The sequence below is a fragment of the Perissodus microlepis genome, chromosome 12 (genome assembly GCF_051167445.1).
Source record: "Perissodus microlepis isolate ML-2025 ecotype Zambia chromosome 12, ASM5116744v1, whole genome shotgun sequence".
NCBI lineage: Eukaryota > Metazoa > Chordata > Actinopteri > Cichliformes > Cichlidae > Perissodus > Perissodus microlepis.
The window spans coordinates 31,505,668-31,749,394 of record NC_140472.1 but is presented as its reverse complement, the minus strand read 5'-3'; the positions used below and the strand labels follow the sequence as shown (position 1 = coordinate 31,749,394).

Below are 243,727 nucleotides of genomic sequence, written 5' to 3'. Positions count from 1 at the left end.
GGTTTAAAAGTCCGATTCAGTCACTCACTTAGCAAACACGAAGCGCTAGCAGCTGCAGCTACATGTCTCAGCATCCACCTGCCTGTCAAAGAGGACACGACCCTAAACTTAAAACTGGATATTTATGACAGGAGTCTGTGGAGATGGACTCGCTTTGGGAGTCTAAGCCCCCGTTAGAGCACCTTTGGTTTTCCAGCCCTGAAGGCTGTGATGCCTAAACCTGCAATGCTTAGATCCCGTTTTGTAGTTTAGTGTTTTTATTTTCTTCAGTGTTGTTTTTTGGTAGTTTTCTCTTTGTTTGTTACATGTTTTGTTTATTATCATTTTATAATAAAAAAAAGTTTAATATTATTACCTCCTTTGATCTTAAGCAAAGCTTGTAATAGTAAAGTTTCATTATTGCTCATTAAGTTGTTCTTGGGTCACAGTAACCTGATTTCTATTACAAGTACTCTGTTTATGGTCTAATTTACATCCTGTTGTACATTAACAACTTTTTTCCCTTCATTTCAACTCATTTCCAAATGAGCGATTGCTATAATTATTGTGCAATTTTCCTTTTTTCTGATTTTCCTCATTGCATAATCTGGATTCTCTTTCAGCTGGGGATGTTTTAAATTATTTAGGTTGAGGTCATAAATCAGGCATTCTTGTCTTTTTTTCCTCTTCCTGGGAATTTAATGTCTTTGTTCATGTTTCACTTGTTCAAACAAATGAAACTGAACAGTTTTCCTTCTCTCTCTCATCTCTCAGTCAGCAGCTTCTATACGTTTGTTTTTCTTCCTTCACACTAACTGCTTCTAATTAAAACTATCGCTGCCATAATCTCATTACGTGTAATGTAATCTTGACTCACTCATGTGTCTGTCAGACATTTAGAAAGTGGGGGGGAAAAAAAACTCCTCAAACTTCTCGTTGTGGGATCATTTGTTTGGCTTCGGAGTTTGGATCAGTTTCCCACGGTGAAAAAAAAATCCCTGTGAGTGATGTCTGAAGGCTCGCCTTGCGTTTGTTTTGGTAAAATTTTGTTGAATCCTCACAGGAATAATTTCAGAAATCAGACTGGAAAGTTTGAAAATGCAGCTTGCAGACTGACAGAAAGGAGGTCAAGGCAGGGCTGTGTGTGTTACACATTATTAGCAGTAAGTAGAGGCAGCTGGTGATTGAGGGATGGACCATCCTGTGTGACAAGAAGATAAAATATTTAAGCCGTGTGAAGGTGAAAAACTTCAGAAATTATTTAAAAATGGAATTTGGGAACAAGGATCATTTTAATCTGATTAATATCCAATTCTCGTCTGATCAGCACCTCTGTGACCACTTAAAGGTTTGACAGTGACAACTGACAGCACCAATACATGTAGGGTAAACACCAAAGACTGTATATAAAAGATGGCTGGGGTCTTCGTGATGTAACCCTTTTCTTTCTAGATACATTTTGAAGGCTCAATGTTACCATCATGACCACTGATCATGCTGTTTTTGGGAGCCGTAAGTGATCATATTTGTTAGATACAGTAAAAAACTTTTCAGCTAATGATAGCAAGCTAATAACACCTTCAGTCATTTTTTTTTTTACATTGCTAAAGCTACTTTCATAAATATAATTTAAATTCAATTAATGGAAAAGAGAATTTTCCCCATCAAGGACAAACTTTTTGGACTCCTTCACAAGTAAATCATCTGTAAATATAATGTAGCAGCAATAAATCCAGATGGATGAGTTATAAAAAAGACAACAAAGAAATTCTATAATGATGATGTTACAAGAGGCTAAAATCATTTTTGTATCAGACCAGTTATTTCTGCTCTATAACAGGACATTTGGAGTGACTCACTTCTGGAAAGAGCCTTTAAGCCAAGTCGGCTCACAGTAGTAATATTTTCTGTGCAGAGATGAAAGCGGTGTCAATTTTTGGTGTAAACAAGACAAATTTCAAGTTCAACAAATTGCCGTGGACATAAAAGTGGTTACATCACCAGAAAGTTAATGTAGTGCAGGTGATTTCAGCAAACAATGTAAGACAATAAGATCACAAAGAGCATCATGGGTAAGAATCAAAAGTGGATGTCAGCTTTATTTTCCTCTGGAACATCGTCTTTTTGCTATTTGATCTCATTTTGTCAATCTTTTAAAAAATGGGAATGGGAAGAGGGAGGGGAGCTGAGGGAATCATGCAAACAAGATTGAGCTGAAATTGGAGACTTTCTGTTTGACATTACAGAGCAAATGATTATCATCATCATCATCAGAGGCCCCAAGTAAGTTTCACTTTCTGTTCAGGTCATCATCAGAGTTTAACCCTGAAAATGTCAGAAGTAGGACTTAGAACACAGTAACTAAATCTTTATATTGCCTAAATTATTATTAGAATACTTACCCATTTAATTAGAAACATCTGTTGGAATTACATTTTTCTCAGGTTATAGTGTTAAAGTCCGGCTTCTGGATTCTGAACAAGAAGTGAGTTTGGTCAAAGTTTCACTTTAGTCCCAACTGATCCATAGTTTGCATCTTTCTATATACATCGTTGGATCAAGCTGCATTCTGAGTAAAGAGATATTTCTCTCAGGTGCAAAACTGTTTTACTTTTAAGAACACAAACTAGTCTGTAAGAGTTTGAGGAGCACCTCTGTCCAGATGCTCGACTGCCCAAACATCTGGATTTATTATCTTTATTGCAGAGGCTGGAGGCTGCCAGTTGCTAGGTGAAGTTGGATGCTAACAGGGTGCTGCACCAAATCCTCCTCATTGCTTTTGTCACTAGCAGGTTGCTTCTGTTGCCTGCAGTTTGCACTGAAGATGTGTCTCTAAACACAGTTGCCAATCGGTAGTGAACGAAATAGAGCCATTCACCTGCAAAAATAACAGTTTTCACCTTTGGAAATATGCCGTGTCAGCACTAATTTCATGTTTTTTTTTTCTAGTTTCTGGTTTGCATCACACCTTTTGGTTTTCTGCACAATTTACAGCTGAGAGCAGTAACCTGATAGAGGTCAGAGGAATCCCAAAGACGTGTTTGTTGTAGCAATGTCCACCAACCAGTGTGGGGTTTTTCTCTGGTAACCTGTGGTTTCCAGGTGGATTCTCACTGGTTTCTAGGCCTGTGTGACTTTAGCAATGATTCTGTCGTCAGCCTTCACCAACTGGTTGGGGAATAAACATTTTTTCCAATTTCTCCAGGCCTGTGTGAGGTCTAAAGGTGCTCCTGACCTCTCTGAGACACGCATGTGATAAAAAATAAAATAGTTTCCCTGCAGTGAAATATCTGTTTGAGTTTTGGTTTGGACAGCAGAGTTACATCCACTCGGCCGGTCTTTGGAAAGAGAAGCTACAGTTTTCAGATTATTATCATTATTAAAGCTTTTTTAACGCTCAGGCACAAAAACCTATTTGGTGTTCATCTGGTATTAAATGTGCTTTTTACCCTCAGTCGTTTTAATAGAAAGTGAATCGTTATGACACAGGACTATTTACACATCTGAGATCTGAGTGGATTCAAACTTGCATTGCGTAGCAAATATACTCTACCAGACAACATGATAAACTATTCTTCAAAACCCAAAATTTGTTAACATGTTTCTGCCTCATCTGAGATTAAAAAAAACCCCATGAACTTAAGAAATGTTTAGCATACGAAAAAGAAATTAAACACATGCTGTCAACTTCATATTGAAACTTTTTAAAAAATGATTATTTCATCAAGAAAAAAGAAATTTCAAGAAATCACATCCATCATCTCTGCACTATTTCCCTCTTTTCTTCATCATCTCTAATATTAAATTATAAACATTTTAAAACAAAAGTGCCTGAAGCATGATATGAGGAAAAAGATAAATATAATTTGTTTCCTTTGTCCTTTCTTTTTTTTGTCTGTTTTTTGTTTTGTTTTTGTTTTTTTACAGTACATACTCTTTGTATTGTGTTCATTTTGTGATGTAAAACTCGAGCGTCATCCTCAGACGTTCGAGTCGTTGCTCACTGTTTGCTTTGGTCGCGACCTCCTTTGGCATCACTGTTGCAAAAAGAAAAAAAGAAGTAAAGCTACAGACAGACCATTAGTCTTAATATTTTTGGTATTTCATTGTTATTGTCCCGGTTTCAGGAAAGAGTTTTCTTTGGAGGGAACCCTGTTGTGGATTCCAAAACGTCCCCAATAAATATTCAAAAGTTTGTTAGTCCGACTCCTCCGTCTGAATCTCTGCTGAGAAAAAAAGAAGGAAAGAAAAGAGATCTTTGGTTTGGTTGAATCAGGAGTTTCTCCAGCAGGATGAATGTGGCTTGAATGCTGCTCCTCTCCAGAATTCTCAGTCAGTCAAGTCAAAAGTGTAAACAGTCAGACAAACGTTCACACCAAGACAGATAAATCTGAAAAAAGTCTTAAGTAAAGACCCCCATCCACACAGAAACATTGGGAAAGCATGAAATCTGCTCCCTCTCTTCCTGTGTGCTTTAATAAAGAGCATTCAGTTTGTTTGCAGAGACATGTGACCTCTACTGTGTGTTTTCAGAAACACTGGACATATCCTGATATAAATCTGGTAACAGTTAAAATAACTGGTTTTTAATGGTCACCTGACACTGCATCACTCAGGAGAGAGAGAGAGGCCCAAAAATGAGCCCAAGTAAAAAGCAATAGTTGGTATTTATTAGGGGATCAACACATTTAACTCCCTCTGCTGGCATCAGCTAAGACCTCCAGGTAAAAACCATCCTGATCCAGAAACAGCTACAAAGTGAGGATCTGATATTAGGAGCTGGTTATTTATCATATACTGACTCTTCTTCCCATCATCAAAAAAAGTCTGCAATGGTCACGGCAGACAGCGCCTGCTCCCTGAGCCTGCTTCTGCCAGAGGTGTTTTTCCTGTTTAAAGGGAGTTTTTCCTTCCCACTGTTGCCTTTCTCATAGGGATCATCTGATTGTTGGGGTGTTCTCTGTATTATTTTAGGATCTGTACCTTACAATATGAAGCGCTTTGATGTAACTTTTGTTATGATTTGGTGCTAAATAAATAAAACTGAACTGAATTAAAAAGCCGTATCGTGTCCGTTAAAATGGGCCGATCTATTCAGCTAATAGATGAAGGAAGCTAACAATGACTGGTGGGGAGTTTGGACATAAATGCCACAACCAGCAGCTTTTCTCTGTGTGTTTGCAAGTTTTTTACTTCAACCGCAGTGAGGTGGGTCAACACGACTGAAAAGTTACAACAACCATGACACTTCCTCTCATGTTGTTTGGTTTAAAGCTTATTGGAAAGCTGTTATTGCATTACTGTGGTAACTTAAGGTGTTGTCATCAACTTAAAAGCAAGGAAAGGTGAAACAAATGTGATTGTAAATAACACCAAAGTGACTCTCACACTACACTGAAATGATACTTGCCCAAAATAATTAACCATACATTCCTATTTTGTTGTTTATCCCTGGAAACTCCTGGAATTTGCAAACTTTATTTTTAATCCACACGTTTAATTTAGTGCAGGTTGGACCCAATTAACACAGTGATGCTCCTCAGGAGCTTTATTTCTGGAAAACTAAATTAGGATTAATATGAAGTGAGCGTCTTTTTTGTGGCACAAAGCACCAATGATATAAAAAAAATAAGTCTTGGTGTGGATGGAGGTCCAAAACTGAAGAAAGAGTCACATTTTCATATTGAACTGTCTTAATGTGGACGTGGTCTCAGTCGGGAAACAGTCGGGGGTTAATCCACCTCGATGGACTCGCTGGTCTCGTTCACGGGTTTGCACTCGTTGGGAAGTCGCTGATGGCGGCTGAGCTGAGTGGCCTGTGTGAAGCTGCGGTCGCAACGCTCGCACCTGACGCACAAACAGAAAGACGAACAAAAGACGGCGATTAGAGGAGTCTGCACGTAGAGAAGCCTGAACAGAGCTGAGGAGAAATACACTTTAAAAGGCAAAACCTTAACATCTGCTGACGCACATGTACACAATCACGCGCACACACACACCTCCCTGTTAACCCTAATATCCAGTGACAGTATAAAGTGTGTGTGAGGCCCAGCGGAGCAGCAAGCTGTAATTGTTGCCCTGATCCTCACAACCTGACCGACAAATTACACACAGTCCACCTGTCAATAATCTATCAGGCAGGCTGAGGAGGGTATTCCCATCTCACACACTTTAACACACACTCAGATATATCCAGGCCCGATAAGGCAGTGTCACTGTCACTTTCAATAGAAGTAGAGAAGAGAGGGAGCTTTTAGTGTGCGCTGGAGGGGGTTAGGGGGTAATTTAAATGTATATAAATGTGTGTGTGTGGGGGGAGGCTCTTCAAAGAGAAAGCTGTGTGGAGATATTGGACTTAACAGCCCTGAAACAAGACTAACGTGCTCTCGGATAGATAGATAGGTTGAAGGGGAGGGAGGAGGTGTTAGACACAGGAGGAGAAACAGTGTGGACTGGACAGCGGTCGTTAGGAAGCTCTTTAACCAGAGCTTTTCCTCATTAAACCTCATAAACACGACACAGTTTTGTGATACAGCTTCTGCCACTACATTCATCACAGGGCCTGACTTTCTGTCTCGTACATAAGGTGATCACTGCCATAAACCGGCAGCAGGATTATTGGATGCAGGGTTGCTCAACTATAGCAAAAAACACTCATTATTTAGGTCAATATTTATAATAATAAAGTTATTTATTCCTTAAGCTTTGTGCATTTGCTGAACTTTTTAAAAGAGTATTTATCAGAGATTGCATATAAAAGATGGATGTAGCCACAGTGAAGTCAGCCGGTGTGTTTGTGTTGAAGTCAGTTCACATGTGGACAGCTAAGACACTTGTAAGCTGGATGGGTGCAACGCACAAAGCGACAGCATCAGCATTATTCCCTCCGAAATGTTACTAAACCCACAAACTCTGTCATGATGTCTGGTTCAGTGGCTTAAGTTTTTTGAGGGAAGACGGCTTGTTGACTGCTGCCTGTGTCAAGATCCTTTCAATTCAAGTTGCCACAAGCATCAGTGAAATCCAGGTTAAAAAAGAAGAAGAAGAAGAAAAACTAAAGAAAAACCTTATTGAGCCCATACAGTTATTAAAGCTTTCTCCTTCTGTGAAGGTGGACATTTTAAAAAGGAACTCTTTAATGATTATCTCACTTATGGCCTCAGCTTCAAGTGAAGTATTTCTCAATTTCCGAACAGGGAACGCAGGGACGATATGGGTGTTCAACCATCTAGCGTTGACACCATTAATGTGGTGGAAAGTTGCAGAGACAGTCATCAACTGCCAAGAAGAGCAGGACAGGTTAACTGAACTGATGTCTGACGACGGGTCACATTTGTAGCTTTTTGGATTTGGTGGTTTTATGGTTGCTCTAATTAAAATCAAATGTTTTTAAATGTGTTATTTAAACGGTGTAATTTTAGCTAATGTTGCTGATCTGACTGACCACTGTAAACCAAATTTCATCCTAATATTTTGAATAGATTACTGTCAAACATGTTGCTCCTGGGCGAACCTAAACCTTAAGGTCTCAGAGAGAAGCATTTACCATGAAGGATCATGTACTTTGCATTCAGTTTTATTCCAAAACGTCTGCAACAGCTGAGACCTGAACTGGTTCTCCCCATTTTTTTGACACATTTTGTAAAAGCAGCTCTAGATTGAAAGTACATTAAAACAATGAAGCTTATGAAACACGTTTTCAGTGGGTTCCACCTATGTTAATCTGCTTGGGTCCCTGTAATGTAAATTTCAGCATCAGTCAGATCGTGCAGCGGTCTGCACAGACATCCACCCGCTTGCCTGTTTTCATGTGTCCAGCTGTCCGAATCCATGTCCACAACCATTTATAATCCAGGTTCGGGCAGTTTGCGTTAACACACGTGTGCTGTAAGGAGACAACGCTGCAGCGACTTCTGCCTTCTCATTACTTTGTCTGTCACTCTTAAATAACCAGTTTCTTTAAAAAAAATAAACACAAACTTCTGTTTAAGCTTCACCAAAATTAGTTTGACAGAAACTGTTAGTTCTCCCCATCACAGGATATGAATGTTTTTTTTCTGTGATCACATGAATTTAAAGAAGTCCTGTATGTTTATATATATTACATATACGTGTGTGCGTGAGGACCAGACTTTGAGCTGATGGATCTGAAATGATTCTCATTTTCTAAATTTTCTTGCAGCACAAGAAAAAGAAAACAGACCCCTGACTGCTCTGCCATTAAGGTGGATGTTCCTGCTGTCATTCGTCTGTGAATTTACAAAACCACAACAGCTACGGACTTCAAAGCTCCTCTGAAGCTTCTCTGTCACAGCGACTTATCCAGGCACGAAGATGCCTGTCCTGCACAACAAAGAGCAGAGCTGAAACGAGGCAGCTGCAGTCCGCTGGCTATCGACCAGTGGGCATCTGTTAGCGGCCGCCGCCTCCATTTCTCAGCAGGGAAAAATAATGTTGAGCTGTTGTCCTGACAAAATGACAGAGGCCGCTTTAATCACTTTCCCTCAAGGATCAGTGAAGTTTCAGCTCACCTCTTATCTTAATCTCATCTGTACGGATGTGGATCGAGTGCGAGATGAACAAGTACAGACTGTGTTCAGTCACAGACTGATAGAAGCTGAAGGGCTAGAAGAAGTACAGACGAAGTCTTCATTTACAACAACGTTCAGCACCGAGACCGAGCAGTTCAGACAAACTCTGACCACACCTTTACTTCAAAATCAAAGGCTGTGTTTGTGGGAAACGTGCAACTCTGGTTAGCAAGATCTCTTTCCTGAGGGAATATTTTTGAAAATAAATCATGATCTAACCATGCATTCATGTGGTGTTGGATTAACTGGAAAATAGAATTTCCCACTGGGGAAAATCCACATGAACACCACCTTAAAGTTGGAACAATAACTGGGAAAGTCTGAGAAATTGTTGTTGAGCTTTTGCAATCACACATTAAAACATGGTGGATGAAAGACAATATTTTGTAGAGTGCAAGAAACTTTTTCAATTATTGGTGCAAAATGCTCAAAACTTGTTTGGGCAGCACCATCGAAATGAAAGTTCATTATAATGGACACAACTGCAATAATATCTGCATGTGGAGAATTGTGTTTTAAAAATGTGTTGATTTTGTCCCAAAATAAGTTGTATCATCTTCTCTGTTTTGAAGAATTTCTCCAGAGATGGGGATGATTACACTCAAACCTTCGCAACCCACACACAAGGTACCCTTAGGTTTAAATATCTTGACATGTCTGCTGTGGCAATAATACACACGGTTTAAGTAGACTTAAAGTATGCAGAGTTTTTGAGCCAGGAGGTGACGTCCTGCTGTTGCAGCGTCAAATCACTGCCTTCAAAGAAAAAAAAAAAAAAAGCATTAATTGATGCATTGAGAATCAGGAGGGGATAGAAGTACCTTTACATCTTTACATCAATTCAATGTAAATGCTTTGCGGACTTCTGTGAAATTTCAAAGTTCAGTCTCCCTCGAGTTTATCCATCATTTTATGAACGTTCTACTTGGAAAGGTAGCTAAATTTGATCTGAAATGCCCTCTATAGCAGCGCTCCCCAACCCCCGGGCCACGGACCGGTTTAATGTCAGACAATATTTTCACGAACTGGCCTTTAAGGTGTCGTGGATAAATACAACAAAATAAAATGATACGACCAAGACAAAAACTGTGGTATTTTGTAAATATAATAATAAATGCGAATTCACTGTGTAATTGTGTAACTTTATTAGCAGCGTCCTGAGACTAACATCCTCCTCTCTGCCCCTTAATGGTCGCTGTGGTAACGCGTAAATATTTCTTTCAAAATAAGACACACAAAACGCAGGAAAATATATAGGAAAATATAGGAATAACACACGGGAAAAGACCCAGGGAAACTGAGTTAACAATAAAAACCCTGAAAATCATAAATTTCACACCCGAGCCTCAACTCTCGCGGCCCGGAACCAAACAACTCGCCCGTGGCCCGGGGGTTGGGGACCGCTGCTCTGTGTCACGGTCCTGAGTCTGGCGACTCATTGTTTATGTTCTTGTTTATTATTATTCTTTGATTCAGTTAGTTTCTGCTTATACTTTAGTCATTTTTAGATCTCAGGTTTTGTTACTGTCCTTCTCTTGTGTTCCATGTGTCACATCAAGTCTTGTCGAGTGTTATTGTCTGTTTTTTCCCAGTCTCCAGATTCATGCACCTCCCGTGTCTCCCCAGTCAGTCATGTCTCCGTGTCGCAGTTTGTTACTCTTGTCTCTGTGCTCCATGTTCTCTCTGTCTTCCCTGTCAGCCGTGTCTCCTTGTCAAGTCCGCGTTCCCGTGCCTGTGTTCAGTATTTCCTGTTTTACTTTGACAGTCTGGTGTTCGGTGTTTTCAGCTTTGCTTCCGCCCTTTCTCGTTTGGTCAGATTAGCCCCAGCTGTGTCTCACTCCTGTTTCCCATTCCCTCGTTACTCCCTGGTGTATTTAAGCCCTGTGTTTTCCTCTGTTCGTTGTCACGCCATGTTACCCGTTTAAAGTGCTTTATAAATAATATTGAATTGGATTGGATAGCTATCTAGTTTCCAGTTTAGGTTAAGTTTCTGTGAGTTTTGGGTTTTGTTTGATTTCTGCTACAGTGCAATAAAGCTGCTTTTATTTCATCTGCATTTGGGTCCTTCATCCTGCCTGCCACACAGCGCTGCATGACAAATAGATTCAACAAATGGTTAAAGAAACATTGAAAAAATGTTTAGTTTTCTTAATTTATTACAAGAGGTAATGACTCTACCAGCATCCACTACACAAAAGCATAATCTCTGTGTGCTGGCTATAGAAACAGGCATTTGTTAGTCCTAAAAAGCATAGTACATATTAGTGTTTTGGGTTTTTTGTCAGTGTTCGCTCACTCTGAATGCTGTCTCTATGCAGCTTCACAGTAATATAATCATAAATATAATGTACTAAGTCAAACAACTTTCTTTGGTCCCCAGGATGACATTTAAAGCTAAGATGTTGCTTCTCTGAACAAAATACAGAAGAACAAAAAGCGGAGCAGAGAAAACAGCAGCACGCTTTGACAGCCTGCACAGTCCAGTGAGCATCAGCACCGAAAAGCTGCCGACCACACAGAATCGCGGCCTCCGTCTCCTCAGCGGGAAAATAAAGTTGAGCGTTTTCCTCCTGACAAAGTGACAGTGGCAGCTTTAATCTATCCGCTGCACCGTCCGAAAGGAGATAACTCCCCGAGGCCATCGATCCGCTAAAGATTTCTGACGCACGTCCGTGATTGTCTTTGTCCCGCTCTGCCTCCACCGAGACTCTGAAGTGCTGATGAAAAGGTTCGGGGGTTTCCTCTGATTGCTTATTAAGAATGCTGATTTGGTTTAACTGAATTTAATCGCCACTGCTTGTCGTTTCACTTTTTACACCATGATCTCTTGTTCCTCCTTGCTCTCTCTCACTCATCCTTCTCGCCTCTTCGCTCTCCACGTCAATGATGACTTTGGATTTCTCTGATTGCTTATTAAGAAGGTTAATTTGATTCTACCCCCGTGTTCCCCTGATGCCAGTCCTTTAGATTTTGCACAACTCAAACATCTTATTTTGCTTTCTTCACTTTCTTTTATGTCTCTTACTCTTTGGCCCTTCTGGCCTCCACTTGAATGCTGACCTCTTGGTCCACTGGAGGAATCCTTATTGTCCTCTGTTGCTGATTAGATGACAGGATGACAATAACAGCATCCAGAAGCCTCGAATTGCAGCGTGGCATGCCCTCTAATTATATTAGCCTTAACCAGCAGAAGAAAATGGAAATGAGTGTGGGGAGATTCATTACCAGGCTGTTAACAGATCTTGTATTTACACTGGACAATCTGCTGATGCCCTCTGATTTACAATGAGGAACAAACAAGAGAATTTCCTCATAGTTTAACGTTACAGGCAGCCAACAGTAAAGCATCAAAGGTCAGAGGTCACAGCAGACATGATGGAAGTGAATGGAAGCAAATATTATCACGAATCATGAATAATAGAAAAGTGATTGAGAAAGTAGTAAGCGATATAAAAGCAGTTTGCAAATGACTCTTATTATGATTTTGGTTTTTAGGACCAGAGCTAAATTTAGAGCTGAAGACCAAAAAGAAAAATGTAGACAACAAATCAACTGGTTTCTAAACTTCTGAAGCGTTTGGCAGTTTCAGTGAAAATGTGTTAGCCACCATCATGTTTGATTTTTGGAGGCAGAAGTGATGCGTTTGGATGGAGTGCTAACTTATCAGCTAACGCTAACTAGTTTGGTGAGCAAGCTGGATGTAAGTGTGTAATGCACAGACAGATATCGGCGTATTAGTGCTTCTTATTAGTGCATCTTAGATGGTCTTTTCTCATTTTTAAACTCCAGTGTCTCCTTCACATACCTTTAGATCAGGGGAGGGGAACTCAAGCCCTCAAGGGCCGGTGTTCTGCAGGTTTTAGACATGTCCTTGATCCAAATGGCTAAATTAGCTCCTCAACATGTCTTGAAGTTCTCCAGAGGCCTGGTAATGAACTAATCATTTGATTCACGTGTGTTGACCCAGGGTAGAATCTAAAGCCTGCAGGACACCGGCCCTTGAGGCCTGGATTTCCTCACCCCTGCTTTAGTTGGTCAGTCCTGGTATGTTAACAGCTGCCAAAGTAAAACTGCGACTCAGTTGGAATATTTACCTGTAGATAATCTGAATGGCCACTCTAGAACCTGCAGCACCATTGGAGGACGTATTGGTGTGTCTCTCCAATATTCATGAACAAGAACCTGAGTTCCCGCTGCTTTAGTGCATATTATTTATTAATTTATTTACTAAAGCATATCTGTGTACATCTGTTGACAACAATGAAATCCCAACCCATTTGCTACCATTTTATATTTTTTTCTTTTGTGCAAGCTAAAACCTTCAGGACTTCAAGCCCTCGGTGGCTCACTTTAGTTTTCTTATGGTGACGTAATTAGCAATGCTAATGAGAGAAAGCGTTGGTTTCAGGAGTGCTGGGGGAAATTGATTCAGCATCCAGACAAAGCAGATGTGACACTCTTTAAAAACATATTAATCATTTTATGATTCTACAAATTTGATGTCAATGACATGAAATCATTCCATTGATCTGTATCAGACTCATATGGGAATATACACCATAATTGCTTTTATTACTGATTTAAAAACCTGAATAATTTACAAGCTGGTGTAACAAAATATTTAGATTCACAGTTTATTCTAGTACCTGCTATTAGAGAAGTTCGGTCAGAGCTTTATTTGTTCTAAATCGTTCTCTGCTGTACCAACATGGGTAGCTGTTGATAATTACCAGTTTATGGGAACATCTATTGCCCTCCACATTAAAAACAATCCATGGTGCCTTTGACATTTTGAGCGGTTTAGCGGATCCTTATATTGTCCTCTGAACAGTTTATTCAATGACCTCAAAGACATAATTATGAGAGACACAGAAAGACAGAGACAGCGCTCAAAGCTATGGAAGTGAAATTATTGGTGTTAAAAGTATAATTTTCAGGAGAGGAAAAACTTATTTGGGACAAAGTCAACCAATATATCTAAAGGTGAGACTTGCTTCTACAATAATTTTGGTGGTGACAGTTAAGAGCAAGTCGAGTGGTATTAGCTGGGTTGTTTTTCGCAACAGGTGGCAGGTGGGGGCAAGGTGGGTGGATTTTATGGGTGTTTGGGGGTACTCACTGTTACTTACTTGAACGGCTTCTCTCCTGTGTGTGTGCGGATGTGGTTGTTGAGCGTCGTGGCGCCAGCGAAGGCCCGGCCGCAGTATCCACATTTGAAAGGTCGGTCGCTCGAGTGCGTCACTACATGGTTCCTCAACTCCGACGGCTGAGAGAAGGACTGGGAGCAGTGGCCACACTGGTATGGTCTGAGGACAAAGAGAGTCGTATGAAAGAAGAAAACAGAAGGTGTGTGCGTGCGGGAATGGCTTAAATATTCTCCCTGCAGGTGTCTGATTTAATAATGAATAAGTACAATAAAACAAGTGTAAGGAAAACTTTTACATTAAGATAACAGCACGCTATGTATTTTTGTTGTTGTTGTTTTTTTTATGGATGTTGCTGAAATGAAAGGCACTGCCTTAAATTTGCATTCTTTCTAACAGTCAGCAGGGGGCACCATTTGTAGTTGCAAAAAGAGGACTGCTACTCACTTTATCGAAAATGAATTTAGAATATTATTGTAAAAGGCGAGATTTTAAACTAGTGATTGACGCGAGGTCATAGAGGAAGCTTTATTTTCTCATAGACTTCTACACATTCACATCCTCTTCAGTTACCTGAGATGTCTCCCCCTACTGGCCATGATGTTACTTACCCTTAGGTCTATTGGTAAGATCATATTTTATTTTGTTAGCTCTGTTACTTTGTGACTCTTGTGCTCCATGTATTAATTTACCACGACATGAAAATTCATCAAAAAAAGAATTATTTCTTCATCTTCCCCATGAAGATTCTTCATTTTTGTGGGTTTGTTCCACCTTTTCTGTTGTTCTTCTATTATCACAAAGAAACAATGATGCACAAATTAATTTTTCTGGGTGCTTGTAACTGGAGTGGAGCAACATGAATTAACACAAAATGTTTACATACAGAAAAACATGAGCCTACACACATTACAGCTCACTAAAAAGCAATACATATGGTCTATAAACACACGCAAACAGGGGGCGGGGGAAGTCGGACACTGCTCCGGTAACCATGGCAGCCTGACCCTCATCAACAATGCAGGCCTAGATCATGACTGGACCATTTATCATGGTGTGTGTGTGTGTGTGTGTGTGTGTGTGTGAAGAATAGCAGTTACACAGAATGAGATAGAGACAGTAAGAGAACAAGAAAAGAAGAGATATATTAGGTTATTGTGTGTCAGTGTGTGTGTGTGTGCGTGTGTGTGTGCGTGTGTTTGGCCCAAATGGGAGTTAAACAAACAACCAAACAGAAGCTGTGTGTCTGCTAATAGAGTGTCCTGCTTCCATACAGCAGCAGATCTAATCTCACACTCCTTCCATTCGCTGAGCCGAACACGCAGCCAGCTGTGAACACTGTCGAGGTATTTTGTTTTCACTTACAGGACACTTCAGCCTCTGCTCATATCTTGCATCTCCTCTCTTTTTTCCCCATTATCATTTTCAGGCTCTGTGTGCAAACTTCTGTTTCCCACATACAGACTTTACTTAGGCAGCCCGCCCAAGCATATATGTTGATGCTTTTCTTTATTATCTTTTTGAGAGGATAATTTAGTACTGCTCAACCCTCTGCTAAACAAACTCACCCCGGCTCTTTTCTTCACATGTTTTCCTTACAGGCTGTCTTACTGGCCACATTGCTATCTGTGTAGGTTTCTTGATATCATTTAGCTACTTCTTCAGAGAGGATCATCGTCCACCTCCCTGATGGCAGCAGTCCCTTCATCTGATCTGAAAACTTACTGAAGTGGAGAGTCAGTCTAACCAGAACACAGCAGCTGATTATATTGGTCCAATATACATTTATTAGGAAGTATTTTGAAATTTCACTATTTACAGAGCAGAGACTTGTAGCAGTAGTATTTCACATGCCTTTTTTCTTCCACAGTTTGGTTTGCATATTGCATTCCAGTTTTATGAACTGCTTGTTTAAAATCACTAAAATTGCAGAGTGAGACCTGAAACAAAATCAAGCTTCGAGGCACTCCATGGCTTTGACACAGCACCACAGGAGGATGTGGGGTTAAAGTACATAGAAAGTCAGTTAGTGCCGTGTATCAGTCAGTGTGTATTGATGAGCCGGGAGCTCTGAGGTGATTAGCTGCCGTGTGTCTTCTGTCAGTCACATTAACGACCTCGGGAGTACACTGAGGATCCCGTTTTTAAAGCTGCTTTAAAGACAGGGATCAGGGACGCTCTGGTGATTACCATTGGTACTTTATCTGCTACAGTCACACTTTAGCTAAGCATGGATATTATCATTAATTACTTTAATGAGTGTTATGGCTACTTTTACTCATTGTAATTGTAATCAGCATTATTATTGCGTCAAACGCAGGTGGGGCTCCTCTGTGTTTCATTTGCCGGTTCTTCCCATGTGTGGATTTTCTCCAGGAGCCTGGGAGACATTCAGGCCCAGGATATAAAAGAACCAGAGCTGGAGCCTATCCCAGCTGTCATAGCTACCTCTCACCCCACGAGAGCCAGGGTTCACCTTGGACAGGTTGCATGCTCACATTCACACCTATGGCCAGAGATGGGCAGTAACACGTTAAAGGTAATGCGTTACTGTAATCCGATTACTTTTTTCAAGTAACAAGTAAAGTAAGGGATTACTGTTGCAAAAAAAGTAATTAGATTACTGTTACTTTCCCTAATATGGAGTGCGGGAGAGAGTACGACCATGCAGTGTTTAAAGCTTGGAAGCACTTACATCACTTTGAGTTTGATTCCATGAAAAGGTGTCCTTCTTCTGTGGTTTCTTTCTTCCTCTTTTTCTCAAATTTATGGATTAATGTAGTTTATTTTATCCTTTTATGAACCAGGCTTTTAGACCTCTCTGAGACACACTTTGATTTCTTGTCTTTACCATCTTTATCTCTCTGTAGTCCAAAAACACCTCATCAGACTTGTATATCCATCCATCCATCCATCCATCCATCTTCGACCACTTATTCAGGGCAGCAATCTAAGCAGTGAACCCCAGACTGCCCTCGCCCCCTCCACGTCTTCCAGCTCATTCAGGGAGCACACCAACTTTATCCAAGACAGCTCAGAGACATAACCTCTCTGGTGAGTCCTGGGGCTGCCCCCTGGTTCTCCTCCATGCCCAAAACACCTCACCTATGAGGCACTAAAATCGGTTGGCTCAACCACCTTAAGTGGCTCCTTTCAGTGGAGGAGCAGTATCTCTGAAGGAGATCCCCTTCATGATTTCCCCCTGGTAGGATCTCCCAAGGCAAATTGGACCTGGGTGAGGGGCCAGACAAAGAGAAATTCTGACAACCGCTATGATGACTAAAAAAAACCCCCAAAAATCAAGGGTCCAGTTTACACTGTCCACACAAGGTCACCAGAGGTAGAGGCTGAAGGTGTGAGCCTCTGGTGGCCCGGTCCAACTAGGCTTAGCCTGAAAACCTACATGAATATATAGAAGCCGCCAGGGGGGCTTGAAAAGTGTTTAGTCATGAAGGAAATGGAAAAATGATATAGTTTTCTCTGTTTTTCTTTTCATATGGGTCACTTGGTTCTATATTACTGTGTAAGCTGTTAAACTGACAGGATAAACTCCCATGTGCTGCCTGAAAATAAAGCGATTTTCATTCTGAAACTAATAAGACAAAACTCTGACATCAGTTCCTTACAAATGGGTAAATACCCCAGAACTAGAATAAAACAAATAGACCAACATCTTCACCACTCTAATAAATCACAAACACCCACAATACCCTGAGACGATGTAGACACACACACACACACACACACACACACACACACAGGAAAGTAATAAGAGTAAAATAGTGTAATATAAAATCGAAAAATTCTCACTTGCAGTTTTCCACATAAAAGGCGTCTCGCCGTGGGGGTCGGTTCATTTATCAGCCGGCCGGTCTATAAGTTCACGCCTCAGTGGGCCGCACCACTATTTATTAGGTGGGTTTTCTATGAAGAGCTGCATTGATTGTGAATAGTTTAAGTTGATGAATGTGTGGATATTATTTATTAAGGCAGCAGGCCGGGAGATTAATGCCCGGTTATTGTTTATTACAGGGAGGAGTGGAGGAGGAGGAGGAGGTGAAGCATAAACACCTCTATCATGCGCATAAACACACATGGACACACAGGTATGTGCATATGCAACCAAAATATGGGAACAGACAGGCACATGCAAATACGATCATTTATGCATAAATTACCACACATACTGTATGGTCTGGGTTTTATACCAGAAACACTGAACTTCTTTAACATGAAACACAGGGGTGTGCGGATAACACAGAGAGGGGAAAAAAGCTTTAGGAAACTTTAGTTTTTAACAGATTTCACTGGTGAATGTGAAACTGAGCACTGAAATGAAATACAGATAATATTTCAAAATATCAAGGTTTTTCCTGGCTTTTAATGGGTGTGCTGAAAACCAGACTAGGTCTGCCTATAGCTAAAACAAGTAGTCTGTGTTTCCACGTTTAAAAGGACCCTTTTCCTGTCAATTTCATAATGAAATGTAGCTAGCAAGCTTTCTACTCTTGCTGAAGTAATTAAGAAAAGTGATAGATTGACATTTTTTGCATGCGGGATAAATCCTAATTAACTCCCCAAATAAGTTCCCAGAGGACTGTTACTGAAACGTCACAATAAATTTGTTTCGAAGGGGAAACAAATTTCAAACAAATTGTTTTACATCTTAGAATAAACTCATATTTTGATGGAAAAATAGGTTCTAGGCAAAACTGAGAGTCATTCTAAAACCATTTTAAACCCAAAGTCAAAAAGCATGGGGAGAAAATATTCTCACAAAATAGGGTTGAATTCATCTTTATGACTCAGTGACTCAGATCATGTTCATATTATCAAATCAAAGCACTAGATGTCAAACATATGACACATCATCTCCATTTTAGGGATGCTCCTCGTGACTATTTTACTGACAAACAGGATTTTAAAAAAGTCTAAAAGTAAGAAAACACTAATGAGGAGAACAGAGGAGAAGTGGAAAGTGTATCATGGGGTCTACAGCAGCATAACTAAGTGAGGCTCAGGGTCAGCCGATCAAGCTCTAACTATAAGCTTTATGACAAAGGAAATCTTAAACGAAGATAAGGTCTGTCTCTTGAATCAAAACTGGGAGCTGATATCACAGTACAGGAGCCTGATAGCTGAATCCCTGCCTCCCATTCTACTTTAAGAAACTCTAGAAACCACAAGTAAGCCTGCAGTCTGAGACTGATATGTCTACTTGGATATACCATCATAACATCATAGATGGAGCCTAATAATTATGTGACAAGAAGGATTTAAAATTTGGTAACAAAACACATTTTAAATGTTGCAAATGCCTGAGAAGTCCAACCTTTATATACAGTCTATGTACACAGTTGGACATGCTTTTTACAAATATGAGACATTTTGACTGCAATTTTGGCTGGCTGAGTAATATTTTCACAATTTTTATGTTTTCCAAATAGTGTTCATTATAATTTGTCAGAAGCCTAAGCTCATGTGTCAAAAAAATAGACACACTGGAGAGCATTTGACATTTATGATGAAAAATTCCTTATTTTACTGTCAAATTAATGAATTATTTTGGTATTAATTCTTGTAAGAAGTCGTTATTTCAGTCTTTTCTTCATCTTTCTTACAGCAGATCTCATGAATCTCTCCCCGTTTCTCTTTTTATTGCTACAAACGAAGCTGCTCCATTTGGACTGCTGGCTAACTGTATCACGTCTCTCTCGGTGGCCGTTAGCATCAAGTCGTTACTCAGTCCGATTGTGTCGACAGCACAGACAGCCAAATATGTCTAGAATCAACAACGCAACAAGTTAATAAAAACACCAAATGGACAAGTTAATAATGCTTAGTTTGGATACTCGATGAGAGCAAAATCAGCTGCTGTGTTTTTCACACTTAGCTTAGCCTGTGTGTGTATGTGAGATCTGTAAAATTAGCCATTTTCAACACATCCGTGTAATACGGTTCAGGACAATAAACCTCGTGTCAGCTTTCAACACAACATGTGGTAGGAACAACAGAGTCAGAGTCAACATGTCGCTGTGTCCACACCTTTAACACATGAGCTGATGAAAGAGGCAGCGTGTGTGTGAGAGACCCGACTGCATGCTGACCAGACCTCACTACTGAGACTACATGGGAATGAAACGTTCTGGCTCGCATACATGTTTTCATGGCATCAGAGAGAGGTCAGAGGTCAAGAAGGTGGACAGGAGAATGGAAAGTAAGAGCATTGCCGATCAGATCTCTCGTAGACTGGAGAGAAAAACATTTAAACGGTGTGTGGTGAAGTGGGAACTTCACACGATGACAAAAACATGTAAATGACTGCTCTCCTGCAAGACAGCAGGCAGTGAAATTATGGGCTCAAATTGTGGTCATAAATATTGTGAACTGAGTTTTGTAACCTCGTAAACCAAAATATCTGAAAATTTTACGTTAGTGCATCTATTTGTATGTTTGTAAAAAATATTTACACAAGTTGCTTTTTTTTTGTTAAGGTCTAGTTACAGATACAAGCCAAAAAACTACGTGTAAAACTCTGCGCTCACGTTCATGACCAATATTCATGACCACAATTTGAGCCCAGACGAAAAGTCTGTCCATCATATTGCTTGTACAGATTACTATGAAACAAGGGCCTGTGGGTTAGAGTTTTCCCTTGTGACTTCAAAATAAAAGCCTGGGTAAATATAATCACTAAGACTAAGACTAAGACAAGCTGAAGTTTGCAGTAGCGGTGGAAAAAACTTACAAAACCACTATTTGAAAGTCTATTTTCTAATCAGTTTGTAACATTTTCTTTGTCATTTAAAAAAAAAAAAATGTAGTAAACACCACTGTGCTAAAAGTTGCAGTATGATCAGTGGCCATTTAAGGCTCCAAAAGTGAGTTCATCCAAAAAAAACCAAAACCAAACACAATGCATCATTAGCATTACCAGGGGTGCAGCTGGTCTGACTGACAGGTGGATGTTCTGCTCTGACTGTAGGTTTCACCTCCATTAATTGGAGTCACTGAACTGGACCTTTTCACCGTGTCTCTGCTGCTGCTCCTGCTGCTTTTGGACCTTCTTCAGTAGAATTATCTTAGAGTTTGTGCTGTTTTATAGCAGTAGTTTGCAGGTATGCATTTGTGAGTTGCACTCATGCAGTTTCTGGATGCAGTCTAACAAAGTGAGCGTGACAAGTGTTAGCGTGTAAGCTTATTTTTACAGAAGGACAAACATATCTGCTTCTAGATTTAATAAAAACAATATTTAACCACTACATTTCTGACACCATCACATTCATATTTTTATGTGTTTGGGGGTTAAATCGGTTGCTTGCAGATGATGTTTTCATTTTCTGAGCTTTTAATTTGATTTAGGACCTCAGTGAATATGTGTGTGTGTGTTTATTTGCAGCGTGCAGTGATGCAGAGTGAAGTGTGTCGATTGACCCGCATGGACTCAGTCTAATCCATATGGAGTTATATCTGTGCTGTGAGGACGTCTCCTCTGTCTGCCTCATATGAAGACATTATTCCCTTGAGACCACCAGCTATAAATCACTGCTCCCACATCGTCAATACAGAATCAATGGCCCTCTGAACACACATAAAAATATGTATGTATGTGTGTGGAGCACGGACATGCTAGCACAAACAAAATCACCGGAAGACAACCATGAACACACACAACTCCTTTCTCTTTTATGTGCTGTTTTTTATCCTCCAGTGTCCATGTCTTTTTGTTTCTCTCTGTCTTTTCTTTTTCTTTCAAACCTTATTGACTGATCTATTAGAGCAGAAAGCTCACATAATGTCCTCTCATCAGCTAGCTGTACTCATCAAACCAACCTCATAAAGAAAACTAAGCAAACAGCCAATATTGTGTCATTGCAGATAATGCCTTTTGTGTGTTTTGTCTGTTTTTGTGTGTATGTGGTCAGGGGGTACTGAACATACATTATGGGTATTGTAGTTTAAAAGGAAAACATAGTTATTAAGAAGATCTGATGGGTCCCAAACAACACTGGGTGATTTTACCAATTTACCATTTTCTGTTTATACTCAATGATGGATTTCCCGCCATTGTAATATCTGCAGTAAATGTCAGCTTTGAATGTGCATTTTGCAACTTTTTTCACTGATGCATTTATGATCACGCCCTGAATGAACAGACCAATTTTATGTTAAAGACTCAGGATTGACGTGTATGAGTGTTTGTTTTGTCTCAGCGATCTGGTCTTTAAGTCTGACGTCATTAGCCGTGTCTGGGCCCAAACTCCGCTGCAGGTCCATAAGTCAACGATCACTGCGGGATCGCTGAGAGTTGAAAAACGGTCTAAATTCTTTCATCTGTAATAAAATGATCAGTGTGGCTGCTCTACCAGTTGTAACAATTAAGTTTAACATCCAGGCATCCATGGAAATCGAATTTATTATCTCTCTGTAGTTAGAAGTTAGCAGGGAAGCAGCTCGCTAGTTTCCATCTAAATATAATATATCATGTAATATACCAATAGCATGGCAGGATGCTGTAAACAGATCAAACTTCAGTCAGGAGAACAACTGAGATAATCCATCCACAATACGAAGTTAGTCATTCATATACTTCTGCATGGGCTGGGCTGTAGCTACATCGTAAATTTTTAAAAACTGAGCTTTAAGATGAATAGCGGTAATAAAAACCGAAAGAGGCCGACAGTGATCACTGACTGTTTTTAGGGGCTTTTCGAGATTAAATAGAACAAGATACAAAGCATTAAAACATGTTAAAAACACAAAAGCCTTATTAAGCGCAGGGTAGTTTGGGCCCGGAAGCAGGATTCATCACGACATCACTTAAAGACCAGATAGACAATGAAAGCTTAGAAATCCAACACTCCACTAGCATCAACAAACATGGACAAAAAGCAAGCTAGCTCTATGCTGGATATTAAACAAAGATAGTATGAAAGGTGGATGCATCTTTCATGTCTGAAAAGTACCTTAAACCTGCATACTTTTTAATAGCCACCAGGGGGTCCTACAGACAGTTTTACAATGCCCAGATGGCAATATTGAAAATGCTCATCTCTAGGCTTCATAACTGAACATAACTGGGCATTCCAGTTTAAAATTTTGACATGGAAGTCAGGATTTCCAACTTCCGACTAAGTATTTATGCTAATGTTATTAGCCAGAAGAAAGATAGTTTTACCTGTCTTGGTTTATGATGCCTGTCTCGCCAAACACGACTGAGGATATACCTATAGTCAACAACAACAGGGCATTCAGTTCAAGCAGGAACTGCAGTTTCTCTTAGCAAATCTGTCCCTTAACCTAGGTCTTTATAATGGCTAATGTTAGCTAGAGCAGCCTAGGTAGTAAGTTAAGCTAGCTTTCTATCTGGATTTTACTGTCTAAAATCTAGTGAATGTTTGAGTGGATATGCTAATTGATTAGCTTCACTTTGACCAGTTAACATGATACATAAAACTAACCTATGTATATGCCATCATTTGCTTTCTAGTGTTTGCTCTCCAAAGCTAGCTGTAACTTAGCTATACAATATGAAGCTGGCACCAGAAGCTTTGTCACATCCAGTGATGGGAATAACGGCGTTACAAGCAACGGCGTTACTAACGGCGTTACTTTTTTCAGTAACGAGTAATCTAACTAATTACTATTCCCATCGTTACAACGCCGTTACCGTTACTAACAAGAAAATGCGGTGCGGTCGCGTACTATTTTTCAACAAACAGACGGTTGAGGCTGTCTTCTGCTTACTGCATCTTATATCAGTTGCATGGAAGTAGCTGTAAGTAATCTGGGTGCTACAGCTTTAAGCAGCTGCGCGCGCTCCCGCGGACGGCAATCACTTTCTGCCCGTCGATCACTTTTTGGCACAACATCTGGAGTAAGTGCAAAACAAAAATAAATAAACAAATCAAAAAACAGCCCTTTCGTGTTGGTGGAAAAATGCTCCATGTCGACCAATCAAAAATGATATGGCAACATGACATTTGGTTGTTTAGGAAGACGGGGGAGTAACTGTGTGTGTGTGTGTGTGTGTGTGAGAGAGAGAGAGCAGAAAAAGAGAGAGAGCGAGTTTTGAGATGTGAGAGATTTGTGATGTTTGCTGTGTTTGTAGTGTGTAGTTAATGTGTTGTCTTGTGTAGTTAGTGTGTAGTGTTGTGGATAGTTTTGTGTTGTGTGTCAAAACAATGAGGTGACTGCTGTCTTCAGGTAGAGAACAGGAGTAATACACCTGCTGTCAGACCTGCAGGTATGTGATTTTCTCCTTTATAGTGGATAGAAATTATTTTTTTGGAGTGGCACAAATAATTTGTGTGGCATCTTGTTTAATGCAGAACACCTGATTGTTATGTAAATAGCTTGAAATGGTTATAACAAAGGGTAAAAGGTAAATGGCTGCAAATAATAAATAATTTGTTTGCAAAACTTGTGCATAGGATTTTAAAATTGACAATTTATATTTGCATTTAAAGTTATGAAATATGATTCAATAAACATGTTTGTGGTTGTTACAGTAAAAATATTACTTTTTCTACTCTGATTTTATGTTTTTTGTCTGATTTTAGGTCAATTCTGTTAATACAGTATGTCAAAATGAAAACATGACTGTAAATTCAGACACGTGAGGTTGTGCTGAAAAGAATGACATCAATTTTTAACACCAGTTTGTAAAGGTATGTAGAGGAAACATCAAAAATAGTTAAAATGGCCAATTATAACCTGGACCCCAGAAGGTTAAACATTTTTTTTTAAAGTAACGCAATAGTTACTTTTCAAGTAATTAATTACTTTTAGAATCTTGTAACTCAGTTACTAACTCAGTTACTTTTTTGAAGAAGTAACTAGTAACAATAATTAATTACTTTTTCAAAGTAACTTGCCCAACACTGGTCACATCCAAGCTAATGCTTTTGTCATTATTCAGGTAGTATTCAACATAGTGATACATGACAGAGCAACTTAATTGTGCAAGGCAGTCTTGTGCATGTCTCAGCAATGTTTTTGTCAATGCCAGCTGACAAATGTGAGCAGCGGTTTACTGACTGCAGTTCACTTAACAGCTACGGGTTTCGTTTATATGATGGTCTGAGGGTACACTGAGCTTTCTGCTTCGGTTTTCAGAAATGGTGGCTGAAAATGTCCCAGGCCTCTAAGCACTGTAATATGACCAAACTACATTAAACAAATAAAAGCGATTACGGATAAGCACATGGGAACATTGGTGCATTTTAAACTGGAAAAAGTAAAACCACCTGAGACTTGAGAGTCTAAAATTTGCTCCAGTGTGCTCTGCCAGCCCACAGAGCTTTACTTACTGATACTAAACAAAACCCACTCGCATGCAGATGCAAAACAAAGTAGGTGTTTATTATAATGGCAAACATGACAGATAAAAATAGACTTTGAAGAAATTTCTACAAGCCCGTCCATCACAGTGATGAATCATTATCCTGCGGCTACACATTGAAAAGAGAAAAAAGCTATTTTTCAACACATCTGTATGTCCAGCAGGGACAACACACATCTGTGTTAGTGTTAAATGCAAATATGTCTTCACTGCCGGGTGATAAATCTCCTAAATGTCAACTGTTTAGTAACACAAAGAAACAGCCTCGTTATAGCCTGGCATGCAAACATTTTGAGTTAATTGTGTTTTGAGAATTTTCTCAGCTGACAGAGCAGCAAGTGAGACCCAGCTGAACACATGAACAAGTGTGTTGGTTTTAACACTGATAAATCCATTACACTTCTGCAAAACATCTCTGAGCACTGCTACAGCATCAGATTCTTCAAGAGACAACTACGTTTTAAATGTGTAACCAGTTACAGTGCAGTCCAGATGTTTTATATTTATATTTAATTCACAGAGAAACACTTTCAGATGTTAATTACCACCACTGGTCCACTCCCCCCAATGCTCCCAGTGAGCTATGGTTTACTCCGCTAAGATAAAGGAGGACAAGATATAATTAATTAACTCCATCACGTGTCCCTCACCATCTAGCATTTTGACCTGTAGCTGATGACAGTAATACTTGTTTTGCTTACAACAAGCTGGAGAACCAACTGTCAAGTTGATTAGTTCTAACCAGAACCTGACGCAAGCAGAGAACTGGTTTGATGCCGCACAGCAGAGCAAGGACTATTTACACCAAGATAGTGGAGGTGGAGTCTGTCCATAGGATGACGAACTTAGTGGAATGGTAGCTGATTATTGCTCCATTTTGTATTGGGACTAAGTTTATACATGGTATTATTCTATAATAATTATTTATTCAAACTGTGTATTACTCAAACAATGTTAGTGTTGGGAAGAGTTTAATTAGATCATTAGAGAAGGGTGATTGGATAAAACAGCAGAAGCTTAATACAGTGAAAAGTGACAGATGAAGCTCAAAGAATTAAGGCCAAACACAGGCTGATATATTAATGAAGAATAGTCTACCAGAGTGCTAATATAAAGTCAGTGGCAGGTTTCTCAAACTGTGGGGCAGGCCCCACTAATAGGACTTACTAATAGAATTACTGCAAATTGGGTTTGGCTGACCAGGAACAGAGTGAAACTCAGTTGAATAGATTGAATTTGTGGGGGTAAAATTTCAAAAGATTACAAATAGATTGTCAATGCTTTGGTGATCTTTATTTTACTAAAATTTAACATTTTTATTTTTGATTGGCAAAAATTTTAGCTATTGGGTATGCTGGTTGGGTATCCCAGAAAAATGTTATTGTCTGTAAAATCAGCACATTTAGGTCAAAAATATTTGAAACGCTTATGTTTTTACCATTAAATTAAAAAATATAAAATTGTAATCCTAAAAAATGGTAAGACAAAATAACACATTTTAGATTATTTTGGGGTTAAGCTAAATGAAGCCACCAAAAAAGGAGGAGCTGGGGTGGAGTTGGGTTGGTTAAGGCTAAATTTTGTATTTTAAGCAGGCTATATTGGATATGTCGACGATTATCAGATGAGCCATCAGTTGACCTGGACTGACATTTGATCAACATTAACATCAAATATAATACATAAAATACATAAATAAAAATCAAGTGGGAATTAGGGTTTGCCATATATACTTGTACATATGATAAACACGATGATTAAAAATGAAATATTGCTGTCATATTTATATTTTTCTTTTGGGATGCATGTCAGTGTAAAACAGACCTAACAGGTGCTAAAAATTTTTTACTACTTGATTAGCCTGTAACACCCAACCCATCAAAAAATAGCCTGAAAATTCTTATTTTTTTGGAACTGAGATGTTTATTAACCCTTATAACAAAATTCACAAAAGCTTTACTGCTATATCATGTTGTTAATGATATATTTATTATATGTTTTTTGTATCGCATTTGATACATTGGTCGTCTTTGGCAAGTTTTTGTTAACAACAATGTTAATTTTAGACAAAAAAAGAGTTTTGTACATAACATTTTGAAATTATGACAAGCATCGATCATTTTGATGAGCTAGAGGTCTCAGAAACTCATGTATCAAATATGATGCAAAAGCATTATAGGGTTAATAATCAAGTGGAGAATATATAATATCATGATGTCCCTCCCCAGTGGTATTATAATCAAGGAAAAAAAATATTTAACACGATTAATGTCTAGGAAAACTTCTCGCTCTATCAGTTATCTCGGTTCAGGGTTTTTCGGCTTTTCCACTGAGAAACATTAAACCTTAGAACATTTAAATGCCTCAGTGCTCTCATTATTGTAGTGCTTACGTGAGTAATGGAGAATTTTAAATGTTTAACTGGGCTGCTGGAAAGCCAGAGAAATCAGGCCAAACCACCAACAAGGGATTGTTAGATGCCGGAAACAAATGACAGAAATTAAAATTTAATTCCGTCATAAAGTTGGGCTCTGTGATGATACACTTTCAATCGACTGTAAACCTTCTGTCCTCCGATATACAAGCGTGATTGTGTCCATATACAAATACAGGCCTTACTCATAAACAACATCAGCCACCAGAATGAGACCTGAATTGTGAACTGTGGAGATCAAAGTGCTTAGCAAAAATATCCAACTTTCCCTAAAAGCACTAATGACTCTTTTAAACACCAGTGCGGTAAACACATCAATCATAAAAGCAGTGGTTATTAATTTAGTCCATTGCTGTGGTTTACACTGCACTGCTTTTGTAATATGTCAAGGCTATAAGTGGAAACGCAGGCCATTTATGATCTGATTTTTTTCCTGATTCATCACTCATTGCCATCACAAAACTTAAACAGTATCCTGTATCTCGACACCAGTTTAAAGCTGAATCGAAAGCACTTCCAAGGCCTCGCTGACATAAACAAACTGCTCTTCTGATGATGGATTCTGTTGAAATGACACACAGAGGGGAAAAAAATGACAGAGAAGAAGAAAAAGTTCAGAAAAAGAAACAGCAGAAAAAAAACCGGAAAGAGATGGAGCTCAGAGGAGGTGTGGAGTGTTTTTTCTTTCCCTTTTTTTAGGCTGATATAAAGAGCCATCAGTCTTCAGCTCCAAATGTTCCCATCAAGTAAACATCAATAAATATGTATGAAGGGGAAGAGGAAAGGAGTTAGAAATCAAAGTGAGAGATGAGCTTTTATTACTAGTGAAACCATACTGGAAGAAGAAACTAAACCTTACCATACTGGTAGTAGAATCTAAAGACTCAAATCTGCAGAGGAAAAACAGAAATCTGTAACTTACCAATCAAATATGCATCTGTCATTGGTGGCTTTGTCAACATCAAAGTCAACTCTGTTGTCATTACATCGATACTGATAATTTGCTTTTTTTGAGGCAACGAGTTTCCATAATTTTTAAAAGTTAAAACTATCAAATTTAACAGTGTTTGAATGTTGTTAGGGCAGTACAGCTGTTGGACCAGATGGTGGATTTAAAATAGGGACCTTCTTGCTGTGAGGTGCAATTATCAGCACTGTATTGTCTCCCAACAAGAAGGTCCCGGGTTAAATTCCAACATCTGGCCAGAGGTGTTCTGTGTGTTTAGGTTGTTTCTAGGTACTTCGGCTCCTCTCCGTAGACCAAAGATATGCAGTTAGTGGAGTTAAATTATGATTCTAAATTGGCTGTAGGTGTGAATGTCAGTATGAATGGCTGTCTGTTTCTCTGTGTTGGCCCTGTAGGTTGTACCCCAACTCATGGTCTATGATAGCTGGGATAGGCTCCAGTCCCCCTGCAACCCTGAATTGAATAAGTGGACAAAAATGGATGGATGCTGTTAAACTTCATTTCAGAAGCTAACATTTTAATCAAATCGATATTTAATCGAACATTTTACTCTTCCCTACAACTTGCCTTAACCCTACAACACTAACATGAGTTTTGTAACACTATCACTTTCAGCCGTTAGTGTTCTACGTTTAATCTTGGATATTTGATGTCAATGAAAAATTTCACGCATGGGGTATATTGAGTGCTTGTTTACACTTTAAAGACCTTTACAGGATGTAAGAAACTAATACCAGTTTTGCATTATCAGCATGTCATGACTTGTAGGGATAGTGGTAGTTCATAGAGCGCATTTTTGTGAAACACCTGGCCAAACAGAGCCCACAGTGATACACTATGATGACTTATGAGTTTGTGTCCAACAGAAGCTTTTCTGATTTGCTTTACTTTCCATTATCACAACTTCATTCATGTTATGAACTTAAATATAAAAGATAAGAGATGAGATAAGATAAGCTTCACTGTCCTCGTAAGCACAAACATGCAACGGAACTGGAAGCACTGCTGAAATCATTCTACTTGAATGAAAGAGTAATAAAATATAAAAATAAAGTAATAAATACATAGCTAATAATCCTAATGACAGCAGCTTTGACAATGGCACAGGTAGAAAGCAGAATAGATGATATTTAGAGGTATTTAGCTATTGCACTTTGCACTTAAGGGGGATATTGCACAGGGATTGGAAATGTTCAGTGAATTCTTAGAGTTTAATTTGGGTATTGAATGGCCTGATGGCCCAAGAAGCTATTCTTTAGTCTTCTGGTACTGCTTTTAGAAGGTGGCAAACTAAAGAGTTGATGGCCAGGGTGAGAGTGAATTCTGACATATTATCTTAAACATACAGATTGACAACTCTTGTCCTTTGTACAATGAAGAATGGTGCAGCAGAAAAACATAAATGTCATCATTTGACGCATATAATAATCTGGTTAGGTGCAACTTTAAGAAAAAGATTAGTGCTTATGTTGGGGCATGACTTTGCCTCATGGGCATACTGGTATAATGCCAGTTCACCTGAACGGTACAGTATGGCCTTGGAGGTCCAGGACTGTTTCTGTTTGGCTTGTTCAGCTGAATTGTATCTGCTCCTCTGTCCCATAAAACCTTCCTATTGACAGGCAGCTCCCCATCGACTCTCCCTCCCTCCTCCATATCCAGCCCACATTTTTCTTCCCTATGAGTATTAGTTTATTGAATAAGTGGCATCTGTTTTCCTGGCCCCGTCACCGTAAGGCGAGGTATTTCTCAGTGACGCACAGCGCTGATTTATACGCCGCTCTGACTCTCCCCACAAAAATAAAGCTAAGCAAAAAATTTCCAATACATCCTGTGTCCCCCCTATGCACACACATACACACACTCCACGCATGCTGTATATAATTAACTTGGCAGATGTTATACACACTCAAACACTTTTACACACTCTTCACTCTCATCCCCAAACTCCCACTTTCTGTCTCACACAAATAGTGCCATGATGGAACAACAAGAGTCATAAATCACAGCAAACGCATCAGATTTGCTGGCTTCCTCTGGGAAAACAGCAACAACTATCTGACACTTTGTCACTTTGAGGGTCATATTTTTTTCTTTTTATACAAAGTATTCTACACTATAATACAAAAGACATTGATGTGGTGAAGTGTCATCTTTGTGCCAAAAAAGTATTTCCTTTCAAGCTGCCAGTAGGTACAGACCAAAATCCCGAAGCCAAATTCTTGAGTGAAAATGGCGTTTCTGGACATATGAGCACTTGGCACTTGCTACCTATGTTGATTATACACGTTATCTCTAGATCGTGCTTTGTTTACAGTTAAAATCTTCGCCTTTATTCATTTAAAACTCATTTTAAATTATGCCGAAGTCCTTCTACCTTCTTTAAGGGCTTTGGTACAACACAATTGCTTACAATGTTGATTGTAAGCTTTTGATCCCCTGAGGTTTCAGACATAAAGAAAAGTTTTTGGAGTCATTCTCAAACCAACACTGTGTCCCTTTAGTGTCAGTTTATCCTGCATTACAACAGCCTTGAGACAAACTGTCAAGCACCTAAAGCCACTGTGTCTTACCGGTCAGGATTTTGCGGACAGACATGCATCTGGAGCAGGATCCTCTGGGTGAAGGTCTTGAAGCACTGGCCACATTTCCACAGGTGCCAGTCGCTGAACTCACTGCTAAGCTGGCTGGTGGATGTGGGACTTGCCAGGACTCTCTGGTTCTTTGACCCCAACTGGCCAAAACTGGAGTCCGACTGAACCCCAACCTTATCCAACAGGGAGAAACTCCGAGGGCAGGGGGAGTGGGGGAAGACCATGGAGCGCATGAGGGTGGAGGACGGAGTGGAGGACGATGAAGAGGACGAGGAAGAGGGTTTGCCATTTTTGCTGAAGGATTGGAGGGATTCCTGCCTCGTCATGGCCTCCACCACTGTGGCTGGGACATTTACTGGACACAAGAAAGACAGAAATGATTTGGTTTTAAGTAGAAACAAGAGTGTCCAACAACTGCCAACAACTGAGGAAAATGATGTAAGTTAATGATGATGAAGATGTTCTTTAAAATTTTGACTTGGAGGAACAGCTGGAAGGCACTCAGAAGACTAGCAATGCTAACATGGACTGTTAAAGTTTTCAAAACTGCAGCACAGGATCAAACAAGGGTGCAAGACTGGAAAAATATTCTTGGCCTGAACACAAACAAATGGATGAAACCATTTATTCTTTCAGGTGGCCCTTAATGATATTTGTCCCTATAGGTTGGATTGTTGCCAGTGGGCTGGGCTTAATAGATTAAAGTATGGTTTAGCTGTTTTGATGGGAGGAAAGGAAAGGAAAGGAAAGCCAGAACTTTATTGTCCTAACTGAGACCAGAGCTGGCTGACCAGCCCGGGGCAAACTGCAGCTCCTGGTATCAATGAATGGAATTATGGGAATTATGTTAGTACAGCAACTCACTGTTTTCCTCTCAGGGAAGACAGAAAGCTGCAAAAGCTAGGTTTTAGGGTCAAAAAATGGACCTCCATCATGATGCTACTACAGATGAGTTTTAATTTACAGAACTACTAACATTTCTACTTTAAACTTTGCTTTCATTCCAGAGACTCAAACCTTCTAAAATGTTCCCTTCACTAGTTCACTGTTAAATCCAGAATTAAATTTACCAGTCCTTTTCATATAAAAAGTTAGCCCCCATCATATCTGAAAGATCTCATAGTCTTATACTGTCCCAATAAAGCATTTTGTTCTCAGACTGCAGCCTTACTTTTGGTACCTAGAGTTTGTAATAGAAGAATGGGACAACAAGCTTTTAGCTATCATGAAGTTCTCCCACAGAACCATCTCAAAGTTTAAATTTAGGAGACAGACACCCTCTTTACTTTAGAGATTATACTCAAAACTTTCCTTTTTAAGAAGGCTTACTGTTAGTGCTGGTTGAGTTGATATTGAAGCATCCTTTAGTTGTGCTCCTATAGACTCAAACTGCTGTGGGACTTCCCATAATACACTTAGCACTTCTCCCACACCCTTCCCTTTTCACTGTTGCCTATCATTAACTTTGTCTACTCTCTGCCATAATCGCCTTCAGAGCAGAGGTGAGCAACTTATTTATTGTTTTATAGAAACCTACACAGATTTAGATAAAATAAGCAAAGGGCCCTAGAGTCATATTGCTAGCACTAGCATGCTAATAATTGCAACCATGGTTGCAGGTTATAATGAAAATAGTACATGCTATGAAAAAAAGCTACCTCAACATTTGTATCTTGGCATTTTTTGGTTAGACTACATAAGTGTGTCACTTGAATTGAGATTCCTTACTATAACAAGGCCTCTTCTTGATTTTGTGGGGTTTGTTTGGTTTTACCTTTACCTTTTGCTGGTCAGATTGACCAGACTCGTGGGCCAGTTCTGGTCATTGGAGCTTTTTTCTGATGTTGTTGGGCCCTTATGTTACAGTACAAAATGATTGCTTTGACATGACTGCTATATGGTGCTATATAAATAACACTGAATTGAATATAGTAAGTGCTTCAGAGAAAAAAAAATGAACACAGGAGCTGGCATAATAAATCCATTAGACCGTTAGGAAAAACAGATTCTGGATAAAGTGTTGCTGGTGAATACAACAGTCAACTACAATGAGATTAACAGGAAAAAACACATTATATAAAAGTGTGTAAATTAGATTTTGGTTGATGCCAGCTGTCCTCACTTGACCCAGAAGTCAGCTGTGTTCTGTTTTGTGGTCAGACCAACTGACAGACCTGGAGTCCATAACCCTTCATCATGTTTGAAATTGCATTAAGAGGGTTGATTTACTTTAACTCGCTGTGGAGAGTTTTGCTTTTCATTCTGTAAAACTGGTTTGCTTGGGAAAACTTGGCATGCAGACTGGGAGGAAGGAAAACTATTGCACAAGTTATTTTACATCCTTAAACTTAACCAGACAAACCAGTAGATGCTCATAACGTGTTATTTAAGAAGACAAATAGCTTATTTTGTGACTTCTTTAGTTAGACTCATTTGGGTAATTTGTGAGTCCATTTTGTTATTATTATTCTTGGGTACATTTTTCCTTCTCTACCCACGCACTAATGCATAAACAACACTTCTGGCTTTCTTAGTTTTTCTGAATTTCTTCACATCATTTCGATTGCATCATTTTACATGAGTAAACACCCCTCTCTCTGAGATCTGCTGCTTCAGTCGTCATAACCATTTTCCATCCCTCATCAGCTCACCTCTGCCATCAGGCCACCAGGCTCGATTGATCCTCTAATAACCTGATGAGGAGATAATTACACCATTTGTAAGTTGCCCGACGGTGTTATTGACGCCCGTGTTATACGCCGCTCGCCCACACTTAATTCATTTTGCAACCAACATTGCATATACAAAAAATGCAGGTCAATACGGTTTGGATTGCGTATGAAATGCATCATCAAAATGAGAGAATTATGCAGATGCAGCTGGCAACATTGCAGAGTTTGTATTTTCTTTCTTTATGAGGGGTGTGTTCTCTCCTACATGCCCCTCATAAAGATACAAATGGAGGAGATGCTGGTCTTCATCGCACAGAACAGAGTTTTAAAAGCAACTTCTGACACCTAAACTTGGAGTTTCATCCTCCTCTGTATTGTCTGCCTATCCATCAGTTCTGTGTATTCATTCAAACATTTTTCCATGTCATCTTCATTACGAGAATCATCTGAGGCCCTCTCCTCATCCTGTCCTCTTTTCCCTTTTTGTATCTCTCTCTTTGTCATTCAGTTTTACAATATATATGTTACAGCCATCAAAATGTATTATATCTAGAAGTTCCCCAAAAATCAAAACTCCCCCCCTCCCCCCAAAAAAAAAAAAAAATCACGAGACTCATCTGTCAAAGGAGTTGGTGTTATCTGTTTGTAAATGTAAATGCAATCTATTTGTGGAACTATGGTGCTTAACAGTGATATAGTTGCTCTATTAAAGGATGAACTGATGTGTTCATATTTATAAAATAACAAATTAGACCACCTTATTTTGCAAACCTTCACCAGTCTATTTGAGATGGATTGCAGTCACTCCAAGTAAGACCCCAATTGTTTGGAGACAATATCCCTCCCACCAAGGGCCTATCCAATTACCATACGTTAAGGTTGTTCCACGATCAACCTTCGGGTTACCAGAACTACTTGCTCTTGGTAGTTGGCAACAACAACAACAAAAAAAAGTAAAAACACTGAGCAACCATTGTTTATTGTGATCAAACTATGAAAGGACTCTTTATTTTGATCACAAGAGTTTCACTTCCTGCAGACCAATTAGATTGTCCAAGTTGTCCAGCGCCTCCAGGACGGCATAATTACAACCAACGTCATATGTGCCATTGTAAGTAGGTATGCTGTGTCTCTCAGCATAGTGTCAAGACTTAGGAGGATTGCCAACAAATTGCAGTCAATCTGTCTGTATTAATCAGTGGAAGGACAATTATTTGGAAACTTTCACCAATGTATTTGAGTGTAAATACAGTCAAGTCTGAGTCCGACTGTCATTGTTTGGGGACAGGCTGCCTGCTATCTGCGAGGCATCTGAGAAGGATTGCACTCCACGGACCATTGCCCTCTCCTTATCCGTCTCAACTGACTTTTCTCTGGTTTTGTTTTTTAATCAGTGTCCTTCTCATGACTGGTAACATGAGACAGTGACTGGAGGCCATTCAGGACCTCCAATAGTTAAGCTCCTCCAGGGTAACCACACGTGCTGCCACAAGAAGATATGTTATGTCTCCCAGCATAGTCTACAGAATGAGGAGATACCAGGAGATGGACTGTCAACATGTGGATAGTTGGACAGGGCCATAGAATTGAATCATCTCAGCAGAAGGACGGTTATCTGTTCCTTTGTGCAAGGAGGAACAGGCGGAGCACTGTTACAGCCCTACAAAATGACCTCTGGCAGGCTACTTGACTTCATTAGGGTGTCATGAGAGACCAACATCCATGGATTTACATGAAATAAGTTAAAAATAATAAGAATATGCTTCAGTCTTGTACATTTCAATCATACTGAATTAGCAGGAAGTTTGACTCTTGAGAGGCCACCGTTCGTCTCAGAGTGTCTTCCTCTCTTTACAGGAATGAAGTACAGTTCTGATTATGTTGCCAAATCTTTGCTGGGTAATCAATAACCATAACGTTACAGCGATTATAAAGTTTCATAAAATCAATGGAGGCAATTATAAGACTGGTAATAATAATACGTCACATAAAGAAGAGAAGTACGGAGGAGTTTACTGCAGAGGTGGACAAAATCAAAATCATTCTACCCTCTCCTTTCTTTTCTTCAATCTTTTGCCTCTTTGACTCCTCCACTTTCCCTCTAATTTCATCCATTTTCCTGTTTTTTCCCATCATTTCTCACAGTTCTAGAGGATAAAGGGAAGTTGACAAAACTAAATAAAGAGCAGGAGCAAAGAAAAGAAAGATAAAGCAGAGTCTTTCTGAGATGTTTCCTCGTCTGCTGGTGCATATGTTGCTGTGGAGCGTCAAGCCGACAGGCTGTGATTGGATGGAACATGTATGAGTAAACAACCATGGGGTGTGTGTGTTTTCTTTGTTGTGTGGTTTGGATCTTGATTCATCTTTAATGTGACTGTTAATGTTATGTGCGTGTTTCTTGTTGTTTGTTGTTTGCCTTTGTGTATATGACTTTACTTTAAGGGGTCCTATGATGTTTTTATTTATTTTCTGTACTACTGTTACATACTGTGGTGAATGCTCATATTTAACATGGACAGAGTTCCAAATAGTGATCAGTAGCACGTGTAACGCATTGCAACGTAACAAGAATGCACAAAAATGCAGTTAATATACTAAATTCAGAAATTAAAATTATGTTATTACTTGGTTTACAAAGGGTCTTCAGTTATCTGCACTGCAGCTGGAAATAATGAAAGAAAAAAACATCACATGCATTTTCCTTCCTGCACACTTCACCTACAAACAGCTGATTTCAGTTTGTGTGCAGGGAGGAGGAAAACAGTGGATCAGTGTGCCGCTTTTTTGAGGAGAGGGGATATGGACATCATTTTTATTTTTACTACATGAAAGAATAAGTGCGTAATAGTAAAATTAGGACAGAAATAACTACATTATACTGCTAACACAACACTGGCTCTCTGCAAGAATTTGCACAGATAGCATGCTAGCAAAGAGCTAGCCAAGAACCCAGAGTGATGTTATAGCTGAGTGTATGCCGACCAGTCCAGAGCCTGATCTTCAGCAGGTAAATAAGGCAGTGATGAGCAGCCAGGCTTGCAGCGTGTAGCCTCCAATTCTGCCTGTGCATGCTTTGAAAGTAGAGTCACTGTGGAAGATCGGTTTGAAGTCTCTTTGGATTGTTGTCAGCTTTGCATTTTTGTTGGTTTTATGTTCATACGGAAACAGCAACAGAACGACTGTACGTGTGTCCTACTGTAGCCTCAGGTTTATATAACGACCTGATAATTGTGTGGCAGTGCATTTCAGGTCATGTTATGGAATAGCACGAAAGTAACATAATGGGTTCTTTCTCTAACACATAATTAAGTAACATGCTGCACTGGTTTCAGGAAAAGTAACAAGTAGTGTCTAATCCAAGACTTGTTTTGTAGCAATGAGCCCAACACTGATAACGAGGACAGAGTATGTATGAGTCAGTCAACTCAGATTGCTCTAAACCGTTTTAGACAGTTTTTTTTCCTGCTCTTTGATATGTATTACATCAATAAGAGGGGATGTCCTTATATGTCACCACTTTTAAGAGTTTGAACACTATTGTACCCAAACACAGCAGATAGGGCTGCAGGATAATGTGACTACACTGGACATTTCCCAGTCTTATTGTGTTCAGGCAGCCTTTGGAGCACTAATAAAGGTCAAAACTTTAAATGTCTGTTCCACTGAGGACAGCCTACTGTCTCCAGTGCAGTGTTTTGACGTCACAGTCATCCTTTGTGGGTACAATTAACAAGATAACAATGCCACAGAAACTAACTGCTCCAATGCAGTTAGAAGCAAAATGTCTTTAATTTGGAGCAGAACTGCTGCTTTTCATGTTTGTACAAAAGAAGCTTAATCTAATTTCATTTCATTTTCATGTGAACAAACTTTTTTCATTGCAGGGTGGAACAAAAGCAAATCCTCCGGTATTTGTTTGTGCGATGCCAGGGTGTGTATGTGTGTGTATGAATGTGTGTTTGGTACATCTGGACTGTTGAGGACCAGATGCCTTCACATGAATAGAAACCATTCAAAGGTCTCAGTTGTCATCCCGTAAATGCTGACAGTAAATGGTCCATGTCAAACCGTGAACACGGAAGAGGATTTGTTTTAAATATACATATTTCTGTATAACACAATTTAACAACGTTGCTGACTGTGTTTTTCAGACTGTTCATAGAGCTGAATTAACACCTCATCTCTAAATCTGATACTATTTCAATAAAACCTGAACAAATAACACCATGTCTTTTGCAGGGCTTTTGAATTTAACTCATTTCATAAATCTGAGGGCATCATGTGAATAAATTAATGAGAAATATGAGTCTGAAACAACCTTGGAAATAATGTTTTCAGTTCACACTGTTTTTGTTGTCCTAAAACTAATACATGTTTCTCATAAATGAATCCCATTTTCTTTCAGTATTCATATTATTTTTATTTAATATTTAATGAAAATCAGAATTTTTTGGAACAAGACAAATTTTCTTATATGTAAAATCCATACATGCATAATTCTCCTCTGGCTTCCTTCTCCAACTCACTTCGCCCAGTGTTGCCAACTTAGCGACTTTGTCACTATATTTAGCGAGTTTTCAGACCCTCTTAGCGACTTTTTTGTCTAAAAAGCGACTAGCGACAAATCTGGCAACTTTTTCTGGTGTTATTGGAGACTTATGACTTTTGACGTGAAAGCACGTATCGCTCTTACTGTCAACAAGCAGAGGGTGCTACTGTGAGCAGTTTGTTAATAATGTTATAGTTAAAAATATTCTTCTTTTACTGTTACTTTTTGTGGATCACAAGGTTTAAAACTACTTAAACACACACACACACACACACACACACACACACACACACACACACACACACACAAAGAGTGCCTATTTTGGGTCACTTTTGCCAGTACCAAGCCTGGATAAAGGGGGAGGGTTGGAATTGTAACATTAAAAAAATAATTGCTGAAAGAAATTTAATTTTAGTTCTAAATATATTCGAAATACATTTAGGGTGTTCTTTACTGGCTTTATGTCTCTTCCACGATGTTATTTCTCTCTCTCCTAAAGCGTCAGTTACAATTACATAAGCATGACCAATTATGCAAATTAGGTGATGACATCATTTTGTGACTTCTAGTGACTTTTAGGACAGCCAATAGCGATTTTCCTTCCCGAGGAGTTGGCAACACTGCCTTCGCCTACCAATCAGGCTTAAACTTCTCTATGTATTTGTTAAAATGTCTTATATATTATCAGAACTGATTTAAAAGACCAGCCTGAACAGATGGCCAGAACAATAAAAGTCAGGTTGTTTGGCTGAGGCTCCCTAAAGCCTGCGTTACTCGGTTGCAGACACGAAAAGCTGGAGACCTGACGGTGGAGTGGGGTCTGCTTGAAAATTCTCCACGAACTAGTCCACATAGTCATAAAAAGAACAACAGTCAGGCTCGTGGATGTCCATGAGCCTAAAATCCACTTCACATTTTTCACTCAGTTGTTCACAAAGTGGGATGAAACGTTCATATCTTCAGTGCACAATTCCTCCTTCAAACCACGGGGATAATGGTTTTTGTTGTGTCTTTATTTCTCTCTGTCAATCAGTGCTTTGTATTTGTCTCTGTCCCTCCTCTCCCCAGTCTTCTGTCTTTAGTTTCTTTCTTTCTCCCCCCTCTGTCTCTTCTCTATCCATTCTCTCTTTTTCTCTGTCACTAATTTGTTTTTGTTTACATCTCCTCCAGTTTTCTGCTCAGTCAGCCTGTTTATATCTGTTCCATTTAAACATTTTTTTCTCCTGTGGATTTGACAGAGCAAGCCCCTGCAGGGGGATAAAAACAAACTTTGACCAAAAAACCCTCCAAAAAACCAAACATGAAAAAAGATTTTTAATCTGTGGAATCTAAATTGAATTGAATTGAATTAGAGGCTCGTCTTTCACAGAGTCGCAGTGAAATGAGATCGTGCTGTTGATTGCAAATTAGAGACGTTTGGCCACAAACTGGTTTTACAGATGGAACAAGTCTTTTACATGCCATCGTTCATCATGGCGGGACTGTGGCAGCAAACTGCAAACGCAGACAGTTGAATTACTTGTGTTTACAAAGACTTAAGCTGCCTATGCATTATTTTTAATTTCCCCTAATTTAATCAAAACTCAGACATGAAACCTTTTAAGTATTTTAGTAAAATGCATGAAATAACTGGCTAGTATTTGCCCAAAAAAAGCACCTATAAAATGAGGATGGGTGTTGAAGTTTTTCTTGACTTTATTATAATCGTCGATTTTGCTTTTTGATCAATTCTTGTATTGATTCCTGAGCAGTTTTGTGCGTTTGTAGCAAAAGTAGATCTGTAGAAACAGAAACGAGGCTTGAATATGATTCAGCAGGGTTTTTCCTGGCCCACAATGGGCATTTGTGGACTAACTACATACCAGTAAGCATGACTCTTGCATACAGTAAAGGATCTGAGTCACTGTTACCTTCTTGATAAACATCTGTTCCAATGAGTTCAAAAGGATAGACACAAGTGTCTACATAAGAGGCAGGTGTAACAAACAAAACTAATGATCACAGGCCAAAACAAACACTTATGTACTGACGGGAACTAAAGCAAAGAGAGGCAAACAAGAAAAGGCCATTACCAAAATAAAACAGGAAGTGGAAATAAAAGAAGACAAGGAAACTAAGACAAACAAATAGTAAGAAAAAAGGAAAGAGTTATCAAAGACACAAGGTTAAAGCTAAATACTAAAGCGCCTACAGGGGGAATGATCCAAAAGATACTGAAACGATGACAAAAACCCAATACTGTAACAATATTTATGCTTTTTCCTGATAATATGGCGATAATATTAATACATGCACCTGTGCTTTGAGTGAATAAAACCTATAAAAATGGATGGTAAGGATTTCTTCATAACACTGTCAGGGAGAGGGGATTTTTCACAGTTCTAACATAAAAAAAAAAAATCCTGAAAAGGTGTGCAACAGCTCCTTTGGTATGAGTTTAACGTCATTGTTTTTCAATGTTCAGCGTTCAGGGAAACGCCTACACTGATAAAAGACACTGATAAGCTTGGAGACAGACAATTATGAAAGAGTGGACTATGTGGAACAGGTTCTCAACTGGTCCTGGTTCTCATTTTTCATTCATACTAAAGCCTGGTTTCCAGTATAGCAAAAGAATGCAGTTGCTGTTGTTTTTGTGCAAAAAATCCTCACAGTGTTTTCTTATCTCATGGAGGAGAGGTGAACTTTTGATAAAATGGTGTTCTGCTGCTGCTAAAAACACAAGATTTGGACAACAAGGATATTTAAATTACAATATATAACCTTTACTCTGAAGGCAAACACCCTCCATTTTGGGAGACCACTCTTCCACTTTTCTCAGTTTCACTGCTACTCGCCAAGTGGTTTGAAGTAGTTGTTGCGTAGGTGCAGATCAGTCAGAGCCCCTGCCCTGAGCTATCCCTCAGGGCAGGGGCTCTGACTGATCTGCACCCACGGCTCAGTAGGTAGAGTGGTTGCCCCATGATCGGAAGGTCGTGGGTTCGACTCCACTGAACGGCTACCCTGAGGTACCCCTGAGCAAGGTACCGTCCCTACACACTGTTCGTTGAACCTAACCTGCTCTGGAGTAGAGAGAGCTTTAGAAACATGTGGGTTTTCAAAGAAGAAAACAATGAGAAGTCTTGATGGAAAACATCCTTAGTTTCATTTGACTTAAGGACAGGAAAATAGGCAAGTGTGTCAACACTAACCCACAGTGTGGCCACATTTTAGCAAATAAAAGACCTGCCCCAGTCCTGTTTTGGCTGGCTTGGTTTTTCAGACAAATAAATCCCGTTTTTTCTTTCTTTCTTTCTTTCTTTGTTTTAAAGAAAATGCATTTGTATCATTGTTTTTGTGGCAGGCCAAAATATTTCCTCCAGTTTAAATACTGTCAGTAATAAAAGTTGAGGAATGGCCAAAGAAAACAGCTGATTTTAAATGCAGGCAGGCCAGTTTTCAGGGCAGAGATATGGCTTATGTTCGGACGTGTCAGACATTTAGATATCATAGTCAAGTTTACATCTGAGTCCATTTTTAGTGCTTCAGTTTAACATAGGGCAGCTGAAGAAGGTGAACCTATTGCCTCCTAACAGATGACCTTTAAACACATTTTCTTAACTATGTAAATAATGTTGTACTTCAACAAACTTGGAAGGTGTGACCTAACAAAGTTTGGACAGAAAAACACATTCAGTAAATGTCTTTTTGTTTCGTTTGCCTAAATTTAAGGCTTATTTTAAAAAATGTTTATGAATCTCACTATACGTATATGTACATATACATACACTAGACAGGTCAACTTAGATTATTGAGACATTTTCTCACAGTTTTCATCCTGGGCGATGCACTGCAGCGGGATACCGAAGAACGAGGTGTAGGAGTCGTTGTACCAAACCAGCAGCTCTGTTCCTCTGGGGATATCCATACATGCTCTGTAGAAGATGCAGGATCTACAATACAGACACAGGCATTTTTAGTTTGAAAAGTGCATCAAAAGTAAACTTCACCACTCTCTCTGGTCATGTATGGACATTTGATGAGGTCTTGTCCCTTTTAAATTACAATACTGGGTAGACATTTAGTGCAGTTTATTTATTTATTTATCCCAACGTGTAGTGACATTTCATGGGAGTTGCAGGGAGTGGATGGATACGGAATGGTGTTAAAAGGAAGATTTCCCGCTGAAACATAATTCAGGCATTCCTCCTGAAAAAATAAGGTGTTTTACCGGAGAAGAGCTGAAGGAAATCCAAAATATTCTCTAGCTGAATTGAAGTTAAGAAATAAACACTAAATTGATAAATGTAACCATTTTGATATATAAACAGCTTCATTCATTGGCAAACCTGAGAACTGATTTGTGGATAAAGTGTGATGTTTCAAATATATATAATTGAGCTTTGCAAGAAAATTACAATTTAAAAAAATAACTACCTTTGAACAAATAAAACTATAAAAACTTTAAAGTTATGAACACACAAAAAACACACCAAACTATATGCAAATGAACACAGATATCCACATTATGCATTAGAATATAGAGGTCAACAGTGGTTCAGTTAAAAAAAAAAAAAACAAGCACACAAAAAACTGTAATAATGCTGAACAAAAGTGAAAAGCATTAATGTTAATCTATCCCTCTGTGGATCGGCGCCCTACAGGTTACAGATCAGGTCACTGAGGTTGTCCTCCCAGCAGCTCCTCTCTGTCCCAACCTCACATAAAAAACTAAAGGCGTGCAGGCTTTCTGTTATTGCCAAAGCCTCTGGAATAGTCTGCAATTACACAAAGTCCACAAAGACTCACCTATTGCTGTTTACTTCGAGTCAAGTCTGAGGTGTCTCATCATTTTTCTCAAGCTGAGTATTGTTTCTACAGACTTTTTATTCACTGATTTTTTTAAATTAATATAATTTTAACATTGCCAGCAATCAGTGCAAAGATTTTTTTCAATCTATACGTGTTCATCTGCACCATAGAGCGCAGCTTATCTGCAGTGTGTCTCTTTGCAATATGGGACTCAAGCGACCTCCAACGTCCTATAGGTTGCTGAACACAGGTTTCCACAAAGGGTGCAGTTAAATCCATGACTTCTTGCAAAAGCAACATCAGTATATTTATGGCGGAATGTTTAGATTTCTGCCTTAAAACGTGGCTGGAATCCGAATGTGATCATTCAGAGTAAATTTCTGTGTGTGGACAGCAACAGGTTTGTCATTTTTCCTGGTTAATCACAATATCATCACAAACAGATTGGACGTAACTGCCAACTTGACCACATGTAGTCACAACGTGATAGCAGACTGATGCTGTCTTATCACAGTTTATCACCACCTTGACACACCAAAGTATCTTTAAAGATGTGGTCGCAGACCTTTCCATAACTTTGGTTGTGCAGAAGTCTTCAAGCACTGGTGTGACTCTAGCATTAACTGTGTGCTGACTCTGGAGAGTGAAGGCCATTGTATGTACCTGGCTAAGAGGAACCCACCCTGAGGAGAGGTTTATATAGACTGCAGAGGTTTATATATAAAAACATACAGAGACAGCCACAGACCATTAAGTGTAAAGCACATCTTTAACATATATTTTTTTGATAGGTACAGACCGCTGGACTTCTGGAAGGAAATAACTTTTTCCCTGCAAGGAGCCATGTAATTTTACTCTTTACCTAGAAGTGAAGCAGCACCAAAGCTCTCTAAAACAATAAAGAAAAGACGTCGAAGATAAGCGCATGCCTGATTTATACATGTGTGGATAACAACTTTGATGAAAATGTTGAACAAACTGTCCTTAAACCCTACTTCGGATAAAAACAGTCCTGGAAACAAGATGGCGTGAGGTGGTTGGTGACTCTTTCCAGGTCTGATTTTACAAAAGCTTCCCATCTGATAACAGCTTAATTTCACATCGGACCAAATCCAAATGATTTATGGGAAATATCTGGTGTCTCTCACTCTGTTCAGACCAACTAATCACCATTATATTGTTCAAACATGCAGCCGCTGGGCTGTCGGTTCCCGGGTCACACCACCGCTAAAACAAACACCTCATCCACCCAAAAACATCTTTGTAACAACATGAGCGAAATCCACATTCAAAACCACATTTTCATACCCAGACTATTTTAAAACACTTTCCCACATGTTTTTCTCCCACTGGGGCCGTACAGTGTCAGACAGACCAGATTGTAACAGAGGTCACAGGCTCAACTCCCTCACGACTCCCTTGTTTTTTTGGTTTTTTTTTGCCAAAGTGCCTTTGAGCCAGAAAACTTAGTCTGTGCAAACAGCTTGTGACAACCACTTAAAGTGAAATCAAATTACATTTAATACAAACCATAACTCCTTTTTTTTTTTTTTAAATTTCCATTCGAAGTGCACCAAGTTCCTCAGTATAAGAAATGTTCAATTAATAAAATTTGACTTGATGTTTCAAAAACACCTCAACACTGAACCTGCTCATCCAATATACACTCAATACTAATAATGTATTGATTCATTTTAGATTGATTTTGTATCTTCAAGGAGACATCAGTTCTCCTGAAAGTATCTATAGAAAGATACTCACAATCAGAATTTAGACAACTTTATTTTTTCTGGTCAAGTGACTCTCTGGGGAAGAAAGGGTTGAACAAACAATGAGAGTTGGAGAATTTAAGGAGGACAAACATTAAAGCAGAAAAACACACACACAAAAGTTAAAGATGATACAAAGCAAAATCAGACAGGCAGGAGAGGGAGGTGGGAGTCAGCCAGTGACATTATGCTTAATTAATTAAGTTACGACACATAAAACTAACATATTAAAAGGGAGGAAATGGAAGAAAATGTAAAAATCAAACATAGAGACAAACAAATTAAAAGGAGGACTTAGAAATACAGAAACATAAGTTACATTTGCACTTAACATTGGGGGAGACAAAAATAACAGAAAACAGAAGCACCATAAATCTCTTTAAACGGACCGGTTTATGCCCGACAATATTTTCATGGACCGGCCTTTAAGGTGTCGCGGATAAATACAACAAAATAAAACTAGTACCGGTACCGAAAAAAAGAAAATTTATTCATAACACACGTGAAAAGACCAAGGAAAACTGAGTAAACGATAAAAACGATAACAAAATAACGCTGAAAACCGATAAAAACCCTGAAAACCATACATTTCACACCTGAGCCTCAACTCTCGCGGCCCGGTACCAAACGACTCACGGACCGGTACCGGTCCGAGGCCCGGGGGTTGGGGACCACTGGACTACACTAATTAAATTCACTTCGGTTTATTAACAGTGCACACACAGTGCGACTGTTAATCAGATGTCGATCAGCACTCTATTTATATTGCAACACCTTTCCCATTGTCTACAGCAGGGGTGTCGAACTCCAGGCCTCGAGGGCCGGTGTCCTGCAGGTTTTAGATTTCACCCTGGGTCAACACACCTGAATCACGTGATCAGTTCATTACCAGGCCTCTGGAGAACTTCAGGACATGTTGAGGAGGTAATTTAGCCATTTAAATCAGCTGTGTTGGATCAAGGAAACATCTAAAACCTGCAGGACACCGGCCCTCGAGGCCTGGAGTTCGACACCTGTGGTCTGCAGTGAAGTCCTGGCAAACTATTGCAGATAATTGCTATTATCAACTGACACTGAGGGACTGAAATGGACCTTCCAGGTTATGTGAGTACTAAAAGATCTGCTTATGTAAATGTTCATGACTATGATAACAGGAATGAGGCATTTCCCTCTTGTAATGTGTTATAATGTCAGAGAGGAGTTAATGAAGCCAGACAAGTCCTGAAGATCTGCGTTTAAGAATGTGTGTGTTTTATTAATTCTTTCCACACAGTGAGAGGAGTAAGGTGTTTTTGGATCCATGTGAAAACACAGCTAGGAGGGACCGGGTTATAAATCAAACACACCCAATGACCTCCCAGGAAAAAAAGGAGAAAGAGGGGTGCACAAACATGCAGAAGCTTGTATGCATTAAAACAAATGTATGTATTGAAAACATGCGTATTGAACACATGCCACTACTTTCAGGTGGGGCTGTGTTATAAATCAAACACGCCCAACAGGCTGCGGTATGAAAAATAAAAACCCCTGCTGCCTTACAGCAGCCGACAGAGTTCAAAACGATTCGTCTGGCAGATCAGTGGGGCAGCATCGTCAAGCGTCTGATCTTCTTCTGTTGTCTGTTTTCATAGAAAGCAAAGGTAAAAGCTTTATAATCAGGTTTTCAATAATAACACATGTCAGTCCATGTGCGCGGTTCAGGATTATAAATCACACAACTCCAACACCTCACAAGGAGTGCGAATGTGTCTACATTTGCTTGAACGTGTTAAACCATTCGAGCCGACAAAATGTCATAAAGTCATGACTTCAGACTGAGTCTAAAGGGACAAAGACCGACTTGTAACTCGAGAATCTCGAGCACAAACATGAAGGCAGGAATCCTGCTCTGTTGCCTCATCAGTCTTTTCAGATAAAAGCCTGTTTGTCTTAGAAGAGGATAATTTGAAAGCATCTCCAGGAACTCAACAGGGAAGTGAACTCATGTCCTGACACACCTTTTTTTTTAAAATAGATAAAGGTTATTAAATGTGTAGTTTGATAATGTGGATGTGTCTTAGCTTGGATCAGTATTACCAGTTTTTCCAGCCCTGCACCATGCAAGCCCATTAAGGTAATTTTAGACTCTGCTGTGTTTTTAATGGGAGGGCCCTAAAGTTGGAGTTTCACTTCAGTCTAGTTTTTCTGATGGGAATCTAGCTAAACCCAATATATTACCATAAACAGAGACATTTTAAGAGACAGGCATGGTGCTCAATTATACATGACTTTTCTGAAAGAGCAACACTGGTGGTAGAAGAATAATGCCCAGTAGAAATTAGATTTGACTGGTAATTCTGCACACAAAGTGTTTAGATTTTCATGACCAAGATCAAGTTAAAGTTATTTTAGATAATGCTTTAAAACATATGTCCAAATAAGTGTCTATTCAGGATTTCTGCTCAATGGCAAGACTTTCTTATAACATACAGTAGACATGTTAAGTTTACAACTTTCACTACATATTTTTTCAGTTCCCCGTCACAGCTGTTAGCATAATTGCACGTTAGCATTGGACTTTTGAATCTATCAGGAAGATGTTTTAGTCACCTGACCCAAGGCTCTTTATAATACTGTGTCAGTAAAGTATTAGATAATAGAATGTATTGCTGTAAACATAATTGAAACTGAGCGGCTGATGGGAACCCTGGCAGGGTGTCAGGTTTCTGTTGTCAGGCTGAACAATGAAAACATTTCATACTTTTTGGAATTTGGCAGGCGTTTGTCAGTGCATGTATCCTGCCGTTTAGGTCTCACACAAACTCTTCCTTGACATTATTCTATTTTGAAGCAGCTCTCCTATCTGCTATCTGGTAAGTATAAAACAGAACATCTGTGTGTTTAAATGCATATTGTTTGTGTATATCTGCAATCCAAATCTTGTTTAGTCATTTGTAACTTTCAACAACTGGAAAGAAAGTGTGTGGTAAAGTGCTTAAGTGGGGTCAAATAAATACCTGCTGTATATTTAATGACAAAAACAAAACAGAACTTACATAGGTCTATGGTGATGTCTTTGTTAGCATGTTTAGAAGTAATGATTATTTTCCAATAGAAATGTACAAAACTCTGGAAAATACATTTTTAAATCCAGTTTGTATTTCTGTCTATATTCTATTTCTACAGTGGGGTTAGTTCATAGATTAGTAAGACCTTTAAGCACTATTTACAAATGTTACGCATATTTGTAAATTTTTGAATACATTTGCAAATTTAGCATTATCAAACATGAAACTTTAGTAAAATTCTAATCGAAAAAAAGTTTTTTCATTATTTTCAACATATACTATGTTCATCCTGGTTTCCTTAAAAACAGACAAACCGACATGACGGTGACTTCAACCAAAAATATGACAGAATGATGTTCCAGTAAAATATACCACAGCCTCAGGTAAGTGCAGCAGATTTTTACCTTGCAAAGCAAAATCAGTATTCAGCACGAAAGCTGTAATTTGGAATTTTTGTCTGCATTATAAATTAAATATTTGTTTGTTATCACAGTTTCTGTCAAGTTAAAGTTTGCAGAAACTAAAAATGTTGATACTCGTGCACTTATTGAGTGCAATGATTTTGAATTATTTCATGTATGTGTTTAAGTTATATGTTTATTGTATTTTATAGTATGGCTTGGTGCATGGTACTTGATACTTTGGCTACTATTATTCACTATTCCTATACTGGTCAGGTGAATAATGCCATTCTATATTTGGCGACATCTATGTTTAAATTCTATACATTCACCAGCCTCCAACTGTCACACAAAAGAATCTTGAATGGTTAAACACGTGAACATCTTATCCTTAAATACATTTGTTTATGAAATAGTTTATGATTTCTTTGAGAAACAAATTCTTCTCCTTATACTAACATTTACTTCTGAACATTTGTGCTTCTAGTAGATAAATATTTTAGCTATATTGCTTGCATTAAGGAAACAATGAGTTAACTTTGCTTTTAATCTGAACTGAACTCTTCATAATTGTATTAAATTTTTTCAAATTTAACAGACACTGAACTGAACTTCTGTGTGGTGGAGTTTTGTTTGCACAGGATGGCAACTGGTAGGTCCAGATGATGTTTGTGTGCAAGATTAATATAGGTCACATAAAGAAGAATAAAGGCAGCTCACACACACACACACACACACACACACACACACACACACACACCTGTGAGTTGGAGAGAAAATCGAGAAAATGTACACCTCTAACCTTGGCCTGTGTTACCATAAAATACGACAAGAGGTTCATGTCATTCTTGGGCTTTTCTTTACCTAATAATATGAAGTTCCTTGAGGAGACAACTGTTTTGATTTGGCGCCTAATCAATAAAATCAAATTGAATTAAATTGAATAAAGAGCAGACAAATGATCTACAATAGTGTATTCTGCAGCACACAAAGCATTACTCTTTCCTGGGATAATATCAATCCTGTTCTAATCTTGATATTAATAGAGAAGGGCTGATAATTTCCTGTCATGAAATTGCAGCAATATGTAATGCCTTTGTTTTGTTTTTTTTGTCCTCTGTTTTTGTCTTTTACAGTATCTGAACTCAGAATTGTGATTCTTGGAAAAAACAATGACGATAAGACAACGCTGAGCACTTTCATCAGTGAAAAATATGACTGTCCTTATCAAAAGACAAACAAGCAGTTTACTGAAATTAAAGGAGAGTGGAGGAGAACTCCATTCACTTTATTGAAAACATCAAATATCTTCATTGTGCCTGCAGAAAGAGTGCGATATGAGATAAAAATGTGTATCGCACACTGCCAACCTGGACCAAATGTTCTGCTGCTCCTAGTGAATCCTACGGATTTCACTGAGGACGATAGACAAAAAATGAAGTTCATCGTGAGTTTCTTTGGACGAGATGCTTTTAAACACTCATTGGTCATCACAACACATAATGACAGGCGAGGGAATTCCTCAGTGAACCAACTCATCCAAGACTGCAGACAAAGACAGCACAAAATCAGGCTTGATGAAAAATATTTTCTTGAACACGATCTTCAAGAACTGATGAAACAAATGGAGAAAATAGTAAGTGATAACAGGGGATATTTAACTTTTACTGAAGACGCTGATCCCGTTGTGGTGCCTACAACTACAAAATCCCCTCTAAACCTGATTCTGTGTGGGAGAAATGAAAGCTTGAAAACTTCAGCTGTTAATGCCATTCTGGGACAAAGAAAATGTATTCCATCTAAGAGCTCATCAGAGTTGACCAAACACCAGGCAGAGGTTTGTGGCCGTCGTGTTTCTGTGCTGGAGCTGCCTACTTTGCACGGAAAACCTAAAGAGACGGCGATGAATGAATCGTACAAGTGTGTCATCCTCTGTGAACCTGAGGGTGTCCATGCCTTCATGCTGGTCCTTCCACTGGACCATCCTACTGATGAAGACAAGAAAGAACTGGAAGCCATCAAGAATACTTTCAAGAGTGTGATCGATAAGTTCACTGTCTTGCTTTTTATTGTTGAAAATCCAAATCTTGACCAGTCTTCAGCAGTGGAGAAGATTCTAAAGGACAACAAAGACATCCAAGAGCTCTATAGGCGCTGCGGTAAACAACACATCGTTTTTGACATCCAGGATACGCATCAAGTCGCTGATTTGTTGCGTACCGTGGAAACAATGAGAACTGTCGGTTGCAGAAGCTTCACAAAAGATATGTTTCCAAAACCTCCACTGAAACCAGTTTCAAGACATGTATCCTTTTTAAAGCCAGAAAATTATAGACATCACTGGACACCACCTATTAGGATGGTGCAAAGCAGAGAGCCTCTCAGGATGGTGCTGATTGGGAAAACTGGTTCTGGGAAGAGTGCCACTGGAAACACCATGCTGGGCAAACAGTGCTTTAATTCAAAAGTCTGTCTGAAGTCTGTGACAAGTGTTTGTCAGAAAGAAACAGGAGTGATTGATGGGCGCCCTGTCGTTGTGGTTGACACGCCCGGCTTGTTTGACACGATTTTGTCCACTAAAGAAGTTCAACAAGAGCTTGTTAAATGTATCAGCTTACTGGCTCCTGGACCTCATGTGTTCTTACTGGTGGTGCAGATTGGTCGCTTTACAAAGGAAGAAAAAGATACCGTGGAGCTCATCCAAAACTTTTTTGGTGAGAAGACAAAGGATTTCATTATTGTCATATTCACCAGAGGAGATGATCTTCGAGGTCAAACATTTGAGAGTTATATAAAAGAAGACAGCGAAGGATTCCTAAAAAAAATGTCAGCTGATTGTGGAGGGCGATACCATGTCTTCAATAACAATGATCATAACAATCGTTCTCAAGTCAGTCAGCTTCTGACCAAAATTGAATTGATGGTGAGGAAGAATGGTGGTGGCTACTACACCTCAGAAATGTTTCAAAAAGCAGAGGCAGCAATACAGATGGAAATGCAGAAGATCATGAAAGACAAAGCAAGAAAGATAGAGAGTGAAAAGAGGGATCTTAAAAGAAAATATGAGGAGGAAATGCAAGTGAAGAGGAACAAGTTAACACACCTAACAGCCAAATTTGAAGAAAAAATAAAAGCAAACCAAGCCCAGGAAGCCAAAGAAATGGAGGGTCGCATTAAGAAACAGCAGCAAAATATGAATAGAGAAAGAAAAAAGAGAGAAGAAGAAGAGACTGCTATAAAATTGGAGGAGAAGAACCAAATTTATAAGTGGGATAAAGAAGATGAAGCTCTGCAGAAAGAAATACAAAGACGAGTGATTCCTGATGGCATTTTATTACAGAACAGAGAAATAATACAAAAAGAAAGAAAGGCTTGGGAAGAGGAAAGAAGAGCATGGTGGGATAAACAATTTTTTGAGGAGGAAGAGAGATTTTGGGAGGAACAGAGACGACTTAAAAAGCTCAGAGAGGAATCTATGCAGGAACTAGAGAGATATGAAATCGAAAGAAGACAAGAGGAAAGACAACTGGAAGAAAACTATAGGAAGAAAGTCGAAGAAATGATGAGGAAACATGAAGAGGAGGCCAGAAAACAAGCTGAAGAATGCAATGAATTCAGACAGAGATTTAACCAGGATATATCAGCTGAGATGGAAAAACATAGAAATGAAACAGAAGATTTGAGGCAGAGTCAACAAAACCAAAATGACTTCATGATAAGGCAGCTCAGGAGAAAAAAGGCCTATGACAAAGACTTCAACAAGCTGCAGAAAAGACAACAAATTCAAATGACTAACCTAAAATTATTAAGTTTGCACTTTGACAGTAAAGAGCAACTAAACAAGCAAATTGATGAGCTGAAGAAAGCGCATCAAGAGGAGATAAATGAGTGGATTCAGGAACATGTGAAGAAAGCCACACAAAATAGCGCTTGTAGCATTTTATGAGAAGTTTTGTGTTTCAGTGTTGTTCAGTTTTTCAGTGTTAGATGTATTATATGTAAAGTCTGTATAAATAAAGTGATCACCATAGCTAATGAGTTTTTCACATGCAGGTCAGAGTAGCTGTAAAAGAGAGCCAGGATGGCAAGTTTCACTTTGTAGACATTTTTGGATTAATTTCTTTTTTGCCATTCGACACAGGTCAAATGAAGTTTATTTAAAAGCATTTACTCTGTTAATATATATGTATTATTATAAGACAGATTGGAAAAGGAAGATGTAGAATTGCTGACAAAGCACATTTATTTTTATTTCACAGGGAGCCTTTTATTCTTGAAAATTGTGACTCCAGTGATAAATTTATGTACAAAAATAGGCAGAGACTACAACAACAGCTTTGAAAAATATTGTTCTTATTTTCTTATATTTTCTCTTATATTCATGTTATTAATCACCATGGACAATCTGATATCTTTGTGTTGGTGTTGTTCCCACATCATCATAATAAATGTTGTTCCATGTTCAACATTGCAAGTGACCAATCACATTGTTGTGACGTCGCCCTTTTGTGCCTTTGAAAAATACCGCCTTAAGTTTTTACATCCTTGTCGTGGATGACCTCAGGAGAAGGTGATTGGTCACTTGCAATGTTGAACCTGGAACAACATTATTTATGATGACGAGGGAACAACACCAACACGAGGATATCAGATCGTCCAATCACCACACTGGCAGAGAAAGCATGTCTTACACTGCAGTGCCAAATCAGCTGGAGATTGTTACCTGTCACTTTGTTAAATTGGTCATAAAGAGGTGAAAATAAATAAGTAATGGTGCTGCACAGAAAACCACTTTGTGATTATTGATTTTACTTTTTAGCTGGTGTTTCTAGCAGAGCTCTGCACCAAAGGACAGCTAGGGCGAGGACGGAACATGTATGTGTGTCAGCTCTGTTGACTGTAAACATACAAACTTTACTTCAGTGTGTTATTACACTGACCTCTTCTTTTTGGCACACTCCTTATAAATGTTCTGGTTGCTTGTTTTGTTGTCTGTTATTATCAGCTTATTATTCATATGTAAATCTTCACTTTAAATCTCAATAGAATATGCTACACAAATTAAGCTTGACTGATTGAGAAAAAAAAATCTTTACAAAAGTGAACATATTGAAATAAACTAATAAAAGGTGACTGACCTGTAGGACCACCTATTCTTTAGTTTGCATTGACTTGTATTATAAATTATGTGAATGGAATCAAACTAAAGTCTAAATAAACATGAGAGTCCAGTTTGAGACTTTTCTCCGATTGGCTCTTCATTACAGCTCTTCATTACAGTAGGTCAGGTTACTGCGTCCTTGTATATTTTTACTCCACAGTAACTTTATATACTGCCAGGTAGGTTTGTGTATCACAAAGAAAAATTATTTATTAGCAGATTTGACATTAATGGATGAATATGATCTTATACCTAAATAACAACTAACTGTAGGAGACTAAAAGAAGAAAAAAGTACTATGTTACATTCCACCACTTCTTTCCTTTCTGATAACGCAGAACATTGTCAGATTGAAAGGAAAGGGTTGGGCAGGTGCATAGTTTGACAAGGTGTTTCATGTTTCAGGCGTCATTACTGAAGAGAGAGAGAGGGGGGGGGGCAGGTTGGGTGCTGCCAAAGTTTGTTTTTCCTTCAGGGAACCACACCACTTTACTTGTTGAGTCAAAATCGAAACAAAACAAATCATACTACAGATGTCACTAGCAAACAGGAAATGTCACATGAACATGCATATTTGTTAAACTTTTGTTTTGCTTTGTTGCAAAATTTCTGTAAGCCAACAGGAAATGCTGAGAATAAGTCCAACAACTAACGACATGCTGCAGAAACCTACAAATCACTGACAGTGACACCCAGGAAGACGAGTCTGTGTTTCAAATACATTTTGATATATATCTTTAATGGATAATAATAAAATACCTTAGGTCAGTGGTAAGGGTTAAACCTTTAAAACTCTTTTATTTGAACTGAAGTACACTAAAAAAAAACTGGTACAATATGAGTGCATACTTGGGATACATGGGATTATTATTTTGTTCCAGTTACACACAGATAAATGGCCTGCATTTGTATAGCGCTTTACTTAGTCCCCAAGGACCTCAAAGTGCTTTACACTACATTCAGTCATTCACACACACATTCACACACTGGTGATGGCGGCAAGCTACATTGTAGCCACAGCCACCCTGGGGCGCACTGACAGAGGCAAGGCTGCCGGACACTGGCGCCACCGGGCCCTCTGACCCAAAGTATAGTTAATTGTATATGGCAACCTGTTTAGGTTTCTACTAATTAAATATAAATTGGTGTATGAAGTCTCAGCTTCAGTATCAGTAATTTTTTGCCCATTTGAAGCTGTGCTTTTAGAAATAGTTTCACAACAGCAGCATCATAGCTTGACTGTTTGCATGTTTCAGATTTAATCCCAACATTTCATTCTCATTTCACGTGGGCTAAAGTTATGAACATCCTCCTGTGGACAGGTTATACTAGTTTTCACTGCCACACTTTGTTTGTTTAGAGCCCCTAACATTTGCCTTATGGTTGTGGAAGAACTTGAAAAAATAAGTGTAGAGAGAACAAGTAAAGTCACAGTCATAAAAATCCAGTATCTGTTTCCTTGACATACCACACTTGTCAGTCATCGTTATAGGTTAAGTCATCTGTCTGTCATAATAAGCACAGCTCCGCCTTAGTGAAGTACGCGAGCTGCTTTCCTTTTAGGGTGCTACCTTCATTATTAGCTTTGACACCATGAGGAAGGCATCTGGTGAGTACTTACATTAAAGTATATTTAACAAAAATTTAAAATACATGGACGTATGTGGAGTTCAAATTGTTATCCTTAAACTGTAAAGAGACCAAAACAACAACAACAACCTTTTAATTGTATTTTTGCTTAGGTATATCAAAAGTAGTATTACCACATGCTCTGACAAAGGGACAATTTCAGTGCAGCATGTTTAAGTATGTCAATGTAATTCGACTCAAAATGTAATTCAGATATTTAGGTTATTTATGCTGAAGCCATTTAAGTCAGAGATTATTCATTGAACTGTATTCATCATATACATGTACTAATGCTTAATTATTACATTTGCCAAGATACCACAGAAATATAGTTTTATGCCAGAACACTTTATGTATTATCTAAGAATACTTATTACATTATTTAAACACCTGTTAGCTTCTTCTTGTGTGACAAAGTCAGCTGATTTAAACAGAAAGAAAAAAACTGCTCCATCCCACCGAACAAAAGGAGAGATACCTTAGACACACCCTGTTAAATGAGTCTAATAAGTCAGTGAGCAGATACAGAAGGGCCTCTAATTCAAACTCTAATCAAATTAATGTCTTTAGTTCACGGTTCTGAAAAGCTCATTGTAGAAAACACTCCCATAAATACCATAGGTAGACACTCCTGTTTCATAAGATTGTATCTGCTGAGTGTATATACACACACACACACACACACACACACACACACACACACACACACACACACACACACACACACATATACATATATATGAGTGTAAAAAGAATGATTAAAAAATGGATTAGTCTATGATAGTATAGTTCTTTCTTGTGTCACAAGTTCATTGTTAATCCCTTGTTGTTACTTTCATTTAACCCCAACAGATTCCAACATTTTGTCCAGCTGAAGTTTCCAGGTCAAAAAGGCGAAAACATGGCAGCACGTGGTGAGTTCAGCAGATGGCCAAAAATATCCCTGCATTCAGGATGGTTGCTATTTGAGAAATTAAATACAAGCTAGCAACACTTAAAGATGTTTAAGTAACAGATCCATGAGTTTGAATATTTATTAAACACTGAAAGACTTCCCAAAAGAGTTGAAGGACTTTGACATCTTTCATTCCACACATTATCCAAGTAGCAAGTAGTTCACTGTAAAGTCATTCACCAGGAATGTGAGCTTACAGGTATTTTTGGACCACCAAAAGACACTTTACTGTGTGTGTGTGTGCAGTGTGTTTAGCAGCTCTTTTTTCCCCTGATGATCCTTGGTTTTTTTTCACCAGAACCCTCTGAACTTTTCAATTCTGTTTTATTTATATAGCACTAAATTATAAAAACAATGTCCTAATAGCGCCTTATATTGTAAGGTAAAGACAGAGAAACAGAGAAACCAAACAAGCAGATGACCCGCTATGAGCAAACACTTGGGTGTCAGTGGGAAGGAAAAACTCCCTTACAATACAAAGAAACTGCCAAAAGAACCGGCTCAAGGAGGGGCGTTCATCTGCCACGACTGGGTGGGGGTGAGTGGAGGAAGACAGGACAAAGACATGTTGTGAAAGAGAGTCCGAGATCAATAATAACTAATGATTACAATATAGAGTGGTGGCAACCTTACTGTCCCACAGAGCAATAGGTATCTATGGAGTGTTATCCTTAAATCTTTGTAAACCTAGTGACGGTCATTGAAACGAGGGTTGTGTTTACTGTACAGAAAAAAACAATCACGTATTGCTGTTATTTAGACATCTGCAAACACATCTTTTCAACATCTTATCACCGTGCTTTTGCCATGTTGGGATTTTTCATGACTAGCTGCAATTAATTAAAAAAATGAAAACCTTAAAGTGACACCAAATGCAGATACAGACTTAACAAATGCAAGCTTTTGTATGACAGGAAGACCCCTATCATTAAACAGCTTCACTAGATCAATGCAAGACAAAAACACAAAATTAAAAGACAACTATGACACTAAGCAAATTGGAACAATATGGCATTTAATATGTTTTTTGTGTTTTTCTACAGCATCTCAATTCAGGATTGTCATATTTGGGAAGAATGATAATGAAAAGAATGCACTAAGCAACTTCATCACAGGGAAAAAGAATCCTATTCGTCTAACATTACCGAAGAAATCTATAGTCCAAGGAGAATGGAGAAAAATACCTGTAACAGTGGCAAAAACCACAGACCTCTTCAGTCTGCCTGTGGAAAAAGTGAAACTTGAAATGAAGATGTGTGTGGCCCGTTGCCCCCCTGGACCAAATGTTCTCCTGCTCGTACTCAATCCTTCTGATTTCACTGAGGATGACAGACGCACTCTGAAGTCTATCCTGTGCTTGTTTGGTGGTGAAGCCCTTAAATACTCTATGGTCATCACAACACAAAAGGGTGAAGCAAAGAATACAGCAATAGATCAGTTTATCCAGAACTGCAGAAAGATGCATTACACACTTGACTTTGACAAAAAAGACTTTCGTGACTCAGATCGTGAAACACTGATGGGAGAGATGGAAAAAATTGTGGCTTACAACAGAGGAGGACATTTGAACTATACAGAGACTGCTGACTTACTTGAAGAACCACAAGAAGAATCTGGACATGGGACTGAAGAGCCTCAAATTCCCAATCAAAACTCTTCTTTGAATTTGGAACTGTATGACAGATCTCGAGTTGATAAGGAAAACCTACAAAGTCCACGTTTAATTCCTCCTTTAAACCCGGAACTGAATGAAAACCCTCAGGCCAGTATGGAAGTACCTCAAAGCCAAAAACTAAAACCTTTGAATTTGGTGCTGTTTGGGAGATTTGGAGTTGGCAAAACTTCAGCTGCAAATGCCATCCTGGGAGAAAGAAAAGTAGAATCTGAATCATCTCAGTGTATTAAAAATGAGGCTGCGGTGTACGGTCGTCTGGTTTCACTGGTGGAGCTGCCTGCTCTCTGTGGAAAACCTCAGGAGGAAACAAAGAAGGAAGCATTCAAGAGTATTTCCCTCTGTGATCCAGAGGGTGTCCATGCCTTCATCTTGGTTCTACCGCTGGATCCTCCAACCAGTGAAGACAAGAAAGAGGTGAAGACTATCAAAGATACACTGAGATCCCAAATTGACAACTACACCATGATTCTTTTTACTGTGGAGTCAGATCCTACAAACCCAGATGTTGTTAACTATGTAAAAACTAATAGAGAAATCCAAGAACTTGTTCAGAGCTTTTTTGGCCGATACATTGTCTTCAACATCAATGACCAAGAGCAGATCCCTCAGTTATTGGATGCTGTAGAAAAGATGAAAGGTGAGGCATCAACAGGCTTCAAAATAACAATGATTCCAAGACCTCGCCAAAGGTTTCCACTGCCTGGATTGAAACATGAAGTAATGTCTGAACTGAATAAGAAGATACATTTTGAAAAAATTCCGAAAAACAGACAAATTCCAAAAAAAGAACAAATTCCACAAAAAGAAATTCAGAATCATCTCAGAATCGTGTTGATTGGTAAGACTGGAAGTGGAAAAAGTGCCACTGCAAACACTATATTGGGAAGGGACTGCTTCCACTCGAAAGCCAGTATGAAATCAGTAACCAAGCTCTGCCAAAAAGAAACAACAGAGATTAATGGGCACCCTGTTGTTGTGGTGGACACACCTGGTTTATTCGACACAAGTCTGTCCAACGATGATGTTAAACAGGAACTCGTGAAATGCGTCACAATGTTGGCTCCCGGACCTCATGTGTTCTTACTCGTCCTGCAGGTCGGTCGTTTTACAGAGGAGGAAAAAAAAACTGTGGAGCTCATCAAAAACTTTTTTGGCAAGAATTCAAATGACTTCATCATTATCTTATTCACCAGAGGAGATGACCTAAAAAATCAAACAGTTGAGAGTTATATAGAAGAAGACAGCGAAGGATTCCTAAAAAAACTGACAGCTGATTGTGGAGGACGATACCATGTGTTCAATAACAATGATCCAAGTAACCACTCTCAAGTCAGTCAGCTGCTCACCAAGATTGAGTCAATGGTGAAGAAAAATGGTGGCGGCTACTACACCTCAGAGATGTTCAAAGAGGCAGAGGCAGCAATTCAGAAGGAAATGCAGAAGATTATGAAGAAGAAAGAAGAAGAGATAGAAAGACAGAAGAAGGACCTTGAGAAAGAACATGAAAAGAAACTCCAAGAGGCACAGCTAAAAATTCAACAAGAAAGAGCTGCAAGAGAAAAAGCATTGCAAGAGAAGGAAGAACTCATTAAGAAAGAGGAGGAGGAGAAGAAAAGGATGGAGGAAAAGCGAGCAGAAGAGGAAAAACAGAGGAAACGGAGGGAAGAAATTCACCAACAACAGTGGGTACAGAAAGAGAAAGAAATTAGATCCAAACCGGAAGAAGCTACATATGCAAACCAAAGGAACGAAGAAATACGAAAAGAAATAGAGGCTTGGGAGAACGAACAAAAAGAGTGGGGGAAAAAACGACTTCGAGAAGAACAACTGAGACTGAAGGAGCAAGCACGACTGGAAAAACTCAGAGCTGAATATGAGCAAGAAAAAAAAGAACATGAATGCAGAAGAAAAGAAGAGGATCGACTCAGAAAAGAACAGGAGGAAAAAGAATGGAGAGAATTGCAACAAAACTTAGAAAAGCAAGTGGAGGAGATGAGGAGGAAAAATCAAGAGGAAGCCAGAAAACAAGCAGAGGAGTTCAATGAATTCAGACAGAGATACACCACTGACTTTGCAGTTGTGGTAGCAAAGCATGAAAGGGAAGTTGAGAATATGAAACTAAAGCAACAAAAAACCAACGACTTAATGATTCAACAGCTGCGCAGGAACAAGGCATATCAAAAGGACTTTGACCTAATGAAGATGAGACAAGAAGAAGAAATGAGTGAGCTCAAACGGTATATTCCAGAGCCAAAACAAATTGATGAACTACAGAAAGCTCACGACGAAGAAATAAATGAGTGGATCCAGGAACACGTGAGGAAAGCCACAGAAAAAAACTGTTCCATCTTATGACTTTTTATATTGATATGCTGATATGCTGACACTTTAGTGATGATTACTTGGATGTGAGCAACATTTGAAGTTATCACATCAATGAGTGTTTAATGGAGGCCATTTCCTTTGAAAGAAAAGAAAAAGAAAACAAGTTTCCATATGTACGTTTCTACATATAAACATAGTCATTGTCAGTGTCCCACATTAAAACCTCATGATGAATATAGATTTCCTAATTGCCAAGAAATGGTTTGCAGTAGAGATGAAAACGGCCTTTGACATATTTTTTTTCTTGTGTAAGCATATAAAGAAAACCACTCACTATGGAACACACAAGGATGAGCAACATGTAAAAAGATTTAATGTAGGCACTGTGCTTTTAGCTTTGACCAATAATTAAGTCGTTTGGTTTGTTTCTGGTTGGACTAACATTACATCACATATGACTTCATTTCCTTTTTGTGCTTGCGGTAAAGCACTCCTGTGCTGCTAGAAAGTTCTATAGCTATAGAGCTGTAGGCGAACACAGTCACTGTTTCAGTACATTTCAGTCTCCAGGGAAAGGAATAGGCTTAAGTTGGGAACACTTGCGTTAAATGTGACTTACTTAAAAGCCAGATTTTGAACATATCATACTGGTACAATTCTCTTCTCTGATTTTAGGTAAAGTTTGTGGACAGTTTAGGGGTTAGCACTATACTGCATACTCAGTATAACTGAGAAACAACCTAAATGTATAATTAGATTTAGGTTGTTCCTTTTGTTTAGTGACTACTTAATATGTTAGCAATTGAGTTTATATCAAAAACAGACTACTGTCAGGTTCCTGGGTCTCCTGACCCAGCGTGTTTAGTTCTTCATGGTTTTTGTATTATTGTACTTGTGAGTTATTCTATGGTTTCTAGTTTTGATCCCTTGCCCTTCATGTTTCTCTGTGCCCCCTCTGTTCTGTGTAAGTCTGTGTCTTTGCATGTTTGAGTTTCTTGTTTTCTGTCACTCTGTATTGTGCATTATGTTCTCATGGTTGGTCTTTTGTTACTCCCTCAAGTCTACTTTCTTGTGTTCCAAGCTTAGTATTTCCCTCTGTGTATTTTGGTTCTTAGACCTCTGCCTTATGGTTTATGTCTCTGTGTTTCTTAGTTGCTGTCTCCACTGTGCCAAGTTCACGTCTCTGTGTCATACTTCCTGTTTTACTTTGAAGGTCCGTGTCTTATGTGAATGTGTCCTGCTTTGCTTGTCTCGTCAGTCCTGATTTCTCCCAGCTGTGCCCTCCTTCTGTGTCTCATTCCCCTCGTTACTTCCCAGTGTATTTAAACCCTGTGTTTCTCTGAGTCAGTGTTGCGTCGTCCCTCATGCTGTGTGGATCTCCCTGTGTCTCCCTGTGAGTTTAGTTTGTGAGTTTCCAGTTTAGTTTAGTTTAGTTTGCTTTTGTATGACTTTCCCCTGCCAGCAAATAAAGCTGAGTTCTGTGTGTTTAAACCTCGTGCCTCAGTGCCTGCATTTTGGGTCCAACTCCTGCCTGCTACACAGCGATTCATGACAACTATAGGCATTGTTCTTTACATCACTTAAAATAACCAATGGACAAGCAGAGTTATAAAATTAAGCCTCATTTTGAATTTCAGTTTCAATAATAACTGTTTTTAGTGTAATTTTGATATTTATATCAAGAAATGTAACTTATTTACCAAATTAGGTCTGAGGAATACGTGAAAATAAAAATTAAGAAAGCTTAATAAAAATGTTTCTTTTTATAATTTTCATGAACTTTTATTGAAATATCTTGCAAAAAAAAATGTTTGTTTTTCACTTATTAAATTATTCCATTAATGATGGATTAATAGGAATGTCATACAAAGACAAAGCCCAGCCCCCTGAATCATGTGAATTGCTTTTCTTGTGGACGGTGTCATTTACATGCACATCGGACATACTTCTTCTGGTGAGTACTTGCATGAAAGTCAATTTTTAAAAAGTCTACAAGTACATTAATAAAAGTGGATACTAATCAATAGGACTGTTATTGATAGCTATCAGGTGCATTAAACGTGGTATTTTATATATTTATATAGCAATTTTGGTGAGAAATTGCGACATGTTAATATATGTTAGTGTAAAGCAGTTTTGTTCTTTTTGCTTTGACCTTTGATGGTGACTACGACACGTCTGACATTCAAAAGGAAATCCAAAAGATTATGAAGGAGAAGGAAGAAGAGATAGAAAGACAGAAGAATGAACTTATTAAGAAAAAGGATGAGGAAAAGAGAGCACAATAGCAATGGGAACAAAATAAAGAGGAAAATAAATACAAATTGCAAAAAAAAAAAAAAAAAGAGTGGGAGGAAAAAAGCCTTCAAGATGAGCAACTGAGACTGGAGGAGCAAGCACGGCAGAAAAAGCTCAATCAATTTTGAGCAGGAAAAAACAGAGCAGAAGAATATAGACTCTGAAAAGAACAGGGGAATAAAAATGGAAAATATTGCAAGAAAACTAAGAAGAAGAAGTGGAGGAGAAGAGGAGGAAAAATCAAGTGGAAGCCAGAAAACAAGAAGAGGAGCTCAGTGAATTCAGACAGAGATGCATCACTGACTTTGCAGTTTTGGTAGCAAAGCATGAAAGAGAACTTGAGAATATAATTCTGAGGCAACAACAACAAAAAGATAAATAGATAGTTTTTATGTATTTGTACTGACATTTGCTTGCAGTGGAAGTCACTTCACCACATAAAAATAAACATATCAACACAAGCACACAATATGCAGACATTTTCACTGTCTTTGGCCACACCAATTTAGTAACCTCTGTGTTGCTAATGTTTGGAGATGTGAAAACCTTGAGGAATAAAAGATCGATCCTGTTTTTGTCAACAAGGTGGGACAATAGTAATATACATATGAAGGAGACAAATGGATTCTTCACATGACATATTATTTGCTTTACTCCATATACAGGCCCTATAAATGCTTTCCATGCTTGATAATGCAATTCCGAGCAACTTACTAGCTTATTGTTACAATCATTTTAAATGGCCCTTTCCTGTGCCTCAGAGACATCTTCCAACCAACAAATAACACAGAAAGTCAACTACAAGGCTCTCATGAATTGGGCCTTCTAAAGATAAAGCACAACCCTTAATGCCAGACCCAACAGTGGCAGAATCAAAATATTATTTTCTATTTATGTCTTTGGAAAATCAAGATCCACCACACCAGTGCTCTGCACAAAGGACTCACACACACCACTCCAGCCTCAAACGAAGAGACACTAATTAAGGGAAGAAAAACAACTCAAACCTGCCCACAAGGAGTGGAGCTTGGTTTGAGTTGTTTTGTTGGGTGGAGCCTAATTGGAGTTGTTGGGTGGAGCCTAACTGTGAAAGGTTCACCTTTCACAATTAGGAATAAAGTATGGGTTTTTGTGACAGGCTGGTAGTAACAAAGTACCTAAAGATGTACAGGTAAGACACAGCTTACAGGGTAAGTTTGTAGTCAGTTTCAGGTGAACACCCAAACTGTATGTACTCTTAGCTTCTAGTAAAGAAAATTCAGGAATTCTGCTTTTAAGGTTCACCTGCAGCGTGTGCTATGATAAACTGTGGCTTGTACTGCACACTCACTTCTAACCTAACTCCCACCCCACAGCTGCATTTCTGTTTAATCCAGCAGTGATTACAATTACTTTGTTATGTTGGTGCATGCTCAATCATCCAGGTAAGGAAAATCCCAGAAAGTTGATTCTGTTCTTCTGCCCATAGCGTTTTCAGTGGGAGTGTCCCAGTTAAACATCCAGATGAACAGAATCAACTTTCTGGGAATTAGTTTGGTATGTTTTGTTTCTTTTTGTGCAACATTTCTCCAGCATCTGAGTTGATTTGTCTATTGATATTAATCATGGTTAATTAGTTTGCTTAAAACTTAAGCTGGGGGAAAAATGACCAAGTACAGTTATAAAATGAAACCGCACTGAATGTGTACACTACACTATATGGTTCTACTTATTGTAATTTGCCAGTTACAAATATTTATCCAAAATACTGACATGACATAAATTATTAATTTTATCAATTTCAGTAGAATTCTCAGTGCAGAGGCTCTGGCGATAAATTTGGGTTGTTTACGTGGATAATCTGTTTACTCAAAGTTACATCCTATTGTGATCTGTTTTAACAAACATTGCTTGGAAAGCAACAGCTCACCCACACCTAAGCCAGTTCTCAGGGAAAATAACTCAACTCTGCAGATAATGAAGATCTTTAGATTCATGCAAAAAGTGGCAAAAACACAGTTTTTCCTTAGTTGAACAGCTGTACAGACCTGTTGGTACAATATGTCCAGTACTTTACTTTATAGGTGTTCTATCACTTCAAAAAACCATCAACAAAGTTTAGTGCATACTTAGCATCTCCCAATGATTGCTTTTTGGTCAGGGTTGCTCCTGTACAGACATATTTTGGCAATATTTAGCCAGAGTAAAAGGACAGTTAAGAATATTGTAATAAAATATGTTTTATTTGACCTGCTTTATTACCTAGGCTTGATCTGACAACCTAAAGCTAAATAAAAGCTTCATAATAGGTGGTTACACCCATTAAAAAGTCCTTCTACAAGCAAGTGTTGCCACATGGCAGCTATAACAGTAATTTTAATGACCACTGGGACATAGATATACACCACAACGTGAGAATACCAAGAATGCTACATATCTCATTTTTGCTATTAAGGATTCCGATAAAATTATATTCTCAAACCTTTTTGTGTGATGTGTCACTCTTTTTTTTATTAAGTCTATGAGCTTTAATATAATTAGTGTTATATTTGTGTTATAATGGCAAACTGCTTGTAAAGCATCACATGGTTTTGACATCTAAATGGTCATTTTTAAAGTCAAGGCATTCAGTACATATGGTGGACTGTTTGTGGGTGTTGCACTGATGTGCATAAAGGAATGTGATAAGACTGAGTTTCATTTTTACGATTTGTCCGCTGGTCTGACAACTCACAGAGATGAAAGACAAATGTTTAGTGATCTGATAATATTACTTATCTAGTAGCAAAAGAGTAACTTTGTTCAGTGCTGGCATTAAATAAGAGATAGGACGTAGTGACTCACAAGGAAGTAGTCAACACATTCATTATAAATTTTATCTCAAGGCTAATACCTTAAATACTCAGCTGAGATATTCAGGATATTAGTGATAGGATATTAGTCCTGGTTGATTAAAGGAAGAAAAGAGTACTTCACAAGTTTAAAAGTATGAACACTCTAAAAATAAAACCAATGGTAACAACAAATTAATGGACATTCGGGTTACATGGTTATATATTGTCCTAACAAATATCGCAAATAAGTAGTCAAGTGGTTACATGTTTCCAAAAACATCATTTGCAACAAAATGTAAGCTCAAATGAATTCATTTATAATTATTTTTGTTTTCTAAATAACAGACTGCATGATAATATCACAATGTCACTCACAGGACATCAGTAATGAGCAATATGTCAGTAATGTTGTTTCTCAGTCAACCATAGCCATTTCATTGCTGTAATAGCTGAACAGAGCACTCCTTTCAAACTCTCCTGATAAAGGTTTTTTCAGCTGACCTGTTTTCAGTTTGGGTTTTTAGTTCCAGTGTTGAACTTAGACAATAATATTTTCATCTTGTGAACCTTTTAATTACTGTACCAGCTGCAACAAGTCGTAAGTAGGCCTGTAACTTCAAACACTGCTCATTTAATGACTACCACAGATACTGATATACTCAGATGTTCTCCAATCCACGCCCAATAAACAAGAGTGGTATAAAATATCATAAATGAATTCGGGTCAATTCGTATAATCCAAAAGTTTTTGTACACTCTCAACAACATGACAGAAAAGAAAAATGGAACTGAAGAGGAAACACTATTAAGACAAAAGTACTGGGCCACCTAAATATTATACCTACATACCAACTGCTGTTAATTTCACAAGAGGCTACTTTATGTGATCTGCTACTTTGTGGCTGAGTTACTGTAGTTGCTTCCACTTTACCATTTATAATACCACTTATAACTGATTGTGGGATATCTAGGAGGGCATACATTTTACATAAACTAAACTGTTGATGCTCAAATTCAGTGAGGTCTTTAGAACAACCATATTCCTTAACCCTAGACTACTTTTCAACAATGTTTGTGAAGAGTGCTTGATGCTTGAAGTGCTTAATTCCATACACGCATGGCAACATAATGAAAAACACCTAAATTCAAACATAAAACGATATGACACCAATGCTTTTAATATTATAGTGTATATTACACGCATAAATCCAATTAATATAATGTGCATTAACTGTAAATTACTTTTGGCCGTTTATTTATTATTTAATACCAAATAATATTAGCAGAACTTTCTAACTCATATGGGTCAAATTATTTTTAACTAGGAAACAGCTGTGGTAGTAAAAGTATGAACTAAATCAATGATGATACACATAGATTTACAAAGTATCATTTAGTTAAAAGAATGGTTCGCTGAATTAAATGGCAGATCAATTTAGAAACCAAAACCAGTTCAAATTTCTGTAGTATCTTATCACAGTTAAATCATGGCACCCAGATGGGGGTGGCATGTCAGGTTAAGGCATGTTTTTATAATGATAGCTGGTTCTGAGGTCTGGCTCTGTGTGTGTTTGGCTGCAAACTGGATGCACTGGTGGAGAAGAGGTCACTGCAGATTATTTTGTAGACCCTCTGCAGTTCCTGCTGAACGGGGAGTGAAGCCCCTTCTCTCACAGACTGACCGACTGATTCAGCTTTGCTTTACATTCATCAGGTTTTGTATCAATTCAGTTCATCCGACAGTAAAACCATCTATATGAATGTGTTCTATTCTAGTGTTCTGAGGCAAATTTGACCTTCACAAGTATTTGCTCCCTAAAATCCTAAAACTTTATTGATTTTCTGTTAAATATAAACCAAATTAAATGGTTGCTGTTTTGACACACTAGTGTAGATTCAGTTGAAAACACAAAAAATACAGGACATTAACCACATTTGAGATGTTTTAGAACAAGAACATTTTTAGAACACCTTTCTTAGAACTCTTTTGATCTTACAGCGTGCATGGTATTTTACCGATGGACCAAAATCTACAGATTTCAGTTTTCTTCCCTTCAGTTAGACAAGTTAAGCCCCTTTTTTTGGCCCATGGTTTGCTCATTGCCCTGGGTAGCAAGTGAAGCTCTCAATAATATTTTAGTAAACATTTGCTAGCTGTAAGCCAGAATGGCGACGTGACTCGAGCTGACACTCATCAAACAGGAAACAGTCATCAGTGATTGGTGTCTTAGATAAGACCTTTACATGTCCTGTATGTTTTAGTTTATCAAAATAAGACTCATCCAAAAAACTAATTAGTATGCTAAAATGGATTAAGTATAAAATTATGAAACCACGCCTATGACTGATAGCTGACCTGTATCAACTTTTTTTAGGAAGGAAGATGTTTTGAAGACTCACTCGGTGGATGGAGCCTTTATGATAGACTTCAACTGAAAGAAAAATTCTTTATGCTAAGATGCAACAGAGCATAAACAATGCAGAGAATGCTCTAACTCTATCAGATAGAGCCTTTACATTGCTGTCATACTTGTACAGGGCAACACCTCCCAATTCTGTTAATAAAAGGTACTTTCGAGTGACCTGATTCAGTTTGGATCTGCAAAGGAACATTTAAAACCGCTGAGGACGATCAGCAGTTTCACCCGGTAAGTACATTCACAAAGAGTAAAGGCAATAAATATAAAAACCTATAACTACATCTGTTCTCTGTTTTGTAGGTCATGGTAGACTCAAGTCCTTAATAAAATCTGTAATTGTGCTACAAAAAGAGTGTGGTCTTAAATAGATTAGTCACAACTGTGTATATTAATTAAGTGTATGACAGCAATGCAGGTAAGTTAAAGCACCGCATTTTGTATATATTCATATTATACGAATGTTCTACAACATGATACGAGCAATACCAGACATGTCAGTTTTTAAATCTTACGTACAAAGAAGCTGACTTTAATTCTCTGAGCTGAATTTACATATAAAGTTCACCAGTATAAATAAATAATTTAGACTTACTTTATTTATTTTCATAATTCAACTTTAGTTGGAAGCCTTTTGATACCAAACTGTTCTGATGATTGTTTGCATTTTTTAAACATCCATTTTTTTTTTTTATACAGCTGCCAGTTCTGCCTTATAATATTATTGCACTCACTGACAGACCTTTACCACACCACTATACTGCACTATACTACACATACAACACATTCTCAGGTCTTGTCAAAACTTTTTGACTTCTCATAACCATAGGGAAAACAGTGTAGTGACACTATGCAATTATTAAATAAAACATATATTTTGTACTCCAGTACCTGAACCATTATTATCAAATCTGATAAGGAGAATATTTGTACCCATGCTATCCACAGGCTGATCCTATAGTGGCAATGATATTGCACTTATTCTACCTGCTCCAGTGGCATCATATCCACCACACGATAGAGCCCACTGGAGTTTTAAGGTTTCTTCTAAAGGTCCATGTATTCAGATTCTTTTTGTCTGATGGTTTAATATTAGATGGCAACTTTCTCTTCCTTTTTCTTTCATCCAACAGACACCAACCAATTCCTCATATTTCTATCACAGTGGCACTATGGCATCACAACCTCTTTCATCACGCGGTGAGTCTGGCAAGATTTATCAGAACATAACACAGATAGCAAGACAGAAAGAATGCAAGTATCTGAGCATGACGAGGACAGCTAAAATCCAGGTTAAGCCCAGTGCTAGGCAAAAGTCACAAGAAAATAAGGATGCGTTAGGGAGGATAAAGGTGACAAAGAAAATTATTAACAAAACCAGAAACCACGTTTACTCCCGTTAACACACTTAGAATGACAGTTAGATACACTAGTTATGTTGGCAGTAGGGACAGTTATGACTTTACCCAAACCCAGGGCTGGACTGGTAATCTTGCATACGCATAAGTTTCATCAGGAAGAAGTGGTGGAGAGGTGGAGCTGGAAAACAAAATGAAAACAATAAAAAGAAACTAAAAATAGGTGCAGCTAATTGTAGTACTAGCAAGAATTAGTAACAAAGCTTTGTGGAGAAGTGAGAAAGAAATCAAGGAATGTGAAATTCACAGGGTAAGACAACGATGAAGGGACATAATGGGATTAAAAAATGCTAGGACCAATTTTCTGACCCAGTCCAACCCTGACCAAAACACATATGCATTGTATGTATTATGAACATCCAAATCTAGAAACTTTGAAGCTGTTTGACACTTATCCCGAACATGTTACATGTTTCTAATTTACAAACTAAAGGACAATTACTACAGCTATAAAAAGCATCAACTCTCCCCAAATTTCTTAAATGTGCCCCCTTGTGCATTAGTGAGACATACAAGCAGCTTTTGCACATTATCATTTGATGCACCAAAAATTTAAAAAGGCTGGTGTTCACACCTTCACAGTGGTTTTGGGGAGAAGGATAAGAGAGTTTAAAAAGATTATTTGAACACTTCCCCGTAAAGAGTAGATATTTTTTTTTACAAATAATTAAAAAAAATATTAAAGTTAAAAAAAGAATAAAAGATGTATGTGCTGGAAAACATGTAATAATTTTTTTGTTGATTTACAGCATATGAACTTCGGATTCTGGTTTTTGGAAAGACTCAAAGTAAAAAATCAATTCTAACCAACTTCATCACTGGGAAAAAAGATTTGACTGGGGATCTTCTGCAAAAGGTGTCCCCATCCACTACAGTCACTCAAGGACAGTATAGGAAAACACGCCTAATAATAGTGAAAACTTCAGATGTCTTCAGTTTAGCTGGAGAGAAGGTGAAGCATGAAATGAAGAAGTGTGTGGCTCTTTGCCCCCCTGGACCAAATGTTCTGCTCCTGTTGATAAAGCCTTCTGAATTCAGTGAAGAAGACAGACAAAAACTAAAGCTCATCCTAAGATTCTTTGGTCAAGATGCTTTTAAATATGCAATGGTCATTTTGACACATAGTGAGGAGAAAAAAACTTCAGCTGGGGATCAACTCATACAGGACTGTAGACAAAGGCAGCAGAGAATCAACTTTGACAAAAAAGATCTGCCAGAAAAGGATTTTCAAGAACTCATGGAAAAGATGGAGAGCATAGTGAATGAAAACAGAGGAGGCTATCTAAACAGAGGTGAAGAAGCTGACACCACAACAGTCACTTTTAAACCACCTCTTAACCTGGTATTGTGTGGGACATATGAAGTTCTGAAGAGTTCAGCAGCCAATGCCATTGTAGGAAAACACCAGTTTGGTAAACCTGCTGACTCCTCAGAATGTGTTAAGAAGGAGACACAGGTGTGTGGACGTTTAGTGTCCCTGGTAGAGATGCCTGCTTTGTATGGAAAATCTCCTGAGGCAATAAAGAGCTGCAAAAAGCAATGTGTTTCTCTCTGGAATCCCGAAGGTGTCCATGCCTTTATCCTGGTCCTTCCTGTGGGACCCCTCAGTGACGAAAACAAGCGAGAGTTAGAGATCATCCAGAATGAATTTGGATCTCAGGTCATCGACTTCACCATGATTCTTTTTGCAGTGGAATCAGATCCCACAGATCCAGTTGTTGTCAACTTTGTTAGTGAAAACAGAAACATCCAGGAGCTCTGTCAGAGGTGTGGAGGACGAAACATCATCTTCAACATCAAAGATAAGCAGCAGGTCTCTGAGGTGTTGCACACTGTGGAGAAGATGACAGCTATGGGATCTAAGTGCTTCACAAGACAAATGCTTGTTAAGCCTCGTTTGATTAAACTCAAAGGAAACCCTTCACAGAAGACAGAATCCTTTGATAATCCCAACCACAGCCCAGATGCTCTCAGGATAGTGATGATTGGGAAGACTGGCTGTGGGAAGAGTGCAACTGCAAACACCATTTTAGGCCAAAAATGCTTTTATTCTAAAGCCTGCATGAAGTCAGTGACAGAGGTTTGCAAAAAAGCAAAAGGAGTGGTCGACGGCCATCCAGTTGCTGTGGTCGACACACCAGGCTTGTACGACACGACTCTGTCCAACCATGAAGTCAAACAGGAGCTTGTGAAATGCATCAGCTTGTTGTCTCCAGGACCTCACGCGTTCTTACTGGTAGTGCAGATTGGTCGATTTACCAAATATATATATTGAATATATTCACCAGAGGAGATGATCTTCAAGATCAAACAATAGAGAGTTACATGGAAGAAGTCAGCGATGACTTTGTTAAAAAACTGATTGACGACTGTGGAGGAAGATACCATGTTTTCAACAACAGAGATCAAAATAATCATTCACAAGTCGCAGAGCTTTTAGACAAAGTACAAACAATGGTGAAGAAAAATGGTGGCAGCTGCTACACTACAGAGATGTTCCAAGAAGCTGAGGCAGCCATACAAAAGGAAATGAAGAGGATCCTAAAAGAGAAAGAAGCAGATATGGAGAAAGAGATGGAAGAACTTCAAAGGAAACGCGATGAAGAAATTCAGGCGAAAAAGAAACAAATTGATCAAGAAAGAGCAGAAAAAGAAGAAGTACTGAAGGAGAAGGAAGAACTGATTAACCAGGAACAAGAGAAGACAAAGAGAGAGGAGGAAAAGAGAGAACAGGAGACCATAGCATCAATAAGATATGAAGAAAAACTCAGAATGCAGTGGGAAGAAAAACTTGAAGCTCTTGAGCAGAAAATAAAATCAGAATGTGAAAAAAATGTGCATGCTGACAGAAAGCTGATGGAAAACCGAGAAGAGATGAAATTAGAACGCGAAGCTTGGGAAAAAGAGCGTAAAGAATGGTGGGAGAAACTAAATCAAGAAGACAAACAGAGGAAAGAGGAGGAACAAGCGCTGCTTATAAAGCTCAAAGAAGAATATGATAAGGAAAGAAATGAATATGAAAGCAAAATAAAAGAACAAGATAGACTCAGGAGAGAACAAGAGGAGAGAGACTGGAAATTAGCGCAGGATATCTATGAGGCAAAAGTCAAGGAAATGAAGAAGAAAATTGCAGAAGAAGCCAGAAAGCAAGCAGAAGAATTCAATGAGTTCAGACAGAAATATTCAGTAGATTTTGCAGCGTTGAGAGCAAAGCATGACAGTGAGATGGAAGACATGAAGCAAAAACAACAAAAAAGCAACACCATCATACTTAAACATCTGCTCATGAAGAGAGAATACAAGAGAGACTTTGACAGACTGAAGAAAAAACAAGAACAAGAAGTGGATGAGCTGAATTACAATCTTTCTATAGGAAATGAGGGCGAGCCAAATGAAGAAGATATCAACCAACTACAGCTAGAACATGATAAACAAATCAATGACTGGATAGAAGAATATGTACAGAAAGCTGACGGAGATAAGTCTTGCACCATTTTATAAAACGGGCTCTTTTACCTGAATGTCAGTTTGATTTAACTTTGATAGCTTTTGGTTTTAAAGCTTTTAATAAACAAATACTTTTGTTATAGCTGCATGATAGATGACACTTATGTAGTTCCATATAACATAATATACTCAAATTATTACAAATTGATTCATTTGTTCTAAAATCACTGTCAATCTTTTTTTTTTTTTTTTTACTGCAGAAAATGTTGCCTGCTAAGTAAAAACATGAATGAATGTAAACTAATCATATAAATCAGTTAGGTAAAGATCTCATTTAATTTGCATCATGCCATTTTTACTGCAGGAAGTAATGCATATTTTTCCATTTAAAAACAATCACTGGTGTCAATAATCTCACAAAAAGCACAAAATGTCTTTGGCTCAGATGTGTTTGTTATTTACAGAAAACACTTTATTGCACTATATAACCATTTTTTGGCATTGCTTGTCTCTTTTTTCAGAATGATAAAAATGTTTCGGTTCCTGATTGTTTTTTGTTTTTATAAAATACTTATTGCATCTGATAAGTAGTCTGTGTAGAGATATATTAAAATGTAAGCTTCATATTTTGGACAAAAACCAGTTGATGTTCTTATCGTTAATTTTGATGATCACTTTATCACCAAAAATAATTCTTATTCAATACGGGAAAATGAATAAGTACTACTGTTGGGAAATATCACAGTAAACTTTAAATAAAAGCAAACATTAGCTGAAGACTCTTTACGGATATTGATTGATTGGAAAAAAGACCGTAAACTGTTGTAATCTAACTTTAAAGTGAAGGAAATGTAACAAAGTACAGGCAACCTAAGCATGGAATTGCACTTCATAGTGAAATACAAACCATATTTGTTGAAAAGCTTGATTTAATTTGTTTCTTCAATTTTGAATCTTTGAAATAAGGGAATATGTCCTGCCTTTATTCAAAAGGTCCTTTCATATTTAAACCCAGTTTCAGAAAATTTATTTCACAGAGTTTATAGGGTAGACATCATCTTTTAGACCTTAACAAATAATCTACACACCTGACAGTTACGCCACATTCTTTAAACGTACATGTACATAGAAAGATCAGTGACAGTTCTCAATTATAATAATGTGAGTGTTTGAGGTGGAAACACCACTGTTGGAATAACACAGCTTGTACTAATGCTGTGAGCTCTTTAGGACAAGAAATTATTTAAAAACACTTTTAAAGGTAGACTCCATGGTTTGCTGCTTGATTTCATATACCTGTGGCAATCATGCAGAAAAAAATAACCGAATTCAAAAATTAAGAACTGTAGCCCATTGATTTTGTCCCTAAAGCATATACAGGTTTTGAGTCTGTGGTTATGACTCAGCAGTTTTTACTCATTCACTCATTCACACAAACCGCTTTTTCTATGTAAGTCTATTAACCGCATCTTAATTTAAACCCACTGTCAGTTTTTTGATAATGGACCAAAATCCACACATTTCTGTTTTTTCAACTAGTTAAGGCAATGTGCCCTTTGCCACCATTTGCTCCTTGCCCTGCATAGCAAGTGATACCCTTGCCATCACATCTTGTGAACATTTTCTACATGTAGATCAGGATGATTAGCTCAACTTGATATTTATCACTGACAATGATTAGATCTTTGGGTGTCCTGTACGTGCCTGGTTAATCCAAGTGGAAAAACAGCCCAATAATAACAAAACAACTAATGCGGATTCTTGCTTAGATTAGACATAAAACCACCTGAGACTTGTATGACCTTTTTCTGTTGTTGAAGGTTCAGACAATGCATGGAGCTTGCGCAGATGCAACAGAGCATAAAGAATCCAGGGAATGCTCAGTGTTTGGTCATTTATCAGTAACTGTATCAGACATCACCTTTACTCTGTCGTCATACTTGTACAAGGCAACACCTTGATATTCTGATAATGAAAGGTGGTTACAAGTAACCTGATTCAGTTTGGAACTGCCAAAGAGAGTGTCACCTGGTGAGTACAATCACTGAAAATAGTCAAAGGAGCTTGCAAAGAAAAGCGTCTGGACTTCTTTAAGTTGCTTGAAGACGTTTCACCTCTCATCCGAGAAGCTTCTTCAGTTATAAGGTCAAATGGTGGGGAGTCCCAGATTTAAACCTAGTGGGTCAAATAAAGTGTAAAGTAAAGTTATTGGCTCTTTTAAGGGGACTTCAGGGTTCAAATCAACTCGTTGGAAAGGATAATATTTTTGCCGTTTCTGTGCAGTGCACATTGAGGAGAATAGAAACCTTAACATTGAAGTTTACCGGAAGCCCCCACATATAGACCAGTACCTACTCTTTGACTTCCACCCTTTGTAACACAAACTTGGAGTAATCAGGATTAGGGATGGGTATCGAAAACCGGTTCTTGTTGTTGTTCCCACTGTTTCAATTCATTGGAATTGTTTGCCATTTTTGCAAACGATTCCCTTATCGATTCCAGTCGCCCCGAATGACGTCACCACGTTGCGGAGCGTCATTTACCTGGCAGGAAACATGGCGTCTAATGCTCAAAAGTTTGGTCATACTTTACGAGAACGGATGACAACAGAGCAACTTGCAATACTTGCAAAGAAGATATTTCATTTAAGGGAGGAAACACTACGAATATGCAAAAGCATTTGCTCACAAAACACGCGATAACCTTAAATGAATGTCGTGTTTTTAATTCCGCTCCGGACTCGTGAATCTCAACCCAGCAGCAGCAGTAATGTTTGCACGTCCTCTCCCGTTAATGCGGCAGGTAAATAATCAACTAACAGTGCATATTATGTTAGCGCGATCTGCCTTATTACAAAACCTGCCATTACTGTGCATTTAGGTGACCATGATGAGAGAGACAGACAGAGTCTCGCTGGCTCAGATGCTGGCAGTTCTCGCTGCAGTCTACCGTTAGCGTCTCCTTTCAGGCCAGGATAGACGAATGTCACCGAGCAGTGACTAAGTTTGTGGTCAAAGGCTTGCACCCATTTGCCACAGCAGATGCCCCCGATTTTCGGTAAGTGAATGCGTTTAATTGTAGGCAGGGATATTACTGGATATTCTTGTATAATTGCTACAGAATAATTTATGTTATACTTTGTTATTGCTACAGAAGAATATTTATTTTATTATTTTACATTTACAACTTTTTCTTCCTGGGGACCCTGTGACACCCCATTGAAGAGCCATAGGCTGTGGATCTGTTGAGATCTCACTGTTGGGTTTGTAAGGCCATGTTACTCCTAAATTTCTATCTTGTTCAAAGAGAAGATATAAAACAAAGTTCTAAGCTACTTGACCTTATTGTTCTCCTTTTTTAAAAAGAATTGATAAGAGAATCGATAAAGAATCGAATCGTTAAACAGAATCGAAAATGGAATCGGAATCGTGAAAATCTTATCAATACCCATCCCTAATCAGGATCCTGCAACAGCCACCTAAGGGTTAACTGCACTAGATAAAACTTGGGACTTGGATAGGCTCCAGGCCCCTGTAAAGGCTAAACTTCATAAGCAATTAATTAAAATTAAGACTATTTAGAATTAGAAACTAGTTGTGACATTTAGATGCATAATCTGTTCAAAAATAGAAGAGATGGTTTGTTGTTATGAGAAGTTTAAGTGGTTGGGTTAAAGGAAGACTAGGTGTATGGCCCACTTATACCTAATATAGCTCAAAGTTCAATTTTCTGTTCAAAACTCTTGTAGAAAAGTCAAAGATCTACATTGAAATTAGCTCAGACAAACTCTCTGGATAAGATCAGTTTCAACTGTTAATGTATGCAATTTTTAATAATTTTTATTTATATTTTTTTTACCTGCATCTTTTGCTAAAATAATCTTCTCACGATGACTACTAAATATTTATTTTTGTTAAGAGTAAAGAGTGAGGTAAAATGAGAATATGGTCATCTTTTTTAAATCTTGGGTAAGAAAAAGGGTGAGTGGAACAGGGCAGAAGGATAACACTTTTCAGCCACCATCTTTTCATGGAGACTGTTTAAGTTTAAAACCTAAATGTAGTGCTGTACTCTTGTCAATATATTTTTGTTATTTTGTGTTTATGATTTGATATAGATGTTTGATGTATAGTTTAAAATGTCATTATAAAACTGATCAATAAGTTATTACATTAGCCCAAACTATACCCCTATGCCATGATGCTTCACTCCGTGATGTACAGAAGGTAAAATACATCTTATTTTTTTCCCTTTTCCACAAGTGCAAGTGAAACAGAAAATGCCACTGCCACAGTCACATGCTACTCCTTACCACGCACATCTTAACCACCTAGCTTTCATTTCTCTTTTACAAATGAGTTAAAACTTCAAAGACTGTTTAAAAATTAAATATTGCACTGTACTGTTGTCAGTGATATGTCAGTTATTTAATACTTACAATCTGATGTGGCTACAATGTAGCTTGCCATCGCCAGTGTGTGAATGGGTGAATGACTGAATCTAGTGTGAAGCACTTTGGGGTCCTTAGGGACTAGAAAAGCGCTATACAAATGCAGGCCATTTACCATTTGATGTGAATAATGTAATTTATATTTTCAGTTTGTAAAACAAACAAAACTGTCCTGTTGACATAGGTGTGGTCCCAGATTCACCGTGGTTCAACACACAAGATGTTATCATGTGACTGAAAACATAATCTATTCTATTTTTTTAGCAGATGTTTGTATTTCATGAAAAGTTTGAATTGTTTGGTTATTTTATTTCTGTAACTATAAGTAACAAAAAGGTTTTTGACACATATATCTAAATACACTCTAAATCTTTAATATTATATTGAGAACTCATATAAAAAGTCAAAGATTTGCAATGAAATGAGCTCACTTTAGACAAGCTTTTTAAAAGTAACGCCCTGTGCAGGAGGAGCCTCAACCAAGAAATTGCCAATTCAACCAAATTGCTTTCAGATTTGTTTTCTTTTCTGATCTGCATCTTTTTCTTTCTCTTTGACCTTATGCGCTGTAAGGACTACCACAACAATCTTCACCTGGTGAGTTCCTCAAGATGAAAAAACCCAATAAATCTCACCAGGAAATACTATAAATGCATGTATAACTATGTTATAGTAAAATGTTTAACTAGATCAAACGTGCTAACTGGAAAAGGAATATACATATTTCTAATTTGGGGGGATCAGTGTGTTTAGAGAACTCAGTCTTACAAATGATTGCTTTTTTTTGGTCAGTTGGTTATCTAAGAATATCAATTGTGATTGGTCTATTTCATTAAAATGTTTAGTATACGGAACTTGATTTTCTCAGCCAGAAGTTTTCTTATCTACTCCAATAAAAAAAATTATCGTTTCATTCTTGTTTCTGCAAATGAACTTCACTGTTTAACAATGATAAATATGCTATCTAACTGATAATGAGTGAAAACTTTTTTGGTGACAAATCTGAAATTTTAATAGGCATATACAAGCATATGTAAAGGTAATACGCATATAAAAAGCATATATAAAGATAAATTGAAAGTGCAAGTAAATGCAGAAAATGCCACTGCCACAGTCACATGCTACTCCTTACCACGCACATCTTAACCACCTAGCTTTCATTTCTCTTTTACAAATGAGTTAAAACTTCAAAGACTGTTTAAAAATTAAATATTGCACTGTACTGTTGTCTGTGATATGTCAGTTATTTAATACTTACAATTTGATGTGGATAATGTAATTTATATTTTCAGTTTGTAAAACAAACAAAACTGTCCTGTTGACATAGGTGTGGTCCCAGACTCACTGTGGTTCAACACACAAGATGTTATCATGTGACTGAAAACATAATCTATTCTATTTTTTTAGCAGATGTTTATGAGAAGTTCGAATTGTTTGGTTATTTTATTTCTGTAACTATAAGTAACAAAAAGGTTTTTGACACATATATCTAAATACGCTCTAAACCTTTAATATTAAATTGAGAAATCATGTAAAAAGTCAAAGATTTGGGGTGGGGTGCTTTACTGAGCTTCAGGTCCTGGAAGGGTAATACAGTTTGAAGCTGGAGGATCTCTATATGAATATCAAATAGGGCTCATACAAGCTAGGTCCCTTAACTTTCGGTAGCTATTGAAAGGACAGAAATACCAGTACTACTTTACTTTACTTACATTATTACTTCAACACAAAGTCAGGGCTGACCCGGGACCATTGCTGTGAGTCACACTGTGCAGCATAAAGACCCTTTCACAGCAGACGCGGCATGCGCTGCTAACTGCTAAGAGCTAAGGATCCAAAATTTGTTGCGCTGGTCGCTGCACTCTGTCATTTTTTTGCGGCAGCTCTGGGTGTGCTAGATGCGCCTGCTCCTTGTCGTTTCAAAACATGCATTTACCCTTCCAGGACCTGAAGGTCAGTGAAGCACCCCTCCGACAGCCAAAGCCAACTGTTCTCTGATTGGATTGTTAACTTTGTGATTGACATGACATTGACCAATCAGCTGAAAGGAAGAAAAATTGGGTCAAAATTCATACTCGTAAGTTGAATCTCGCACACAGCCAGGGAATTTGAACGCAGAGTTTTACACGTAGTTTTTTGCTTTCTATCTGTAAGCAGACCTTAACAAAAACTTTGTGACTTGTGTAAATATTTTTTACAAACACAAATCTTTTTTACACACACACACACACACACACACACACTCTCATCTATTGATGCACAAACATAAAAATATTCAGATATTTTGGTTTGCAAGGTTACAAAACTCAGTTCACAACTATGCATTTGATTTACAAGTATAAAATATTTATGACCACAATTTGAGCCCATACACTGCCGCACTCACATGCCACTGCTTACCACACACATCTTAACCACTTAGCTTTCATTTCTGTTAGAAATGACAGTTAGGTTAAAACTTCAGAGACTGTTTAAAACTTAAATGTAGCCCTTTCATTGATGTCAGATATTTAATACTTACAATTTCATGTATGAAACATGATTTTCCACAGTCCCAGGCTCACTGTGGATGGACACAGTAGTGTGTGAATGAACAATATTCACTTTGCCTTCAAAGCTTCACTAATTTAACTCATAAGTACATAGACTGATATTTTTTACAGTGGAGACTGTACAAAGTATTAGCTACATAATTAATTAAAATTGTTTATGGTTATTCAGGTCTGGTGACCAGATACACAGGATTCACAGTCTGAAGTTACTGGAATAAATACACCATACTGTTTTTCACAGAATATATATATATATCCAGAATATCGCTTATGGCCGCTGCTGTCTGCTGTAATGGAAGACCAATAATGTCAGGTAAGTATACATGAATTGTATATGCCGAAATCCTGTCTTATGCACTATTTCCATAACTAAAAGGCTTTGCTGGCTCACATCTCACAGTATTTCTAATCACAGCAAGAAGATGAAGAAACTAAGCATTACAGGGAGTGCAGAATTATTAGGCAAGTTGTATTTTTGAGGAATAATGTTATTATTGAACAACAACCATGTTCTCAATGAACCCACAAAACTCATTAATATCAAAGCTGAATGTTTTTGGAAGTAGTTTTTAGTTTGTTTTTAGTTTTAGCTATTTTAGGGGGATATCTGTGTGTGCAGGTGACTATTACTGTGCATAATTATTAGGCAACTTAACAAAAAACAAATATATACCCATTTCAATTATTTATTTTTACCAGTGAAACCAATATAACATCTCCACATTCACAAATATACATTTCTGACATTCAAAAACAAAACAAAAACAAATCAGCGACCAATATAGCCACCTTTCTTTGCAAGGACACTCAAAAGCCTGCCATCCATGGATTCTGTCAGTGTTTTGATCTGTTCACCATCAACATTGCGTGCAGCAGCAACCACAGCCTCCCAGACACTGTTCAGAGAGGTGTACTGTTTTCCCTCCTTGTAAATCTCACATTTGATGATGGACCACAGGTTCTCAATGGGGTTCAGATCAGGTGAACAAGGTGGCCATGTCATTAGTTTTTCTTCTTTTATACCCTTTCTTGCCAGCCACGCTGTGGAGTACTTGGACGCGTGTGATGGAGCATTGTCCTGCATGAAAATCATGTTTTTCTTGAAGGATGCAGACTTCTTCCTGTACCACTGCTTGAAGAAGGTGTCTTCCAGAAACTGGCAGTAGGACTGGGAGTTGAGCTTGACTCCATCCTCAACCCGAAAAGGCCCCACAAGCTCATCTTTGATGATACCAGCCCAAACCAGTACTCCACCTCCACCTTGCTGGCGTCTGAGTCGGACTGGAGCTCTCTGCCCTTTACCAATCCAGCCACTGGCCCATCCATCTGGCCCATCAAGACTCACTCTCATTTCATCAGTCTATAAAACCTTAGAAAAATCAGTCTTGAGATATTTCTTGGCCCAGTCTTGACGTTTCAGCTTGTGTGTCTTGTTCAGTGGTGGTCGTCTTTCAGCCTTTCTTACCTTGGCCATGTCTCTGAGTATTGCACACCTTGTGCTTTTGGGCACTCCAGTGATGTTGCAGCTCTGAAATATGGCCAAACTGGTGGCAAGTGGCATCTTGGCAGCTGCACGCTTGACTTTTCTCAGTTCATGGGCAGTTATTTTGCGCCTTGGTTTTTCCACACGCTTCTTGCGACCCTGTTGACTATTTTGAATGAAACGCTTGATTGTTCGATGATCACGCTTCAGAAGCTTTGCAATTTTGAGACTGCTGCATCCCTCTGCAAGATATCTCACTATTTTTGACTTTTCTGAGCCTGTCAAGTCCTTCTTTTGACCCATTTTGCCAAAGGAAAGGATGTTGCCTAATAATTATGCACACCTGATATAGGGTGTTGATGTCATTAGACCACACCCCTTCTCATTACAGAGATGCACATCACCTAATATGCTTAATTGGTAGTAGGCTTTCGAGCCTATACAGCTTGGAGTAAGACAACATGCATGAAGAGGATGATGTGGACAAAATACTCATTTGCCTAATAATTCTGCACTCCCTGTATAAAGGATGATTGCTTGTATTATTAAAGATGTTATCTTGTTGTAATGGTGATGAACAATAAAATGCACCTATGCATACAGGGATATTTTTGAAAATCGTTACAGGCAAACCAAGAAAATTCAATTAAAAGCTTTAAAATTAAGCCCCGAAACTATTACTGCTAATTTATGAAGTTGATATATGTCAAAAGAATACATTTTAGTTTTAGCCACTTTAAAAAGAGCAGTAAATAACAATATCTTAATTCGAAATGTGCTTTTTAATTAGACTTTTCATTCACTTGTCATTCAAGAACTATGAAAGGCCCTAACCTGCATCCAGAGAGCTAAATGAATAACCTCTGATACAGTAATATTCTTCAGTAATTTTTTGGGGTTGGCTTTTTTTTTGCAGGCTCTGAGCTGAACATCGTGCTACTTGGAGGTACTGACTGGGACGAGACAGTACTAGGCAACTTGATTATATGCAGCAAAGCTTTTCAACATTCATTACTGTTTAAAGACAAGCAGTGTGTGCACGCACATGGAGAATGGAAAGGAACATTATTAACAGTAGTGAAAACCCCAGATATTTTTGATCTTCAATTCCTATCAGTGACAAAAGAAATGGACAGTCTGATGAGTCTTTGCACACCTGGACCAACTGTGATACTACTGATAGTGAAACCTTCGGATTTCACTGAGGAGAAACGGCTGGCACTAAAGGCAATTCTAACCTTGTTTGGTCACGATGGTTTACACAACTCAATGGTCATCATAACACAAAAACAAAATAAGCCAAATTTGAATTCCCCTATGCATAAATTAATTCAAGACTGCAATCAAAGGCAACATGAGATCAAACTTGATAGAAATTATCTATTCAATAATAAAAGACGTCAAAAACTGATGGAAAAGATAGAAACTATGCTCACTGATAACAGGACAACAGCAAGTGATTACTGCCTCCAAACTGTGCTTTCCCAAGAAGAAAGAAACATACAGATGGAAGAAAGCTCTAGAAAAATAACAAACCTGGATGGTGAAACAAAGAAAAACGAAGAATGGCCGGAAAAAGACAAATATATGAAATATGTTGCACTAGAAATAGACAATCAAATTAAAAGAGAACAGGAGGATAAGCAGCAAGCAGAGCTACAGAAAGACTACCTAAAGTATGTCCATCTCTCACTCAAGGATTATGCACTAAAACTGAAAGAATTGGTGAAAACTAAGGAAAAAGATCAAGAAAGCATGAAATCGACAGATGAGTGTGACAAAATAGAAGACCTCAATAAAAAGCATTCAAAGCAGATTGCAGATCTGAAACATGAGCACAGTGAATATATAGAAGATCTCAAAAAGAAACATAAGGAAGAACTAATGTATAATAAAAATGAGCACAGTGAAAAAATAAAGAATCTCACAGAAGACCATAGTAAAGAAATAATGGCATATAAGCACAAAATATTTCATCTGACTGTAAATCACTTAGACGACATAACACAGCTGCTGCAGGAAAACATTGAAACAGAAGCACATCTAAAGCAGGAGCAGGATGAGGAAATAAAGAATCTAAAACAAGATTGTGAATCAACCATTCTAGAGCTGAAGCAAAGGCATGATAAGAGCATTGCAGATATTACACAAGAGAATGACAAGAAAATGGCTAATATAAAGGAAGAACACTTTAAAGAGATCAACAATTTGAAGAAAGAGTGTGAAGTACTAAATCTAAACCAAAAATATAAACATACAGTACAGGACCTGATAAAGCAGTATGAAGACAAAATAAAGCAGCTAAAGCATGATCGTGAAGACAGCCCCGGATTTTTGAGCATAAGTTCAAATATAGCGAGGTTAATTAATAACCTACTTCAAGATCATGGCAACAGAATATCACAAGCTGCCCAAGATTATATTAACAAAATATCGAAGCAACAAAAGGATGATGAAATAACAAACTTAAAAAAGGAATATGATGAAAAGACCCATAAACAGGATATGGAAAATGAAGCCAAAATAAAGGATCTGAAGGAAAACAATGACAAAGAAAAGATGGATATAAAACAGGAGTATGAGAAAAAAATAAGAAATCTGAAAAAGGATCATATCAAAGAAATGAGAGATCTGAAAGAAGAGTATGAAAACAAAATGGCTTCACAAAAACAAGATCTTAAGAAAGAATATGACAACAAGATAATAAATTTAACTAAAGAAAATGATGAGAGGATACAAGACCAGAAGAAAAAATATGTACAGCAAATTAAAGATCAACAGGAGGACTATGAAGGCAAACTGAATACTCAAAAACAAGAATATGATCAGAAACTAAGTGCTCAGCAACAAGAGCACCAAGACAAACTGAATGCTCAAAAACAAGAGCATGAAGACAAATTGAATACTCAAAAACAAGAGCATGAAGACAAATTGAATACTCAAAAACAAGAGCATGAAGACAAATTGAATACTCAAAAACAAGAGCATGAAGACAGACTTTCAACTCTGAAGCAAGAGCACCAAGACAAACTGAATGCTCAAAAACAAGAGCATGAAGACAAATTGAATGCTCAAAAACAAGAGCATGAAGACAAATTGAATACTCAAAAACAAGAGCATGAAGACAGACTTTCAACTCTGAAGCAAGAGCATGAAGACAAATTGAATACTCAAAAACAAGAGCATGAAGACAAATTGAATACTCAAAAACAAGAGCATGATCAGAAACTAAGTGCTCAACAACAAGAGCATGAAGACAAATTGAATACTCAAAAACAAGAATATGATCAGAAACTAAGTGCTCAACAACAAGAGCATGAAGACAGACTTTCAACTCTGAAGCAAGAGCACCAAGACAAACTGACTGCTCAAAAACAAGAGCATGAAGACAAACTGAATACTCAAAAACAAGAATATGATCAGAAACTAAGTGCTCAACAACAAGAGCATGAAGACAAATTGAATACTCAAAAACAAGAGCATGAAGACAAATTGAATACTCAAAAACAAGAGCATGATCAGAAACTAAGTGCTCAACAACAAGAGCATGAAGACAGACTTTCAACTCTGAAGCAAGAGCACCAAGACAAACTGAATGCTCAAAAACAAGAGCATGAAGACAAATTGAATGCTCAAAAACAAGAGCATGAAGACAAATTGAATGCTCAAAAACAAGAGCATGAAGACAAACTGAATGGTCAAAAACAAGAATATGATCAGAAACTAAGTGCTCAACAACAAGAGCATGAAGACAGACTTTCAACTCTGAAGCAAGAACACCAAGACAAACTGAATGCTCAAAAACAAGAGCATGAAGACAAATTGAACGCTCAAAAACAAGAATATGATCAGAAACTAAGTGCCCAACAACAAGAGCACCAAGACAAACTGAATGCTCAAAAACAAGAATATGATCAGAAACTAAGTGCCCAACAACAAGAGCACCAAGACAAACTGACTGCTCAAAAACAAGAGCATGAAGACAAATTGAATACTCAAAAACAAGAATATGATCAGAAAGTAAGTGCCCAACAACAAGAGCATGAAGACAGACTTTCAACTCTGAAGCAAGAGCACCAAGAAAAACTGAATGGTCAAAAACAAGAATATAATCAGAAACTAAGTGCTCAACAACAAGAGCATGAAGACAGACTTTCAACTCTGAAGCAAGAGCACCAAGACAAACTGAATGCTCAAAAACAAGAGCATGAAGACAAATTGAATACTCAAAAACAAGAGCATGAAGACAAACTGAATGGTCAAAAACAAGAATATGATCAGAAACTAAGTGCTCAACAACAAGAGCATGAAGACAGACTTTCAACTCTGAAGCAAGAGCACCAAGACAAACTGAATGCTCAAAAACAAGAGCATGAAGACAAATTGAATGCTCAAAAACAAGAGCATGAAGACAAATTGAATACTCAAAAACAAGAGCATGAAGACAAACTGAATGGTCAAAAACAAGAATATGATCAGAAACTAAGTGCTCAAAAACAAGAGCACCAAGACAAACTGAATGCTCAAAAACAAGAATATGATCAGAAACTAAGTGCCCAACAACAAGAGCACCAAGACAAACTGACTGCTCAAAAACAAGAGCATGAAGACAAATTGAATACTCAAAAACAAGAATATGATCAGAAAGTAAGTGCCCAACAACAAGAGCATGAAGACAGACTTTCAACTCTGAAGCAAGAGCACCAAGACAAACTGAATACTCAAAAACAAGAGCATGAAGACAGACTTTCAACTCTGAAGCAAGAGCACCAAGACAAACTGAATGCTCAAAAACAAGAATATGATCAGAAACTAAGTGCCCAACAACAAGAGCATGAAGACAGACTTTCAACTCTGAAGCAAGAGCACCAAGACAAACTGACTGCTCAAAAACAAGAGCATGAAGACAAATTGAATACTCAAAAACAAGAATATGATCAGAAACTAAGTGCTCAACAACAAGAGCATGAAGACAGACTTTCAACTCTGAAGCAAGAGCACCAAGACAAACTGACTGCTCAAAAACAAGAGCATGAAGACAAATTGAATACTCAAAAACAAGAATATGATCAGAAACTAAGTGCTCAACAACAAGAGCATGAAGACAGACTTTCAACTCTGAAGCAAGAGCACCAAGACAAACTGACTGCTCAAAAACAAGAGCATGAAGACAAACTGAATACTCAAAAACAAGAATATGATCAGAAACTAAGTGCTCAACAACAAGAGCATGAAGACAAATTGAATACTCAAAAACAAGAGCATGAAGACAAATTGAATACTCAAAAACAAGAGCATGATCAGAAACTAAGTGCTCAACAACAAGAGCATGAAGACAGACTTTCAACTCTGAAGCAAGAGCACCAAGACAAACTGAATGCTCAAAAACAAGAGCATGAAGACAAATTGAATGCTCAAAAACAAGAGCATGAAGACAAATTGAATGCTCAAAAACAAGAGCATGAAGACAAACTGAATGGTCAAAAACAAGAATATGATCAGAAACTAAGTGCTCAACAACAAGAGCATGAAGACAGACTTTCAACTCTGAAGCAAGAACACCAAGACAAACTGAATGCTCAAAAACAAGAGCATGAAGACAAATTGAACGCTCAAAAACAAGAATATGATCAGAAACTAAGTGCCCAACAACAAGAGCACCAAGACAAACTGAATGCTCAAAAACAAGAATATGATCAGAAACTAAGTGCCCAACAACAAGAGCACCAAGACAAACTGACTGCTCAAAAACAAGAGCATGAAGACAAATTGAATACTCAAAAACAAGAATATGATCAGAAAGTAAGTGCCCAACAACAAGAGCATGAAGACAGACTTTCAACTCTGAAGCAAGAGCACCAAGAAAAACTGAATGGTCAAAAACAAGAATATAATCAGAAACTAAGTGCTCAACAACAAGAGCATGAAGACAGACTTTCAACTCTGAAGCAAGAGCACCAAGACAAACTGAATGCTCAAAAACAAGAGCATGAAGACAAATTGAATACTCAAAAACAAGAGCATGAAGACAAACTGAATGGTCAAAAACAAGAATATGATCAGAAACTAAGTGCTCAACAACAAGAGCATGAAGACAGACTTTCAACTCTGAAGCAAGAGCACCAAGACAAACTGAATGCTCAAAAACAAGAGCATGAAGACAAATTGAATGCTCAAAAACAAGAGCATGAAGACAAATTGAATACTCAAAAACAAGAGCATGAAGACAAACTGAATGGTCAAAAACAAGAATATGATCAGAAACTAAGTGCTCAAAAACAAGAGCACCAAGACAAACTAAATGCTCAAAAACAAGAATATGATCAGAAACTAAGTGCCCAACAACAAGAGCACCAAGACAAACTGACTGCTCAAAAACAAGAGCATGAAGACAAATTGAATACTCAAAAACAAGAATATGATCAGAAAGTAAGTGCCCAACAACAAGAGCATGAAGACAGACTTTCAACTCTGAAGCAAGAGCACCAAGACAAACTGAATACTCAAAAACAAGAGCATGAAGACAGACTTTCAACTCTGAAGCAAGAGCACCAAGACAAACTGAATGCTCAAAAACAAGAATATGATCAGAAACTAAGTGCCCAACAACAAGAGCATGAAGACAGACTTTCAACTCTGAAGCAAGAGCACCAAGACAAACTGACTGCTCAAAAACAAGAGCATGAAGACAAATTGAATACTCAAAAACAAGAATATGATCAGAAACTAAGTGCTCAACAACAAGAGCATGAAGACAGACTTTCAACTCTGAAGCAAGAGCACCAAGACAAACTGAATGCTCAAAAACAAGAGCATGAAGACAGACTTTCAACTCTGAAGCAAGAGCACCAAGACAAACTGAATGCTCAAAAACAAGAATATGATCAGAAACTAAGTGCCCAACAACAAGAGCATGAAGACAGACTTTAGACTCTGAAACAAGAGCACCAAGACAAACTGACTGCTCAAAAAGAAGACCACAGTGTACATGTAAGAAATTTAAAGTATGTGCATAAGTCCAAACTACAGGATGTGAAACAAGAGTATGATGTGAAAATGAAAAGCCTGTGTCAAGAGCATAATGACAGACTAAAGTATATCAGGCAAATACACAATGAGGAAATCAAAGCTGTGACGAAACACAATGTCTTGCAAGGGGGTATAGTGTTTATAAGTTTCTTATTATTTTTACTTCAATGTTTAACATTAGCTTTTCAGAAATGATGCAGCTTGTGAGGAAGCTATAAATGATTCCAACAGTACACAGTGTGTGAGAAACAGTTTGTATGTACAGGTACTTACATGTTAATTAATTCTGTACCCTTCTCTCACAGTAAGCATTTATTTGACTAAATGTTTTAACTTAAATGTTTAGGATTGAGATATTTAAATGTGCTACATGTACTTTGGTCACTGTTTGGTTTTGTCTTTCCTTACAAGTGCAGACTTTTGCATAATGATTAAATAATATAATATACAGAATATGACGAAAATATTGTTGTGAGCACAGAAGCATTTGTGCATGGAGTCAACTTTTTAAAAGTTGGTTTGCCAACACTGCAAAGATTGCAAAGTTTTATTTCTCACTTTTCTGTTTGACAGTTGATTAAAATGTGCCATTTGTCAATTTGCAAATAAAAGGCTGTAAAATGATTTGATATTATTAAAGCATACTTTTAGTGTAAGTCTCATAACCGTTCTCATATACTGACCAAATGCAATTTTAACCCCAGGGGTCCTAAACAAAACAACTTAAGACAAAAATCTAACAATAAAGCTACCTTCATCCCATTAAATACTCTTTTTACTCTTTTTAAAAAGAGATTTTGCATAATTGCATATTAGGAAGTCCCAATTGCCAGTCTTGGTAGCCGGGGATCAGTCCGCCAGGGTCTCCACTCCTGCCACCGCCCAGCACACAGTGCACCCGACCCCTACGGTGGGCCTGCAGGAGGATGGGCCTGTAGTGGCGAATTTCTGTTCCAAGCTTTGAAAAAATAATTCTTCCACTTCTTAATGTAAGTTGTCCAGATTCATTTCTGACTCGTACATACAAACAAACGATGTCACGGTCAAAAAACTATTTGCTGCTACAGCGCACATTTCCATTGCCGTCCTGGCTCATTCTAACCTGCTACCACACATGCGTTGTAATGTTTTCTTACCTGACACAAATTAAACGCGCAGCATATATTCTCTAACAACATATTATACAAAATCAAACATGTAACATAATAACTGAAACGGTATCAAAAATATTTCTCGATAGATTGGCTCTAACAGGGCCCATGTCCCTTTTTGGGCTGTGCCCGGCCAGGCCCCATGGACTAAGGCCCGGCCACCAGACGCTCGCCCTCGCGCTGCCTCCCAAGGCCTGGCTCCAGGGCGGGGCCCCGGTAACCCTATCAAGGTGAACTGTTCCCTTGGTGTTCTGCTCATAGGGGTCTTCTGAATCGCTCTTTGTCTGGTCCCTCAGACCATGTTTCTTCTCAAATATTTTCAGGGAAATCTCTGATGGTCAGGTTGACATTTGATGAACTGACATGGAATGACTGATTTACACATGACACAAAAAGAGATGTGCTGATATATGTATACACTAAACTAAACCAAAAGCTGATTAGCAGACAGAACAACAACTGAAATAACATTTATGCTTCCTTACTGAATAAATAATAAAAATTGAAAAAAAAATTCCCAAACTTTCATTTCTATTTCGCTTATAAGAAGTTGGAAAAACTGTATGAAATGAAATATAGCACACTAGTTCTCACCAGGTAAGTGTGCCTGACTGAGAAGAAGCGAAAGGGAAAGTTTGTTTTGAATCACCTATCAAATATTGGAGACTTGTTTAGCAAAAAACTTTGAGCTTTGGGGATTTTATGATCAAAAAGCAGGTATAACAGATGAATAAGGTGTAACATTTCTATTTTTATGTATAAATCCCAAGACGTTTCTGGGTTTCAAAATTCTACAACTACAGTGACGTTTAGACTTTCTTGTATTTTTGCCTCTATACACCACCACAATTCATTTTAAGTTAAACAGTCAAAATGAGAAACCTCTATCTATCATTGTCGAGGTAGTTGCATATAAGGCAATGAGTATGCTCTATAAAATTTATAACGTGCCTTTTCTGTGAGGCTGTAGCATTTCATGAGCTAAAAAACTAGCCCTCCAACATAATTAAGAAATCTGTTTTAAAAAAGGAAAGGAAAACTCAAAGTGGTGTGTTTAGCAAAGCTTGTTTACTTCAACACATAAGGTCAACAAAGTGTTTCTTGAAGTGTTAATTTTTTTTTTAAAAAAGGTTGGTGGAGGCTGCATATGTTGAACTTGCTTGTTTTATCAAACCTAGCATGAAATTAGCTTATTGTTCCTTCACCATATGTGAACATTTCCTTGCTAGCATGCTAAAGAAGTTGCTATTTCACATTACTCCACTGCACATGTGAAAGCGTTGCGCAAATTATTTCCAAGAGATTACTTACCTTGTGAGATGATAAATTGGAGTGTAATTTACTTTATGCATTGTTAATGCTACTTCTTACATGTTTAGTTTGCATACACTGCTAGAGCCCACTGCCAGACAATTAAACAATCAGGCTGTTCGTAGCCAAATCAAATTTTACATGGAACCAGTCAGAACAACTTGCCTTTGTTTTAAGTGACCCAATGCAAACAAACCACTGTAGAAGTAACATTGTGAATTGTTTGTGTGCAAGTATACAGCGTGGATAATAAACACATAAAATGTGAGAAAAGAAGACCTTCTCCTACCTGTACTGTACAACCATCATGTTCTGCTCCCCACAGTGTCTCGCACAGCGAATATACCTCATCCAGCTGGATTTACTGGGATCATTACCATCAATAAAGTGCTGTAACGTTCCCTCTGCATCGTAGATCTGGAAAACACAAATGATCAGAGTTGAAAACAGAGGGCTTGTTGTGATTAATTCAGGATAGTATTGATATAGCTGAAAAAGGCAACCTTCAGATTTAGATATCTATTGAATTATTTTACTTTGAGCGACTGACAAGTCAAAGATGTTTGCTCATTTTCTAAACTGACAATGAAACAAACCTCACTTAAGAATGGCAGGAAAATGGCAAAGAAATACAATGTTTGTAACATATTATAATGTCATAGCTCAGTGGTCTGTATCTGTATCTTTACCATTACAATCTATTTGTATCTATTTGAGTTTTACTATGGTGTAGTTGCAAAACTAAAATCAAAAGAATAAAATATAATAAATTATATTAGTTATAGTTTTAGTCAACAGACAACACACTAGTGAAATTGGGATGTTTATATTGACTGAGTGTTGTACCGTTACAAGGTATTGTGGTTATTTGGTAATTTTTTCTGAGGTTCTGTTCAACATTTCCACCAACAAATAACTAGTTCAGTTCATTTAAAACACTATAGTTCAGCTGAGACTATCAATATTTTTAACTAACAACTGAAATTACTGAATTCACTCTGGAAACCATTGCAAACTTAGACTGTACTGGATGTAAACTTAAAGGCAAAAGTTAAAAATTACTTGGAAATTACAAAACTAAAATTCAGACAGGAAGACAATGTTTCTGTTGCTCTGCCAAGCTCCAAAAGAATTGCAAAGTAGCCGATATAAAAGATTGATGATGTAAAACAATCTGCAGCCACAAGGTGAATAAAAAGTCTTGCAAAAAAGACTAAGAAAAGTCAGAATCTACACAAATCTCTGCTCTGATTTGCCATGAAGGCTCAAAGATTTAAAATTGACTTTTTTAGGACATTTCATCCAGTGTTTAGGATTGCATTTGTCATGATGCTGGCAGTTGCAGATTAATTTGTGAAGCTAAAAATATATGACTTTTTGCTAAATAAGATTTGGTTCCACTATAGTTATACCCAGAGTTTAGGTTAAATGAGCACTTGTAAAACTACAAGAGGTATAAGGATATTTATGGTAAATCAAAGCCAAACATTTTAGTTTTTAGAGATTTAAAGTGTGATGATGTACCAGCCTCTTTTCATAAGAATGAACCCTTGCAACTGAAAACGATAACGAGTTGTGCACTTGCAGCTCAGACAAATAACTTAATTTGATTTGAAATATTTTAAACAAGCTTTTGCAACTACTCATTAGGCTCTTATCCACAGTCAGCTGGAGCTGTGATGATTACAGCCTGCTGGGTGTTAAACATTACACAGACCTGATTTACACCTGCTTAAAAGCCTTACAGCTCTGTCTGCCAGCTTTAACATCGAGGCCTAAAAATACTTTTTCACAGCAACAGTGGAAGGCTGCACATCAAATAAGAAAAATGGAGCTGAAACGTAAACCAAACAAGGGTCCATTAAGAGGAAGAAGCAGCTTGCTTTTTTTCCTGTTGCTCCTGGCTCAAAGATGAGGTCTCTCAGTCTGTTCCCCTAAAGAAAACCACAAGTCCTACTTTTAAACGGAAAACGTTAAAATGAAATGTTTGAACTGGTGGGAAATTTGCTGATCACATTCCCCAGAGATTTAATGTTTCCTGTATTTATAATGACCCAGTGACCTCTAGTGCCACCCTCAGGCTCAATGATTTCATTCCCTATTCAAGCTTTCAGTTCCTTCAGCAACAGATCTTTTTGTAGCATGGAGAGTCTGAAGTTATCATTTTACATTGATTTGAGAATGTGTAACTTAAAGGATCACTAGTATTACTGGACCGATGTAAATTGTATATGAGAAGATGACATCTAGATATCTGCTGCAAAGGCAACAGGGATGAGACAATTAAAAATGAGTAAATAAATCAACAGAAATCTGAAGAGTGCACAGCTAATAGTGATCATAAGCACTTAAAAGGAGTCGATCTCCCTTAGCCTCTGTCTGTGTGTGTGTTCATTATTAATCCATCCCTCCGTCCATCCGTGGTAAAGATGCAGTGTGACTGTATTGAGGCGGCGTTGAGTGTGTTTATAAGGTGATGACCTGAGCCAATAGCCTGCCTCTCTGCTGTCCATACAGCCAACAAACAATCAATGCAGTAAATGACTGTGAGAATCAGAGGAAACAGCTTCATTTATTATTCTCTGTATGTAAGCACTTTACTGTCTGTCGCTGTTGGACTGCCTGCACACTCTCCTGCCTTCATCCGAATCTTTGTCCATTTCACATAAACTACTTTATATGATTAAGTGTACATTTTTTTCTAGGTTGTTTATCTTGTGGCCTGAAACTATTTCCATATTTTCTCTGTTTTACATAATTAAGACACAAAAACTTCAAAATTAGCTTTTTTGTGCTATGCACAAAGATGTTGAGTTTGCTATGATAAATACTATTTAATTTACGCAGTAAACCTTCACATGAGAAGCTGGTGAAAAAAAAACAATCTATGATTAACGCAGTTAAGTAAACAGACTGCATATAAAGACTGTGAGAGGCATGATGGCTTTGCCCATTTGTTTGGGGGCATTTTATAGCCTCATTCTCATATTTTGTGGGTGGTAGGGGGTGGGTGGGTTCAAGGGGTGGAGGAGGTTACTATAATTAAACAGAAATGGTTAGTTACCAACTTTGGTGAGCTCGGTTAGCACGCTGCATTCATAAACTATATGAGTGCATATAGACACCTGCTATTTACTGCCAAGTCGCATCCCAAAAAATCATTTTTAGTACATGCACTATAATGTGAAAATGTTTATTTCTGCTGTAAATCTGGATATTTTTAATATGGGAATCTATAAGAATGAACTCCCTTTGGAGTCAGCCTCAAGTGGACATTAGAGGAACTGCAGTTTCTGGCACATTTGTTTTTCTTTTTTTCCCCCTTTTAATTTTTTTTTTTTTTTTTAAATTCCAGGAGGTAGCCACTCAGTAAAGTTTGTTTTGTTTTGTTTTAAATAATTAATTAAATAATTAATTATTGTCTACAGCAACATTTCTCCTGGGGATGACTGATGAGGTGCTTTATTTATAATTGTGCAGCATCATGGAGATTAGAAGCCTTATATATTTCACATTAAACATCAGTCACTTTCAAATATCACTGTTCTTGTCATGGTTCTCAAGATCTGGAGAGGTCGTGGTGTGTGTATTTTTTGTCTTAGCCTCTCCCACCAGGGCGGAACTGGACCTTGATTCCCCGCCTCTGAACCTGTGGCTCATTCACACTGATCCTGGCAGACTACTTAAGATGGCAAGAGAGGCTGCTTCCTCGCTGGATCGTTACACTACCTAGCGTCAGTGTAGCCTAGCCTATGAAAGTGTTCCTTTGATCTCCTAGAGTTTCCTCCTGACATTGTTTTTTTTTCTCTGTGTTCAGGCCTTCTAGACTCCCTGCCCGTCTTCCCTGCCGTCTGGATTTCTGTGGATGTGTGTGAGTGAGCGTGGGCTTTTTGGTGTGGACATTTGGAGTGAGTTACGGATCAAGTGGAAGAAGAGCGTGTGTGTACCCCCGTCTTGGACCTTCCCTTCGGACCCCGCCCTACTCCCTGGAGCCCCGTGTTATCTGTTCCACTGTATATATGTATATATTCTCACTTGGTGTCACATTGCAAATAAACCCTCACCTTCTCTCTAAACTTCAGAGTCCTGCGAGTGAGTCCTCTGCCTACTAATCTGTGACAGTTCTGTTCTATTCAGAAATTTACTTGTTAATTTTTTTAACATTTAGATTTTCCAAAATAGTTTTTAAAAATTTAGCCTGCTGGCTTCACATTCACCGTGTACAGTAGTGAATGAGTGTCATTAAAAAAAGTATTTTTTCATGATATTTTTGTTTTTTGTGGGGTTTTTAATCTTGTTTCAGATAATGACAAACAACAATGATGTATCCAGCACATTTGTTTTTCCTAAAGCTTTAAAAATGCACAAAGCAAAATATACAGGAAAGTACTTCAGAAAATATATTAAAACTTATTTCAGTATTAGCCCTCTGCATGCTATGATCCAATGGTGTCGTGCACTGTAGGATTAACAGCACTCTAGTCTGACTCTTGGTAAAACTGACCGATTAGCTGAATTCTATTTTTTGTTTTCGTAGACTTTTAATTTTTGTTTTCTTTTTGTAATTTGTGTCCTTGCCTCATTGAAGCATTTTGAATTTCCTGAAATGGTTTTAGCATTCAGTCGCGTGCTGTGCTCACTTTTTTTAAATAGTAAAACATATTTAAAAGTTATTTACGTACATTTAAATTTTACCATTTCTTGTCACGAATCTGTGCTGATTTAAAGTTTTACCCTTGGTATTATATTATGTCACTTTCTCACTGGCAGGGCCACCTTTTGCTGAGTTTACATATGACATCTGAAGCTCCAGTGAACTTGGGCCTCTCAGACCAGCAGCTGGTTTCTAGCTCGATGCTGTTCTGTCAAAGACGTTTTGGCCGCCTGTGTTTATCAAATCCATCGCTACAAAATTCCAGCCATAAGATAAACGGCCAAAGAGAAAATGTTGTTTAGCTGAACAGACAGAAAATGTTGCAAACATTGCCAGGCTGCCGGATTGGCTTCACGGCTCCAGCTGTCATTTTTCCATCTGAGCACAACAGTCGTCACAAAACGAGATTTTTTTTTTCTTCGTAGCTTCAGTCTGTTAAAGCTAAATAAATTCTCCTTGTTTGACCCTCAGTTTGTTCGGGACAGATGACCCTTACAGCAGCACACTGGTTTATTTTCTCACACTGAGACCACACATAATACATACTATAAGTGCTGCTTCTGCAGAAAGCGCAGTGTCTTGGGAGCTTTATTCAAAGTAACTGCAATGACTAACACGCCATTTCATCTTTGTTTAATCTATTGAATAATTCTATGTAGTTTATAAAACAGTAGAAAAAATTCACACCACATCATATCCACACTTGTCTTGTTTTTCCCGACACAGCAAAGCTTTCCATTTTACTCCCATGTATAAATCTGCAGACGCCGGAGTTTGACAGCTTTTCATCACAATTATAACATTTTAAGATTTTATCTTTCAATTCTGGTAAAAATCCTGACAATATTGAGAAAGCCATGCACAACACACTTTCATGTGGTAAAGCACTATGCTCTGACAATACACTTAAAGGTACTTATTTAAATTACCCTCTTTCACCACCAAGAAATTACATTTTACATATAGGTATATAGTATGAAGACATTTCCTCCCTTTAAGGTTTTGGATTAATAATGTAACAACATACACCGCAGCTCTAATGCAGCTTCATCTGATATCTCTTCAACACAACACATTTGACATTTATCAGTAGGTGGTTGTTTTGTTAATACCTTTAGTTAATGTTGCACAGAGTGCTGCCGAGGAACACTTTACTAGGACATGTGCAAGCTGTGGCGTAAAATCCACTTTCAGACATTTCTACTACTATTTCACAATATTGTTTAGAGAAGGATCGTTCAGATCTGCTCCTTACTTTGAGTATTGGATGTTTTCTGTCCTTATTATTGTGGAAAGTGTGGCAAGTTACATAAAGTCAAGCAAAACTGATTATTTAGTTTTAACTTTTCAATAGAGCTGAAGTGGAGGGTGAGAGAGCCTAATCTATCTGCATCCGCCTCTTTGGCTTTACAAGAACCAGAAAACTGGAGGTAAGAGGGGAGAATAACACACACACACACACACACACACACACACACAGACACACACGTGCAAACACAGAAACCAGTGACAGCTTGTGTGTCTTTTTAAGAGAGTGGATTACAGCTCCCTCTTTCAGTCATTGATCTCTGCTGTCAGGTCTTCACTTACTGCTCTGTCACTGTCCACACACACACCAGGCTATACTAAATAGACGCTATTATTTGTTACCCTGGAGCATGGATGTATGTAGCTTTCATAGATTAAATATTTAATAATTAATTTTTGCTTTCGAGCTCAGGAATTTGAATTTGGACGTATTTGTGATTGATGGCTGTTAATGAGGGACCTGCACAGCCTCAATCAACACCCTGGAATGCACGCATACACACACACTCTCTCTCTCTCTCACACACACACACACACACACACACACACACACACACAGAAGGAGAGACTACAATTTACCAACAGTGTTTTGACCTTCTGACCTAATTACAGAGAGTAAATCTTCTCCTTGTCTGGGCCAAGAGCAGAGATACTCTGTGATGTGTGTGCGTGTGTGTTTACAGACAGGAATGCATTTCAGCTATCAGTTGAAAACACTTAACTGTCGCTCTGAACCTACACTGGCATGTAAATGGCCACTTCGCCGTCAGACGACGATATGAGTGAGACAAGTGTGTGCGTGCGTTAAATGCATTTATCACTTTGTGTGTGTCAGTAAGTCACTAATGCAGCTGTGAGTTATCATTTCTGAAGGCGTTACGACACTTCCTCTATCACACACACACAAGCATATGGGAGTGCGTTTGAAGCTTTTATTTTAACAGAGAACAGTTTTGTTTGTTATGAAATGAAGCTAATATTAGGTGATATTTGGTGTGACAGTTCAGTTTTTCCATCTTCAGTATATCAAGACACACACACACACACCAAGTGTCAACAGACTTCAGAGTCTGAATTCTCTCTGCAAAACAACAAAAACTATTTTATAACGGACCCTGTATATGTAATAAGTATACGAATCAAAAACATACTTGTAACTAATTAAAACCCCTGGAACTGGATAATTAATACCATAACCTTTGTGTTCTTAAAGGTCTTGGGGAAAAAAGGGTGGAAGACTGACTTCAGGAGTGAGTTATGATTGCTGGGGGGAAGACTTTTGCATCTTAACAATGTTAGATTTCTTTGAAAATGTAAATGTTCTATTTAGGCCCCAAAACACTGCAAAAAAAGGAAAAAAAACAAACAAACCCCAAAACAAACACAAACACACTTGAAACATAAATGTCTTTGTTACTCAAAGCAAGCAACGTGTGGTTACACTCCCCATATGGAAAAGAAATAGTAAAAACTTATATGATTTACTCATATAATGTTCTTCCTCTACCCCCCCCCCCCCCCCCATTTTTGCACATGTCGAGGAGTGTGTGAGGCTACATTTCACTGTGTGTTATACTTGTATAACTATGCATGTGACAAATAAAGAACCTTGAACCTTGAATGAAAGTGGCCACTTTCTCATTACTTTCATATATTGTTTTAGTAAGGATCCAAAACATACAAGTTTCATTATATAATTTTTCAAGGGATCTTATATCTGTTTTCACTCTTGTATGCTTTTCATACAAGTTTCACACAAGACAGATACAAACTTTATAAGATTTATATATATCTTTTCCATATGGGTCAAAATGAACACTACCATTTTATGGTGTTAAATGATGTGTAAAAAAAGTTAGGGTTAAGGTCGGGGTTAGAGTGCTGCTCACAGCATGAAAAGAAATAAAATTTAAAGATGAGGGTCCTAAACAATTCCTTAACACTATCTTACAACATAACAGTTTCCCTCTTTGGGGGCACTTTATCTATATTTAAGATTTAAGATCTTTTAATATATGCCACGTATTTAATCCCATTTGAATAACTGAGTTTGAATCATTTTTAATTGATTTTGTTTTTGTTTTTGTCAAAAGTAAAAAGCAGTGACCAATATTTACTGTATGTCCTGAAAGTAGCATTAAAAATGTAAAAGTTAAAATAAAAAGGTGCAGTTTCTCTACTGTGAGTTGATCTTGTCCTGCACTTGGGGCCAACTCCAAAAGTGAGTTAATCTCCATTGACTTTCATGTTAAAATGTACAAATTTAATACAGAAATAAAAGTGCTTACAGTTATTATTATGGTCTTTACAACTAATTTCCCCCCTTTATAACAACTAAGTCCATCTCACCTATTAAAAGGCATTTTTTTTAATAACCCAACCATTTCAAACTTATGAAGGCTTAAGGTAACAGGTGTGATTCCTGTGATTGACCTATGTGTTGCATCCACAGCTTTTATGACATCCCATTCTAAACAGATCCCTACCTTGGCAGCTCTAACAGCTTCCATTATTCTGAGAAGGCTTTCCACAAGATTTCAAGCAGCGTTTGTGGAAACTTTTGCCCGTTCATCCAGAAGAACATTTTTAGGGTCAGAGTTCAGGGCTCTATATAGGTCAGTCCAGTTTTTCCACACTAAACTTATCCAACATGCCTTTATGGAACTTGTTTTGTGAACTGGGGCACAGTCATCCTGGAAGAGAAAAGGGCCTTTCCCAAACTGTTCCCACAAAAATGGAAGCATAGAATTTTCCAAATTGTTTCTGGTAAGCTGAACCATTAAGAATTCCCTTCACTGGCGCTAAGAACGCCAGGCCAAAACCCAGATCAAGATCAATGATCAGGGTAGCCCAACTTTTGTCTTTATGGTGCATCAGCTAGGCCTCATCTCCACTGTGTGCTGTTGGTTCATTTTAGAACATTTTAAATACAATTATCTGACAAATAATATGGCATAATGTATCATATTGCCCACCCAGGACGTTTGTGGGGGGTTTCTGTGAATAAATTCCTAGTATTTTTGTTAATTAGCATCAGTTAACAGGAAATCATCTGTAAGTAACCAGCCAAGCATGCTAGCAGTAGCTGACTGAACAACTTAATATGCCACCATCTAATCCTTACATGCTATGCTAACTTCTAGCTCCAAAAAAACCCAATATGGTGGTGGTAAAAACAGAGGCTTCAAAAGAAAAAGACCCCCAGACACACAATGGCTGATTCCACTTTTTATTTCATAATATACACACACACAAAACACTATGTAGGTTTTTTTTTTTTTGCAAACCTGCAAAGTTGAAGTAACTGCAAGTCACAAGTCACAAAATGTAATCGTGGTATTTATAGCCGAAAACAATAAATCACAGATTTCCCTCTGAGGGGTTTTCCAGACTGTAAATCACACAACAAATCTGCCCTCAGACCCTTCATGCAGAATTAATGACTGCGCAATAAGTTTTAATACATTTGTTTTGATGCAAGATCTATCACACAGGTAAGGAAATCCCAGAAAGGTGTGTGTGTGTGTGTGTGTGTGTGTGTGTGTGTGTGTGTGTGTGTGTGTGTGTGTGTGTGTGTGATATATTGATATATATATATATATATATATATATATATATATATATATATATATATATATGAGTGACAAGCAGTTCTCCCAGTGAAAATACTACAGCCAGATGAACAGACTTCCTGGGATGTTATATGGATAATGAACCAGCTTAACCTGTAAGTTTCCAAAAGCTTTCAAATCAAAACTACACAGTGTGTAATTTAATGTCATTTGTAATAATTGAACTAAAACATGAGAAAGCTTACATGCTAATAAGTATGTAGTCTTGATATGGTAACATTAAACCACAAACGCTCTTCTTTTATTCAGAACTCAGTCTGACCAACCACATGCTTTTCTCATCAGCTGACCACATCTGTCAGCTGTTATAAAAGACAAACATCAGCCTCAGAAAAAGTCAGCCTCTCCACCTCTTCTTCTTCTTCTTCTTCTTGACGCACCGTTTTCTTCTTCTCGTTCTTCTTTTTCAGTCCAAATCCTGTAAAACTGTTCCTGAGAGCGGATCAATGCTTGCACACTTCACTTTTACAGCTAATCAATGATTATCCGCTAATTCCACTGTTATCTCCTCTCTTCATCTGCCTCCTCCTCCTCCTCCCTATTATCTTACCATGTCTCCTCCTCCTCTGTCCTCGCTCACACTGCTCTCCTCCTTCACCTCTTCCTTCTTTTTCTAATCTTACTATAAAAGATCTCTGCATTCACAACTTGCACAATTGACTCGATTACAGGACTGTGAGGCCACGTCTGCAGTGATTTTGTATCTCTTTTGTCATTTTTGTGTCTGTTTGTGGTCATTTTTGTGTCTTTGTGGTCATTTAACCTCTCTATTTGACTATTTTTCTGTCACTTTGTGGCAATTTTATTCATCTTTGTGTTCACTTATGTTTTTTATGGTGATTTTTTATCTTTATATAGCCATTTTGTGTGTTCGTGGTCATTTTTCTCTTCATGTTCACTTTGTGCCCCTTTGTGGCCATGTCTGTGTCTTAGTAGTCATTTAAAACCTCTGGTAAATTTTTGCTTCTCTTTGCGCTCATTTTGTGTTTCTTTGTGGTCAGCTGTGTTCGTGCAGGCCTTCAGTAGCCCTACATTGTCATTATCTTTGTCTTTGTGGTCATTTTGTCTCTATATATATTCCTTTAGTATCTTTTTTAGTCATTTATTCATTGTTGCTTTGCAATTGTTTTGGATCTCTTTGCCTTGATCTCTTTTTCCTCAACCTTAGACAATACGTCCCATAAGGGTAGTATTCATATCTGTAGACATTTGATTCTCCTCGTTATTGTCACTCTGTTAAATCTTCCATAGCCACATGATTTATTCAGCCTGCCAAAAATAAATGGAAGGTTAAATAAAGCCACAGTCCTGCTTATTCATCCAATCTGACACACTGCTATTCAATCGTTCAGTTTCTTTAAAAACACAACATGTCGCTGAGGGGTCCATTTTTCAGCACTAGGCCTTATAAACTGTGCTGCCATTGCTGCCATCACCACCGCTGCCATCATGCCCAAGAGCAACAGTCTGGGCCTCTGCACACAGCCAGAGCAGCCTCACCATCTGAAACTGTGTTTTCAGCAAGCAGCGAGCAGAGTCATAAATCTGAGGGCTAATAATCGTTCAGAGAAACGGATAATATTTGGATAACCGACCCTGATTCACCTCAACGTCAACAGCAGAAAGTTCTTGTCTGGAAGCAGAGGTGCTGCTTTCTCACACAACAGTAAGAAGCAGAGGGGGGCAGCAGCCCACCACCCAAAAGGACAGAGACCACCACCCATCAGAACACCTTTGTCTGTGCTGCAGTCCATGGCACAACTCAGCTCCTTCCAACAGTCCTGTTGACCCAAATTAGCCAAACCATAGCTCATCTCCAGCAGCTCTTCATCATGCTTAGGTCTGACTTCATTTTACTTTTTCAGCAATTTTTTTTAAATTTGAGTTGACTAATGATTCTTTAAATGTAGTTTTAAAGTCTTATGTGACTCGCAGCCTTAAGTGTCTTGAGTGGTCAGTGAGACTGGAAAAGTGCTCGATAAAAATGCTTAAAGGTTTCTGCAGAAATGTGACAACCAAGAAAACTGCAATAACTTCAATAAGGAATCTGCTTTTGTACTTTTAAACTTTAAAGTTTTGGCTCTAAAAAAAAAAAAGCTCTTGCCTCTTTTACGCCAACTTGTTGCCATTTCTGCCTCTTTGCCTTTTAAGAGCCACCCTCCATATTTGCAGGTTTAAGAGCGAATTATTAATGGGCAAAATATGTGGGCTGCATCTGCCAATCATTGGTAAATTTATTGCAGTAGCCCCTCACTTCGACATGGTTTCAGAGCGTCCAAATTTAGGACCATTTATTTTGTTTGCAATGCGTGAAACAGGGTTTAGATTGAGCATTGTCTGCATCAGTGGAAAAGACGTAAACAAGAGTAGCAGTTCCACATTCCATACTAATGTGGGGCATAATCGCTGCATTCACTGAATCCATTCCTTCAAGGTCAAGAGTTCAGGTTTTTCTTTTAATTTGTCAAAAGTCTGTGTTTGTATGTCTTAGCCTGAAACATTCTAATCAGACAGAAACAATAATTTTAGAATGAGTCAGTTTTTCCATGCACACCATGACACTTTTTTTTTTTTTATTTTTTTTTTTAGCTATTATTATGACAGAACAGGAACGCCGGGAGAGAGCAGGGGAAGACATGCAGTAAATGGCCCAGGGCGGATATGAACCCGGGCCTTATGGCATCTGGGTCACCAGCTCAACTAGGTGGGATAGAACAGCACCCACAACAGACGAGTTCAGGCTTAAAGCCCTATTTATAAAAACTAAAAAAAAGAGACACTATTTATATCATCCACGCCTCATTATTCCAGGCCTTCATTTATATTTAAGTCACCTATCAAATCTCAATGATCAAGCCAAGTTTGAAGCACAGATTTAAATTTGTGAAACCTTTGTATAATCACAATCTTGTCACTGCTTTGTTGGATAAAAGTAATTTATAAAATCAGCTCATAAGTGCTAGCACAAACACACAATTTTGAAAGTTGCCTAATTTCAAACACACCAATGTATTTGGCCAGGCTGACAAGCATGCTAATATTTTGGCCTTGTGACCTTCAGAGCATGAACTTCTTGCTCCTGTCACTGTGCCACTCTGATTTTGTCTCACCCCTGAAAGTCTGATAGCTCAGCGGTCCCCAACCCCCGGGCCTTGGACCAGTACCGGTCCGTGAGTCGTTTGGTACCGGGCCGCGAGAGTTGAGGCTCAGGTGTGAAATGTATGGTTTTCAGGGTTTTTATCGGTTTTCAGCATTATTTTGTTATCGTTTTTATCGTTAACTCGGTTTTCCTGGGTCTTTTCACGTGTGCTATGAATAACTTCTATTTTTCAGTATCGGTACTAGTTTTATTTTGTTGTATTTTTCCGCGACACCTTAAAGGCCGGTCTGTGAAAATATTGTCGGGCATAAACCGGTCCGTGGCGCAAAAAAGGTTGGAGACCGCTGTGATAGCTCGACCACAGGAAAGGCAAAAGTCGGGAAAGCTAAAAATTGTCTTTTTGGATAATAATATTGAGAGATTGGTGGTGATTTCCTTTATCACATTTCTGAGATTTGCATACCATTTTCTTTTCTGTTTTTATAAATGCTTTTTCACACTTTGTGTCATTTCCACTCTGTCTTTTCTATCATTTCTTCTCTCGCCTTCTTCCTATAAAGCCCTACTGTTTTCAAAAGAGCTAGATCAATAGAGTTCAATCCTCCCTTCAGCAGCTGTCTTCAAGACCCAACCCAGAAGACTGCCTATTGCACATTATGAGGCTGCTTCAGCATCCAGCTGACCCATCTGTAGCCATGACCCACACCCTCTGCTCTGATGCTACTTCTTAAAACTGACCACTGACAGAAAATCCCAGCGTAACTGAGCTATTTAGAGGATTTAAAAACTTTCCAGTAAATTAAAACTGTTTTACTTGTTTTTAGTTCCAAACTGAACAACAATCTCTCACTTCCTTCAGGGCATTTCTAAAAAATGTTTTTCCTGGGCTGACAGCTCATTTGACACAAATCATAAAACTGAATATGAACAAAAAATGTTGTGAAAAAACAGGAATGCAGCCAGTTTGATGATTTTGAGCAACCACCAATTACTAATAAAATCATAGGGATAGTTGTGGAGAAGGCAGACATGCGTGCACACACACACACACACACACACACACACACACACACACACACTGGAGAAAAGAATGCAGAATCGTATATCTTGGGATTATTTTCGCTTTAAATCTTTCTGGTGAGATTAGATAAGAACACATGGCTAGCTTACCTAGCATGGACTCCAGGATAACTTGTTAGCTCAAAAATTTATCTGACACAGAGCAGACACATTGCACACTGGTGCTTTGTTCGATGCTTTTTAAACACTGACCAGTGCTTTCTTTGACAGACAGGTGGGTGATAGCAGAGGCAGCTATAGCTGCTAGCTGTCTGCTGGGGTTCCCCTCCACTAATTGGAGTCACTGAACTGGACCTCTTGGTCAGGTTTGTGCTGCTGGTGTCTTTGAGTATTTTTAACACAATTATCTGACAAATAATATGACTTTCTGTGTGTTTAATTATAAGAACAAACCACCGCAGAGTTCACGAACCCATGAATAGAGTCACAGTGGTCTGTTCATTTGTACAGCTGATGTGCACAACACAACAATATAAAATTAGATAACCTATACACATAATAATAATAACAATTTAGAAAAAACCCCACATTATCTCATCAATCAATTCTAACCATTAGGAAGGTGAGAATAAAGAAAGTCAGTGTTTGCAGAGTAATATATAAAAAGGATCTTAAGGATAGCAGGAGTGTTGGTAACACTGAAAAAAGAGAGCGTCTGCATTCAATTTCAGATTTGTTTTCACAAAGTACTAAATTATAGTTATAATTTAAACCATATAATCATACAATACTGCCTGAGGTGAGCTGAAAGAAACGATAAATCACTGTGGGTACTACAATGAACTTCAAACATTGGCTGAAACATGTGGTATGAAGAGAGTGGACATGTTTGTACTATAGCTCAGCACAGCAGGTGAAGCCTCCACAGAAACCAGCACAGGAGAGGAAACAACCAGCGGCTCTGACACTGGAAAAACACTCTGATCAAACATGCTGCTGGATTATGAAGAGACTATATACATGTACACACACACGCGCACACACACAATGTTTTTCTAACATGTAGGTCTGGGTGGAAAACCCCAGTCTTTGTTCTTGAACCCCTGCTGTTACCATGCCTACAGGGTAAAGTCACGCAGAGCAAGAAATGAACTGAGTTAACCCGACTCACCGAGTGGGTTTAACCAAACAGCACCAGGCTGAGTGGTGGTTTATAACAGCCACAGTTTGACCTGTAAGGCAAATGATTCCCCAAGGTTTGAAAGAGTTTTTAACTCAGAAATGACAAAAGAAGAGCATGAAGATGGGCAGGAGAAGAATTCGAGAAAGGTCTCTGGACAAAGTTTGGTTTGGGTTTATATAGCAATGGATGGGAAATGGTATCAGACGATGATGCAAATGCACCTTCCAAATAAATTCATTTGATACATCCAAGAAAAAAGTGATGCAATACCAAATGACATAGAGGCTGTATTGTACAGATGTACAGAAATAAATACAAACATGTCTTAAATTTTCTAGCTTGTCCGTTAGCATGCCTTTGGCACAAAAAAACGGTCTACAGACTCAGACCAATATAAATGGTAAATGGCCTGTATTTGTATAGCGCTTTACCCCAAAGGACCCCAAAGCATTTTACACTACATTCAGTTATTCACCCATTCACACACACTGGTGATGGCAAGCTACATTGTAGCCACAGCTGCCCTGGGGCGCACTGAGAGTGGAGTTAGAGTTTAAACTTAAACCCAGTTGGAAGACTGTGGATTCTGCTGAATTTTGACTGGATCCGGAAGAAGGCAGAAGAAACAAAGCAGGTGTCCTCAGTCATGCTAGCAACTCCAAGAGGTTTCATTGGGAGCATGGATGCATAGATTAGTACTAACATCACATCAAAGTAGTACTATTCTACCACCACGCTTTTATATTCCTGCATATACTGGGGTAGCTTTGCATGATTCACAGCTCAAAATAGTCCCTGTTGATCTTATATGAGCCCTGATGCAGCTTTTCAGTTCAAAATGAGTTGTTTTAGCTCCTCCCACCTCTTCTCCTTTAAGGCTATCTTCCCTTTGACTCAGCTTTCTTATAGCTTTCCTATTGGCTGGTCTTCACAAACAGAAGGTTTGTTCTAGTAGTCTGCTCACAACTTGAGCTCAAGACCAGTTTGGTTCACATTTCACACCCTGTTGGGCATCTTGGGTACCCCCTAGAACTGTGTGCCCAAGATGACTCTATTAGGTATATCCCAGCCATTCATGGGATATAGCTAATACAGCCTTAAGTGTCGTCTCTCTATATGATATCACAGAGAGACAGAAATAGAAAAAAAAAACAACTTGGGAAAACTGGGTAGTAAGAGCAGCAACCTGATCTTTTGGCTCACAGAGATAAGTTGTGCAAGGGACTTTATCCACCAACTCCTACAATTCAAAAAGAAATCAGGACCCTTATAAATATGTGCCTCTTGCTTGCTAAACATCTAATTGCATTGTATTGGAGAAAAATTGATAGAGCAAAACTGGGGCATTGGTTACGGGACATGTCCTCATCTCTGGCTAGGGAAAAGATAACCTATATTTTGAAAGGGAAGAAGGAGCTGTTTGAAATTGTCTGGAAACCTTTTATATTAAACTTGGAAGGAGCGGACCTTTCACAAGTGTTGGTGGAAAAGGGGAATAATTTGGAGAGACATAATGTGATATAACTATGAGGGATATGGTGGAATGATACTTTGTATAGTTCATCTGCTTTTTATGTTTTGTTTTTTGTTTTGTTTTTTTTGGGGGGGGGGGGGGGGGGGGGGGGGGGGGTTGTGTTTTTTTTTACTTTTTTTTTTCCTGATGAATATTCTGTCATATTTCTGTATACGATTTATTTGACCTGTATTTTATGTGTTCTAAAAACTCAATAAACATATTGTTGCAACAGAGATAAGCTGTGCATACACTGGCCTCATTGTTTGAAACTTTGTCCATAGTTATTGTGAGCATCCAACACTGGAGCAGTTTAAGTAACAAAAAATAAGGAAAAGTCTCCAGAAGAAAGTGTATATGGACATGACAGAAGCGCTCATCAATCAGAGAAACACCAGTTTTGTACATTTCCTTTTTAAAGTTTTGTCTATATTTATATAACAATAATTTGTTGTTCATTTATTAAATCTAATTTTTTCACTGAATTCTAAGTTGGAGGAATGCTAGTGTCATTATCAATACACATAACAACTTGCTTTAATCATTGGGTGATTGTTTGAGGAATTAATGTCACATCATGGCTAAAAAAAGAAAAGAAAAAGCTTTTGTAGTCGAGTGCCCAAAAATCCAACGATATTGAGTTTATGGTTTATGTGGAAAATTATTTCAGGGCTTTAAGACTTTGTTCCTGCCATCTATCTGACGTCATATTATCAGTGTGACCGTTTCTGCTTTATTAATAAATTCCAATGATAAAAACGTACTTGCCTCACTGAAATCCAAGCAACACGAAAACCACCATATGGAATTTGCCATAAACCATTTCTGATTATGTAATCAAAGCGATGATGTCAAAGGCGATCAGGCCCTTTAATAAAACCCAGAATATATAAACATGAAATAATGACATCAGTCAAGAAAACATTACAAAGCCTTTACTGGATGCTGTGACCACAAACCACTAAAAACATAAAGTCAATGGGAATTCTGCACTGATGGACGGACAGGAAAACACAAACGGACAGACTGACAGCCAGGAACAGACAAGGAAAACACCCTTATGATGCAAAAAGCCAAGATGCCAACAGGCATTTGTAATTTTCTGAATCCTCATGTGTCCCATCAACATCCCACACTAACAAAATATTTTGCCTCAAACTGAGCAGCTCCAGTTTTTCTTCCTCTGCGGCTCTGAAGTTATGATGTTTGGGCCATATTCACCGACTCGGCGCTGACAGCTCATCTAGTCTCTGATCTGTCCAAAAAGAAAACTCCTGTAAAACCCCAGAGGACGAGGTCAGAGGACGGCGCTCGTGTTTTTACTGCACATTCTTTTCAATCAGAGCGTACTCGAGGTTCAGATAGAGAGGTCGCCGGTTCGAGTCGAGAATGAGAACCTGTCACGTTTTCCCTCAAAAAGAAACTGAAACTCAAATTGGGAATATTTGGATGTGTATGAGATTTTCCACTGCTACATCCAGGATTGTAACAGGATCTTCTTACTAGAACTTCTTACTAAATCATCTGCAAACAATCTAACGCTCTGCTGTAGCCACAAATAGACAAATTTGTAGGACGATTTTACATTTCACTTCATTCATACCTTTTGGCTTTATAGTTTTTCTGTTTAATGTGTTCCAGATATTTGAAAAAACTTTAAAAAAATAAACACTTAAAAAAAAAGGGTGGAGCCAGTTACTGGGTCTCCAATAACTGGGTGGATGTTCAGAAGCCAATAAAGCAATTTAATACCAGTTTCAATAAATAAACACATAAATAAACAATAAAAACAAGCTGGAGTGAACCAAGACTTTCTCCCTGGGTTATGGCATTAGTCATGTCCTTCCTTCCTATCCCTTTTTTCCTTCCTTCCTTCCTTCCTTTCCCTGTCCTTTTCAGTCTGTCCATTGTTCCTTTTCCCATCAGCTTCACACCTTTCATTATCCCTTTCTTTCCTTTTCCATCTTCTTTGTACACTTTATTTATCCTTCCCCCACCTCCTGCCTTCCTTCCTTCTCGCCTTTCTTCATTTCTTTGTGCTTTCCATCAGTTATAGCAGCGGTCCCCAACCCCCAGAGTCATTTGGTACCGGGCCATGTGAGTTGAGGCTTGGGTGTGAAATTTATGGTTTTCAGGGTTCTTATCGGTTTTTATCATTATTTTTTATTGTTTTTATTGTTAACTGGGTTTCCCTGGGTCTTTTCCCGTGTGACTTTTTTTGGTAACGGTACTGGTTTTATTTTGTTCTATTTATCTGCGACACCTTAAAGGCCAGTCCGTGAAAACATTGTTGGACATAAACTGGTCCGTGGCTCAAAAAAGGTTGGGGACCGCTGACTTAGAGCACTTATTCATTGCTTTTTCTGGCCTTTTCCTTCACCTTCCATCTTACCATCTTTTCACCTCCATCTGACTCTTCCTCCCTTTTCACTTTTTCCATCCAACAAGCAGAAAGGACTTTCTGAAGTTTTAATTAACTCTGTGAATATATTTTAAAATCTATTTATCTATAATAGCATAAATCAGTGAATCAGCATTTTCAGAAAGCTCAAGGTAAGAAATTAGAAAAACTGGACTGTGGGAACTGCTTAACCTACTCAGTATTTATTTTACTTAATTGATTAACTCATCAATGTAGCCCTAAATAAAACTTTATTACAAAAATTACATTTACATCAAGATAAAGTTCGGTTTTAGCGCTCTGCTCCTGACTTCTCTGCCACAGCGCTGGAGTAGGGAGTGATGAAGCTGCGGGTCAGATAGTTCAAGAATTATTCCACCATAAAGTTGGACTCCAGCACTGAGCTCTGCCTCGGAGGGGATCGATTTGTCGAGCAGTAAAATACTGCCGCTCCAGAAAACCCTCCGCTGTTCCACTCAGACGTAACGGTAAGTGTCTTAATTAAAACCGGCTCTTCTAGGATGCCATAGACAACATGACACCAGCTCCCTGATTGGCTATAGGACAAGCATCTCTTCCTGTTTTGGGAGGCGTCAATAAGTGAGTTTAACAACCAGTGAGTTTTAATGGAATCTGTGTGTAAAGCTCCTTCATCAATAGGCCTAATGGCCAGTCGTAGCCTGGCAGCCAGTAATCTGCCGGTTAGAGCTGGGTTATCTGACCAGACCAATTTCTTCAGGGTTAGTGAGTTTAAAAAGCTGGTTTCAGACCCCATGGAGGGTCACTGAGAGTTTGTGCCAGGTCCAAATAATGAACTGCAGCAGCAAAACAAAAATTACATCCAGGATTTTCTTACAGCTTAGCGCCAGAATATTCAGTTTCTACACTTTGTGTTGTAGATTTCATTTTAAATAGGCAAATTGTCTCAGATTGTCAGTTTTAATTAGCCTTAATATGCAACTAGAACAGGACCGTTTAAACTAACTATTTAAAATCACCTGTGTTCATTATTCATGCTGCACATCGGGACAAAAACAAACTCTTCAAGTCTCCACAATCTTTACCTGATCACAGAAGTGTATAACTTAGACACCAGACCAGCCCAGGCATCAGGGACAACAGATATAATATTGATATTATGTTCCTGCTTTGGCGTAGATTTACAAAGACATTCAATGGCGCGCTGAGTACAAAGATACACTTGTTTATAGTCTTCCAAAAAGCCAGTGACTACTCAACAGGACGTGATGGCATCCAATTGTTGAAATAGAGTAGTTCACATATTTATGAAACTGCCCCCTGGTGACGATAAACAGCTACAACAAGCAGACAAGGCTTTGCAAAGCTCTACCAAAAGCATAGCATGTAGAAGGGGAGGTGTAGTAGATGGGTTAGAAAATGACCTGCAGACATGGTGGTCATAAATAAGTTTGCTGCTGTCTGTCACTTGGCAGATTAGCTCTTGCAGGTCATACTGTTGGGCACAACAGATTTAACTGCAGCTTCACATTGGGTTCAACAGGAGTTAACATGTGAAAGTAAAATCTGCTCAGTGATTGTCTGCATCAGATAAACTCATAAAAACATGTCGTCAGTTTAATCCTCATCACTTTCATGTTCTTTTTTCCCCCCAAGCAAAGACCTGGTGCTCCTGTCGGACTTGGCTGATCATGTCTTCTGTGCCCCCTAACCTCTGACCTGTGATCCTCTACAGCCTCCCACCACCACAACCAGAAGCCCCTCTCCACCCACGCCCACGTCCTCCTCCTCCACCTCCTGTCCCACTGCAGTCAACAGCAGAGAGACTGATGTCCGGTCAACCGACGTCTGACTGACCTTTACCAGCTCAGCCACACGGGACTCATCTATCTCTGTGTCTCCCTGCATGCCTCAGTCCACCCTCCCTCGCTCTCTCTAATGCTAATGCAGCTGTTTATAACTGCCACATTGACTTTCTCCTGCCACTGTATGTAAATACAATCTGCTCTGATCAATGGACTGAGAAGTGACATGACGCTGACCACAAACACACACGCACAGAAAAAAATCCACACAAACAGGCAGACACACAACTAAGTGCAAAACGCGAGAACAGGATGAAATTTAAAAACCTATTATTTGTTGAATTAGTATCAGTTTCCCCCTGCAGAATACAACAGGAAATCCAAATGATGCAAATAATAAAATTACTGCCGGGGTCTTGAATAAGAAGCCTAACATAAATGAATGGGTCTAACAATTCAAGTTAGTTAATTTAACATTTTAACAAAAGGAAGTCTGGTCCTCATGCCCTCATTTCAAACTATGTGACTGATGTGTATTCGACCACACAGAAACTCTCTTTTAAAAACCAGCTGAGTCTTTCCAGGTATAGAAAGAGAGAGAGAATTCAATTTGTAGACATCGTAAGGTAAAAACGCACATAACATAACCCCCTTCTATATACTTCCATCATGTGATAACGTTGATAATGTGATGGTTGTGATACTAAAACCAGTGTTATAGTCACAGATAAACATGAGGCTCCATGAGGACATCCCTGTACTCTCCAAATGTCCGCAAGAGACTACGCTTTATTCCAAAAATTGCCAATACATCATACAAACAGACTCCAAGTGCACATGAAGAACGTATAACAGGCGCTTGACTATGGTTTCATGGTTTTTTCACATGTATGTCAGGATACAAGTATAACCTAAGAGTACCTCCAGCATCTAGCTAGCTATTTGTTGTTTTCCATTTCCTCACTGCACTGCTAAAACTCGATTTAATGAGCTAACCACCTGTAAAAATGCACCATTAATTCCCGGGTAAATAAGCAAAAAGCAACCCCGGTAATGTTATTGATCTCAATTCAAAGATACATTTCAAAATGTGTCTTTACCAGCCAAAAATAATTAATCTTCCTCGTATGGGTTTTGATTCCTGTGCATCGGAGCAGCCATGAATCTTTTTGGAAGGATTTAATGACACTTATTGCACAAATGCACAAAGCCATGAGGCAATCGTGGGTGCACGCATAGATATAAAGCTCTCCCCTCCTTACCTCCCACAGGTGTCGGGTGTTCCTGACCACTCCAGACTGCAGTTTTTCCAGCATCAGGGGGACTCCTTGAAACGGGCCAATCCAGGTTCCCTGAGGGATCCTCTGAGCTGCACAGATTCCGTAACCCAGACCAGGAACTGTGCTGGTGCACAGACACACCTGCACACAGAGGTCAAAACAACGTGACACCAGCAGCTGCAGTCAGCTAAAGGTGAGACGTGTGTAGTTTGTTCTGTAGAAGAATTTACTTACAAACTGTAGCTGTGATTTATTATATCATGGTCTTACAGCAGCCTACTTATCAGACATGTATCACCCAGTGGAAGTACTAGTTTCACAGTATTTGTATAGTTTTATTTATTTATCTATTGTGTGTTTTTTTTTTTACTAAGCTATACTTTCCACCACTGACACCTCAATTCATCAACCAAAATGACCCACACCTGTTTGAGCCCAGTTACTGTGATTGACATTGTGTGTGGCCAATAAAAAATAAGCATTCCTCGGGCTTGGACCAGTTGGATACCTGGAAGTAGAGATGAATGGACTTCACCCAGATACAAAGCAGAGGTAGTCATGATGAAGGTAGAGGGCAATGGAAAGATAACCAACAGGGGATTGATGGGCTTACTATGTAGATGTTATGATTATTAAGCTTTTTGGTGGTGTCAAATTAGTAGATAAAGATATTAAATGTTGCTACCAAGTGGGTGCACAATGAGGTACATTTATATGATTACTATTAAATATAATTTTGCAGGCACTACATTGAATTTAAGTATTTTTCAATAAATAATGAACCACTCAAATGTCAGAGAAGAAAGGGGGATTTTACTTGCTCTGAACCAAACTGTTTTTAGTTAGAGGCTGTATATAGGAAGTGGGGGTCACCTCTCTGGGCAGGTCTCTCAGCCAATCAGGGATGTCTGGTAGGGTGACAGGTGCTGCCGTGCTGCTGGTGCCGACGAGCCGGCGCAGAGAGTGAAGAGGGCCGTGCATCGGACACTCACCGTTCCTGTTGTCTGCACACATGTCACAACCTGGCAAGGAAAGAGAGACTTTTTAACACCAGCAGATGGAAAACTGAAAACAAAACAACATAACATACCATAACTGAAGACATTTGTTTTAAATATGATGAAACTCATTTTTAAAAGGGCAAAAAGTGTTGTTTGGGTCCTGGCTGCGGGCTTTCAAGTGTTTACACATGTGTACTCTGTCTTCATTTGGAGATCAACACACTTATGAACTGTTGTAACCTTATGACAACTTGTGTTCCCATACTTTTAATTAATACAAGAGCATGAAAAATGTGTTGCTTTTGGCACAAAATGTCAAAATCATTTCTCACTGAAGTTAAACTCACTTGTGCTCACTCACTCCTTTAAATTAATATTTTAATGTTTTGCAGTTTTCTAGTGTTTATTATTTATTGTTGAAAAGAGATAATTTATTTTGAAAATCTAGGAAGTTCCCTGGAATTTCCTTTCAAAATTTATTGGAGTTTTTGTTTTGATAGCATAACAAAATTTCAAAATCCGATTTCTATTTGAACCTTCTGATTTAATAACTGTATGAATGCATTTTATCCGTTTGGATTGTTTATGTAGAATTCCATTAAAAACCTGCAAATTCCATTTTCAAAACGCCAATTAAAAAGTTTTAACTGGAAATGTGACTGAATGCTGGCACAGTTATACAGATTTTGTACTGATATATACTTTTTATTAATTACCAGCTATTTAAAAAATCCCCTTAGCACACACATTAAGTCCCAAACCTCCAAATTGCAGTTCATTATGATGTAAGTGGATGAAAAACTGACATATCTTTTTGTATTTTTACTTGTAACTATACGACTGGAAGAAAATCCACAAAGCAGTCATTGCAAATCTAATCTGGAATCTTTATGTAACAGTAAATAAACAGTTTTAGAGTCAAAATTGAGGTATGAATGATTAAATCTTTCTAAGCAGTGGTTAATCCTTCAGACTGAATGAAAAACTGAAACTGAAGAAAAAGCAAAAGAGGAATAAAAAGCAGGAGCTAATGATGAAGTCCAAATGAGGGAAAAAAGTCCTCTCCTCTGTGTTTTTCCAGGTTAAATGTGGCAAAGAGCGTATTGCTGGGAGTTAGCGAGTGTTAACATTTACTCAGAGATGGAGTCTGACAGTAATGGATGTTAATTGACTGTAGCAACATAATGAGAGATTATTATCTGCACAGAAAACTCCCACAGAACAGAGCGGCTGAGAGGAACAGGATGTTAATGTTGTTTTTCTTCTGTCTTTCCCAAAATTAAATATCCGTCATTTGATCGACTGACGGCTGCTTTTACACCATGATGGATTGAAGTTAATTAAACCATATTATGGTCATTTATAAAGCAAAAAATGTAACTCTGGGTCACGGTCGAGTAAATGGGAAAAATTCTTCAGGATCCTTGACTTATTAAACCAAGATAAAATAAAAACGTCACTTTTATTTCAGCTCAGGGGTAAAAGTAAAGTCTGCAACAACGAGAAACACCACAGAGCAGCCACTTACGCTATTTCCTCTCATGACTGCTTCATTCATGTGGGTAAACAAACAAACCAAAGAAAACAAAAGAAATAACTAAGTAAATACATATGTGTGTGTAGGAGTCCCGACACATGAGCCAACAAAAGCTCAAAGCGGAGCCTTGACAAACAGAATAACTGAAGCAGGGAGAAGAAAGATTAAATCTAGATCGCATGGAAAAATGAGAGGATTTTAATAAGGTGCAGCAGCTAATGTTTGGACATAGAGTATGTCTTCATCAGCATGTGAGGAGGCAGGGGGCATGTGGATGTTTAAACTTTTACCCAAAGAAATACTGAACGCTAAGAAGACATATGGAATAACAGAAGAAAAGAAAAGCATCTTGATTTTTTTTAGGGTACAAAGAGATCCCAGAGGCCCAGGATTGGAGGGCTTTGGTCTTCACCTGGAACAAAAAGAAGAAAAACACAAACACAAACATGATCTTGAAGACCCAAAGACAAAAAAGCACCAAAAGGAAACACAAATGTGAGCACTGTTACTTAATTTAGGAGAATAGAAAATACATACAGAGCTGTGATGTCACTCTCTGGTTTAATTTACTTTAAATTTCAGCTCCCTTCATAGTGTTAATAGAAGACAGGATGGAGAGTTGAGTTAACAGTTGTGCAAGCTGTTGCCTGAGAGTGCATGGGAGACACACAAACCCATCCATCCATCCATCCATTTCATCTTCTACTACTTATCAAGCCACAGGGCAACAGCCTAAGCAGAGACGCCTAGATCCCCACCAACCTCCTTCAGCTCTTCCACGGGGATACAGAAGTGTGTTACCCTTACAAGCAATAGATATAAGGGTCTGCTCCTAAGGTCCTGCTAGGAGATGCCTGAAACACCTCACTTAGGAGATGCCCGGAGGGTAAACTATCTAAACAATAGGCTAATAAAATACTATAAATTTACTCGCTGTACATCAACTATATTATTTTTCGGTCCAAGTGACCAAAATATTTAAATGTAAATATGTTGATTTCTGCTGTAAAACTTAAAAGATTTATTATGTGAGTCTGTGGAGATCAACTTGCTTTTAGAGCGAGCCTCCAGTGGCCAATCTAGGAACTTCAGCTATTGCCACTTCCTCATTGGCTTCATTTTTCAGACCCAGAGTTTGTTCCTTGCTTTAAACACGCAAAAAGTCCCGGAGACAGAAGCAGACATAAATCTACTGGGGTGCACTGGCCCAAACCTGGGTGCTGAAACCGAACCAGGCCTGTAAGTTGCACATCTGGCCACCATTGTCAGTGCTACATCCATCTGACTGCTAGAAACACAAAGAGTTTGAGGCAATCTCCTGATTCAAGCTTGTGATCATATAAATCTGATGATAAATATCACTGGTTCTCAAGTTTGTGGTGTTCCAGTTTAAGCACGTGAGAGGATCCTTTAGAGGTTTGTTGTATTTAAGTTGAAGTTACCCAGGTTTATATTTCATGTGTGTGTGTGTGTGTGTGTGTGTGTGTGTGTGTGTGTGTGTGTGTGTGTGTGTGTGTGTGTGTGTGTGTGTGTGGTTTCTGGAATAAAAACATCATAAGAGAAACCACAACAATAAACAACAATGCTTTGGCTGAATAGGCCTGAATAGGTCATCTTTGCAAGCTGTCAGTCCTGCAGGGCTGTCGATATCTTTAAGAATTAAAAAAAAAAAAAAAAAACTAAACTAAACTAATACATATAATAAAACTACTATAATGCCAAGAAATTAATATGCTTACGCTACATTGGATGTTTCTATCTGAAGCACACAAATGAGCCACATTTTACCAACGAGTCTATCAAAGCACATCAAATCACTGGACCTTCTGCTTCGACACTGAAATAACAAATGTAAACCATATTTACATGTTAACTGAAACATACAATCCCAAACATCTCCATCAAACAGAGATCAAACAAACTATGAGCCAGGTTATCAGTTAACCCCTCAGAGGAGCTGATGGACTCCTGACATGTGTGCACACACGCTGAAAGAGAAGAGACTGTGGTTTATGAATCTATGAACTGCAAACCTTCGTTACAGAAACAATTCAGCTTTATACCGAGATAGCAGGGAAACTAATAACACTACTGGAACTACTTTAATGGGTTATAATTGTGTCTTATGTATACTTTTTTCCTATTACTTATTATTAACACGTACTTTTACGTGTAAGTAACTTTATAATCGATTCATAAACACACAAAAAAAATCCCAATCCTGTTGTAATGTATACTAGTCAAATCTAATTATACATAAAAAGTAATAAAACTAAGATTTTAATTTTTTCATGCTAAATATTACAGGATATGCTGTGCGTCAATACACTAGAACCAGTCCTTTTTGGACAGCCAAGACCATCGTGGAGATGCACAGTTCCACACTTAAAGAAAATTAAAGAAAGCATAACAGCGCTAACACTGAATACAGACTGTCAAGCAAGATGGTGGAGGGGTGAGGATTTTGGATCGTTTGATGCTGCAGTCATTGAGTAATAAAGTACTCCAAAGTCAAATAAGAGGCCATCTGTCTGAAAGCTAAAGAAAGTAGGAAATTAGGATTGCTGTGCTTCATCCTAAGCACAGCAGCAAGTCTACAGCAGACTGGCTGAATGAAAGGATGTGAAGGGACTGTCATAAACAAATGCCCACAATGAATGAAAGCAACACTGTAAAAAGTTGGACCATTGCTCCACAATGATGTGAATACTGATAAAGTCACATGGGAAAATAGTACTACAAGTTATTGCCAGTAAATGTGGTTCTGCAAGCTATGTATGTTTGTTTTCACGACTGCATGTCTTTTTCACATGACTGTATGCAACACACACAAAGACACATGCTCATATTAAATGTGACAAAGATATAATGCGGTCAGAATATGTGTGAATATCCTTGTAAGCCAAAAGCTCAGACTTCAGACTGCTCTAAAGGCTCAATTCTGTATGATGACATGAAGATATCCCCAATATGTCATCTGAGACACTAAAGCTCCTTGACCGTAAGACCTTGTTTTTATGAACGTGACCCAATCAGAAGAAAGTTAGCTGAAAGGGGGAGGAGCTAAAATTGTTTGTCTTGACAGATGATTGGTGATAATATCACCAAATGCGCCAAGGTCCAGAATGAGATAAAGATTGTTTATTTTAAATAGAGTCCAAGAACACAGGTCCCCCTTTAGTTTGACTCTGTTGTTATCACTACTGAGACTACGTCTCATACTGCTGCTAATTCACTGCATACAGGAGCAGACTTAAATCTGTAAAAGTGTCATTGGTGAACATATCTTCTGTTTCTTCTCTATCCTTCACTCCTCTCTTCCTCTCTTCCAGACTGATGAACTGGCTGTGAACTTGTTATGGCATGCTCTCCTTGCTACCCATCATTCAACCTCAGTATTCTGTTGCATCCATCGCCAGTGTTTAGACAGCTCCGCTCTGCCTCTGATCCCCGAGCTCCTTCCAGTGAAAATGGCTACAGGCACTTCTTATTCTGCTGCTTTATGAAGTGTTTTGTTCTCATAAAAAAAAGATTTTTTAATAAGTGTGTTTGACTTTGATATCTCTTTATTATCTCTTTAAACTCCACACCGAGTTATTAATCTGCTCCATTTACATCTTAGTAACAAGTATTTTCATGTTTTGAAACTTTAAGGTGCCTCTTTCAGTCTCCACAGTTTTTCTTATGTCACTCTGATCTTCAGCAATAACTGTAAGAGTAATATACACTTTGTGTTATTTCCTGACTTTCTGCCATTACAAGCATCAAAGAGCAAGAAATCTGAGTTTCGATGACTTCTCTTTGGCAAAATCATCACATTTGATCACAGCTGTGGATGTTAATAGCACAGCTGTGAGTCCAGAGGAGATGGGACCACACAGTGAGGCTTATACTTACTTCTTCTACGACCAGAACTATACTGCTACACTTTTTAGCTCTCAGTTATCCTCTTTAGGTTAGAAGGAAGTGGTTATAGAAGCAGATATTTCTCTCAGGATTTTGCTTTGAGACTATAGATATTAAGTGGACACAAAAAGACATTCTGTAGTTTACTCATGTCTGCTGTTACACGTGTAAAACACTTTTTTTTTAGCTATATCAACTGTCATGTGGAGTTTGTGGTGAGTCTTCTGCCTCCTAGTGGTCATAAATTAGATGGTGCAGCTTTAATCTATTACATCAAAGTGAACTGCACACATATATCCTGCAGCATGTTTAATATAAAGCCAGAAATACCTTCTTAAAACAAAGGCATACATTGCATTGAGTGTCTAGTTTGTCTTAATTGTCTAGATCAGGGGTCAGCAACCTGCGGCTCTTTAGTCCTTATAGTGCGGCTCCGTGTGGTTTGGGAAAATAAATTAGAAGTATTTAGCTGAAGTGTATTTTATTTATGTTAGTTCTTTTTTAACTTGTAGTTCTAAATTGTAAGATTATTGTGATATTGAAATATAAAAATACAATTATATTCTTTTATTTTTTCATCGCTCAAAATAAGTATCACACTCGCGGAAGCCGGTGTACCCGCCGAAACGCCGTGCATTTATTGAGACTTTCAACCCCAGGTAGGCCAATTATGGATCTTCGGATCCACATTATGTCAGCAGCTGTTCTCCACCGTGAACTATGTTAAAAACAAACACCGCTCACGCCTCACAGATGACATCTTACAGTCCTGCGTAAAGATGAAAGTGACTTCGTACAGCCCCGATTTGCAGACGCTGTGCGCAGAGGTTCAGGAGCAGAAGTCCCATTGTAAACATACCACGGCAGACCCGACGATGTTTGCATGAACACGCTTTTCAGCATCTCTTTATTGACCACTTTTCACACACGGTTGCTGTACGCATACAGCCGGCTGTAGCTCTTCAGCTCACACACAGACGTTAAGGCGGCGAGGCGTGATTGCGGGTGCCGCTCAGGTGCGTCCGCCTCCCCTGCAGCAGCGCTGCAGGCCACGCCCCGCCACACACATTAACCAGGTAAAATACATATTTAGGCAGAATTTTGCAAATATCTATTTTTCATTTTTTAGCAGCATAGAGCTTTTTTTCCAATTACTTTTTAAAAGTCAGGTCAAGGCTCCAAAAGCCCAAAGGCGATATAAGGGTGGCGGCTCACAACAGTTTTTGTTTGCCACATGGATCATTTTAGTTCAGCTTTCCTTTTGTTATATTTCTTTAAGAGTTCAAAATGTGTTAATTACATAAATAAAATGTAATTTTCTCTGTAGCACTTCATGGATTTCATAAGCAACACACTTTAGTTGTTCACACAAAGCATAAAGGTAAAAAACAATATATACAGTGTTATCTTCATTTTAGATGTCAAAATGTATTTGCGGCTCCAGTGTTTTCGTTTGCGTGGAAACCGGCTCCAAATGGCTCTTTGGATGTGAAAGGTTGCTGACCCCTGGTCTAGATGGTATATAAGAGGTCGATGCATTCACTGTGACATCACCTATTACTTTCCAAACTCTATATATGAAACCTCTACGCTAACGTTGTCTCCACCACCATCTTGTTTTTTAAGCCGGAAGTGATATTTTGGGTAAACAGGTGTGCTGATTTACGAGCTAATGCTATTTCACTCACCGACCTGTATTGACTGTACAGCCGTCTGTCTTAGCAGATTAAGAAAACAGAGAGTGAGTCAACAGTTCATTTTGTTTTTAATGTGCATTATAACTTTATTAAAGTAAAAGACAAGTCCTTTGGTAGAGGCAGAGTCCACTTAAAAACTAATAGTTGTTGCTGTGTTAGGGACAAATTCAGACTCCAAAGTCAGCATTTGACCAAAGAATGAGGTTTATAAGTGAATAAATATATATTTCTGTAACATATTCAGTATTCTTGAGTTTGTTCTTCCACCTCGTAGTGGTCAGAAATCATTGTGGACATCTTAAAAACACAATTAGGTAGAAAAACCTTTTCCTGTTTTTGGTTCTCCTTTTAAAATAAAAATAGAAATGCTTGTACAATCATAAAATATATACATAAAAACTATTCACACTTCTATTCACATTCTGTGATTCTTTTATTTTTCTTTTCTCAAAACCATTTGAAAGACAGAGGTGTCGTCCTGTGTCCAGTCTGGGAGGTCTACACTTTATGTATATACATGTTAAACATAACAGGCTTGACTGCCGTACTGTAACTATGAATTTCATAAATGCAATTATTTATTTTTCTTCACTTGAATTACATCGATGGCAGAATATCAAGGTCTTTAAATGATTTTCTAAGACAGGTCAGGTTTAAATCTTTCAACCCTCTTTATTTCCACAATTGATCATAATCAGGAAAATCAGCTCTATGAGGTCTTTCTGAGCAACATCAGCTCTTACACAGAGAATAATTGTATCTGGAGCTCTGTAATATGATGGCTTTTTGTTTTTTGTAGGAGAAACACATATCAAACACAGGAAATACTGTCATGGTTTAATATTAAATATGTCAACAAACCATGACATGTTTAGATTTTAAATATTTAATGAAAACCACAATCTTTTACTAACATGCATGATTCTGAATCCTTCTCCCTGCATCAATGTAACCAGATGAGACATAATCCAGGCAGCAGTCACAGCATGCTGCCTTTAAAATGCGATCGCAGCATCAGTCAGAACTCTATGCATGTGATTTTTCAAGAATTGGATTTGCACAGAGCATACGTGACGTACTGCTTGCTCCTCGTCTTTACAGAAGGTTTCAATTTCATTTCAAGCCTCTCATTAGCACTTAAAGACAGTAAACAACAACTTGACCTGCAAGCTTGTCGGTTAGAGAGAGGTTAAAGTGTGATTTGCATTTAATATCTGTCACACAGTATAGTTTGTGTGCTAAAGTTGTTTTGAGTGACTCCACACAAACTGACGGAGGCTGAAAACCAACATACAAGCAGTCAGAGGTCTGTGTGTGTGTTCAGCCGTTATTAAATTACTGTAAAACTGTCAGCTGGTATTAACTCCAGATGTAACTCGGAAGAACTGATCTGTGTTTCCTATCAAAGCAGAATGCATCCCAGCTGGCTGATAACTTCCAGCCATACGTTTTGCTGTTGGGAAATCGACATAAAGCTTTAAAATTTATGTATGTATTTATTGAACATAAAATTCCAGCCTCTTTATGTTTTCTTTCGGTTTGTTTTTCCACTTCTGCTCAGTCACATAAAACTGATGTGAACATAGATGACTTAAACATCTAAAGGACTGGGGGAAATATGGCTGGAATTTAATTTGATTTTCAAATTATTAAATTAATAACTAAAAATGTATATATTTAGGCAATAAACCAAAGGAACTAATTGTATGCTAATCCGCCAGCATGTTAGGTAAGTCTGCTTGATTTATCTGTATTTTTAGCTTGTAATAGCAGTAACAGATGGAAGAATTTGTCATTTATTGATCATTTTTTAATCTAGAAGTAGCCAAGAATCTGTGAATACTAACATTATGATTTTTAAATACAAATGAGTCACAATCCAAATGTTTGAGAACATTTTGACTTGTCATCTAACAAACTCACAAATTTTGGAGCATTTAAAGAACTCGGTTTTCTCACCACGAGTAGTTTTACTCAGTCTGTTGAAAAAAACAAAAACAATCTCTTTGGAAAATATTTTTATAAAGTCTTAAAAACTACCTCGAATGATGTCACAAAGGCATCCTCATGTTTATCCTGCAGCTTCTAACAGAAAGCTCATGTAACAAAAGCAGACTGTGATGGGCTAATGAGAGGTTATTCCATGGCATAATGGCAAATGTGGGATCCAGTGTTGCTGGACTTTGAGTTACACCAAAGATTGATCTGTGAAAGCTTTAAACTGTTTTAATAATTATTTAATTTAATAATCATTCAATGTTTGGAGAAAAAAAAAACATCTTTTGACTAATCAATCAATTAGAAAATAGTGGAAAAAACAACAAAAACAAGTGACCCTTGCAGTTTTCCTCTCTCAAAAAACAAAATAGTGACATAATAATTTATGTCACTCAACAAATCATTGCAGTCAATCATTTTAATAATAACTTAATTTATTTTAAACTGTATCAACATATGGCGAGCTAGACCTTCAGTCAGTCCTGCATTCTGTTGGTGGATGCTTTTTACATTTATTCTTCTATTAGTGCAGAGAGAAAAAAACATTCTACATTTTTGAAAATATTTATCTAAAGACGTAAGAGCCCTAAAATCCAAGCGTGAAAATCAGTGCCATAAATATTCAGACAAAACCTGTTAGCATAGCAAAGAAGGAAAAACGACTTGCAGTTATTGAACTTAAATAAAAATACAAAATAATAAAAAAATACCCCCCCACCCCCACCCCACCCACATTAAATAAGTAAAAACGTAAATGGATAATAATTAACTATCATCATCATTATCATCATCATTATTATTATTATTATTATTATTATTATTATTATTATTACTGTAATTAATAATCGAGCTGTGACAGTGACACATGAAGGAGTGCGTATGTGACTGCTTTATCTACACCCCCACTCCACCCACTAAAGCACACACACGCGCGCGCGCACACACCCAGGAGACCTCAATACGACCGTGTTGGGATGATAAATAGCGGGCCGGTAGGTCGGTGGATCGATCCCCCCTCCTCCTCTCTCACTCTCTCCCTATCTCTCCCCTCCACAAACACAAAACTGTATACGGCAATTAATTCCTGCTTGTCCCTCCATCCCTCATCGGCCCTGCCGGCGCGTATCGACTCAGATTACTGCTGATGGTCCGTTTTATCACCGCGGAATATACGCGCTCACACTCACACACACACACACACACACACAATCTGCGTGCTGTTTAGGATCGCTGCCATAACGCCTGAAAGCAGAAGCGGCGGAGATGAATCCCGAGGTTACGGCACAGACGCCAAAGCGCCAGATTACAGGATTATTACAGCAGAACGAGACAGAGCGGTGAGGCTGCAGCAGCAGAGAGCACGAAGTTTAACGTTTAAAGCAAAACAGAAATAAAACGAAGTCCTCGTTATTTTTCTGCAAATTCTGAACACTTTAAAAAATCCAATGAGATCCGACTGAAATTAAGATGGATCACGGTGCAGCCACTTTAAAATCACCTTTTTTGTGTGGGAATGTTCTGGAAGTCGGAGATTAAAGTAATCAAAAACGGACCTTTTTTAAATCAGTGAGCGAAAAATTCCTCCATAATGTTAGAAATGTTGTGAGGACATTAAAATAAAACTGCGCGATAACAAAATAATAAGAATCGGGCAAATAAATGATTAAATTACAATAATAAATAAATTCTGACTGTAATGTTAAACTAATGGCAAACAATGCGATTTCAAAAACTTAAATTACGCTTGAACAAATCTGTTCAGTTCAGGATTTAACTCACTCGGTGAAAGTTTGATTATATTCAGAGGGTAATGCACATCACAACAGAAAACTGAATCACTGATATATATGAAATTAGAAGCATTTTTCTGGGTATTTAAGTGATTTCCTGGGGTAAATGTCAAACTTTCCGAAACTTTAAATCAATCTCCACGTGCACAGCGGCTGTTTTCAGCGCTGAGCCTCCAACGGGAAGTATGCGTGTGTGTGTTTCTTTTAACGGGACGTCCCGACAGGACTGAAGAAACGCACCTCTAGGCCAGACTGGCGAGATTTTAACCGGCGTGTTCGTGCGTCTTTTACGCATGACAGCGCCTCGTCGATATCTGTGTAAACGTGTGCGAGGATTCACAGCCGATATCGAAGCTGGAGTTTAGTCGGCTTTAGAGTGAAAAATATCCGTTTTTAAGGCGGATGAAGATTGTCTTTTTTTCGAAGAACACAAAAAAGTAAAAGTGAAAAACCATTAAAACAAAATAAAACTAAGAAAAAAAAATCTCTAAATGTTTCTATTTTTTAATATAAAATTTTATTACTTTTCGGGAAATAATCCGCAGCTTTGACCGGAATGAAATGACAGCGCACTCTAATAAACACCCTTAAATGGTGCGTGAAGGCCGACAGGTGCAGAGAAAAGAGGCGTTTGTTTTTTAACATAAGATCCAAATGGACTCTGGTTAATATTAACTGTGAGCTGCAGGACTGCTGCTGTCTGAGAGCGTGATCCCAGGCCAGGCTGCTGACCTTTGACCTCTGACCCTCCACGCCAACCACTATCCTCTCCTTCCAGCTCCTACTGTCCAGCACAGCAGCTGTCAAACCAACTGTAACGTCTCACACAAGTGCTGCATGACACGCTTTAAAACTGCAGTGAATGAAATTAAATCTTACATTAGTTAAATCATGTTAGATTTGCTCGTAAACTTAAGTTACAAGTTTAGTGCACTTTAATGACCAAATAAATCTGAAATTATGTGCAGTTTAAGGAGTGAATCACATGTTGAGTGATGGAGGAGATTTAAATACATCATTTTATTGGGAATCGTCTGTATAAATTATTGTAATTTCAAGAGGTTGTTTAGGTGGAAACCGATGCTGGCAGCATGCCACATATGTGTGTATTTTGAAAGAAACGCAGCAAAACACAAAAGAAAATTATTGTGGTCAAAAAGAGCAGACGTTATGTGTAAATTTATCTTTGAGATTAAATTTTTTTTTTAAAAGATTAGTTATAACTTTTCAAAAACTAGTAAAGAAATTTTTTGCAGTAATAATACATAAATATTCATGGGAAATTATAGAAATAAGCAATTTTTAAAATAAAAAATTATAATTAGCAACACTCAGTGGTTAAACATTTTATTAAAAATATGTTATTTTAGTTGTAATAATAGGATTAAGAAACACCTGAAACGCTGACCATACGATTTTAAGCCCGACAGAAACACTACAGTGTGATTATAAGTACTTGACAGTTAAACACTGAGTACACCACAAGGTCAAAGGTCATGGTCGAGTGCCACAGAAGGATTGTTAGAACTGAAGATTACAGGATTGCTTCTCTAAATAAAGCGTGTGTGTCAGTGTGTGTGTACGTACGGTTGTTGAGCTCTCCCGTGTGGTTGCTCAGCGGGATGATCTCCATCCTCTGCTGTCCGTACAGATAGTAGTCCAGCTCCTCTGCCGTCAGCTTGAACCTCGTCACGGTCCCTTTGCCGCCCTCCTCGCTGCCTCCGCTGCTGCTGCTCTTCACGCTGGACGACACCACTCCAACCCCCACCCCTCCGCAGCTCTGCTCTTTGGCCTGATGGAGGAGCCCAGCTGCTGGGTTGAGCCCCTGCGGGTTCTCTGGAGGGACCACCACCACTAGGTCTCCTCCTCCGCCTCCTCCTGGTCCTCCTCCTCCTCCTCCAGGACCTCCAGGTCCAGCGCACACTGGGGCCAATGCCTGTCCAAAAAGTGCGATCTGCTGGGGCACAGGGAGCTGGGAGAGCCCTGCGTTGGTGGAAATGGAGATGGAGGTGGACGGAGTGAGGGCTGCCGCTGCTGCTGCTGCTGCTGCTGCTGAAGAAGAAGAAGCTGCTGAAGAGGAGGACGTGGAAGAAGAAGAAGTGCAGTGCGTGGAAGCCAGGAGGTGGCTATGCAGGCGGGACGGGCGCATGGTGTCAATAGGGATGGAGAGACGGTCAGGTGGGGGCGGCGGAGGAGCCAGAGGAGCTTTTAGCTGAGCCTGAGGGAACAGCTGCTGCCAGTGCTGCAGGTAGGACGGGTCCACCTTAAGGAAGGCCGAACCGCTCGGGTCGCCCGGCTTCAGCATGGCTGTCCACTGACTGCTGGGAGGAAACATCAGAGAGAGAGCGGCATCAATCATCAGGATCAAAAAACATATAGAAACATTCAAGAGGTCAAAACATGAAGCGCTGAACATGCAGGGGCTCCATTTGTTCACTTCAAACACGAGAAATACAACAAGTGTCAGATTCACTACAGACAATTTTTTTAATTGTGTGTTTAATTAATTTTTAAACATATTTAACAACTTTAGTGAGACATTTATGACTTTTTAAAAGATAGAATCAGTGCCTTAAGTTACTGCGTTTTTACATAAATCCGTTTTCAGGGACTTAAGAGAGAGCTCGACTCCAGAACTCAACTGATGACCGATGTGTTTGCTGGATTTTTTTTTTCTGCAGAATTCAGTCTCATTGCTCATTTCAAAATCTACAACAGATCACACCTGATTCACACTTTTTTTTTTTTTTTTACTAGAAAGCGTTTTGTTTCAAACAATTTCTTTTCTGAGGATTCATCCCAAATTACATTTGTGTTAAATTTGTGAGCACATTAAACATCAGCCTGCTGATCGATAATGTTTTTTTTCTTTACTTTTTTTTCCTTTTTCTTGCGTTTTGTAAAAATTGTAAATGTAAAATGGTGCAAATTGCATTGAAATGTTTTAGGTATTAAGTTTAAAATGACAATTTATCAACATTACATGTAGTCTGAGTTTTTTTATCTATAAATTTACAACTCAGGTGTTTCACTTTTCTACAACTTTGATTGCAAACCAAATCTCAAATAAATATGTTTCACAGTCTGGCTTCTGCTCTCCTTTCAGTCACCCTAATGTGTTTTTAGGCTTCAAACAAGCTAAAAAAGGATAAAATCCGATACAAAATTCCAAATTTAAATTTATATCCGTGTTTATAATTAAAAAAGAGTGAGAGGGTCATGCTTCAGATGTTTTAGGTGATCTTGCTGAGTTTGTTCAGTCTTAAATACTCCACTGGTTCAACCTGAAGCCTTTCGCAGAGGAATTTCAAAGGTGGATGTCCACTCTGGTGTGTTATTTGTTTTTAAAAAAAGAAAAGAAAATCTGCAGATCTAAATTCCAATGGTAAGAATGAAGTACGATTCTACACATCTTAAGTAGACATTATTAAAAAGTAGAAAGAGTTTTTATAGTGGTGAATATGGGCGAATATTAAAAAGAGGAAACAATTACGTCCACTGAAATGAGGAGACGTAAACGATGTACAAATAAAAGAATCTTCTGTATGACTTAAAATAAAATGATCTTATAACTGAATTGTTTGCCTCTATTTGCAGTTTTTTTCTTCTTCTACGTTCTTTTTAAAACTCGTGACGAATTAAGTCTCACCAACCAAATAAAAGCACTCAGTTTGGAACATAAACTTCGAACACCAATAAAACACCAAATATAAACTGACTTCTGCCTCCTTCCTCTGCTCCGCTGTCTCTGTCTCGGATGGTTTGTTTTAGCGCGGATTTTACGCACACCGAGCGCAAAAAAACCGCGTTAGAAAAGCCAACAAAAGCCGTTAAGGCACTCACGTTCACACTTCCGAGTAGTTTACAGTGTAAACCAGTTCGTGATGAATAGTTTCATCTGAATAAGTGAGCAGATGATCCGGATAAGTCCCTGGAAGCTCAGCGATCTCGCGTGCTGATCGAGTCCAAGCAGAGGCAGCGCTCGGCGGGCAGAGACGCGGAGAGGCTCCGATAGGTTTTGCTTGGAGTTCCCTTTGATGTTTTCCCTTTCTTTTTATAACGTGAAAGTTGGCAAAGCAGCAAAGCCTTACAGTTATCAGAGTGTGTGCGGCTCCTGGGCGCCGATTTCCGGGCAGCGGTGGAAGGTTTGTCCCTCCTCCGGGCTGCGGTGAACCATCCAGAGGAGCCGGGACAGTCCGCTGCGTCCAGCGCGTCTCCGGAGCCAGAACTACCAGAGAGTGTTCTACACGAGTCTCTCTCTCCCACCCCCTCTCTCTCCACTTCCATTCACTTATCCTCTCTCCTCCTCTCTCTCCGCTTTTCTCCATAGTCTCTCTCTCTCTTTCTCCCTCAAATTCACACGTATCCTTTCTCTCTCACTTCTCTTTTCTCCATCCTCCTTTTTCTCCAAACACTCAGTTTTTACTATCTCCCTCCTTTCCCCCCTTTTATTCTTTCATGTCTTCTTTACAGCGCTTTGCTTCAGACTGGACTCTTTTTACTTCATTCAAATTATCTTTATTGACACTGTGAACACATGCCAATATGGTGAAAGCAGCACTGGCTACATGCAAACCTCTCTCATGTGTCTATCAAAGGTTGCTGGTGATTTGTAGTAAATCAGTTTAGCACACCTTCAGTGCTAAAGATTTTAGTTTGTACAACTAAGCAGTTTTTCTTTAAATCAGTGCAGTTTGGTTCATCAAACCAGAGGTAACTGAAAGTTTTTCAAATATCAGTTCGGTACATATACTTTGTTACCCCTATAGGTCATAACACCCAGTAACCCTAATAAAGAAATGCTGTTTGTTCACTAATGTCACTCAAAGCTGACAGAGCAGAATCATTCCACTTCCTACTCAGTGCCCAGCAGATTGTTCTTGATGTACAGAATCACAAAAGATTTATAGTTTTTTCCAAAAACAGTACAGATAATGACTAAGTCATGCTAAAGTAAACATCTTTGAGCAACATCTTTGCAAATAGGAAAAAATAACTTTCTGGTGACTGGATTTATTCTTTTTTTGCAAGTAGTGTCGGCGACCAACTAGTACCCCAGAGGTGAAAGGTGCTGCATGCTCAGCCTCTGGGGGACCGCAACATGATTACACAGGTCACCTGGTGGGAGGCAAACTGCCATTCTACAGCAACTACATCACTCTTTGTGGAAGAAGTTCAGAATTTCTGTTTCAACTCTATGGGGTTCTAGCTAGATTATGAACATCAGTAGTGAAAGCGAATTTCTGAATTTTTGTGTATGTAGACATCAGCAGATTTATGCTTTTAACAAATCTGCTACTAATGAGGTTTCACTGCAGCAATGGAGGCTATGTCTACAACCTGGATTCTCTATGTAGACAAGCAATCACATCCATAACCACAAGAGGTCTCTTCTCAGGAAAGATTTTTTTTTTAAAATTCGTATAGTTTTTGAGCTTCTTGTCAGTTATTTTTCATTCTCGTCATTCATCCACCGAAAAACTTTCAACAATCTAAAATCTTGTTTTTCTGATATTTATTTTTATTTCTGATCTTATAGGTGGTCATTCTGCCAGTTCAAATCGCTCAGCTTTCATCCACTGTGTGACTGTGTAATGTATGTATGTGTGTATGTGTATGTATGTGTGTGTGTGTGTGTGTGTGTGCGCGCACGTGTGTACGAGTGAAGATAAGACAGATTACATCCAAGCTCATTGTGTTTTGGGTCTGACTTGTTATCCATGACCCCAAGCTTTCCCACCCGTCTGCTTCACAAACACGCACACGCACGCACACACACACACCTACATCTACACACACGTAAAGCATACAGTATGTGTGTGTACATCAGTCATTGTAAGCTGCTGTGGATAAGAACAGCTAAGAATCAGCTAAATGCCTGAAAATGTAAATGTGTGTGTGTGTGTGTGTGAGTATGAGTGTGTGTTGTTATGACTGGCGTCGCCCTGACAGGACCCATTTGTCATCCTTGAGACCTCTGGTGGATTGATAACGAACAAAAACACAAACATAAGCGTCTGAAAATGAACTCTTGTCGGCTTAAAGCGACTTTTTCAGCATGGAGGAATGTGGAGCGGCAACAGCCCGTCTGATTGGCTGAAGCACAGGTTCAGGGTCGACAGTAGCCAGCAGGAAAGCACAGGGTTGGTAGTTCAAATCTAGGGTCGTCTTACATGTAATTTTTCACCTCCAAGGATGTAGGTTCTTATTGTTAGGAGATTGTTTTTTTTTTAACGTGCACTCAAAAAGGCAATTTTAATCACAACATCAGTAAAAATGTCCTTGTATGGTTGGTTGTTCAATTTGATGAAAAAGGAATATTTTTTTAACAGTGAAGGAAGCCAGCAGCACTGCAGCCCAATCCCACATCTTTACTTCCTTTTTCAGTGATTTGTGTGTCTTGTTCTAAGGAATTAGCTGTTAGTCACTGCTGAAGAGTCAAATCACTGGCATGACACTTCCTTTTAGATCTAAGGCTTTTCTTTTCTTTTTGCATTCATCCACAAATGAAAAATACCGATGAATTATTAGTGCTGAGTTTTAATAAAACGAAGAAATCCATAAAGCTGGGAAAAAACAACCTGAGCATTATTGTTTACATTTCAGTGACTTTTTAGACTTCCTGCTCCTGGCAAAAACTATACAACTATACTAGTGAACAAGAAATATTTGGTGCATTTTACATTTTGAGTTTAACTGCTGGCCAAAAATGTCATGATTGAACTTATAATAGTTAATATTAGTTTTACACTTACAGATTAATTTGTTCAATGTTAATAAACTACATTTTACAATGCTAGCACTTGTCTCAGATTTGTTTTTATTGTATACAACAATAACAATGCACAAATATATAAAATACATACATTCCTATTGGAGAATTACAACACCTCATAGTTGCATAGGTGAGAAATTCTTTTCATTCAGTTTTCATTCTTATCTATATAAAAGTAAATAACTGCAGCCACAAAACAACATCAGCTATGAGCTAAACTTCCTTTGCTACACTGAGCAGGAAATTGCGCCCTCTACCAAATATGTTTATTTTGGTCCTAGCTTACTTTGCCACTAAATAATTGTCTGGGACAAAAAGAGCCCAGTGTGAGGAAAACTAAGCCCCAAATGCACCGTTAAAGACGCCAGAGATGATCTGAAAGTTCACTTTACTATTTTTTTCTCATGTTCCTCATGTTCTGTTATGAATTATTGTAAGAATTTGTAATTTATCATAACACTTTACATTTAAATGCTGGCTTCCTCTTCACTGTGCTCGCTGTGTACAATAGTCAAAGAGCTACACTTTGTGCATTTGTTCATCATAGTTTTTTGCCCTCTTGTGTGTACAGACTGTTGACTGACAATATATTGTTTTAACTTGTTCATAAACATTACTCATGATAAGATAGTGGAGGTATTTCAATGTGAGATCAGAAGATTGCACATAAATAACACACCGCTTCTGTCATGTTTTGGTTGTCATACTGAGGTCGTTTGTGGTGTTAAATGAGAAAAACGTTTAAAAAAACCCACACAAAATAATGGTAAATGTGAATATTATTCCTACTAACACTTGTTATTGTCATTGTCAACTGTTTAATTTCATCTTTGAAAATGAATTTTTAGCATTTATTTTCATCCAGTTATGATATTGTAACACCATTCACTGGAACAAATTCATAATATTTAATATAAAGGTCTTTTTTAACATCAGCATGACTCCCACTTTAAGCTGAACTGAAACTGTGGTGTTTGTTTTTATCATTACTAACCAGCAGATATAAATGATGAATTCATGGTGCTTTTTATTCTAAATGTACATTTCTTATATTTCTTCTCCATCACCATCATTTTTAGTTCATAGTTTTGATTCGTCTCCATAATGCCGCGGGGGATTTTCCATTCCAGACAGAATGCATAAAGAAAGAAAAGAAAAGGGGGGGAAAACAGAGCAGGAGTAGAATTAGGTGTTTTCATCCATTGATTAATGACTTTCTAAAGCAAAGCACATCGAAAGGAGCCGGACGATCAATAAATTAACTGCCCAAATTCATCATTTTCTACAACAAAAGCTAATTATTTAGACGGCTGCAGGAAAGGAAAAAACACAATATAAACAAGAGTTCATTTAGCAAAGCTGTGTATTCCTGCATGTGAGAACATTGCAGGAATGCAAGAGGAGTTTCATTTTCAACAGCGACATGGACGCAGTTTAACTTTAGATTACAATTATTGAAAAAACATTCAAACTCAGATATGGCTGTACAATAACTGTGCGCAGTAATGTATATTAAAGGATAAAAGATAAGTGTAAATAGAACCGATACAAATGAGTGGCAGCAGACCTCGGACGAGAATCATCCTATGAATGTAGCCATCCATGGAAAAAATGAAAACTGTCCACTGCAGTTACCTCCTTTGATTCTCATGCTGTACTTTTGATTGTTGATGTATTTTATTTATTTATGTATTTATTTATTGAGTTGTTGTTTTCTCCTTGGCACACGGGTACATCTTAGGCCCCTGAGGGTTCTTATCTATATCAGAAGTTCTGACATCATCTTGTTACCTAGCAACCACCTAGCAATGAGCTAAAATGGCCCATTTTCTGCATTTATTCAGCTATAACCTCATAAAAGCAGTGTATAACATCTAACATCTAATTTTTAAAACTTCTCTCAGTGTGATTAAGTATATCAATTTGCCAACAGCACAAACAGGCCAAGCAATACTGTAGCAGGGGCGTGCACGTGTGTTTTTGAAAAAAAGATTGCTTACAATGAGATGTTTGAAATTAATGAAGTGAATAAGAGTCTTCTCGTGTATACGGTACAGTCCCTGATAACAGTGAATATAACTTACACCACTGATATGTTGTTATAATGGCCTTATAATATATATTTTCTTTAAATATAAAGTTGCTTCCGGAGAGCAGATTTCATGGTAAAAATGGCCACATGAAGACATCTTCATATAGATTTTACACAATATTTTATCTACTGTGTTACTAACGAGGTTTCCTGAAGTGATGGAGTCATCAGCCTGAATTCTCTATGTAGACACGTAATCACATTTATGACCACAAGAGGTCTCTTCTCAAGGAAGATAAAAACACTTTTAGTTTTTAGTTTGTTTGTTTTTTTTAGAGTTTTTGAGCTTCTGTTCCTCCTGTTGAAGGTGAGCTCAGTTGTCACTCCTTTTGCTCTTCCAGCACAGTTTTTAACCCCATCAGTATCGGACACAGTGTCACCCACGTCGACTTACATGCTGTTCATTATGTGCATGCACATTATGCATGCAAACAAGGTTGGAAATCCCTTTGTGTAGGCTCTATGCAGGCAAAAAGACCAGTCGTACCATAAATTCTACATTTGCCCCTCCTGAAAACTGAACTCAACGCAGAACTGCCTTAAACATGTTTCTTTCTAATGGACAGCAGGTGAAGATCCTTCTGGTAACAGAAACTCTAAGAGAAAACCCAAATATTCACTTGACTTATGACCTCAATAAAGATTCTTCTGTTTATAAACCACCAAGAGGGAAGATAGTTTCTTTCAAAATGTGTTTAATTAGATCTATGCATGTTACACATGGGTTCATAAAATAGTTATTAACTGTGTTAATTTAGTTCAAGCTGTAAAACAGCTGCAGGAATTCAGCTGAAATAAAAACTATTTTATTGAACAACCTAATTTATAAAAATAGCACCAAATGACAGTATGAAAGGTCAACATAGCTTTTGATTCTGAAAGTGAAGCCAACACTAAAATGGCTAGCAGGGGCCAACATGGCTTTTTAGCAGTTGTATCATTTTTATGGGAAACGTGGCCTCAGGTTTCTTGCTCTGTGAATAGAACAATGTGTCAATTTTCTAATTTATGGTCATTATTAGAATCAGAAAGGAGAATTATTGAGGTTATGCTAATTGGCTACACATTGACTTACTTCCCATTAGTCAGCAAACATAGGGTGTCCTTGGTTTCATAGTCAGCTTCACACCTCACACGTGAAGTCTAGTTTGATCATCCTATATTGCCTATGAGTACTAATATGAAAGACTACAGCACAATGCAAAATGAAGGTCCCAAACTGCTGCCAGGAACACCTAGTAGTTTAAAAAACAAAACAAAACAGTGTTTTAATAGAAACACTATTAATAGAGGGGATTTTTTGTGCCCCAGGCTGGTACGGAAGTACTTGTGATGCACACTGTCCCAAAAGGATTTTCCCACTGTTGAATTATTCCCAAGAAAATTGACCTCAGGTTTTGCTTTACAAGTAAAACGTCAATCCAACAAGTTTTCAAGTATCAGACAATTATTTCAGTTGACTTAGGCTACGTCCACACGTACCCGGGTATTTTTGAAAACGCAGATTTTTCTATGCGTTTGCACCTTTCGTCCACACGTAAACGGCGTTTTTGGTCACTGAAAACGGAGATTTTTAAAAACTCCGGCCAGGGTGGATATTTTTGAAAACTCCGTTTTTGCATTTACGTGTGGACGAGAAAAACGGAGAAAACGCAGAAAACGCAGAAAACGCAGAAAACGCAGCGTCAAAGGTGTGCGCATTTTTTAACGTCACACTGTGCGCCACGTTATTGTTTCGGTGAAATGAATTTCTACAATACTATTAATGTTAATTGTACTCTCTGCAGTGTTTAAATGCTTACATATACACACACAGTTACTGTCCCTCCACACATACAACTCGGTTCTGCTTCTATGCCCCAGCTTTGTTTACGTTTTCCCACCGAGGCTTCTAGACTTCTGATTGGCCAACGTTTCTGCACGGTTAGGAATATATCGCCACCTGTTGCTTTGGCATGTTCCTGGCAGCGTTTTCCTTCATTTCTGCCTTTACGTGTGGACGGGATTATTTTTTAAAACGAAAACGGAAAATCTCCATTTTCAAAAATACCCGTGTACGTGTGGACGTAGCCTTAGTTTCACTTAAAGGAAGTCAGAGTATGACTAATACTCAAGCTCTATGGGTTCCATTTCAACTGCCTTTACACAACCCATCAGTGATCAGACAAAATGATCAACAAATCAAATCTTGATTTGTTGATAAAAATGATCATCTAATTTATTTGTAATTAATATGGCTACGAATCACTCTTGTGGCCATTAAAGGATCTGGAGATGTTTACAGGGTTTGCTTCCACTATTGGTTGATTGAAGCCTTACTGGTTTAAATGCATGGGGCCAATTAGTACACAAGTGGTGTTAATTCAATTAAAATGTTTGTAGTTACGCTGTGCAGCACGCACACACATGCATAAATACATGACTAGGCTGCTGTGACCTTGGTATAAACCCACATGTAAACACACAGGTTTAAAGCGGTGTCACTTTCATTTACATAGGAGCATGTTGTTAAGGTCCTGCTTTGACATTCAATTAAAACGTTTACATTTCTGCTTAATTAATTCGGCGGATGGCGGCAGGAAAAGACGAATGGACGGGCTGCTTTGACAGGAGGCCGATAACCGTGTGTGTATGTGTGTGTGTGTCCCTGCTGTGGTGTTAAGGTCACGGCAGGCTGACTATTATAATTCATCTCTATAGACATGTATTCAGCGGGGACTTATATTCTCTTTTTCAGCTTTATTTCCTGCAGCTGAAGCCAAGCCCAAGCAGACCTGAGGTGTTTTTAATGCAGTAAAGTATTTTAAAGATAAAATACTCTGCTGTATGGACTTCATTATCCTTCATTTAGTGTTAAAAACGAGCCACTGCACCTTATAGATCACTGCATGCTGGAAAATGCAACTCTTTGTCAATTTGTCAAGAAAAATATAATCCTCTGAGCTACAGAATCTTTTTTCCCTGTTTTGAGGTATTATTATTCTCATTGGAAAATAGTAGCTTGTGTCTTTAGATTTTTTTATTCTGTATATTAGACAGTCTTACAGAAGCATATATAATTCATCTATTCTTTAACATACTTAAAGAGCCCTGCATAATTTCCATAAAACCTTTATTATTAATGACACACATACAAAGTGAACTTAAGTGAGAAATAAGATGCTCACTATAATATTTGCTATATGTCATGTGTCTGCACTGTATACATGATTATCATAGAAATGGACATGCCAATGTCACCTGTGTCAAATATATGGTGCATCCAGATATACGTTACAGCTAGTTGGATAACTACCTCCTGTGTTGGCTTTTATGGTATCTGACGAAGAAATCAAAGGGATACTGCACCCTAACATAATAGCACTAATTACTTACAAGGTAACTTTGCACTTACGTTTACCCCGCTTTGTTGTTTATTTTACTTTAAATGGGACCAACATTTACAATTTGAACATATTTTTGTATTGAAGAAAGGTTTGAAACTAGCGACTGACACCACAAACTCATCATGAAAGTGTTTTCTGAAGTCACAGGTGGAAGAAAACTCATCTCCTGTTGGTCAACAGAAAGAATACATGTTTACATTGCCTTTACTACTTCACTACTCAAACACAGATGCTTCATCCATCTTTTATATACAGTCTATCACTAATATAAGCACAGATTTGTTTTATTACACGTGGCAAAATACAATCCTGACAAGATAACATTTTTGCTGTTTTGAAATCTGTGTAACAACCCAGTGGAGGATTTGACTATAAACCACATGTACACTGACAAACAACTTTCCGATCACAAGTCATTAGCCAGTATGCATACTCTGCATTATCCTCCTTCATGACACTATATCATCATAAACTATGATCATCAAAATTGGGTTTAATGTTTTATTCAAAATTAAACCTCTTTCTCAAGTCTTAACATTTATTTTCTCTGCTATTCTTGTTTCCTCTTCAGTCTCGTCTTTTCCTTTCACTCTGTCTGCTCTCCTCTCCCTCTCAGTAGGCAGGTCTTTGGTCCAGACTCAGCCCACAGGGGGGAGTGGTCTTATGATGTAGCCGGGTTATGAGCGCCGTTCCCCGGCCAGACTTCCAGCTGTGACTTGCTGTGACTGCCTCTTTATCCTCTCGCCCTTTCGGCGGTTCTCGCAGCAGGGGCCTGTCTCCGCTAATCAAAGATGGAGCTCCGGACGAGCCTCCCCGCTCTCCTCTTCCTCTCTGCCGTCGTCCTGCAGTCGGTGTCTGGCGCAGTTTCACGGACAGGACCGAAAGTCACAGAGAAGGTGGGTGCCGATATTTTGCCGCATTTATTTGCATTAATCCAAAACCGTGTAGGCTTCTTTTCCGCGTGCTCGATCTGCATCTTCTCGTGGGTTCACGGCGATCCCACAGAAGTGCTGTACTACAGGAAGGGCACGCGCGCACAGGTCACCCGGAGTGCGAGGGGAGACGTGTCCGGTAACGATAGGAGGCCAAGGCTTCTGTCTCCGTGATTCTTCGAGAATATGTGAGACACACACACACACACACACACACACACACACACACACACACACACACACAGAGCTGTCTACGTGTCCATTGAGATTAACTTAATGCGCAATGCTTTTGTCCGCAGGCGAACACACGCGCACACTCTTAGATAAATGTGTGACCTCCTTACTCTGAGGCTGTAATAGACATGCACAAACCCTGAAAAGGCATGAGCCACTCAACATCTGCAAAAGCCATCTGTTAAACTCACACTCGGTTATTCAGCCACATTCCTGCTTTTACTTTGAAATTCATTTAAACATGGAGCTCGTGCATGAAAGTGTATAAAGAAAAATCACCAGTGATTTTCAATAAAATTACCCGTATATCACCCGGCATGCCTTTGGCTATTTTTTTGACTGCAGGATTATTCTCTTTTTTTGCATTTACAGTTGCATCTACATACATCAGATTTCTTACATAAGAAACATTTGGTCTCTAATTGTCTTTAGCTTTTCTGGCACCATGTTGGTATTGGCTAACCTCTCAAAAAAGCTTGATATACTTGGGTTGAGGCCTGTTGACATCTTGCACAGATACAGACCATAAGACAGGCAGCACTTCTTTTCTTTATTTGGTTTCTTCTCAGTTTTCACCCTTGTTAACCTCTTTAGTGTCAATTGTAACCTTTGATGTTACATACTCTTTCAATTCTCACCATACACCAGGTGTGCCAAGGAGTGGATTTATTATTATTATTATTATTATTATTAAGATGGAAAAGCTGCATAAAACCCACACCTGAACTTTCAGAACCATTTTGCAAACACTGTGTTAACATATGTGGAGCTCAAACCCTGGTGTACTCTAAGGCGATGTTAAGGACCTTCTTTGAACAGCCATGAGATCCTGTCTTGACATTATAGCTGTTGTATTTCTTTTATACTGTGCTTAAAGGGTGCATAGCTCAAATTAAACCACACATTTCTGTGATATGATGTTCTAAAGTAGGAGCTCTGGTCAGTTTTTGGAGCCACAGAAACCTGATACTTAAATGCAACAGAGATGGCAGAGGGAAACTGACTCCCTATTACGGCTGATATGGCCTCTGGTTGCAAAGGAAAAGTAGCACGCTTACATATAGACAGTATAAACTCAGTATAAACTCAGAGTTAAGTTTGCATAAGAGCATGGAAGTTTCTTTTGACTAAATTAATGTTGACAAGTTTTATCTGAACCTCTCCGGCTTATCAGATGGAGATGATTCCTTTGGCATCATGTTTACAAGTGTTCCTACTATTTGCAACAGTGGGATGTACATGAATGATCTTCTAACTTCAGACTATAAAAAGTAAATGGGATTGTAGGAGACGGCTAAATTCACATGGTATCTTGAACTCAGTCTCTTCGGGTGAATATGGCTTCTGGAAATGGGTTTATTTTAGGTAAGGTCATTATCTTGAAAGTGTGTACAAGAGGAATGGCACTGGATGACGACTTGCTTGGTTTTCTGTTTTCACAGAAGCTTAGTTCGTCATCACATGTCTAGAAAAGTACATGGCTGCAGTACATGTGTGAAATGATGACCATTAGTGAGCTGATTGGATGACAATACGTTGTATGACGTTTTATTAAATGACAGCTGTTTTGTTTTCCAGGTATTTTTTGACATAACGGTGGGAGGTCATGAGGTGGGGCGGATCGTCATTGGTCTGTTTGGAGAGGTCGTCCCTCTAACAGTGAATAACTTTGTCGCACTGGCAACTGGAGAGGTAGGATGATGTTGGACAAATACACATTTCCACGCACACTGATGTGATTATGGTAGATATTCAGCAGCCACTTCAATTGATACACCTTGCTAGTACTGGGTTGGAACCTCTTTTGCCTTCAGAACAGCTTGAATCCCTTGTGACAAAGATTCAACAAGGTGCTGGAAACATTCCTCAGAGATCTTGGTTCATATTGCCATGACAGTTTCATCCTTGATTTGAGTTTCCCATTCCACCACATCCTAAAGGTGGTCTGTTGGACTGACATCTGGTGACCTTTGAGTGAATTCAATCTCATGCCCAAGAGAAAAGTTTAAGATGATTTTAGCTTTCTACCCTGTTGGAAGCAGCCATCAGAAAATGGGTAGACTGTGGTCAGCAACAATATTCTGTGTTGTGGCTGTGGTGTTAAAACAAGTGCTCAGTTTGTATGGGGGGGGGGGCAGCAAAGTATGCCAAGAAAATATTCCCCCACACCATTAAACTGCCACCATCAAACTGAACTGTTGATACAAGGTACATCCAAATATTGTAGCAGAAACCAAGACTTATTTAAGCAGGCAATATTTTCCAACATTGGAAAATACAATTGAATCCTGCATGGTCTTCTGCTGCTGTAGCCCATCTGCTTCAAGGTTCAGCAATCTGCAAATTCAGAGATACTCTTCTGCATACCTTGGTTAGCTATTTGAGTTACTGTTGCCTTTCCAGCAGCTTGAAGGTGTCTGGCTATTCTCCTCTGACATCTGGCATCTAAAAGGCCTTTTTGCCCAAAACTGCCGCTCACTAGATATTTTCTTTTTAAATACTGGAAATGATTTGGCAGAAACAATCCAGTAGACCAAAATACTCCAGTACAACGCAGACAACCATGCCACATTCACTGAAAGCAGCTTTCTTCCTCATTCAGTTGCTCTGATGCTGGTTTGAACTTCAGCAGTCTCCATGCCTAAATGCACTGAGCTGCTGTCACGAGACTGGCAGATGAAATATGTGTGTTAGCAAGTATTCAACAGGTGTAGCTAATGAAATAATCAGTGAATGTGCATAATCTTTACAAATTAATATGTCAAATACAACATGCATGTGAATAGACAAACAGATGAAAACACACATAAAATTTAACGGTAGTGATGTCGATTAAATGTAGCCATCATCATAACCACAACATGTCAGTCAGGCCCCATAAAGGCCTCAGAAAGTTAGAAATTAGCGTTGACATTGTTTCCAAGGTTACTTGTACAACATGTTTATATTTTAAGTTCTATATAATGTTTGGGACATACAAATGTATCCACAGGTAGAAAAATCTAGTTTTCACATCGATCAATTCTTCTTTTTTTTTTTTGTTTTTGTTTTGCAGTTTCATAATTGCGTATCACTCTTGATGCACAGTGGTCTTTGTGTTGCAGCATTATGTTTTCACATGTCTCTGCAGAAAGGTTATGGGTACAAAGGGACGAAGTTCCACAGAGTCATCAAGGATTTTATGATCCAAGGAGGAGATTTCACATCTGGTGATGGGACTGGAGGTGGGAATGAAAGACAAAGTAGTACCTACACATTAAATTTAAACCTTTTTCATTTTAGGAAAAAAAATCGACCAGAGCTTAACCGAATCTCCTTTTTTTTTTTTAAATCTAGGTCACAGCATTTATGGAACGACTTTTGCAGATGAGAACTTCAAACTGAAGCACCTTGGAGCAAGCTGGGTGAGCACACTCTCACTAGCAATTCATGTATTGGAGAATAAGGTAGTTGACTCAAACCTAAATATGACATGACGTAACAAAGACTTGTGTGTGTAATTGTGTACCAGGTGAGCATGGCAAATGCTGGGCCAGACACCAATGGATCCCAGTTCTTCATCCTAGCTTCCAAAGCTCCGTGGCTAGATGGGAAACATGTGGTTTTTGGCAAAGTCCTGGATGGGATGGTGGGTGGAACTTGAGATTTTTTTCCATTAATCTTTTTCTTACATCTGGTTGCAGGGGAGGAGAAGGTGTGGGTTTATTTGTGCAAATGTGTCCTGACTGTGAAATAATCTGTTAACAGCCTGCAGGGTGAGCGGTGTGATACACAAGTGGGCCTCTGAGCAGAATCTCAAAAAACTTCAGAGATGCATAAAATGACCTCAGTGACAGCAGAGAACTAAAAACAACCCCAAGAGAAAATTAAAACAAAGCCAGAACAAATTAAGCATAAAATATATGAACAGAAATAGAGATGGGAAACTGTCAGATTGCCAACCAACCAATATTACATGCTGAAATGTTTCTCTTTTCTTTTTATGGTTGTCTTTGTGCCCTCTTAGATGGACCTAAAATGTTGTACAGACTTTAATTTGTAATTGGCAAAAAAAAGCCTAATAATAATTGAATGGGTGGAAAAAGGCAGACGCAAGGTGTCGACTAACATCACCTGCGAAGAACCATGAGTAATTAGCAGTCCCATTCAAACATGTCAAAACATAAACAATTCAGCCGAATGAGCCATAAATGGAGATCAAAATAAGAATGACCAGCAAGATGAAAAATGACACTAAAGAGAAGCATTTGCATGTAATGCACAAAACTCCAAATTAATACAAATTGCACCTAAGAGACATTAAACAGCTGCATATCCTCACAAAACTGGACCCTCCTACTTAAAAGGAGAGCTGGGGTAGGCATTTTCCTGTCTGCTCAGAGGGCTCATAAAGTTCTGTTTCCTTCTCCCTTTTTTATTTATTTATTTTTCTATTTTTAAAGGAGAGTACTGATGTTTGAATAATATTAGCTGAATACAGCTGGCATGGGAGGACTCTGGTTTTCAGGAAGCTCGAAGACTCTTCACTGAGAGCTAGTGAGTTACTAAATGTGCAAACTATTAAAGAAAGTAAGCTCACATTTGATTCTCTTAGTCCTTGTATTTGTTCTGAAAGGTCTGCCACAGGCGAACTAGTTTCTTGTATAGATTCAGGAACTCCACCCGTACAGGAAATAATCCAGACTTGGGCTGCATTCAGCAGGAGCAAAACTTGGCAAAGCATTAAATCAAGGACAAGGAAGCAACAAGAGAGATGAGCACAGGTATGCAAAGGCTATAGCTAGGGAAGGTCAGTATTAGCAATGTTCTGAGGTGTGGGGACTCAGCAGAGGGCAGGAAACTATTACTTGGGTTTCTAAAATTTACTGGGCTTTCTCTGAGAGTGTAGTAAAGTCAAAGTGCTGAGAAAATAATGAGTGTAATGTAACAAGGGACAGAATAAGATAAGTACTACACATGGAAGTGGAAAATGTGTTTTAATTTGGCAGGTTTTGTTCATCATTATCAGACTGAATCTGTTCTGGGTAGAAGAAGGTAGGAAAGGAAGGACATTTTCTAATTGTGTTCTGTAAAGGATTTCTGATTTTAGAGATATTATGCAAATGGAAGAAAGAAGTCCTACTTGTTTGTTTAGTATGTGCATTGAAGGACATTTCCTGGTCAAAAATGACTCCAAGGTTCCTCACGGTAGTACTGGAGGCCAAGGTAATGCCTTTCGAAGTAAAAATATGGTTAGATACTATATTTCTGCGATCTTTAAGGCCGAGTACAATAACCTCAGTTTTATCTGAATTAAGAAGCATGAAGTTAGCGGCCATCCAGGTCTTTATGTCTTTAAGACATTCCTGCAGTTTAACTAATTGGTGTGTGTTATGATCAAATTGGAGTATATTAGATAGATATGATTCAAACCACTGCAGCGTAGTACCTGTAATACCTACAGCATGCTGTAATCACTGTAATAAAATATAATGGTCAGCACTGAGGTCCACTGTCAAAGGCCATAAGAAGATCATTTGTAACCTTCACTAAAGTTGTTTCTGTAATGAGCTCTGAAACCTGACTGAAACTCTTCAAATAAGCCATTCCTCTGCAGATGATCTGTTAGCTGTTTGACAACTGCTCTTTCATAAAGTTTTGAGATAAAAGGAAGGTTGGCGATTGGCTGCACCAAAAACCTTCTAGTGATTGCTTTGATTCCTATCAGATAAATGTGACAAAGTGTGAGAATATTTGCCTTCAAAGTAAAAGTTGTTTTAACCCCACAGCCAGTATGTTTAAAAAGGTGCAATTTTTCTTTGAAGGCTTTACTTTCAAAGTACTTTATTTCCGGTTTGGATCGTACTTTCCATAGTTTTATTAAAGCTCCTGAGAATAGCAAGACATTGTTTGCAAGTCCATCACTTGCATTCCAACTAAGAACACAAGAATTAGGGAATGTCCGTTTTTTTTTCCCCTCACAACCTGTAGTTACCAGATGGTCAAATGCTAGTTTTAAGACCTGTGTGAATGGGACTTTAATGACTTGATCCGTTGTCACATGTTTAGTGGAAATACTGCACTGCATGTTAAAGGTGACACCTAAAACAAACTGATGTGTGATTCACTGTCACTAAAATAAAGTATCTAACCTGCTTCTGTGGATCTCCTTTTGCAGGCTGTGGTTCACACCATTGAGCTTCAGGACACCAACGACAGGAACCTGCCATACACAGAGTGTGTGATCGTCAACAGTGGCAGGATCCCTGTTAAAGAGCCCTTCGTAGTGGAGGTGGAGGGCTGGTAAATGCCAATGGTGCAAGACTGTCTGTAGGAGAAATATAGTAGAAAATACTATACACTAGTGATTAATCATTAGTCCCACTGAAAGCGTGCTAATTATTATTATTATTATTATTTTTTTTTTTATATATTCCTTTCGTATGTTAACATGCTCTTTCTGGGGTGCTAGCATGTTGGATTGGGTACTTTTTAACACACTTATAACTAAAAAAGTCTGAAAATTTCACCAAGCAAGCTCATACGATGCTAACTGGGAACATATTAACTCACAAGCTAATGTTTACATGCTAACATACACCAGTGGCTAATGTTAACTAAGAGGTACTATACATGTTAAGTATTGTAATTCTTAACATGTATAGTAATAATGAGCTTGCTAATGCTACCTTGCTAGCATTTAGCAATTGTGGGTCAAGTAGTTAAAGCAGATCGTGACTTCTGATTGATTTCCATTGTATGCAGATGTAATAAAAATTGGAAATTTCTATTAAGTTATTAACAGAAATCGTTACAGTAGCTATATAAAAGGTATTAACTTTCTGAGAAAACAGGAAAACGGTTCAAAAGAAGGTGTTAAACCTGGATGCCAATGTACAGGTTCAAATATTAGTATTAGCATTGTATTAGTATTAATTAATTGGTATTAATATTAATATCAATTTGTCATTCTTAGATCATCAAATGGAAGCTTTACATTTCCGAAATGACCCATTTCAAAGTCGTGGCAGGGAAAAGGAAAAACATATCAAAACCTCAAAACACAAAGTCTTTAACAGAGGAGTCGTGGCAGTGTGTGAGTCGATGTGTTCAGTATTTATCAGGTTCACTGTGGTAAATGCTAATGGTGTTACACATTAGTATACTTCAATACTTTACGTGGATGATGCCAGTTAGTATCATCTAGTATTAGTAACAAATAATGAAGACACTGTATAATCTGCCATCAGAAACACTTATGTAGCATTTGTTGCCAAATCATTCTTTCTTTGCCAAATGCACTTCCTATGCATCTATTTGATAAATATCAGAATTTTAAAATCCGTTAACATGCATATGCAAAAAATATGTAGCACATGTCAAGTGCCAAGTAATGTTTGTTTTTTTTAACATTGCATCACTGTAAACATAGAGTTTGCATTGTGCTTGGGAATACATTATGCACCATATCATGTTTGCAGAAACTACAGCACAAATTGCACAGGATGAAATGGTTCAAAAATTGCGAAAATTAGTTCTGTACGGACGGTTTTCAGTGACGTTGGTGAACTGTCACAGTTCTTTTGTAATGACCCCAAAACTGTCATGGTAACATACTGTAGAACATATTCTTGTGCCACTGCAGCTAATACAACATTTAAACCTCTTTAAGAAACATTTTTTTTCTTTATTTCAGCAACAATAAAGGAAAGTGCCAATGAGTATGTTTTCTACAATAAAAATGTTATTGCAAAACAACCAGAACTAGTCTTTATATTTGTTGTTACTTCTTGTGTCTCTGGCTTTTCACCATTCACCTACCATCAGCCATCAGCTGATCCTCTTTGCTAATTCAGGTAGCTGTACTGATAAATTCTGTGTATCAAGTGGACCAATTGAGAAGCCACTAAATTATAATAAAATTAACATTATAGCCACTACATTGTAAATCACATTTTGGGGTTTTTGTAAGCCCCTAACATAAATGACTGTTTAGGTGGTTTTTGACACATGCTACGAACACAACCCCAAAATTATACAATAATATACCACCTACAAGCAGTAAAAGCATAAAAGTCCCTTTTTAAAAACTGTAATTCGGATTAAATATCTCATATGGATTCTGATGTGGTGAACTTTCATATGACAATGAAAATGGCTTATTGCTTGCTGCACAGATGTTGGTAAGAGCCCATTCAATCCACACATACAAAGAGACTAACCATACATGCCCATATATTAAGTTGTGTAACAATGAGAAATGACACAGAAAAAGTATTGAACACATGGAGAAAGGCAGGTGCAAAAAGGTATGGAAAGTCACGACACTAGCCAAAGTCTATCAGTAATTAGAAAACAATCCTGCCACTTTGCATAAATTAATATCAGCTGGTTCAGTCCCAACTGATGGCCTATAAATAGGTGTCACACATAAAAACTGAGCTCAAGACCTTCACAGCCTTATTTTTGCAAAACACACTGATTGTGACTGACACTGATTACAGAAGATTTTCCAGTGAGAACTGTTGGTGCCTTAATCCGGAAGTGGAAAGACCATCATTTCACCATGAACCGGCCACGACCAGGTGCTTTTCACAAGATTTCAGACAGAGTAGGGAAAATAATTATCAGAAGAGTTGTCTGAGAGCCAAAGGTCACTTGTGGAGAGCTACAGCAAGATCTGAAATCATCAGGTACAATTATTTCAAAGAAAACAATAGGTAATGCACAGCCCATAGCCTCGATGCACGCTCACCGTGCAAGACTCAATTGCTGAAGAAAAAGCATACTGAAGCATATTTAAAGTGCATTTAGACAAGCCTGTAAAAACTGGGAGAATACAGTATATACACCATGTTTGGAGGTCAAAAGGTATCTCACCTTAAAAACATCATACCAAGAGTGAAGTTTAGAGGTGGGAACGTCATCATTTAGGGCTGTTTTGCCAGGAAATGGCACAAGCACGCTTCATATAATTGATATAATTGTGCTGTATATTAAACCCTACGGGTGGCTGGTTGAGGAGCGTTGCTGTTAAATGGTGTAATTATAGTTGGTAAAAGGTGAAGCTGCAGCGGAAGGCCGAGAGCTGACAGCTGATCTCTCAGCGCTGACACAAAACTGCTGCTAATGAGAACTACAGCGGGTGATTTGTTTTCCCCTGTTCTACAACATACACACATACACACACTGATACAAACAGATAAACACACACACGCAGGGGGGAAAACATCTTCGAACACAAAGGTCAAAATGGAGCAGAAATCTCTGGAGGAAGACAGGAAGTCGACAGAAAACAATGAAATATATCACAGCCGTCTGCTCAAAGCCTCCCGCCTTCTGAAAAGTCAGACCTTCACAAATTAACAAAATAAGAAAATAATTTCCCTGACACCTGTTTATTACCGAGCAGCTAAAGATGAACAGAATATGGGAGAGGTATTTAAATAATCAGAAAGGTCGTTGGTTTGATTGTTCACATTCATTTCCTGTCATGTTTCTGGTTTTTTCATTTGATTCTAAATGTCATTAAACCTACACGTTTTATCTCGCCACAATTCAACAGTTACCGTAATAGATTACGTCTAAAATTAACTAAAATTACTGCTTAAGCATGACACCAAAGATTAATTTCTTTGAGCTGTGGAATATTGGATATTTTGTCATAGAGAAACATATTTTTGTGATTTCTTACAATTTTTCGTCTACCTCATTCTTTCTAATTTCCTGGTTTTGAACTTCAAATCAGCTCTGTAAGTGGTGTAAAACTGTTTCAATTTTTACGTAACAGATCTTACGGCCTCATTGTGTTTCTGAGATTGTGTGCTGCTTGGACTATTTTTTGGTTTCTTTGGTTTCTTTGCTCAAACTCTGTGGTCTGCTAAAATTGTCAAGCAGAGAGCAATGAGAGGCCAGAGTGTTTTTAGAGACCACAGTAACAAGAAGAAACGAGGACTATCCTCTGATTGCAAAAACAAATCAGACTGTATCACAGTCCCTGCAATTACCCTGCTTCAGTCAAAGTTTTTGCTTTGATTTATCACCTTGGTGAAAACTTCTTGATGATGGTTTCAGTCTTTTTTATATAACCTGATTAATTTGAACCTGGTTGATTTTCTAAATTATAATCCCATTAAGAGGTAAATTAAACATTACAGAACTACTTCACATCTGGAGTCTAAAAAAAAACCCTGGTTGAAATAATGGTGGTCGTGTTTTTTTTTCTATGTGTACTACATGTCTTATTTTGTCCATTTGTTATGAATTCATGAGTAGTTTTGAATGATTTAAATTTGAGGACATGTAAATCCTGGCTTCAAGTATCCATTCTTTTATGTTTTCAGTACTTAGTCACGCTGCTACAGTGAATATCAAGCTGTGAAGAAATTGTGGAAACTTAGACGTGCCTTAAGATTCACTTAGGAAATCCAAACCTTCATTCATCTCATAATTTTGTTAAACGATCATCTGTAGATGCTTAATTGTATGTGATCACAAAGTTGCGGCAAAAAGTTTCCATTTGAAACCAGTTAAAACAACTTTTGTAATTTAGAAACCAACTGTTCTAACCTGCAACTCACTGTCAGTGAATTAAAGGTAAATAGAGACATTTAAAATAATATATTTTAAAGGTTTGAAAGCTACTATGTGCTAATAAAATAAATAAGGGTTCTGCTGGTAGCCTGTAAGACTGGAAGCTTATTTTAGATGTAATATAAACTCACTCAGAAATGTCATTTTTTGATCCTGTTACTTTCCGCTCTCTGAAACTTCTCAGCTGAGTCTATATTTCCTAGCTGGGTTGTTTTATTTTTCCACAGGAACACCAGGTGAGACGACGGACAGATGGACAAACTACCACCTTAAACATCCACCACCTCCACATCGGCACGCCGTGGAGAAACCCCTTTCTGTTTGTCAGCCGATATAACAAGACTGTCTGAACCCGGCGAAGGAGCCGAGAGCCGGAGATGGAGGGGGGTTTAGGAGGACGGAGGAGAGAAACAAAACACGATAGAGAGACACAGAGGGAAAGAGACAGAGAGGCAGAGGACAGAGAGAGAGAAAGTGGTGGTAGGTTTTTAAATGGTCCAGAGGGATACGTGTCGAGGAGAAGGAGGAGGAGGAGGAGGTGGGGAACGAGGGGATGCTCCCACAGTGACTGCTAGTTGTTATATTGGGGATCTGTTAGTGGATCAATGAAAAAAGAAAGAAAGAAAAGAGAAAGAGGGAGGGAGGCTGCGTGGAAGGATGACAGGCCTCATTACCACCAAACCTCAGACAGTGATGCCTCTGTGTGCGTGTGTGTGTGTGTGTGTGTGTGTGTGCGCGTGCATGTGTGTTTCTAGTGCTTTTGTGTGCACATTTTTACATGTATACTGTGTGTATCCCTGTGCTGAGAGAACCCCATTTACATGCATGTGAGTGTGTTTGTCTCTTCTTTCTACCTCTGTATAATCCAGTATATGTGTGTGTGTGTGTGTGTGTGTGTGTGTGTGTGTGTGTGTGTGTGTGCGTTCACTCCCAGTGGGCCTCTGTAGGAGAAGCAGAGGATGATGGGACAGAGTTGTTTAAAGGTCAGCTGCAAACACATCATCAGACAGAGAGAGTTGCTCTGAGAACTAACAGCTAACCTGCGCACAACCAACACCCAACCCCAAATTAAACTACCCACAACAGCTTATACACAACTGTGAGGCTGTATTCAGGCTGTTATTTAAGAATAATTATTATATTTTTTTCTTATTTTTATATTTTATTAAACAATTCCTGTTGGTAATAATGCAAAAAAAATATACAATTGAAAAATTATGTTATCACCCTTTTTTCCCTCTACAGCGCTGTAGCACTCACCCCAGAGGATAATATAACACCATTAAGTCAGATGCCTTCTCAATCAGTGTGCAACAATATTTGCCACCATGAGATAGCAGTAATTTTTTAAAGACCTATGTCTGTGTTACGGGGTTGGCATGTTTACAGTAGCATAAATCGCTGACTTGTCAGCCAGGAGACCTTGTCGCCTTGTGTTTTGCACTTTGCTTTCTTTTCTTTTCTGTTTTGTTTTTCGTTTCACCTATTGGGTAGTTTTCAGTAATAGAACTCCTCGGTTTGGGTTAAGAAAAAGATTTGACCTAAAATACGCCCCTAGCAGTGACCCTGCTCTTTGACAGATCTCTGGAGTGGCAATCCTCCTGACAAATGCCATAGCTCGGTGTGTTCGAGCATAGACGCCAAAAGACGTGAACACCAGCCACACCACTGATCGAGGTAGGAGAATGGGCCCTCCTGTAAGGTCTTTACTTTATACTGGGATTTTTATAAAAAGGAAAAGGTGTCCTTGACATATTGGTAGTGGACACAAAAGTCACAGCCTAACCCTCCTTACAGTTTGTGGACTTATGTTGCTCTCTGAAGCAGAGCCAGTTTTTGGGTATGTCTGCAATAATTGCTCCTCACACTGTTAGGGTTTCTACTGTATAAACTAAGTGAGCAAAGTAATTCTCACATTTTTTATTAACTTCTGTTTCTACAAAATCAATTTAAAAATCTTTGGGAAATAGTCTTCAGTAAAACAATCTACAGTTTGAACTCAAACCTTTCAGCCTTTTGAAGTGAAATGTACTCTTTTCTAAAGCTCTTTAAGTTATAAAGGACATGAGATTTTTTTTAGAGCTATTTATTACTGGAGAAGTGCATTTTGAGGCCAGTGAAGTCATAGACAGAGGACAAGCAAAGCCTGAAGTGTCCCAGGTGTAAATGGTGATCATAAAGAAGGAAATATTATACTCATTTTAGACTAATTGTTCTTCTCGGACATTACTTTGCATTATTTACAATTTTCTGCTTTTATTTTTTATTTTCTGCAATATTTGCTTTATACTGGGGCTAGGTGTACCCATAGACAATAAAAGCTGGATGGAGCTTCAAGTGAATCCAACCTGCAGAGCCTCTATTCTGTCTAATGGCCAGCAGCAGGCAGTTCCTCTGGTAGCAAAACTCTTTTGGTTGTCTGTAGAAAAGGGTGAACTCCCTTCATCTGTGACCCCTGTCAGCACTTTCCTGATGACTTTCTGGGCTCAGTCCCTAGTTTTAAGTGATAGTGAATAAAACTGTGACCATATTAGGGATATCTCCTTTAATTGACACCATGCTGAACCATCTATAAAAAACGAACATTAAACACTAACATTAGAATTAGAAAATTTTGCAATGCCTAATATGACAGGATATATTATTTTTGTGAGTACATCCGAAACACAGTGGAACTGGATTCAGTCTTACTTGAGTAGAAGTCCAGAGTTTTCAAATCTACAGGTTTTTTCGAACTAAAACATAATAACTAACAGTCATGTTCTTTCCTCACCTTTACCTATACAGGACCACATTTTCAATACTCTTAACATGTGCAGAGGAGTCTCACACTCCCCTCCATCCTCCTTTAAAGCGACAGCTTCCTTCTTTCCCCCACCTCATCCTTCCTTCTCATCTCTGACTTCAATTAGAGGCAGGAATAATCATATTGACAGGGCTGACAGGTCGGGGCAGGAGAGCGGGAGCGTGAATAGTCACATGTCTCAAAGGCAGAACAAGCCGGAGGAGGAGGATGGGCGGTCAGTTATATCAGTGTGTCTTATTGTAGCTTTGATATTATGGCAATGACACACAGTCAATTCAAATTCAGAATCGCTGGGGCCACCAGCTCTAGTAAATGCCCAGGAATTAGTCTGCTGACATTTCTACCAGTCACTTTGACATCTAACATTGTAGAACTGAGCAGACTGAGACTGCCACTGAACCAAATTACATATCGACACACATGGACCAAGAGACTTCGTGCTTGATATCAGCTGCCTGTAAAATTATAGAGCTAATCACAAAGTTGTTGGATAGATCATTCATCCTGAAGTCAGTGAGTTACTTGAATTGGTTTTTGGTAAAAGTCCCACCTGTGGCATAGCCTCCCATTTTCAGATGCTCAAAAGTAATTGGAATATATTTAATTAGGAAAGGTGTTTAGTGTTTTTTTCATGTTATTTAGATTTTGCTTCATTTCCTTGCACACACATATATGTGTACGTGTACATGTATAGGCAGGTATATATATTGATTTGATTGTTTTATATGTCCAAAATGAAAAGTTGTCATCCTCATCGTCAGACCTAGCCCAATAACCCTAACCCTAAACTTTTATTCTTATCTAATCTTATCTTATTAAGATAACATAAAATAAGATTTTTAAAAACTCTGTGGGACCTGAACTGTTTTCAGTTATGTGAGTAATGAAAAGATTTCTTTGGCTTATAAATGTGGATCTTTTCTCTCTTTACAAACTGAAAATCTTTGATTGCAATATCATTGTGATGAAGAACGCAGTAAACAAAACAAAAATGGGAAAATGTGCAGATTAATAGGTAATGTGTCTTGAATATTTCACATATATGGGGAGTATGCTTGTTTAAAATTTTACCAAAACTTGCATTTACCAAAAAAACCCCAAACAAACAAAAAAAAAGTTGTTTCAATTTTGAGAAGATTTACAGTTTAAAGTTTCTTCTTTATCTTTGTGCATACATTTGTGTATTACATTTTTTTAACTGTAGTGTGTCTTGTGGGAAGGTTAATGTAAAACTAATTTCTTCTCGCTTAACTGTGTGCATCAATTCTCCTGTGATCTTTGTCCCATTTAAATTCAGCCGTGTATTAAAAGCTTATTTTCCTCTGCTTCTTTCTTACAAACGCTATTGCATTAAACCCAAATTTCTCTCTCTGTATGCATTTTGTCATTAACACCTAATTGTCCAGTAATTTTGCTCCCATCTGTATGCCGCCCTGCGTTGAAAGCCTCATTCTGCCTCCACTTCTTTCACCACCCACACATATTAAAAGCTATTTCCCGACTCTGTTTCTGTCTTAACTACATGCATTCTATCATTAAAAGCTAATTTTCTGACAGCCTCGCTCCCATTTATATGCATTGCTGCGTCGAAGCCTAATTTTTCTACTTTCTCTACACCTCCTCTCCTCCCGAGCTCCATCAGTCGGTGGGAGCCGGCCGGGGAAATCGTTAGAGCGCCTTCTCTTTAAATTGGGGAGGTGGACGGCAGGTGAACATCGCATTGATCGCCCTCTCAAGGCCTCATTCTCCCCCCTTCATCCCTCTCTTGCACATCCCTCACCACCAATTGTCTGGCCTTTACTTTCCCCCTCCTCCCTCATCACATCACCACCAATTGCTGGCCATTTTCTCTTTCCCTCCATCTCTTCCTTCTTCTTTTCTTCAGATGCTCGCGGAGCTCACAAATTTACAAGAGAGAGTTAAGGGAGGGTTTGTGGGGGGTATTGCTTTCTATCTGTCTAACAGCCACCATCATGGGGCGGAAAACAGAGATATGGGATGGGGTGGGGTGGGCGGTTAGATGGGCCAGGGCAGCAGGGGGTTATGGGACAGAGATGGTGGGTGGCGTGGGAGGAGGGAGGGGCCGGTGTAAACATAGTGATGATTTCCCCTGAGTTTCGTTCATCCAGACCAATGAGGAGGGAGAGAGAGAGAGAGAGAGAGAGCAGCTGCTGTCCTGTCACCACTGGCAAGTACAGTTGTGGTGACACCTCCTCCACCTTCTCCTCCTCCTCTTCATCCTTAAAACAACCAAGAAAAGAGAGGGATGGTGCAAGAAAATCGAAATGCTGACACACACACACACGCACACACACGAACGCCAAACAACCTCAGCGGGCTCCTCTCATCGTCCAATTAGAGTCCTAACTGAGAGGAAAGAAGAGGAGAGTTTCCTCTGTCAGACATTGTTTTATTTAAAGTGCTCTTGTTTTTCCAGGTTTTTCCCTTTAGTTGTTTTGAGTGAAAAGCTTTTGGTTGTTCGGACCTTTCTTTAACTCATTAAGTCCATTTGTTTTAAGACCTGGGGTCAAACAAGACACATTAGCATCCCTGTTCTGTAACTCAGTGTTAGCTTCATACACACATCAAAATGTTTGTACTGGCTGTTCGTAGGCAACACAGAATGGTACATCAGATGTTGCCTCCTCCTCCCACAAGGGCTCTTTTGGTTTCTGAATTGGCTTTATGTCTCCAAACCTGACTTTACCAGGAAGCTTTCCTTTCCTGACTTTGAGGTGTTGAGCTGTTGAGGTGCCCACTATTCCTGCGGTTGTGGGCACCTCAACAGCATAATGATACCACTACCATACTTTAATCTACCACCATGATATTGTCACCTAATCAGATCTCCTCAGAATAGCTTCTGTCAACCATAAAGGCCAGATCAATGAAGTAAATGGTTTTTTAAATGCTTAAACGGCTGTCCTTCTAGTAGGTTCTCCATCTTTCCAGAGGACTTCTTAATATCTGATAAGCAGAGTGCTGGGTTTGTGGTCACCTTCCTTACAAGGGCCTTTCTTCCACAGTTACTCAGTTATTCTTCCCAGAGTCCTGGCGGCCTTTAGATTCTTCAGAGTTGGAGGCCGGGGAACACTTTTGGAAGCTTTTATACTTTTGTCATGATCCATCTCGTGACAATCTTAAGTGATCTTGTGTGATAATCTTAGATAATCTTAATTGGTCTGACTTTGTGGTTTGGTCTTTGTTCAGACATGCAGTGTAGATCGGGAGTTCTTACACAGCACAGGTGCTGGCTTTTCTAAACTATACATAAAATTAATTTCACAGACCTTTAGAGCAAATAATATTAACCGGACTCCAATTTCAAGCCACAGGAAGGGGTTTAAAACCTGTGTAAAAGAAACAAAGAAATCCTTCCTACTTCTACTACTTCTTATCCAGGTCCTGATTTCATGGGGGCCAGTCTAAGGAGGCCATGTCAGCCCAGAGGTGTAATGTCTCCAGCCTCACCGGAGTCTACTCTGGGATCTGCCATCCTGCCGTGGCGTCTGCATTCGTGTGGTCAAAAAATGTACACATTTAGTGTGCACAGAAGAACAAAGGCATGCAGCAGAGTTCAGGCCATTTGTAATGAATCTTTCTCTACAGACACCTCGGGAATTTACAAGAGAACTCTGCTTTACATTAATTCACGCGATCAAAGACCTATGAATATAAAAAAGTAAAGAAAACCTAATGTGCCACCCTCGACCCTGCACAGGCATTAACAAGTGATATGAACAGGACTCTGGAAATGGTCCAGAGTCCTGAGACAAACTTAATATAGACATAACATTCATTTAAATTTAAATTAAATAGGTCTTCTTGTGCTTATAAAATCAAAAAACTTTTTGCATTGCACCTTATCTACATTAGTATTAAGCTTCAGTAATAATAACACTATAAGCAGTTATTCAATATGTAATTTAGATGTATATTGGTACTAGTAGATGCAATAAAATAAATGTAGAAGTAATTCCATCTGGAAAAGTGTTACCACTGCATATTGATACTCACAGCAGCAGTTGTCGTAGCTGTTACAGGTATGCTATATAATTAGGTTAACCCTCGATGTAGTAAGAGTCATTTTTACTAAACTCTCCATTTTCTCTCTCTCCTCCTCATGTGTCCTTTCTTCTCCTCTTTCTTTGCTCCTCACCCTCCCTCACCCTTCTTTGCTCTCCCTCTGAAACTAATTAGCAGTGAAGGCCGGAGCAGAGGGAGGAGCAAAGGAGGGAGACATGAAGAACGAGAAGGGGACTGAGAAACCAGAGGAGGAAGATGAAAAAAGATACTAAAAGTGGAAAAAAGATCCATATTAGATGGCTTGAGCCCTGGTTCATCCTGAGAGCTGTAAACAGCCTCTTTCTACATGTTCTTGACAACTGTGCTGCTCACGTGCTAAACTTAGAATTGCTTTAAGATGTCCGTCACCTTATCCATTGAAAGCAATTTCAGTTTTCATGTTTCGTGCTTAACAAAGCCAGCAGGAAGAAAAATGTTACTGTTAAACTCCCATGGGTCAAATTTGGAGAATAGGGACAAACAAGCTAAAGGTTTTTAACGCTGGGCTGAAATGTTGTGTATGACGCACTTCAGTTAACGGATCGAGCATCGTACTACTGTAAAACTGTCACACCTAAGAAGAGACAGTTAAAAACAAACAAAGGCCCATATTACTTGTCACATAGTTATATTTTATTGTTTGTGAAACTGACGCCACAAACACAGAGTCCAGTTTACTAACTTGAATTAGTGGAGGCGATGGCTAGCTCCTTGAGCCATATGTGTTGATGCACCTGTCAAAGCAAAGCAGCCAAAAAAGGATTATTTATCCATTCACCCACTATACAGTTGTTATAAAGGGGCGATGAAACTAACAAGAGCAAAACCATATTTTGGTGCAGCTGTACACATGTGGATTTTTCAAACAGTTACACTTGATGTTAGCACAAAAGGTATTTTAAGATTACTTTTGGAGTTAACGTGGCGACAGGTCAAGGTCAACGAGTATTTTGTGGTACAGCCAGCATGAAACAGGCACACATTACCTAAACTCATATAGTCACAAACAAGAAAAACAAGAGCGCATCACTGCAGTTTCTTATTCAAAACAATAATAGCAGACGTAACAAAGGAATACCTAAATTTATTAGTCCTGAACTGTGGAAATTTGTATCTGTGACCAGATGGAAGCAGCTCAAAGGGTGACACGAAACAGCAAATACTGACTGAGCCTTACTTTGAACCCTCAAATTGCCCTCAAAAGTCCATTTAAAACAACACGTTCTCGTCTCAACACGTAACATATGGACACTATGTGACAAATCATCGGTATGTTATGCTTTGGGATGAGAATGCTCTGTTTAAAATGGTTCCTGTCACTTTGAAACATGCATTCACACACCCTGAAGTTTATATTTTTGTTTTGTTTTTAATGTTAAGGAAGTCATACCAGCTGATAAACGTGAAGGCAGGTAGGTGAGCGACATCTGCATAGCATTGGAAAGGTGTGCAGTATTTCCTCAAGAAGGCATTATGTGAGAAGTATGGGTCCTAACATCCCAAGTTCCCCTTGGAATTTCCCAAGGGGAACTCCATGATTAACTTTTGTGTAGAAGAAAGACTTAACATGTGTGCGAACAAGCTGCAACCTGTCCTATTAAATCATAACAATATCCTCCTGAGAACCAGGAGAACCAGCCTTCATTTATGTCCTCTGTAATGGACATTTGTTTTTGGTCTATATCTTTTGACTTTTTGAGTGACCCTAAGTCCTGATATACTAAATAGAGAACATCCTTGAGTTTCCATTGATATCTCATGTGTTTGGGTGGCCTTTTTAGCTCCAAAGAGGAAGGAAATCACTAAAAAAGCTCATTGGGTTGATTCTTTTCTCCTCAGTTCTCAGGAGGATATGTCCACCTTCCCAGGCCAGTGCTGTATTCCTTTTGAATTCACCTGGACTTGCTGGTATGGTAGTAATTCAAGTTAGGAAAGCTTGTTTATCTGTCAGCGTATTGAAACTTAGAAAGTTCCTACCTCCCACATCAGCAGAGAAAAGAATAAAACAGACTAAAATAGGCTCTGGTCTCATTGCATCTCTTCTCCCCACTTAAAGCTTATTTTTCTGTCAGTAAACAGCTGATGGGCTGTGTAAAGCTACAGCTGATCAATAACATTATGCAAAGCGCGAGAAAATATATAAAGAGAAATGCTGGAGAGGAAGAAGAAGAGGAGGGATGAAGTTGAAAGGAAATCAATCCATGAACCATTTTAAACCCCGCGTCTGGTCATATATGTATACTTAATTTTGTTTATGCACGTCGGGTGTCAGCGAGAATGCAAATAACCATCAAAACAGGCTCTTTGCTACTTTCTGTCAAGTTTGGCTATTTTATTTCTGTTATCTAACCACGGAACAGTAAAACAACAGTTCCTTATATTGGATCTGATTCTTCATGCCTGCATTTCTCACTCACAGAAAGAAGCAACAAAGCTTTCTTTGACAATAGTGACAGACAGGAAACATGAGGAGGCAGTTATGTAACAAGCTGCTCTAACAGTGCTGTAAATCTGCTACCATTGGGGACAGTTGAAAAAAACTTATATATGGCTTAATCTTGTTCATGTTATGCTGGAGCATGAAGACTCTGATAAAGTTTACTTCTCTGATGAATATCTCATAAAGTTTGAAGAATTTTGAGTGTATGAAGTATCACTTCATAAACTGAAGTGATACGTCTTTACAGTTGTAGTGAGGAAGAAGTTGATGCAAAAATTTAATCAAAATTACTTTTTGTCGAGGTTATAAAGAGCAACACCAAAGCTGATGGCTGAAAAATGATGCAAACTTGGAAGAAAAAAAATGAAAGGTAACTTCCCCTCCATCACAACTACACAGAGGGAAATTCATTAATAACTCACATGTTCAAATTAATCATAAGTAGAAGCATGGCTGCACTTAGCAACTGGTGGGTGTAGACGCTGGCCACTGTAGCTGCTTGTTGTTCTTTTAGTGTTGCTAAAATAAGTTTTTGGTGCATTTTTGTTAAGTAAAATTCTAACTAGCACTAGCTGATAACTGTCCACCCACTTATCCACCGCCCATTGGTCCATTCCGCAGCCTCATTTTTGCTAACATGTGTTAGTTTATTAAAGCCAGAAATTACATATTAGCACAAGAGGGAATAATAAGTTAGCAGCTTGCTAGCTTGGTTAGCAAGCTGCGTTCATAAACAAAATGGTTGTGATAAACAGGCAGATACGTGCTAATCAGTGTTGAATAGCAGATTAAAAACATACTAGAATTTCACTAACCCTAAATGAAGCACAAACTTGTCCATCTGTACCACACCACAAGCCATAATGAAGCTTACTGTATGTGTAAGTTCAGTAAGGAAGCGCTGTCCCTGCTTTCCTGGGTGTTGAACTGCTAGTCTATTCTTTACATCCTGACATTATTGCTCTAGTCCAATCATTTTCTTACTTACTTTCTCCACCTTCAGCCTCCATTCTGCTTGTTTAAAATCTCAGTGCTCTTCTGTCATTCTGCCTTTGAGACTCTCATTTGTGCAACATGCCTCCTCCCCGTCTTTACCCCATCCTGGTCACTTGGAGCTTCGACTTCATCTTCACCCCACCCGTGTCTAGACGTTGGGGGATTCTGTCCTAATTCATGTCACTGCTTGGATTCCATTCTGCTCTGAAGGGTCATTAGAGTCTAATCGCCAGGTAGCAAATGATTTCTTCTTATTGAAACATTAGTCAGATAATCTATTAAAATGTTTCAGAAAGCATTAACAGCACAAAAATAAAAGGACGGTCTAGCTCAGTGACTCCAATTATTGAAGATGAGGCCTAGAAGACAAATAGTGTTATAGCTGTGTTTTCCTGCCAATCAATGCAGTCATACCATGCACTCTAGTAGCCAGCTGCATGAGGCAGTAGACACAGGTTAGCCAACCCTTGGCAGGTTATGGGAAAAAGTTTTATTCCCATACTAGTTGGTGAGTAATTGTTAGAGGTTGTTTGCAGGTACCAGGTGAAACTGGTCAAAAACTCCATCGAATACCTCCTTGCAGCTTGTAGACTGTTACAGTCAACCATGGTTTGGATGGAAGACTGATATTTAATCCGAAGGCGAAATTTCCCAGTTTCTGGCTTCTGTCGCTTTTTTTTTCTTCTTCACTATAATTCTTCGCTACAAATTGGTGACTAGTTGCAAATTTTGAAGCAAATACAGTTGACCACAGCAATCTGGTAGTGACCAGAGCAATCATAGGGATGCTTTTGATGTAGGACTCACCGGTGGGGTGGTTGTATATCAGGAGATAAAACAGGTCATCCTGTAATTGGAAGGTTGGTAGTGTAATCTCTGGTTGCTCCTGTCTGCATACGAAATATCCATGGTCAACATTCTAACCCCAGGTTGCCCTCCGATGCATCCACTGGAGTGTGAATGTGTGTGAATGTTAGATAGTATGAATATCTAAATGCATTTAAATTGGGCGCTCATGTAGAGCAGAAAAGTTTCTCCCACTGGAAACGCTACGTCCAGATGAACAGAATCAGCTTTTTGGGACTTCCTTACCTGGATGATTGAGCATGCATCAAGACACTATATAAGAACTATTCTATTTTTCCATTGCAACCACTTTCACCCAATAAAAACCAGCAACCTTCAGTAACCACTCACCAACTGATCAGTACACATTCTTCCTGAGTCCACAACCAGCCTTTTGGCCTGTGTGACTGTGGTCAGTAAGAGAAACCAAAACTGTTTTGTGTACTGGGCCATAAACATGTTTATTTCTTCTTCAGGGTTGGTTAAAAAAAAACCTCTGGTGGCCATGTGAGGAACTGCAGTTTTTAGCACCTTTATGTTGCAACATGGTCACTTCAGGTTTTTGGATGATGGATGGACTTTTAAGTTTCAGCTGCTGTTGTTTTTAATGAGACCTTCACGATGTCTCAGCTGTTTCTATGTCTTTGATACTGGCTTGTTAAAACTGAAACCACCTACAGAGAGAGAGAAGATTTTTTTGTAAGATGATGGAGCTCTCTCTCCTCCCCCCCTCTCAGTGGGATGGATGGATTTTTCGTCCTCCTCCATCTCTCTTATTGTTTTCACACACCAGTAGGACGAGATGCTCCACTGAATGGCCTTAACACCCCGCGGACACGTGTGTGTGCGTGCGTGTGTTGGTATTGCTGATGTTATGGGGACATTTATATATTTACTGTGTAGACTGTATTTCATTTTGAGGGTAAAAAGCAGGTCTACATGAGCTAGATCACTTTCATTGTTATTTTTTTAAAACATTTTTGTATCAAGGCTTGGTTTCGAGTTCAGTTTAAATCACCTGGGAACAAGTGGAAGTCAATGTAATGTCCTCTGAAGTGAAGGAAAATCTACTTTGGGTGTGTCTTTGTGATCTTTACTCACAGCTGGAGGTCTGAAGATCAAACACACACACACACACACACACACACATTTTAATGCACTTTACTGGCATGATTGTTAAAGAGAAACAGAAAATGTGAACACATACACACAGACACATGTGCAGTGATAAATGCAACGCTGGCAGCAGATCAATGATACCAAACTTTGGTTGAGCAAACAGCGATCCATAAAGAGGACTAATGCTTGTTTTTCTATCACTCCATCTTTACTTTTATTTGTCTTTCTCAGCAGTCAGTCGTTGTCTTTCAAATCACCCTGACTCTCTTTTTCTACATGTCCTACATGTCTTCTTGAAATATTCTCTCTTTGTACTTATAATCATGTAAAATCCTGTATTTGCTGCTGATGTTCTTTTAGTGCCTCTTTTGTCGGTCTGTTCTTCCTCTCTTCTTTTCTTAAAATATTTTATATTTATATTTGTGTGTGAATCCTTCAAATTTTAAGAATAAATGCAAAGTTGAGGCTTATATTGTAATTTAAATGACCATGAAAATAAATGAAATCCATATTAAAGAGGCATAAAATAATCTGCAAACACAAAAGATAATATTTATGTCCGTTATCTTGATTTTTAAACTATAAACAAGAGACAGAAGGGGGAATTTGGCTATGTACATGTTGAACATTGATAGCATCAAAATAAAAAAAACTAGAATACAACAAAACTTGCTTTTTCCCAAAGCAGCTGAAGAAAGACATTTCATCTTAGGTTGTCCCAGAATCTCCCAAATTTAACATTTTTTAAATTCCAAACAGTCATCAATAAATCTCTGTTTGCTCTAATTTTCCTGTAGTTTCTCTCCTAGTGAATCCATCCATCCATTGTGTTCTTGCGACCTCCACCCTCTGTTCTTCCCCTTATTTTCTGCTTTGATGACTCTGTCCACCCTTGAAAGTAAAACCAATGTGATGGAGCTTCAAAAGGAATATCTTCCACTTTTTTTGCCCTCACTTCCCCTTCCTTACTTCCTTCCTTTTCCTTTCTTCATGCCTCTCCTTTCTTTTATCTTCCCTTTCATCCCTTTTTCTTTTTCATTCACACCCCCAATTCCCTCCCACCCATCTAACCCACCCCTGTGGCCATTTCTTCCTATTTTCTCTTTTATTGTCCTCGTAATGTCTTCTCCTGTCCTCTTCTCATTCCTTCTTTATCACTCCTAACTCCAGATATTGCACTTCATAATGTTTCACACCCTTTTTTCTTTCAGTTTAAATCATCTTCTGCTCCCTTTTGCTTCACTTGTCCCTTTATTTCCTTTCCGCTACACATAATTTTTCCTCTTATCCCTATTACTTTCCTCTTCACCTTTCCCTTTCATCCCAGTTTCTACATCTTTTATTCCCCTTCTATCTCTTTTCCTGTCCTCCCTTCCTAGTTTCCTCTTTCATCTTCCTTCCTCCTCCTACCTCCGTCCGTCAGATATTGTTTAAAAAGCGGAGCTGCAGTTTGATGGTTAAAACGCTGGCAAATCGATACCTTCACACATGACAGAACGCCGGCAGACGACAGGACGGCGGGCGAGTGAGGAAGGGAAGAACAGACAGCGAGAGAGAGACTGAGGAGGAGGAGGGAAAAATAACAAGCTGACAACGAGGAGGCCCTTATTTCCACAAGCTGAGATGGATGGATAGCAGGGGGACGAGTGTGTGTGTGTATCTTTAGTCTTCCTCTTGTTTCAGTCTATTACTTTTTATCTTTTCTTGGTTCCCTGGCGACACCTTCTCCGCTCTGTCTCTTTTGCTGTCTTTCTTTTCTTTCTTTTGGACTTTATCCCTTCATCTGTCTCTTGCACTCTTTTCCTCCTCTTCATCACTGTTATTTGTTCTGATTGTCATCCATTACTCCTCACATTTTTTCTTAATACTTGCTTTTCTTTTCCGTGCCTTCATTTTCAGCTTTTCATTCTTATTAATTCTTATTAAATCTATAGCCTATCAATTTGAGGATTTTTTTCTCTCACCTATATTGTTGGGCTGTCTAAATGACAGATAGAAGAAAAATAAACACTCCAAATTAAAGAAGATAAACTGAAAACTGCTGAAGATACCATGGATGTAATGTTCTCTGTGCTTTATTAACCTCATAACCTCCATCATAACCCTGCCTGTGAGGTGGGGTCATATAGGCATTCTGTCATAACACGTTCACTTGAGAATACCATGGGCATTAAAATTCCATATCAAGCTGTTGACGTGAACTTATCCCTAATCCTTATCCTCAAATTGTCGGCCTTGTGGATGTTAAGTGGTTAACATAGTGCAAACCTTTATATGTCAGACGTACATAGTGTATATAATGTTTCCTGTCCACAATGAAAATGGACTACCTATTGATTTAAATTCTCCTCAGCAGAATTATGCATAAAGTTCCATCCAGCAGGAAACAAAGTCAAACTCGTGTGCAGTCCTGGTAGATCAGGTTATCTCAGCTTATCAAGGTCACATCAGCTGATGGTTCGGTGGATACCCTGCCATACATTAAATTTTACCTTTAGCATAGCTCCAACAGCTGTAGGTCTGCAAGCCACTTTGCAGCCCACCTACACTCCAGCTCATATTTTCCCTGCTATTGTAATCAGTGCCATGATGATGCCTTCTCTGCTGTGTGCTGGAATCTTTCTGCTGTTCTTCATTCCCCTGATTTTCCATATATGCACACACAGAAGGGCTCAGAGGTCCTAGAACAGAGGCGTGCCACAAATAAACTGTAAGATACTGCAAATATAAATCACAGTCTTTTAAGTGTGTTGAATGTCACTAATAACATTTTCTGGTTGTTATGTAGGGAATGGTAGGGTAAAAATCATGATTTAAAGTTGGCTGATCTGACATTTGCGATGATCCTCTTGTGGACATCTGGACTGTTTCCAGAGTATGTGCTATTGTTCCCGCTGTATCCTGTTGTTGGCACAGTTCGGACTGACGTTTAAATTTGTCCTTCTATCTGGCCAACTTGAGAAGATTTTTTTGAAAATTAAATTGTCCAGCTTTAAATCAGGTAATGTTTATTGCTACTAAGATTTTGAAATTGTTTTTCTTTAAATGATGTGAAATCAGTTTAATAAAGACCAGATTGAAGCTTTTCACCTTTGACAGTTTTTCTCAATTCTCAAAGCAAAAAGTCGTTCTTACCAATCTTCATGCAGTTCTCAAAACTCTTAAGGCATTTTTCATAACACAGAGTCACCTGTGCAAAAAGACACAGCAACAATAAAAAACAATCAAAAACAATCAAAAACAAAAGTGTGATGAATAAAAAAAGTAAAATAAAAAAAAAACTTTCACCAGCCTTTAAAGACTGAGTCATCAAAATGTTTTTTCTTTCTCAAAACCTTACTGACGAGTTCACATAATTTAGAGTAAAACAATTCAGAAACAACAATTAAATGTGAATTAAATGTGGGTTTTTTTTAAACGTTATGAAATTAATGAAATGGAAAAAAGCTAAATAATGATCATTACACTAAATGGATCAGAAAACAGACACAATCTGAGAACATAGCACCAACTACTGTATAGTCCAAAAAAGTCACACTACACATTCAGCAGCCACTTTATTAGGTACACCTGTTCCACTGTCACAGTAATCCAAATATCTAATCAGCCTTTCACATCAGCAGCAACTCAAACCATTTAGGTACGTAAATCACCTGCTGAAGTTCAAACCGAGCACCGAATAAGGAAGAAAGATGCCTGAACGTGGCTTGGTATTGATGTCAGATGGGCTGGTGTATTTCAGACATTGTTGATGTACTGATATTTTTCCATATAACCATCTCAGGGTTTGGTGTGAATGAGAAAATATCCAGTGAGCAGCAGTTCTCTGGGTGAAAATAGGTTGTTGATGTCAGAAGTCAGAGGAGAATGGCCAGAGTACTTCGAGTTGTATGGAAGGCAAGAAAAACTCACCCAACCACTCATTACAAACACGCCATGCAGCAGAGCATCTCTGAAAAGACAACACATCTGACCTTGAAGCATATGAGCTATAGCAGCACATGACCACACCTGTGGGGCTGCACCTGTCAGCTAAGAGCAGGAAACGGAGGCTAAGTTTCACATAGACTCACCAAAATTAGACAGCAGAAGATCGAAAAACACTGTAATGGTCTCCACTGTCACCAGATCTGAGTCCACTGGAGCATCCTTGGGATGTGCTTAAGAGAGAAATTTGGGTGAACAGCTCTGGCACAACAGTGAAAATCTGTATTTCAGTACATTATTGTATTTGCTCTTTTACACATATTTGAACAAAACTTGAAGTAACTTGAAAACACTGCAATGCAGGACAGTTTTTGGGAAAATGAGTGATCTAGAGCTGTGACTGAATAAAGTACAAAGTGTTTTGATGAGTTGTCAGATTCAAGCGAGAAGTGCATCAACACAGTGACAAACATCTTTGGTAGTGAAGTACGTGTAGAAACAACAGCAGTGTGCATAAAAACAATTTGAATGTCTAATGGAGGAAATCTGCTACTGATTTGAGAACTGCATTAAGAGTAGTGAGAATGACTTTTCTGCTGTGAGAATTGAGCCAAAGCGATTGAGAAAAACTGTAATTCCAGCCTCTGTACTGTTACTGTTATTGAATCCATCGCCATTTTTATAGCTTGCAGAGGGCAGCACATTCAATGAAGTGACGGCATGGGTCTACTGCATTTTCCAACGGCCTTAGATAGCTATGAGGATGTAATTTAAACCCTAATTTGTAGACTTGATTAGATGGAAGTGAAATGGCTGGTTGAATGTTTCTCCTAAATTCTCCAGACCATCTCTTTTCCACAAACACGAGAATTTTCATTTTGATCTTGCAGTTTTGAAGATATTAGGTGGAAATACCATAATACAGTTCATATTTTTTCTGTATGTGAAGGTGACAGAACAAAACAAAAGATAAAAAATATGAAAATACGTAAATATAAAAACAGTTGTTTGAAGGAGAAAAAAAGGAAATGACAGGAGAAGGGACAAACACTGAGAAAGAAGGGGGTGCATAGAGGGAAAGAGATGAAAAATAGAAAAAGAGAAAACGGGAGAGAGCTGATTAACCCTTTCTCCAGCTATTTGACAAATGAATAAAATCAACAGGAGCCACACTGCATTTATCACTGCTGAAACACACACTCACACACACAATCACACACACAGGGGGCCCCAGAAATAACTAGTTTCTGCTAATAAACCCAACTAGCATGCCAGGACACATTACTCTGTCATAGGCCACACACACACACATCCATCTTCTGCAAAGAGGGCAAGAGAGAGAGTGTCGGGCGGGCGATCGAGCTCCACTACACAGGCAGGAGTGATAGGGACATTTGTTAAGGATGTGGTCCGTTCAATAGCAGTCATAGACCACCGCCGTCACTTTAAGGCCTCATCCATCTCCACCACCCCGCTTTTTTTTTTTTTTTTTAAATAAAAAGCCTTTGTGAGGAAATATGACTTCCTATTTTTATTGTTTCATCATTTGTTAAAGGGCTCGCCAGCAGCCGGGTGACCGGATGCGTGTCTCTCTAACGGCCACGAGGCGTCGATAACTTGCTGCCGCCGCCTCAGAGTGGATCTGTGCGGAGCGAGGAGGCCGATCACAGGTCAGGGCTGGATCTGAAGAACAAATCCATCCAGCTTGTTAGCTGAAAGCCACTTCTCTGTTGCTCTGATCCCAAATGTGTGTTCAATGTTCAGACCAGAGACCATTTATATATCTGGATCAGTGTCAGATATCACACATTTAAATTATAAACTTCACCATTCGTAGTGTGAACTTTTAGACTAACCATAAGCAGCACTTTATGTATAATTAATGTCACAGTGTAACAGCAGTCCTTGTCTATTCCCATAATCTAGGTTTTAATTAAAGCCTCAGTGATAAATATTTTTATAGCAATGAATTAAATTAGTGTGCGATGTGAACTGAGGAAACTACTCTGCCACCATCACGGCACCTGATTTTTAAAAAGCTAGCTACGGCTAACTCCCCCAAAAAACACTAAAAATAACAAAGACTTTTAAATCAGAAAATCAGAAAAACATCAACATCAAACAACATCAACAAATGTGAAAACACAACGACAAAACAGAAAATATCACAGGAAATAGTCCGACGTTATCTTAACTCTGTTTTAGCTCCGATTTGGTCTCCACCAACTCATAAACTCATAGCTGGTCATTGACAATCACTGACAATGACAAACATACACTGTACAATTATCTGGAAACAGCACATAAATAAACAGACACACCAACATAATAAATACATACACAGCTCCCTGTTGAAATAATCAAGTTATATAGTTGGTCTTGGCTTCAACATTTAAGTAGCTGTGATTCATTTTTTTCAGGGTGGGGCTATTTTTGCTTTATTGTTTTTATTTCTAATAAATTGGAGCTCCTTTGTGAGAAAATTGTTGTTTTTACATTTGAGGAAGACATTGTTAAGCTGTCACAGCCTACACTAAAACAACAAAGTCAAACCAAAGGAACATGAATCACTAGCCTGGAGGACAGAACATAAAACATGCTAAATGTTAGGCCATCCATCCACCCCAACCTCCTCCCTATCCCCACCTTGCTGCTAGTTAGCAACGTCACCTAACGCCCCCCTTTGTTCCCAACAACAGTCACAGCAGCAGCTGTGAAATGTGTTCATAAGATCTGATAAACTGATGAAACAAATCATACATCAGCTATTTTCTGAACAGGAGTTTTCTGAGCATTTTAGAACACAGAAACTCATAAAATATCCAAGAGAAAAGTAAAAAGTTGACCCACAAAAGAAATGGACTCTGTTAAAAAGAATCACTTACCTTTGACCCCTTTTAGATATCTAAAAAGGTTTCATCTTTGGAAATATCCATTTTACAGGATTGATGATTTTTATAACATCAGCTCATTAGATCTTTATATTTGTTTTGTCAATATTCACAACAGCTGGAACTATATTATTTCTGAATGCCCTTTCACTCAGACAGTGGGGCCACTTGGTACTTAGCAGAATGTTATTCTTCTATTCTGAAAGAGGAAACGACTTTTTATTTAAGACAATATTCAAGAAAAATCATGATGTTGAAACCTCAGGGGAAGTAGACATTAGTTTAAAGTGTTTTTAAACGGCTGTTTGTTGGTGGTCCGACCCTGACAATCCTTTATAAATAAAAACAAGTAAAGCCCTTCTGGTTCACCGTGGTTCACAGGGTTTTGTTGGTTTTTCTGCTGGTTTGTGTAACGGGCTCTCAGACACATCCATCACTGCTCACAGTCACAGCGCGCCTAACGTTGGCAATCTGTAGCTAACACGCCCTCACACCACAAGGTCAATTAGCCTGACCCGGCTAATTACACAACCGGTCAGCTGGTGCGTGCACACACACAGTTGAACGTGTTCACACATAAGCACAAAGACCTTCATGTATTTCAGGACACACACACACTCAGGTCCATTAGCACTATGTGTTGGCCCAAATGAAGACCAATGGCCAGGCAGCTTTAATCTGCTGCTCCTAATGAGGAAACAGAGGAAATAAAACAAGGCTAAATGATGATACAACTCTCCTTCAACTGTTTGTGTTTGTGCACGCTCGCCCCAGTAAAACACTCAGCAATTCTCCAATCTGATGTTCAGGTTTGCTTGAAGCTGATTTCAGACCACAGCAGTGACCACAGAAGGAAAACGATGCAGGAGATAAAGTTACCGTACGAGTCAGACTGGATGCAGCATGCAGCAGTGGTGCAAAGAGGTGCATTTGCACCATGAGTCTTTTACTCCACTGTGTTTCTTCATCTTTAGCCACTAGATTTTTGCAGATTCCGATAAAGAAAAGAAAAGAAACTATTAACTCATCACTAAATGTAGAAGCTAATCAGCAAGATAAAGTCAAATGAGAACAGCTCATTAATATATTGCAAAGATAGTTAGAATTTAACTACTATAGTTTAATATAGACCAGTATTCATAATTAACTAAGTTTTAATGGCAACTTTCTGACAGGCTTTCTGTTGTTATAAAATGCTTGTGATAATGTGAAGGTAATGCTACAGGTTTTAAAGGTTTTGTGCAGATAATAGGTGCAATAGGAACAATCACTGACAACTTTGATGGTGATTTTGTTATCTTGCCTCTGGGCTTTTACATAAATCTCTGTTTTGTTGATTTTCTGCAGTTCTTTGAGTTCAGTACAAATCATAAAGATTTCACTAGGACTTCTGGTAAGATTTCAAAATCCATCCAAACAGTGAACAGTTCATTTTTGGTACAAAATATAAACAGTAAATGAACAGTAAATTAAATCAAACACTCGGGAGAAGGTAAAATAATGTAATTAGCTTAATTTGATAATAATCCTGTAATTGAATTGACATTATTTGGAACTATGCTATTCCTAATAGAAGTCTCAGTTATTGTTGAGTTTCTTGTCTGTTGGGTTTTCTCAGTGGCCTGTGTAAGCTCAAACTTCACATAGATGAGAAAAAAACCCTAATAAAAAAGAGAGAAACAAAACAAACAAACAAATTAAAAAAAAAAAAAACAAAACAGGTCGCTACAATGCAAAGTAAGATCTAGCAGGCTGAGTAAAACCTAAATAATGTAATACACATTCAACCAAAATATTAACAAGAGGGTGTTTTTCAAACAACTCAACACACACACACACACACACACACACCCACACACACACTTCCCAGAAAGTGAAGGCAATCCAGAGAAAGAGGAAGGAATTATTTTTTCTTTATTAAGAGAGCTGCTTTCCTCCGGGACAACAAACACAACACACATTAATCTACCTGCTACTGCTGCGTTTGTTTGTGTGTGTGTGTGTGTGTGTGTGTGTGTGTGTGTGTGTGTGTGTGTGTGTGTGTGTGTGTGTGCATGTGTTTGTGTCTGAGAGGTTGAGTCTCAGGAGTTTTGGCTGTTGCAGAAACGGCGTATTGGCTCTCTCCTCAGCACAAAGACTAATTACTCCGAGTGACGTGGTGGCTGCACTCAAGCAAACACACACTCACGCACACAAACACACATAAACACACACAAACACACATCTCAGTGAGTCAACAGGTGTGTCACGCTGCTGCAAGTTGTGGAAACATTGCAGCAGAGAAAAGCAGACACACAAAGAAAGCAAATTTCAGCTTTGTGTGTAACAGTCAGCATTAAATTGTAAAACAGGTTTCCTGTCTTTTCACATGCAAACTGCATTATAAGCCATATTATAGACGCCATTAGTGACAATGAGACACATTTAGCACTATCCCCACCAATGACAAAATATCCCAGCGTGTTCAACACCAATCCTTCCACATCGCATGTGTCGATCTCAAGGCTGAAAAGCCTTCAGGGAGCTTCAGGTGACTTGAAAGAAAAATTATTTGCTTCCATATTAGCACGTCTTTAAAATCCAAAATTAAATTTAAATATTTAATTTTAGTAAATTAGTATCCTTACATACAACCTGCTAAAAGATCAGGCCATATCACATCGTAAAGAACTTTTGGGATGTAGGATCCCTACACAGCACTTTATTAGTTTCACAGGCTTCTCCCCAGGAGTTCAGGAGACTGACGCTTCACTTTTAAGATTAGGCTCAAACAGTTGGTTTTTAGCTAGTTTTAGTTTCCATTAGTTATGCTCAGGCTCCGGCTGCTGGGGGGACTTCCTGGTTTTGTTGAAGGTCTCTTCCTGTTAAAAGGGAGTGCTTGCTCCCCAACATCACCACTTGCTTCTCAGACGTGATCATCTCAATGTTTGCTTTGATATTGCACAATTTTTATTATGTAAAGCACTTTTTAAAAAAACTGTAACACTAAAGATATTTATTACAAAGTTCATATAACTGAATAAGTTGCTCAAATTGACTCTGACAGATGGTACACTCGATATTTGTGTGTCAATCATTACAAGGCCTCACTCACCAAGGCTGGAAACCCAGAAAGCGAAAAAAATAGAAATGGAAAGAATGAAAAACACATTTTAAAAGTATAAAACAGAGAATGTAACGTCAAAAGACAGAGACATAGCTGTATGTACAGAAAGGACAGACAGAAGGAAAGGTGAAATGAACCAAAGCAGAGGGGAGAAAAGAGAAGAGGGAGAAGAAAATGAACCCAAGCAGATAAAGTGGAGGGAATTAGACACACACATACAAGCACACATACAAGCACACACACATCGCGGCGTAAATCGAGCGAAACAGTGATGGATTTCAGTTATTAGCCAATCAGAAAGATGGATGGCGCCGCGCTCCGTCCAATCAACATCATCATCTAGATCCAGTTAGCAGATAGCGCCTCGCCGCTAATCAACTTATTAAAGTTCCTGATAATATCGCCGCAGAATAATCTCACACGCGGGCACACACAAACACCGGCTGAGGAGTGGAGAGTCGATAAAATCACTTGAGGCGAGGGCGAGCGCAGAGGTAAGTAATGACGCTGGAGGTCATTAATATTATTTAACACCTGCAGGCACAAACACTAATGAAGAAGAAAAACTGGACCGCCCGCTTCCTGCTGCCTCGTCCTCCGGCTGTGAAGAGAGAAAGAGTATGTGTTTTATTTTATGTATCTCAGGTATACCACACATGTTGGTTTGAAGGGTTTCTCCATGCTTAAAATAAAACAAAATTAAGCACCTAGCCATGTAGTCTGCCTTTACAAACATCTGTGAAAGACAACACTGCTGCAACAAGTCAGTTCATGAACTTTCCCTTCTAGATCTTTCTCCAGGGATTGTAAGGTGCATTTTTGCAAAGCAGAACCATTTAGGAACCAAAGCAACTCAGCCACAAAGTGGTAGATGTAAAGCATCCGAGCAGGGTCGCTCAGTGCAGCAAAAAGTGCTTAAAAGTTGACAAGGTTCTGATTAATCACTAACTGCAGCACAAAAAAACTTAACATCAGCACAAAAACTGTGAACCAGGAGCTTCGTGGCATGAGATTTCATGACTAAGCATGTAATGTCTGCGTGCCCAGGACTGTCCATACAGTGTATTTTTTTAAAAAATATTTCAATGTGTAAATAACTGATTACCATTCTGCTCACCGTTACCGCATAACAACATGCAAAAATGATCTAAAAACACTTTTTTAGACCTTGTTTCCTTGTTTTCAATACAAGATTTTGAAAGATTTTATAGTGAGTCGGGAAATGTACAATTTAAAAAATTATACCTAACTCAGTTATATAACCTAAACCATGCCAGGTTTAGGTTATATAAAAATTCACCTGCAGTTTGCAGTGCCCGTTTATTTTTCTCAGATGTTACCACTCGACTTTGTTTGGCATATTTATTTGGTACTATAATTATTCCAGCAACAAAGCACCTTTTTCTAAATTCATATGGGAACTCGTATGTCTTCACACAGACTTAGAGAATTGTACATAAACCATTCATCATTATTGCTTTATATATACACTTGTCCAAATATTTAAATAAATAACCATTTGAGAGTGGTTTAATCGCTACCTCGGCCAAAAAGAAATTATCTCTTAAAGAGGCACTCATTTCACTGGAGGGGTCAGAGTTCAAAGGTCACCACGAAGCCTGTTTTGATTCAACAAGGAGGAACAGAAAGAACGGAAACTGCAACCAAGCAGCTCTGGAACAATGCGAAGCACTTGAAAACAGACAGGACGATGACGGTGTACCTTCTCACTGTCAACGCTGTTTAATCTGAATAGATGAGCTGCTATTAGTGTTAAAAAGGAAAATAGAAAAAACAGCTTTTCTACTCATTAAAGAGACTCCTAATTGAGTATCAATTCTACTTCAATGAGTTCTTGTGTTTTGGCTCTTCTGCTGGACGTCTAGGCTCTGGGAGAGGATGTTTGATTTCCATACAGATCGAAGCCTGAGAATTGGCTGTGTTGGACATATTTGAGAAGCTGAAGTCTGACAGGAAACATACATTTACTACAATATACTGTTTTGAAAACATAAAGTAAAATTAATACAAACAGACCAGTTAGAAATATATGACAGCATATTAGGACCATTCTAGGAGGAGGGTGGACATATTCAGAAAAAGAAGAAAATAATTTAAGATTAAAGTGTTAAACCCATCCATATCCATCCTTTTTCTGCCACAGACTAAGAAGACATGCCCACACCTTCCTCTGCCTGCCACCTACGCTAGGTCTACTCCACCGAGAGCCTCTCTAGCATGTTCTCAGTCTGGGTGCCTCACACTGTTTTAAAGAGGGACCCCAGAGTCTTTTCAGTGTAAGCCTATTTTTTGCCACTTGATCTCATTCTTTACGGTGGCCCCTAGAGACAAAGTACGTACAAACTCCAAAAAGCACATACAAACTCCAAAACACGTACAAACTCCAAAGCACGTACAAACTCCAAAAAGTACATACAAACTCCAAAAAGCACGCACAAACTCCAAAAAGCACGCACAAACTCCGCAAAGCACGTACAAACTGCAAAGCACGTACAAACTGCAAAGCACGTACAAACTCCAAAACACGTACAAACTGCAAAGCACGTACAAACTGCAAAGCACGTACAAACTCCGCAATGCACGTACAAACTGCAAAGCACGTACAAACTCCAAAGCACGCACAAACTCCGCAAAGCACGTACAAACTGCAAAGCACGTACAAACTCCAAAGCACGTACAAACTCCAAAACACGTACAAACTCCAAAAAGCACGTACAAACTCCAAAGCACGTACAAACTCCAAAAAGTATGTACAAACTCCAAAAAGTACGTACAAACTCCAAAGCACGTACAAACTCCAAAAACGGGTACAAACTCCAAAACACAACGGAAGTGCTCCAGGACACGGGGCAGTGTTGAGCACTGTTGAGCTCCATAAATGGCAAGTTTGTTGCAAACACATGGAGTTGGATACCAGCTGAAAACACCTGCAAGGATAGAACAACCACACTTTATAAGAAAGGTAATTTGCAAAGTGTTGTTTGTTTGATTTGTTTTTAATTACTATGAACGCTTGGTTTATGGTGCAGTCTAATCTGACCTAAACTCACAGTCAGTGTGCTTTGCCCAGAGAGAAGCTCAACACTGCCCCTAGCGTCCTGGAGCACTTCCATTGTGTTTTGGAGTTTGTAGGTGCTTTGTCTCTAGGGGCCACCGTACATTCTTTTGTTCCCTACCCACAGCTCGTGACCATGGGCAAAGGTATGGCCCAGTAAATCAACAGATTCCATGTAAGTAAGTAAGTAAATAAGTAAAATGTATTTATATAGCACTTTTCACAGATAAAATCACAAAGTGCTTCACAATAAAAACAGAAATATAAATAATAATATAAAACAATGAGAAAATTAATTAAAAGCTTGTTTGTACAGAAATGTCTTCAGCTGCTTTTTAAAAGAGTCAATGGAGTCTAGACAGCGTAAAGACAACAGAAGACAGTTCCACAGCCTTGGTGCCAGTGCCTGAAAAGCCCGATCTCTACGTCTTTTGAACCTAGTATGTGGGACCAACAGTAACTTCTGACCTGAAGACCTCCATGTCACTACAGATGCTCTACCATGTCATATGCCAATCTCCCAGTCCATTCTTCCCCTAGCTGTGGACAAAACCCTGAGATATTTGAACTCCTCCACTAGCAGAAAGTCCTCCCTAACCAGGGAAGGGCACTCCAACCTTTTCCAGCAGAGAACCACGGCCTCAGATTTGGAGGTGCTAATTCTCAGCTAAGCCCCTTTGCATTTGGCTGCAAACTGTGAGAGTTTGAGGTCATCGCTAAGTGAAACAAGTGAAATGAGATTCTGAAGCCGGTGAACTCAACTGTCCATAAAAGTTATGAACAAAATCTGTGTTATGGACATTCTGCATGCGCCTCACCAGTTGGCATGGACTTATCTTTATCTGTTAAGGTAGAAAAATGTGTTTGCATTTTTTACATTTAGTATTTACATGTTATATGCATATATATGCAACTTCCAAACGAGTAATGATAATTTGTTGAATCTACCTCTGGGGTTTCCCACATTTACCTCTGCTAACTTCAAACTTCTGCCTTCTGATGGGGCAGAATGAATGATGTGGGCTAGGAGAAAAGGTGTTGTTAATAAAGCTAGTCATTCTCATTCTACTACTTTTTGTAGTCACAAAGTCACAAAAAACACAGAATATAAAGTCAACATTTCATGGAAAAACAAAAAACAAGGCTTTTTTTTGTCAGTGAGGGTGACCCTTCTTTGCAAATTGAAGTGATGTCCTTCAGCAGCTATCGGTCTAACTTTACAGTTCTTTAAAAGAGCCCCATTAGACGTTATCCACATTCTTCACACACACACACACACACACACACACACACACACACACACACAGTCTCCCAACATGTCATCCATTTACTAATGGAGATAGTTGGGATTTGATCCAGGTCAGCATGGAGGACAAAAAGGTTAGGAGCGATGGCTGTGTCACTGCCCAGCAGGCTGACGTCGACAGCCATCACACTGGGAAAATGACTGTCACATTACTGTCACATACCTGAACCTTCTCCTGTGTGTGTGTCTGTGTGTGTGTGTGTGTGTGTGTGTGTGTGTGTGTGACAGACATTGACGTGGGGGGGTCAGGATCCTGGTGTGACCCCTTAGCTGGATCGATAGCCAGCCCATCAGAGCTGACAGATGGCAAACCTGAGCCTGACTCTCCACCAGAGAATTTCTGCCACATCCGGCCACTGACAGACAGCGAACGCACCACAATGCCCCGCCCCCCTGCAGCACCATACCTGCCTGAGAGTCATCCTGCTTTCAGACCAGCTGTGAAAACATCTATTTATCACTTTATATAGTCTGACTCTAGAATCTGTTGCTATGTTTTAAAAAAAATGTGATTTGTATTTTATTTTGTTATTTGTTAATAAAATCTTGTCAGAGGATAATATCTTAAAAATCTTGTAGTTTTAGAATTAATTTTAAAAACTTAAAAAAAAAAAAAAACCCAAATACACACTGATCTGTCCCTCCAAAATAAAAGCAGCCTTGCTGTGTGGAGTATTTGTGCCCTACTGCTTGTTATTATTATGACTTTTGTCACCATGGCACATTTCCCCATTGTTGTCTTTCTTTTTTTGGTCATATCCCACCCCTCTGTGGTCATTTCCCATGTATATATGTCACTTTGTCTGGTCATTTGGTGTGTTTCTTATCGTTATCTGGAGAATTATGGTCATTTCGTGTCTTGTTATTGCCTTTTTTGGTGTTTGTTTTGCATCTATTGGTTCTTATTTGAGTATTTGCAGTCAGTGTACTTTGTATTTGGGTTTGTGTGGGTTTTTTTTGAAGCTGTTTATCAGCTTTTGTCATCTCTTTATAAGAATTTATTGTCATTCACCGGTCATTTTCATTTTTATTTTGTTGGTCTGACTCTCTGTGTTTGTGTTGCTTTTTAGTCAATGTACCTCTCTTTGTAGTCATTTCATTTTTCAGCAGTTTTGAGGCTTTTGTCACTGTATAATCAGTCAGTGTTCTTTATTTTTCAATGTTTGTCCCTTCAAAGCATTTTTTCATCTGTTATGATTTTGAATCTTATTTTTGGAAAGTTTGTGTTTTTGTTGTTGTCAGTTTGTTTCTGCCATGACTCACTGAGATCATCTTGCATTTCAGTAAAGATCACTGGTATTATTTTATTTCAGCAGTGTTTTTGTGTATCTTTGGGGCCATTGTGTCAGTTTGTCATCATTGTGCATGCTTTTCAGTGTGCCTTATGCCTCTTCAAATTAATTTTCATTTATACATTTTTGTCTTTTCGTGGTTGTGGTGAATATTTGTGGTGGTTTTCTTCCTTTTTGGGTGTTTTTGCAGTCATTTCATATCTGTTTTTGGTCATTTTATGATTTATGATTTTATGATTTTTGTTTGCGCGTTTACGATTTTTTTCTGCATGTTTGTCCTTATTTTGAAACTCACTTGTTAGCTCCTTTCTGTGCTGTCAGTCATCCATCCTGTCTGAGTGAGTGAGGATTAGTTTTTCGGTCTGAGCTACTTGAAAAGACAATTCACGACAAATATCAGCTAAAGCAACCCTTCACGCTGAGATATACAGCTCCTGACCAACACACACATTTACACACACAAGCACACACAGAGGATGGAGTGTGCTGTGGTTGATGTGTGAGGCTCATTAACACCATTGTCTCTGTAAGGAATGGTGGACACAACAACAACAACAGCAACAACAACAGCTACATCCATCCTGTGTGAGGATTTACACACTCGCTGTTAGAACCGCCGCCTTATTTTTAACTTTCAGCCAGCTGCACCGTCTGCCAGCGTTTTAGCCTCCTTAACAATTTCTGCTCTTTGTTGTTTCTTGTTATTTTCTTTAAACTGCATTGTTCATTAAAACACATCGGTCTCATCTTTTTTTATGTTCAAATTCCGTTTTCAATGTTTTACTTTTTTTAAATCATAATTAATAATAGGAAAAGTAATAAAATGATACAATTTTAAAATATATCTGTCTTTGTATCAAGAAAAATATAAAGTAATTGATAGAAACTCCATATCTTATTTTGGTTTGAGGTAGCTGGTGTTACACTCATCATTTTGATCAGAAATAATAAAGCGTACTCACCCAGATAACAGCAGAAACATGGAGCCATCACTCAGAGTCTGACAGAGCAAATTTTTTTCCCCCAGATTATCTAAATAACTTCATTTGGAGGTCAAAATCAAAGTGACCCGAGCGAGACCCAAGTGTCAAGGCCTTCCCCCACAAAAAAATGACCTTGTAGGATTTATCACTTGGATTTTACTGTTAGTTGATCTCAAGCGGTCGAGATGAAGATGATGAAATGAAGATGATGAAATTGCAGAATGTAATATCAAGGGAGAAGGAATTAGAATATTGAAATATTCCCAAAAATTTCATTGACATGCTTCAAAATCCAGGTAGCAATTGTCCAACCTTCCAAAGTGATTTGTTAACAAAATGGAAAAACACTAGATATTAATTTCTACTTTAATAAAACTACTTTACAAACAGTATTTTTTTAAATTTGTTTGTTTTTATCTTATTTAAAAAAAATATCTATCTTATTTTTTCTTCTTGATCTTTTGTTAAAAATATATTTGTTTTTTGTTTTTGTGGTTTTACTTTGTAGAAATGAAAGCATAAAATACTGGTTAAAATATTAACTCTAAAATAAAATAAAACACAGTCAATGAAATTCAGAAAATAGAATAATGACAATGTAACGCATTGTCATCAGTTGTATCTATCCAATATCTAGTGAGTATGAGCAGCGTGTACTGGACGCCTCCCACAGGCCTTACACCACTCTGATGATGACCCTCGACATGCTCTACTGAGAAGATGGGGTCAAAGGTCAACATCAAAGCCAAGAAGGCTAGTGTGTGTGTGTAGAGTATTCAGTCGAGTAGTGAAGGGGGAGCATCGATGAAGATTCAAACTTCCCCAACAGAAAATTGTAAGATTTTGTTCTTTCAGACTGCTAAAACCTGTGACCCCTGCAGGAGGGAAGAAAACTGACGAAACAAAACAATCTGCATCTTCTCTCTGGAAGCGATGCTTCACTGGGAATAATTATTATTTCAGAATTCTGATTTAGATTCTGGTTTTCTTCATTTTTCAGAATTGTCACTTTTTTATGTTTGGAGCTGTTTGTACATTGCATCTATGGAAATTAAAAAAAGGATCAAATAAATTCATCAATTTGTTATTTTGTGTTTTAATGCCCAAATTCATCTGATTTAAATACTGTATGATGGGAATTCTAGTGACAAAAAGAGAATGGACTGCTTTTTTCTACTCTTCTTCAAACTGCTTCATGATTTATTCACCCAAGCACTTTTTAAAATAAACATTTGCACACATTTAAACTCTCAGGAAAAATTCAAGAGTAAGTTGGGATTCAGTATCTTAGGATACTTTGGCACGCAGCCTGGAGCAGCCAGGGACTGAACCATCAACTTTCCAATTAGTAGATGACCTGCTCTGCCTCCTGAATGACAGCTATCCCACAAAGTAAAAGTAAAAATGGAGAAAAACTGCAAAGCACTCAATGGAATTTACCAAATTCTGTGTTATAGATAGATTTAAGATGGAAAATAATCTAGAAGTGTAAAAAGAATGATTAGTGATAATAATCACCAAAACCCCATAATTAAAGTGAGTAAAGAGGTAAAACCACCAAATGGGTTAATTTTATAAAAGTCAATTTTATAATGTGTATTTTTGGGGGTTATTCGCTCTTGCAGACTTTGACTGCTCTTAAAACATCTTGTTTCTAACACTGTTTTTTTTCTCTCTTGCCAATTCCCTTGTCCCCCACCCCTATAAAAAATACTCCCACCATCTCCTCCATCTTTCCTCCCTCCCAGACTTTGCTGCTTCTAAAAATAAGAGTTTCTGGCCTCCCCTTCTGCTCCTCTGCCACCCCCCATCCTTAACCCCGTCCTGGTCTGCAGCTGATCTTCCTCGGCCGGACCCTCAGGTACCAGGCTAACCGGACGCCAAGGCTGAGGCATGCATCACTGTCAAGCTAAATGTAGAATCAGCATTTCTGAGCCCGCCAAACCTCCGGCTGGGCCTAACCCTTACCTGGTCAGTCCAGGGGAGACGCCGCGGCCCCTGAAGGCTCCGCACTGCCCTGGTATTGATTTCTTTCTTTTACCCCAGAAACAAAGAGACTTTCTCTGTTACATGATATATCATAATCACGTCATTTGTAGCTTTGAGTCCACAGATGTACTAGAAACAGGCCAACATTACAGAGAGAAAGAAAGAGACCTAGATAAAGAGGTCTGACCTGTCTCGAGGTAAAAAACTAATTGTAGCATCAGAATTTCTGCTCCATTTCTTTGAGCTTTCTTCTCGGCTTCAGTTGTATGTGTAGTTGAGACAAAACTTTATAGCATTGTCTCAAAGGATCTGGATTAAAGCACACTAATTATAATGTTTTTATAAAATTATTAGTGTTAGAGTTTAAAATAGAGACTGAGGAGCACAGAGCTGGAACAAGCTTGTTCGAGCTCTCAAGTTAAACATTCACATTCTGGTGTTAGTTTAACCCTGGACACCAGCACAAAACATCCTGACCCTCTGAATTATACATCACTTAAAAAACCTCAATTCAAACTGTTTAATTCATTTTTATAGACCAACTGCACAACAAAGGTTCTTTACTTTGGAAGCTAAACTGTTGGATGTAAAGACATCAAAACGCTTTCTTTCAAACTTTTGGTTTTATTTTAAATGAGTCAGTCCTCATACACTCCCTGTTAAAATAACCAGTTTCAGAAAATAATGAAACTTGTTCACAGTCTGACAGAAAAGTGTTTCAAACCCAGTGTTTGAAGGCAGGATCTTTCAATCCTCACTCTGTATCTCACTATGCAAAGCACCCTTTAGCATGACCAGTCATGGAAGCTCCACTGCCACTATTATAAGGGGGTCCCTCGACATCACATTACATTTTTCAGTAAATACTTTTACTTTAATTACTGTAATTACTGTGCTAGATTCTGTATTCTTTGCAGCTAATGGAAGAACTTTATCTGTTATCTGTGCAGATAGAAAGAAAAAAACATCAGACATGCTTGCTTTTAAAAACCAATAGAAAGATCTCATGTGTGTCCTCATTAGGATGTTGATTTTTTTGGGTTTGTGGGAAAATATAAACAAGTTTATATTGTTTACTGGTAATTATGTGACAGTGTGTTTCGGGTAATTTTACAGAGTACGATAAATTAATGTAACAAGTAGTGTAACAAATTACTTTGTTCTGCGAGTAATTAAGTAACGTACTCTTTGTAATACATTACTTTTCTTGAGTAATGACAACAACACCGGTGCTGACATTTGGTTGTCTATTGTTGCTGGCATAGTTGTCATAACAACAGCAATTGATAAGCGATGAATAAGCTAACAGAGAGTTTAGCAGCTAACGTGAACCAAGCTAGCCTCCTGTTGCTAAAAACAAACTTTTAGTAATTATCAACTTCTTCGTCCTTTCACCACTAAACAACATCTGTACATTAACTTCACAGTTTCAGGATATATCCATAATGTGATTTCATTGACTAGAGGTAATGTTGGACCTTTCTTATTGAATACAATTTTACTGCCTTTTCTCAACTTTTCAGAAGCAAGTCAACAAATCGACTACTCGTTGAAGCAATATTTAGCATCACATCACTCACAGCAACTAAGAACCGAGACCATTTAAGCTTGAAATGGATACACATGAATCCTCCCTAACATGTTGATGTCTTCTGCGCAGGTCAGCTAAAGACCATATTATTATTTTTAAATCATTGTTTTGAAAACTTCAAGAACTTCAAGTTCAGTTTTTCTAAGCAGCTTAAACTTTGAGTTTAAAGCTGTTTTCAGAGTAACACTTACTCTTGTTATCACAGAGGGCTGATTCCATGAAAACTCTTTAAATAGATCATTACTCAGAGAGGTATGCTGGGGGGAGGGGGAGGGGGCAGTTAAAGAATCACTGTTAATATTCTGCCTGATGACGAATACCTCTAAATTCTTTGTTTAATGCATATTTTGGCAATGCGGGACAAAGTTGCTGACACCTTGCCTCCCCGTCTCCATTTATAGATTACATTTACTTTAAACCTTAAGTTCTAACAGCAGCTTCTTCATCATAATTGCAATGACCAAATAGACAAAAAAATCTTTCTTTACTCTCCTGATGGATTCAGCCGTGTAAAAATGTCCAAGTACAATATTACAACCAGGTTTTTCTTTTTTCATCCAAAGCAAAAATACATGAGCACATACCAGTAAAAACACACGCACGCAGTCATGACCGGGATGTCTTTTTGCCAGAGTGTCATGCTCAAGAATATGATGGATGGTTTCCAAACAAAAACCGAGTTTGAGGAGCGCGCAGCAGAGAGACTACGAGCTGATGATGGATGGATCAGTCAGCTGCATTGCCTTGCCACAGCACACAGTGCTCACAGCACAACACATCATGCCACCCCACAAAAAAAATAGAGAAGAAATCACCAGTTTTGGCAGGAAACACCCCTCCTCCTCCACACACACACACAAACACACAGACTACAAAATGACCTCACATAGACTTTTTTAAAATACACAAACTCCGAGTACTGCATGTGGTGTGTTTACTGTACAACGCCAAGCGTGAAAATTTAATATCCGTTCAGGTGACAGAAAACCAAAAATCCCCCAGACAGCATCAAAGTTGAGCTTTAACATCAGTGTTTTTGGTCAAACATATGAACTCCTGAGGAGGTCACGCTGCCTGCTGCTCTGCAAACTCAACTTTAATGGAGGCTGAAGGCTTTCACTGAGGCTACAGTGGATTCTGGGAGACACACAGAGCATCTCAGTCCTAAGAAAAACATTGATGATGCAGGCACCTAAAATTACGTTTAAAGCCAATGTCTCTGCATAAATGAATCATTAAAGCTTAATGCTTTATTAAGCAAATTCAGGGCACCACTCGATCTGTCCTGTAATTAACATATGCTTCATACATCATGAGTAGATGAGATCAGATCTGAACCTGCCACCATACAGAAAATGGAAGGCTAAGGGTAGCAGTGCAAACTTTGTGATGGCTCTATTCTACGAGCAGACATAAAATTACTACACTATGTACACATTTAAGGAGGAAGTGGCCCGACGTGGCCTGGGTGTTAAAGGTGACTTATACGCATTGTTTCCTGTCCCACAGTTGTATTCATGGACTCTAGTAGAGTGCCTTTGCATGATTCAGAGTTCAAAAAGTTCCTTTTTATCTTTTACAGTGTCTTGGTGCACTCCCACAGTCCATCCTTTATCTGAAACAAGCTGTTTTTGTTCTTTTCCCTTTAAGTCAGTTACAACCCCAACTCCAAAAAGTTGGGACACTGTGTCAAATATTCATTAAAAAAGAATTCAATGATTTACAGATGCCAGAAATCCAAATCTTATTCACAATATAACATAGAGGAGACATCAAATGTTTAAAATGACAAAATTTACCTTTTTAAGAAGAATATGAGTTTATAGCACCCTGTCTTCTTTTAACAACAGTCCATAAACTTCTGGGAACTGAGGAGACGAGCTGGTGGAATGTCATCCCATTCTTACCTAATATAAGATTCTAGCTGTTTAACAGTCCAAAGTCTTCTTCGTTGATGCTTTCTAAGCTGAGTTTCACATTTTTTATTTGTACAAACACAGAACAGTTTTCCACTTTGCCTCAGTCCAATTTAAATTAGCTTTGGCTCAGAGAGAGTGATGTTTACATATGGCTTCTTTTTTGCACAGTAGTTTCAAGCTGCGTTTGGGGACAACACAGCAAATTGTGTTTACAGACAGTCATTTCTGGAAGTTTTCCTGAGCCCATGCACTAATTTCCATGTACTGTATATGTTAAGATGTCCAAAGTCTTTGCAGTTCGAGACCTCTGCCCATCTGCACGTCTAAGATACTGTGTCCTTTTACGTCATTCGTTTTTATAACCAATCATAATACTGACCTGCTGCCAGTTAGCTGAATTGCTTCCTAAATGTTCCTCCAGCTGTTTCTTACTTTTCCGACTTTATTTTCCCCTATAACAATGTTTTTAAGAAGTGTTGCTGTCAAAATGAGATATTTTTCATGAAATGTACGTCTCATTTTAAACATTTGATATGTTTTCTACGTTCTATTCTGAATAAAATGTGGCTTTATGAGACTTTATCAAACATTGTACACAGCATCCAAACTTCTTTGTCAGCCCCTCATAAACAACAGGTTGGAACAGCAGGTAGTTGGGACTTCTGTGCTCACAACTAGAGCTCTGTGCCTGAAGTCTTGATTGCAGTTCATTGTGGACATGGATACAGGTAGCTGGAGACCGGATGGCTGAGCAGTCCTTCTCATTATACTTCTTTAAAGTCTGCTTGAGATCTGCTGCCTTGGGTGGATGCGTAGATGGTGAATAATGTAAATTCTCCTCTGACGAGTCTGCATGATCACAAAAACGGGCACGCGCATAGACGTCTGCACAGATCCTGATAAAATTAGTGTCACCTACACCCACAGTGAACCTTATCGGACTTGGATATGTGGAAATTATTATCAGTGCTCAATATGACCATATTAAGAATATGCTCTCTCTAAGATGTCACGCAGAGTAGAAATAAACTGTCAGGAACTGAGTGATTACACCAGCTTTTGGCTCAAAACACAAAATAAAGATAGCGGGTCAGTTTGAAAAGATTCATAGAGTCCATTCTGTTCCTTTCAATAAAAACATCTTCATTTTGAAGTAAAAATCACTATAATCCTTGACTTTGATGCCTGCGTGTGCGTGTTGGCTCTGAAATCAGAAATGTCATTAGCAACGGAGCCTAAGGCCAGCTGAACACTGGGTAATACCTGTCACAGAGCGTCAGGGGAAAACACATTTGGTTGTTGAGCAGAGCGACTCTGACTCACTTATAATCAATACGAGCAGATCCCGGCGCCCTGCGTCCCTCAGAGGCTCCAGCATTTACATTTTGATTCGGGCCCTCGATGAGAAGAGGAGGGAGTCATCAGAATAAAAAAGGTTAACTCTGCAGCCTTTTAACTCTCCTCCTCCTCCTCCCTCCACAGAGCAACTCAGAAGATGAAGGTGGGTTGGATCTTCCTCACAGGCTGGTAGCAGCAGCAGGAAGCATACAGAGATGCCACGGAGCATCAGAGCCAGTTTGCCTTCGACTCTCCGACAAGTCTGAAGCACTTCTCCTGATCTGTGCCCCTCTGATGGCTTGTCAATATATGGATCCCCCATCCCCCCGCTCTCTAATTCAGTGAAAAAATCTAGTTTTCCATTAGTCTCTGCCTCGCCAACGTTACCCCGAGCTTCTCCACCTGTAATTATTAAAGGCAGATTCCCTGAAAGCAATCAGCCCGCCGCCATTTGTATCTTTGAAATCTTAATAAGCCGAAGGGAGGGAAGGGAAGGTGAACAGGGGAAAAAAAAAAAAAAAGAAATGGAAGAAGTAATGAGAGTGAAGGTGATAGGAAAAAGTAAAGTGGAGAGGAGATGAAGGAAAGAAAAGGATGAGTTAGGGGAGAAAGAAAAGGTTAGCAAGTGACGAACCAAAGGAACGACAAATGGGAAAACAATGAAGAAGCAAATGAAGCACCAACGAAGGAAAAGAAAAGGAGACAAGGAAGAGGGTAGAGAGGAAAAGGAGAAGGGAGACAAGGTCATACCAGAGGATATGGAAGAAGGAAAGAGGAGACTAGAAATGAGAAGAGAATGTTTTGAGGTGGAAGAACAGAAGGTGATGAGAAAGAAGTGGAGAGAAAGAGATAAGGAGAAAAGAGGAGGAGGAGAAACCAGAGATACAGGATGAGGTACTGAGTTAAAGAAAAAGTTTAGAGCTGACAGGAGGAAATAAGAGAAGGTATAAGATGACAGACTGGAAGAGGAAGAAGGCTAAAGTAGAGGAGGAAGGGGAAATATAACAAAGTTGGGGAATGAGAGGACATAAAAAGAGAAGATGAGAAAAGTTGAAGAAGGGACAGAAAGAGAGAAGAGATGAAGATGCAATGTTCAAGTGGATGAAATGATGTTAGCCCAGCATCAGGCCGGTGACCTGTCCAAGGTGTATCCCACCTCTGACCCTATGGAAGCTGGGACAGGCTTCAGCACCTGGATTATGAGGTCTTTGTTACTATTTTCTCTCTCTTTGCTCTTTTTGCTTTTTTCCTAATTTGCTGTTTCTCAGTTTTATGCTCTAGCAGACGGAGGTGAACTTTACCGAGGGTTCTTTCCCCATTCACATTCTGTCAGGATACACCGAACAAACTTTGTACAAAAGGTCTTTCTCTTGCTTTTTTTTTTTCAGATTCCTTTATCTTCAGAAATATCTGACAGACAATGGTACGTGCAGAAGCACCAAATTAAAACTAGTTACTGGCAAACAAAGATCATCTGTGATAATGCTTAGTTCTGATTCTCTTGGGTCTGATTTTTGACAGCCTTTAACCTTTCTAGTACAACCTGAGCATGAGCAGACGGGCTTATTTGAGGACAGGAAAGGTAATTATACAAGTGTTACATGTCCTGCCTGCTGCACGCTCTAAGAAGACAACAGCCACAATGTAGCCACATTGTAGACTGTATACAAAAGATGGACGAAGCCATTCATTGTTTAGTTTCTTGTTTTTGTTTGTCGTTTTTTTTTTGGGTGGGGGGTGCCTTCACCATCTTTTTGAAACCATACATACCACGGACGGAGAAACCAAAGGACATTGCGTGCTGGTACCGTTTCAACTTTCAAGTTGGACTACCATAAAGGACACGCTGCCTTTTAATGATTCTTGCTGGGAACTGGATGAATTCAACTTGAAAGTAACAGTTCATAGCATAAATTAATCAGCAAAGTATTTACTGAGGCCACAGATAAAGTGAGTAGTAGCATAATCCTTCCACAGACTTCTAACTAATCAGACTTCTTTTTGCAGTCAGAGGTGTTGCCCCCTGCTGGCCATTTTTGTGATTTTGTGATTGGTAAATTTACTTAGTTACTGAAGTTCTTCCATCGACTCCACTTCACCTACGTGGTGAAAAAAACGGTTTCCTGTCCCTGTTTTTATGGAGTAATCGAGTCTTAGTTTTACCACCAGAGGAGCATAGTGAAAGTGAGGCTTACAGGCAGCCGATCTGACGGGTCCTTTGCTTTTTGAATTGATTGTAAAATGTTGTGGCTATAGAGTAACTTGACTAAATAAATTCAATTAACATTTATTTGCCGTGTCAAACATTACCTGTGTCTTTAGGTTCGGGTGATCAGTGTCATTTTCTTGGCTTGACACACATTTTTCTTGTGAGGTAAATATGAACCTGGGGGAAATGTAAGAGCACACGCTTTTGTGGGACTTGCATATGTAGTTTTCTGTGTGACTTTTGTTAGCGGTGTTTTATATTGTTCGTGGAGTCGGTTTATTTCTCCTTTCACCATCTTAACAGTCAGAACTTAAATCTTTTTTCTGACTTTGGTGCTTCTCTGTGTAGAAAGAGATGAACTTTACCAAGTGTCCTTTCACATCCTCATCTTGTCAGGACGGAGGGAGAAAACTTTGATGGAAAAGGTCTCCCTCTCCATCTCTCTCTCTGTCGGCCTTCTGAGAAATGAGGCCTTCACCCCGTTTATTGCTGAGCTGCGGCGTTTTCAAGTGGCGGGGCCCGACAGGAAAAGTGTCAGGCCAGTTTCTGACATGAATTTGCATCCCTCAATGACGGGTGACAGCACTGAAAGGCCAGGAGAAAACCGGCGCATCGATTGATTTGTGGAAACTATTCAAAGAAACAGATGAGCTGAAGGACCAGAGGGCTTCTCATACCTCCCTTCCATCCCTCCATCCCTGCAAACCACCACTTGCTTTAAAGAACAGAACTTCATTAAATTGTGCCACTCGGTGTTTGTATCACATTGCGGAGGGGGAGTTGTGGCGGGGATGCGTGCGGGGGCGTTGAAGGATCAGAGCTTTGCCACAGAAGAGCTATTAACTCGACCCCGTCATCAGTGCTGGTCTCCTGCATACGAAAGTAGCAGGTTGTCACAGTGCGTTCCCACAACGAGAACACCGGGAGCAGTGCCAGGTAATGAGGGAGCACACACACAAACACACTCAGATGTATACATACAGTCAAGAGCGCACACACATATAAGCGCAAGCATGCTAGTAGACAGAAAATATTGCAAAAGAAAAAAGTACACACACATATGTCTGAAAGTTGGAAGGGAAGAGCTATTTTACTTTAGCAACACTGAAAAATGCAGATGACAGCAGCAGAGTCTGAGTGAGTGTTACACTTTTGGTGTTATTTGAAATAAAAGCAATTAATAAAAATGTAGGTATTGTGTGTACTGAGTGTTTGAGGTGGTTTAAGCACCTGCTGTTGGTAGTCTACCAGGCAAAGCCAAACGATAAGAGACCCTGAGGGGAAATGTTACACCAGTTTTTCTAGAACTGGCTCCAGGATGAGCTGGAGGAAATCACAAAGAGCAGAGGAAAAGGAAGAGAGGCATTAAGAAAGTCTAAAGCTTTAAACATTGTCAGAGGTTTTTGTCTTTCCTTGATTAACATGAATAAGAAGTACAGATTCTTTGAAGCAAAATTATTCCTGTTGGCTTCGAGCAATTATAAGTAATGTTATTGTTCTTTAAGCCTTAAAATAATCCCAAAACAGGGCACCTAAGTCAATTTTGATTGAGCCAATATCACTTTTGGAAATAAGCTTTTTGTTCTTGACTTCTTCTCAGGCTGTTTAACACCACCTGGGTTGCAGCTGAAAGAATACACACCATGAAAAAGGATGTGGAAAACACATTTAATGGAATAGAAAAACCACGATGATAGTCCGATGGACCCATGATGCTGATAAATCTGTTAACTCGCACAGTGGGTTTTGTGCAGGATTATATATATGCTTTGTTAGTAATGGCACTTTTCAGTACACATATGTATGTATACAGTATTCATACTATTTATATTATATAGCATTTTTATAAGTGAAAATAAAAGATATGACATAGGACACAGGATAATGTCTGTGCTTCCAGAGCCAAGATTGGTACAAAAACTATAACAAATATGGTGAGAGGGTATCCCTTCAGATGAAAGAGTGCTTCAGTGTGAAGTGAGTACCTGAATTTATAGGCAGGTGCAGTATAGGTAGCTGAAGTAAATGAAAAAACAAACAAGCAAACAAATAGTTAATTAATTCTAAAATTTGATAATCGGATGTAGCGCTCATGAACCAATAAGAAAAAAAAAAGAGAACAAAAATGCACAAAACAGAACAGCATGTGAAAACCCCGTATACAGAGACACACACATGCGCACACGCACGCGCACACACACACACACACACACACACACAGGAATGGCTGGACTGACAGAGCCAGCTGTGCTCTCTCACTCTTCAATTAATTCTCTCTGCCGCTTTGACCTTTTCCTTCGACAGAAACAAAGAAACTAGATGCTACTCCAGTTGTCGCTCACACACACACACACGTGCACACACACACTTGTGTGTGTGCACGTGTGTGTGTGTGTGTGTGTGAGCGACAACTGGAGTAGCATCTAGTTAATGTGTGTGTGTGTGTGTGTGCACATATGCAAAGAAACACAGAGACACAGACACTAATATAAAGAAAATGATGCCTAAACGTATAAACCTCCTCACATATTGCACACAAAGTCAAAATTTTGAAATTCTGACATACTATTCATAATTTTTAATGAGTTTACAGATGTTTAAAGTTTTGAAATGACTGCTGTGTTTGGTGACTAATCTCAAAGCCCAGATCTCCACTAAATTAACTAAATAAACCAGGTTTCAATAAGTTTTAAGAAGATGATTTCAAACCCAGAGAGTCTCTTGCATGGGTGGTGTAGCACTTCCTGAAGGCTTCAGATTAGGCTTGCAGTGCTGACCACATTCATTTGGTCACGTATGCCAGTGTTTTCAGTTCTTTGTTGAACATCATCTTTTTGAACTTGAAAATGCAGATAATTGCCTGATAATAATCAGCAACCCAAGACATTCATGGATGACAACAAAGTCCCAGCTTTGTCATCTATTTCTGCTTTTGATATATGAGCAGACAGATGTGCTTACACTTAATACTGTTTGCAGCACTGTGTAAGCTGAAGACGTGTGTTTTTTCTTGCGTAGACAGTCCAATTTGTCTGAGACAGGATGGTGCTTCTGGGCTCCCTGCCCGAAACAGTAACACAACAGCTTCTGCCAGTTAAAAATATAAAACGTTTTCCAAATTTTATTCATCACTGATTTAAAAAGAGGACACTTAAGAGCCAGAACAAAAAGTGATGAAACAAAGTCCAGACAGGAAGTTATTCAAAAGGACAGTTGGACATTTATCAATTAAATGCATTAATTATGTTATTTGTTTAAAGGTCCAAGTCAAAAGTTGACAATTACCTAGTCAGTATCACCAACTGCAACGGAGTGCAATGGATTCCTTATTTACTGGACAGTGCAACTAAATAAAAATGACAATTGAGTAATATATGTTTTAACCAAACCTGATCTAACAAACGGCAGGTATATTAGACCATGATAGGTGGGAAACAAACTTAAAACTAGTGTTTTGCATTTTAAAATACTAACAAAGTGTCATTCCTACTGCTGATCCCACTCAAAAGCCCACTGTGTAAAGCTGTAAGATTGAACATTGCCTATAGACTGCAAAGAAAAGATGGCAGTGGCTTCTGGGTCTAAAATGTTCAGCCAATGGAGAAAAACCTTGAAGCTGCATTCCTTCTAATGGCCAGCAGGGGACAGCTACTATAGCTGCAATAATTAGTCAGACTGTATAGAACAGCGGTCCCCAACCCCCGGGCCCCGGACCGGTACCGGGCCGTGAGTCGTTTGGTACCGGGCCGCGAGAGTTGAGGCTCGTACCGCACAGAAAAAATAAATAACTTAATTAATTTCATTTTATTTATTATCTGACTCTGAACAGTGTTTTATTTTGAAAAAGACTGAATTCTCTCATTTACTTTCGTCTATGACTGACTCTTGACGCACGTCAAGATACATTAGTAGCTAATATTAAACCGAAATGATGAAACAAGCACAGGGCTCTCACTGATTGAGCGTTATGGTGAGTTATATATTTTCTTGTACTTTTATATTTGTTTTGTAGTTGTGTGTCCTATTTTGAAAGAAATGTTTACACGTTACCATAGCGACCAGAGTATCTCCCATGATGCATTGAGTTTTTCCTTTCCAGTCACCTTTCTCACTCACTATGTATTAATAGACCTCTCTGCATTGAATGATATCTGTTATTAACCTCTGTCTCTCTTCCACAGCATGTCTTTTATCCTGTCTTCCTTCTCTCACCCCAACCGGTTGCAGCAGATGGCCGCCCCTCCCTGAGCCTGGTTCTGCCGGAGGTTTCTTCCTGTTAAAAGGGAGTTTTTCCTTCCCACTGTCGCCAAAGTGCTTGCTCATAGGGGGTCATATGATTGTTGGGTTTTTCTCTGTATCTATGAAGCACCTTGAGGCGACTTTTGTTGTGATTTGGCGCTATATAAATAAAATTGAATTGAATTGAATTGAATCTCTTCTGTTTCCCTTCACCCCAACCAGTCAAACCAGTCAACTCCCTAAACTTAGTTCTGAGTTTTTCTTAAAAGGGAGTTTTTCCTCCCCACTTTTGCTTGATTAGAGGGAGTCATGTGATCATTGGGGTTTCTTTCTTGGGTCTTTACCTTAGAACATAAAGTACCTTGAGGTGACCATTGTTATTAGGTGGAACCATATAAATTGATTTGAAATGAATTTAACTAAACTAAGTGTATCTCTACAGGGAGTCACATTTACTGTACAGCTGCCAAAAGATCTCTTAATTAAGATAATAATCTTAATTAATTACCTGGGCCTAGGGAAAAGGGCCTTACTTCACCCTTGATTTTATGATGTCTGATGCTAATTTCAAGTCTTATGTAAAAGGCTTCGAAATGTTTCAAAATTTCAGTCTAAATCCAAAAATGATGATGCCACTAATTTTCTAACTCCTAAACTCCTACATAACCGTTTACAATTTACAAAGTCACAGTTACTATAATTTTCTAATTAGTTTTGATTTTCATTTTATTTTGAGTTTTAATTTGTTTGTTTGTTTAGTGTAGTTACAGTTATGTATCCAAAGTGGGTTTGCTCATTTCAAATATTTTTTTAGTGTCATTTTCTAGTTTTCGTATTATTTCAGTTAACAAAATTATTTTATCACACGCATATTAACTTTTTAACTTAACAAATTAAAATAACCTGGGAGTGCTCAGGGAAATATACCCTACTTTTTGTTCAAGGTGTTGAATAAAAATATGTAAATATAGTCTGACAGACTCATTGTTAAAAAGCACTAAGCTGCTGTTAAAGCTAACATGAATTTTTTTACAGTGCAGTCTCTCAGCCAGTCAGTCAGCAGCTGTGCAGCGCTGTCACACTTCATCAAAGCTCCATCACCAATGATAATGTGACCTGGCCGACTCAGCACCACTGCTCCCCGCTGCCCAGAATATTGGCAAGTGTCAGATAGCCAATAGATTTATGTATGCAAATCAGCCCGATCGATACGTTCTGCCACGGCCCGAGATCTACAACCGCACCGCATCGCCTGGAATATTTCCTGTCAAATAAAATCCAGTGGCAGAGCACAGGGAGGGAAAAAAACTTAATATGAAAGGAAAAATGATTTGAAGAAGAGGAGAGGAAAAGTGGAGTTATAATGAAGAAGGCTTGCTGTCAAGGTGACGGCAGACGGCCAATCATCAGAGAGAATAAATCAGTGCAGGGTTGTCATTGGAGGAGAGAAGAGCAGCCAGGAGACATAAGAGGAGGTTTTACTCTGTCACAGTCCAATTACATCTACTATGTCAAAATGTTTCATTTAGCAGATCTGTTTTTATGACATGTCACACGTGTTTGAAAGCAACACCTCGTGGAAAAAAAGCTAAAAAGAGATTAATCGTTTCTATTTAAGAATACAACACACTTAAAATGTCACCATGGTTAACATATCTGCCTGATAAATATTGCTTAGTTTGACATACTGCGTTCACGACATGTAAAGTTAAATTTAAAAATTCTAATTTTTCCTACTTAATCTTTAGAATCTGCAATTGCTAGGATGTTTTTCTTTTTGGAAAACGTAGAATAAAAAATCATATATATTTAACACTGACTTTTAGAGAATATCTATCCTTACACTCCGTATAATAAATAATTTACAAACATTTGAACATGAAAGCCTAAAATATACTGAAAATATCCAATCATGAGAAATACAGACAAATTGACATTTTAAACTTTGAAGATTGATACCATTACATTTTCGACCAGGATATGTCTTCAACGCACATATTAAACAAATACGCAAGACTGCTTTCTTCCATTTGCGCAACATCTCTAAAATGAGAAATATCCTGTCTCAGAGTGACGCTGAAAAACTAGTTCATGCATTTATTACTTCCAGGCTGGACTACTATAATTCATTGTTATTAGGATGTCCTAAAAACTCCCTGAAAAGCCTTCAGTTAATCCAAAATGCTGCAGCAAGAGTCCTGACAGGGACTAGAAAAAGAGAGCAGATTTCTCCTGTTTTGGCTTCCCTTCATTGGCTTCCTGTTAAATCCAGAATTGAATTCAAAATCCTGCTCCTCACATACAAGGTCTTAAATAATCAGACCCCATCTTATCTTAATGACCTTGTAGTACCATATCACCCCATTAGAGCACTTCACTCTCACACTGCAGGCTTACTTGTTGTTCCTAGAGTATTTAAAAGTAGAATGGGAGGCAGAGCCTTCAGTTTTCAGGCCCCTCTTCTGTGGAACCAGCTTCCAGTTTGGATTCGGGAGACAGACACTATCTCTACTTTTAAGATTAGGATTAAAACTTTCCTTTTTGCTAAAGCATATTGTTAGGGCTGGACCAGGTGACCCTGAAACCTCCCTTAGTTATGCTGTAATAGGCCTAGGTTGCTGGGGGATTCCAATGATGCATTGAGTTTTTCTTCTCTCACCCACTATGTGTTAATAGACCTCTCTGCATTGAATCATACTTGTTATTAATCTCTGTCTCTCTTCCACAGCTTGTCTTTATCCTGTCTTCCTTCTCTCTCCTCAACCGGTCGCAGCAGATGGCCCCGCCCCTCCCTGAGTCTGGTTCTGCCGGAGGTTTCTTTCTGTTAAAAGGGAGTTTTTCCTTCCCACTGTCGCCAAAGTGCTTGCTCATAGGGGGTCATATGATTGTTGGGTTTTTCTCTGTATCTATGAAGCGCCTTGAGGCGACTTTTGTTGTGATTTGGCGCTATATAAATAAAATTGAATTGAATTGAATTGAATCTCTTCTGTTTCCCTTCACCCCAACCAGTCAAACCAGTCAACTCCCTAAACTTAGTTCTGAGTTTTTCTTAAAAGGGAGTTTTTCCTCCCCACTTTTGCTTGATTAGAGGGAGTCATGTGATCATTGGGGTTTCTTTCTTGGGTCTTTACCTTAGAACATAAAGTACCTTGAGGTGACCATTGTTATTAGGTGGAACCATATAAATTGATTTGAAATGAATTTAACTAAACTGATGCCAACACATAACAACCATCACCTCCATCACCTTCTTCAGCATCCAGAAGGCCAGACTAAGCACAAGGAGGAGGGTCGGGTGGAGCAGACAAGGAGGAGGGGAGGGATAGTGTCGGATGCCTGTCGGCGTGGCAACAACTGTGGTGTCACCGCCTCTCCCCGTGGGAACCGCCCGTCAAACGGAAAGGTTGTGCCACATCTGCATAATCATTACCACAGCGACAGAAAGTCATTGCGGGAAACAATCAATGTTGTTTTAAGGGACCCAAAAAAAAAAAACAGAAAGAGAGAAAAAAAGAGTTGAAGTGTCTTAAAGAAGATCTAGTGTCTCAGACTGCCGAACGGCAGCGCTGGCAGTTTTACCGGAAGCTCTGAGTCTCTGAGGTTTTTGGAGACAAACAGTTGGAACCTGTTTTTCAGTAAAACACAAAGAGTGAATCAGGGGTGAGGTCTGCCAAATACACTGAAGAAATGCAGCAGTTAGCTACCACTGCTGTGGCTGTACTCTACATTTTTGTTTTGTAGTGGAGTTTTTCTGGTTATGTGTGAAGTTAGAAAACACACAGTTGCTGTCCAACACATTTCTTTCTATAATGAAAAATTTAGGATAAAAGTTTAAAACTGCGTCCAAACTCTGCCCACTATCAGTGGAGTTGTTTCCACAGACAGACTTTACTATGAACACTCAACCACATATATTTGGTAACTTATTTTAGATTTTCTTTTCGCAGATAAGTTTGTGTGGTGTGGCTGAGATGCATTATCTTGCTGCAGGCGGGCACTTGGTCTGCAGCATTGTTTAGACGAGTGGTGCACTCTGCTATTAGTGTATTATGTACCAGCAAGGGATGCATATTTGTATTTAGCTCAGTCTTTTGAATTTCCTCTGGTAATCCCTTCTTATGTCTGGACTTGTATGAAACTGATTTGAACAACAAGTTAAAAGCCTTTAAAACTTTAGTGATGTTTCAGTTTATGCTGCAAATTTTTTTATTAATTAAGTTTTTTTTTTTATGCAGAGACCTAAGTGAAGCAAAGTCAAATCCCTTGTTTGTCTGCCAAATAAAGATGATTCTGTTTCTAATAAGTTGCTTCTGCAACCATCTGATTATGTGTCTGGTGACTTTTAAAGGTAAGCAACATCTAGCAGTTGTGTGAATATGTGCAATTAAAGTTTGTGCTGGTGCTGTCACCTTTATTTAAGGTGGAATATAAGTGTGAAGTAAGACAAAGAAGAACAAGAAAAGAGAAAGGAGGATGAGAACAAGAACCGATCTGTGACAAGACAGAGGAAATGAAGAGAAAAGACAAAAAGAAGAAGATGAAAGAAGAGCAAAGAAAGAAGTAAAAAGGAGACTAACGGAAAAGGAAAGTGATGAAGAAGCAAAGGAAAGGAGAGGAGGGAAGGAGTGCAAAGGAGGGGAGAGAGGGTCCTCCACTATCAGCAGATAAGAGGCAGAAATGGATGAATTCTATTGGCCGGCGAACCTCTTCCAGTCTCTTATCTGCTCGCCTTCATGAACTCAGGACACATTTCATAGAAATTTGCGAAATCAGGAAAGCTGGGTATCGTGTCATCTATCACAGGGCGACGCTAGCCCATACATCCTCCCAGCTTCACAATAAAAGCCACAATTGACACTCTTTTTTTGGTTTGTTAACAATTACATGCTGCAGTCTCTACAAAGTGGCTTTGGGCTTGTTGTTTTCAAGGTCAAATAAACTTGGCTGAGTTTCAGTTTGAGAAATTTGTTCATAATTCACCCTGGAGCTAGAAAAAACACTAATTACATCCTTTTTATTGAAATGTCTGATTATTATTAGTTCTGATCAGGTTTTAAGTGTCAAGTTAAATTATATATGACAGATGGAATAGGACAAAGAGCAGAGAAATGTTGTCAAAGTCTTGAAGCGCTTACCATCAGCTGATCGACATACGCACGACGAGTGTGTGAATACAGAGAGTGCTCAGAAAGAGACAGATATACATGCAAGACTGTTGTCAAGAGAATAAAAAACATGAGGGAAAAAACAAAGAAAAGAGCAAGAATGCAAAGAGATTCCAGCATTTTCCTATTTTTTCCATCTCCACCTGCACTTGAATAATTGAGAATTTCCATAGACTATATTTAAAAGATGGAAGGAGCTAGGGTACCACCCCCTCTGATGTGTAGGTTTTACAAGTACACCTTAACCTTGTGGTCATTACCATCCTGTTTTCTCCCGCCAGAAGTTACCATATTTTGATGAGAGGCTAATGTTAGTAGGCTTGATTAGGCCGCTACACCCATAAACTACACAGGTCAAAGCACAGACACATGACTCATAATGAGTGTTAAGTAAGAGGCTCCATCAGCCAAAACTAGAGCACAAACTTCATTCTTTTAATTATTGTTATTCTTTGAAAACAGTCTACAATACCACAAACACAGTTGAGAGGTCCAGTTCAGTGAAGCTGATTTGCGGTGACACGTAACACCACATATTATGAGACATCAAGCTCACAATAATTAAAGTTTTAAGTAGAATTTACACAGGCGAGTTCAGAGTTTGACAGTTGGTGATTTCTAAAATATCTTCTTCTGCCATATAATAAAGCTGATTTCAAACCCAAAACTCATTGGGACATACAGTATGCCTACTTGATTGAGTAATTTGGATAAAAATTTGGAAAAAAACAGCTGTGCTCATCGATCTTCCAGGTCAGTGATGCATTCACATAAACTTGGAATCAGTCCTTTAAAAATACATCAAAGCAGGTTCCAGTTTGTACAAGCCGCCATGTTTCTCTTGCTATCTTGAATACAGTGGCCAAGACAGTGTTTATGTATGTGACCAGAGACCAGCCATGTACTACTGTAGTACACCTATAAGTTACTTTTACTTTCAAAATCCCAAATACCTCTTTCAATCTGTGAGCCTTTAACATTCGTACATGTATATTTTTATCATCTCTTTGTCCTCCTGCACTCCTGCTCCTTCATTTCTGCCTCTTGATAAACTGGAACCTTGCTTTTTTTTTTTTTTACTCAACAACACACTGCTGGACCTGAGTTGCAAGGCCACAAGTCCTTACAAAAGATTTATATCAGAAATTTAACTTGAATTTTTGTGATTTTAAGAGAGACCTTAGGAAGATAAAGTGCCACTGCAACAGGAAGTGAAATTAGTAAATTGTCTCATGGGAATACAGAAATCCATTCAGTGTCTTTAGTGCTTTCTTCTTTAAAATATGCTGCCTCTTAGTTTCAAGACCAGCTGGATGACTCCAAAGTAACCTCGGGAGACTATTCTGAGGTACAACTTAAGCGTTGAGCCTCACAGAGGGTGGCACTTCGAGAGAAAGCACAACTACTTTCTTTTGTTTCAACATAATAGATTGTAATCGATTGAACATATCCTTAACCCTTTAAAACCGGTCAGAGCAGGCACGCTCTGTTTTGCATAACTATTTTTAAATCCCGGTAGCACTGCAACCACGTAAGCTAGCGCAATAATTTTTTTTGCATATGAAACCGGAGGAGTTGTACTTACATCTTATGCCATCAGCTTGTCCTCGGTCACGGTTTCCTTCCACATATAGCTTTGCAAAAACTGCATAAAAAGCACTCGCAGCAACAAAAACATAATATTCCAGAAACACGCTTTGCCAATCCGATCAGCTGTTCATAACACTTCCTACTCAGCGTGAATTATCGCACGTCCGCCATTACTTGCCCGAAACCGGAAGTGACGTCATTTTCGCGGATATGTAGTTTTTTACCATCAGGGCCTCATGAGCCTAGACTGGTGTTTTTAAAAGTTATCTTTGACTTTATGACTTTCTGTGTCGTTTCTGGGATGCTTAGGACTCATATTGCACTGCTGGAAATAGTTTATTGTGATGCATATGCTGCTTTTTTGCAAATTTGCATTATAATATTTATTTTCGTTTTTCCTGCAGTATATAAAAATTGGTGTATTTCAAAAATAAAACTGTGAAGACACTCAAAATAAATTTCCTGTGGTGGGAAACTATTTTGTGCAACTTTTTTTGTATTTACAGTTTTGAGGGATAAGCCTCTTAAATTTCTCTAACTAGAAATATATGTTAAAAAAACAAAAACGATTTTCAATTTTTTTGTAGTTTATTGCACTTTTTTGCAATTTATGTAATTACTATGCACTTAATGCAGACATATTATTAAAATTTGGGCTATAATGGTTGTATTGATGTATATCAACTTGAAATGCTCCCAAAAATGGCACTACAGCATGTAAAAATATAATATAAGCTCTGGCGGACTTGGTTCTATGGTAGGTCTTAAAGAGTTAAAGAATATGTGAAAAGTAAAAGAGTAAATACTATTTAGTTGACAAACATAAACTTTCCAAGTTGGAAATATCCATATATACAAATCCAACAACCGCTCAATTGCCATTTTTTTTTTAATAATTTATTTTTTTTACTGAAACATAGTTTCTTAGCCCCATGTGGGTCTGGACCCATGTGAATCAAAGAGTTTGTATAAAGTAGGCTATATCTGTGCTTTCAACATCCAAGTGAGGACTGAAATTCTACATTTCTCCCACATCTAACTGTGAGTGGTTTCTGTGTTACCAGTAAAGTTTGAATTAAGTCCTATATGGTCTCACAGATGTGTGTGTGTGTGTGTGTGGCAGTTCTGTGCATGACAAACTGGTCCAATTTCAAGCGTGTCGCGGCGCCTGGCTGATATTTGTCTCGCTGGTGTTGTTGTTGTGGCCCTTCCTTACTTCCACCACCTCCTCCGCTTCTTTTTTAGTTTCCCCTCAGATTTGAATCGGCACGAGGGCCTCGGTCCGTTCCCCCTCTGACAGCGCAGAAATAATTACAGTACAGCCTTCCCCACAAGCTCGCTGTTATATTAGCCCTCTTATCAGGCTGGTGAGGGGGGTAGTTGATCAACTAAGGTCACTGTATCCTGACCACAGCACAACAGCTACACCGCTATTTGGAGATATGATAAATAAAAGGCGGGGGTGAGGCCGCAACAACACTCTTATCTGCTTCTGAGTGCTTTTTGTTCCATTCTCTTCCCTCCTTGCACCTCGTCTGTGTTGTTGTCCCTGGGGGGGGAGCTGGAGTTGGCACAGGAGAGAATATGGAAACCTGCGATGCTGTGACGATTTAGTGCAGCTGATTAGCTGAAAAAATAAATTCCTCTGCACAGTTTTAAAGTTGCACTTGTAGGTTTACATACATGGCCTTTTATTTATTTCCTAACCCTGTTAGATAACATGCGAAGTTAGGAGGGGAGGCCCGTTCTTTGTAAATGCAGTTACATTATTCTGAAAGCGGGTCGTAGACAGCAGCGCTGGTGTGAGCGCAGATAATAGATGCACCTACATTATCCTGAAGTGGTGGGGAAATTGAGGGGTTAGGAGGGTGAGCACAACAGATGTGCCTACGTTATTCTAAGGCCAGATTGATAGCGACGGGGGTCGAGGCAGGAGTGTGAAAAGAAATACATCTACATTATTCTAGAGTCATGTGAGAGCGAGAGGTTAGCGTGAGCAAGGAAAACAGATGCAGACGCATTATTCTGGAGCCGGGGTGAAATTTCTAGAGGTGGAGGTGAAGCTGGAAAACTGGATGAACCATTACTCTTCAGACAAATTGATAGTGGGAAGGTTAAGCATGCAGGTTTACCTGCATTATTCTCAACCTGAGAGAAGAGCTCAGAGGGAAATCACACAGCAGTGGTTCCACTGGTTTTACTGCAGCTAAACTTGATGTGACACCGCTGAGTGACAACCACAAATCACCACTACATACTGCCTCCAAAATCACATCAATCCATGTTAAAGTGCCCAAGTTTCATTCACACTAGCCTATCCAGTAAAATTGTCATCAAGGTTTAGAGTTTTGCATTATTAAGGGTGTGGCTACATGAAGAGACCACTGAATGCTGAAACAAGTAACTATAGGTAGGTCGCATCTCCACTAATTAAGCTCATTAAGGAATCATCAGGAATGTTTTACTGTGTTTGTTTTTGCCTTTGTGGGCATTTTAATGCAAATACAGTTGTGGTCAAATTACTATACAGCATCTTTACCAACTTTTAAAAAAACAACAAGAAAAATACTAGTTGGGTACCTAAATTTGAATTGGTTTAGAATTTTTCCTAATACATACAGGCTCAAATATACACATCCATTCATTTAAATCTTTGGATTTTTGTTTAAGCTTCTACAAAGTCTTTCAACTTGACAAAGCCAAGAGCTATTTACATCTCATCAGTGATCATTATAGACTACAAGGTAGTTTCTCTTTGCCAGCATAAAAAGGATTTGTTTGACTACACTCACTGGATTCACCAATATTCAGAATATTAAAACCTAAGAACAGTGTACCAGCTTTTGAGTATGGTGGTGGTAGCTTCATGTTCTTCTGCTAATGATACTGATACTTTATTTAAATTGTCCAGAAGAACAATGATCCCAACACAAATCAAAACGGGTTTGGAATGGATGAATGTGTGGATTAGAGAAAATCTAAAATAAATTCAGACATACACCTGGTTTATTAAAGATATATGTCGTGTAATCATTCCACCCTGGGGGGAAAAGACAGTTAAAAGAAATCATTAAAAGTCCCAAATTACATGTCATGTGTATGGAAACAGACCTCTTGCTCTGGGGTCAGCTATAGACAATCCACGTAAGAAGTCTGAGATTAATTTTTGATGGTGACATTTTAAACATCTTTTATTTTGCTCTGATTAGTAGATACACTGTATCAACAAAAGCATTGTGTCTCTTGATTTATAATTTAATCTGAAGTATCTCATCTGTCTCTTAATCTTTCAATTCGCATGTTTTCGGTTTCCTTTCTTTCATGAGTGTATAAGGTTGGGCACATAGCCATACAGTCTGCTTTTATAAACATTTGTAAAGCAATGGGTCATTTTAAAGAGTTCACTAAATTTGACCATGGGATGTCATAGTTGGAACAAGTCAGTTGACGGAATTTCTTCCTTCTAGATATCCATGATCAAATGTGTTATCAGTGAGCATTGGACGTGTTTGGCAGCCACAGCAAAGGGCAGGCCACGCAAAGTTAGTGCTGGGGTTCGTAGTGTCACCGATGCTCGGCTGGCTCAGTAACTGCAGATTTCCAACCTACTTTTGCATTAACATCAGTACAAAGACTGTGCATCAGGAGCTTCATGGCATGGGTTTCCATGGCTGAGCAGGTTCTGTAGGAGTAATGCATAGATGGCCCAGTCCTTTTGTCTATATAGTGCAATTAAATATAAACAAGCAAGATGCACGGGCGTTACTTCACCGTCCTGTTCAGAAGTAATCACTTCTGGCTCCAAGAATGAGGCAGTTCATACTGCAGTAGGCGTCTTTTGCTATCACTCACTCACACACACACACACACACACAATCAAAAGGTGATAACACAGCCAACCATGTTATCACAGCTGGTAATTCTTTTTAAAAGATAAACTTATGTCAAACAAAAGCTGAAATGAATGAAAACACCACTTACACTCACTTAGACAGAGTGGGTGTAAATATTTGCTTTGGTGTCTCTTAATATAGTCAAGTGTGAATTTGTTTGCCCTCTGCCAAAACCTGAAAGCTGAATATGACAGCTAGTCAATCCTGTCACAGCCGCAATGCAAAGTACCGCACAGCCCACTTTCTGATATCACTCTCCCTCTGTGCTCAGTCTGTTCTGTATAAGCAGAGCTGGCGTGAAGCCTCCTGACAGGCTGTGTGAATCGTTTTCAGTCTCGGCATCCTGATTATCACTTCGAGCTTCTGAGAAAAACAACGGTTTGGATGAAAAAACAGAGGCGGAGGAGAGAAACACATGTAACAGAGGACAGCTGAGGACTGATTGAATGTAGGCAAGGATACGATCCAAAATCACTGGAATCACCTTTTGCTACCACAGTGTTAATGAGCTTCATAAAGATAATGGCAACAATTTAATTTAGCACTTTTTTAGTACTTTAGTCATTTGTGTCTGAGAACGGTGTAAATGTTAATCTAGAAAAAGGCCGCAGTAGACGAACCTCCGGTAATAATTAATGACTCCTGATTAGCACTGACATTGGGTTTTTGTTAAATTAGCCCTTTATTAGACAGGAAACTATTTATGGTAACTTGATTTTCAATATAACAAGTAAAAAAAAAAAAATTAATAAATCTAGTTTTTACATTGTGACATTTTTTACTTTATGCATTACAAAATTTACTCTTTGTTAGTACTCTTTTACTTTAGTCTACTACATTTTTCTTCATGTGATATCATACCTAAATACCTTACACTCGCGACAATCTAGTTAGTATAGCTCACCTGTTAAGTAACTATGCCCACTTACAAGAGGTATGGATATTTTTGTCACAGTATTATAGGATTTAAACACTGGAATGAAAAACACGTTCTTTCATTCAATAAACTATATGTTATATGCAATAAAAACTATATTTAATTACATTTAGCAAACATTTGATGAATATTTGGCAAAATATTTATCTGGAAAGAATATGAATATGTGTATGTATAGAATATGCTGTGAAAACTGAGCAACTTCAAACTTGGTTTGAATGACCTCTTTGAGTTTGATTTAAATATACTTATCTAAAGTCTTTAGGAAAAAAACACATGAAACACAAAAGCTCATAATAATGATACCCTTAATGTAATTTAATAATATATAATAATCTTACTGAATCAATTAACCTCAGTTTATTATCTGACCTATACTGTTTGTTATACAATCACAGCAGTAAGCTTTTACAAGCCTTACAATAAGTTAAAGCCTAGGTTTACTTTAAAAATGAAGATAAACTGATGCTTAACCAATCAGAAGATAAATAATTGAAACCCAGTCCAACCATGGATGAGATACATTCCTTTATTGTACTCAAACGTCTGCTCTGTCACACTTCAGGAATGTCACATCAAAACCAAAATGGCTTTAAAAAAAATCTCAGCAGATAAAGCATTTCATCATCAGTGAAAAAAAAAAAAAAAAAAAAAAAAAAACTAAACAAAAACTAAAATCAAATAAAAGTTCTCAACCATTGCACATCATTTGGTGGCAGGAAATGAGGAATAAAACATGAACAAAAGCACAACAATCAACATAGTTTTGTAGAATTTAAGACTGAGGAGTAATGTGGGCTGAGCACCAAAAGAAGAAAATTCAAAATCAAAAGTAATTCCAGTTTTACATTCTGCTTGTATCAAATAAGCTAAAATATCTGATTTGTAGATTTTATGACAGACATTGGATAGCAAAGTGTTCTTTGAATTCAACAAAAAATAAAATCAAGGTCATATTCTGCAGGATTTTTAAGTCGTCACCTTAATTAACAAAGAGTAAAAAATAAATCTCACAGTCTGAGGCTGATCTCTGGACGGACACCTACTCAGTCAGCTGACAAAGTCTCACCTCCACCAGGCCTGAAACTACTCAGACGCTCCGAACTCCAGATTTATTATCATTCCCTAAAGGAAATCCTTCATCTGTAATGAAGAGCTTGGAACACCACAAGCTTCCAAAACTCAGAAATACTAACAAGCAGTTTCTGATTGATTTAATCAGTTCTTGTTAATTTAAAACTCAAAACCTTAAAGTCTCCTCTCTGCGCTGAACATGAGCAGCAGGAAGAAAGCCACCAAGGCCCAGTTCACACTGAAGCTTCATAAGGTACTAATTAACCGCATATTAAGCATGATTTCACAGAGACAGAGAAAATCTGCCACAGAGGGGCATTCTCGCATTATCATTTATTCGTATAATGATTTCAAGTCGTAAGAAAATCAACATTCACATTTTTTTATGGCTACTAATGTTTCATTCGATATTGCAGCTCTTGTAGATTCACATTAGAATTGGGAGAAGCAAAAGAAAACTAATTTTCTCATCAGTTTGAATTAGTAAGTTGAAATTTTCAGATAATCTGAAATTTTGACTTATTTTGACTTATATTTTGGCGAAGAAATTTGGTAAATTTGTCATGAAAAGGTGGAAAATATTAAAAGAAGAAAGTGTTTTTTATGTCACAGTGTCCACTGAAGCGTATTAGTCTCTATTCATATTCAAAAGGGTTTCAAACTAACTGCCCAAAAAACTGTCTAAAAGTTTTTGTTCAGAAACTTCCATCCATAATTTCTCGAGAACAGCAATGAACCAAACCGGCATGTGAGAGTCTTCCTTCTCTGCTCTTGTTGGCTCAGAGAGGACAGAAACAGAAAATGTTGCCTTCACTTACGATCATACAGCAACAAAAACACAGGCTCTTGTTCTGAAAGGAATGAGAGGAAGTGAAAGAACAGGTGGCAGGAGGTAACAAGACACAATACACAAACACGATGCAGTCGGTCGTCCTTGATCACGTACTCTGGATCGGTTTCACAGCTCATGATCCAAACTCCAAAATAAAAGCACATATTCTGACTCAGCAGTTTGAACTGTTTAAAAAAAAAAAAAAATAGGTAAAAACTTCCTTCAGTAAAATAAACTGGTGACTTAAACTGGATGAAATTTAACTGGCGATAAGGTAAGCTGGGCATAGGGGTCCTGTTTGTTTTTCCCCACAGGTCACTGGGAATGGCAGATTAAAGTTGGAGGTGCAGAAATCCTAACATCCTTAACTGCCAGCACTCGTGGGTAGTAGAAGACCAGCAAAGAAATGAAATGTAAATATCTTCATTTAACTAAAGACACAATATTTCGGTTGAGAGGATCAAAACGCTTTCTTCAAAGAAACTGTTCTTATGAATTCCTTTTTTCAAAATTACCAATTTATTTTTCATTTATTTATTTAAGGGAATATCTTGTTTTATCAGTTCAAATCTCAAACATATGTGAATTACGTTCCACATTTTTAAGGTGGAAACATGCCTTCAAATGCTAAGCTTATGGAGAAAAAAAAAAACTTTCTTTAGTCAAAAGTTTGAATATTGATCATTATTGTGTAAAAAGCCCTTAAATAGCTTTCTGCAATCACCTTTTTCTTCATGCACAACGAGGAAAGACACAAAATCAACCAGAATGTTTAAAAAAAAAAAAAAGAAAAAAAAAAGAAAATTCACCAGGACCATAACCCGTACTGCGTTCACATTATTACGAAAACACGACTTTCCAACCCAAGAATCGCTCCCTGCAGATTTTAGACTTCATAAAAATGAATAAGGGAACTCAGAAATCAGTTTTGGTGTATCAGCATTCCTAAGGTATTATTCTAAATGTTCCAAAGCCTCAGTCGTGACATGAACGCAGCACAGCGGGGGGCGGGGGGGTTGAGGGGGGGCAGGAGTTAAACATCGTGAACTTTATCAGATTTCAGCTGATTTGCTGCCTCACTTCTCTTCTTTACTCTGAGCTTAATAAGGAGGAGCAGGAAGGACCCAGGAGGACATGTGCATTATGGGTAGTGTAGTTTGACCAGAGCCAGTCAGGACTGTCTGTGAGTAGATCGGATTCTATGAGATTGCCTTGGCTTCAGGTAAGAAAGCCTCCCAGTATTTTATCAGCTGAAAGAGGAAAAAAAGTGAAGAAATATTCAGTTAGGACACAAACATGAATTTTCTTTCATTTTTATGGAAAACTTGTTTTGTTTGTTCCATCCACACTATATGGAAGCCTGTAGGTGCCAGTTTTGTTGTTTTGGTTTTGGGTTGTAATTTCCTTACTTTTAACTGCATAACTGTTCCCAAAATAACAATTAAAATGGAGACAAGTGCTAAATATTTGTATAAAGCATATAACTATTTATATTCCAAATTAGAATCCATGTTTTTAATCTTTTTTTGTCAAATAAAAGGCACCAAAATTTATAGCTTGACATCAGTCCTCAGTACTCAGATATGCAATTTATTTTATCTTATATTCTAAATATGTAATTACCTTTTCTGAAAAAATGCAATTTTCAGACAGTTTTCACACAAAAAATATGTATCTTGCTCAAATGAAAATTAAACATTTTTTAATTTTCATATCAATACATGATATTTACAAAGTTTAACACAAAAGTTTTTTTTTTAATTTAAAGTTTATATTTAAAAGAGCGTTTCGAGAGTATTTTAGTTATGATGAAAAATGTCACTAATAGTTTTGTTTACCTGCTGTTGTGTCTGAACCAGAGACTCCAGGTATTTGATAATGATTGTTTTAAAGTCCTTCACTCTCTCTTTCTGTTAGAAAATGACATAAAAAGTATATTTATTTGCCCACCTCATTTCATCATTTAACAGTTCACCGATTCATATTCACATTCACCCACGCACCTCAAACCTGCTGACTTCTTTGCGGATGGTTTTGGAAATCTGCTCAAAATCTCTCTCACCCTGCTGGACCTTCCCTTCCAGCTGAAACACACATACATACAAAAAAGGGAAAAGGGAAAACTACATTTAGAATATTTCTGTAATTCTAAATTTCATTGTCATATTTTAGAAACATTACTGGTTATTAAGTGTTTAATGCCTTTCTGCAAAAGTGCAGCTTTAAACTACATCATAATTAGGATTGTTCTAGATGACTGATTTCACATGCCAGTTTAAATAAGAAAAAAACAATATGACAAGCCAATCGGTAATTACTGATGTTGTTACTGATAGTTTGAAGTTTACAGACATATTTTAACCAAAAAAAAATTCAGATTTGACTTATGTGCACCTGTAACTTGTATGTATCTTAAGCATGAAATTTGAAAATGCCCACTTTGTCTATTAAAACTCCTGCTGAAAAAGCTGGAACAGAAACAATGTTCTGAAGTAAATCCAACTGGGACTTGATTTGGAATGGGATCTATGATTTGGAATGGGATCTATGATTTGGAATGGGATCTATCACAGGAAAGGTTGTGAGCATATTTGACACATTGCAAATACCTGAACACTGATTATGTCAGTAACAGGTTCACCTACACGATATTTTTCATGCCAACATTTCTGCGCCCTAAATATAACAGGAAGAACTATTTAGTCGTACATAAACTAAAGTGTTGTATACAAACTAGTTTCCTTTGTGTTAATGTTTGTTGTTGTGATTCAGATACCAGCAAAGGTAAAAGGTGAGTTTAGTTAAAGTGAAGTAAAAAAAAAAAAAAAAAAAAAAAAAAAAGAATTAAGAACACAAAATAATGTTTAAATGAATGACTGACTGTGAAAATATATATTTTTTATATATATTTTTAAGCTAATACAGGAAACAAATTAATGTCATACTTTTATTTTTCATCCTGATCTTTGATCCGGTGCTCATAAAGAAGACTTTAGCATTTTATTTGTTTTCGTAAAGAGCTTAGACCTAAATCACATTTCCCTGTTAAGAACTGACTCAGCAGAGCTGACTTTTATACTTTACATGTTTTTTATTAAGGTTACTAATATTTAATTAACAGACAGTTGTAGTTCAGTAAGTCTTTAAAAAGGATAAAACAACAATGAAACTTAACTAAATTATTATGTGTTATGTGGTCATGGATAAAAAAAAAAAAAAAACTAAACTAAACAAGAAAACAAACTATGATGTAAGCTATGAGGATGCTCATAAAGACTTTGATTAGATCAGCGATTCCCAACCTTCCTGCCGGATGTACCCCTTAGATAAGGTCGCAAATATTCTCATTTAATTCAATTTAAACTGAATACTAACACCACTAATTATATAAAAGCCAGATTTCGATTATATTTTTCAGACAACTGAACAGTCAGTCTGTAATTCATAGCTTGCTTTCATATAAATAAGGCACTTTGTCCCAGCTAGCAGTGTTTATTTGAACAATTAATAAGGTACTTTTGGCTTTTTATTTGATTTAGCTACCATTTTTTACTGTATGCTTAACATTTAATCCACACTTAAGTTAGGCATTCTCAGTCTCAATAGCTGCAGATGGCTCAAATCACCAAAGCTAACCTGATCTGTGGTACAAGCGTGTCTGGTTGGGTATCACTAGACTACTCGATGTCACATGAAAGAGTTTGTCCATTCACTGAAAGTTTTGAGTCAACATTTGGTCCCAAAGAGAGAAACTTTAAACTGGTTCAAAACCTAATGGCTGTAAGAAAACTCTTCAGATTGACGGTCTGATTCATGTGACGGGCCATAACAGCAAAACAGAAAAAAAGGGTAACATGACAATATGCCACAAATGAATACTGATAAATATGAGAACTAAACAGCAAAGAGAAGCAACTCAAAGGTGTGAAGCAGGCGGTCGGGCAGGTGAACACAGAGATGGATGGACAGACAGGGCAGGTCCTACCTCCTCAATCTCCTGGTTGCAGGAAGGCATGGCAGGAAAAATGCAACAAAAGTTAAGAGGCAGGGAAAAAAATGCTCAGAGCTTCCAAAATCATAGAGGAAGATCCAGAGACATGAGCAAAAACACCGAGGAGAAATGCAGGCACTGAAAGGAAAGAGAATCCTCCCTCCAACACAAAATAAAAATGCTGAGCATGTCTTTACATAATTTATCAGCTTATGTCTAGTTAGATAGTTGCAGATTTAATTCAACACTTTAACCATTTTACTGTATTTTCATACGTCTCGCTCGTGATTTTATCTAATGTGACACATTCATTGGAAAATCTGAAGTATTTTATGGACTGAAATATTCAGATGGCTCTAAAACATAAATCTGTGTGTTCACTATGATGATGTTAGCCTAACTTAGCATAAAGACTGGAAGGAGGAGCAAAAGGTTCACTAATTAACATGTAATTTTAAAAATGTATTCAGTGTATAAAATATTTCTAATGTAATACAAAACAGCTTGATTGTTCAAGAAAACATCCATCCATCCACCAGACATTCACTAACATCCTAAATGTTTTTCTTTTAAATGCTTTGAATACTTGTAATGTCTTTTTTGCCAGTTTTTGTTGTACTGCTCCAGCAGGCAAATGGCCAAAATGACATCATCATAAAAGATCAGTAGCAAACATGATGACAAAAAGGTTTAAAATTTCCTGGAGACATTTCTGGCTTCTTCTAGATTAGCTTTTCATGACTCACAGTTTAAAATAATCTTCATCTTGGGGGGTGCATTGTGTTCCAGTGTACCCGCTAACTATCTGAAACAAGTTTTGGGCCCTCCCCTTTAAGGACACCCTTCCTTTAAACCAACTTTTGAACGACTGCCCCAAACAAACCAAAGGTCTGAACAGCAGGTTGGTGAGAGTTCTTTGTGCCCGAGATGACCGTATATGGGATATCTGCGCTCACTGACACCATTAAGAGCCAAGACAGATTCGAGCGGTCTGAAGCCTGAGCTTTTGCCTCACAGGGATTTTGCACATATACTGACCTCATTTGAAACTTGAGCATGCACCACTGTAACAGCATATATGTCTCAGAAAATAAGAAAAACATGTAGCCTCTCCATCTAGAAAGTTTTTCTGCTGAATAGGTAGCCAAATACTCTTGAAAAGGCCCATCCTAATTATTTTGTATGCAAACTAAATTAGTATAAAATATATCTCTCTATATAAATAACACGTTCGTAGAAATAAAGATGAAGTCTGGGATTTTAAGTTGTTGGAAGGAATGGTTTCCTTCCTGTTTTTCTCTGTTTTACAAGAAAAATAAGTGTTAAATTAAATGCATATCATTTTTAATGTACATGGGTTTGTGTAGATGGACTTGGTGAAGATGTCTGCAGACAGGTATAGACATGAGAGTACAGAGAGGAAGGATTTTGTCTCGACTATTTATGTAATCTGGTTACTTTATTCCCTAACTGTAGTTACTCAAAAAACAAACCAAAAATAATCTGATATAAAACTGGGGAAAAATAAAACAATCAGTAAGCACCACAACCTCAGAAGGGGCATTTTTAAAAGAGTAAAACCATCCTACAGAACTTAATTTAGACCCAAGTCCCTCTGGACCCTGTAGTGCAAACACAAGGAGAACAAGTGAGTTCCTTAAAAGGCTCTCGTACCACGGCTGGAAAAGATGAAGAGTGAGCGTCTTTCACCGAGAATAGTTTCTAAATATGAACCTTCTGATCTCATCTAGTGAAGAAAGGAAATCACCACCAAAAAGAATGAATCTATATATAATATAATTTTGTTTTAGCTGTAATGTGTTAAACATCACACAGGATGAAGACTTGTTTCTTATGAAACAACGTCAAGTTTCCTAAACTGAAGAAAGCCCTTAATCGAAAAATTTAAAAGTCTGTTAAAATATCCTGTTAATTTGGAAATTAACTAATTAATTATTTGGGGTTAATTAATAGTAATTGTGTGTCCCAAAAATTTTCCTTCATGCTCTTTTTTTCTTTACCTTTCAATAATAAGGATGAAATATTGTTAAGCATAAAAATGATCAAACCATTCATGCAACTCTTTAAAAAAAAAGACAAATTAATTAGAAAGAATAAAAGCTTTTTTAAAAAAAATGGGAATAAAATGACTCAGAAATGATCATTTGTGTTATAAGATAATAATTGAGTGTGGAAAAAAAAATGTGTTGGTGCAAAAAAAAAGATTAGATTATTTTAGAAAAAAAACTCAAGTGTCTCAACAGACTCCTGATTCACAGACTCTGATAGTTATTTCAGTGTGTTGCCCACAGGGGGCAGTGTGGGTTAAAAATCTGACTGTTCACCGAGGACTAGTCCACATCTCTGTGACAGAGGAAACTACAGCCCAAAATAACACCAATTATACATAATTTTCATAGCTGATTTTCCTCTACTGAGTCATACTGACATTAAATAGACTCCTGTATCATAGCACACTATTAATGTGGCCATAAATGTACAAGAAAGCTTTTATTGCTACATCCACTGTGCAACCTTTTTCCAGGCAAAGCTGTTTAAAGGCAAACTTAAACTTATGATGACATTCAGGTTTGAAGTTAATTCTGTGTGTTAGAATAAAGAAGCCAAGTGGAATATATTTAAAAAAAAAAAAAAATGCTGAAGGAGTGAGAGGAAGTAGAAGTGCAGTAAGAAATGTAGGTCAAAATTCACACACATTTGTCAGACTCTGTTTAGGTCAAACAGCATTCAGTTATGGATATAAAGACCCAGTCATGAGCTATTAAACCATAACCTCTGATATACTGCATTTCTTTTTGTGTGATTATTCATCTTGATCTGGAATATGGAGGTTCAGCTCCATCATAGCTTTAAAAACAACTTCCTTTCACTCTGACATTATATTAAAAAGAAAAACAATATGATTCACTTTGTGTTGACTGTTCACGACAGCTGTTGTTTTTAATGGATGGAGACCCATTAAGCTCCACAGTCAACTTCCTTCCTTATGTAATCTTTCAGAAATGTTTCTTCCACATCACTAATGCTGCAAGCATGGGCACAGAAAAACACACAAATTACCAAAAACTAATAGAAACTTAAAAAAACCCAAAAACAACATTTACCATTTAAAAAAGAAAAAAAAAAAAAAAAAGAAGGACATCCCTGATTTTAAGTTCTCTTTAAACGAAGCGCTGGGATTGGATAAAACAGATTTACCTAAAATCCAGCAGAGCGCAGTCAACATTTAACATGATGTGTGCAGCGGTGGTTGAGCAGCAGCGGTTCAGCAGCAGCAGCGTGCTGTAAAACTCTTTTTCTGGACTTTAGAAAAAGCTCGTGTGTGTTTTCTGTTGCCTGTTGTCAAAGCGTGAACCAAAACCCGACTCCTGACAGGCGGCAAAACTCTCGTCGGCTCCAAATAAATGTTGGTTGTAACTCTACTGCGATCTGTCCTCGTCTGCAGCTTCTGACAGCCTCCCCCACCTCACCCAAAAAACTCCCCCCTTTCTCCACCCAAAACCCCACATCTGACAGCTGCTCGGCTCTAATGCGCAGACCCCCCCCCCCCGACCGTCTGTTTGTGTGTGTGAGCTGAATCCTGACAGACAGCACGGAGGATGAATTTGTGTGGTGACAGCTTCAACAGACGCTCTAATAAAGTACTTTTCTGTTCTCTTCTGCTCTTGTTTGTCGTACCGAGTTCAAGTGAAGTCTGCGGACGAAAAGAACAAAATATTTTCACATGAATGAACCGTGAAGGTGCATTTATTCGACCTGACCGGGCATCCCATCAGAAACAAAACCACAGAGAGAGGAGAGTCGCTCCTGAACGACACCATATGTTTTTATCATACTCGGAAGGGTTTCAGAGTAAAAACCCAACCTTAGAAAGTAATTAGACGGGAATTTGGTCCAGGTGGAATAAAGATGGCAATTTGAGATCAGAGGAAAAAAAGCGAGCAATATAAATAAAATTTTAAAAAATTATGTGTGTCGTGTTTTCATTTTGGAAACTAGACAGAATTATTAGAGGGTGACGCATCAGAGGCCTTGACTGACAGCGAGGATGTTAAAACGACGCTCCTGTGCAGGCAGCTCACCAACTACAGAAAATAGAGCTAACAGCATCATAAAAGCTATCAGTCTTATAGCTTCAGGACCAGGTGTATTATCTTTTGGGAGAAGCTGGCTAATGATAAGGTGGTGCCAGGTAAGACAAAGAGGAATTTGGAAATCAAGCATTTCCTCTGAAATTTGGCTACAAGCGAGTGCCGCGTCTGAACCAAAAGCAGCAAGACCAACAGCTGGACGGCAATTAAGCGTTTGGCAAAGTGACAGAAAAACAAAGTAAACAAAACAGGTTGATTTAAAAGAAATAAAAAAGCCACATAAATTGCATAAATTGTAAGATTCCCCAAAACACAGCTGATCTAACTTTGACACAGAGTCTGCAACAGGTGGATGTTGCTTCTTTAACCCCCCAAACACAATGAATTGTCTTACTTTTTTAATATTATAACCAAATTCAGATTATTTGCTGAAAGTTCTAATATGTAAAGTAGAGTTGTGACACTAATGCACAAATTGTTGGGCTGTAAAAAAGTGCCTTTGTGTGGCAAAACAAAGATGTCAGATGACACGGTGTGGGTGTGCTTTCAAACTCTGAATTCCCATTTGTGATGGTCTGAAAATCATTGCATCAAAAAACAAAAACAAAAGCAACAGTTTTGATGACCAGATGAGCAAAAATATCAAAAATGGGATGATCCCATGTGTTCTAATGGGATATTTTGTCATTTCTATCATAGTAAATGTTATTTTTGGTGATGATGTTTCACAAAACGACCGTCTTACCTCTTTGATCTCGTCTTTGGCCTGCTGCAGTTTGTCTGGTTTGTTGGTGAACTGCAGTTTGGCTTCAGCTTCCCGTTTCTTCTGCAGCAACATCTGACTGTCCTGCCACTTCTGCCACGTCTTCATACGGTGATCAAACACACCCTGAGCAAACACACACACTTATTGTAATTTCTGTACTTAAAACCATCAAAAATTAACAAAAGCTCTCAAAAGAACATGAAGAAACAACTGCTGTGACCAACAAGTCTGTAATGTGAACTAGTCTAAAACCCATTTGTACCACAAGATGGCGCAGTGATGTAACCTTTATGCAGCCAGGTCATTAAGAACACATTCTTATTTGTAACGATGGAAAAAATGAAAAGCTTATTGAAGAAAATAAGCTAAAAAACAAACAAAAAAATGTTTCTTTCTATCATTTTATCCTCCATTTATCAGACATACAGTCTTGAGCTACATCTGGTCGCTCAGATGTAGTTCTACGCTTCTTAGGCAGCTCCAGCACGTCCTGATTAACCTCTCTTTCGTTTGTAGTGGGAACCTTCAGCAGTCGTGAGTGGTACCTTCACGGCGGTGAGCAGGCGGACGTAGTCACCCAGCAGCTCGGAGAAAAGGTAGAAGTCAGCGTTGGCCTGGTCCTGGTGCAGCTGATCGATCTTCTCCTCCACCTCAGCCAGCTGGGACAGAGCCCGAGACAGAGCTGTGTGGTCCTCGCTGTTCCCCAACATGGCCGCCGACTTGGCAAACTGCGCCGTGTTCACGGATAGCTCTGGAGGGGAGCGAGAGGAGGACTTTAAGAGTCAGCCACTTTACAGGGTCTCTACTCACAAGCAGAGGAAGAGTTCGGACATTTTATCAGAACTTTTATTTTTAACTTCTATGTTAAAAACTTTCAGGTGTTTGCTTGTTTTCTTTTGTTGGGCTTAATACAGTTTTCAGCCTCTGTCTTCTGATAGACTCAGGATAAGATTACATACGGAGAACAAAGAAGACAGTGTCAAAGAGAAGACATTTGTTTTGGTAAACACTAAGCGTACCTTTCCTGTGACAGACCAGAGACTCCACGCTGGTGTGAAGTTTCCTCAACTGAACGTCCAGATTCTCAAAATGCTGCTGCTTCTCCTCAAACCACTGACACAAACACAGACACACCCAGCCATTAAAACAGTCTTCATTTATCCAGTGTTCCCATCTGATTTTCATTCCTTACTGTTATCTTTCCTACTTTATTTCCCTTTTCTTGTCACTTTCACTTCTGCCCCCATTTCCAATTCTTTGCTCATCCAGCTGTTTCTTTCCTTCCTTATTTAATTTTCCTGCTTTGCTTTACATTCATTCTTTCCTTCCCCCAGCTCTGCCCCACTTCCAGATTTCTTTTGCGTTTCCTTACTTTATTTTTCTCAATCTTCTTTCTTTTTGTCCTTCCTGTCCCTCCTTAAGTTACTAGCTCACTACCATCTGTTTATACTTCCTTCTTTCTCCCTCCTCCATCTTTTCCCTATTCATTTCTACCCACACCTTGTATTTTAAAATGCATTTCTTTTATTATCACTTCCCATTTTGGTCTTCCTTATTTTCTTGTTTCCATCCCATCTTCCCTCCTTCTCATTTCACCCTTCTTAATCTTTTTTCATTCCTCATTTTCAGTAGTACCTCTCCACACTCTTTATTAGTCCTTATTCCCCCAGTCCAGTTTCTTTTTTCCTTCCTTCATTATCTTTTTCCTCTCTTTTCTGTCTTCCTTATATTCTCCCATCTTTCTGTACATCCTTCAGTCTCTCTATTCATCCCTCCTCCTTTCCTCCTTCGCCCCTTCCTCTCTATTCGTCACTCACAGCATCGGACTCGTTCATCTTGATGGTCATCTTGTTGACTGCATCTGCTGCCTTGTTGACCATTCGCAGAAGTCCGGCGCTGCTCAGAGCCTGAGTGCTGACAGCCCGCGGCAACTACACAACAAGCAAACAAACAAACAAACAAACAAACAAACAAACAAACTCGCTCAGGTTCTCATTACCTTTATATTTATTTGGCTCATTTCTTCATACATTTCAGCTTCTTCCTGCTTTCCGTTCGTCTCATCCTTACTGCATATGTTGCGTTTAATAGCCGTCTCTTTGATGTTGATTGTTTCCACCTTCCTGATCACTTTGTTCCTTGAGTTTTTTCCCCTGCTACTTTTCACTTCCTATTGTTTCTCGTTCTGGTTCCGTCTTTCGCTCCAAACATCTGTGGTCTTTTCTCCTTTCCTCTCTGATTGTCTTGTCTACCACATTTTAGCTACAAACAGGTTTAATGCAGCTTCTTTATGTGCTGATCGTCTTTTACGGCTACAAAAACCATCACAGAATCCTTTGCATCAGAATGAAAAAGCTGGGACACCCATTTGAAAACAGCCTCATTTTTCTTCATTCTGGAAAAGTTTACTTTTTCCGGACATACGGGGTTTTCCTGTGATGGTTTACTCCCCCCCCCCACTCCAATCTCATTTAGCAGGAGCGGCAGCAGCCGGAGGACGGCGGCGTCCCCGGGGCCCTCAGTTAAGGGGGGGACGAGGGTAAATGAGTTGAGGTGGGAGGTGAAAATAGCTTTCAATTGCAGCTCGGTGCCATTCACCCCCTCCCTCCACCTCTCCCTCCTCTGGTTGTGTTTCATTAAGCGGGCCAGACGGACCGACACGCTCGGTCAAGCGTCCGAGCAATTCACCTGTTAAATCTGTGACACAAAGCCATTTATTCTGGACCCAAAGACTGCAGCTGTATCACAACACAATCCCACCAACAGTCAGGTGGGTAGCAGGGGAGGAGAGGAGGGAGCGGGGCGGGGGTAGGATAGTTTGAATCCGATGTTGCAGAGGATTTAGTCGGAGTGGACAATAAAACAAGGAAACAGAAAACGCCGCAGACTGTTAAGCCCCAAGGCAGTTTTTGGAAAGCTCGGTTCTGGGCTTTGACCTGGTCGGGACATTTTGCCACTGTCCTCACAGGCTGAATCAAAATAGTACCCTGATCTTTCAACTATGGTCATCCTGTAGCTCTGCTTCTAGCAGGCCTATGGACATTCAGATAAACAACCTTTATGGGGAACTTGTTAGGCAAATTGTGGTGGCTCAATAGCACCCCCTACGGGTCATATTACTAATGACGCAAAAACAAAAATTTGGATTAATTAAATTACACACAAACAGTATAAAGAGGTGTGGACTGGGACAAGGCGGCCCACCATGATCGGTCGAAACAGTGCAGATGGCCCAGTTAAATATGCAAAACATATATAAATTATAACAAATGAAACTATATAAATAATACCATATGCATCCAAATTATGCACATGTTTTAATTTGTTTGATTATTGATGACTTCAGCCAATGAGAGTGAACTGGACCTCTGTACAGTGTTTGTGCTGTTGGTGGATTTTGTTGAGTGAAAGTATTCTATTATGTACTTGGCACTAATTAGCAGACATCTGTGTCTGTGTAATGCACCTGCACAGTGCATGGAAACAACTTGGTAACCAAGCTGGCTAATAGTGTGAGATAACCTTGAATTAAAATCAAGACTTCAAAATGAGACTTCAATAACCAGTTAGTGACATCACGGTGGCTAAAACCATCTTTTCTATACAGTCTATGTTTACTATTCTGCCGTCTCCAGCTTTAGAGTGATGCATCATAGAAATCCTTAAGCGCTGGATATCGATACTCAGCTCCAGCTACTCATAGAGTTTGCTGTACTAAAGGTTTTCTCTCAAATAAGGTTTAGTGTGGAAGTGCTCGCCGTTTTTAATGCATGAAATACCATCTCTTGTTTGTCTGGAAAGTAAATGGACAAACACTTGTGTGGAGAAATAAATTGATTTTTCAGCTCACCTGATTCAAAAGTTTCACCGCAAACAAACTGCATGTTATAACTGAACGTACTGCTCAGAGTTTTAACTCCGTTTTTAGCGTTAAAGTAAAAATTAAACTCCAGAAATAGAACAGACAAAAGCAGGAATGAGGTCTGACTCCAGGTTTGCAGGTTGTGTTGATTTTCTGCAGTGGAGCGTTGAAGCAGTTTCTAAATAATGATGCAGACTGGTGCCCACCGCTACATTCAAAAGACACTGGGCTGCAGGAAGTGCTGCTGTTAAAACTACATCAGTTCAGTAGGGAAAAGTGGAAGCGCAGAGATGTGATGATAATGAACAAGTTCGCTGAGGTTTGTCGGAAGTCCTGCCTGCACTGACTGACGCTGATGAGTCCAACATCTCCAAGCAAAAGGTGTAATTTTTCTTATTTACCTCTGAGCTCTCCAGGAATTGCAGAACGTCAGGATCCTTCAGCAGGATGGGATGCTTCACCGTTCTCATCAAATATCTGAAAACAAGAAGAAATATGAATCAGAAGATAAACTTTTCTTTTTATGAAGTTTAGTTTCCGGTGCCATCCCAGATGACATTGAGTAATCAGCTTCTTCTTTGACACGATTGGCTGGTGTTTAAACTCATTATTTTGCAATTCTCAGCTCTGTTTTTATACGTGACATTCAAGGAGCTCTAATTAAAGAAAAGCACTGCCTTATGCAATGAATTCAAAACAGACCACTGGAGTTTTACACATTTTCTGATCTGACCACTGCTGTGAAATACTTATATTTGATGATGCTCCTGATATTACAACTCTAAATCATGGGCAGCTTATAGGTCAAGAACTGGCAGGATCATCAAGCTTGCAACGTTTGCATTTCAGTCTGGATTTTGGAATATTGTCTTAAAAATTTATATTATAAGTCGGGGTTGTCACAGTATCAGACTTTTACTACAAATCACCGTTCCTAAAAGGGTAAAAGTTTAAAAGAAAAGCATCAACTGTCAATCAGACCAGTGACAAACTCATGTCAGGGAACAGTGGTGCATGTTTAAGGAGTCAGCTCAAATGCTCAGAAAGCAGGCGAGAGAGGAAGAGCAACAGCAGCAAGAAAAGGCAAGAAAATTTTAAATTAAGAATGAACACCTCAGCAGTCTCCGGAGCTTTATTCAACAATGTCACAGTACACCAACTCACTGAGTGGGTTCGTTCTGGGAAGTGAATCTTCCCTGTTGTGTGAGAGAAGCTGCAGCCGCCAGAGAAAAATAAATGATTTTAGTGATTATGGCTCTTCTTTAGTCATCTTTAAAGTGTGGCTGCAAACTTAAAGTCAGTTAAACTTAAGAGACATCAATCTGCCCCTCATTTGTTGCAAATGATAGTGACAACAGGTGTGCCGGAGAGGCAACAAGAAAACCCCCAGAAGGGGAACGGTTCTGCAGGTGGTGGGCACAGACTCTTATCCCTCCTGACAGGATTTTCTCTACTTTTGCTTTTTGCTAGTGTCCTTGTCATTACTGGTAGCTTGAGACGGGCCTGCCACCCATTCTGGTTTCTCATGTAGACCATCTTTTCATCTATTTGTTACACTTCTCGACTCTCTTATTAACTGATGCCACACCTGACCTTGAGAAATGTCTGATCCAATAATGCTAAACAGGCTTTACTTTTTCGGCACCACAGTACAAAGTCCATGTCATGTCCAACTGAGCCCATGTGAGACTAGCAAAGGTAACTGCCTGAGAACTCAGTGAGCTCTAGACGGGCAGCAGCCCTCACAGGGTGCTAATCTTTGGGCTCTGAAAGCAACACGAGTGCATGATTTAATGAGCTAAATTTATTCCACAAAGAGAGGTATTTAACATTTTCAGCACATCGACGATGGCTTCTATTCTGCCGTCGGACTCTTTAATCCTCCAAAAGTTTAAAATTCTGGAGACACCCCTCCACCTTCTCCCAGTTTCTGCCTAGATGTTAAAATCAATTCATTGTTGGTTTGGTGTTTGCACAGCATTTGCTTTTGGAGGGGAAAAAAGTGTTTTTCAAACAACGTATACTTGTTTTTAACTTTAAAAATTCTATTAATGTGATCTTATTAACTGTGTGTGTGTGTGTGTGTGTGTGTGTGTGTGTGTGTGTGTGTGTGTGTGTGTGTGTGTGTGTGTGTGTGTGTCCATCAGGGTGGAGTTCTGAGCAGCAGCTCTGAGCTCCATCAGCTGTCACTGGCTGACCTTCCTGTCAATCAAACGGCATCAGTAAATGGCAGCAGAATGTCAGCCCCACCCTACCCGTCCTCCCTCCACCTTACTGCTCAGCATTCAACATAACACACACAAACACACAAACAAACACAAAGATGGATGTTTTGATAATGATGCACCTAATATTTGTGGTTTAACCATCATTTATTTACAGTCTGAAAACACTAACGGCTGCATTCAGTTTAGCAGCTTAAGGTTCAGGCAAATTAAAAGTCTCCTGTGAAAAAGGCCTGATTTCCACTTTTGATACAACAGTTCTGCAGTTCTTTTTTTTTACATTTCCAAGTCATTTTCTTTCTATTTGTCTATCAGTAATCCCCCGTTTAAGGTAGCTCTGTTTCTATCACATTTTTAGACTTTTGAAACACCACACAGATTATAATTAAATACCTATTTCATCATCATTGTACATAACAATAACTCTGATATAAATAAAAAATTTAGCACATCTACCACAAATACAAAATATCCAGAAAGAGACTAAAAGCATCCACAAAAAAGTTGCAAATGTATTGAATTAACTTGATATTTCTGATACAGTCCCGATCAAATGTTTAAGACCACTTGAATAATGGCAAAAAAGTCATATTTTGCATGGTTGGGTTGTAACAAGATTCCAAGTAGAGCTCCAACATGCAACAAGAAGAAATGGGAGTGTGACAAAACATTTTTTTGAGCATGCAATTTATTGAAAATAACCCTTAAACTGAAACAGACTGATTTACGGCTGATCAAAGGTTTAGGACTGCATATCTTTAAGAGGTCAAATCAATGCAAAAATGTGGATTCATTTTCTCTCAGGTAGTCACACTGCATGACGTTCTGAAAAAAAAACAAAACTCTTTTTGAACATGGTCAGGTTGTTTAATAATTTAATCTATATTTATCCTCAAATATTCTTGACTTTCTAACACATTAAAAAACACAAAAAAAGGAAAACAAACAGCTTTTAGCAGCTGATGTGCATTTTTAGACCTCCATTAGTGTTTGAGAACATCAGAGATAATTGATCTAAAACTGCTCCCAACGTTACACCATCACCGCATGATGATGATACAATGCAAATGTGGGCTGTGATGATTTATATTTCCCAGTAATCTGATTTCTATAGATAATAAACCAGAAAATGCTCGCTAGCAGGTCACTCATCACACACAAACACTCATTTTTCATGTTACATGTCTGAGGACAATCTTTCATACCTCTCGAGTGCTGACCTTCTCTTCTCTACAAACTCATTGGATGACTGGTCCTCCTTCCCCACCTTCACCTTTGTCATCCCTGCACAAGAGGAGAAGCTCATTAACATACCTGAATAACAAACAGGTTAAGGACGGGACATTTACATGAACACATGCATGCATATGTTATCAGTTTTCTCACAGCCTCCTCATGCTTGTAGTCTTTTCCTCTCTGACATTAATATTGTTTTTCAGTGTATTAATTAAAAATTAAAAACATGTAAGTGAATATTTTGCATTAATACATGAAATTTCCTGTAAACATTATACATATTAAACTTTATATATTAATAACATTATGACAACAAATTACTATTTATTTAAAGTAATATCTTTATATATTAATAGCAGTGTTATGGACCACATGCTCTTTCGTGTGCTCATTATACAGATCTACTGTCCTTCGCAAAATTAAATGGTTGGCTAGCTAGATGCATTTAAGGATATTTAAATACAGATAATCATGCTCCAGGCAGCACAGACACATTTGTGTGTCTAGTGGTTCAGGGTACAGTTCACAGGGCGTTCCCTGACAGTTAATTTGGGGCTTTATCTCAGTGCAGTTTAACTCTGGGCAGCCCACATTATCTGGATACAAACCCTCTGACAGGTGTGACAGAAAAGCATTGTTAAGTATAGACACTTTGGACAGTGTCATAATTGTGCCACTGTAAATTGCCAAAATAGATTTGAAATGAACCAATCCAGAAGCGGTTAAAGAGCAGACCTTCAACTTCAAGTCACGTGGCTGGAATTTCAGACATTCGTATTGACAGAGCTGTATTTTCAGGGGTTCAAGGTAAATTCAATAAATCATAGATTGGTTTCTTTTCACATAATAAGTTAAAATTGTTACACTTTTCAAACATTTGTGGACTTCACTGTAAATGGTTGGTGAGGAGGACCCAAATGCTCTGTTCTTAGTGAGGCTGAGGGATGAGTATCACGTCCCAGTGCTGTGACTAATGACTGATTTGCTTCATCTGTGCAGGTCTTAGATTGCAGTTAAAATGAAATTAATGAAGAGATTTTTTTTATTTTTTTGCAGATACTAAAATCTGCCCAGGAGTCGAGCAGGTGCAGCATGTCGCGCTGCATTTACTCACCTACGATGCTTTTCTCCGGTGCAGGGGGGACGATGTAGCCTATGTGCAGGTACTTGGAGGCCAGTTTACTGTGCAGACCCAGAAAGTCACTGAAACGCCTTTTTACAGCAAACTCATTTCGCTTAAACAAGGACATGGAGGTCTGAACGAGCGACATAAAAGGAAAGACAGAGAACGATAAATTATGAGTAGAAGAAAACAACATCTGAAATATAAGTTTGGCAGGCCTCTAAAGCTTTCAGCCATCGCTGCTTTTAGGAAGAGTTAATTTAATGAATACATTTTGTAAAAATATAATTGGATTTTTTGATTAGTAAAATGTTTTTCTCCTAGCTAAAGATAACTGAACATTAAAGCAATGTTTAAAAAGAGAATGATAAGTCCCCCTTGCTATACCACCTTTATGTTAGAAATATAAATTACAAAAATAAATGTTAAACAAAAATCAACATTATATGAATATGTTGTATAATAATCTCACCTTGGTCGTCACTTTGTAGGCCATATATGCATTCATCCCATCACCTGGAACACACACAGAAAGCTGATTCACACTAAAATAATTACTCTAATTTACTCAATTTCATCACTAGTATTTACACAAACCAGTGAAACACACACCCACACACACACACACACACACACACACACACACACACACACACACACACACACACACACACACACACACACACACACAGTTTCACTCTTAAAGAAGTAATTATACACCAAGAAAAATATCTGACTGATGTAACAGGAATACATTCTGATCAGATGCCAGACTAGTTAAACTGGTTTCATGTGTTTCCTTGCGGTGATAGACGAGCATCAGCAATTTACTGTTTAATGTTCCTTGTTTGACCTTTATATTTATTTAAAGGGACTGTGCCTGTTGAATAACTAATGACAGAGTTTGTTCAGGGCTCTAGCAGGGCTGCAAAGCTCCAGTGCTAATGCTTAGTGAAATAATTTCCTGCATGATGACCAAGATTGTGATTAAGCAGACTGTTGGTGTCTACTCTGCATTTTTCTTCATCTCTCAATTTGTGGTGGAAGCTGATGAAAACAGAAGAAGCCGATGTGAAACGGAGGAGAGGAAATGCAACAGAGTAACAGGGGGCTGATGGGAAATGTAGGCATAGTGAGTGAGAGAACCGTCTCGTAATGCTGACACTAAAATCAGTTGCATTTCTGGCTCTGAGAAGCATCTCGGAGATCTTTGCGTGGATATGTCATGATGTGAAGCCATGTACTCACCAACTTTCTCTGGGTCAGACACCGATATGTGAATGTCAAAAGAATCTCCGCCCTCCTCTTCTTCAATCTACAGAAAATAGGAGCAAAACGTTTCCCAATTTTATTCCTGCAGGGAAATTGTGTTAGTGTCTGACATCAGCACAACAGCAAGATGAATATTTAATCAAGACGAATATTTAATCAAGACAACAGGGAAAAAATGCACTTTGTATATTTAGCAACTGATGTCCTTTAGCTACTAACCGATAATATTACAATAGAAATGTGAATCAAATCGAAAGTTATAAAGTGTAATCTGAGACTTTTTCAAAACATTTCTGATTAATTTATTTTTTAGACTCCACTTAACACTCAGAAGTATATGTGTGAACAATTCCCCATTCAGCAGGGATTTTTTTACTTTCTGCCAAATACTTTTTCTAAATAAATGCATGTTTTCTTTAAGAAAGGATGAAAAACTAAACAAAAAAGTATTACACCTTCCAAAACAGAAGGATTGCAAGCTGACCAATAAATGTAAGTTTTGAAACAATGATTCCTATTTTAATTTTTAGCACCTTTCATGCAAAGTAACCCAAGTGGTTTACAGATAAAGAAAATAACAATACAATAAAACATTAAAATCCTCACCATCCAAACTTCTAATACTGCTCAAAATGCAATTAAAATACAACAAGGAGGCCATTCCACACTTCAGTGCCATTAAATTCAAGAGTAAGGCAGTATAATCAAAGAGGCATTGTTGGTACATAAACTGAAAGGCAACTGCTGACAAAGGGAAGCTCCTACTTCATTGAAGGCTTTATAAGCGAGTAACTGGAGTTCGAAGTATAGCAGGATTTTGAATTAACGCCAACCGTCAGCATTCTTAAGGTGTCAAGTACAAAGTGAGCTGCAGTAACCTAAGTCACTTGTAAAAGCATGCGTCAGCATTTCAGCAACACTGGAGTTAAAAATTGTCTCATGTTTCGAAGTAATTTTTGTCACCGTATTAAAATGTCTAATAAAATTCAGGTCAGAGTCTAAAATTGTTACCAGATCTGGATCTTGTGCTTTCAGACAGAGCAGCTGCTTCAGTCTCTGTCTTTCTGGTATTTTAATTCCACATGTAAGACCTCTCTTTATGTTCATGACGTTATAAAACATTTTTACGTATGCAAGCAGCAGAAATATCTGACAATATTATACGTAATAATGTTGCTGAACACATACAATGAAAAGAGAAAAGGACCGAGAATACTTCCTTGAGGAACACCATATTCAGTGTCACATTAACCTGCGAAACTAGTCAGGCTCTACACCACATATCACAATATTTATATGGATTTCTCCAGCACTTATAGTCATCTCGATATGCCAAAAAGATGCAATTTAAATTTGTCAAAGTAAAATAATTTAAATCTGTGCTAAACCTCTGACAGTCTACCAACCCACTGAGAGTATACCTGCCTCTTGCCATAAAACAGTTATTAAATCTGGTAGTTATTGCACACAATTTGGAAATCCTTTGTTGAGATAACAAAGAAACATTCAAGAAGTTAAAGGACCAGCGGGCGATTATAATTTGATGATAAAAAATGTATTAAAATGAGCCTTTCAGAAAATGCATTCGCTCTAGAACAAAGAAACAAATTTATAAGAAGAAGAAAATAGAATATAATTATGTTACAATAATAGAAGAATAATAATAGAATAAAATTATGTCACAGATGTTATAATGTTTTTGTTCTTTTAAGTCTCAAACTCATGAGACTGAAATGAATCTAAATTAAAATAAATTGTAGGAACTAAATTTTTGCTCCAATTTGAAAATACACAAATACACAAGCACTTTGTTTAAGAAAGACTTTAGAGGAACTGCTATTAGAGTATTAAAAGCCAGTTTTGAGTGGCGTTACCTCATCGAATGAGGAGTGTGTGAACATGTCGTCGTGGGTGTGGCCAATGCGAGGGGTGATGACGGACGTGGGAGGGGTGATGGGGGTGATGGCGGGCGATGGGCCATCGGACAGCAGAACGTCTCTCTCTGGACTGTCCAACGAAACCTCCTCTGTCGCTTCTATAACACCACAGAGACATAACAGGAAGTCACTGAGACTGTGTGATTCAGGCTTCATACTTCCAATGACTCATCTGTTTTGACTCTAATGGAACCATAATTTACTAAATGAATATCATTCTGTATTCAGCAAGACGGGAATCCAGCTCATCAAAAGCTCATCGGGAACAACTTTATTGAGGTCACAGACGATGAACAGTGAGGTCCTTTTTGCATAGATTTCTGTCCTTCTCTTTGTAGTCACTGGAGTTTAATTTTAATGTGAAAGTGAGTTTGTGGATTCCTACCTGCAAACAGATCCTCTGGATCGTCATCAAAGAGCGAGTCTTGCTTGGGTCCATTTGAGTTGGTGCTGATGTCCTCAGCAGCTAAACTGGCTGGTTGGGACTGCACATTAACACAGATGCAAAAAAGTGTGAGATCTTCTGCAACAAGGAACGAAGGAGCTTTGAACTGATGATAAATTATATCAAGTACTAATTCTGTGCACAATGACATCTTATTATGCAGAGATTTGAATTATTTACCATTTCATGCCTTGCTTCCTTTTGTCACCTATTGATTTTGGAAGACTGAGAATCTATCATTGATATTTCAGTTAAATAAATACTTTATTAATACCCAAGTCTGGAGAGCTTTCTGTATTGCAAAGACAAAAAAGTAGAAAAAAAAAGTAGTTTAAAATGTCTCGAAGTAGCATAACAAAACTGTTTTGTCTGCTTTCTTCTTCTCCACTTCTACAATCAGACTTCATATTAACTCATAAGAACCCAGGGTCACACGTGTGTCATCGCCTCTTCACACATCGAAGAAAGTTCCTGTTAAAGTTCCAACTTTGACTGTCCCGAAGTTTTCCTGACAATAAAAATGGGTCTGGGCTCTAATGGGTTAATATGTATCTGTTAAAAGGTGACTGATGCAGGCACAGCAGAAATTTCAACAGCCTACATCTGTGTAGCAGAAACCACTGAATTCCTCTTAAAACTGAAGCTGGAGTGTGCACTTTACTCCACATTGTTTCACTTCCAGCAAACTTCTGAACTCCACAGAGCCTTAGCGTCATTTTCACGTCACAGCAGACTGACTCAAATTTAAATTCTTTCCTGCCAGCGCGTAAGAAAAGTGGAAGGAGAGCAGCTGCCACATCTGCACAGAAGCTGTGCAGACTCAACATATTCTACAGAAGAAGCAAGACAAAGAGAAAAAAGAAAGGTTCCAGCAGTGTGTGTCATCCATCCTGCTGAACCACAGGACTTCCTGCCTGGGCCAGCTGCTCCACAAACACTGAAGGTAAAACTGATCGATCAGCAGCACCAACAAAGGCTGAACAGGCTGCCTCCTCCAGAGAAACAAGAGACTTCAAAGATTAGAAATGACTCGTGCCTCACTACAGACATCACAAGGACTTCAGAGAAATGGGATACACCATCACTGAATCTGATATCTTGGATTCTGCAAATACTGAGTACTGATTTGATAGCAGTGTCAAATTAATAAGCTCTATTCCTCACAGTGATGAACTGACTGGCGGTCATTTCTTTATGTGGTCATCAGCTTTCCATCCCTCTTTTGTTCTACTCAAGAACCATTTACCTGCACGCAACCAGAGCGTGCTCAAACGTGATTGTTCAGACAAGAAGAAGACACCAACAATCCTGACTACAGACTCTACATATTCATATGCAGTCTTCTGACACTTCCGTTGCTTTTTCAGGGAAGAAGAAAGTGATTCTCAGTGACCTAAACACACTCCTTCCCAGCATAAACTGTCAACTGCACAGTTGACAGTTTATGAATCACTTGTGTAGAGTGTGTCGCAACTTTATTGCTTTAGGAGTGGAGATTATTTTATGTGCAGGTTTCCAAGTTTAACGCCTGATCTCTAACACGCTGATGACATGACTAGAGAAAAGGTTCAGATTAATTAGGTTTAATTGAGGCACTGTTGCCTCACAGCAAGAAGATCCAGAGTTCGACTCCCCCTCGAGGGTCTACCTAGCCTCTCGGCCTGTGGTAGCTGGGATAGGCTCCAGGCGCCCCACAAAGTTGGATTGGTAGTTTAATCAAATGCCAATGTGGGCGACAACATCGAGCTGTCTCTGTGAGGGCTGTTCTGATTGGCTGGTTATTTGGGTGGCAGATGGAGCTTTCTCTGGTCAGTGTGGTGGTAAAATACTGAATGAACCACAACTGTACAAACTGAGAACTCAGCTGGACTCCCAGAAAGAGAGAAAAGGGAAGAACGAACGAAGGAGAGTTTTTAGCTGAGAGGACAGAAAGAGGAGAGTGTGGAGGCAGGAGGAGGAAATGAGTGATGATAACGAGGAGCTTCCTCCCTCCTTACTCAGCAAGCAAAGAGGGGTCAGAGGAAACACCGCACGCACACAAACACAGCAGAGCAGCTGCTTCCATTCAACAACTAGTGTTTCAAACTTGCACAGTTCAAACAAAACTGTGAGGCTTTAAACAAACTTTGAGGAAAATCACAGGAAATTGATGGATAATTCATGAAAACAAAACTAACCACTGATCTGGACCCTGAATTAAAATCAAATGTGAAACTTACAAAAAATATGACTCAAATGTAATCGTTAAAGGGCCTCAATTTACTAGAAACTACAAGAAAACAGAACAGCAAAACCAGCAGCACAAAAACGTGAAAATTATTGTTTCAATCAACATCTTTCTAAAACTAAAACCAAGTGTAACCAGGGGTGGGTTTTCTGAAGAACTGTCAGACTGGATCGCAGTCGTTTAAGGAAGGGGGAAATGATAATAGGAGGAAACACATAGTGGATTATGATCAGAAACACACAAGAGAGAATATGCTTCACCTTCCTGCAAACCAAAAACAAAAGAGGGAAAGAGGAGGAGTTAAAACTTTAGTGGTCACTCTGTCAGTTTACTAGTCCTTCTGAAGAAACGTGTGGGCCATGAAACTGTACCCAGGCTGCTAAGATGGGAAGTGCAGAAGTGCATCACACACACACACACACACACACACACACACACACACACACACTGAAGAGTGCTGTTGTGACACTCAAGAAAGGCAATCATCACCGGGAAGAAAAACCAGAGTGCTGACATGACAAAAAGAGGCCTGTTTAAGAGAACCTGTGTGTGTGTGTGTGTGTTTGCACTTTTCTGCTGCAGGCTGGTAACTTTGTTTCCGATTTGAGGTTCCAACACTATGAAAAGCTCCTGTTTTTCTATATGCAAATTCTTTAACATTGTTTGTAATTTGTTTTATTTACTTCTTAATCATAGAACAAGAGAATATAAATTGCTCCTTCATTCGTTTTTCTGCACATGCCTGTTTCTATTTAGGCTGAAACATGCAATCGGGTTGGTCAAAAATGGTCAGAAAGGACAAAGACGGTATAAAGAACACATCAACAAATGTAAAAGCTGAAAAAAAGCTCTCTCATGCATGCAGCAACCTCTGGGAACAGGAGGTGCCAAAATCTATAATTCCTCAAAGGGCCACTTGGCGCTTGTCAATACCCAACTTTTTCCCCCCCATGATCATGAAGTTAATAAGGGCACGGCCACTTTCACTGACACAAGAAGCTTTAGCTAACTGAACTGGACCTCTCGATCAAGTTGATGCTGGTGACCTCTTGGGCATTTTTATGCAATTATCTGAAACATAATATGGTCTGTTGTGTGGCACACACACAGGAAGCTTTTGCTTCAGTTTAAGCTAACCAAGCTTCATACTGTTAGCTGGTATCTTGCACGTCACCCTCTCATCCAAATACGTCCACTTGTGCCTCCAAAAACCTGACATGGTTGTGGCCAAAATGCAAAAAGTGAGGCTTCAAAATGGCAAGGTCACACATGATGCCATCTTTCATTTACAGTCTATGCTTTTAATGCCATTACAAATGTTTGTGCTGCAGCTTTGTTGAGCTCCCTTTAAAAACAAACATTTTAACACTAAAAAGAAAATTAAATGATTCTGTTTTCAAACAAATCTAGTCAACACCAAAACACAGAAATGTTCAGCTTGCTGTCATGTACTGTATCCAACCTTTAAGTCTAAGAAGCTGCAGACAGCAAATATTTGACAGTAATTACTCTCTGGATATTCCACTGATCAAACAAAAGGCTGGAATAATGACCACTAATGCAATCTAAATCTTATCAAAGCCAAGCCCTATACAACAAACTCGTTCAGCATTAGTAAAACTGCCGTTTTACATATTATTACTCAACATTTTGACCTTGATATTTCTTCTTCTTTTGTTTGTTTTGAGTATCTTCGGTGTCCCTTCACTTTGTCAAAAAACTATAATCTGCCTGCTGGATTTTCTGGGCTGCTTTCACCAGTATATTTACATAATTTTGACAAATAATAATTTCAAACTTTAACCACTGTCTTTAATCAGCTCAGATACACAAACACAAAGAAACAAAGAAACTTTAATCTGCTAAACTATTGTTTTTCCGTTTTTCCCAATCCGCCTTGAATGTATCATTTACACCTGTGTGTCTGTCACCTGACTGCAAGCAAACACACCTCCATTGCGCTTTTTCTCAGCCCAAATAGACCTTATCGGCTCCTGTAACAGTGGCTTAGAAGGCCACCGTTTGGTGTATGAACACCCCGCATTTTTAGCCGTTTTCCTGAATGATGACAGTGCAAAGATGTATGCAATAGAAGCCTCCACGCACGCCAAACTTCATTCAAAAATTAAGCGATTTTAAGGTGTCCAGCCTGCCTGCTGCCCCTCCTCTAAGTTTCCATCTGTTGTCAGCTGGAGGCATCACGCCCTGCCTGCCACAGCTCCCCTTCGGCCTCCCCTCATCACCTCCTCCTCACCTCCTGTGTTGTGGCCGGCTCCGGGAACAGTTCCTCCCCGTCCTCCAGCTCATGGAAGTCGGTCTGCTCCGGTGGAGCGTCCCTGGCTGTATCCGCCATATCCGTCTTCTGTTTCTGCAGTTTATTGTGGTGATGATGGCTAGCAGCTAGCTAACAGACACACACACAGCCCTAAAACAGTCGACTGACAGGGCGAGAGGAGGAGGAGCGGGGAGTCAGGAGGTTTTCCCAGTTCGTCATGTGACCAATAAAAGGAATCCCTATGGGAGCCAGAGTGGCGCGGAAAGAGAAGAGGACTCACTCCGCCACGAGTTCGTGGAACCTCTCTGCGAAAATACGAAACATAAATTGAAAGAAAAATACATTTTCTTTGAAGTTTATTTTTATCATTATTTAATTTAACAGAGTATAGTAAATAACGTATTGAAAATTATAATAAGTAGAAAAAGTAAATATTTAAAATGGACGGATTTTAGTTCATTTAGAGAAGAAAGAAAAACCGAATTAAACTGAAATATATAAGCTAACAGTAGAAAACTACAGATGTGATTTAGTAATTTATGGTATTTTTTTCTTTAAAGATCATTTAGAAAAATGCAATTAAAAAGAAATGAACTGCTTTTATAAATGGTTTTATATAAAATAATTATGCACTATTATAACCATTGTATGTGCGCAGAGGTTTGACGCTTGCTAAGTACTGCTAAATATATGAAAATGAAAATTTTAGAGTGTACAGATAAATACTTAATTACATCAACTAGTCAGGGGAAAAATAAAGAAATAATTTGCGACTTTATTCTTTAAAAAAAAATCCAAGTTGAGCATCTAGTGATTTATTCCTTTTTTAAATGTATTTTTGTTACTTAAACAATATTATATTTTCTTATATTTTAAAAATAACAGTGTAGCAAATAACAGTTCTAATTATTATGAATTTATTCCTTACAAAGTCACCAGCTTTACATTTCAATTCTGCCACTCCTGTCGCATCTATGTAGTTGTAGTTTTTCTATATGTCCCTGTGCAAATAAATAAATAAATAAATAAATATTTCTACCTAATTATCTACCTACATAGAAGATCTTTGTTTTGGAGCCACTGGACAGTTGAAGCGTTTCAGCCGGATTACATTTAGGGGTGCACACATTCGTAGCTGGCGGCAGGTGTAAACAGGATCTTAACGGCAGCTGATATCGCCGAAGTTTTATTTTAAAGAGCCTTTTTGGAGCTCACTACGTTGTTGTAAGTTCGCTCGGTGTTTACAGAACACGTAACGTTTGTGTCAAGTTAGAAAAGCGAATCCAAAAGACTTTAAGTTTCGTTTTTGTAGTTCTTTTAGCATGGATGCTAGCACGGAAACGGCTATTGAGGGTTCAGACGATAAAGCGGAAGACCATCATGTAATACAGGATGGAGACCCGGACTTGGACCTGGACCTTGAACTGGATTTCGCCAAAATGGGAGTGACAGGTAAAGCGCCGGAATTTTACAATGACAGCTGAACAGTGAAGAATACCCGGTGGAGCTTAACAACATCTGGTGTCGTGTTTTCTAGATGAAAGGGGAATTTGAGAAGTCTGCACATAGTGGTCTTTGATAGACTCAAATAATGTGGTCCAGATAAGAGAAAATGCAGTGAACTCGCCGTTAAAGAGTTTTTGTAGCTAGAAATGGTGATTTATGGATGTGAAATCTAGTTTTAAGCTCTATAAAGCTGTAAATTCACTGTGTTTTTACTTGTAGACAAAACATTTTATTAAACAGAAACTGTATTTCACAGGCTGTTTAGTTGCTGTACCAGGTCTGTTAAGTGTGGCGTGGCAGTTTGGCAATTTACAAAAATGCAATAGATTCTAGACCCATAAACTGCTTTTTAAACTCCTTAAAGTCTCACTGTTACCATAACTACTTCTGTACCTAATAAGTTGTTTCCTTGTTGTCTTTTGTAGATCTGAAACACAGAGCTCAGGCTGTGCAGACAGACAGCATGACAGCAGAGTCCAGTGTCAGCACAGAGCCCGACTGGAAGAGTCACGTGGCAGCCATGTTTCAGTACACCTCCACCCTGATGGAGCAGTACGACAAACTATTGAAAAAACAGGATCAGGAAGAGGTGGAACACGAGAAGTACAAACAACAGCTGCAGAAAAGAAAGGAGGAGGCCACTCTGCAACACCAGGTGAGACACCACACACACACACACACAGCTATGCAATGCATGCATGTGTTTATGGTTCTGAATCTCTTGTGGGATTGACCACTGTGTGTGTGTGTGTGTGTGTGTGTGTGTGTGTGTGTGTGTGTGTGTGTGTTAAGGGTCTACTGGACAAACTGGAGTCTCTGCGAGTGAAACTGCAGCTGAACAACTCCAAGGCCACCAGGAAGAACTTCTTAGCCAAGAAAGCAGAGATGACCACTGAGAAAAACAGAGCAGAGGAGGAGAAGAACAGGTAAGACTTAAACCATATTCCCAACAAAACAAATTCTGTTCACTTTGTATCGCTGCATTGTGATCATAGACTGTACATTAAAGATGCCTGTAGTTAAGCTGATGTTAGACCTGAACACCTAAGTTTGCCTCGAGAACAAGGTAACATACAAGCTTAAAATTGATACCATAGGTGCATCTACTTAAAATGTTGGATGAGTTGGAGTGACCTTGACCTCAAGGTTGAGAGGACAACATATGATTACAGTGATATATCTGTGATATGGCAATATCGGTAGGCTGAAATGAGGTTCTAAAATCGCAGCTAAAGTCACACTTTTATAAAACCTAAGATAATGCCTTAATTCCTTTTGACAGAAAATTAAAGAAACTAGAATATATTTAAATTTTAAAAAGAGGAATTTGTTGCAAAATAATTTTCTGCTTGCTAACTCTGCTCTTCTCTGTTCATCTTCCTCTGGCAATCAGGCTGGCCAAAGAGCTGGAGGAGGGTGAAAAAAAGCTGACAGCGCTTACAGAGGAGCAAAGCGAGGAACAACGGAGGTGGCAGGAAGAGCTGGAGGAGCTGAGGCAGGAGATGGAGCGAGTGAGGAAGGAAGCACAGGAAGCTCAACTTCGGGCCTTGCAGGACGAGATCGCAGCTGTGGAGAAGCAGAGAGACGTAGCCATGGCTCGCATTGAGGCCTGGCTGAAAGAGGTTTAGACCCCAGTTCTAGATAAACAGATCATAATCTGTCAGGCACCTTATTTATATAAGTAATGATAATCATGAGACCGATTATGTCCTAGGTGGGGCAATACCTGAACGCACTCAGGGTGGAGTTTCCACAGCAGTATTCTCATGAGAGACAGAAGTGGGAGAAGAAAGAAGCGTTAGTCAGGAGGAACCAGGCTGAGCTCCAAAGTCGCTTCCAGGAGGTTCTGCAGCAGCTTCACCAGGGGCGAGAGTTGGAGTCCCTCCCTAGGATCAATGTGCCGTCTTTACCGCAGGTTCCCATGGTGAGAGACTCAAGCGAATTCAATGAAATAAATATACTACTAAATGTACCACATTGTATCAACTTGAGGCTTTAATTTCCCTCTTTATTTACTTTACTTTGTATTAGTTCCCATATTTGTTCACCTTTTTAAATCTTTATTTCTGTTTCGTCATGATAGAAAGGGTTTAGAGACTTATTTTCACCTTGTGTTTTCATGTCCATCCCACTCTCCCATCTATGTTATCAGATTTCTCTATTTCTATTTCTCTATCTCTATTCCTTTGTGAAAGATACTACATATGCTCCTTCATAGACAACTGCTTGTCATCAGCTCTGTTAGTAACTTCGCGTTTTCTCGAACAGGCTGAGCTGCGATTCGATCAGGTGATGCAGTCACTGGTTCAGCCACACGTCATGGCCCCGCCTCTTTCAAACCCAGCTCATCGACCCCTCCAACAGCAGAGGCACCCACAGTATTACCAACAGCAGCAGCAGCACCATCACCCTCACCCGCACCATCCCCAGCACCGTGCCCCTTACCACCACCCCCCACCCCAGCAATACTTCCAACCCTCCCCATCATTGCAGGACCAGCCTCCACCTCAGCTTCTGCCTCACATCAGAGGCCCAGTGAGGGTGACTCCTCCTCCTAGTCTGTCCCCCTCTCCCCCCTTTCAGGCCACCCACCCTGTAGCTCCTTCCCCACCACCCCACGCTGTAGCTACTACTGCAGCTTCCTCTGCACCGGCAGGCAAACTGGACAAAGTCCTGGAGAAGCTCGGTGCGAGGTTCCCACAATGCAACAGGGCTCAGCTGACGTCTCTGCTCCAGCAGGTGAAAAGCTCTCGTGGTACCTTGGCCGGCATGTCCATGGAGGAAGTCATCGAGCAGGTTGGCTTCAGGCTGGCCCAAAACGAGAGGTCAGCCCTGGGGCCCATTAGCCGGCCCACTCCCCCAGGCCCCATCCAGAGGCCAACGAATCCCATTCAGAGAGCAGCACCAAGTGGACACGCTGCCGGGCCCCGTAAACTCTGCCTGATGTGCCAGAACCATGTGGACCCGGAAAGCCGCCACCCACTGAGCTGCTCTCACACCATCCACAAAGACTGTATCCAGGTGTGGCTGCAGTCCAGCAAGAACAACTCCTGCCCCTTCTGTCCAGCAAAGTGACAGAGATGACAGTCAGCTGTGACTCTCATCAGCATCGTTCCAAATATTAGTTATGTTATTATAGTGTTATGATATATTCAGTGTTTAATTAGTTGTCTGGATTTTTTGGCAATGTTTAGCATGTAGCTGAGTAATCTGTAATGTTTTGACTGCTAATACACTGGATTTAACTGGGTGAATTTTTAAATACTGAAGTTTGGGTTACAGAAACGAGTTTGACTACAAAGCCTTAAAAATCAAGTTAGTCTTCTCAGTGTCTGTAATGTTATTCTGCCACAGGATGAAAAATACAACTGCCTACAACTCTGAATCACACTGATCTGTAGGTCTTAATAAAATAAATAAATAAATAAGGAAGAATTAATTTGAGATCTTTTTGCTTTTCATCACACCATCGTCAACATTGGGTCAGCATAAGGTTAATGTAACAACAATCTTTGTGAATTGGGCAGCTGTCAATAATTTGCCCCACATATAATTTTAGAATATTTTAACTCTGTTAGTTACTTTTTTGAAGAAGTAACTATAACTAATTACTTTTTCAAAGTAACTTGTCCAACACTGATCACAAACATAAATAAACAAATAAACAGTAATAAATTAAGAAATTATTATCATCACTAGTATCACTATTTTAAATGGTCCCTTTGTGGGTCTGCAGTTCATAGTCTCCAGAGGCTCCTATTAAAGATGGTCTGTATCAGTTTAAAACTACTTTTATCTCCTCTGCAGGCTGGTTTTAGAGTGTGCGTGTTTTTGTTTCGGTGTTATAGATCGCACGAGTGTCTCCATGGTGCAGAGGTATTAGTGATGGTCTGCTGTGTCTCCAGTGAATCCTGTGACAACTCTAATTTTGGTGTGATTTACAGACCACTGGACAAACAAGCATCATTACCGCAGCCTGTAAACTCGGACCCAACCGACTGCTCCCAAACTGTGGTCTGGGGACTCTCGAGGGTCCCTAAGAGGCTCCCGGAGGACCCCTCAGCAAAATGAGAGAGTTTTATTTGACTATTATTTCATTCAGGAGGAGATAACGGAATGAGTGAGAATGAGCGATCAGAGGTTTGGGTCTGAGTACATGACAGACTGAATCCTCTCGGACTGAAGTTTTTACAGTGTGAGAGTCCACGCTGTGATCCACGGCGAGTATTTAAAGGAAAACTGAGCCATAAAACACACTACTAAAAACCAGCTGCTGGAGGGTTGGTTTTTTTTTTGGATCCATTTTACAGCAAAAAAAAAAAAATCATTTGTATCAAGTCAAGCTTTTCTATAATTGAGCCCTTAGAGCAGCGGTCCCCAACCCCCGGGCCTCGGACCGGTACCGGTCCGTGAGTTATTTGGTACCGGGCCGCAAGAGTTGAGGCTCAGGTGTGAAATGTATGGTTTTCAGGGTTATTTTGTTATCGTTTTGATCGTTAACTCGGTTTTCCTGGGTCTTTTCACGTGTGTTATGAATAAATCTTCTTTTGTTTGGTACCGGTACTAGTTTTATTTTGTTGTATTTATCCGCGACACATTAAAGGCCGGTCCGTGAAAATATTGTCGGGCATAAACCGGTCCGTGGCGCAAAAAAGGTTGGAAACCGCTGCCTTAGAGTGTTATTTTCTTAAAAGAGGTGAACTTGTTTTGAGGAAAGCTTATTGTTGTTGACTCCAGTGTAGCTAACCAACATTATTTTATGTTACTTTTTGAAACAACTGATTTAAGTCTTGATAGAACGACATCATGAGGGGATTTTTATTGCAGCGTTGGGATGATGAAAGGTTTAGTCACATGATTCAAATCACATGAATGAACAGCAGGCTCTTGAAGTTCATGTTTTACTCTCACAACATGCCACATAAAGTAAAATAGATAAATGTCTATTATCTTAGTGAGGACATCTCACTGACAGTGCTTTCCCTAGCCGCTTACCCTAACCCTAACCATCAAACATGAATGCCTAATTCTAACCCTCAGCCTAAACCTAACCATAACCTAATTGTAACCCTGACACTAAAACCACATTTTGAACCTCAAAAATGCCTTCAAACTTGTAGGGACAGGCATTTTTTAAGTGGCTGTTGGTCCCCACAAGTATAGTAGCATCCCAATTTTCTTTCCTTGCAAAGACGTCTAAACATGTACACACACACACCCTGCTACTACTATTATGACTGGATCAGTTGTGGGTCAATGACACCCATGAATGTCCAAGGAGACAAACCCCCACTAGGGGTTAAACATCTGGAACTCTCCACATTCTGTTTTTAGAACCAAAGAAGCATCTCAGATGAGAGCAATGACTGTCTGAGAGGTGAAACGTCATCAAGAACCTAAAGAAGAACAGTTGACTCTTTTCTGTCAAGATCTCTAGAAAACAAAGGAACTATCAATTCCAGCCAGCTGACCCAACATTAATAAAGCATTATACAAATGCTTACCTCCTAGGAGTAACAGAAAACAAATGGCAGCTCGCCTCCACTTACTCTTTCTAGACCCAGATCAAAGCAAAGTTTAAAACAATCAGTGGTGTGGCTGGTTGGATAAAGAGCTACAAATAAGCCTCCATAGATTGGACCCTTCTTGTCTCATTGAAGCCAATCATTTATATGCTGTAGTCCTGAAATGCCAGTCCCAGCCTGGCTCCTGCACAGTCCAGTTAGCATGCCTTCGCCCCATGCACCGCAGACGTCATCATGATAGGAAACAGCAGTTATGTAAAATGAAACAATAGGACAGCCATAACTCTTCTGTTTATGTTAATTATGCGCCCTACTAGGATTCATGCAGTCAAATGCTGGAAAAATCGAATTAATGGAGGTTCACAGTGCCATTAGATAATGAGGCAAATCATACTATAAAAGCAAGCCAAGATATTCCCAAGGCAAATAAATGGCAAGAGATTTCACAGTAGAGCTTAAGTTTCAGTGACTGAAGACAAAACTGAAAGCACACATCAAATCAACCAGCTGCTGAAGGTCCTACAGTAAAGGTAGTAATAAATAAATAAATAAATAAATCATTAAAAAAAAACAAAAAAAACAAAACAGGGTCATGTCCAAATACTTAGAGACTCAACTGCATCTGTTACTGTAAAAAGAATAACGACGTGACTGTTGTAAATGCTTGGATCATGTATCTGTGAAGGTTCTCAGTCATCCAGGTCATCGTAGTCAAAGGAGCTTGCAAAGAAAAGCGTCTGGACTTCTTTAAGTTACTTGAAGACGTTTCACCTCTCATCCGAGAAGCTTCTTCAGTTCTAAGGTCAAATGGTGGAGAGTCCCAGATATAAACCTAGTGGGAGTATCCCCCCACAGAGGGACAAAAGGACCCCCTGATGATCCTCTAATCGCCTGATCCTCTAATCGCCTTGGATCATGTAAATTCATTATCCTAATCTTAATAATGAAAAATTAGTATGGGTTCATATTTGGAGTTTCCATCGCGTTTTATTCTAGAAACATCAGGTAAAAGTGTATTTTTAGTAGTGCACATACAATTTTAAAGCTCTGAGATTTTTATCACACAGTTCTCGTGTGTGTCTGTGCGCGCGCACGCGACGCTGATGTGACATTTGAGATTCTGTCTTCAGAGAACAGAAATACTCGGATGCTCTCTCGTGTTAAAACAGATAAATGTTAACGAGATGTTCCCTCTGTGGCTATTTCACGTCTGTGTGCGGAGGGAAAAGCAGCTGTTTATTAAAGAACCTCTCAGCTGAAAGCTTCCCGCTTCCACAACATTTTAGAAATTGGGAGGTGGGGGGAAAATCAATCATCTCTTTGGGTGTAACACTCGCGTGTTTCTGACATTTTACAGAACATCATCAACGATCGTCTCGTCGTCTCCGGGGTCACAAACTGTTTGTGCACAGGGAAGGAAACTGAGCCCACTGTCAATTATAGAGGCAAAAAAAAGATTAAAATAAGACACCGGTTTACTGCAGGTTATTCGGGATACTTGCTCCCAGCGAGCCGGTTCTCCGGGGACAAGCAGTCTGCAGGCCGAACAAACACTTTAACAAGGTGCCGCTGCTGTTTTCATGCTCAGAATCAACAAAATCGACTGCGTGAGAGAGGAGGTAAATGCCAAACGGCTGCTGAAGAGCGAAACTGCTGCTGGGGGTCAATTTGCTTCTGCAGCGGCTTAAACTCTGCAATGCTGCCCCCAGCTGGCCCTGCAGGGGGACTGCATGTCAGCTGACCCGAGCCTCGGTTCACTCGTTTTCCAGATAAAATATAAGATTAAAAAACGATGAGTAATATACAGAAGAGTAGTTTCTTTTGTTTGCTGTAATTCGCGTCCATGTTTGTGCCAGGGTAATTATAATCACTGGAAAAATATCTGAACTGGTTCAGAGGCTTTGAGCACTTCATCACATTCATCCTTAAACATTAGCCACTGACACCAGTAAACATTATTTATGTGTTGATATCAGTCAAAAAGGCTGATATCCGTGAACATCAGCAGTGATAACTACAATTAGAATTTCAAGACTGGAAAAAAAAAGTTTTCCTTCTAAAATCATTTTTAAGAAAGCTCAAGACTTAAATAAAGGAACAGAAAAAGGTCTACAACCACCTGTTTTGGTTTCCTTAACCTTTTAAACTCAGATTGTTTAATTTTTATATTAAATTGCATTAAAACAATGTAATAGATCCCATGATTAATAAAAAGCACATAAAAATGCAAACAATGAGGAAAAAAAAATACTGATAGACCTGCAAGAATCATTTTCTCTTGTCATTTTGTGATGAAGACTTCTGTCTTTTCTTTCTTTGAGCTCTTGTAGCTTCCTCAGTTTAAAGCCTTGTTGTAATTTAACTATAACATATGGCAGCTCTCAGCTGGGAGTCCCGTTATCTCTCTGAATGATGATGTTTTTTTTGCATCTGCCAATATCAAAGCTGAGTCATAAAAGCTGCGCTCACAATATAAACCCTGAACTTCACTAACAGGCTGAACTATCACACTGTAGATCACATGCCCAAAGACATAAAGGTGACAGTAAAATGATTTGAGGAACATAAATAAGTGAAACGCAATAAAACTAAGCAGGTCACTATTTACATTTTTTAAAAGTGAATTTAACCTTTTTAATTTTTACATTAGGTACACAGATTTGTTTCTGGTTGCAGCAGCTTGTACCAAGCTGACTGATCCACCACACACCAGACCTTGTGTATGCCATCAATATTATCATATTCTAATAACACTGCTCAGATGAAACAACGTGTTATTAAAAGGCAAAATCTAAGTAAAGGCTCTGTCTGTGTCCGTGCAGACCAAGAACAACGAAAGTTTGACCTGAACTAAATGCACCTGTTGTTGAACCACTTCCTCTCACACCAAGCTTCAGGCTCATCTCTGGTTTGGGTCCTGTCATTCATCTGTCTGTGCATTTCATGTGTTTCAGTGTGATGCATTAAGACTGAAACATGTTTTTCTGCCCTACATGCAAAGATTCATTTGGTTGCTCGTTCCACTTTTAGATAAAAGCCTGAAGCAACTCTAATCGGCGTCATAACAGTGTAAGATCACACTTAATACAAAACACATGGATGGAAAGCACAGAGTGCATATACAAGATAGACTAGCATTGTGAGCCATTGGTTTGGCATTTTGGATGCTTCCATGTTGGATTTTGTGCAACCATATGTGGATGAGAGTTAATCAGCTAATGCTAACAAGCTTACTTAGCAAACTGCTACCATAAACAAGTGCATTAGCCACATTTCTAGTAATCAGTGAAGAAAAATAAATAAAATAGTAGCATTTACCTCACTAAAAGTAAATCATAAGCTTTTTAAAATCTTTTTACTGCCTGAAAAGGCATATTTTATGTCAGCATAATGTGATTAAAATGCTTGAAAAGGCAGCAAGAGCACAAATTCTGTCTGTGTTAGATTGTTGTACCAGGAGCTAAGCACGCTTTGTAATGCTGTGCTAATGCTGTGAAGATTAACTCCCTTTTAAGGCTATTATTGGAACTCTAGTGTTTGGCACGTCCATGCTGGCTTAATCTTTCAACTCCTAAAGTTGCCAGTTGATGAAAAGGCATTTGAGTTGTTTGAGGTTGGATGGTGAATGGAAGGCTATAGTCCTGACAGGGGTGAAGTGTCAACCAGCCTCTAAAAAGCCTTATAAGGACACGCAGATAAAGACAAGGGGAAAAAAGGACCTGAGAACACTGGGGAACACTTGAGCTCCATATATTGATGGAAAACCTTTGAAGAAAAGGCAACAAAAATGAGCTAAATATACACATATGAATAATTTTGTTGTGGTCATGAGAAAAGATCCAACTGCAAACAGAAAAGTAGCTCAGAATTCCTGGGAGTGTGAAAAACTAACTCAAAATAAATACCACACAATGAAGGCAGAGGGAAAAAACCTAAAAAATGGGAAAATATGACAAATCCAAGCAAAAAGAACCAGCATCAGAAAATACTGCATTAAAAAAAGAATTGAGTGCATGCACAGTGACTAAATAGGCACGAGGAGGGTAACAGGTATGAACAGGTGAACTAAATCAGGTATAACAGAGGGTGGGAAAAGAACAAAGGGGGGAAATCAAATCAAACCACAGAAAGGCACAAAACAGTAGTAAAAAAGTAAAACAGGAAGTAAACTGAAAGAGGGCCCAAGCCTAGCGAGACAGACAGCACAGTGAAAAAAGGAAAACACAAGAAGAACCCAAGAATCAATAAATCTTCTCTCTGCCTTTTATCCACACATGTAAAATCAGCTGTCAGAAACCCTGGCAGTGATTTTGGATACTAATCTCATCTCACCCAGCTGTGCTTCTACCACCTCAGGAATATTGTAAGAATCCTTTCAAAATTAAGTTTTAATGACACTCAGGCCATCATTCATGCTTTCGTGTCCTCTCATTTAGATTACTCTAATGGCTATAAATCAGAAAACATTAAATCGACTTCAGATTGTACAAAATGCTGCAGCAAGGCTTATTACAAGAGCCAAGACACCAGTTTTAATGCCTTTACACTGGCCGGTCATAATCGATTTTAAGATTTCACTTATGACTCTTAAAGCCTTTTAATAGTCTTGTCTCAGGATATATACTAGAACTGCTTCTCCTGCACCAACCAATTCACAGCCTCAGATCCTCAGGCAGAAACCTGTTAAGTGGTCTCACATCACACTTAAGGACAAAAGATGATCGAGTGTTTAGGACTCCTCAGTTGTGGAATGACCTGCCAAAAAAAGAAGCTCACGTCGTTATTGTCTGATTTACAATTTCCTCTTTTAGTCATTGTTTCTGTGAAGCACTTTGTAATGCAGGTTGTGAAATGTGCCATACAGATGGACCTTATTATTATATTATATAACACGAAGCAACGGAAAAACTAAGGCTAACAGCAACATTAGTCATCGCTATAATGCAATATAAAAAACATGACAGCAGATCTCCTGCTCAGCACCTTTTGGGTTAACTGGGTCATGTCTAGGCCACTTTCAGGCTTATGCAGAACTCTTGTAATCTAACATGAGAAATATCAAATCTGCACTTTTTGATACCAACAGTTTCACATTTGTTAAGGATTGAAGGACACTGAAAATCTGAAGACAGCTTAAGGCCAAGTTTGGCTGTTGGTAAGGCAACAAAGCGACATGATGCTCTGTTGTGTTCTCATTTAAGCTAAAATGCAAATGCTGCGTTTGATCTGCATGTAAATGATGCCTCGTGTCCGTCTGAAGGCCGCTGTGGAAGACGAATGGTGTTTATCAGCCAGTCTGGAATCAGCGCTTGGCGCTTTGCACAGGACGCCATCTAATTACCTTTTTTCTTAAAGGTTGTATTTATTAGAATCCATCATCGCTGTCGTTACATCAATTAATGCTGTTGATGGGCTGAGGAATTGTCACCTTCTGCCCTTGTCTTCCTCACCCTCACCCCCTCGCATTCCCTCCATCCTTCACAGGCAGAAGAACCTCCTCTCTTCTCTTTGGCATTAAAGGCCTGTCATCCCAGCATGCCACGGGGCCCCCGACCATAGCCCAGCGGTGTCAATTAAATTTGATTGACTGAGTAAAAGAAGCACACAAATAAGCCAAAACAACAGACACAAAAATCTATACATGACTCCTGCAGCCCCCCACCCTCTCCAGCCCTCCGCCCCGGCTGTCAAATCAAGCGCTTGTCTCGTCTGTTTTCGTGGCGTGTGCCGTGGACGTCCACTGCAAGACAACTGCTACTCTGTGTGTGTGTGTGTGTGTGTGAAGGCGTCAGTGTTGGCCAAATGCACCGCCTGTCCCGCCCACCCCTTAAACACCCCCCCCCCCCCCCCCAAACACCCCCAGCCCCTCCCCTTCCATCCACACGGAGTGATCCAATTAGTGGTTCTGGAACCTCGTCCACACTGCACAGTGGAGGCCCCTGGGTATTGACTCAAACTGTTGTCCAATAAATGAGGTCTAATTTATCAGTTTAACTTCATCCCCCCACCCCACTCCAACCCCTCGAAGAAAAGAAGTGAAGAGAAAGAGTAGAGGGTGGGGGGAAAAGGAAAACAAATAGCTTTCATTTTTTGTTGCATGAACAGGCGAGGAGTGTTTGGGAAAAAAAATCCCAATAAATCCTGCATTCCTCACATATCACACCCTCTCATCTCTCCTTGTTGTTTTGCTAATTGTCAGCCGGTGAGCTCATGTTTCATATTCACTGCGATGATTGAGGGACGCTATTAGAGCAAACCCCATTAGGCTCCGTGGGGAAGCGGCTGACCCTGCGTGGGAACCATCAAAGACCAATTTGCTACCCAAACACCATAAATCCTGCCCTGTTAAGTGACTGTTTTTGATGCTGCTGAAGCGCGCAGAAATAAATATACGCTTTGTTATGTATTGTCCATTAAATTACCAGTGAGCACAATTCACACATGACATCCATCTTGGTCAGCCGTGGTCAAAAGTGGGGTCCTGGGACCTGCAGAGGACCTCTGACGGTGCTGGAGGACGGCTCAGTGACGGCTTCATTTATTGTTCGAGACGAAGAAGGAGGCTGCAAAACTTGGGAAGTTTTATTTGTCAGATTAACAGAGACCATCAAAATAAGGCTGAACAAAGTTTATTCTCCAGAATCTTAAAGTCAGGACTTCTCAGCAAAGCTCTGAAGTACAATCATGTCACAGAGTGTCCTCCCCTGCAGGACATACCCAAAGCATCTCAAGGTTCTACCCTGAGCCCCTTTCAAATGACCAAACTCTTCAGCCTATTTCTAAGGTTTGAGTCCAGGTTCCCCTAAATAGAATCCGAGTTCCAAAAAAGTTGGGATATAAAATGTAAAAACAGAATGCAAATCTCAAACAGGTATATCATTTTCAGAATAAAACATGGTAAACATATCAAATGCTTAAACTGAGAAAAAACAAACAGATTTGAGACAAAAAAATAAGTTCGATTTGATGGAAGTACCACATCATAAAATTCATGTTTACCAGTTCTGACCTCAACACTTTTAACAACAGTCAGTAAATGTCTGGAGCAAATATCCCTCTAAAACCTGTGTATACCTTTCAGCATTGCCTTTCAGATGTGCAAACAGCTAACTCTATAGGCACTAATGTACCTCCATACCATCAGAGATACAGGCGTTTGCACTGAGAGTGTTGAGAACAAGCCAGATGGTCTTTCTCCTTTTTGTCTTGAGGATACGGCAACCGTGTTTTCCAAAAACAATTTCAGATTTCAATCCACCTGACCACAGAACAGTTTCCTGGTTTTCTCACTCCATTTTAAATGAGCTTTGGCCCAGAGTAGAAGCAGCGTTTTCACATTTGCACTGAAGGGCACAGCAAACTGTGTCCACAGACAATCATTTCTAGAAGCTTTCCTGAGCCCATG

At 38.7% G+C, this 243,727-nt stretch overlaps 7 protein-coding genes and 1 pseudogene across 10 annotated transcripts; 6 read left to right on the top strand and 2 right to left on the bottom strand.

Annotated features, from left to right (window-relative positions):
- Positions 1-1,650: 1,650 nt before the first annotated feature.
- prdm6 (PR domain containing 6) lies at positions 1,651-128,409 on the bottom strand. The gene is made up of 9 exons (XM_084946562.1): positions 128,044-128,409; positions 125,788-126,518; positions 113,145-113,293; positions 112,254-112,412; positions 90,686-90,813; positions 42,082-42,206; positions 31,033-31,408; positions 13,700-13,876; positions 1,651-5,826 (listed from the first exon to the last, which is right to left on the bottom strand). The coding sequence occupies exons 2-9, from the start codon at positions 126,503-126,505 to the stop codon at positions 5,712-5,714; spliced, it is 1,947 nt and encodes a 648-aa protein (XP_084802688.1). The 5' UTR covers positions 126,506-126,518; positions 128,044-128,409; the 3' UTR covers positions 1,651-5,711.
- LOC146376658 (GTPase IMAP family member 8-like) lies at positions 47,602-53,305 on the top strand. Its single transcript, XM_084946936.1, has 4 exons — positions 47,602-47,686; positions 48,190-48,264; positions 48,881-48,934; positions 49,419-53,305. Exons 3-4 carry the CDS (start codon positions 48,925-48,927, stop codon positions 52,226-52,228), a joined length of 2,820 nt encoding a protein of 939 aa, XP_084803062.1. The 5' UTR covers positions 47,602-47,686; positions 48,190-48,264; positions 48,881-48,924; the 3' UTR covers positions 52,229-53,305.
- LOC146376657 (GTPase IMAP family member 8-like) lies at positions 54,919-62,085 on the top strand. 2 transcript variants are annotated; one of them, XM_084946933.1, is made up of 3 exons: positions 54,919-55,052; positions 55,925-55,986; positions 57,071-62,085. In XM_084946933.1, exons 2-3 carry the CDS (start codon positions 55,974-55,976, stop codon positions 60,055-60,057), a joined length of 3,000 nt encoding a protein of 999 aa, XP_084803059.1. In that variant the 5' UTR covers positions 54,919-55,052; positions 55,925-55,973; the 3' UTR covers positions 60,058-62,085. The 2 variants fall into 2 exon arrangements, with proteins under 2 accessions (XP_084803059.1, XP_084803061.1); XM_084946935.1 differs by lacking the exon at positions 54,919-55,052 and having other exon boundaries at positions 55,900-55,986.
- On the top strand, positions 70,064-72,474 carry LOC146376656 (uncharacterized; annotated as a pseudogene).
- Positions 81,635-88,688, top strand: LOC146376655 (uncharacterized). The gene has a single exon (XM_084946561.1). It carries the CDS (start codon positions 82,034-82,036, stop codon positions 87,833-87,835), a length of 5,802 nt encoding a protein of 1,933 aa, XP_084802687.1. The 5' UTR covers positions 81,635-82,033; the 3' UTR covers positions 87,836-88,688.
- An 8,595-nt stretch (positions 128,410-137,004) lies between the features above and the next one.
- On the top strand, positions 137,005-145,356 carry ppic (peptidylprolyl isomerase C). Its single transcript, XM_084946590.1, has 6 exons — positions 137,005-137,349; positions 139,198-139,311; positions 140,750-140,843; positions 140,956-141,023; positions 141,131-141,247; positions 143,777-145,356. Exons 1-6 carry the CDS (start codon positions 137,245-137,247, stop codon positions 143,903-143,905), a joined length of 627 nt encoding a protein of 208 aa, XP_084802716.1. The 5' UTR covers positions 137,005-137,244; the 3' UTR covers positions 143,906-145,356.
- Positions 145,357-202,425: 57,069 nt separating this feature from the next.
- Positions 202,426-229,510, bottom strand: snx2 (sorting nexin 2). Of its 2 annotated transcripts, XM_084946408.1 has the most exons (16): positions 229,271-229,510; positions 224,730-224,829; positions 224,282-224,442; positions 222,384-222,450; positions 221,608-221,651; positions 221,127-221,268; positions 219,982-220,060; positions 216,953-217,028; positions 214,507-214,620; positions 213,709-213,802; positions 213,235-213,440; positions 212,669-212,812; positions 207,806-207,817; positions 205,824-205,904; positions 205,659-205,730; positions 202,426-205,070 (listed from the first exon to the last, which is right to left on the bottom strand). In XM_084946408.1, exons 1-16 carry the CDS (start codon positions 229,367-229,369, stop codon positions 205,020-205,022), a joined length of 1,542 nt encoding a protein of 513 aa, XP_084802534.1. In that variant the 5' UTR covers positions 229,370-229,510; the 3' UTR covers positions 202,426-205,019. The 2 variants fall into 2 exon arrangements, with proteins under 2 accessions (XP_084802534.1, XP_084802535.1); XM_084946409.1 differs by lacking the exon at positions 207,806-207,817 and having other exon boundaries at positions 229,271-229,509.
- An 882-nt stretch (positions 229,511-230,392) lies between these two features.
- rnf214 (ring finger protein 214) lies at positions 230,393-234,226 on the top strand. Of its 2 annotated transcripts, XM_084947403.1 has the most exons (7): positions 230,399-230,515; positions 230,604-230,743; positions 231,223-231,452; positions 231,590-231,723; positions 232,191-232,419; positions 232,512-232,721; positions 233,066-234,226. In XM_084947403.1, the coding sequence occupies exons 2-7, from the start codon at positions 230,614-230,616 to the stop codon at positions 233,870-233,872; spliced, it is 1,740 nt and encodes a 579-aa protein (XP_084803529.1). In that variant the 5' UTR covers positions 230,399-230,515; positions 230,604-230,613; the 3' UTR covers positions 233,873-234,226. The 2 variants fall into 2 exon arrangements, with proteins under 2 accessions (XP_084803528.1, XP_084803529.1); XM_084947402.1 differs by having other exon boundaries at positions 230,393-230,743.
- Positions 234,227-243,727: the final 9,501 nt, after the last annotated feature.

Excerpts from the sequence above, each read along its gene's own strand:
- LOC146376655 (XM_084946561.1), top strand. The coding sequence starts at position 82,034 with ATGGACAGTCTGATGAGTCTTTGCACACCTGGACCAACTGTGATACTA.
- ppic (XM_084946590.1), top strand. The coding sequence starts at position 137,245 with ATGGAGCTCCGGACGAGCCTCCCCGCTCTCCTCTTCCTCTCTGCCGTC. Across the intron at positions 140,844-140,955 it reads ATCTGGTGATGGGACTGGAG|GTCACAGCATTTATGGAACG; the intron begins GTGGGAATGAAA and ends TTTTAAATCTAG. Across the intron at positions 141,248-143,776 it reads GCAAAGTCCTGGATGGGATG|GCTGTGGTTCACACCATTGA; the intron begins GTGGGTGGAACT and ends CTCCTTTTGCAG.
- rnf214 (XM_084947402.1), top strand. The coding sequence starts at position 230,614 with ATGGATGCTAGCACGGAAACGGCTATTGAGGGTTCAGACGATAAAGCG. Across the intron at positions 231,453-231,589 it reads AGGCCACTCTGCAACACCAG|GGTCTACTGGACAAACTGGA; the intron begins GTGAGACACCAC and ends GTGTGTGTTAAG. Across the intron at positions 232,722-233,065 it reads CTTTACCGCAGGTTCCCATG|GCTGAGCTGCGATTCGATCA; the intron begins GTGAGAGACTCA and ends TTTCTCGAACAG.
- snx2 (XM_084946408.1), bottom strand. The coding sequence starts at position 229,369 with ATGGCGGATACAGCCAGGGACGCTCCACCGGAGCAGACCGACTTCCAT. Across the intron at positions 217,029-219,981 it reads AGAAGGTCAGCACTCGAGAG|ATATTTGATGAGAACGGTGA; the intron begins GTATGAAAGATT and ends TCTTGTTTTCAG. Across the intron at positions 214,621-216,952 it reads AATTCCTGGAGAGCTCAGAG|TTGCCGCGGGCTGTCAGCAC; the intron begins GTAAATAAGAAA and ends CTTGTTGTGTAG.
- prdm6 (XM_084946562.1), bottom strand. The coding sequence starts at position 126,505 with ATGCTGAAGCCGGGCGACCCGAGCGGTTCGGCCTTCCTTAAGGTGGAC. Across the intron at positions 90,814-112,253 it reads ACACCCGACACCTGTGGGAG|ATCTACGATGCAGAGGGAAC; the intron begins GTAAGGAGGGGA and ends TGTGTTTTCCAG. Across the intron at positions 31,409-42,081 it reads CATCGCCCAGGATGAAAACT|TAAATGTCCCAGCCACAGTG; the intron begins GTGAGAAAATGT and ends TCTTGTGTCCAG.